The sequence below is a fragment of the Puma concolor genome, chromosome E4 (assembly GCF_028749965.1).
Source record: "Puma concolor isolate L17-30 chromosome E4, mPumCon1.1.hap2, whole genome shotgun sequence".
Lineage (NCBI taxonomy): Eukaryota > Metazoa > Chordata > Mammalia > Carnivora > Felidae > Puma > Puma concolor.
The window spans coordinates 57,411,812-57,700,169 of record NC_141683.1 but is presented as its reverse complement, the minus strand read 5'-3'; the positions used below and the strand labels follow the sequence as shown (position 1 = coordinate 57,700,169).

Sequence of the window (288,358 nt, the reverse complement as noted above, 5' to 3'; positions counted from 1 at the left end):
CTTCTTAGTTTTCTCTTCCTTGTTTTGCATTCATCCTGTGTTATCCAAACATAAAGCCTGCTTTTCCTAAATCTGTTATTAGTTTAGCAGTTTTACTGAAGACCTTTGCGGTTATGGGGGAAGTCACATCACATATAACATCACTGACTTCCTGACTTCAGCTCCAGTCCTCCTCATTTTACACAACAGCAAACATGCCTGGCAAACACACCGTTTCCAACCATTTAGTAAATGGTAGAGCCGAGACTCCAGGCAAGATCCTGTTGGCAGATGGTCTGATCAAGCCAGTGCAAGTGAGGAAAGAAACGTCTTCATCCATTGACCCATTCCTCTTCAGCTCTGCATCTTCTCTCCACTATAAAAGAAAAATAAGACAGGAATCTTCTAAGCTGATGTAAACTAATCCTGCAAATGCGTTTCTCTTAAAAATGCAAAAGACCAAATTAAAAATAATCAGATTACAATTAAAAATAATCAGATTACACTAACAGTTAGAAGTGTTTCTTTTCTTTTTTTTGGGGGGGGTTTATTTATTTATTTTGAGAGAGAGAAAGAGAATGAAAAAGCATGAGCAGGAGAGGGACAGACAGAGAGGAAGAGAGAATCCCAAGCAGGCTCCATGGTGTCAGTGCAGAGCCCAACTCAGGGCTTGATCCCATGAACTGTGAGATCATGATCTGAGCTGAAATCAAGAGTTGCTCAACCAACTGAGCCACCCGGGTGCCCCAGGAATGTTTCTAAAGCATCGATTTATGTTGATTATTTCAAAAGGATTCCCTCCTCTCTGGCTTCTGGTTGGGTTGGCCCAGCAGGAGCCCTGGTAGAAGATTGGAAAGAGGGAGGAGAATGAAGTCAGGACATCAATCCCTCGGCTCCCTCTCTCATGGATCATCCAAAGTGGGCTCTGTTGCTCAACCAAAGTTCACTGCTTTTCCTGAGGCAGCTTCTATACACAACTTTCTCCTCCCTCTTCTAGTATCTGTGTCCTTCCTTTACCCTTTGAGGCCCAGAGGCAGAAACAGTCCTGTCTTAACTACATTGCACACTGCAATTCTCCCACATCCCATCTATACTGTGTGTTGTGAGTTGAATCATGTCCTCCCCCAAAGAGGATTCAGTCTCCACCTTCAGTGCTTCCAACCATGACCTTATTTGAAAACATGACCTTTATAGATGATCAAGTTACCATAAAGTTGTTAGGGGGGGCCCTAATCCAACATGACTGTGTTTTTAGAAAAAAAAGGAGAGGAGCGTCTGGGTGGCTCAGTCATTTAAATGGCCGACTCTTGGCTTTGGTTCAAGTCATGATCTCATGGTTCCACTGGTGTGTGCAAGCCCAGAGCCGGGTTCTGCATCGACAGAGCAGAGCCTGCTTGGGATTCTCCCTCTCCCTCTCTTTGCCCCTCCCCTGTGCACGCTCTCTGTCTCTCTCTCTCTCTCTCTCTCAAAATAAAAATAAATAACTTAAAAAAAAAAAGAAAAAAGGGGGAATTTGGACACACACACCCACACATACGGAGATGCCATGTAAAAGTGAAGGTAGAGATTGGGGGCAAAGCATCTACAAGTCAAGGGATGTCAAAGATTGCCAGGAAACCACCAGAAGCTAAGAGAGAAGGCAGGAACAGATTCTCCTTCACAGGCCTCAAAAAGAAGCAACCCCACTGGCATCTTGATCTTAGACTTTTGGCCTCTGGAACTGCGAGGCAATACATTTCTTCTGTTTAAGCCCTGCTAATTTGTTGTGCAGTGGCCCTAGGAAATTAATACACCATGGAAATAGTCCCTCACTTAACATTCCTAGAGTTTTCTTAGCTTGAGTCCCATCAGCTGATGCCTATCGGGAACGTGAGTGGTCTAAATGCCTCTATAAAAGGAAATAAATTATTGAGATAATGTCCAGCTAACAGAAGAGTTTGACAAGGTGTAACCAGCTGAAATCTAGCTGGAGCTTCAGATTAGAAGCTGGCATTTGTGTGACACATTTGTAGAGCAAAGTTACTTTCCGTGTTCCTTTTCAGCTATGCAACGATTAAGTTCCATCTCCCAATGCTTATTAGCTCTTAAGGACTTTTAGAGAGAACTGAAAAGCTGTGACACGCTCAGAAGAAAAATAAAGCAAGCTAACGCGACAAAGAATTACAGGGTAGGGGCTCTCAGAGAAGGTGACATTTGAACAGATATCTAAATACAGTAAAGGAGGGAGCCCTGTCGAATCTAGCAGAGAGTAGAATCTAGGCAGAGGGAAGAGTTAATTCAAAGGCTTTGAGACTGGAGTGTGCGAGGCTTATTTCAAAAACAGAGCAACAGCCAGGATGGCTGGAAGTGACTGAGGCAGACGTAGGTAAAAGATGACATCAGAGAAGTAAACTTTTCTATCCCATTAGGACATTTTTACTTTCTCTACTGGACTGTTGTGGGCACTTAAAGTTTGGGATGAGTGTTTGCAAATTGACTAATAGGATGTTTCTCACATAAAGACGTATTGAAGGGACCAATGTGGGCGGAGAGTCACAAACTATTTCCACATTTTCTCCAGAATCCCCTTCCAAAGTGCCATAGCCCTAGAAAAAATTCATATCATTCAAAAAGACTAAGAAATATTTTATGTTTAAATTACAACCTGATTTCTAATTGAGTGACTTTTCTTGGCTCTGTTTGAGGTGATTTTTTTTTTTTTTTTAGCTCCAAATTACTTTCCAGCCTCTCTTGTTTATTCCGTTTTGATTTGTGTGGCCATGCATCCTCTCCCTAACCTTCCATTATTTCTCTGGATCCATGTTTTGGTTTGAGTAGTCCTAACCACTCTAACATAAAGAACTCTTATAGATTTTTAAGGAAGTTTTTCACTTATAAAAAGTAATAAAAGTATTAATTTCCTTTTCAGATTATTTAAATGGATCATAAAACAGCCTCATTTACTGCGTTTAACTTTCCTTGTGTCCTGAATAATCAAGAGAGGGTGTATGGTCTGGGGCACTAAAGCATTTATGCACACTGGTGGTCTGAAAGCTTTAATGTCTCTTCCTGGAGTGATTAATGTAAAGCAGGGCAAGACTGGCCCAACATTATTATTTCATTTTAAGTGCATCTGGAAATCCAGAGAGTAAGCCCTTGTTTCACTCTGTTGAAGAAAAAGAAATGCATGTTAATAACTTCTACCTATTCTTAGGGCGATTGTACGATCGCTCCTCAAGCGCAGGAGGCAAAGCTTATGATGTCATTTGGAACAGAGACAAGAGGAGGCACATTCACTTACCTCTATCCATGAGGCATGGATTCAGGAGCAGAGCAAATGGGGTTTCGTGAAGCCTGAAGATTCTGCAATTTAAGGACGTAGGCAGAAACAAGAATTTAGGAAGAGAAAAGAGATTCCCAAAAAGAACTTGAAAAAATTTAAAGGGGCGCCTGGGTGGCTCCGTCGTTAAGCCATGAACTCATGGTTCGCCAGTTCGAATCCTACATCAGGTGAGCTGGAGACCCGCTTCCGGTGAACCCTGCTTCTCTCTCTTTTGCTCTCTCTCTCTCTCTCTGTGCCCCTCCCTCACTTGCACCCTCTCTTTCTCTCTCTCAAAAAAATTTTTTTGACCCATACTGCGAACATTACAAAACCAAGAAAATAACGTAATATTTTTACTAATTGACCGCCTGACCTATTGCGATGTTGTCTTCCTACATTTTTTGACTGCGTACTTTTTGATTGCCTTTTCACATTAAAACATTTTTGTAATATTTTCTACAGAGAGACTACAAAGATAGCCGAGTCTCTCCTTTAGCATAGTCGATTGAAATTTGTTGTTTTACTCCTTTGGGGTTAGATGAATACAGTTGTGGCTTCAAACGCAGTCACGCTCACTGTACCAGTGCTCCCAGTGTGTGCTCTACAAACATAGGCACTCTGATAATTCTAACATTCTATTTCTCACAACTCCCATCACAATGGAAAAGGTAATGTGCGACGTGTTATAACTCTACATGCTGCATTATACCCCTGTCAGGGAAGAAGGTCTGTCTTGATCTATGAAAAGCACATCATTGGTGACACATCTGAAGGTTTACACCACTGACGACTGGAGGAATATTCTTCAGACTGGCTTCTGGCTTCTTAAGTCACAAGCTTCCTTCTCTCCCAACTGCCTATGTACTCCCAACACCGGGACCAAGGACCTGTTCCCATTTCAGTATGCCCTCTGGCCCCACACCTTTGTGTAGTGACAATGGTCAGAAAGCACAGGTGGCCACAGAAGTTGGCCTGGATGCCATTTCTACACCAGCCCGGCCAGTCATCACTGCGTACACACGGAAATGACCGCAAACCCCGTAATTATGGAATGTATGGAAATGCGTGGACAGGAGAGTGAGAATGTAAAGAGACGGCGGTCTTAACTGATTGTGGCTCAAATATCTTACTTCTGAAAATTTACAAAAACAGATGTGGCCTCTCAGGGCCTTGGATAGAGTCCATGTAGCTGAAGACCTAGAAGCTTAAGTGTCATTAACTTCACTGTAAATCTTCCTCTGGGGTGAAACCTAAGAATAGGGTTTTACTCTCTCCCTTTATCTTTACAAGAGCACTAGAAAGAGCTAACTCTACTCAAAATTAGTTCACTGAAAGTTAGTTCACAACCCTTCCAATTAGCTAATGCAATCAGACATCGTCCAAAACTCCATCCCGGCGGTTTCTTCAGAAAACTCAATAGGTGGCTTTTCCAATGTGATATTTAGGGAGCATTGAATGACTGCATTAAAATAATGCCAAGAAGGGTAAAATTAATTTGCTTTGTATCCAACTAAGGATAGAATTCTTTTCCAATGAGACTGGATAATATGCTCTCATGGTTTTAGTTTTGATTTTTCCCACTTTTCCCCAGGTTTCATCTTTTTTTCTTTGCATCCTTTTCCTTTAAGATTTTTTCTCTTATCGGGGCGCCTGGGTGGCGCAGTCGGTTAAGCGTCCGACTTCAGCCAGGTCACGATCTCGCGGTCCGGGAGTTTGAGCCCCGCGTCAGGCTCTGGGCTGATGGCTCAGAGCCTGGAGCCTGTTTCCGATTCTGTGTCTCCCTCTCTCTCTGCCCCTCCCCCGTTCGTGCTCTGTCTCTCTCTGTCCCAAAAATAAATAAACGTTGAAAAAAAAAATTAAAAAAAAAAGATTTTTTTCTCTTATCTTCATTTCTCCCTGTTCTCTTCTCAGGCATTAGGTGTTCTTAGCAATGGCTTTGGTGCAGAAACACACTCTGAATTAGCTCTTGGTTTTTCTGTCCCTGAGAGATAGAGAAAAGCGTGTGGTAGGGAAGAACAAGTCAGGCAGACTTGGGGCATGCTTCACTGCAGAGGTCAAGGTCTTCGCTGGTCCCAGCTGCTGTAACAAAGCATCACAGGCTGGGGGCCTGCAACAATAATAACCTGTTTCTCATGGTTCTGGAGGCTGGAAGTTCAAGATCGGCGTGACAACATGGCTGGGTTCCGGCGAGCGCTCTCTTCTGGGCTTGCAAATGGTTAGTTGCCTTCTTGCTGTATCCTCACCTGGGAGAGACAGAGGGGGAGAGAGAGAAAGAGAGAGACAGCCCATCCCTCGTGTTTGTCTTCTTATAAGGGCACTAATCCAATGGTGAGGGCTCCATCTACCTGACTTAATTAACTCCCAAATGCCCCATCTCCAAATAAAAGCACACTGGGGATTAAGGCTTCATCATTTGAATTCTGGGGGACTCAGCCATTCAGTCCACTGCAAATAGGTAGCAGCACAGGGAAAAATTGCTCCCAACACACACACACACACACACACACACACACACACACACACATCTCTAGGTAACATACACATCCAATCAGTTCCCAGATCTTTATACTGTCATAGCAGGCTCATAGTCTCTTTCTTCCATGGTTCCCTTTTGAATACTTTATGTGTTTTTCTTTCTCATTCAAATCTCTCTGTGATGTACTTTTTACTTGATTCCATTTATTTTTTTTAATATAATTTATTGTCGAATTGGCTTACATACAACACCCAGTGCCCATCACCCATTTTCCCTCTCCCCCACTCCCCCTCCCGTCCACCCTCAGTTTGTACTCTGTATTTAAGAGTTTCTTGTGGTCTGCCTCCCTCCCTCTCTGTTTGTAATTGTTTTTTTTCTCCTTCCCCCATGGTCTTCTGTTAAGTCTCTCAAGATCCACATGTGAGTGAAAACATATGATATCTGTCCTTCTCTGACTGACTTATTTCACTCAGCATAAAACCTTCCAGTTCCATCCACATTCTTGCAAATGGCCAGATTTCATTCCTTCTCATTGCCAGGTAGTATTCCATTGTATATATAAACCACATCTTCTTTATCCATTTGTCAGTTGATGGACAGTTATAAAACCTGATTTCATTTAGATAAAATGTTAGTATGTTGCTGCTAGGCATTGTATTTTGTTGGCTAATGGCATGTGGTTGGACACAGGAGAAGCACAAGGTTAGTCTAGTCACTTGGAAATACTGGAAGCCCTTGACATAGAGGAACCTATGGGATCCATTTGTATTTTCTTGCCATTTAATACATTAAACTCCATTTAGATTAGAAGGGAAATAGTCTCGGGGCGCCTGGGTGGCTCAGTCGGTTAAGCATCCGAGTTCGGCTCGGGTCATGGTCTCACAGTTTGTGAGTTCGAGCCCCGCATCGGGCTCTGTGCTGACCGCTCGGAGATTGGAGCCTACTTCAGATTCTGTGTCTCCCTCTCTCTCTGTCCCTCCCCCACTCGTTCTCTCTCTCTCTCTCTCTCAAAATCAATGAACATTTTTTTTTTTTTAAAGAAGGGAAATAGTCTACCTTGAGTTGTTTTTTTTTTTTTTTCTTTTCTTTTTTCTTAGCTTGGTGGGTGCCCCCAGGTGGGAGGAGAAAGGACAGGATGTATTTCCTGAAAGAACACAAAATGCCACCTGGCGCTTACCCTCCCTGCCTGTCTGGCTTCTTTCAGCTGGGAATGTAAGCTTCACGAGGCAGAGCCCATTCTCTTTATAAGGGACCTTCTTTGTTTCTCTCCTGTATCTTAAGATAATTTTGACAGATTATAGTTTCCCTTTGCACATTTTAAAGTTCAAAACTAAAATGCTCAATCATAAATTTATATAGTTTCAAAAGATATAGTTGCTGGCACATTCAAATTGAATTTTATTTTTATTTTTATTTATTTATTTATTTAAAAAAAATTTTTTTTTTCAACGTTTATTTATTTTTGGGACAGAGAGAGACAGAGCATGAACGGGGGAGGGGCAGAGAGAGAGGGAGACACAGAATCGGAAACAGGCTCCAGGCTCCGAGCCATCAGCCCAGAGCCTGACGCGGGGCTCGAACTCACGGACCGCGAGATCGTGACCTGGCTGAAGTGGGACGCTTAACCGACTGCGCCACCCAGGCGCCCCTCAAATTGAATTTTAAAGTAAAACCGTTACTCTTCTTTTTAAATATATCTACGGCAATATTATGTACGCCATCATCTATTTTTATTTATTTATTTTTTTAAAGTTTGTTTATTTATTTTGAGAGGGAGAGAGAGCCAGCAGGGGAGGGGCAGAGGGAGAGGGAGAGACAATCCCAAGCAGGCTCCCCACCACAAGCAGAGAGCCCGATGAGGGGCTCAAACCCACGAACCACAAGATCATGACCCAAGCTGAACTGACACCTGACCGACTGACTGACTGAGCCACTCAGGTGCCCCAACCATCATCTATTATTTTTAAATTTTTAAAATTTTTATTTCAATGTTTATTTACTTTTGGCAGAGAGAGACACAGAGCATGAGCAGGGGAGGGGCAGAGAGAGAGGGAGACACAGAATCCGAAGCAGGCTCCAGGCTCCGAGCTGTCAGCACAGAGCCCGATGCAGGGCTAGAACTCACAGACCTCGAGACCATGACCTGAGCCAAAGTCGGACCCTCAACCGACTGAGCCACCCAGGCGCCCCAACCATCATCTAATTTTAAAGGCATACAAATCTCTTTAATAATTAGATATTTTTCATCAGTCTCTTTTCTCCTTAAAATTGTATTTCCATGCTACCTCTTCCTCAGAATTTTATACCAATGTAACATAATTTTATATTTAAATATCTTTTATTGATTACCCTTTCCTATGCCTGTGCAACAAACATTAAAATTTTTTCCATTTTTTTATCATCTCCGTTGTCAAGAATTTCATGTCTAAATTTAAATTCCCTTTGCTATCTTAGCCCAGCAAAAGAAAAGATAAGATTTCTGTAACCCTACAGTTCTAAGAGCCCAAATTTTCTTCTGTATTATCACTACAGCTATTTTTCATATGCAAATGATCAGGTCGATCTCCATAAATTATAATTTTTTATAATTAGTGTATATAAAAATAAAATTGTGCTGGGAAAAAGAAATACTGCATTTCTTAGTGTGATAGGTGGTGACAGTTTACGGTGTTTTGGTCAAATGAAGTGACACAAATATTTAAAATTGTTGCTTTATTTGGGACCCCCGAGATTATTCTACCTGAGAACGATGCATGGCACCGACAGGGATGGGGGACAGCTGTACCTTTCTTTTGCCCAGTGGGTGACAGGCTACGGACAAAGGGAAGTGGGAAAGAGAAGGCCAACGAAGATCTCACTGAAGACACCTATGTAGGCAGAGTGCTTTTAGGGAAGAGTGATATAGAAATCAAATGTCTGGAATTGGTTTCCTTAAAACTGTGTCTGCAAAGAGTAAGTATAATTATTTGAACAGGCTGATGTATATGGTTCTTAACCTAGTCCATGGAACCTTCTCCCAGAGTCGAAAGAGGTGAGAGTCTTCTCCCAGAGTCGAAAGAGGGGAGTGCAGCAGGAGGTGACAGAACAATTATAGACACCTCTTTAAAACCTTTGGTGTGGGGATGAGCTCATTGGGAGAGTTCTTTTTAGATATGTTTTAATCTTCAGGAATTCTGATCCAATTATATGTATATATATAGCTTCTCATTTATGCTCATACAGGAGGTCCTACTAATTATGAAATGTCAAAGACTATCACTTACAAATGACAGAATATATTGGGGCGCCTGGGTGGCTCAGACGGTTGAGTGTCTTGCTTCGGCTCAGGTCATGATCTCATGGTCCGTGAGTTCAAGCCCTGCGTTGGGCTCTGTGCTGACAGCTCAGAGCCTGGAGCCTGCTACGGATTCTGTCTCCCTCTCTCTGCCCCTCCCCCACTCACGCTCTGTCTCTCAAAAAATGAATAAACGTTAAAAAAAAATTAAAAAAAAAAGAGAGAACATATAAGAACCTCCCAAACAAGAGGCGCTAAGTTAATTTATATTGATAAACATCACTCACTTAAGATTGCTCCTTGAAATCAGTTTATGATTTATTTCGAAAGCTTTTAATAGATGAAAAGTCTCAATAATACCATTTATCTCAATTTGCATATTTGAATCTATTTTTTCAATTCCTAAATTTATAATTGCTTACCTATGTTTCTTATTGATTTTATATTTAATAAACACAAATGTATATTATTTTATATTTATTATTATTATGGTAATTATTAAAATTTATTTATAATTGTTATTTATGGTTTTATTGGGATTTATGATTTTTTCCTCTAAAATGGCTTCTTGAATATGGAAATCAATGGATAATCTTTTACAAAAAAGGCTAGAGTAAAGATCTCACGTTTGTAGTCACATATAAGACATTTTACAGCAATGACAAGGGTGGAGAAAATATAAGGAACATGCAATTAGGACTGATCTAAATAAGACACTATAAAATCGAAAGGAAACAGTGCAAAAATACTGCAAAAAGTCAGTTTAAAACACTTCTTAATTGTACATAAAACTGGCAAGCTATAAGCTTATGTACTGATATAAAAAACACACAGAATAGCGTGCATAGTGCCTTTTATTATTAAATCAAGAGGGAGTCTACACCAAAGTAAATTATAAATGTATAACAAAGTTAAATGTATAATTTGTCACACATTTAAAAAATTTTTTTATCCAATCTATTTTCCATTTATATGTATTCCAATTTAGCAAACAAACCCTACTTTCAACACAAAGGAATCAGACTTTTGACCTCACACTTCAGAAAAGTGAAAACTAGCACTGTCCGACAGTATACCAACTGTTTATTTTCAGTTATTTGGCATGGCACTTTACATAATGTTGGCCCCGTTTTTAACTCCTTGGGGAGGCAAAAGTTCAGAAACATTGTGAAAAAAAAATGTCCTTGGAGCAGTTGGCCACCAAGAACTTCACCTCCAGGTGTCATACATGGTGTCCCATCTGGGTTTTCGTTGATGGTGGAAACATCTTTCATCCCCACGTCAAGGGGCAGACCCGCCGAAGCAAAGCAGGTGATGTCAGAGCCTGGTCCAAGGCCTGGAGGTGTTGTGTGGGGAAGAAACAAAGGATAGAAGAGAATAGGGGACTGGAGAAAGAAGGGTAGGAGGAGAAAATAAAAACAAGAGGTGGCAAGGCAAAGCAAAAAGCAAGCTGTGTGCTGGGGAGGGCAGGGCAGCCCCACTCCCCGGTCTCCGTGCTGGTGCTATCGTTACCTATGTCTGTTTAGGGAACTTTCCAAAATGCAGAGAAGCTCTGTGGGTCTGGCTCTCAAACTTATGCAACCAGTTGTTTGGGGAACAGCCTGGAAATTTCACAAGAAAGCTGAGTTCTCAAGAGATTGACAGTTTGACCAGGGGATCAAAGGTTTGGTGCAGTGGGGCTAATTTTCAGAAAGCCTTCCCAATTGGGAAGATTTTCCTTCTCGTTATGGCAGTTAAGACATGTGAAAATAGTAATTCGAGGCACTTATAAGCAGCTTTCTTCTTTGTTCCCAATGTTCCACGAATGTCAGTCCTCTCCAAACCCATGAAAACAAAGTAGGCGGCCAGGATGATTACCACCCACCCCCGCCCCCAGCCCGATCACTGATAAAAGGAGAGGGAAGTACAGAAATAGGCAGTGATTTGTTTGGCTTGCCAAGAAGAGAAAGTCACATGGTTAGATCAGAAGTGTTATTGCCTTCAGATCGACAAAGCACATAAGCAGCGTGGCTGTGTGTGGGTGGGGAGGAAGGAGAGGTTGCAGGATGAAGGATGAGATGAATAATAGATGGGTGGGGAATGAGATCCTAACAGTTGTTTGAGATTCTGAGCTCTCCAAATATATTTATCAAACCAGTAAGACCTAAAACAGCAACTAATATAGTCCGTTGCCGTTGAAAATGCATAGGGGGCACCTGGGTGGCTCAGTTGGTTGAGCGTCCGACTTCTCCTCGGGTCATGATCCCACGGTTTGTGAGTTCGAGCCCCACAGAGGGCTCCCCGCTGTCCAGGCAGAGCCCGCTTCGGATCCCCTGTCCCCTTCTCTCTGCCCCTCCCCCACTTGTGCTCTCTTAAAAATAAATAAGCAAATAAACGAAAGCGAAAATGCGTGGGATAACCAACCGCAGCTGCCTTAATCTTGTGTTTGTTTATTTATTTATTTTATTTATTTTTTTTTTCAACGTTTATTTAGTTTTGGGACAGAGAGAGACAGAGCATGAACGGGGGAGGGGCAGAGAGAGAGGGAGACACAGAATCGGAAACAGGCTCCAGGCTCTGAGCCATCAGCCCAGAGCCCGACGCGGGGCTCGAACTCACGGACCGCGAGATCGTGACCTGGCAGAAGTCGGACTCTTAACCGACTGCGCCACCCAGGCGCCCCTCTTGTGTTTGTTTAATTAACAGGAGGTGATGTAGATAAACCAAGTACTGGTCAGCAATCCCTAATTGCCAGGATTTATTCGGAATCTAGAGAATGGAATAAAAAACCCATTTCCCCCAACGTTTTATAAATCACTGTTTTGGCCGCTGAGACTAACTCACAATCGGGGACCTACAGAAACCCTGCAATTGCACCAAGGCTTCCTGGTTCATTGTTCCTATAGTTTGGACCAGGCTTTACAACCATACCCGAGGCGTATTAGGCCAGGAAGTCGAGGGGTTGGTGTGTGTTTTTATCTGGGCTTAAAAGGCACTAAATATCGTGTGGTTTCTTTTCTTTCCTTCAAATGTGCACGAATGCTTGAATGGGATATTGTGACTGAAAACCTTCACTCTCTGCACTGATCACCTGGGGGTCTGTTTTCAACCCTCTGAAGATTCCCGAAAGCAGACCTTCCCCTTAAAAGCAGGATCCTTAAAGCAGGATCGTTCACACCGTAAAGATCCATGAGCCCAAGATTTCCTGCTTGGAGTCCTTCTGGCCTCAGTCGCCTGGTTTAGCTTCGCCCATCGTTCAAGTCTCCATCTAACGGCCAGACCCCAGTTTTGTCTTGTGACCGGTGGATAAAGTCAAATTCACCCAAATCAATGACAGCGAAAATTTAAATTATTTACGAAGAATTCATTCTGCTGCTCCGTATCTCCCTTCCACCAGAATTTGAGAAGCTTAAACTTGATACACAAAGCACATCCTGAGGATGGCTGGCAAGTCTTTGTGGAAGGGCTTAGATACCGAAAGAACAGAATGGGACAGGTGGGGTCATAGGCATTTAGATTTCTCTCGAAGGAACACTAGCACTAATATCAGTTCCCACTGCAACTAAATTAAGATGGTTTTTCCAGAAGGAGTTAGCATTCAACCGTAGTACATTTACAGTGGAGGCTTCCAAAAGGGACGTGTGTTTCTCCTCGCTTTCTCCACTCATAATTTCAATTAGGAACACACTGACAAACCCCAGAACACAGTTTCTGGGAGAATCTTACTTCTATTATGCTAATTTCATGAACCCAGAGAAAAAGGCGGGGGGGGGGGAGCTTGTAATTTATCATGGCAAATGATACCAAGCTAAACCTCTGACAGGCTGTATCTATAAAAAGATATGCGACTGACCGTTAATTCTTTCTTTTCTGGAAGGGTCGGGGAGCTCTGGATGTGGAGGCCGAATGAACTGATGATTCAGGACTGCCTTGTAGATACAGTCCGTTCACGTAGGAGGAGATGCTGAATATCAGGGCGAATTTTGCGAGCATGTTAAGGCACGTATTTTAAAAGCATTTAAGGAGAAAATAGTGGCCACAGTTCATCGGAGCTCAAACACGAGAAGGTGACAAAACGCAGTGGTACTGCAAAACCAAGTAAAATAGACTGAATGAGCAAATTTTGCCACTTCCTTGATGCACTTCGTCAAGCTACCTTCTCACAGCTACCGTGGTGACGAAAACAAATTTAGGTCTTGTTAGCCCTGCTTATTTCAAACTCGGCAAAATTCCCATTGCACTTTGAATAAAATACAGATCCTCTCAAATCTGATTTCTTACCATGTCTTTCTCCAATCATTATTCCACAAGTTGCGGTACCGTGGAACTTTCCTACCTCAGGGCCTTTGCACATCGTAAGCCAGCTGCCTAGAGTTCTCTTTTCCCCCAATTTGACCAGACTATCTCTTTCTAGCAATCGGGGCTCCATTCTAGCCATCACATCAAACGTAGCCCACAGATACATCGACTACCACATTTATCTTGTTTCATTTTCTCTGTAAGACTCTAGCTGGAGTTACCTTGGTTTAGATGTCAAATGCCTTTCTTCCCTACAAAATGGAAATTCAAAGATCGGGAACCTGTGTGTTCTGTTCGCTGTTATATTTCCAACATTTTGACCTAAAGACAAAATGCCATCTTCTAAATCAAGATTGAGATGACTTAGAAGGGGGTAGTTTTGTGATCAGGACAGCATGAAGTCAAGGGTATGTGTTGTAGCCAGATGGAATTAGGGATGGCCAGGGAACAAAGTGTAAAGTCATGGGCGGTGTGACACTATAGAAAGAATATGAACTTGGAATCAGACCTGAGCTCAAATTCCAGCCTGCCACTTACTAGTTGTTCGACCTTGGGCAAGGTACTTACAACTTTAGTAAGGCTCGTTTTCCTTATTTAAAGGAACAGAGAATAGCCAGCATTTACAAATGACTATTTTGCAGTGTTTTTGAAAATTACAGGACATTATGCATGTCAAGCGGCTAGGCCTGTGCCTATAAGTTGTCAGTAAGTGGTAAATTATTGTGACAGACATTATCTGTTACCCTCCCAATAGCTTTATTTTCTTTTTCCTTGATAACACAGCCCTAATTTTTTTTTTGACAGTGGTATTTATTCTACTTTTATTTCAAAGCCATGTAACTGTCTCATGTAACTATCAATATTGATTGTACATATAACTGTCAGTAACTGCACCTTTTAAAATTTTCCTGAGACAACTTGGGCATTTTTGGACTCAAAGCCAGTATTCTTACCCTTCTTATTTTTCTGATCAATTTTTCCAACATTTAAATTTTTTCTGGACATAGTCCTGACTTCATTCAGGGTGGCAACACCTAGGCCCAGGTGATGAATCATGTTTGATCTAAGACGCTCGTAAGTAACGAGCTCCTCGTTTTCCCCGACTCCTTTGCAATTACAGGTGGTCATATGACCCAATTCTGGATAATCCATCTAGAACTAAGGGGCAGTTGACTCTGCGTGTGTGTGTGTGTGTGTGTGTGTGTGTGTGTGTGTGTAGGCTGGTAGATCGTTTAAAGGTGATGGCAGGACAATATATGTTACTTGTACCCCAAGTTAGCTGGTTCAATGTCACTTGGATATTTACAAAGTAAAATCAGGGATGGATTATCAATTTCTTTAAAGTCACACGTTAAACATCAGAGAGGTTAGGAATCTGGATTTTAAATTTCATTAATTAAATCTGGTCGTGCTCAGGATAGCAGTATTTTATTGTATTTTATTGTAGAAAACACTGGCTGTATTTTATTGTAGAAAACAATAGCTTGTGTATTTATCAAAAGCCAGGTTTAAAAAAAAATCTGCTTTTCATTTTCAATGTTAACCTCATTTTATTTCCTTTGATAAAAACAAAATATATTCTGTTTATGTTGCTGGACATTCGAGTAAAGAACAAACATCATTCACAAAAAGCTGCATTTTAAAAAACCCTATTTTAGATCGAAAAAATTTAAAGTGTTTATAAGAAAAATGGCTTAAGATAAAACTGACAGAAATTAAAAAATGTTCTATTATACTATGTGCTATATAAAATATACCATGTTTGGGGAGCTTGGGTGGCTCAGTCGGTTAAGCATCCGACTTCGGCTCGGGTCACGATCTCACAGTTCATGGGTTCGAGCCCCGCGTCGGGCTCTGTGCTGACAGCTCAGAGCCTGGAGCCTGCTTCGGATTCTGTGTCTCCCTCTCTCTCTCTCTGCTCCTCCCCCGCTCATGCTCCGTCTCTCTCTCTCTCTCTCCTTCAAAAATAAAAACATTAAAAAAAATTTAAAATACACCATGCTATATTGTAGGAGGCTAGAATGTTTAAATAACACTAAAATAGTTTTAGGTACCTAGTTAACTGTTAATTTGCTTACTAGGAAGTAACATTTATGTAGTGTCACTCTGTGCAGGTATCTTTAAGTATATTAATTCACTTAGTCTTCGCATTAACTCTGTGGATTTGGTGCCACGGTCACGCCCAGACGTTGACTACTTGGCTCCAGCAGAGCAAATCTGAACCAGAGTCTGGCTCTGGATTGTACCTTCTTGCCCACTACACTCTGCTGCCTCCCGAGTAATATTAATCATTAGATTTCATATGAGAATACTTGTATTACTTCTTTGGGCCGCACTTCTTAACTCGTTTCCTTTTCAGTGCCTTAGCTGAGCATTTAAAGATGATGTCCCGGGGCGCCTGGGTGGCGCAGTCGGTTAAGCGTCCGACTTCAGCCAGGTCACGATCTCGCGGTCCGTGAGTTCGAGCCCCGCGTCAGGCTCTGGGCTGATGGCTCAGAGCCTGGAGCCTGTTTCCGATTCTGTGTCTCCCTCTCTCTCTGCCCCTCCCCTGTTCATGCTCTGTCTCTCTCTGTCCCAAAAATAAATAAACATTGAAAAAAAAAAATAAAATAAAGATGATGTCCCAGGGGCGCCTAGGTGGCGCAGTCGGTTAAGCGTCCGACTTCAGCCAGGTCACGATCTCGCGGTCCGTGAGTTCGAGCCCCGCGTCAGGCTCTGGGCGGATGGCTCAGAGCCTGGAGCCTGTTTCCGATTCTGTGTCTCCCTCTCTCTCTGCCCCTCCCCCGTTCATGCTCTGTCTCTCTCTGTCCCAAAAAAAATAAATAAACGTTAAAAAAAAAATAAAGATGACGTCCCATTTATTATTCCACACACTTGGGGAGAAATGGATTTACCACCCTCTCCTACCCTATTCTCCCAGGAAGCTAACAAATTAGGAGGCGGATCACAGTACCAAGGTGCACTCCACCAGTTAGAACACAACTCCCTCGGGAGAGAATCCAAATTCTCACCCACTGTGAGAAGAAACGATCGGTTTCAGAAGCGCTGCCCTAGCCATATTCAGCTTGGAAAACCCTAGCTCCAATTCTGCCATTTCTAACCATTTCACGGCCTGGATTTCAGGGCTGTGGGTGTATCTGACTCCACCTTCTGGGGGAGCCACACAGGTGCTGTCGTTCTCTTTTTCTGCCTGCCGTGGAGACTCGGGAAATGCGGACGACGATGAGGACTACTGGCCTGGGTGTTATGGGTGGAACCGAAGTTTCAGGAAGGGAGTGGGACAGTTTGTCCTGGCGGTTGTCTGGGTGTGACGAGGCCGACTATGGGTGGAGAAAAGAGCTAAGAGAAAAGCAAGAGCTAGAAGTAGGTAATGGAAGAGAGCAGAGGCTATGAGAAGAGTGAGAAAGCAGGGGGTCGGGGTGTGGGGGGTGAAATGAACACTTGAAGAGTGTTGGGGAAGAGTCTGTTCTCCCAGACTCTCGCCCCTAGAGGCTGTTTAAAGAAGTTTAAAGGAAGCTGCCCAGAACCGCCTCTCTGCTTGGATGCTCCTTAGGCATCAAGGAAATATCACTCATTTGCTCTTTGTAGGGTCCCGCCTCTGCGTCTGCTGCTCTCACCCCGCCTTCCCTCCGCTTCCCGGCAACGGCTGCTGGGTGCTCGCCCTGAAACAGCCATCCTGGAGCAGATCGTGCTGGAAAGCTGCTTTTCCACTTATGGGGAAACCACAAGGACGGTTCTAAAATGGCAGTCCCAGCTTGCGCCCCACAGTTATGCTCTGTTTCTCTCCCTCTCGCCTTCAAGTATTCTTTTTAGTTCTGAGTATGGAACTTAGCTACTAGCTAAGAAGAAGAAGAACTCTAGCTACTAGCTAGAGCTAGCACTGGGGCAAAGTTCGAAAGGAGTTTCTATGGAATTCTGCCGCCCCGGGATGCAGACTGGCAGCTGCCACCTTATCTTTCATTTGGTCCTTAGCATCCCACCCATGAGCTCCTGCCCACCTCTCTTAAGTCTGGTCCCACAAAAATCTCTAATCACCTCTCAGTTCGTGATTCAAATGCAGAGCGTTCAGGCCTTTTGTTGGCTGAATTCTTTTGGATCACATTTTTTTCATCCCCAAATCTTGGTCCCAAGTCTTCCTTCTCATTTCCCGCCCCCCACTGGTTCCTCCTTCTCGGTCTCCTCCTTACATTGCGACATCCCTGGGCTTGTGGTTCTGTCATCCTCGCCTTTTTCCCTATTATGCGTCAAATTGCGTCCCCCTCCGAAAAGATATGCTAAAATCTTGACTCCTCCCAGTATCTCAGAATGTGACCTTATTTGGAAAGAGGGTCACTGTGCAGATACAATTAGCTACGTTAACAGAAGGTTGTACTAAGGTAGGGTTGGTTCTGAGTCCAAAATGACAGGTGTCCACATAAGTAAAAGGACATGTAGACACAGCGTATTCACTGCGAAGGCAGCCACGTGAAGACAGAGGCAAGGATCGGAGCGATGCTCCCACAAGCCAAGGAACACCTGGACCACCAGAGAGTGTGAGAGGCAAGAGAAGTCCCCTCCGTGAGAAGCTTCAGAGGCGTCATGGCCCTGCCACCACCCTGGTTCCAGACGCAGGCTCCAGAACTGTGACACAATACGTTTCGTTGTCTTTAGCCCAGTCTGTGGGTACGTTGTTCCTGCAGTCCCGTGAAAGTAACAGCCCTCCCCTCCCCTCCCTCTCGTCCCCACCCCCGTTCTCTTCTCTTCTTCTCTCTTTTCTTCCCTTTCCCTGGATAACCATCACAGCTGCTCCCATGACTTCCATTACCGCATACATCCTGACAAATCCTGAACTCCCAATCCAAATTTGTTATTTCCCATTTACCTTCTTCATCCATGTGTCCTGCAGGCTTTTGGAACCCTACACATTTAAACCGGGGCTCGAATGTGCTGTCCTTTCTACATTTTTGTGGCAGGTTGTATTTTCATGGGAGGACCGCCACGACAGATCTCACTGTGATCTTGTTTGTCAGTCCTCCCATCCAGAGCTGTTCCCTCCCTGAACCAGGGTGGACGTCTGTGACCACTTTGATCGGTGAAGTGACTGGTGGGAGAAGAGACCTTATGTAACTTCCACAGCCAAGTCATAATGACTCCATTCACTCCAACCTGGTTCTCTTGGAATACTTGCTATTGGAACCCAGCCACCATACTGTGAGAAAGCCTAGACCATGGAGATGCTCTGGTCAATAACTCCAAGCAAAGTTCCAGTTGACAGTCAAGGTGAGCCTCCAGGCATGACTGAGGAAGCCTTTGATATGACTCTAGCCACAGACACCATCTGACTGCAACACATGAGAGACCTTGAGCAAGAACCCTATAGCTAAGCCCAGGGAGCTTCTACACTGATAGGAGCCGATAATAAAATGATTGTGTTATTTTAAGCCACTAGGCTCTGGGGTAAATCATTATGCAACAATAGAGAACTTGAGCAGCTCTCTAGTTTGGTTGAGGAAACAACATTTCCTAAGTCACATATGCTTGTATTCTCAGTCATCTGTGATTCTTCCTTCTTGTTCCACCAACTTAATCAATATTCTAGTACCTTGTACATTTTTGTTGAGTATCCTTCTATTTAGCATCCCTGTTTCCTTGTCTTGTGGATACCATTGCCTTAATGTGTATGAAAGAGGGTGAGGACTGAATCTGACTGATATTCTCAGCCCCAGCCTCTTCCTGATTGAACCCATCCTCAGGCTGATGGTAGAATGGTCTTTTTAAAATGCACATCTGACCATGTCACTTCCTTGCCTTCTGCATTAAAAGTAATGTCCTCTTGGCGCGCCTGGGTGGCTCAGTAGGTTAAGTGTCTGACTCTTGGTTTCCACTCAGGTCATGATTCCGTGGGTTTGAGCCCCCATAGGGCTCTGCACTGATGGTGTGGAGCCTTCTTAGGATTCTCTATCTCCCTCTCTCTCTGCCTCTCTTAAAATAATAAATAAACTTTAAAAAAAAGTAATGTCTTCATAGGCAAAGATACTCCTTATGTAAGGTCTTCCTTAGATGGTTCTGAAAACTTCCTTCTACTCTCATCGCTTGGCTTAGTACCCCATGTCACCTGCATCCGAGCCACTTTAGAGAATTCATTTTGTCCCAAAGACGCATCTTCTCTGCTTCTCTACCTTTGCCCATGATCTCTTTTCTTCCTGGAGTGGCTTTATTAGTTTTTGCTGTCCAACAAACTCTCATTTATCCTTCAAGACCTAGATTACATATCACTGCTTAGAAGAACTTTCTTGGAACATCCCCTTGTCTCTCAGTAGAGTTACTCTTCCTCTCCTCCTGCAATACATCTCTTCATTGGAATGTTTTTTTTTCTCGGTGTCTCTCTCATTAAACTGAGAAGCCCCTAGCACTAGGACGATGTGCTAGATTCAGCATGGGATACTGGTGATTCTAAGGATGACAGGTATAACGCGATTATGCTATTCACTTAATCATCCATCTATTCAATCATTTGTTTATTCCTTTATCAAATATTGCTTACCCATGGCTCTCTATTCTTTTTTAAGTTTTTTTTTTTGTAATGTTTATTTATTTTTGAGAGACAGAGAGAAACAGCACGAGCGCGAGAGGGGCAGAAAGCGAGGGAGACACAGAATCCGAAGCAGGCTCCGGGGTCTGAGTTGTCAGCACAGAGCCTGACGCAGGGCTCGAACCCATGAACTGTGAGATGGTGACCCGAGCCGAAATGGGCGCTTAACCAACTGAGCCACCCAGGCGTCCCCCAGTGGCTCTCTATTCTTGAGGAAAGAGTGAACATGTGACCTTTTTAACTTGGCTTAGTCTGAAAATCAAAGCCATTGCCTTTTGCCCGGGGAGCTCATAGGATACTTTGGGAACAACTTCAATAACAAAATAAAACACATGTTTACGAAGCCAAACACTGTAATAGTCACTTCACATATATCATTACACTTAATCCTCACAAGAATATTGCAGTGTAGACTTTATTGTTGAGTAAACTGATACTCAGACATTAAATAACTTGCCCAAGGTTACAGTCAGTAAATGACATTGCCAGGCTTGGATCTAAGTCTGTTTAGTTCTAAAAGCTCATTTACTTTCCATAGTAGGTCACATTTTTCTTCTTCATTTAGCTTCAGTGGTCACCCCCTTAGTAATTACTGCGTTGTTACCATTTCCCCGACCACCCAGGTGTCCATCCGGTGAAGTAGCCAGCGGGGGTGGGGCCGTACAAGCCCTGACGGCCTTCCCACCCAGCTCCTCAAATCCCCATTCCCCCCAGGTGTCCGGTGAGCTGTACTTGACTTCCCTTCCCTCCTCGGTTGTCTGGAGCAATCCAGAAGGCGAGCGTTCACGGAGGGCACAGACAGAAGTTCCATTAGTCCAGCAGAGACGGACTCGGGCAATCCTAATTGGAGACAGTCTTGCATTCAAATAGGGCACGTGGGAGGAGAGTCCCAGCTGAGTGAGTAAGGGCTGTGGGTGCGGTGGTGGCATCTGTGTGTGGGTCTTTGTGTCTGCGTGGGAGTGAGGCTGCAAGCACACGTGTTGTCTGCTGCCCGAGGCATCTGTGGCTGCCGTGGTTCTGGCTACCACTGGGCGTTTTCGTCGTCTGCCTGGCCACGTGCTCCTGGGCGCACATGTGGCCTCCGCGGGGTGCGCCGCTTGTGTCTGCGGAGGGGTGTCTGGGCACGTATGTGGGAGTGCTAAAGGAAGAGCTAACTTCTCAGCAGAGCTTCCAGATTTCCATCCAGGGCCCGAGCGTCCAAATGAAAACGATGGCAGAAGCATAAGTGACATTTGCTACTGATACCTGAACCAGGAGGCCAGAGAGGGGCATCGACGATGCATTATGGCCCCTTTCTTCTTCTCTTTCCAGCCTTCAAAGAAGCTGCTCCCCGTCCGTTCCCCATCCTCACCTCATCCCTTCTCTGTCCTGGTGAATTATTGGCCGCTCCGCCCGGGCGTCATCAAACTGAATGATCGTTCCGGGTGTCTCCTCAAACAGGAGGGGAAGGCTGTGAGGTCTGGAGGAGGCTGGCGGGAGAAACGTCTAGACGGGAGGGCACAGGAAGCCAGTGCCTGGGCTGTCACGTCGAATCAGCACATTGCTTGCCAGGCACTGTGTTATAATACAGTCACACCCCTTCCTCAATGTCCCCGAGTGGCAGGCCGACACCCTAGAGGAGATCTAAGGTAAAATAGTAATTGGAATTATGATAGAACGTGAAACAAATCAATCAATGCAAGTTCTGTTTGTGCCGTATCAAAGTACAATTTGCAGAAGTTTTGGCTTTGATGAACAATTTACGAAAAAATGAAGAGAAAAAAAATCTATGAAAGCCATCTAACGCAAAGCTCCTACTAATACTCGAATCAGACTTTACCCACCTCCAAATATTTTATTTATAATCTCTGCTTCGGCTGGTGACTCTTATACTTAGAAATGAAAAATTCTTATTTTTACACTTCTTGATTTGTGGACAGCTAGAGGAAGTACATTTGAGAGAGCGAGAGAGAGTGAGAGCAAGAGAAGACAGAAGAAAACAAAAGGCAGAAGAGAGGGAGGGAGTTAACAGGCCTGGCAGATATTGAGAGATTTTTATTTTTCTGTTGAATAACAGCAGTACAATCAAGACAGCAATGAGATGCTTCCTCCTAAATTGGAAATAGGGGAAATAAGTTTTGCCATCTGTGGGAGTAAGTCTGGAGACTGTCTGTAAATATGTTCCTGAAGTGTTTGGGAACACACAAAACTCCAGTTAAGGTCACCTGGGTGTAATTTCAAGCAGGCAGTTCTAGAATGTGATTTTAATTTAGTAATTGGAACCCAATTGTGTTGTACTTTCTACGGAGAAAGAGTTGAGTGCAGAGAAGACAGTTCTGCCTGGACCAATGGGAAAGGGCGCTACAACTGGGCGGTCTGGACACAGGGACCTGGGAGACCCAGAGGCTCGGTCAGCGTAGGTGCTGTGGGGCAAAGCTTCTTCACCCTCAGCCCCATCTCTAGCACGCAGGTGAAGCTTTGCTTAAGGTCATACGTATTTCCAATTGCTTCTATTCTCTGCTTCGCTAACTTGCGTTTTTATTATGGACTGTTCTGCTCATGAGAAGGTGGTATGATGGGTGGGGAAGGATCATGATTCCAAACCCTGGAAGGAGGGTTCATTCCAAAATAAGTGGAGGAAGAGGCAGTCAATTGGGTTGATCAACATCAATCTACCAGGAGTTCGATTAGTTTGAGACAGGCTTCCCAGGACTGAGGACAATGGAAAGACACCGACAAGGTAAGGGCCAGATCCAGAACTGTGTCCCCTGTGCGGACTGTTAGCGGCCAGGAAGCTGGCTTTCTTCTGGAAAGCACTTTGCTACTGACTACGTTGACTACTTAATACTGCTGGGTCATCCTTTAGCAACAGTACCTATAGAATGGGATAAAGCTTGTCGGTAAATGCAAACTTCCAATCTTCTTCCCTGACGCTGAGAAGTACTCTAGCGTGGCCTACTTCGGGCTTTTTCTTTTCCCCACCGGGCAGCCGCGGTCCTGATTTGCTTGAATCTTTTTTGTTTTTGTTTTTTAAGAGTTTGTGATGAAGGATTGAGAGGAAAATGTTGGGGGTAGAAAGGTAAGAAGACCAGTGCGTCAAGGAGACTCACGGTGGTCTGTGCGAGAAGTGGACTGAAGAGAGAAAGAAGTGGTCTTAAAGGACTGTGTGTCAACTTCCTGGAGTTGGAGGAGACAAAAGTCAAATTCTTGTTATTCTGAAATTATTTTTGGGGAGTGAAATGGAATGACTTCTTTTCTTTCTTTTTTTCTTTTCTTTTTTTGTGAGCTTTACACCCACTGTGGGGCTCAAATGCATAACCCCAAGACCAAGAGTCATATGTTCTACTGACTGAGCCAGCCAGATGCCCTAGAACACATTCCTTTTTTTTAAAACAAAATTTTTTAATGTTTATTTTTGAGAGAGAGACACAGAGAGAGAGAGAGAGAGCAGGGGAGGGGCAGAGTGAGAGGGAGACACAGAATCTGAATCAGGCTCCAGGCTCTGAGCTGTCAGTACAAAGCCTGACATGGGGCTCGAACCCACAGACCATGAGATCGTGACCTGAAATGAAGTAGGACACTTAACCGACTTAAGCCACCCAGGTAGAACACATTCCTTTAAGTTCAACACCTGTATGGATCAAAACAAGTAAGCTGTAGTTTTAGGAAGATTCCACATAAATTCTGGGCTGCTTATTTTTCGAGAAGTTTGCTCATTGATATTTTGATTTTCAAGCCCAGGGAAGCCACCCTCTGCTATTGCTTAAGATGCCACGTGTTAAACCACTGATGCTCTGATGCTCCAGGCTTTATATCCAGCTACCTATTGGCCATTTTCATTGGGATCTCCTGTCAGCAGCATTTCGAAGCCTTCTCCTGGCGTGATTCTTCTCTCAGTGAATGGTACGATTTTGTGCCCAGATTTCTAAACCAAACCTCAGGAGTCTATCTTAGCCTTTCCCTCTCTGATATCAACCTCCAGTTTGTCTATTTTAATTCCTAAATATTTCTAAAATTTGCCCACTCTTCTCCATTCCGCTGCCATGACTTTGGATCTGACCAACATTATCTCTCGCCTGAACAGCTGAAATAGGTTCCCAACTGGTTTTCCGGTCTCCAGCCCTTCTCTGACCCAGAACTCCAGATGGAAATCGTGCCATTATTTAGTTGTGTTCCTGTTTGGACTCTGCCTTTCCTATAGGGTTCTCTTTAAATATCAATCCCGAGTTTCCTTCTTTCCTTTGTGTATATGTGTTTTATATTGACCATATTCTTGAGTTTTTCCAATTACTGCATCTTAAAGTCTATCCTATTTAATTTTTACCACCTTTTTAAAAAAGGCAGCAAATCAACACCATTCACTCTTTTTTTTTTTTTTTTTAACCCCCGCAGAGACCTCCTTCAGGGAATTTTTGTCTAGCTGTCTGGACTGGTTAGACCTATCACCTGGGGCTTTTTAAAATTTATTTGTTTGCTTTTTTGTTTATTTTTAATTTAAGTTTTTATTTATTTATTTTGAGAGAGACAGTATGCACATGAGTGGGGGAGAGGCAGGGAAAGAGAGAGGGAGTGAGAGAATCCTAAGCAGGCTCTGTGCTGTCAGTACAGAGCCTGATGTAGGGCTCAATCTCAAGTACCATGAGATCATGACCTGAGTGGAAATCAAGAGGGGGACGCTCAACCAACCGAGCCACCCAGGTGCCCCTGAGGCTTTTTTTTTTTTTTTGTCTTCCCACAAAATGTGGGTAAATGTGAGTAAGTTTTGTAGTCTTTTCCTATCTTAAAATAGGTTTATTCTGTTCATATATTGATTGATAGTTTGGTTATAAAATTCTAGGCTGGGGGCACCTGGGTGGCTCACTTGGTTAAGTAACTGACTCTCGATTTTGGCTCAGGTCATGATTTCACGGTTCTTGAGGTCAAGCCCCACATTGGGCTCTGCTCTGACAGTATGGAGTCTGCTGAGGATTCTCTCTCTCCCTCTCTCTCTGCCCCTACCCCACTCACTTACACGCGGGTGCGTGCTCTCTCTCTCAAAAATAATAAACAAACACTTAAAAAACATTCTAGGCTGAATTACTCACTATAGCCAAGGCTTGGAGACAATCTAAAGTGTTTGTCAATGGATGAATGGATAAAGAAAACGTGCACATACACACAATGGAAAATTATTCATCCATGAAAAAAAAAAAAGGAAATTCTGCCTTTTGCGACAACATGGGTGGGCCTGAGGGATTTTGCTAAATGAATAAGTCAGACGAGGAAAGACAACTACTTCATGTCCTTCCTTACATTTGGAAGTTAAAAAAAGCTGAACTCATAGAAACAGAATAGTGGCTTCCAGGAACCAAAAGTGGGAGAAATAGAGAAATGTTGATCAAAAGGTACAAACTTCCAGCTCTAATATTAATAAGTTCTGGGGGTCTAAAGTACAGCATGGGGACTTTGATTAACAGTACTGTATTATATGCTTGAAAGTTAAGAGAGTAGATCTTAAATGTTATCACCACACGCACACAAAAGGAGGCTATGTGAAGGGATGGAGGTGTTAATTAACCTTTACTCTGGTAATCATTTTGCAATATATCTGTATCAAGTCATGGAAAACATAAATAAAATAAATAAAATTCTAGGCTGAACGAAAAGTTCTAGGCCTTGAACTTGAAGATATTGTTCTCTCTCATATGGTTTTACTGACAAGAAGTCTGCTCTTCTCCCTGGAGACTTCCCCCTCCTACCCACCCCCCCCCCCCACCGCCCCACAGCTTTATTGAGATATAATTAACATACAACATTGTATAAGTTGAAGGTATACACAGTGTTGATTTGACACACATATATGTTGCAAAATGATTGCCTGGAGGCATTTTGCCTCCAGGCAAAATGATTTGCCTGGAGGCAAAATGATTGCCTGGAGGTCTGCTTTTTTTTCATTTTTTACTATTTTCAAGGATTTTCCTAAATGTGCTTCTTTTCTCATCCACATTACTTGGCATTGGGTGGAACCATCCATTTTGAATTTCCCTTCCAGTTTGAAAAATAAGTTTTATTTCTCTGATTATTTCTTCTTTCCCTCTATTTATTCTCTCATATCAAAACTCTTATTACTTGATGTTCGATCTTCGGGATTCGTCTCTTAGGTCTCTTATCTTTTCCCATGTTTTCCATTTCTTTTCCTTTTTACTCCAGGAGTAAAGTAAGATCCAGGCAACAAACCAGCCTGTGTCTTTCTATTCTTCTAGTGAAGTTTTATTCTGGAAATTTGATTTCTAACTCAACTTGATACACTCTTACATCATATGTCAATGAAACTAGAGGCCCTGTTACAACCCTGGATTCTTCCAAAATGCTCCCACTGTGCCTTTTCTACTTGGCTCTCTCGGGCCCTCTTGGCTTTCTCTCCAACTCACAGTCCTGTTTTTCACCTTTGCTTTTGGCACGGGGTGTTCCAGAACAGTATTTTGTAAGCTGCTATGAGACATCTCTTTAGACCTCAAAGGGGCTTTAGACCTCATGTGGACTTCCATAAGCACTGCTACTCTCAGGCTCAGCTTATTGTCAGCTGACCACAGCCTGGAAGAATCCCCTGTATTATCACTGCTACCGTTGTGTGTGTGTGTGTATGTGTGTGTGTTAAAAGGACTCCTCTTATACACTGAAGAACCCTCTTGTAATCAAATCACCTCTCCTCACTTTTCTTTTCGCCATAGATAACAAAATGTCTCAAATCGGGCTCGGTCGAAACGATGGGGTACTTCTATTACGTAAGGTGCGAATGGTAAGAAAAAGTAACAGAAAATTTCATGGCCACTTTCTTTCTGACCCCAGTTAACAATGGATGGTTAACAGAAGAGGCAGTTGTTCATGATGCCAAAACCCTGCCGGAGCAGGATACTGTCTCTGAGCACAAGGTTGGGTGGCTTGTTTTTTAATTCCAGGCTGGGTTAAAGCAATTAGAATGAAACTGATGATATTGGCTGCACTGAGAGAAAAGGGCTGCCTTTTGTGTTGTAGACATACCTTGTGGAAGTGAAAACAGATTCAGGGAAGTCTAGCTAGAGGTTAGACTGTCCTAGTTTTGCGTGGTCCCGCCTCTCTACCTCTCCATATCCTCCTATGCTGTAGGCTGCCCAAATTAACCTCCCTTCTCTTTGCCATTTCAAAGCATTAGCATTAGAGCATGGTGGTTAAGAGCCTGAGCTCCAAAGCCAAGCAACTGTGGATTTGAATCCTCGCTCCATCGCTTCGTGACCTTGATTCCACTTAGCGTCCTGCTCTGTCACTGTGACATTCGAAAGGTGGCTGTGCCCATCATGGTCCATTCTCCACCCTCCCCACCTGTTCTCTTCCCTAGTAGTCTGCCCTCTGTGGATTTATCCACAGGATCCCTCGATCCGGGGCTTCCGGCTGGTTTTCACTACATGGAAGCCTGAGGGGATATCTATGCCCCGTTTCCCTGGATTTTCCTCAGGCCAGCTGCTTCCCTCTACAAAGGGGTGTCCTGTCAGGTGGTCCTCCCCACTTAGCTCTCTTTCTGGCTTCTGGTAATCACTGCCTCCTGCCCCAGGTTTGGGGGTGGCAAGGGCCCCAACACGACTTGCATCAGGGTGCTATGTTATCCCTTACGAATGCCTTCTACCCTGCCTATACTTTGGCAGACAGTGTTTTTATTAAAACCTCCTCCAATGAACCTATTTTTGAGGGCTCCATCTGTTTGCTGCTGAAGCCACAAACATATCTGAGACTCAGTTTATTTGTATGTAAAATCAGTATAGGAATCTTTTTTGCTTCATGGATTTGCTGTGAGGATTGAATGAGGCACTAGACCTTAAGTCAGGCGTCACGCCTGTCATACACAGAAAGCTTTTGATAAGTTTTAGCGATTACTATTAGTTGTAGCGATATCATTCATCTGAAAATAAGATAGGGGCACTTGGGTGGCTTGTTGGTTGGGCATCTGACTCTTGATTTCGGCTCAGGTCATGATCCCAGGGTGGTGGGATAGAGCCCTGTGCTGAGCACGGAGCCTGTTTGGGACTCTTTCTCCCTCTCTCTCCGCCCTCCCCTGTTCTCTCTCAATCTCTCTCTTTCTGTCTCTCAAGTTTAGATAAATAAATAAACACTTCCAAGTTCTGTCTTTCTAATACTTATGGATATTGGTTTTTTCCTACATTATCCTGTTGTAAGAAATGTGTATTTCCCACTTTCTTTTCTCTTCTCTCTCATGTTTTGTCCCTTTAACCAACTAATTAGTTTCTTAAGAGATAACTAGTAGGTAATGCGAAAGGGTCATTTATTAAATAAACAGGCCGAAAGAGATTATGGTTATCAACAGAGGCACAAGTTCCTATTGCTAAGCGACAGCTATGGACAAACAAGTAAAAATAAAAATGAGTTCCTACTGAGGGCAGGTACCCTGAAACCTGCTTGCAGGTTTCAGCTCATAGCTTAGTGAGTGAGTTAATCTATTCTCCATACATGGAGTTAAGAACAGAAAATCTCTCTACAAATAGAAGAAATCCAACCCTGCTTAGAATGGTGAAGCTCTGGCAAAAGTTAGCAGGACGAACTGGTTGACCTTCGCTTTCCTAATCTTCAGTTCTGTGATTGATCTTGACAGAAAGAGAGAGCAACAGAGAAGCTTCCCAGGAGCAGGCTTAGTCACTAGTACCTAATACCATCAAGTTTTAGTCTTTGTTCATCCAAATGCAGAGCATTGCTTTGTACAAGGAAGAGTTGAAAAACATCTCGGGAACAGATGTAAGAAAGCACTCTTTTCTTTTTAGCAAAAATGTGGTTACTGTAGGCCACCATTGTCAGAACAGAGGACACCATGCTGACTAACAGAAACCAGATGCTCTGGTAAAGGAAGCCATGGATAAATATGAATTATTTTCAGCTGAATGACCTTCAATTATCTCCCTGAATGTGGAGCCCTGGTTTTCTGCCATAATCTTCCTTTGGGTACCTGGAGAAGAGAACAACAAAAGAGCTCCTTTATAGAGTGATTTACGGAGGACATGTACAAGGGTCATCTACGGCGTATGAGGAAGGCAAGGAGAAAGAACCAGAAAGCGAGAGTAAGAGCGTGTGCGAGAGCCTGAGAATTAACTCAAGGTCAAAACTGAAAGCACAAGAAATATAGTTTTGTGGGTAGAGTCCTGGCTAGGAACCAGGAGTCCCGGGTTCCAGTCCTCATTTTGGTACTGACTCATTGAAACATATGGGACCCATTCAAAATATATTTACAGTGAATGAAATCTCTTAGCCTCATTATGCTAAGATTCTTCCACCACTGCAAAATAGGGTTAGTCTCTGTAGATATCCTAATCTGGGGATGCTATGAGATGGGATAGTAAGATGATCCACTTTCCTCTATAAACATAGTGTTCTTTCCTTTATCTCCTGTACCGTCCTAGGCCCGTTGTTAAACATCTCGAAGATGCCAAGACTGAATAGTCATTCTCCTTCCCACTAACTGCAACTTGTTCTGCACCGGCTTCCCTTTACCAAACCGTTTTTTCATCTCATTATTATTTTTTATAACTATTACACCTCTTTAAAGAAGGGGAGGGGTGGTGTGGTGGCAGGGATTTTTTCATAGTAAGAAAAGTGTTCATTTAAAATAAAACCTTTGAGGGAAGATTCACTTGTAAGACTCCATCTCTTTCATTGGATTTCGCCAAATTATTCTCGACGGTTGCGACACCCACAAGAACATCGCTACCTACATAGCTTATGGAGCTCCAAGTTCTCACTGACAAAGTTAAATTCATCCTATTTTTTTTTTCTTGGCTCTCCTCAGTTCTGTCTCTCTGTCTCTTTCCTGCCACTTAAAGACAATTTCTCTCTCTCTCTTTTTAAATCTATTTCTGTTAACAGATCCACTGTTTTTCCAGAAGTCTGGTTTAGTAGAGCCTCCTCCTTTCCCTAATTAAGTTTACTGATTCTGGTTCAACAACCATCAAGAAATCAGAAATTTATTTTTGGGTCCTTGACTGAGGCCCAAGACTAAGAGGAGCTCTGGGATGAATAACGAAGACCAGATCCCATCCAATTTCACCTTCTCAACAACAATCTCTCCATCAGTGTTCTCCTCTGACTCCTAGATAGTAATTCTCCCTGCCCCCCTTCATGGATACTTCCTGAAAGCTACGAACATGCCATTATTTCTTCCATCTTAAAAACTACCCCCCTCGGGGCACCTGGGTGGCTCAGTCGGTTGAGCGTCCGACTTCCGCTCAGGTCATCATCTTGCAGTTCTTGAGTTCGAGCCCCGCGTTGGGCTCTGTGCTGACGGCTCAGAGCCTGAGGCCTGCTTGGGATTCTGTGTCTCCCCCTCTCTCTGCCCTTTCCCCGCTCATGCTCTGTCTCTCTCAATCTCTCAAAAATGAATAAAACGTTAAAAAAATTAAAAAAAAAAAAACTACCCCCTCATACAGTAAGACAAAAACAAAACCACCCCAAACAGAAATAACTGTATGGGTTTCCTAGAGTCACCACAACACAATGCCACAGACTGGGTGGTTGAAACAACAGAAAAATACTTCTCACAGTTCTGGAGTCTAGACGTCCAAGATCAAGGAGTCGACAGGTCTGGTTTCTCCTGAGGTCTGTCTCCTTGGCTTGCAGATGGCTTCCTGCTCCCTGCGGTCCTCATATGTGCCCATATCCCTGCAGTCTCTGTGTGTCTTTCTCTCTTCTTCTTATAAGGGCACTACTCATGTTGGATTAGGGACCATACTAACAGCCTCATTTTAACTTAATTCCCTCTTCAAGGGCCTTATTTCCAAGTATAGTCATTTTCTGAGATCCTGGGGATTAGGGCTCCAGTATATACATTTTGGGGAAACAAAAAATTCAGGCTATAACACAAACCACCACCAACAGAATAACGAAGACCAGATCCCCTCCAATTTCACTTTCTCAACAACAATCTCTCCATCAATGCTCTCCTCTGACTCCTAGATAATAATTCTCCCTGCCCCCGTTCGTGGATACTTCCCAAAAGCTACGAACATGCTATTATTTCTTCCATCTTGAAAACTACCCCCTCTGGGCACCTTCAGACCACCAGCAAAACACCTTCTTTTTACCCCACTTCTCTCTCTTACTATCACCTCATTTTCTGTTCCGCTGTCCGAAAGAACTTCTTGAGAAAGTTGTATATGCTTGCTGTCTCCAGCTTTCTCTTCCCGCTCCCTCTTAACTCCCTCCACTCAGCTTTTTGCTTTCACCAAAGCTACTCTAGGCAGAGCCCCTAACAACCTTGATGAAAATCCAGTGGTCTTTCTCAGTGTTCATTTTCCCTGCTAGAGCACCAGCCTCTGACACAGTTGAGTGACACTCGTCCTTGATATCCTCTACTCACTTGGCTCCCAGAACACGGCACTATCTTGGTTTTCCTCCTGCCCTCTTGGTTATGCTGTCTTGGTCTCTTTTCCCGATTCCTCCTCTTCTTCCAGAACTATTAGTGTTGTAACCTCCCGGATTCTCCTCCCTATTGACATTCGTTCCCTTGGTGAACTTACTCAGTTTCATAATTTTAAACACCACCAAGACCCTAGACTCCCACATTTATATCTCCAGCCTTCACTACTGAATTTTGAATGCTCATGTATCATTTCCATATGTACATAATATGTACGAAATCGAATTCCTAATCACCCTCCCCAAAACTGCCCCATCTGTTATCTTTTCACCTCAGTTTTTTGGCAGCTCTTTTTAGTGGCTCAGATGAACAATATTGAAAAATTCTTGACTCATCTCTCCTTCCATATTTTACTCACCATGAAATCCTGTTGGCTCTACTATCAAAACGTATTTAGAATCAAATCACTTCTCACTACCTCTGTTATCACTAGTCTGTGCCAAGACATGATCTTCCCTTACGTGGATTACTGTCATTGCCCCCTGAATGGTCTCCCTGAGTCTACAGTTGACTCCCTAAAGTCTATTCTCGGTAAAGCATCCAGAGTGATGCCTTGAAAATGCAAGTCTGATCTTGTCAAATCCTAGAGCTAGAATCCTGCAATGGCTTCACACGTCATTCATTGGAAAAGCCAGTCTTTGTGACGGCCCAAAGACCCTTCACGATCTGCCCTGTCTCCCATATTTGATCTCATCTTTCAGGATTTCCCCCTCACTTGCTGTTCCAGTCACATTGGTCTCACCTTTTCTGGCACACAACAAGAACATTCCTGCCTCAAGGCCTCTGAGCTAGCAGTTTCATCTGGATCATTCTTCTCCCAGATACCCACATGGATAACTCACTCTTCTCCCTCAAGCTTTGCTCAAATTATAGCTTTTCAATCAGGCCTGCCCTGACCACCTTTTTAAGATTGTAAGTTTCCTCAAACCCATCTCCCACCCTTGTGATCCCTCTGGCTCTATTCTATTTTTTAATCTATTTGATCTATTAATCTATTCATTAGAACCTATCACCTTGTGATGTACTATATAATTTGCTCAATTATTATGTTTCATGTCTTCATCTACTATAATGTCAGCTCCAGAAGGGTAGCAGTTTCCTTTTAAATCTGTTCATAGAGATATTTCCTTTTCTGGTATGTTTTAGCTTTGACTTCAAATTAGATATCATGCTTTAAGCTATTTGATAATGTATGTAAATTAGTGAAGGTTTCAAATGACTATTTGTTCATGTGTGCATTCATTGGTTCATGTATTTTTTTGATGCAGAAATACACATTCTGTTTATAGCCCTTATCTTTGCATTCATACTTATTTTTTTCATACAGTTGTGAAAGTTCAAATGGAAATGCTTAAAGGATAGAATGTGTTTTGACTCTTCTGGCAATCAGTAGTACTAAAAACCAAACATCTTGGATGATCCAGGATGGTCCTATTTTCGAACATCCTCTCCTCGTGTAAGAACAAATTTTGACTTCAGATATTATGGTTGGTGTGGCACACATTTCCCATGCTTTGGTCCTTTCTTGTTCTTAGGTGCTTGGGATTCTGTGTGAGAAGACGAAGGGTTTTATATCACAAGAAAACAAAAATAGTAATTAGCTCTACTGGCATACATTCTTTTTGGTAGTATTATCTTTCCATTTGGAGAAAAGTAACTGAGAATTGACTAACTGACCAGCATTTATTGAGCAGCTGCTCTGTGCCGTTACAAGAGCTTATATTAGAAAGACCTTGAGGGAAGGGATAGAGATGCGTTCATCTTTGCGATAACTTTCTCCAGTCCAACATGGCCAAGTTTAATCTACTCATTAAGAAATGTATGAACCCTTTGCTACGTACCGGTCAGAGTGCTAGACGCTGAGTATTGATGACGGATATGTTTGGTATCTGATTTCAGGAGCTTGCAATAAAGAAGGAGAAACAGACCAAGAAGAAAAATTGATACAATATAGTGTGACAGGTCCTGTGTCGGGCATTTCTTCAGGATGAAATAGAAGCACCTAGAATGGTTAGCTCAAGTATCATTGTTTTTTGGAAGCTTTTCCTAGGTCTTAAGAAGGGTTGGTAGGAACTCAATTTGTGTTTAACAAAGCCATTTCTATAAAAAGTTAACCACAATACAAGGCCAAATATAGTAAAATGGCCAGTGAGTGGGAGAGGTAGTGAGTGCTGAAGGAATTTGCAGGGATGGGTGGTTTATACGGACTGGGACTGAATGCCCAGACCCAGTCCAACTGATGATCCCCCAAATTTCATTAAGATGAAATCTTTGGTCCGATGTCCTATAAGTACGGACTCACAGGTCAGTTTACGCTGATGAACATTCTGGTACCCACTTTGGAGTTAAAACAAGGATAGCTGAGTGGATTAATTTTGGGGTGTGTCACATTCTGATCCCCTGAACAGAGATTATATTGACATCCTGTGCAGCTATGCTCTGAACTTTCCCTTGCTACTCTTTGTGGGACCTTGGGAAATAAATCCTAAATGAGTGTGACAAGTAAGTCTGTAAAATGATCTGCCTATGCTTATTAAAAGGTAGTGAAGTCTCTCTAACCAAAGATGAGTTCTTTACATCTGGGCAGGAGAGAGTTGGATTCTATTCTGCGTCATCTATCATAAGCTTCTAGCTGCAGTCCAACAGTTGAATATTTATTACAAGCAATGATGGAAGAGGCAAGAGGAGGCCAGTTTGATTTTCCAGATCTAAAGCTGTGTTTCGAGCCGCCACTTGAAAAAATGCTTTGACTTAAACACTGAGCCAACTTGATTTGGAACTGTCACCACCAAGAGAGAAAATGTCTGGAATCCTCGCGGTGTCATTTCTGGGTAAGCCTGTCTTTTATGACTTGTTGTGCATTACTAAGGAGAGACAAGTGAATCCCGTGTAGGACTGGGGACTACATGAAACCATTAGTGCTGTCGTAGCAGGCAGAAACAAGACCACCAGGCAGCACAGAAGACCACCCAACACAAAACATGAGCTCCCATTAGCCACATCATCCAGATTATACGCTCTTGACATTTGCATTTCAGAATGTTGAGCCACCAAGCGTGCTCTCGGATAATTATTGCTTTGTGATGATATTTAGCAACTCTCACAATGTGGACCACCAATTCTGGTTTGGGTTTCTTCTTTTTATTAGCACCATCTGAGAATGTCTGTGGTAGAGACATTGGTGAATTTTGTCTGTCCTGTGGCCAAAGGAATGAAAGGAAAAGCAACTTAGTTTGTTAATATGGAATAGTTCAGCGACAAAAAGCCCATGACACATGTCTGAAAAAGACTTCATTGAGGGCTTTTTAACTTTTTTTTCCCCTTCAAATAAAGCCTAGCAGAATGTTTACTATTGCTTCTTAAAGTATGCTCTGTGTGCAAAGATCCTTGTACTAATTTCAGAGCTTTGGTGGGATCTTTTACCCAACCAAGTTTTCTGGTCACTATTTTTACTTCAGACAGACCCAGCTGTTTCTTAGTTTAAAAAAAAAAAAAAAAAACACAAACTGAAACAAAATAAAACACTTTTTTCCCCCCTAGAGGAAGTCAATATGGTTGTCCAAGATATGTTATTTCTTTTACTTTTTTGTAAAGGAAAAGTCGGTCCAATTTCTCTTCTTTTCTCCCTCTCTGCTTAGACTATTCCGTGCCTTTGTTTAATTTTATTCCATCCCTTATACTAAGTGTCTCGGTCAGATTTTTTTTTTAATGTTTATTTATTTTTGAGAAAGAAAGAGAGTGTGAACAGGGGAAGAGCAGAGAGAGAGGGAGACACAGAATCCAAAGCAGGCTCCAGGCTCTGAGCTGTCAGCACAGAGCCCGATGCAGGGCTCGAACCCACGGACCATGAGATCATGACCTGAGCCAAGTCGGATGCTTAACTGACTGAGCTACCCAGGTGCCCCTAAGTGTCTTGATCAGATTTTAAAGTCTGAATTTGCCAATACGATTCTTGTCTGATTCACTGATTTCCTGATGACACTTCTGTTATTTAGCTTTTTTTAATTGTCTTGTATTCTTCTCTTGCATTCTCATTTACTAAGTTAACATTCTGTGCAAGGTTATTTACAGATTTCCCTAGATATTTACAATCCCTTACCCAACTACATCTCTCTCTCATCTTTATGATTTTAAGCCTTTTAAATTAAACTTTTTTTCAAGACAGTTTCCATTTTCTTTGAGCAGTTTGGATTCAAGGAGAGTGAATTACCTACTCCTTAAATTAATTACTCATCATCTTCACTTTCTTGTTGGAACTTACTACCCTGAAGGTCTTGCTGTGAAATTGATTTGACATGCTCTTGTCATTTTTCATAAAATCGCCCTTTGGTGGAAGTAACGATGAAGTACCTAGGTACTATTATAGAGAGAGGTTAAATTTGATATCTAATGCATAAATCTCTTGATTCAAACCCTTTGACAAAAGTCAGTCAAAATGGATTTCCACTGAAGTCAACCTCTAGAGCAATGGAATGGGCTCTTTACCAGTTCAGTCTATCGCTTGAATAAGGGGGAAAAAAAAGGCAAGACTGTAAAAGGGCTAGACCTTGAAGAAAATATTCACGAAGGTCATGGATTTGACAGTTTAGATCCCTGTTTCACCTCTGCGTATGCATAATTTGTTTTTGAGTTCACTGTATATGCCATGATTTCCAGTAACTAATCCCAAATTGAATTCCATCCTGGAATGTTGAGGTTTCCAAATGCTAAATTATTTACCAGTTATGGAATGATCCAGATTTCTCAGCGATTTGCCCAAGTTTCTTCTGACCATCATTTCTTTGGTATTCTTACAAGAAACCCTGAGTTTCTCAAATCGGTGGATAAAATCTTTGGGTTTACTTGTGTGTTTATCTTCCTTCTCACCCAGGAGACTTCTCTACTTTCCCATGCCCTGCATCATTCTTTAATCTCCAGGGGCTGATCTGTCCATTTCCTGTGGGGTAGATGCTTAGCTCAAATGTATGTAATTATGAAGTTTCCCCGCCGGGTTCTAGGAAGGTAGGAGGAGGAGGTCGTTCTTGGTGCCTGGTGTAGAGAGTTTGCGTCTCAGGAGTGGAATCACAGGCAACAATTAACCAAGCATTTGTCAAAAATACTGGCACGTGCACAGGTCTCTTGGCTCCCCAAAGATTTGCCTTCTGCTTTGCTAACCTCAGGATGCTGGCCAGCCACATGGAAAGACAGCCAAGCACATCCAGCTCGTGGAGCCAGAGGCTGCTCCACTTGACGATCTGGAAATCATTCCTTCACTCGGGAGGTTCTGGGGCCTCTTTATTTCCTCAGAAATGAGGCCCACCCAAATGATTTCAAGAGCACACTGCAGCACAGTCTCCACAGGCAGACAAGCTGTGAAAGTTGGAAATCTGTAGCTCCTCTCCTCCCCCCTTCGGTGCGGGACATTCTTTTCCCAACCACGTAGGTTTACAGCCTCCCAAGACCTTTCTCATGAGAGGCAATAGAACCCCGTGTCAGGTTTAGTTAAGATGAGTGATTAGGAAAGTCTGTAGCTACTGAGAACGAGGTTCCCAGTTGAGTATCAGCAGTGACCACAGGAGGTGAGGGTTTGCCTCTCTTCCATCTGTTGTCAGGAATAACAGAAAGAAGCAGAGGGCTCTGGTTTCCCTCTCGAGTCCCCAGCTTCATTTCTCAGGACGGCCAGTGGTGCACTGGGTAGAGGATGAGGTTCCCCGTCCGTTTCCCTTTCCTCGGTGGGCTGGCCACGTTGAGAAGGAAACTAGAAGGGAGATCACCTGAATGTCAAGGTCCTATCCAGGTCGGTATGTAAGCAGATCTCTTTCACCTGCAGTACTGCTCCAAGACGTCTCCAAGCCAAAGACACCACTGTGACGACAAACCCATCCTCCATGCTTGTTTCCCCTTCTCCTGATCTCAGGTCAAAAAGGGCCTTTCTTTGCCAAACAGATACAATAAACCTAGGAGAACAGGACCAATAAAAAAATGGGAATTTAGTGGAAATAAACTTAGGCTCTACTGTTCTTTTCTCCTCCTTCCATTACTTCCTTTCCATCCTCTAAATTAGAAGCAAGCGTCAATAACAGTCTTTCCGGTTTCTGTATCTAGTGACATCACTCTCCACCTTTGAAACCTCCAATGGCTTGCCGCCATCTGTGGAACGTAGTCAATGGCCTTCAGCATGATGCCGCACACCTGAGCTCAAGCCTTGCTGAATTATCCCAGCTCCCCAGATCGTCAGGCCCTTTCGAGTCCAATCTCTGTGAGCAGGCCACTCTTTTGACCTGGGGTGCCTTCTTCCACCAGCCTGCTTCCGAACTGCTTCTTCAGAACGCAGCTCGGATATCGCCCCCATTCGCGAGCCCTCTCCAGCCCTCCCTTCCCCACCGGCAGAGCCCTGCCTGCCATCTTTGCACGGTACTTCTTGCTAACAGGCCGTATTTTGTCATTGTTGTTATTGTCGCTCACGCCCCTCCCTTGCGCGTCTTCTTCCCCGGGAGACTGTGATTTCCTTTGGAGCAGTTTTGTGCTGTTATCACCTCCACCCCAGGAGTTCTAAATGCCTGCCTTATTGGGCTCATTACAGTGTTGCTGAATGGATGGATGGAAATTTAAAAGGTAAACAAGCCATATGTGTGTGTGTGTGTGTGTGTGTGTGTGTGTGTCCCATTTCCTAAATTCACACACCTTGAAGACGCTTTCTCTTCCCTTTTTTACATCCTATAGGAGTAGCACAGTCCTTCATCTCTTTCCCTTCTTCTTGTCTTTATTTCTTGATTTCATCTCTTTGGAGAAGGTGTTTAACACAGCCTCCCTCCCTCTCTCCACCATTATGACCATTGTTGCCTTCTTCTAGCAGAGCCCCAAAGACCTCAGCTCTTGCCAAGCAGCCCTCTCTCCTGGCTGCAGCCCTCACTGGGGTCCACTGTCCCTCCCCTGCCCTTTGGGCCTGGGGTAGAAATCATTTCCCACTATGGCCAGTCCATGGGTTATTCTTCCAGGCCTCCGTCTCTGTAAATCCTTCATTAATCCTTCATTAATCCTCTGTAAATCCTTCATAATGCTTTTTGCCCTTTGAGTGTGCTGTTTCCCACCTGCATCCTCACTGTACTGTGCTCAAATTATTGACTTACTGGTTAGTAATCCTTAATTTTATTATTTTTTGAAAAAATGGTTTTTTTGTTTTCATTTTTCTTTTTTTTTTTTATGTTTATTTATTTTTGAGACAATGTGAGAGACAGAGTGCAAGCAGCGGAGGGGCAGATGGAGGGAGACACAGAATCCAAAGCAGGCTCCAGGCTCCGAGCTGTCAGCCCAGAGCCCGACACGGGGCTCGAACTCACGAACCGTGAGATCATGACCTGAGCTGAAGTCAGACACTTAACTGACTGAGCCACTCAGGCACCCCACCCCCCAAATGTTAACGTCTATTTTTTTTTTTCAACGTTTATTTATTTTTGCGACAGAGAGAGACAGAGCATGAACGGGGGAGGGGCAGAGAGAGAGGGAGACACAGAATCGGAAACAGGCTCCAGGCTCTGAGCCATCAGCCCAGAGCCTGACGCGGGGCTCGAACTCGCGGACAGCAAGATCGTGACCTGGCTGAAGTCGGACGCTTAACCGACTGCGCCACCCAGGCGCCCCGTTAACGTCTATTTTTGAGAGAGAGAGAGACAGAGACAGAGTGCGAGTGGGGGAGGGGCAGAGAGTGGGGGAGGGGCAGAGAGAGAGAGGGAGACACAGAATCCGAAACAGGCTCCAGGCTCTGAGCTGTCAGTGCAGGGCCCAATGTGGGGCTCGAACCCATAGACCACGAGATCATGACCTGAGCCGAAGTCGGACGCTTAACTAACTGAGCCACCCAGGCGCCCCACTAATCCTTTAATTTATAAACTAAGAATACGAATTTCTTCCACTTATTTACATCACACCAATCACCATGGGTGTCAGGAGCCAATGCCTTAACAACGCTTAGTGATTCGTGAGAAATAGCCTGCATCGAAGTTGAAATTTGTATCTTCAATCTCTGTTTCCTGTTCCCCATCTGTTTCCTATTCCATCAGCAAACATTTATTGAGCCCTACTTGCTCTTTATTCTTATCTTTGATTTGAGATCTTATCTTTCCCCTTTTCATGGGAAAATTCTTAGACCATAAATCAGAGACCATCGATTACGGGCCATGTAATTGTCAGGCAAGAGCTAAGCCCTGGTTTCCTTATGGATGAAACGGGAGGGCCGACGCCCCTCTTACAGAGCACACAGAGCTGTTGAGTGAATCAAATAGGGCAATTTCATGAGTAACTTATGACAATCGTATTTACTACTTGTATGGTTTCTGCTGTTTTCATGTTTACACTGTCAGTATCTTCCCTCCATAGTGTGTCTTTCTTTTTTTTAATGTTTATTTTGGGGGGGGCGAGGGGGCAGAAAGAGAAAGGGACAGGGGATCTGAAGTGAGCTCTGCACAGACAGCCGAGAACCCAGTGTGGGGCCTGAACTCATGAACCATGCAATCATGACCTGAGTCGAAGCTGGATGCTCAACTGAGCCACCCAGGTGCCCCCATAGTGCCTGTCTGTTAACAACATGTTTCTTTCCTGCTTCTTAAGTTTCCTTCTCTTTCCATGATATTCTTTCCATGCTCCTCTTCTGCACGTGCCACACATTTCACTGGCCTCTTCAAAATGCTTCCTTGCAAACAACTTAAAGAATGGTTTTGTTTTTTTTCCCTTTGAGAAAAACATGAAAATTCAGCAGGAATTTAAAACGCGCGCCTGGAATCAAACAGATGTGTAATTTACCTTTCAGAGGATTGAGATTTTTGACAATAAAATCCATAACGACCAGCAGAAAGCTTCTGGGGTTCAACTGGCCGGGGCCTGAATATTCTCTTCTTCTCGTGCTACTGTTATAATGAATGGTCTAATAACATGGCTCAAGTGTTGTCCCTTTCCTGTTTCCACTTATTCTCAGTTCTTCTTAATTTTATTTGTTTAATGATTTATTTGTTCAATTTTGAGCACCAGACATTTGCTTGGTGCTGTGTTTTTGTGAAAGGCGTGCTCCTCCCTCCCAGGGAGCAAGCAGTCACATGGGGATAAAAAGGAACATTACCAGAGGCGCATCTGGTAATTACAAGACATGTTAGGGAGAACACATGACTGGCTTTTGGTCTGATTTGTTCCCTGATGTATTCACAGCATTGAAAGCTGTGCCTTGGATATAGTAGGTGCTCAATAAATATTTGTTGAATTTATGAATGAATTTTAACATAAAAAATGTTGAATGTGAGTTAGTCGGTTAAAGGGAATGGAGTGAGGGGTTGGAACAAAGGGAAAAGCATATGCAATGGCCCAGTGGAAACAGAAAGCATATTAACTATGAGGAACGGAGGTTTCTGTTCGGTGAGGGCTTAGAGTGGGGGATGGGTATGATGAGAGTTGACCCAATAAATCAAGGGACCCCTTAGTACTGAACGCCAGCTACTCCGTACCTCCCACAGATCAGGGACTTTACATACATTATCTTAAAACCTTAAAATGATGCTATGAGAAAGAGTATTATTCAGACTTCTTTGTTCGTTTCAACCCGATTTCACCTAAACACAAACGGTGATGTTATTCGAGAACCGTAGCGTACCTGGTCCACATACTCCCCTGATGACAGACAAGGTGACCAGACTCCTGCACTTGAATTCAGCTGCCTCTGCAAAGAAGAATGCAGGTTTAGGACTGTTCTTTCAGCTGCTCTCGGATTCTCATTCTTCAGGAACACATTTGAGAGGACCCTCGATAATAAATGATCTGGAGCTTTCAATTGTGGTGCAAGGTTTCACTGAGCATTTGGATGCCAAATTTCAGTAAAATGTAGAATGAGTAAACTAGAGGAAGTTGAACTGGAGCATAATTCTCCTCAGAACAAAGAATCCTGGGAAAACACTATGTTCCCTGGCTAACCCATCAAAAGGTGTGAGTTTTGGAGTGGGCTATACCCAAACAGCAGGAATTATGGCTATTTTAAATTCTAAAAGCTTTCAAATTAGTGGTTGGAAATTTACACTAGGGGTTAGCATTATGAGGTTCCAAGAATCCTAGGCTTTTTGTGTTGGAAAGGATCTTACAAATGTTGTAGTCGAACACCCTTGTTTTGTAGATGCGGAAACTGAGGTCAGAGAAGTTCCACATCTCACAGCCATGCCTGGAGGTCTGTGTTATCTCCACAGCTGCATATTATCTCCTGCTAATTTTTAGGTGCTACTTTTCTGTTATGAAAGACTCTCTTTTTATTCTATTTTTTAAAAATCTATTGGAGAGAGAGAGAGTGAGCAGAGGAGAAGGACAGAGAGAGAGAGAGAATACCAAGCAGGCTCTGTGCCCAGTGCAGAGCCCAATGTGGGGCTTGATCTCATGACCCTGGGATCATGACCTGAGCTGAAATCAAGAGCCAACGCTCTTGGACAACTGAGCCACACAGGTGCCCCTGAAATGCTCTCTTTAATTAACTAATAGTGTGTGCAGAATTATATTACCCTTGTTTAATGGTCTACTTGCCAGGCAGCCGTCCATTTAAGAAACTATGAATTCTTTCCTCCTTTAAGGATGTGGAAAAACTCCGTGGAAGGAAGAAGTGAACTCAGCACAGTATTCGTTCATCGTGGCTTTATTGCCATTTGTTATTTTTACTATTTTTACTTAATAATTCATACAATTCTTTTCATCTAAGGAGCTCAAAATACTTTGCATATGTATATGTGTGTGTGTATGTGTGTGTATACACATATATATATATACCACACACGCATATATATATATATATATATATATACACACCTTAATTGTTCCACAGCATGTAGCAAGTATTATTAACAAAATATTAGTTTGAGAAACCAAAGGTCAGAGTGATTGAGTTACTGGCTTACCTTCAGGTCAAAGAGGAATCACAACCAGAATCCAGTTCTGAAGAATCCCAATTAACCTCAAAGGTCATTGTTACCCAGAGCTTTTGCTGGGAGGGGCCTGTGTGCAATGAAAAGGCAGATTATAAGGGCCTCAAAGAGTACCCAGAGAATACCTGAAAAGCTTTGCCATCATCCCTCCCTAATTAAAGATTGAGTTTTTGTTTTTTTGTTTTTTTGTTTTTTTGTTTTTTTGTTTTTTTCACGAGAACTTCACGGACCCACTGATGTGGTGGTTGATGCAGGGCTTTTTTTCTGTCATCACTGATGGTGAAGCTATAGTAGGAAAAGCAAACACATAAAAACACCTGATTTGATGGAAGCCAATGTGGAAGCATCTGGTACAGTAACTAGTGGGGAGGGGGTGCTCATTAAATGTTTATTGATAGAAAGAAGGAAAGGGAAGGAGGGAGAGTGGAAAGGCGGAAGGATTTTTAAAACAGCTTTCGAAACAGAAAAGAATGGACCCCGATTTCAAGTAGCTTAGTATCCCCGAGAATGTAGATGCGATATTTACACCTCTTCAAAATACTCTGCCTGGGGGCGCCTGGGTGGCTCAGTCGGTTAAGCGTCCGACTTCAGCTCAGGTCACGATCTCTGGGTCCGTGAGTTCGAGCCCCGCGTCGGGCTCTGGGCTGATGGCTCAGAGCCTGGAGCCTGCTTCCGATTCTGTGTCTCCCTCTCTCTCTGCCCCTCCCCCGTTCATGCTCTGTCTCTCTCTGTCTCAAAAATAAATAAAACGTTAAAAACAAAAAACAAAATACTCTATCTGTTGGCAGAAATTGTGACTAAAACTTGGAGTGAAGTTTTGAGTCGAATTTCCAGGGATATTTGAAAAAAAAAAAAGCTATTTTGTTGAGATCTCTTGTCATAGGTTTGCATAATTGAAATAGCTTGGCCTTTTGACCCAAACTGTTGCATAAGAAATATTTTGTATGTAGTTACACAGATCCAAGTGCTAGCACTATATTAATTGAGTATATGGAGCTATGGAAAAGAGACTCTTCCTGAAAGAGAAATCTCAGTTGGCAAATCCCTTTTGTTATAAAAATTATTGAGCTTAATTATAACATGCTCTAAAAAACCTTTGCTAAAAGTACTCCGTAACCGTAAGACTCATAACACGTAATCTTAGAGGAACGGGTTTTGTTAAGATATTTTGTTAATTTTTAAAGTTTTTGTGTTTTTAAAACACGTGCTGGAGACAATGAGAGATGATAGAAATACCTTTCTGTGTTGGGTGGGGAAGGAAGGGTTAGTGATGTGCCAGGATATTCTGAATCACTTTCTAGAACACACCTCTAATCCAAAATTCTAGCACCGGTTTGTTCCCAAAGAGGTCCAGTTTCTTCACGAAATAAAAATGCAAACTCCTGTGGCCAAGTCTATCCGAGGCCCTCCCCTGATTGCCCTTTCTACCTTTGGAAACATCTCCCCACCAAAGAAAGCCGGGTTTACTGCCTGTTTCCCAAGCACCTCTTCTGTCATGCCTTGTCTTGTCTTGTCATTCTTGTCTACCTTGAGTCCTCTCTGCCCCGCCCCACTTGCCTGCCACCCACACCGTACCAATCTCCACCATTAAGACAAGAAAAAAAAATCCCAGTTGTAATTCGAATTCTACTTCTTTTATAAAGGAAATAAATTCGAAATGCTACTTCCTTTATAAAGAGCGCCCCATCCATCTTACCAGGCGATTCACTTCTTTTTCCGAAATCTCTGACTTTATAGTCAGTGCCACACCAGAGGGGAAAATGCTCCATCCTGTAGTGTCCTTCTTGAAGCATACTTTTCTTCTCTCGTCTACCGGGATGTAAAGGCAAAGACCTGGATTTGTCTGTTCCTGAATTATCTACAGTCTTAACACAATGCCTGCTATATTTTAAGCGCTCAGTGACTATTATAGTCTGAAAAAGCCTCTCACGGGACATCACAGGAACTGATTACTTTCTTTCTTGAATAATGATGAGTAAAATTAAATAGCAGGAGCACCTGGGTGGCTCAGTCAGTTGAGCATCTGACTCTTGATCCCAGCGCAGGTCTTGATCTCAGGGTCATGAGTTCAAGCCCCTCATTGGGTTCCGTGCTGGATGTGAAGCCTACTTAAACAAAAAAAAATGTATTAGAAGCTGACATTCACTGAGGATTTACCATGTGCCAGAGAGTGTTATATAAGTAGTTCCCATCTGTTCCTTGCCTGGACCATCCTATGACTGGGATATTCTTATTGTTTTCATTTTATTGATGAGGGAGCTGAGGCAAAGAGGTTAGGGGATTTGCTCAAGTTACACAGCATGGCCTGGGAAGGCACCAGGATTAAAATCCAAGCAATCTGACTCTGGCGGTCTTGCATCTTTCTTTCTTTCTTTCTTTTTAAATTTTATTTGAGAGAGAGAGAGAGAGAGAATACCAAGCAGGCTCTGTGCTGTCAATGCAGAGCCTGACATGGGCTTGATCCCAGGACCCTGGGATCATGACCTGAGTTGAAATCAAGAGCCCGACGCTCAACCGACTGAGCCACCCGGGCGCCCCTCACTCTTAATTTCTTTGCCAACGTCTCACCACGTTCAGCCTTGCTCGAGTCTCCCGAATAAATCTCGTGCGGGTACCTTCTTTCCCAGCTCATGAAACTCCACAGGTCCTCTCTTGAAAAGACCACATGTGGTGCGGTTACCAGCAGTGAGTGAGACTTGGGCCATCCTCAGAGAGCCACAGTGTCTGCTTGATAAAAGCCGTCATTTTCCTGACCTGCTCCGAGCTTGGCCCCCTAGAAGAATATGCAGGCAGACATGTGGCAGCTAGGCGCTCCCAGACTCCAGTGCAGGGTTGTGTTAGTGTTGGCAGTGGGGGACGGTGTGCTTCCTCCCCATTTCATGAACTGTCACATCAGCCTCTTTGATCCTCCCAGGGTCTCGAATGTGCCAGAATCGTTACTCCGCATTCTTGCTCTGTTTCAGATGACTGCCGGGGAAAACGCTAAGGTCAGTAATGACCAAGGCAGGGAAATGTCGCTCCCTGCCCGGTATACCGTTTATATACTGCGTCCTCAGAAAGGCTCCGGAGTGGAGGCGTTGCTTATTTTTACTGCCCCGAAGCCATGAAAGGGGAAAAAAAGGGAACGAGCAGAAATTGATACATCTGGAACAAGAGCCAGGCATGATTTACTCACATTTTTACCTGACCTGAAATTGCTTATTTAGAAAAAAGAAACATTATAAAGCCTCAGGAAAATGTCATGAATCAGAGCCAGCACGATTTCACATTGGGGCTCCATAAACTTTTTTCGGTGGAGAAACTGTCCAGGAAAATCAAATGAGCCAAAGGTAGGCCTGCCACCCGACCATCTCCATAGCAACCGTTTCATAGAGAGCTGCCTCCGGTGGTGCAGCCGACGGGGACTCAAACACTTGGGGTTGGGTCAGATGGAGACCTGCTGGGTCACCTGAGGTTGTCCTCACTAGGGCACAGGGTGAGCGCGGGTTTGGGAAAGTAACAGACAAGAGACTTTCACCAAAACACTGCACTGCTTCGTTGCCTCAAAAAATTGTTTTGAGCTAACCACCCACTACATCCCTAAAATGTACAACTCCAGGAAGTTGGCAGGGGAAAAAAAAAAAAAAAAAAAAAAAAACAACAACAACCCAGTTGATTAAAGCCTTCCAGCCTGTTCTAATGGTTCCCTTACCCCGTGTGCTCTTGGCACTTTGTAAGCAATGTGAGCACAGTTATGAAGCAATTAAATAATAAATGTTATTCTTATAGCTACCAGCTGGAAGAGACTTTAGAGACCATCAATTTTTTTTTTTTTTAATTAACTAAACTCCAGACTTTATTTGAATTTCATCCGTTTTCCTCTTTCTGTTCTGGGATTCAATCCAGAATAGCACATTGCATTTCGTTGTCCTGTCTCCCCAGTCTCCTCTGATTTGTGACAGTTTCTCAGTCTTTTTTTTTTTTTTTAATTGAAGTGTAGCTGACACACAATGTTACATCAGTTTCAGTGAGTCTTTCATTTTTTGTTTGTTTGTTTAATGATCTTGACGGTCCTTGGGAGCACCGGCAAGGGATCCCGTAGAACGTCCTCCCCTCTGAGTTTGTCTGATGTCTTTCCCGTGAATAGACTGAGGGTTATGTGTCTTGGGGAAGACGACAGGGGCAAAGTGCCCTTCTTATCATATTGTATGATGAGTACGTGGTAACCACATGACATTACTGTGATACGAACCTCCAATCCGGGGTCAATGTCGGATCTGCCAGGTTTCTCCTGTGTCAAGTTACTTTTCCCTTTTCCCTATTCAATTCTGTTCTTTGGAAGTGAATCACTGAGCCTCGATCCTTCTCCGGGTGTGTCTGGGTGGGGAGGGGAGTCAGTCTTCATGTCTTGGAGGGGGAGCATCTAGCTACATTATTTGAGATTTTTCTGTAACCAAGATTTGACTCTTCTTCCCCATATTTTTTATTCAATCATTTATCTTACCAATAGGTACTCATCAATAAATATACTCATGTATATTTATTTTATACTTGGGGTTAGAATCCAATACTATTATTTATTTTGCTGATCAAATTGCTCCCACTTTAACCTTTGGGAGCTCCTTTAGGTTGGTGTCTGTGTCCTTTCGACCTGTCCCCATCTGTTTGTTTGTCGAGCGCTTCCTTTTTGGGACTGTGAGATGCTCCAAGCTCATCTTCTGTCTTACCTGCCCCAGCTCTCTAGCGTCCGTCATTTCTCCAAGGAGCCTTGGTTTCTCTTACTCAAAAATGGTATTTAGAAATCAAGGAGATGGTCAGCTTTTAACTCCTTTATTGGTAAGACAAGGAAGATGGGATGCATAAGAGGGACTAACTTACCCGGAATCTGTCACTGAGCTAGTGGCATGCAGGGATTAGAATCTGGGTCCGACCCCTGGTTCGATGGTCTTTACTCCAGTCTTTGTCATACTTCAGTGCCTTCTGAGCGAACTTGTGTCCTCTTTGAAGGTAGGAAGGGCATTTTCTATTCTTGATGAGACCTCTAGGGTGCCTCCTATAGAGTCAAGTACAGAGCAGTCAAAAAATGCACCAATCAACCTTCTGCAGCGTCCCCATTCAGCCTCACTCCTGTCTGCCGAGGTCAGAACCTCAATAGCACTTGCCCTAGACCACTGCCATTGCCACCAATACAGTGGTTTCCTTTTTTTCTAATCCATTCTACTCACTGTTGCAAGATCAAGGACAGAAGGGCAGCATTTTCGTCATCTCTTACCCCACGCCAGTGTATGGAATAAAATTAAGCTTCACAACATTCTAACCCATTCTCTTGTGCATTTCGCAAGACAAATCTTGAACAGTCCCCTAAGAACCTCTTTGCAAATATTATTGCACGACATACTGCCCGGAGAAGAGGGTCCCTCCAATACAGCCTTTCTCAGGCTTTCAGCTTTACTATTGACAGTTCTGTCTCTTCCTTTCCCCAACTTTACAGTTTCCTTCCCTGTCCCAGAATAAACCCCTCCTTCTCTCATGGCTTTTAACCAGTGCTCCCGGGTCTGATTTTTCTGGAATAATGCTCCATTGATTATCATCTTTGAGATTTAGGTTTCTAGTCTCTCCTTTTCTACTGGCTCGTTCCATTGAACGTGTTTATAGGCTAAATTCATTCCCATCCTAAAATAATTTTACAAACCTTCCCTTGCCCTTTCTTCTTTACACCATGCTATTTTTTCCCTGCCATTCACTCTCATATTAATCAAGAGAGAAGTCTCCACTCACAGCTTTGACATTTCTACCTACTCTTGGCTGATTGACTTCTCCTACCTGGATCCAGATTCCCCACTCTAACCACATACGGTATTCCTGCACCATCAAGAATGGTCTCTTTACAGTGTTTGATTATTCCTTCAGTCATGGTCACAGGAGGAAACAGCACATTGGGGACTTTAATTTTAAGGAAGTCAATTTTAGTGAAGCGCAGTAACCCTATGGGGAGACTAAGGGAGCCAGCAGTGGGTGGTGAGGCAGCCAGGGACTAGGCAGAGCAGGAAGGCAAGGCCTAGAGCCATAAGCGAGAGGAGCGTTATCCGAAACAGACAAATGCTGTAGCAATCTGCTAGGCACTGGGGCCTCAGTAGAGGAAAATCAGCCTCTGCCGAAGCCATTGGTCAGAAGGGAGGGAGAAGAGAAGAAATTCCTTACTTTCCTCTTCTCTCACCTTTTGATGTCCTGTATGTGTCTCCCGTCAGTTAACCCACACCTCGCCCAAACAGAGGGCAAGAAAGCCCAAGTAATGCAGTTTGTAGAGGTCAGTTTTCTAGGGGGTAGAGAGCAGGGCAGAGAAAAGTGGATAAGGGATTTGGGGGTGGAGGAAGCAAAAGGAATAACCAGCACAGTTACATTGGGGAAGAGTTTTCTGCTCGCTTCTTCAAAGTTTTTCCACTGAGATCTATAATGCTGTCTCCTGGTTTCTTCCAATGATGCGTTTATTTGAGAGAATAATGTGCACCTGCTATGTCGAGAGCACCGTGCTAGATACTGGAGATCCGGTGGTGAAAAGGCCGGTGTTGTCCCTTCCTTCAGGAATCTTATGTTCTCACCATTCCTTTTCAATCTACTCCACCAGCTCGCTCTTCCCCTTCTCCCTGTCGTGTAATGTTGGCGTTCCTCAAAATCTTCTCCTGGGGTCTCCTCTCTCTCTGGAGTGAGATTCACCCCAGGCTTTTGGTTCTCTTGTGTATGCATGCAAGGAGTTACCAATCTATATTCCAAATTCAGCCCCTTTGGCTTATTAACAAAGAATTCTAGGCCTTTTCTGTACTGGCTGCAACCTTTGTACTCATGTCCTAGCTTTCTCTTACACTCTCTATGCTCCTCCCACCCACGAAGGGATCCCAGTGTTTTTGTTCTGATTTGACTTCATCTATTTTGTTTGCTGACGTATCTCAAGTGCCCATGGTAGCATCTGATACATAATAGGCACCCCCAAAACAGTCATTGAATAGCGACTGAACTGCTTCCACGAAATCAGATTACTCTCAACTCCCCAAACATACGACCTTGCTTATTTCTATACCTTGGTTCACATAAGCTTTCTTGCCTCATCTCTACCTTTCGTAAGTCAATCTTTCTTCAAGACCCAATTCACATACCATTTCTTCTCTGATCCCCCCTAGATACCACCTGATGAGAATTAACCCTTTCATCTTCTCTACTTCCATTTCCTCTTGTCTATGTTTCGGTTTCGGCACTACTGTTATGCCATACATTTTAGTTAGATGTATATATTTCTTTTCTTCCCTACTTTATTGAGGTATACTTGCCACATAAAAATTGTCTATATTGGAGGTGTCCAAGGTGATGTTTTGATATGTATATACATTGTAAAATGATTACACGATCAAGGTAATTAACATAGCCATCACCTTACAGAGTTGTGATTTTTTTTATTTATTTATTTATTTATTTTTAATTTTTTTTTTCAACATTTATTTATTTTTGGGACAGAGAGAGACAGAGCATGAACAGGGGAGGGGCAGAGAGAGAGGGAGACACAGAATCGGAAACAGGCTCCAGGCTCTGAGCCATCAGCCCAGAGCCTGACGCGGGCTCGAACTCACGGACCGCGAGATCGTGAGCTGGCTGAAGTCAGACGCTTAACCGACTGCGCCACCCAGGCGCCCCGTGATTTTTTTTAATAGCAAGAGCACTTAAGATCACCTCTTAGCAAATTTCAAGCACACAATACTATATTAACTACAGTCCCCACACTGTACATTAGACCTTCAGAATGTATTTATCTTGCATAACTGAAACTTTGAACGCTTTGATCAATAGATGTGTGTATTTCTTATCTCCTCCCCCAACATCACTAAAATTACCTAGGATACTTATTCCTTCTCCATCTTTCCACAAAGCCTGTCGAAAGCGTTTTGTTAAATTTAAGAAGGTAAGAATTAAGCTTTTGCCCAAATATATAAATGAGCCTCTCTCAGTCATTGAAAAGATTTAATATCTGTCTCTATGCATTGTTAATGTGTGTAAAAATTCCTACGCATTGTTAATGTGTGTAAAAATTCCAGGGGCCTCCTTTGCAGGAAAAGGAGGGCAGAAGGCATCTTTCTTTTGCAAAGAGTCATCAGAAGGTACAGCTGAGGAGCAAATGTCAGGCAGCACCAACGGGAGGTGCAGCTGATCAGACCTCAACTAGAATGGCCTTCTGAATCTTCAACACTGTGATGCCATAAAAGCCTATCTGTGATCTGAAATTTACATGACCCAGCCCCAGCAAACTCCGTTCTGTTGATGGAAGCCACACTGATCCAGCTCCATATTATTATGAAAACTGACTTTTGCAGGGAAAAAAAAAATGATCCGAGAGTAGTTATATACAGAGATCCTCATTAAAGTTCTGATTCATTTAAAAGTAGTACAAGTGATCAGCTCAGTCTATCTGGAGATAATTGAGGTTGGTTTGTAATGATTCAACTGGCCCTGTTTTTGACTCTATCACACCCCAAATGTTGGAGATCTACCGTCAGATCAGGCTGGGCTTGGGGAACCCCTTCTGTCTTCTTTCTTTACTTCTCTGCTAACATGGTAAGGATCATGCTTCCATTTCTCTCTCTGATTTTTGCTCTTGGCTCCTGATCTACGGTGGGTGACCGTAAAGGCTAGGACACAAGTGTAGCTATAAGGAACATCCGCAGGCAAATTAACTCCTCTGACTTCTACAGCGTGAAAATCCCCTACCTCCGTCAGCTTGCAATAAGCTAGAAATGAGAACCGTAACCTCCCACGAACAACTGTAAACTTCCAGTTGACAAAATTGGTCGATAAAGAAGCGAAGATAGTGTGATTTAACACTGGCCAGCTGTTTGCCAAGCCCGCTCACTTTTCTTCCTGGGCGGGCAGTTGGAGTACGTTTTCCAGCCTCTACTAAATCTGGGTCTTACGACTGGCTTTTAACCGGTGGATTCTGAGCGGAAGTAATGTATACTATTTCAGTGTCTGGCAATCAAAATTTCCCATGCTTCCACCTCCATGATTTTTTTCCTTGCACAGCTTGACGGAGATGAACATGGAAACTTGGGAACCACATGTGAAAGACAACAGAGCCATAAAACAAAAGGATTCTGGGTCTTTGAATCCCCCTTTTTTGAGACTTTCCACAGTAAGTTTCTATCTCTGCTGGGGTTAGAGAAACGATGTTATCTTAACTAAAAAGAACTAAAGTCAAGGAAGGTGTTAAGATAAAGGAGGGTGGAATGAATGGTGTAGAGACTATACTACAGGGTGATATATATTGAATCTTATTCTGCATTAGTTGACATGGTTGGAGTAGCTGCTCATGCTAAATTCCTCCAGAAAGCAAAACAGCTTACTGGTAATAAAGTATAAATCAATTCTTTATTAATTTGCTTTAGGCTTGATCACTCTTGGCCAGCAACGTAGGAAGGACAATTCAATGGCATAAACACACAGCCATGAGCCTAAAGCCTAGGCAATGTAATCTAAATACACATCCAGGAAAGAAATGTTCCTCTAAAGAAAACAATTTCCAGAAATACTTTGCGGTCTCCATTAATTTCAATCTTTTTCAATGTGAAAATCAGTTTAACTCCTTAAAATCATTTTGATTCAAACATGTCCATTCCAGGAAAAGTATTTTCTCTTCATTTGCTTAAGTAAATCTTTTTTTTTTTGGGAAAAGTTATCCCAGGTCAAAGCGTTACATTGCCTCAAACTTTAAGTCAAGCCCCTTTCCAAGAGGCAGAAAAATTCTTAAAATTTTCAGATAATAGATTTTTCCAGACTCTATGCAGGAAGGATGTCCAAAATTTATGGTGGATCTGAGTCACATATTGTACACAGCATTCTTTTAGTTGAATTCTTTTTTTCAAAAATGATGCGATTTCATTTTGGACATGATACTCATTTGAGTTATCATTCTTCCCTTCACAAAGACATCTAGAACTCACTATTGCAAAAAACTGGCAGAGAGATATTCTAGTTGCATTATAATATGTGACATAAAAGTGGGAACTTTACCGAGTAGTTTCAGATGAAATCTACTGAAATCAATTCCCTCCATGAGATAAAATGTAAAAATAAATATGGATTATTGGCCAAAATTTTTGATCTCGCCTTCTGGGAGAGTGGGTCCATTTGCTGAGTTATGCTGAGTAGCCTGGCATGCACAATACTGGTTTATAATCTTTCCACTGTCAGAATCAGCTCCAGACCACTAGACAAAGCTACTCGCCAAGGCTTTCATGTGAACAATTCCCAAGTGTGCTGTATATAGCATGGCCAAGAAAATGTGGTGACCACTCTCCGGAGGACTGGCCTAATTCCTTCATGAAAGGCCTTCCTTATGATCAAATCATCAAATAGTGATTAGTTTTGAGTAGCTCAAATGTATTTACTAACTTCCTCCTTTATACCTAATTGAAAATACAGACCAATTGGGCAACAAATCGACATTTGTGCCAACGCATGTTGTAATAAAAGGAAGGAAACTGACATGTGCTCACGGAGTACTAGGTGCCATTCTCAATGTTCACCCCTTATGTTAATTAATTTGAACAATAAAGAGAAAATTCTAGGGTCACATGTGTAATGATTTAGGGTTTAGCTTAGCTTTAGAAAGGATGCTAAAGCAAGTACTTTAATCTTATTCCTTACTAGGGCCGCCAGGATTTCTATAAAAATGTGTAGAAAATTTGGTGCCATGAAAGAACTGTTTTTGCAACAGATATTAATTGGTTCTTCAGGATCATCTGGAATTTGCTGACCAAATACTGCTTCTATATTATTCTTATTATTCTTATTCTTATTCTTTTATTCTTATTTATTCTTATTCTTATTCTTATTCTTATTCATGGTAGTGGTAGTATCACTTACTTTTACTCAGTGCTTTCTGTAACCAGGCACTGGACTAAGTGCATTGCTTTCTTGTTTCATTTATCTCTTTCAACAGCCTTTCGGGGTAGATCTGATTTTTGTCCCCATACACTAAGTTACTTGTCCAATATTATATAACTTCTAAGTGGGAGGTCTTAAAATCCAATCTAGGCAGCCTTGGGGTATCAACATAGCGTGAGATTCGGTGACTATTTGATCTTCTAGAAAGTATCTTCATACTGGTAAAATCAGAGCTTTGGAAATTCTTTTCACAGTAGGAAATTAAGTAGCTTAGCGATGTCTGGTTGACTTTTATGAAAAATAAATATGGTCAGATGCAAGTAGTCCAGGGAAGTTTGATTCTTTTGCTTTGTTTTATAAAAAACACAAAATGGAATTTCTTTTCTTTTCTTTTCTTTTCTTAGATATATAGATTTAAAATATTCAATAATTTACAGTTCTAGTAAATTGATGGACAGTATAATCTGTAAATGTATCTAATACAAAAATATAGAAAGGCTCGATAAAATATAGCATATTTCAAATGTTCTTTTGAAGTCATAGCTGAGAATGGACAATCTATAGGTGTCAGAATCAGAGGGAAGACTGAAGACCGTTGGGGGGTCGGGGGGAGAAACAGTAGAATGTGTGTGTATAGAGTGTGTCTCTAATTATACTAGGGACATACTTTTAAGTTTATTTATTTATTTGAGAGAAAGCACGCAAGCACGGGAGGGGCAGAGAGAGAGAATCCCAAGCAGGCTCTGCACTATCAACATGGAGCCCGACATGGGGCTTAATCTCAGGAACCATGAGATCGTGACATGAGCTGAAATCAGGAGTCAGACACTTAACCGACTGAGCCACCCCAGGCGCCCCAGGACAAAATTTCTATTGGCCTTACAGAGATGGATGCTGATGCCTTGGAACCACATAAAATGGGAGTTAAAACAAAGACCATCTGAACAGATCTAGAATCTAAAAAGGCTTGCATCTTTAATTAAGGGATAGAATGAAAAAAAGTTATCCTAGATGTACAGACATGGTAAGGAAGCTTACCAGAGAATAGAGTCTCTCCTGATAATTTGTAAATACGTTACTTTCTCTGGCAGGTGGTTGAGATTTGAACTGGTATGACCTACTTGATCTAGAAAACCCTAGTCCTAGAAAATAATAGTAAAATTGGTCTATGGGTGGTGACATTCCCTGGTCACTTGGCAGATGCAAACATAAAAGTTCTCTGGAATTTCATCCACGGGTACAAAGGGTTCTCATAGAAAAGAAAACCTATCCCATGTAAGGATGCATTCCTACTAAAAACTACAAAACAGTTGGGGCGCCTGGGTGGCTCGGTCAGTTGAGCGTCCGACTTTGGCTCAGGTCATGATCTCGTGGTCTGTGGGTTCGAGCCCTGCGTCGGGCTTTGTGCTGACAGCTCGGAGCCTGGAACCTGCTTCGGATTCTGTGTCTCCCTCTCTCTCTGCCCCTCACCTGCTCATGCTCTGTCTCTCTCTCTGTCAAAAATAAATAAACATTAAAAAAAAAAATTTAAGAAAAAACTACAAAACAAAGAAACAGTCTGACATGAGCAAAAGTTAGCAACTATGACAAACAGCAAGCTTGGAATCCCTGAAAATTTGAGGTAAGTGGATAATAATATGACTTATAAAATGACTATGCTAAAAGCATGCAAAAATGAGTAAAACTCAAATAAATGAATAAAACATGAAAGAAGCTGACATTTGGAAAAAGTCACGAAAAAATTTTTAAAAGTTATTGAAGTTCAAAACTTGGCGGGCAGTTTAAACAGTAGACAAGGAGTATCTGAAGAGAAATTAGGAACATGAGAAATAATTTTTCCAAAATGTAGCACAGATCGATGATAAATGACACACACACAAAAAAATATATATGTAAAAGAAATGGATAGACATAAAGATAGAATGAGAAGGCCTAGCATTTATTTGATTGCAGTGCTGGAGGACCAAGAGAATGGTGGAAAGTAAACATAAAGACAGAGTATTTCAAAATTTTCTAGAATAAATGAACGTAAATAATCCTCACATCTGAGTTTCACAGCTTTCAACAGAGAAATAAAAATAAATCATACCTGCACATGTTGTAATGAATGTGCAGAGCATCAAAGACAAAGACCAAATCTTTGAGGCAAGCAGAGAGCAAAGGCAGATCACCTACGAAGCAACAGTGACAGAGGTGAGAAAAGTCTATTCCATGGCAACTCTAGAGGTTGAAAGAAAATGCAGCAAGATTTTTAAAGTGCCTAACTAAAAGTCTACAAAGTAGCTAAATTATTCACAACTAAAAGCAAAATAAAACGTTTTCAGTAAGAAACAGAGGATTTATCATTCAGAGACTATCACTAAAAAAATGTCTAAGACATTGCAGTCATGGCACAGAACTGACAAAGGGGGAGTGGAGTAACTCAGAGATGTGTCCGAGCACTTACGGAGACTTGACATGGATCAGAGGTGGCTGTCCAAAGCAGTGGGGGAAAAGTTAAACTATTCTGTCAATGGAAGTTATAAAATTGGTCGCCTCTGTATAAAATTAAAACTAAAATAGTATCTCTCTCTCTATATATACCTTATATACTTGTATATAAAGTACATATACCTTCTATCATACACAAAAATAGATTCCAAAACGTGATTTTTTTTTTAATTTTTAAAATTTAACTTAATTTGGGGGTGCCTGGGTGGCTCAGTTTGTTGAGCCTCCGACTCTTGATTTTGGATCAGGTCATGATCCCACTGGATTCAAGCCCTGTGTCAGGCTCTGCTCTGAGCAGGGAGCCGCTTAAGATTCTCTCTCTCTCTCTCTCTCTCTCTCTCTCTCTTTCTCTCTCTCTCCCTCTGCCCCTTTGCCCTGCTTGCACATGCTCTCTCTCTCTCTCTCTCAAAATAAATAAATATGTATATTAAAAAAATTATTTTATTTTATTTTATTTTGAGACAGTGAGAGCATGAGCAGGGAAGAGGGGCAGAGGGAGAGAGAGAGAATCTCAAGCAGATTCCATGCTCAGCATAGAGCCCAATGTGGGGTTCGATCCCCACCACCCTGGGATCATGACCTGAGCTGAAATCAAGAGTCGGATGTGCAGGGGCACCTGGGTGGCTCAGTTGGTTAAGGATCTGACCTCGGCCTAGGTTATGATCTCGCTGTTCTCAAATTTGAAACCCGCGTTGGGCTCCGTGCTGACAGCTCAGAGCCTGGAGCCTGTTTCAGATTCTGTGTCTCCCTCTGTCTCTCTGCTTCTCCACCACTTGCGCTCTGTCTCTGTTTCTTTCAAAAATAAACATTTAAAAATACTAAAAAAAAAAAGTTGGACGTTCAACCAAGCCACCCAGACACCCCAAAACATGAAATCTTTAAAACTTTTCAGATGAAACTATGGCTTTGATGAGAAAAAAACCCTTACAAAACAAGATTTTAAGAGGGAAAAATCATAAAGGAAAAGATGGATAGACTTAACTACATTAAAATGAAAAGATCAAATGTGATACAGTTGGAGAGAAGTTATTGGCAACGTATATAATGAATTCCGTACTCAGGATAGGCTAGGTGATGATATAACAATAGCTCCAAAATTCCAGTGGCTTAAAACAATAAAGGTTTATCTCTCGGTCATCTTGCCTGTACACTATCAGTCAGCAAGGAATGCTACTCACTGTAGTTACACAGACACCCAGGCCGCAGGAGCACCCACATCTTGACCGTTGCCAAGAACCATGCCAGAGAGAGAGAGAGAAATTTCTGGAAGTTTATACTGGCAGTTAAATGCTCTAACCTAGAAGTGACCCATACGACTTCTATTTGGAATTCATTTAGCAGAACTAGTTGGATGGTTCCACCCAATTCCAAGGAGGCCAGGAAATTCAATTTTCCGTGTGCCCAGAAAGGAGCAGAACTATTTATCAGTAAGTAGCACTACTGATTATAACAATGATGAAGGATTTGTATGCAGTATATATAAACAGTGAATGTAGATATAAAAGGGAGGATGACTCCTTTTTTTTTTTTTTTATTTTTTAGAAAGAGAGAGAGTGTGTGAATCGGGGACAGGGGCAGAGGAAGAGAGAGGGAAAATCTTAAGCATGCTCCACACTGAGCGTGGAGCCTGACACGGGGCTCGATCCCATGATCCTGGGATCGTGATTTGAGCCAAAATCAAGAGTCGGACACTCAACCGACTGAGCCACCCAGGTGCCCCAGGAAAGATAAAAAAAGAAAAATGAGTGACGAGTATGAACGAACAGTTCACCGGAGAAAGAAACTCAGATGGCCGTGAAACAGATGAAAAAATGCCCAACATGAGTGGGAATGAGAAAAATTCCAAACTACAAAGAAGCAGATAATGTTTAACGCCCACTAGAATGACAAAATGTAATATCTGATAACACCAAGCGATGGCAAATATGTGGAGAACTTGAAACGCCTGCACACAGCTGCGGGACTCTACCAGAGTTCAATGACTCGGTGGAATAATTGCAACATTTAAGTTAAACATGTCAATACTCAGGAAGCCTACTTCTTGAAGTCCATCCTTGAGAAGCTCACACATGTAAGTGCAAGGAGACGTGCTCAGGGATGGATGTCTCAGCTCAATTTGTAAATCAACATAGTGAAAACAACCTAACAGTCCTACATTAGGGAAATCTGAGCGATGAAACTCACATGTGCCACCGAATCTAAAAACTCGAGTCCCAATAAGATAGAGTTTTACACTTATGTAGAAGAATTCATTCAGACAAAATTATAAACATGGGAACACACTGGGATATCTATGTGAAACACACGGGGACGGGGACGTATCTATTTATGTGTATGAACATCTGTTACATACACGTATCTTACACATACAGGAATGATAAGTGTCATGTGTGAAACAATTGTTACTTTGGAAGAAGAAGAAGAGGGAAAGATGAAGGGATTTCGACATCATTTGGAATGGTTTACATTTTTAAAAATAAAAGAATTATCTGAGGCAAATACCGCAAAATATTAACACGTTTTGTATTACCAATAGTGTATAGGTGAATACAGTGTTTTCTGAACCTTCAATGTATTTCTTAAGTGTCTCATAACTAGAAACTAAAAAAAAGAAAAAATAAATACATGCATTTCCAATCAAGGTGGAGATTTAAAGTCACACTGTAAGCTTCTCCTCTACCCCAAAGATTTAGCGACGATAGATTTGTGTATGTATATATTTAAAAGGCACAGCTCTTCTTAAAACAATATAACAATGTCAAAATATATTTATATATTATGTATTTCACATATTTCTATATTATACTTATTTATATATTATATATTTAATTTATATATTATGTATTTATACAACATATATATGTATGCAATATATTATATATTAATATTATCTGTATATTATATAAATTACATATACATAAATATATTTAACAAATGTTAAATAGATTTGCTGAGAGGTAATAAGAAGCCAAACCACAATTAGGGGAGGAAAGCAAGGACTGGGACACCTGGGTGGTTCAGTTGGCTAAGCGTCAGGTCACAATCTCATGGTTTGTGAGTTCAAGTCCCACATCGGGCTCTGTGCTGACAGCTCAGAGCCTGGAGCCTGCTTCGGATTCTGTGTCTCCCTCTCTCTCTGCCCCTCCCCTGCTCATGCTCTCTCTTAAAAATAAACACACGGTACCAAAAAAAAAAAATTAATAAAAATAAAAGAAAGAAGGCAAGGGCCTGCCAGACTCTGGGACTAGAAGCAGCTTCCCCCAAATGTGACTCCTGTGAACAAGTGTCCCACACACGTCAAAGGATAAGGGCTAGGCTCACCGTGAGAAACAAGAGACTGACTTCCAGCTAAGATCAGCTTACAAACTAAAATTCTAAAGCATGTGAAAAAAACCCTAATATTCAACAGCCAGCATATTCAGTATTCATGTGATGACTTCATGCTCAACTAAATGGATAGAGCAATCTACAGATGACTTTGAAATAACGTATTTAAGATTCTCAGATACAAAAAAAAGAAGTCATAATCTTGTAAGACAGAAGAATTTATCATGAAATAAAGACCAACAGATAGGACTCAAGGGTAGATGGATAGAAAAAAGAAGAAAAGTGAATTTTTGGAATTGAGACTATAATAGAACAAATACCAGAACCATGAGTGAGTCTCTGACATGAAGGCATAAAAGAAAACTAGTAAAAGGGAAGACAGTACTCAGGAGATCCTCTGAATGTGGCACAAGGATGTCAGGAGACAAAATTTGAAAGAGAAGGTAGGATAAATAAAGGATAGATTTAGATGCTTCCTTAAGAAAACTTCCGAAAGTAGATAGTAGAGAAAATCTGGAGAAACTGTATTTAAAGTGATACTTGTTGAGAACTCTTTAGCTTCGATAAAACAGAGGAGTCCCCAGACTCGAAGTGAACACCAAATGCTGCCTAAGAGAAACAGAAATAAATTCACCCCTAGGCACACTGTCGTCAAACTTCAGACCATCAAAAAATAAAAGAATTCTAATAGAGCGGAGGGACAATTTATCTACAGAGATAGGAAAGAAAATCTAACAAGTTTCTCATTTGCAACACTCCCCACCCCAGCCCCAGGCAACCACTAATCTGCAGTCTCTGGTCTGAGCATTTCTCCTAAGTGTATCCAAACTCTATGTGGTCTTTGCTGATTGGCTTCCTTCACTTAGCACAATGTTTTTAAGGTTCATCAACATTGTACCATGTGTCAACACTTCCTTTGCTTTTATTGCTGAATAATATTCCATCGTATGGATATGCCACATTTTGTTTATCCATTCATTCATTGGGTGATGGACACTTATGGTATTTCCACTCTTTAGCCATCACAAGTCACACTGCTATAGACAATCATGTTCGAGCTTCTGTATGTACATACATTTTCATTTTTCTTTTTTTTTTTTTTTTTTTAATTTTTTTTTCAACGTTTATTTATTTTTGGGACAGAGAGAGACAGAGCATGAACGGGGGAGGGGCAGAGAGAGAGGGAGACACAGAATCGGAAACAGGCTCCAGGCTCTGAGCCATCAGCCCAGAGCCTGACGCGGGGCTCGAATTCACGGACCGCGAGATCGTGACCTGGCTGAAGTCGGACGCTTAACCGACTGTGCCACCCAGGCGCCCCTACATTTTCATTTTTCTAGGGTATATACCTAGGGATGAAATTGCTGGGTCAAATGGTAATTAATATTTTGAGGAACTGAACACAATTCTCCCAAGTGGCTGCACCGTTTTACACCCCTTCCATTCCCCTTAGCACACCCTTGCCCAAACCATACTCAGAGGAAGCTTGAGCCCAAGTATCAAGGTCTCAAGTCCCAGCGATTCAGACCTTAAACTGAAACTTCAGTCCCAGGGTGCTTAGACCTTCAGGCCTGCTGTCAATGGGAGTGTGGAGAACAGAGAACCAATCTGTAAGGACAGCATGGAACAGGGCATTGTGGAGTGGAATCCTGGACCTACCTATTCCCTAGCTCAGGCAAGACATTTGATTCCTCCCTTGTCCAATGGTAAGAGAGTCATTTACCATTTAGGATTCCACTTATGATTACACGACCTACTTTCAAGGGCTCAATATTATATTTAGCACTTATTCAGTACTCAATAGCTATTTTGGCTCCCTCTGGAGAGGAAGGAGGGAAATTGGAGAGATAGGAAAATGGGGACAAGGAAGAAAGCAATGAAGGGGAAGAGGGAAATAGACAGCAAAGGGAAGCTGGGTGCTCAGGTGGATGATGCCAGGGAGCTGAGCTGAGAGCGAACAAAGAAGATTTGACATCAACACTCTCTTTTAAAAAGTGCATTGTTGGGGCGCCTGGGTGGCTCAGTCGGTTAAGCGTCGGACTTCGGCTCAGGTCACGATCTCACGGTCCGTGAGTTCGAGCCCCGCGTCGGGCTCTGGGCTGATGGCTCAGAGCCTGGAGCCTGCTTCCGATTCTGTGTCTCCCTCTCTCTCTGCCCCTCCCCCGTTCATGCTCTGTCTCTCTCTGTCTCAAAAATAAATAAAAAACATTAAAAAAAAAATTTTTTTTTAAAGCGCATTGTCTCCCTCCTGCTTCCGACCCTGCTTCAAATCCGAAGCGTACAACATTGAGTGAGAAAAAGTCAGGGGATGTAAAGAGTAAAAGATATGAGTCAGTGAGCAGGGGAAAATATGAAGAAAGAGGAAGAAAGAAAAGACATAAGTAGGAAAGTGTAGAGGAAAATGAGGGACAATAAATAAAAGAACAGAAACAGCATTAAATATCTTGGTAGTAATTCAGGCTAGCAGGCAAAGGACCACCAACCATCTCGATTAATTTCAAAAGCAAGCAGATCTTAGTCCTGTTAGTTTTGACCTTTAAGTTTTGTTGGTTTCTTTCTTTCTTTCTTTTTTTTTTTTTTTTTAGTTTTATGAGTAGGCTGAATCATGACAAATGCCTAATTTAAAATTGATTTAACTGCCAATCGCCTCTCCTGTGAGAATCAGCTGCCAACTCAGCTCTAAAATAAAAATACTTGGACTAATCCATTCAGCAAATGAAAAATATATCTCCTTCTTTCTGGTACATTGGAGGCAAAATCAGTGAGTTCTGTTAAAGAGAAAAGAGCGTACAAAGGGAGAAGCCTCTGGTAAGAGATGGCGGGGTTGGGGTGTCCACCGTCAGAGGCACAGAGGGGACTCGAGGTAGCGATTCTTGATTGAAAACAGGGTTCAAGCATTCAGCCAAGTAGGCTTTTTAGGGGTCACATGTTTTTGACACTATTCCACATCAAACATTTTATTTTCAGGACACAGTGACCGGAAAGGTTTCTCATTCCAATCAGTGTAAGAACAACATGGCGTACCCCTGCCCTACTCCCACGCTAGCAACCTCCTGGGAACAACTTACAAGATAAGACATCTTTGCAACAAAGCGCGATCAGCTCTCTCCTTTAGGTCACTTCATTCTTCCCGCTTCAGTCAGGCTCTTCAGAGGAGAGCAAATGCCTTATTAGGAGAGACCTTGACCCCATGTGTAGCAAATACAAAAAGGCAAAGTTATTTTAACAAACTCTGTGAGTCAGTGTTTTCTTCAGCCCACTCTCTTTGTGCCTAATTGTTGGCAGGCCAGTAAAGCTTAGAGCCCGTGGCATAGGAAGAAAGAGGTTTAGGAAGCCTGTGAGTTTATGCTATCTGGGAGGGACTTCTGGACAGGGAAACATGGATTCCTGGCTCCAAAGGATTTGAATCCCCTGGCTGCTTTGGGAAAGTGTCCTGTTTGTGTTGGGGATGTCCCAGGGCAGGCTTTCTTCACAGAAACTGAGAGCTGTTGCCTTAGGCTTCAGTGCCTTTCCCAGGCTTGTTAAGTGCCATTCACTCAAGCCTTCATTCAGTAGGTATGTCTGAAACACTTCTGATGTGGAGCTGGGGAAAATGTGGGTTAAGGGCAGGCAGCATCCCAGGAGTTGTCCTGGGAGATGAAAAGGTCACTGACTCCGACCTTAAATGGGCAGAATTGTGCTACTGGGGTTGGTAACAGAGATATTAAGTAGACTCAGGAAGTTTGGGGTCTGTGTCCCCTATCTTCCCTTTTGTCATATGACCTTGGGCACCTTTGTAACTTCTCTGAGTTTCAGGTGTGGATAATGGTACTGACCTCACAAGGCTATTATGAGCCTTCAAAAAGATGTTTTACCTAGCATATGATTGCCTCCTTGCTCATTATAACTGTTATGAATGTTTTAAGAGTCTAATGCTAAGGCACAGCCCTTCCTTCCTTCAGATCCATAAATTAAAATAAAGAAACACAGCCATTATCGTAGGAGATCATTCCATATATACCAAATATCTCCAGAGACCCTTGGGGTGATGGAGTAGAGCCCAAGTCACCTTGGCTAAAAGGTCTCAGTCTTTGAGGGCCTAAAAGTGACTTATGTTCATCAAAAACCCCTTTGCCCCCGCTGGATTGCCGAGAGCTTTGTGAATACAGACTGATCCCAAGAGACACTGACGTCCATTATCTGTGAGAGGAGCCCTCTGTCTCCACCCAGCCCGTCCTGCCAAATCCAAGACCTTTCCAGGCTCGCTGAGGGCTGAGCTTTGCCATACCTCAGAGTTGAAAGGAGCTTCGGAGGTCATCGATCTCAGCCTTGCTCTGTCCCATGAGCCAAACCATGCAGCTGAGTAAGACGCTTAGGTCAGCTCATGATAGTTCCTCCCCAAGTCTCGTGTTTGTTTGTTGGTTCAGAGTTTCAGGGCCCCAGGCTTTCACGGAATGGGCCAGGCGACTTTTGAAGGGCCAACTGTGAATGATCATTCAGTCAGGGGAAAGCCCCGTGGCTGCATCTGGGGGCTCTCTGCTGTTGGAAGTGGCTGAGCATCTCTGAGTCGGCTCCGGGTTGCCATGAGAGAGTCAAGCATCGACCACCCGGGCGGTACCCACTGCGTTTACCACCCGGGTGGTATTAAGACGTGTGCCTTTGCTTTGCGTGCAGTCTTTGGAGGTGCAGTGCTATGCAGAAGTCCGGGCGGAGTGGTAGCGGGCACAGCAACCAAAAGTCCAATGTGGGGTGACCTGAGGTCGAGGAGCGAGGCCTCCAGACCCTCTCCAAAGTCGGGACGCAGAAGGGTGAAGGGCCTTTCCACATACTAACAAGGATAGTAATCATAACCAGCTACCCCCAGAAGTAAAGGGTTAAGCGGTGTTGTTCATTGTCACATGATGCTGGGAAAGAGTTGAGCAGCAACCTCAGGGGTGGGGAGGGGGGAGGAGGCACATCTTGCCTGCACATGTGGCCTCCACCACCAACACTTCAAAGTGCCTCCTCAGACCGACATAACATTCTGACGCCGACTGTAAATGCCCTTGACACGCAGAGTGGAAAATATCAAACACTCCACCAGTCCCCCAAATGCAGTGTCTCTGCACTGGGAAAGGCCTTAATGAGCCGGCAGTGAAGGGGGGAGGTTGGGAGGGAGGACTCCAAGCCAGGGAGAGGGGAAGGGGGTGTAACGGGTGGTTCTGATTTAAGGCTTGTACTGATGCACGCTGGCGGGTGCACTTGGGCTCAGACCACTGCGTATCTAAATGCCCTAGGACCTTGCAGAACAGCCCCGAACATCAATTCCAGGCCTTGCTGAGTCAAGACCCTACTAAGACTGTTTCCCCTTGCACATTCCAGAGCATCTGACTCTTAAGGGAAGAATTTCCCGGCCCACAGAGCTGTGATTTTTCTGCAAAGGAATGTCCACACATTTCCCCTCCACTCTCCTTGGCGATATTTTGTGCTGCCGTCCTCTCCCTGGTACGTTTTCCTTATGAGAAAAGTCAGCAGCTAAAAGGTCTCTTTCAAGGGCACCTGCATTTCTGTGAACAGAGGGTCTTTCCCTGGGGATCTGTGATTATCCGCTCCCAGGAAGCCCTCTGCAAAACAAGTCAGTCAGCCGAAGAGTCCAGACAATGTGGAGGAAAAGGCTGGAGACCTCCTTAATATCTCATCTTCTCTTAGATGTATCGTGGGACGCTTGTGCTGGAATGGTTCATCCATTCATCCTTTAATTCACTCGCGATTTTTGAAACATCGGAGTACATAAAATATGTAAAACGTGTTTCCTACCCTTTGAAGGTATCACCGCGTCAGAGGGGAAAAAGTAATCACAAATGAGTGCGCAGGGTGCTACCACGGAGACCTGTTACACAGTATCCGAGAACACAGGGCAGAAAGTGACGATGTCAGCTTTAGGCATTTGGAAGCCTTCCCTGAGGGGACAGGATATAAGCTGGGCTTTGACAAATAGGTGGGATTTCACCAGGCCAAAGAGATAGCCAGTGCAAAAACACGGGAGGGAGCGACTCTTGGTGAACTTGGGGAAGGACAAGTTCAATGTGGTTGGATGCAGGGTGGCAGCCGTGGTGGATTGGCCGGGAAGCTTCAATGTTAAGGGCTCTTGGGCCAGGCTGGTGCCTTCCTTACAAGCCTGATGGATTCTCTGCAGAGCCCTGATGCTATCACAGCCGCATTGTCAAAGGGCTGATCCAGGGGCGGGGGAAGAGATGAGCTGGAAATGAGGAAGACAGCAGTCTCGCCTGTGTGCGACACGCTCTGTCCGTCTTAAGAGCGTCGTTTGCTCATCAGGGGCACCTGGGTGGCTCAGTTGGTTGAGCGTTCAGAGGACGCTCCCAGGTCGGCCAAACTCTATTCTTCCCAGGTCTGCTGAGCTCTCTTGGCTCTGCTGCTCCCAACTCCTTGGAGGCTTAGCATTGAAAAGGCCAGTGCTCTCAAGACATTCTTCTCCTGGCTTTTGCCCCTGCGTTAGTCTTTCCAGATCATGCGTTCCAGGAGCGAGAACTTCGGGAAGTCATCAAAACCACTGGTCCATTATAGCGCTACACCCCAGAGGAAATATGGAGGATGAAGTCCTGTCCCCTGGAGAGAGCAAACACATTCTTATATAAACACGGAGCAAATGTGAAACTTTAGCCAGAAAAATAGACTCACTTAAAATATATTCTGTGACTAAGCTTGTATCAAACAGGCCCAAAGGGACTTGTCAGGAGTTTTCTTGCAAATTACATTTACATGGTTTTAGATGGTGTTTGGGTGGTTAAAATTCTTCTAGTATAATAACATGGGAACGTAAGATAAGTGAATAATAAAAAAGGTAACCGAATCTCCTGTGTTAAGTCCTAAAGTTTTTACAGGTATAGTCTTCGGGGAACGAGGAGGATTTACCGCATGAACAGGAAGCGTTCTGGAAAGATAGAGGCAGTGGTCAGTGGTTTCTTGCAAAGCTTTAATTATCACCACTGGAGACAAGAGCCCAGAATGAACTGATTTGCCTCATGAACACATCAGATTTTATATATTTAAAAAACAACTGGTGGGAACCGCTGTAAAAATAGTTATGTCTTGTTTCTACCCTCACAGAAAGACTGGATGGCCAAAGTCATTGCTTTGTTTGGAATATTGGCTCCGATGAACAGTTTTTAGTTAAGACTCTGTAATTTATTACTGGGAACTCGTATAGCCTGGCCTGGCCTGGATGCCCTGGCCGAACCGACACGCTCTTTTGCTCTATCCGTCTGTCTCACCAGCGGCATCTCTCATGGACTGGTTTTCCAGGGGCTTGCGGAACACCGGGCAGTGCACAGTGACCTTTTCCTGTGTCGTGTCACTTTATTTCATCTGACAGTAACGCCACGAGATAAATCCTACTATTAGCCTTGTTTTGCATGTGAGGAAACTGAAGGCTCCGGGAGATCAAGTTAACCTGGAGCTCCCAAGGAGCGGAAATGAGATTTCCATCCAGATCTGACTTGCTATGCTCCGTAGCACACCGCTATCGCTCAGGGAGGCTAAAAGCTGTTACCGGAGTCTGGCGGCAGGGACGGCGAATCGGTGCAGGGTTAACACAATCAGGTGGCCCCGGATGAATGAGGGACAGGCTCACAGGGGTTCCAAAATAGTAACTGCCTTCTCTTTGGGGTGGGCTTCGCTTCTGAGCCTCCGGGGTGCCAGAGGAAGGGGGGCACGGCTCTCCCTGGACCCAGAGTTGAGTCTCCACAAACGGGGCATGCCGTAGGGCCAAACACAAAAACCAACTCAGCAAGGCCAAGGCCTGAAAGCAATTACGCTGGGCCTAAAACTCAATGGGCTGCAAGTAAAACAGAATTTAATGGTGTGTATTTAATTTCTAAAGCCCCCCCTGCTTTTACGACAAGAGCTAGCTTATGTATATACGTTTATATAAATCCTGCATTTGCGCAAGGGAGTTGTATTACCAAGATGTTATCCCTCCAAGAGGCCACTTCTCTGTGAGTTAGTCACACAGGCAAGCTGTGCTCAAGCACGTGGCACCTTTCTTATTTCACATGGTCCCCACGGACCCACGGAGTTCCTTAAGGCCTAGCTTGCTCCCCGCCAACGAGACTAGGGAAGATCCCCTGCCCATTTCGCTCTCCCACCTGCCACTTCTGACCCGAGCAGGAGGAAAATAAATCAGACGCTGGATTTTGGTGCACATCCAGCCCTGAGAGGATCCCAAGCAAATGTCGTGCTTCTTCCAGTACCTTCGCTAGACGGTACCTCTGGTACTGGTTTCAAAGCCAGCGGGAAATAATGCCCAGTCTGCAAGGAAAGAAAGCTGGCAGGAGATCTTGTTCCTCACACTGTTCCAACAGAGACGCTGAGTCCCGCAGGTCCCTTGAAGTGGCGTGACGCTGGTGTTTTAGATTGGAACAGAAGATTGGGACATAAGACGAGATTCTCTGGATGCCTTCGAGGTACCTCCCCGGTCCCTGCACGTGCGTCCCCTGCGCCTATGTCCTCTGCCAGTGAGTGGTCCCGCCACACACCCAGGCGCCCACGTTAGGATCTCGGATTCTCCTTGCTGCCTCCTCTCCGCGGAAGCCCTGGTGTTCTCCTCCTCATTGTCTCAGTTCTCGGGCTTCTTCTTTTCACAGCCGTTGTCGACTAGCCAAATCCTCTTTACTAATCTTGTCCCCTCCCATCCATCCTCCACACTGCTGCCACGGCGACGCTTGTAAGCAAGGAATACGAATAATTATCAGCGGGGCACCCGGCTGGCTCAGTCGGTAGAGTGTGCCACTCTTGATCTCAGCGTTGTGAAGTTCAAGCCCCATGTTGGGCGTAGAGGTTGCTTAAAAGTAAAATCTTTGGGCACCTGGGTGGCTCCACCGGTTAAGCGGCTGACTTCAGCTCAGGTCATGGTCTCGTGGTCCGTGAGTTCTAGCCCCGCGTCGGGCTCTGTGCTGACAGCTCAGAGCCTGGAACCTGCTTCGGATTCTGGGTCTCCCTCCCTCTCTGCCCCCCTCCACCCCACTCACACTCTGTCTCTTTCTCTCAAAAATAAGTCAAACATTTTTTAAAAAGTAAAATCTTAAAGAACACCACAAAAATCAAATTTAGAGAAAAGAATTATCATCGTAACATCTTACTTATTTTTAGTTTTTTTAAAAAAAAATTTTTTTTTCAACGTTTATTTATTTTTGGGACAGAGAGAGACAGAGCATGAACGGGGGAGGGGCAGAGAGAGAGGGAGACACAGAATCGGAAACAGGCTCCAGGCTCTGAACCATCAGCCCAGAGCCCGACGCGGGGCTCGAACCCACGGACCGTGAGATCGTGACCTGGCTGAAGTCGGACGCTTAACCGACTGCGCCACCCAGGCGCCCTAGTTTTTTTTTTTTTTAATGCTTATTTATTTTTGAGAGAGAGAGAGAGAGAGAGAGCGTGATCAGGGGAGGGGCAGAGAGAGAGGGAGACACAGAATCCGGAAAAAGGCTCCAGGCTCCGAGCTGTCAGCACAGGGCCCAGTGGGGGTGGGGCTCGAACCCACGAACTGTGAGATCATGACCTGAGCCGAAGTCGGACTCTTAACCGACTGAGCCACCGGGGCGCCCTGTCATCACATTTTAATGTGTGCTCACTAGCGCCAGGCACTGTGCTGACAGCTCTGCCTCCATCCTTTTCTTTGCTCTCATAACATTGTGTCCCTGCTCCGAGGTCTTTGATCATTTCCATTACCAACCGGATAAACTTGTAACTCTTTCATGCGGTGTCATGATCCGACCCCCTCCCCACGTGACTCACCTGCTGCCACCGTGACCCCTCTCGCTTGAGCCTACTGGGGCCCCCTAACTGCCTCCCCCACGCTCTTGTATCTTCTTGCTTCCAGCCATGCTGCCCCTTCTTCCACATTACCCCCCCACACTGTTAACTTCTTGTACCTCACGAACTGGATCACTTTCTTAGACGAGATCGTTTCTCTGTGCCCCTTCGCTTCCTCATACCCAAACCTATGTGCACCTCGGGGAACAGCAAGGTAAGTATCCTACGAGCTAACACATGGCAACGGAACTTTCTCGTTACTACCTCTCAGTGCCTTCGGCAGACTGTGGACTCCATGTTCAAACAACGGACGTCAAAACAAATGCTTTAGATCAACCATTCCAAAACCCAGAGCACAACTTTTGTCACCGGTCATCAGTATTGAACTGACCCAGCCTAAGAAGTCTGTATAAAAGAAAACACAGTCCCTCTGCTGACACTGTTCAGCCAGATTCTCTTGAGAGCCAGGATCTTTCAATGGTTTGTCCCTCGTTTCTTCCCAGTTTCTAGAACAGAGCCTGGCATATTTTAGACACTGGAATAGTTGTTGGAAAATTTTATTGGTACAAAGAGACAGTTTTATGGCTGCAATCAAACATTTGGATGTGTACACTTTTTCCCGAGGTACAGTTTTCCTCTTCCATGATAATGAGAGCATGAACATTTCTGAAAAGCCATCTGACGATACGTACCAAGAACTCTAAAAGAATTCATCCTCTTTTGGCCGTGGCTGTAAGCCAACTGTCCACTACCCAGTATTTTTCTGCATCTTTACTAACCGAAATCTTTTATTACTGAGATGGAAACGTGTCCAGCTAACCCTCGACATCTCCAAGCCTTCTTCGAAATGAAGTGTGGCCATGTGACCAATTTCTTATCACTAACGAGATGTAAGTGAAATTTTCCACGTGGGGTTTCTGGGGAGCCTTGGAATTGGGGCAGAACACTGGCTACATCGCTTTTGGTGTCCTCTCCTTCCCAGAGCCTAAAACTCAGATGGGATGGCTGCCTGGACTCGTTCAACCAGAAAGGATTTATTACAGGGTATTGGAAGCCTACGGAATTTCTAAGAGAGCCAAAGAAGCGAACTTGGGGGTACTAGCCAAGGACAGTCCATCCAGGAGAAATGATATTTGGGGGGCATGCCTCTCTGCCATTGCCTTACTGCTCAGCACTTGACCCCTGTGACAGCACAATGGATCTCCCCCCGAGAACCCACGGCCCCCCCCCCACCATGCTCCCCAGAAGATGCCTTCTTTCTCCACCTGCCACCCTGGTTCATTTCCGTCTCCAAGTCTTGCATTGGTTTTCTCCTTGCTGGAACTCAAATCACCTTGGAAACCAGACCTCTAAGGGGGTCTGGAAAATATCGCTCTATTTCCCATTTTACCCAGCCTCTGAAGTACAGGAAGACACATGAAAAGGGGGCTGGAGTGGGTGTTGAGAGAACCCGTATGAAGTAGGTGTCATTCTGTCGGCTCAGTTTCACCTGTGGCTGTTTGTGTCAGGGCTGTCATTGTACACAATTAGCAGGGACATGGTGCCGTGGGATGTGTACTGGGCTGTGTTTCATGTGTGCGATGCTGAGGAAGAAAAATCTATAGAGTGTAGGAAACAGAGGTTACAGATCAATCATTAGCATTTAGGGGATCTCAAAAATAACCGCAAACACCTGCAAACTATAGTCGATTCACTAGCTCTGGGTAATCCCCGCAGCCTCCTGACTGGCTTCAGGCTGTCACCCCGTCCCTTTCAGCCTCCATCTACATGATGGCTAAAGTAACCCTGTTAAAGCCTAAGGCACATCAGTAACAACAACAACAACAGCCACAAAACTAATGGGGAGTTTCGATCCTTCTTTCTCAATCCCCATGCAAGTTGCTTAAACAATCTGTGGACACGTGGGTGGCTCAATCCATTAAGCGTCCAACTTCTGCTTAGGTCGTGATCTTGCGGTTCATGAGTTTGAGCCCCATATCGGGCTCTGTGCTGTCAGCACAGAGCCTTCTCCAGATCTTCTGTCTCCTTCTCTCTCTGTCCCTCCCCTGCTCTCTCTCCCTCTCTCAAAAATAAATAAAACATGAAAAAAATAAACCTTCCATTAAACAAAAAATCCCTTAAGGCACGTCAAGGGTCTCTTCCGCTCAAAACTTCCCGATGACACCCCCCATGAGACGAGGAGAAAAGCCACAATCCCTCTGTCAGTCACTCTGCCCCTTTGTTCCCCCAGTGGCCCAGGCCCACGCTACCTCAGGTCTTGCTCCACTGCTGTCTTCGCCTGGCATGCTGTGTGCTCAGGTAGCCATGTGGCCTCTCCCCAGGTGTCATCTTCCTGGCGAGGCCTTCACCAGCTACCCTACTCGGAATCACAGATCGCAATTACCCTTCCGTCAACTTCCCGTCACTCTTCCTCTTTCTTTTCTCCTTGATGCTTCTTTCCGATGTGCCGTATTTTCAACAAAATTTATCTTGTTTATAGACTGTCCTTTCCCACCGCCTAAAGCGTCAGCTTTTTTCTTCATGTCTGTCTTCACAGAAACCAGAGCAGTGCCTGGCACATGATAGGAGCTTCAGAAACATTGGTTAACCGACTACATGAATGAATGAACTGATTAAGTGAAGGAATTATCAGATGGATGAAAAAACAAAGGAACTTTCCCATGGAGGGATGGAATGCAACAGGACTTCCAAGGAGACAGAAAAGGGAACTTTCCAAAGCCCCTTTCCTTCCAGGTTCCCTTGGGCTCAGGACAGTTGAAGCGCTGTCTGTCAGCCACCCTTCTGTGGAGAAGTCCCGGGGTGGACAGTTGTGGCGGGGAAGGAACCCTGGCCTGGGAGCCTGGCAGCAGGCTCCAGCCCTGCCCCCGCCTCCAGCTCTGGGACTTTGGAGAAACCCTTCCCAGTCATTTGTCCCCTTGATTTTTTTTTAAAAGTTTATTTATTTTGAAAGAAATAGAGAGACAGAGACAGCGTGGGTGGGGGAGGAGCATAGAGAGGGAGAGAGAGAATCCGAAGCAGGCTCCCACTGTCAGCCCCAAAAGCACCACTGACGAGGGGCTCTAACCCACAAACCACGCGATCATGACCTGAGCCGAAATCAAGAGTCAGAAGCTCGGTTGGTTACACTCGATTTTACCAGCGTCTCCACTTAGGCTGCTGGGCCCTGACTTTCTTCCGTGAGGGGCTGGCGATGAAGGGACAATTCATTGACAAGGCATTTAAACTCTGTGGGTGTAACTCCAAGGGCACAGGAGCTATATTTTCAGCCTCTGAATTTCCTCCAGAAGGGCTTGTAGCAACAGACGTTTCCCCCCGCTCCGCTCTGTGGAGCAGGTCCACTGGGCTCTGGCCTGTGTCGGCTCATGTTAACACTCAGAGCTCGTGAGGGTGTCTGCACCCGCCTCTGTGGGACCCCGTGTCCCATCTGCCACAGCAATCTTGTGCTTCAGTCTTCAGTTCTACTCTAAATATACAAGCTCTCTCTGAACATTTCACGGGAATGTCTTGAAGGAATCCAGGGACATTTTTCTTCAACCTGCCTGAAATTTGTTTTGGCAGAAGTTCTGAAGGCTGCTGTCTTGAGAGATCGGGCTTTTGTTAAGTTATAGGTGTAATTTCAGGGAGGTTAAATAACTCGGGCCAAACTTGGAGTGTCCTCCCATCAACTCTGCCCTTGAATCTCTACCCTTCCTGCAAGGTCCTACTCCAGTGCCATCTTGTCCGTGAAGCCTTCCCACATCCTCACCCTAAAAGGGGGCTCTCTTCCTCCCAAGGCTGTATGGTGGCAGAACAGGCCAGGGGGATCCAGACAGATAAGGATTTGAACGCCGGACTTTGTTCATGGGTCACCCTGACCCAGTTCTCTAAACTCCTTGAGCCTTAGATTCCTCAACTATAAGTGGTGGGAGTGAAAATAATGGCAGCTAACATTTACTGCGTGCTTGCTGCTGGGTACCATGTTTCATACTTTGCATTACCTGTTTTATTCAATCTTCTTAAGACCCCTGTGGGACAAGGCATTTTACTACCTGCTGTCTTTATATATAAGGAAATGGAAGGTCAAGTAGAATGATACTTTATACCTCACTGGGTAAGGAAGATGAAATTTACGGGTGCCTGGGTAGCTCAGTAGGCTAAAAGGGTCCAACACGTGATTTTGGCTCAGGTCATGATCTCATGGTTCATGAGATGGAGCCCTGTGTGGGGCTATGCACTGATATCACGGGTCCTGATTGAGATTCTCTCTCCCTCCCTCTCTCCCAACCCTTCCCCTGCTCATGCATTCTCTGTCTCTCTGTCTCTCTCAATAAATAAAGAAATACTTTAAAAATAAATACTTAAAAAAATACTTAAAATAAAATAAATAAAATTTAATAATTATTTATTTATTATAATAAATAAATAAAATAATATAAATAAAATAAATACTTATTTTATATAAAAATACGAACCTTGAATTATTTTAGACTGTATTTGTATACAGGTTCAGTGAATTCTTGAGGACATTGTTACTCTCGTTTTATAGTTGCCACAATCCATATATTTATTTTTTTAAGTATTTATTTTATTTTATTTATTATAATAAATAAATAAATAAATAAATAATTTAATAAATAAAATATAAAATTATACACTGAACCTGTATACAAATACAGTCTAAAATAATTCCTGGCACATAATAGCTATTACTATTATCATTTATCATTAATATTCAAATCTATGTTTCTCTGTAGTTTGAAGTTTCCTGAGGAGTCAAACAGGCCTTTTTTCATCTTTGTACGTGTTTGTGGCCTCATCCTATACCTTGTATGTTACAACATTGCTTCTTAAAGCGCATCCAACAAGCCACCTGCTCTAGAAGGCCCTGAAATCTTGTCAAAGGGAAGGTGCCGGAGCATTTCCCCAAACTGAATGGATCCTGATCTCTGGCAGTGGCCCACGATTTGTGTCTCAACAAGCTGCTCAGGTGAGTTCCGTGGACACTGAGGTTCGAGGGTTCGAGGACCACTCTGGTAGGGGCACCAAATGTCTACAAGTGTAATAAACAGATGGGTGGATGATGAAACCAGTTTACGGAAGTGTGCATTTTTAAAAAGTAATGGAAAGGAAAAAAATACCAGTAGTGCTAATAATTTTACGTTCAGAAGACGCTGGTCTTCCTCTTTGGCATAGGGTTTTGAATCTCAGTGGCTCATTTGGCTTGTCTTTGCCCCGAGTGCTGCTTCAGTCCATTTCTTTGTAGGTGGGCTTAGTCATCTATTTAGGCAGGAAACTCACTGGGCTTTGGGCATTTCCTGAGAATGAGCTGTCTCCAGCGGACTCGTCAACAACATACACTCCTACACACCCTGGGTGCCTGCCCGTTAGTATCGTCCCAAAGCTCTACTGAGATGAGCTAGGTTCATGGAATCCATAAGACATGCAAATAGCTACAAACTTCAAAAAATACTCTAATAGTTTTTCATTGGGATATAAATCTTTTTTGGCCTCAACATTTTACCAAAGAAAAAAGATGTTGAGTCACATGAATCACATACAGAGATATTTTGGATTTCTTTTCATACCGACTATCTCCCTTTTTTTTAAGAGCATTTCTGGGGGCGCCTGGGTGGCTCGGTCGGTTAAGCATCCAACTCCGTCTCAGGTCATGAACTCATGGTTCCTGGGTTCGAGCCCCATGTCGGGCTCGGTGCTGACATCTCAGAGTCTGGAGCCTGCTTTGGATTCTCCCTGTCTCTCTGCTCCTGCCCTGCTCATACTCTGTCTCTCTCTTTCTAAAAAATAAATGTAAAACATTAAAAAGAAAAAAAACATTTCTGAAGGCACTGCTAAACAAAAGATGGTTTTTCTTAAAGACTTGTCACACCAACGTTTCAGTAGAAATGCTACCCCTTTAAAACAAAGGGGAGGAAAGACATAATCGTGATGTGGTCAGCCGAGCAATAAATTAAATTCACCTGGTAGAGTTGGTCTTCAAGTCTGAGGAATGTAAAAGAACACGTTTCTAGTGAATGAAGAAAAAAAAAATCCGCAGAAAGAGAGAGACCAGTTCTGAAACATGAAAAGAGACGTTGCAGTTCCAAACCCTGACTCCAGCGTAATGCGCATGTCCGGGTTAAGAGTCATACTCCCTGGGTAATTTCCATACCAAATGTGCAGCTTTTTACAAGCCAAAACAAAAGCTGTCAAGCCCAACAAAGCCTAAGCTAGTTTAATCCTTCCCCGCCCCCCGCAACAGAAAAGGAAGATTATAACAACCTAGAATCGAATCCGGTTTTCATTAAAAGTTACTAAATTTTAAATTTTGGGGGGAGTTGGGTTGTGTCACTAGACACTAAAATGGCTTCTTCTAGGACGTAATAAATTGCAATTTGCCAAAAAGCTCAAAGCCCACAGTTCTATAGGGTTTCTGTGGTCTCAGCTCTAGCACATTTCTTATCCCTCTAGGCGTCAATTTCTTCATCGGTAAAACTAGAAACCGAACCCTGCCTCTTTCCAAGGGGTGAGGGTGGGTGAGGATTCTATGTGATTAGTGTCCGTAAAGTGCCTGGTTTACTAAAATGCCAGTTATTATAATGGCACACGCTTCAGCTTGGGGACTAAGATTTCTACCTCTATTGGAATGGAGAAGTGACGCTTGCGACTTTGATTATAATGAGATGTTACATTGTGTCGCCCTGGCAGGGGAGCTGAAGCCAAAGGAGAAACTGAAGAACGTGAAAGTAAAGCCAGTTAGCTGAACAGCAGGGAGTGTTTGATGTACATGAGCTGGATGAATCTTAAGGGAGAGGGTACTTTTAGACATGCCTCATGTCATCAAGACGTTTCTACACCAATAATAAATCATTGTCATGTACTTAGGCAATAGCACCAAGCGCAACACCAGACTTCTCTGGGCGCTGGTTTTTAGGAATAAAGGCCATCTGTTAGCTGCTTTCCCTCGGAGGAATACCCAACACTGGGTCTGAGTTTTTATGTTTGTGCAGATGACATTGTGGTAGTGAGAGAGTGTGAGTACTAATTTCTGCTTTCTGTTTGGCAGAAAGACCCCCGAGAAGATAAAACTGCTTTCATAAAGACACGCGATTGAAAAAGAGCCCTCCACCTCTCCACGCTGAACTTCAAACTCTGTTCAGGAGGGCACACACGCTTCGCCTTGGCTTCGAGGACACGGTAGCCCTACTTCCCTTTGGTTGCATTTGCAAGAGTAATAATTCATAAATTTCAACCAATTCCATGGTTTTTCCTATTGCTGACTGTCTGGATATGGTTCGGGGTGTTTTACTTTTCGACTTCGATGTAAATGTGTTGCAGGTGTGAAGTCTCCTGCTGGGCGGGATTAGAAAGCAGGGTGGCCATGAAGGTTCTGGGGAACCACGCCTATGGTTTTCCATTACAAGCAGGAGAACCAAGCGGGGACCAAATCTGAGATCTGAGAGAGAAGAGCCTGTGCTCCAGGAAGCTGCCCCAGCATCCGAGAAGGATGCATCGGGGGTAGTTGGGGAAGCTTGGGGATCAGAGAGATGTCTGCCCTGAAAGGAGCCCAGTCCATGGGGAAAGTTTTATGTAAGGAGAATGAGTGGGGGTGGGGGTGGGGTTGACATAATGACTAGTCAGGATGAGAGAGCTGAGCTGGAAGAGTCTTCTGGAAGCTGAGAGGTCATCGACACCATGCTCATTCTTAAAAAAATTTTTTTTAAACTTTGTTTTAGAGAGAGAAAGAGCACAAGCAGGGGAGAGAGGCAGACAGAGAGAGAGAGAGATAGAGATAGAGAGAGAGAGAGAGAGAGAGAGAATCCCAAACAATCTCCATGCTCATTGTGGAACCTGACAAGGGGCTTCATCCCATGACCCTGGGATCATGACCTGAGCTGACATCACGAGTCTGATGCTCAACTGACTGAGCCACCCAGCAAACCCCCACCCCCATGCCATTATTTTAAAACAAACAAAAAGAGAGCTCATAAAGAAATGGTGGCCCTATAACACATGGACAGAAAGTAAATGCAATAAAAGAAAAATAAGCTTTGGGGCTCCAGTTTTAGTCATCAAGTTTCCTTTTCTCAGAAATGATGGATATGTTTCTAGAAAAACATACATTAGGGAAATGATCAGAAATGCTTCTAACAGAAGATGTTCCTCACTGTGTTGCTCCTATTAGTAAAATAACAGAAGCACATTAAACAGTGAACAATGGGAGAATTTTAAGTAGTTTAGCACATATTGATATAATGAGATTTTAGACATCTATTAAATAACAAGTTTCTAAAGAATGTTATATGGCATACAAATATCGTCATGTTGTACAATATTGTATGTAAGTGAAAAAGTAAGACATAAAACTGTGTATACAATTGGCTTTCATTGTGTGAAAGAAACACAGGGTATAAAAAGAAAAAAAAATGGTTGGAAGTAAATACACCATAAAAGAAACGATGATACCCTATCTCGGGGTGATACGCTTATGAAAGATTTTTATTCTTTGTTTACATTTTTTAAAAAAATACTTGAAAAGACAACAAACACATATCCTTTCAGGAACCTGAGAAGCAGGACTTGAAGAAAGACGATGTGACAGACCCACATAGAAAGATAGCCTTTGGGTGCGGAAACCAATTTTCCTGCTCAAAACTACTTACACACACTACACCTGGACAACAATTCCAATTTAGCCTCCTGCAGCACGGCCACCGTGGCCACCTCGATTCAACCTTACAGGAATCCCTCAAGCCCGCACCCCTCAGCTTGCCTCAGGAATGCGCATGTCTGAGCCATTTCCCTCTGGCCATGTGGGGAACATCATTCGCGTATACCCAGAGTTGTAAGCAGTCCAAATCCTGACATTTTCTGTGGGTAAAAAGGAAGGGAAGGAGCTACGTGATGGCATGCATAGAATCACATATCCTCTCTTGTGCCATTACATTTTACCCGCTTTCTGAAGGCCCAAGCCCTTCAACACATTGCTCCTTTCTTCCTCTCAAGAATTCGCCCCAAATCTGATATGCGTAGAAGATATCTCTCTGGCTCCCTTCCTTCAGCGGTCTCCCCTTCAGCATTCGAATATGTGGCAGGACAAGAAAATTGGTTTGCTTTACCACTTTTCTTTTCATTCTCTGCATTAAACTGTCTCTGGTTATTGTTTATCTGGCTCTGAGATGTTCTTCTGCCCGAAAATGAACTTTTGCCCAAACTGCAGATAGGAATGTGAATTGGTACAATTTGGGGGATCACAAACAAACACGTATACACTCTTTTTTAGAAAAGGGTTGTTTATTTATTATGAGAGCAAGAGAATGGGGGAGGGGCAGAGAGAAAGAGAGAATCCCGAGCAAGCTCCACACTTGTGGAGCCTGACACAGGGCTCATTCTCACGACCATGAGATCACAACCTGAGCCAGTAGCAAGAGTTGGTCGTTCAACCAACTGAGCCACCCAGGCGCCCCCATATATATTCTTAATCGTAAACACATATTCGCATGGGCACATATAGATTTACCTACCATATGTCGAGACTCTTGAGCTCATACTCTTTAACTTCAAAACTTCTGGGAATTTATTTGAACTAATCAGTAATGATTCATGAATAATAGTTTTTATCAGATTATTATTTATCATTGAGGAAAAGCCAGAAAGAGCCTACACGTTTAAAAATTAGAGATTAGTTAAATGAATAATAGAGTCACAAAATGGTAGACTATGCAATTGTTAACAATAAGACTATTTAGCACCCTGAAAATACTTATGATGTATTTGTAAGTACAGAAGCCAGAGTAGAGAATATTGTGACCTCAGTTTTGTAGAAAGAAAAGACAAGATAAAAAAGAGCAACAAAAAGCCTATACAACAACCTGCAACTGTAGTGTCTCTGCTGACATTTCTGTGCCCTTTTACACTTTCCTAATTTTCCAAATGTTACACACAGAACATAGTATTACTTTTATAATCAGACAAAAAGAAGCTATTCAATATTTCTTCCCATTTAAATACTATTGTTCTCACATGAAACTTGGTTTAAGTAACCACGTTGAACATCATCCTTAATGATGTTGAACAATGTTGAACGACGTCCTTGGCGTTTTTTGGGTCAAACTCCAAAGCTCGGAGAAAAGGTAAGGAAACCAACATTTGTTGAGAATATACTATCTGCCAGACATTTTCCCAAGACCTGTTGTTGACTTTAGCCATTCTGACAGGGTTGAAGTGATACCTCATTGTAGTTTTGATTTGCATTTCTGTGGTGATCAGTGATATTGAACATCTTCCCATGTGTCTGTTGGCCATCTGTATGTCATTGGAAAAATGTCTATTCATGTCATCTGCCCATTTTTAATTAGATTATTTGTTTCTTGGGTGTTGAGTTTTATAAGTTCTTTATATATTTCGGATGCTAAACTTTATAGGATTTCATCTTTTTGAAGAGAGTTGATAGTTTAGTTTTGACTTGTAAAATCCTTTGCTCCTCTTAAAGCTGGGTTTTACAAGGAAAGGAAGACTTGATTGTTTAAAAAAAAGTTTTTTTAATGTTTATTTATTTTTGAGGGAGAGAGAGTGTGAGCAGGTGAGGGGCAGAGAGAGGGAGACACAGAATCTGAAGCACAGAGTCTGACGAGGGGCACGAACTCACGAACCGCGAGATCATGACCTGAGTCAAAGTCAGGCGCTTAATCAACTGAACCACCCAGGCGCCCCAGAAGACCTGGTTTTTATAAATTACTTCCTCCGTCAATTCAAAAACCTGGATTCTTCCCAGCAGTTGAGTTAAAAGGAAGTTTTCATATAGAATTCTTTCTTCTAGTGACCATAGAAGTGGAGTTTAATATTTAGGGACCGTGTACCTCATTTTTTGGGGAGTTTCATTTATTAGGAATGCATCATTAGTCAGCTTATTGGGGAATGTTTCCAAGACAGTGTGGCCGAATAATATCTTACCCCCAGCTGGACGGGAGTAAAACAGTCTTTACAATTATATGGTGGAAAAGTAATGCAAGCTTTATTTAGGCACAACACTTGGGCCTTGACAACTCGCAGAATTAAGGGACCCAGGGAAGGTCTGGAACTTCTGTACGTGAACATGGAGGCCATCATTAGAATTGACACCTGGGTTTGGTATCCAAACGCCGCAAGGAAAGAACGATTACAGACCACAATAGGACAAGATGGATTCTCTCTGCATACCGCTCTTCACCCAACACTTTTATCATTGCCAAGAAAAGAATTATAAATCACTCCTGATCATTCTTCATATGTTCCCCAGATTGTAGTTCATTTTCCTGAGCCTCAACTTACTGCACTTTGCTGGACTGTAAGCCCAGAGTGTGATATTGAAACCAGGCCCGTCTCTTCAGAGTTCAACGCTGTGTAGTCCAACTCCGTGGCTGTGCCAGGGAGCCAGGTCTGTGCATGGGCCCTTTCACCAAAACTCATCCTCAAAACTCCCTGGATCCTGAAGCGAGATGATATCCTGTGTGACCCCTGCGTGGCTCATGATCAGTTTAGGGGAACCCTCAAGACATCCACTCACCCCTGCCTCGTTCTGCCTACTTCAGAATCCACACACGCTGTGGCTATGTGACGGGGGTATCATAAAGCTGGGTGGGACCAGGAAAATCTGTTGTCCTGACAACCTAAGGATGCTTTTACCTCTTAGCGCAAGTGCGAAAGGGTAATGCAGGTGGCGGAGTAGACGTGGACCATTAGCTTCTTTCTTCCGAGGGGAAGCGATCACTAGTCGTGGTCTTTTGTCCACAGTGAACTTGAATGATAGGCGGTAGGAGCCCTTCGAAGAATAAAAGCATTTTTACGCCTGGAGAAGAGAAGAGTGGGAAAAACAGGCAATATTTTAAAAGTCTCTTAAGTTTGAAGTGGAGACACAAGGGAGACAGGATCAAAGAGGTCCTTCTATGACCCTGGTGATGCCTATTATTGGTGATAATTCAAATGCTTGATCGCCTCACTCTATTAAAAGAAGGCTGCGGTTCGGATGTGTCTCCAGAAATTACAGGTATAAAACAAAGTTGGAGAGTTGCAAACGGACCTGACTTTGTAAAAGGCAGCAACAGCACTTGAAATTTAAAGAGCAGTCATGGCAATTATTTCACAAAAATAATTTGTCAGGGGAAGCAGAAAGAAATCTAACTGAAAAAGAATAAGGTGCCACATAGTTTTTTTACAAAAAACATTTAAGAATGCCTTTCGGGATATCATAATAAGCATCAGGAATATAATACAGGGACTGGGCATGATAGGCGGAAGCAGGAAAGTAAGTAAATAATTATTCAATGGGCCAGATTCTACGGTGGTGGGGGGGTGGTGAGTAGGGAAGAGCCAACTGATAGTGTTCACAGAGAGACCTCCATGTTCTTGAAACTTCTTGCCGCCCCCAAAAAACCATATCCATCTGGGGGTAGATTTCAACCAGGACCCAGTCTTTGTATGACCCTTACTTCAGGCAGGAAGTTCTGAAATGCACCTCCTATCAAACCTTGCACGCTTCACTTCCCGAACTTTCTCCTGTTTATCTTCGTTCCCGGCTGCCAGGGCCAGATAAAGTTTCGCACCGCTGAGCGCAGGTGCCAATCTTGATATAGCATGTATAGATCAAGTATGGGTCATTAAGTCAGAAGTTGCTAATTGTCACTGATGCATTAGCAAACCAACAAAAGCATTTACCAAGCACCCTCTGCATGTAAGGCTTAATACCATAAATATACAAATGAATTTAAGACACTATCAAGGAATCAAGGAAACGATGAGCTCTACGTAGAGCCGACACTGAACATTAGCTCTTGGTAGGTGTTGTTAACTTTTCATGGAGATAAACATAAATGTCAGGAACAGGAAGAACCACCAAGTTCAGTAAAGGGGCACTAAATCACCAGGGACTAGAGCGGTCACTACACCTTCAGGAAATATGGAGATGTGAGGGAGGAAGGGACCTAACACACACACATCGATTGGTAACATATTATGGGTCTCAGGCTCCTTGCATTTATTCTCTCATTTTTAATCCTGTCACCAATTGTCCGAGGTAGACTCTGTCCTTAAGTGTACGGATGAAGCACGAAAGCCTGAAGCTGCTTAAAAATTTGCAAAGGTCACAAAACTAGTGCACGGAAGAGACGGATTTTGAACCCACAGCCAGTTGAGTTCATAATCTTATACTCTTCGCTTCACTGGGAAGGATATCTGGATTTGATAGGCTGAGAAGAGGCCAGAGAACAAGTTCCACCCAGTTTGGCCTGTATTTTCGAAATATGTGCCGGCATAGATAGTTGAAGTTAGTTCTGAGGTTGATAGCTCTCTTAGTAAAGTGGTGCAGAGAGATATACGGCAGCGAAACACATAGAGGTGAATGCCACCATTGGGTTTTCGTTAACATTTGGTTTTACATTCCCCCAGAAGCAGACCCAGAGACAAAGATTCAAATGCAAAGAGTGTATAAGGGCAAGCAGGAGATACTGATGGAAAAGTGCGGGAATAAGGCAAGGAAGAGAATGCACATAATGGGCGGGCATATTAAACCAGAACACCACCATGGATGACTGGAACTTAATCTTGTGGGGTATCATAGTTTTAAAAAATTGTTTTAATGTTTATTTACTTTTGACAGAGAGAGAGAGAGAGAGCATGAGCAGGGGAGGGGCAGAGAAAGAGAGAGACATAGAATCCGAAGCAGGCTCCAGTCTCTGAGCTGTCAGCACAGAGCCCGACGCGGGGTTCGAACTCACGGACCTCGAGATCATGACCTGAGCCGAAGTTGGACGCTCAACTGACTGAGCCACCCAGGTGCCCCTCGTGGGGTATCATCTGAAAAACATCACATAACACAAATCTCAGAAGCATCTACCCAAGGAGTCAGAGGGCTGGAGGATTTAGACACCTGGTTCGACCAGTCACCGGCTAAGAGCTGTGGCAGAGGGGTGGTAGAGTGGAGGTAGTTAATTCCATGGTACTTCTTGTCTACTATGGGCACAAACAGAGCCCCATCTGAGGCTTGGGGGGGAGCCCCAAGGGAAAGTCACGCAAACACAAGAAACTGGCTGTCTTGAGGGACATAGGTAAGGCCCGAGGGATATGGACAGAGCACGGAGAGCACATGCTATAAATATCAGCATCTTTGATGTAGGGCTTGTGATATTCTTTATTAGCCCACCCCTTTTGATGTGTATGATTACGTAGACCATTGTCTCTCAAACTTCAAAGTGCATGAAAATCACTTGAGCGGTTTGTCCACCGAGCAGGTTCCGGGACCTCCCCCATTGAAATTAAGATCCATGGTTCAGAGATGGAGTCCAGAAATTTGTGTCATTAGTAAGTATCCTTGGTGATTCTGACAAACATGGTCTGTGGATCACACAGTGAGAAACAGTGCTGGAATCTCCATGCACTACATGGAAAACAGATAAGCAAGGGGGAGGCCATGTGATACAGTGAAAAGAGGTTGGTATTCGGATCAAGATATCCTTGGATATAAATGCTGGTTCCATTACTTAGTGACCTTAGAAGAATAATCTCATCTATTTGTTTCTTTTTACCTCTAGGATGAAGAGAAAAACACCCACCTAGACTGTTTCCTGTGAGAGTTAAATGAGCTAACCTCATTATGAGCTAGCCTCAATATGTGGCTTATGTTAAGGACTCAGCGTTCTCTTTCTTTTGCGTGTTTGTTTCTCAGAAGATTGAAATCTGTTGACGAAGTGATGCCAGTGGCATTTAATAATTAATGCTGTTTGATGAATCATACTTGATGAGGAGAAAACATGATGATAAAGTAATGCAGACTTTGGCTTTAAATTTTCCCCAAACTTTCTCATCGCACCTAAGTTGGGTTACTTGTTGCGTTGGAATGACATCACATAATGAGTACCATGGGGCTAGAAACAGAAGTGTCCACATGCCAAGAAACAGATCAGGTTGTTCTTCCTCCAGACTCTCATCCTTAGACACTGACCTTCCATACTTAGAAACTATTTGGTTGATTGGCTCTTTGTGTTCCTAGAGAAGATATTTTCAATATATGAGGAAAAAAAAGGGAAGGTGCCAAGGGAAAGATTAGGGACAAAATAGACTATGATTTTGAAGAGATCATACGTATTTATTGTCACGATGTCATCATGCCCAAACTGAGTGGCAATGAGGATGCATTTGGGACTGTAATGGTAAGACCACAGCATAACTCACAAGAGATGAGGATCGGAGCACAAGGCAACATGCTTCGTACTTAATAGGTCCTTGAGTGTTCACTGAATTCAACGACATCATTCATGACAGAGTCACCTTCGTGCTTCTCCGGGTTCTCTAGGGAGTTCACTCCCTGGGCCTCATCTTTCTCTTAGTCACCTAGTTTGGCTTAAACGGTAACCAAATCTGTCTGGCTTCGAGTAAATGGCTTCTTCCTGGTCCTTAGAAATATAAAGGACAGTGTACCAATGCATGAAGATTTGTTAGCTGCTCCGCAGGTCAATTGACTTAATCTCATAAACAAGACATGCCCAGGATAAGAGTGAAGATTTTGAAAGAAAAACTTTCTTATAGATGTGAGTCCTGATATGGACCACAGAGGTCTTTTACCGTAGAGTGCGCCACTGTTCACGAACATGGCGCAAGAACACGTGTTTCTTCAAGCTCAGAAACGTGAGATACGCAGTCCACCATCTTAACATGACCAGAGGAACTGACGCTGCTGGGCATGCGGCCTACAGCACAAGCCACCCTAGTACACTGCACTCCCAAAGCAGTCACTTGCCCCCTGCTTACACAGGAAAGCTAGAGTGGTCTGTTGGTAGAACGATGGGATGGAGGGCCGAAGCCTGGTTTTAGTCCGTCTGACTAAGGGACCAAGGTCAAGCCACATCTCTACACTGTCATTTTCTCTAATGTCAGAGGAAGGAGTTGGATTAAATGATGGTTAATCTCTCCTCCTCTCCGGAGGTGATTTTGCGAATGAAAAAAATCAGGGTAACTAGTAATAAGTACACCTGACTCTCATTATTTGCGTTAGGTATGTCCTCCAAGTAGCTGGGAACATTGAATTAGCAAATGGCGATCCACGGACCCCCGGGAAATATAGGGTTAGGTTCCGCCGAGCCCCTGCTCATCATTTTTATCAACTGATCAATAGGTAACCTGGTTTTATGTGTTTTCTATTTAAAGACACGTATATATCGTTGATTTATTAACATTGAGGTCACAGCCAACAGCACCGTTCAAGCACGGTAACTGGTGCTTGAACAAAACTTTTCTAATGTGCGTATCTTGTCCGTAAGGTGCCTCACAGGGTTCTTGTGCTTAGGAGCAGCACACAGCATCTCAGCACTTCATTCGGGGACCAATTTCAAATAGATGAAATCACCAACAAAAAAGTACAAAGTGCTAAAAAAACATGGCATTGAAAAGCCCGTGGAAAGGACACTTATTTCCAGTATAAGAGCTGAAACGGGACAGCACAGCACCGCCTTGTCTGACCTCAGCTGGGACTATGGGCATAAGGCTAGTCAAATTTTTTGCTGCTCTGCACATGTCTGGAAATGACTACGAAAAGCACCACAGATACATATTTGGAAGTTACAAAGAAATTTTAGTGAGTGTCCAAATTTGTAAACACAGAATCCATGAATAATGAGAATCAACTGTACGTGAAAAAATAAAAGCAAATTATTTTGTTATTTCATAGTCTCTTGCTTCTAAAAACAGCAGACTTTCTTCAAACCCTTAACTTAAAGCAGTGTCACAATCCCCTGCGTGTTGGGTAAAATTACAAGTCTATCTCCCAGATGGGGCAATGTGGGCGCGAAGCAGCTCTCCAAATGTCCCGAGCAATTCTACCGAGCCAGGATAATTCAGGAGTGTGAAACTAATCCTGCGTTGGGCGCACTGGGGCTGTCCTGTTCCTGCTCAGTGACGGACAGAAGTGATGCTCCCCCTTTCAGTACCTGCTAGCTAAGTCCTGGACTGAGGCTCTGTAGTGCGTGCCTAAAAATTGTTCTGGGACACACCTTCTGGAATTCTAGCAAGCGACTCTAACTACCGCCCTGTCACTTTGGCCTGTAAGAGTTTTACCTGAGGATTAACCGGTCGTTCTTTCACCATAATTTTTTTCTTCCGGAAATGGCATCACTGACATTTTACCCCTCCCCAGTACACAGCCTTAGCTCCCTAGCCTCATACCGAGGACTTTCTGGCCTCACCCAAGAATGATACCATTCGTTTTCCGGAGGGCAAGTATAACTTTCTATGCATTGTTTTATTTTTTATTTTTTTTTTCAACGTTTATTTATTTTTGGGACAGAGAGAGACAGAGCATGAACGGAGGAGGGGCAGAGAGAGAGGGAGACACAGAATCGGAAACAGGCTCCAGGCTCTGAGCCATCAGCCCAGAGCCCGACGCGGGGCTCGAACTCATGGACCGCGAGATCGTGACCTGGCTGAAGTTGGACGCTTAACCGACTGCGCCACCCAGGCGCCCCCTATGCTTCGTTTTAAATGTCTTATTTATTTTTGAGAGAGCACAAGCACAAGCGGAGAGAGAAAGGGGCAGAGGATCTGAAGCGGACTCTGTGCCAACAGCAGCAAGCCCCATGCGGGGCTTGAACTCACGAACCGCAAGCTCAGGACCTGAGTCCGGACAATCAACTGACTGAGCCACCTGGCTGCCCCCTTCTATTCATTTTTTAAAATTCTGCTCTCTGCCTCACAGTGTGTGTAGCAGTGCCTGGTGCATAGAGCTTGCTGTGAACACACAGGTGAAATGGAATTCTACTCCACGGTGAAAATTTCCCCAACGTTTCCAACCACTTGTAATTGGAGGGAAACAACCCTGTGGAGTCTCTTTGGACCTGCTAAGCACTTGCTATTACCCCATCTCCCTTAATCTTCAACGGCCCTGCAAAAGTATTCTTTGTCCCACGTTATAAAAGGAGAAACAGGTCCAAATGAATTTATGTAACTTGTCTAAAGTTACAAAGCTAGTAAATGCAGATTTACTATGACCGCAGTTGAAAGCCTGTTTTTCCCTGCGAGCGATGGCTTTGTTTATTTGTATCACTAATGTGTTATATCTCCCCAGCTGAAGCTTCACAGATAATTTCAGTTGAAAAAGAAATTCTGCTGCTGATTGCCGAGGACTTGAGCGGTGGACAAAAAGAACTGTGGGAGATCATAGGGATCGGGCAGTATTCGGGTTAAAAAGAACGGCCACTTACCAGCTCCTCTATGAGATTGACATAAAAGTTTCTCTGCCAAGAAGCAAGAATGTAGTCATGCACTGGGAGAACAACTTGCTGATGTTTATCTTTTAAGAAAACGGAGGTTAACGAAAAGAATGTATCACAGGTTGAAGACAAACTACCGTCTCAGAAAAGCTGAAACATAATTCACAAAATGGCCTTTATTTCACATTCATCAGCTTTGAACTAACTACACACCTTCTCTATTATCTCACAAGAAGATAAATAATTGGCCGCCTCTTCTCTCCATTAGAAGCTGCTGGACACTGTTGGTCTGTCTGGAATTGAGCAGATAATACCACCCCCATTGTATAGATGATGTTCAAAAAACTAAGTTTTTCTCCAAAAGATTCTTGTGCACCAATTATGGGCCGAACATTGCAACTAGCAGGTAACCCTGGATTTGGTGACTTCTTAAGATCCCTCTCAATCAATAGTCTATTCTTTTCTGTGACTAGTCTAAAGACGATCAGATTCTCCCAAAATTTATGAACCCATCTAAGGTCGTTGGAAGAATCTATAAACCCATGAAGGGGAGACTTTTTTCTTTCGTTTGACCTCTGCTAAAACTGTATTTCCAGCATTGTTGGGGCTAAGATTCTTCCCTTTAAGATCTACTTGTTTTTTTTTTTTTTTTTTAAATTTTTTTTTTTTTCAACGTTTATTTATTTTTGGGACAGAGAGAGACAGAGCATGAACGGGGGAGGGGCAGAGAGAGAGGGAGACACAGAATCGGAAACAGGCTCCAGGCTCTGAGCCATCAGCCCAGAGCCCGACGCGGGGCTCGAACTCACGGACCGCGAGATCGTGACCTGGCTGAAGTCGGACGCTTAACCGACTGCGCCACCCAGGCGCCCCCTTTAAGATCTACTTGTAACAGCATATTGATTGAGCATTATGAAACCCTTATAAGGGGTTTAGGAGCTCATTTTACCCGTTCCTAGTCCTCTTTGTAACACCCATACTTAGATTTAACACCTCCAGTGATGAGGATTGCTCCTCTGCCTGTCCCATTTTAAGAAACTCTTCCTGGTATTTATTTAAAAACCGTCTTCCAGTGACCTTTACCTATAAGTCATAACCCTTTGTTATTGAACCTGGACGTATAGGTCCAGATAGTTTTGAAAAATGACTTTATGGAATAATCATAAGCCCAGGGCAATACTAGTTTATAAGCGTTTCTCTGGTTTCCAATCTGGTTTAGGACGTGTCCCAGACTTTTCATTGTATGATGAGATTTTACTAGAACAGTTGCCTTAGAATAATTTGTGATTAGTTGGGTGGGCTTCCTCCCTCTTTGTTCTTCCAGCTCTACCACGGTCTCATCTAGCCGTGGGTAAGGATGTACTCGCCGTGCACAGGGCTCTTATTCTCATCTGTGGCTAAATCTGAAAGATGACCAGTGATAAATTGTCTCTTCTCCTGATCCTTAGCACCTCCCTTTCAGAAACAGCTTGCTGATGAAATGAAGCCTGCTCAGACACGGGCCCTTGGGTGCTGCTGTCTCCTTCCAGTCTCAGATAGTTCTGGGAACAGTCAGCACTCTACTGGTGCACAACTCAGTTATACCGTGACGGGTGGCTGCAAAATACATGAAACCACCAGGTCACAGTCAGCAGGGGGACTGTGCATGAGAAACATGGTAATTTATAGTTTAGGTACATGTGGAATAAATGAAGGGAATAGAGGCAGAACAGCCCTGTCTGCGAAGCAGGACGAGAGTGGTTTGAACAGTTTAGGTACTGTTGTTTTATCATTTATTGTACAGTGTAAAATCTACAACTGTTTATTTTATTGCGTGACAATGTTCTTTTATTTTGCAATAAAGACTTTTAGCAGCAATACATTTTTTAAAAAAGGAAGCCTGTGTGTAGTTGAAGGATAAGAAGTGAATTTTGATGGCTCAAGAAAGTTAACGATGAACTTGTGCAAAATGTGTCTTACTTAACATTTACCCTCTGCCATGGGGCCTCAGGGGTGTAGCTGACTGCATGGAAACCAGAAGGCCAAGTCTGCTGGAGAGGCATCAGTTACTTCAAAAGGTAGTATATAGTTTCTAAAGACTGTGCTCTCTTTACAACCACAGAAAGTCCCCTTCATATCATTCCAAGAGATACAACTTTTCATTTAGATCCAATGGCTATTCTATGTCACTTTCACTCTATTTTTTTTTTTTTTTTTTTTTGAGAGAGAGAGAACACAAGCAAGGGAGCGGCAGAGGGAGAGGGAGAGAGAATCTCAATCAGGCTCCATGCCCAGTGAGGATCCCAACACAGGGCTTGATCTCACAACCCCGAGCTCATGACCTAAACTGAAATCAAGAGGTGGACACTTAACCGACTGAGCCACCCAGGCACCCCGACTCGTGTTTTATTCCGAGATTTTTTGTTCCTGAATTCATACTCAAGCAACAGCTGTTAGCGTGTGGCATCGTGAACAACAGAAGAAATTCACAGTAAAATGTGGAGTATTGTGCCAGTGTCATCAGATTCTACAAATAAAAAAATTAGCTCATCCCAATTATGCTTCTTTTTCCCTCGGTTCAATGTAATCAAAGCCAACCTTGTAGAAATTCATTCTTTTGACAGTGTAACATTTGACATTATTGTGAATGTCAGAGAGTTAGCTAAAATGTTTGACATTGAAGATAAAATTACGTTTTGACAATGAGTACACAGCACAAATTTTGGTGAACCACAATGTTCTTAATAAATTAAGAAGCTTGTGAAGCAGAGAATTGGATATGATGCACAACATACCTCATAATTACATCCAAATAAGCTGTGATATTCTACCAAATGATATAGAAACTGTAGTGGTCAGGGGTGCCTGGGTCACTCAGTTGGTTAAGTGCCCGACTCTTGGTTTTGGCTCAGGTCTTGATCTCACGGTTCATGAGTTCAAGCCCTGCATCATGCTTGGAGTCTGCATGGGATTCTCTCTCTTCCTCTCTCTCTCTGCCCCTCCTATGCTCTCTTTCTCTCTCTCTGAAAATAAATAAATAAACTTTAAAAAAGTCTGTTAAAAAAAAAAGAAACTGTAGTGGTGAAACTGTAAAACTGTGTTTTTAAGTATACAGAGTAACTAAATTCCACAATTTTTTGACAACGCTGATTTTAAATTTTAAGGAGGTACTGTGGCATGGCAATATGTGTTTTCTTTCTTTGCTATTTGAAATCAACTTTTAAAAATGAACTTTTGAAGAACTACTTTGTAAAGTTACCCAAGTGTCCTGCAGTAAAAAAAAATACATATATATATATATACATATATATGTAAGATTATTATATATGTATTATATATATATAAGATTTCTATAAACTGGAATTGAACTTTTCAAAATAAGTTGGAAATATTTAAGTCAAGTATTTGATGAATGGAACAGAAAAGTTCCATATACAAAGCATTTGAAGCTTTGTATATATCGTATTTACTGAACCGCTTTGAATATTTATGTTGAATATATTGAAAACAAACTTGCGAAGAGAAAGGCATTGACATGTATCCCTACAAAAACAAACAAGAAACTGATTGAATTAAATGGTGAGCGTTCAAGTAGTTTACATAATAATTTTTTAGATCTGCAGGCACTAAAAACATTAATGGTAGTCAGCAAGGAAGGATTTGCTTCGTGCCAGCTACTGAGCAAAGCACGTCATACGCTTTGTCCTTAATATTCCCAAGTATGAAGGAACAGTAATAGTAAAAAGGAACAGTAATAACAATGTTATTATCCTGGGTTGTTTTTTTTTTTTTTTTTTGATGTGATTTTTGTTTGCTTTTTGTCTTTGTTTTTAGATGAAGAGTCTGAGCTGAAAAGAAAAGAGCCACGTGAATTTATCCCAGATTGTGGAGCCGCCGGCAAAGCCAAGGAGCTGATGCATTTCTCTGTGACTCCAGATCTGTGTCACAGCCATAACACCGCAGCGTAGCTTCGCCAGCCAGTAATGGCTCGGTCCTTTGAAACCTATGCTTCACCTCGACACTGTTACCAAACCTTAGTTTGCATTGTGTGTACTATAAAAAAAAGTACTCAAAGGTTTCCCAGGATTTATTTTCCAAATCCAAAAGTATATGGCCACATTAAACTTTTTATTGATTTGTGTTTAATTAAATGTGCTATCCCCTCCTGGTTAGAATCGCAATTCGCTTTTGGGAAGACAATAAAAGTTTCGTTTTTTTTTTTTTTTTTTTTTTAACTCTTTCAATTTACAAATGAGGAATCTGGAACCCACAATGCTTCATGACATCCTCGAAGATACAATGCAAGCTGAAGGCAGAGCTGGGTCCAGAAGCCTTGAAGTTTAGCTCTCTCCCCTGGTACATTTCGCGACCTCAGGCGGACCTTTCCGCCTCCCCAGGAAAGTTTAGCATGAGTCTGAGTCGTCGCTCATAGCCACAGAGAACCCAACACTGGTTTTGCAGGTGTGGAAAGATCTTATGGTCTCTGGGTGTTCAGGGACCAGAAAATTGTAGGGAAGTCAAGAATGGCCGCTCTAGCAAGAAAGAAACACTTTTGAGAGAGCGCGGACTGGAGGAAAAAAGGCCCACTGACGCTGCTTATACTTTTATTAAAGTCCATTGTTTCTGAGAGAACATTGTCATTTGCAGGAAGCAAAGAGTGTAGGTCTGAAAGTCTTCCCTGACTCACTTCCAGAGAAATGAAGAACAGGACCCGTGTGGCTCCCAGCCACCCATGCTAACAAGAGGTCTCCTCAAAGGCCCTTTCCCTGGGTGTTCAGTTGATATCATCAGCCTCAAGTGTCTCCAACTGGAACTGGCTGCTCCCAGAAATCTGTCAGCTGAGTATTTGGAAGAAACTGAGAAATCCTTGAAAAACATGAAGGGATCAAAAGTACTTATTAAAGTATTTTCAAAAGAGCTCTGGGTTTAATAAGAAGCAAATGAGATCAGATAGAGAGGAATCTGGAGACTGGTTCTGGTGTGGAAAACTCCTTGTGGCAAAGACCAGAAGAAAGGAACATACCAACGGGAACAGAGCTTATTTGGAAGCAGGGTGTTAGTGTGCAAGTAAATTGCTCTGCCCTTGAACCTGGAGGAGTGTGCAGAAGTAAGCAATTACTTAAACAGACACATCTTTCCTGAGAGATCTGATCCAAGGAAAATAGTGAATTACAACAAAAATTGTAAGGAAAAGAGAGGAAACACCCAGTCTTCTCTCTTAACTGAGAGCCTTTTCATGTCTCCAGAAGACTTGCAACCTAGAGTCCGGACTTTATTTATGCATTAGTCAGTTGTTGGCACTCTAACGAGTTTCATTAAAAGAAAGTTCTAGAAAAAAATATGGATTTTCTTCTCTCACCAGCCAGCCAGCCAGCCAACCAGCCAACGAACCAACCAGACAAAACTACCTTCTATACACTTTTAGAGTAAAATGTAATTGAAACGCATGTTATTATGTAGAACAATTGTCCATGGAAAAGAACATCCATTCACTTAATAAACTCCAAATCATTGACTAGGCCAGAAACAGCCAATGCCCAGGGCTACACAAACACTGACGCATCAGAACTAGAGTAGATTTCTTCCATAGAAAATTAGAACCCTGTGAGTCTCAGCTCTCTGCACTCTTAGTGAAATTTGGAAAAAAGGCCAATTTGTAGGGCGATATTTATCTCTAAGGGATTGACCAAACTGATGCCGGCAATCTTCTCTTTTAAATTTCAGGTGTATAATTAATGAATATGGTCAACTACAACACTAAAAATTAAAAATACAGAGAAACACCTAAAACCTGATGTCCCCAGGATATGATGAGAGAGATACTTCATTCACAGCATGTAAGATCTTAAAGCGACATAATCACCTGGGCAAAAATGGCAGTATTTGCAAAAACTTGAATTTAAAAAGTTCATTCTCTTTGACGTAGTCATTCCAGTTTAGAAATGTAATCTAAGGAAACTATATACACACACAGTCTTAGCTACAGAATTCTTCACTGTAGCTTTGTTTTATTTTTATTTATTTTTTTAATGTTTATCTTTATTTTTGAGGCAGAGAAAGACAGAAGAAAGGAACATAAGCGGGGGAGGGGCAGAGAGAGAGCGAGACACAGAATCAGAAGCAGGCTCCAGGCTCTGAGTTGTCAGCACAGAGCCCGACATGGGGCTCAAACTTGTCAACTGCAAGATCATGACCTGAGTCGGACGCTCAACCAACTGAGCCACCCAGGCGCCCCTGTAGCTTTGTTTTAAAAAGAAAAATAGGGGCTCCTGGGTGGCTCAGTCGGTTAGGCATCTGACTTCGGCTCAGGTCATGATCTTGAGGTTTGTGAGTTCGAGCCCCACGTCAGTCAGGCTCTGTGCTGACAGCTCAGAGTCTGCAGCCTGTTTCGGATTCTGTGTCTCCCTCTCTCTCTGCCCCTGCCCGGCTCATGCTCTGTCTCTCTGTCTCAAAAATAAAGAAACATTTAAAAAATTAAAAGAAAAAAAAACAAGAAATATAAAATTCAATAAAAGGGGATTGAGTAAGGAAACTATGGTGTATTCATTTGACAGCCATTGTTTGCAGCCATTAAATAACAGAATTTATGTATGTCATGAAATATATAAAAATAAATATATTTATATTTATATCACTAAAAGGTAAGCTAGAAGATAATATCACTGTATCCAAAATTGGTAAACAATATTAAGTATATACATGCGTATACTGAAATTCGAATGAAACGTATTTAAGTATTTATGGCAGTTATTTCTGGGTGGTAGAATTACAAGGGCTTTTTAATTGTTTTCCTCTATACTTCTGTTTTCTAGATATTTGTATTTATAGCTGATATGTCTGATGCAGTATCCAACCTTCCCTTAAGAGCAAACAGCTGCTCTTTGGACACAGGTGACCTTCTGATTGGTCCAGGGGCAATTCTCTGACCCAACCATATCTCATCCTTGGGTTGGTTGGAGAACCTTGAGATGGCTTCATCTTTGAAAGGTGATGAGAGAAGGAAAAAAGAAGAGAGAGAGAGAGAAGAGAGAGAGAGACAGAGAGAGAGAGAGAGAGGGAGAGAGAAATTAGGAGAGATAGTTGGTCCCTAAAGCTGCCTCCATTCTCATTTTTAATTGTTTCCTAATGCCAATCAAAGAAAATATGCACCTTATAATCAACCTCCCTTTCTAAAGATGGCTGATGTGTTTCTTGCAAACAGCTACAAAAACACAACAATACCAGAAAAACGAATCTATCATAATTAAGAGAAAAGTTAAATTGCATTTTGAAATAAATCTGTAGCAGGATAATACGTTTTTATGCTTTGTCAATTATAAAAAGATAACTAGACACACTTTTATATTCTTGGTGTTCTGTCGAGCAAAGTGTCATTTTCTCAGAGAGTTAAAGTTACTTGCTATGTGTGCTTCTCTGTTTTTATAATTCTGAGCAAATGACAATGTTGCTTTCCTTGAAACCTGGATAAGATTTTCCTCGTACATGTAAGTCTTCATCTTAGAGAAGTTCACTCCATATTCCACCTTCAATGCAGTTTTCCTTATTTATTAGTCCTTATTGGTCAGCATACCTTTCTGAGAATACACTTTTAGGAATGTTACTGGTCCTCAGTCCACTGTGTTTTGGAAACTCTGAGAATCCACCTGTCCTGCAAGCAGGGAATAATATATTAGAAGAGATTATTGAGTGCATGGATGGGTGGATGGATGGATGGATGGACAGATGGAAGAGACTGCAATATTAATCAAATGTGTTTTTAATGTCTAGGATATGCTTAGCACTGGGCCAGTCTCTGAGAAGCCATGTCAGTAAGAATCATGAATTCCATCTTTGAGAAGCTTAAAAGAATGTTATGTTGAACTGCAAGTCATTGTTAAGATCCTCCCTAAGAGCAATCTATCTTTATGAGTGGTTCATGCCCCGAAGGCAGGTTGGATCACTCTAAGATATGTGAAGCTCTGGAAAAATTTATCTATATAAATATAGATAACACCTGGAGTCCTCCAAATTAGTGTGTCAGCCCCATTCTGGAGGCCCGATCTCATGTGCTCCCACCAAAGAAATTCCACACCAGCCAGTGGGAGTGATCCACTTGCCATTTCAGCCTCTTGAGGCCCTGGGATGGCCCCATGGGTGACAAGTCTCAGAGCTTCTCACAGCCCCTGGTTGAACCTACAAACGGGATAGCAGGTTGACTGAGATCCATGTGGGTTTCTATCTGGGCAGGGAAAGTCTTGCCTGGAGCATTGTAGGCTCCACCTGTTCATAGGCAGTAGAAGGGGACTGGAAAATGTTGAGGGAGACGCTTCAAAGCACAGACCTCCATGAGACATGGGGCTTGAGGCAGGAATCCTTGTTTGCCAAGACTAATGGTGGTTCTAAAAGTAGGCATTTCTTTTTTTCCAAATGCCCTTCCCCTGGACTCACTGTTATTCATTTTGTCACAAATGCCCACGGTGTCCAAGGCACTAAACATAATAAGTAATCATCTTGGTAATGGAAAATTACACCTCCTTACCTAGAGTCTGACAAGCCATCATTGAATTTCCAAACAGCTTACCATCAATGACAGAAGTCTAAATACATACATACTTATAATTACCTTCCAAGGCTCCAAGCGCATTAAGGGAGAGAAATATGAACTCTTGCCCCTATATTCATACTTTAATATTTTCTTCTGTTGCCTGATCATCTGGTTTGTGTGGGTCATGAAGCTGATGAGCTGGATGGCTTTCTCCTTCTAAATGAAGAGCCGTCAACCAAATTAGAAGCACTGAAGTAAAAGCCAAGTAGTAAAGGCCACAGGCAGGAGTTAGAGCTGTTTGGACATGGAGGACAGAAGTGGGACGTGGGGAAAAGTGTGGACTCTTGTGCACCCGTGTCCCAGACACAAAGAGAAACCACCAACAAATGCCGAAAGGGTCCTTTTCCTGAAATACCCGGGGACATGGGGTAACTCAAGCAGTGTAGCTATAGGGCACAGGAGATGAAATGGAGTATGTATTCCATTGAAGGGCCATTCTCCTCCTTTGCCGGGGAGCAAAGCAGAACTTTTATACAGGGAGGATCCATGAGCGGAAGTTCCATCTTGTGACTTAGCCACTTTGCAGGCACCGGCAGATGGTACCCTCTGCACAGGTATCAGTGTCCTCGGAGTAAACACTGGCAGAGATGACAGTTCCAAGGAATTTGCAAGACATTTTGAGGACATCAGCTATTCCTAAGTGGGCTCCAGAGCAGAAAAACACAGCAGGTGCAGCATGGTTACTGTGGCTGACAGACATCAGCTTTTAATTATGCACAAGTTAATATAGTGTTTAATACCGATCAAAAGTCTTCCTCCACTTCCCAGGAAAACGTTTCTTAGAAAAGTGAAAAGAACTTGTTGTGCCTCTTTGAACAGATCGCTCGATCCTTTGGAGACTCATTTTCCTTATCACAGAGATAGTATGAGGACTAAATACACCCTGAAAGGCTGCTATGTCTTTTGTGTTACTAGTTACGTGTTCATTCTTTTCTGAGGGTCAACAGTTATCACTGTGTTCTTTGGGTACATGTGAGGGTACAGTATCCTAGTTTTTAAAAAATGTGGGCTTCTTTTCTGGATCCTTCTTCTGGTTGCCAGTTACAGTGGTGAGTAATTATGTGCAAATGCACGCTCTCCACTGAAAGTTGTAAAAGGCAGAAAACTCATTTCTTCAGCGCCCTTGAAAAGCTACAAGACACTAATGCATGTCTGTGTGCCAGCAGTTTAGAAATGAAAATCTCCACATTCCTTGTGCCTGGTCTCATTAATTCTCCCCACCCCATTGGTGTTAAGGTTTTATAAATAAGCAAGACAGGATTGATTTGTTCCATTTCAGCAAACTGTAAAAGAAAACAGTCAAGAAATCACTCCCATCATCATCCCCCACTCCCTCCCCAGTGTGTTACTCTCTAAAACTGGGCAAAAGCCTTTCCCAATTAGGTGAAAGATGATTTCATTTCAGTAATCTTTAGAGAAGTTATTTCTGGTTTGTGCAAACATGCCAAAATAATGCAGCAGGCCTCATAAAGAGTCCACCTTGATTTCTCTCTGGCTGTGGGAAAACTCAAGATGCAGGAAGACCTGATTACCATATTATGAGGATTTATGGTGTTTAGCTGCACCTATGTGGATGTAGCCTAGAGGAATAGAAGAAACATGGAGGGAAGAATCAGAACACCTCGGGGTGTTGCGGGGGGCGGGGGGGGGAGGCGCTTAAAGGTGTCTGGTTCTGGGTTTACAAACGTTTTTAGTAACATCCTGGAAATTCCAGGCAAAGGTTGCCTTTTGGCTACGGATAGGGAGAGGGGCAAGAATCTTCAGCCAGAGCAGATCTACTTTTGCAGATTTCACAGTTGAGGCTTCCATAGATGATCAGTTTCACCCACCAATATAATCTAAAAACCTGTTGTTACATTGGTGGTTTGAATTCTCCCTCCGACTTCTCAGCCGATTCGTTCTGTCACCTCAACAGTTCCAGTGACGGGGGCCCCAAAGCACTGATCTTTGGACAGATGTTCCCTAAATTCCCTTTTAGCTCTATTAATCCATACCAATGTATGAATATAAACAGGAAATGCAATGGTGTGGACATAAGTTGAAGCCTTTTGTCTAACATGACTCATCAACTCTACGTAGCTACTCTTCTTCCTATAGCTACTGAGGGCAAAAACAATTTCAAATTTATTTTGTTTTAACATATTTTTTAAAACATGTGAAACTACACCCCCACCCCCATCCTGCCTTTTGACACAGGGTGTTGCTTTTTCTCTTCAAGAGGGAAAACATTCACATCAGGATTGATTTAAATTTTTCACCCTTTTAAATCATAAACAGTCCTGGTACAAGAAACAGTAGCTGTTATTGATTAAAAGTTCATTTGCCTTGCCTGGGCTGATGATTGATACTTGGAGGGGTGGAGGGGTGTTGGATTTTTGGCTGGGAGATTGGAAGTGGGGCAATTTTGTCACATTACCTGTTCTTTATACGAGTGTTAGTGTTGGAGGAAATTTAGGTCTGGGGAAAGAGCTTTTTTTTCTCCCAAAAAGTTGGTCCAACTTTTTGTTTTATTTTGTTTCTTGCTATGCTGTGTTCATCAGCTTTAAGTAGCGGTAGTGCATACGAGCTTGCGAGAGCCTCTCTAAATGGGCTTTTAATGGTCTGTTGAATAAAGCAGCTACCAGTTCAGGAAATGCATGCATTTTATAGGTGCAGATTTTCAAAGCTTCTATTTGTGAGTGCCAGTTGAGAGGTGCCTTTGTATATGTTCTTCACAGACCCAGTACAGCAATAAAGACCACTTCTGGAAGCATTAAAAAACAAGGAATAAATTTTCTTGTCCCACTTATACTTCTAATGTCAAGAATAATAATTTTTGTGGTTAAAGAAAAAAAAAGTATCTTTCCTTTAGGAAAGTTATTTGAGCCCATCAGAAAATCATAATTTCATAGGAGCGTGGCAATTGAATTCATTGAATGCATTTGCCTGTGATATTTGTAATCAAGGCATAGGGTTTTCAAGAAAGTAAGAAGTGATTAGCAGTTATAACAGAATTCTTAGTGTTTAGTTTTCTAATTTGTATGTGTTATTAACATTATCTCTCTTTTAGTTTTTAACTGAAGCCAACATACACCATATCCTTGAACTTGTCAGTTAGTAGAACATCTGGAAGTAATAGTGATCTTTGCACAACACCATTTAATATTGACGTATTAAATTTAAAATAACAGAATATATAATATGACACCAGGTTTTATTAGATAGCAATAAAGGCAACAAGTAGCTGTAACCAAACATTTTTTTTTTAATGTGGTGGGAAACCTTAGAATTGAAAGATACTCCATTAAATTTATTTTTCTGAAAAATTGGAAAGACTGTTATTTTTCATATTTAATGGCACAGCACCTTGGCTGAAACTGAAAAAATGGTATTTTGTGGAAGCATAGTTTGAGAACCAGTATCATAAATAGAGATGCATGGAAATTCTGAGGTTTCTAGAGATCTTATATATCACAAGTTGGACTTTTTCAAAGTTGATTTAAAATCCTCAGGACCGTCTAAGTCTGAAACCAAGGGAAAAAAGCAAATTAAGAAAATGCTTATAAATTTGACTACTGCAAAATGTAGTCCTTTTAGTCTGCTACGTAAAACTAAAATTAAGAATATTTAAAAGGCAAAAAAGAGAAACTGGAAAACATATTTGCAGCATATATTATAATGTATTACAAAACTGAAAATCATGCGAGTTTGTACAATTCCGCAAGTGACCAACTAATACTCGGGAAGGTAGAAAACAGTGGTCAGAAAATACTAAACAATTTACAAAATAAGAAATACATAAAACAATATGCATAGCAAAAATGACCCAACGTTATTATTATCTTTTGACGCTTATTTATTTATATTTGAGAGAGAGAGAGGAAAAGCAGGAGAGGGGCAGAGAGAGAGGGGATGCAAAATCCAAAGCAGGATCCAGGTTCTGTGCTGTCTGCACAGAGCCCAATGCAGGGCTTGAACCCAGGAACTGGGTGATCACAACCTTAGCCGAAGTCAGACGCTTAACTCACTGAGCCACCGAGGCGCCTCCAAATTACTCAGTTACTGCTAATCAGAGGAATCCATATTAAAACAATGAAATAACATTTATTTCTATCAATCAGTGGATTTAGAAAAATGGATGCAGTCAGACCCTGCTATGTATGTTAGTATAATTTTTCGAAAAATAATGCAGTAACATCAAAAGCTTTAAATTTTTTTTATACTTTTAATATAATCAACATTTCCACTTCCAAACATGGGTTACCATCTCCCAGTTTTTCCTTTACATTAAGGCTTTTGTAGGACAGTCTGTGTATCATTATTTAAAATTGGAAAGATGGAAATAATCTCATTGCTTAATTCTAAAGGACAGGTTAAGTAAATCACGGGATAACATACTATCATACTATCATAACTAACATATCATACTATCAGGCCTTTAATTATTGTGTTATAAATGTTTCCTTATTGATATTAGTAGGTATTCATCATTTTAATGGGAAAAAAGCAAGTATCAAAGATACAGTATGCCATGATTTTATTTCTGTTAGATTATATGTGCGCAGGAAATGGCTGGAAGTTCATATATCACAGTGTCTATTTGTCATTCTATCTGGGTGGGTGGAATTATGTGTGTTTATTCTGTTTGTGTTTTAGTCTATGCAATTTTTTTTCTATAATGATGATGTGTGTCAGATTGAGGGAGAAAAAAAATGTATTTTCCATCCTGCAGAAGCTATCTAAGGAGACCAAATGACATATCTAGCTTAAGACATGTTATTACCTCCAACAATCGTCTTTCTTTCTCTAAAAATAATCTCTCTTATGGATTCTTCCTCTTTAGAACACTTTTCACCCATTTTATTCATGGGTCATCTCAGCTGGTGACGACTTTCATATTTCTCCAAGGGAACGTATAGTTTGTTTCTATGCAATAAACTCTTCCAATCACCAGTAATGAAATCAAATCACTCTAAATTAGGGTCTTTGGGAGGGAAAGGCCAAGTCAATGAATAGCTTTGTATGATTTGAATGAATCCCTGAAGAAATAAATCAGACTCTTGGCTTTTATCTTAGTCCCAGCCTTTGGAACAAGAATGTTAACTCAGCCAGCTTAATGCTTAGGAAAACAAAACAAAACAAAACAAAAAAAAAAAAAAAAAAAAAGAAAATGTTTAGGAAAACCAAAAAAGAAAACAAAACAAAACTTAAAAGTCTCAGTGTCCATAAAAGGATAAAGATACTCATTTGATCCCATTTTTTGAGCATCTACCCAAAAGAGCTTAGTATGGACTAAATATGTTTAAAATGAACATCAGGAACAAACTTAGAAGGGAAAAAAGGAGAAATAATGTCTGGATTTTAGAATTGAGAGACCCGAAGGGGTGAAATGCCAGGGGTTCACAGCTCAGCCCTACATCTTACAAACTGTGAGAATATAAAGAATCCACTTAATCCTTCTGCAGGGAGGTAATACCAAAGTAAGGATGTTATGATTGTTAAGTGAAATGAAATACATCGTGCAGTAAACAATTAGTAAATATCAGTTTCCTTCATTCCCAGGAGAAGAGAAGAGGGCAGAGGAGGAGAAAGCAGGAAATCTCCCTCACCTCCAACCCTCATCTCCAGAATTTCAGGCACAGCCCTAGCAGTCTGGTGGGGGAAATAGATATGTGTGTATATATATATGTGTGTGTGTGTGTGTGTGTGTGTGTGTGTGTGTGTGTGTGTGTATGTTTGGAGGGAGGAATGGTGGGAACGAGGGGATATTTGAAGACAATTTAAACATCCATCTGAGAATCGGAACAGCAGCAACAACAACAAAATCGATAGTCGTAAAAAACAGTAACAACTGAGATAAGACAGTGTCCCAGGCAGCGGTGGGCCCGGAACACATAGATCACTATTTTTGAGACTCATCAGGTTCTGTCCCTGCCCTGCCTCCTCCTGGATCATGCCGAGGCATCTCAGGTATGCTGCTTAGTGCTTACCCTGGTTTTGCTATTTGCCATTTGTCAGTTGCTACTTGCCAAATGAGAAAACAATTGTTTTCCTCTCTTTACCCAGAACAATGCTATACAAACACAGAACGTGATCTTTAAAAATGCTTTGAGCTTTAGAGAAGGTAACACTTACACCCAAAATATTATTGGTGTTGCTGTTGTCGTGTGCAGCGTGGTTGAAGGTGTTCAACCTTGGAACTTGGTATTCATCTTGGAACTCTGAAGCTGGAGAAAATTCCACCTCGCTTCCAGCCTAAGCGGGAAATAGTCTGGAGGAGAGGTGAAATTTTAGGAGCTCTTGAACCATGGTGAATGTGGAGAAAATTTGATTAAAAAAATAGTTTACGAAGGGCACGGTGGGGGCTGGTGATCGGGAAAATCGGAATGGACATGTGGTATGTACCTCGCACTGAGTGTGGTTTGAGAGAGTTGGTGTGAATTAGGAATATCATGAATGTGAAATACATCCACCACAAGGTCTGCTATTGTGGGTTTGAGTTTGGAATCCTGAAGTGTTTCTTTAGGATCAAAGCTTTGGCAGAGGGAGGTGGGCATGGGGACAGGTTCCAGTCTGGCCAGAAGCAAAAGCTCTACATTTTCCTCAGGAGACATGTAGTCTGAGAAAATATATTTGGTTGCTCTGAGTGTACGTGTTCACATTTATTTTGGAGTCCTTTTTGAAATTTCTGAAGTGAAAATGCCTGTACTCTGAAACAGGGCAATCATGACAGCTGTTAATTCTCTGACTCTCTGTCTCTGTCTCACACACACACACACACACACACACACACACACACACACACACACTAACCAGTATTTACTCTTTGATGTTTTATTAGTGCCACTACTTTTGGGGGCACACAGTGAATTGGAAAGAGTCCTCCTGAGGTCCATTTGAAGCTCTCTGCCCAAACTCTCTGGAGGAAAGGAAGAGCCATGCCCCAGTGAATCTCAGCACATTTTTTTCTACCATAAGTCAGGTTAGTTTTATTTGAGGTCAAAACGGCAATTGAAGTAGGAAATATGCTCCTGGTATTTGGAGAAGGAGAAGGGTATCTGGGCAGACCCAGGCCGCTCTGGCCCGGGTGTCTTACTGTGTCCCAGGGCAGAGGTAGCACTGCCACTCCACTGCGTCACATGAAGAACACCCAATTGGGAAGGACAGCCCTGAGCGTTTGGGCCAGATGTTCACAGCATCTTGCACCTTCCCAGGAAACTGATTTTGGGATAAAGGCGAAGCAGATGACTGGCAAAGGCTCCCGTGATGGAAATTGAAAATGTCAGGGAACAAAAGACATAGGAAATAAGAGTTCCCTTTGGATGCAGCTCTCTTAGCAACATCCTGTTCCCAGCCATGAGCCCACCACTCGGCCGGAGGGAATGAAATCCAAAAGGGAATTTGGCCCCATTTCCTCTGACCTCTTGAGGTGGCAGTGGAGAAGGATGGCTCCCCATTCCCCATCTCCCAGTCTCCCTTTTCTCCCTCCAAATGGATGACTTTAGGGGGAGCAAAGTCTCTCCTCGCCCACCAAGTGGCATAGAAGCCAATTCTTAGAGTAAGGTATTAGATGTTATTTATATCTGTAGCTCTACTCCCTAGCAATAAGTACTCAATAAATGTTTGTTCATTGTGTGTGTGTGTGTGTGTGTGGTGACGGTGGGGGGTGGGGGCGCGGTGATGGTTAAGATTTCTGGAGCACCTCCCCTGGGTCAGGGTGCCAGGCCCAGGGACATAGTTTTATGTGAGCTATCTCACTCACCTCTTCTACCGGTTCGACGAAGTAGGTCATCAGAACTTCTCAGAAAATGGAGGCACGTGGAAATTAATGTCATATTTGAGCTGTGAGGGGTTGGTGTTTGAATCACGAACTGTCCACTCCAAAGAATGATCTCCTTCCATACCGTGGTGATGATTATATCCTCTCAGGCAATGCGTAGGCAGCACCATACTTGCAAGGTGTGAAGTTGGACAACATCCGCTATTGTATCACTGTAGAAAAAGGTTCTCCAAACTCCAATTGTTCCCACATGTTGGCTGATAGACCAAATCTCTTCTAAGTTCTTTTCTGAAGGAATCCCTTGGACTCAAGATCAGGGCAGAGTCATGTTAAAGATTACTGAAATGGAGTCTTTGAATGTACTTCTAGCATTTCCCCTCACTGGATGTGATACTACGTGAATCGGGTTGCCCTTCAGAGCTTCAGTTTGTTCAGCAAACAGGAATATGTCCCATCACCCGTACTCTCACCACGGAGAATGGTCTTAACTCAAGGATTAAATTAGATAGGCTTCGTGAGAGAATTTGAAATCCGCCAGATTGTTAAGGTCAGAGACACTGTCTTTTATCTTTGTAAACCCCAAAACACCTGGGAAAGTGCTCGACAGGTTTGTGAAATGGTTTGTGAACTGGTATAGCTTTACATTCAAATACAAGACTTCCATGTTTCTGGTTCAATTTAGATAGTTGTCACGGCAATCAGCGGTCTCTTCCTTTCCAGTGGCCTAGGGGAGGTGGCGGTAACTTAGAGGGCACTGGTTGTCTGGTGAACCTAAGGAGAGGGTTTGAGATAGTTAGAGTCGAGCCATCTGAAGGTGCATGGCTTCAGCAAAAAACCTAGAACCTAAGACTAACGTGGGTAGCAGGCTGCCCACCTTCAAGGACACATATGTACTTGAACAACAAACATATCAATGATGACCAATGTTGACCGATCACAACCAGATCCTCCGAATGTTACAGAAAGAAGAGTTCTTGAATGATACCAGAGAAGTGGGAGATTTCCTCTGCAGTTATCAACATGGCAAAGACCTGGATTTTGATTTTCTACCATCCTAACTGGAACATATTAAATTAGATTTAAAGAAACAAATGTGTGTGACACTTAATTGCCATGGCATTAGGAATTAAAGTTCATACTTGTTAGAAAGGCCATAACATAACTTTTGACCTAAGAGTTGGTTATGTAGCCCATATAAAATGTGTGTAAGTGACTTACCACCACATGAAGACGCTTCCTAATTAATAAATGTGGCTGTACGAAGCCTTTTGGGAAGCTCTGGTAGAAAACACTCCCATAGATCATTCAGAAGCTTCTTAATTTTTTTTTTATGTTTATTTATTTTTGAGAGAGAGGGAGAGCATGTGTGTGGGAGGGGCAGAGAGAGAGAGAGGAGACAAGAGTCCGAAGCAGGCTCCAGGCTCTGAGCTGTCAGCACAGAGCCCTATGTGGGGATCGAACCCGCGACCGCAAGATCATGACATGAGCCGAAGTCGGACACTCAACCGACTGAGCCACCCAGGCACCCCCAGAAGCTCCTTTAAATCCTGTTTATATTCATGTTATTTTTTAGGCTTTATGCATGTAAATTGACCTGAGCCACACAACAACCCCACAAGGTAGATGATAATATTACCATTTTACAGATCATGGAAGATGAGCGACAAAGACAATAATCCAATAATCAACCTTCTATATTTAACAGTGGTCCAGAAAAGCTGTGTGTGTTCCCACGGACTAACAGTTATTGATTCTGAATGCACAGCTCATGTGACAGGTGTCTTGGCAAACAGGAAATGGATGACAGAGCCTTCTAATAACTGTGTAATTTTAAGAGGCAGATCAAGAAGACATGAGTATTGGATGGGGAGCAGATGGCTTTCATATTTCTTTACTATGTAGTACACAGTGAAGAGAATGCAGAGTCCACTTGGGTGATGGAAAACCAAAGTTTCCTGGCATGTCTAACACTTACGACTCTCCCCTTCTGCTTAGGGAAAACACAAAACACATCACAAGCACTAATTGAACAAGCACTCTTGAGGTCTGATCATCAAATTATCTTCAAGAGGTTGGAGAGAGAGAGAGAGAGAGTGAGAGAGAGAGAGCATAAAAAAAGAAAGAAAAAAAGTATTAGAACAAAGACCAACAGCAATATTTTGTTCTTTGTTCCCATAGTCTCATCATAGCTGAATCAAGTTGCATGCATATATTAACTCTGAAAGATGTGAAGGATAACCTTCTTGATTCTGACAGCTGGTGTTGCACAGCAACTGGGGTCATGGATTCCACAGCCTTACTGGATATATTGTCAAAATGTTTTGGTTAAGGAGAATAAAAAATCAACAGCTCTCCCTTCAAGCCTTGTCTACCCTAAAATACTCTGCAACAAAATTAAGTAATACATCCATCAAATCATGTGATTTTTCAGTCAGCTTCTCCTGTCCATTCTGCACACTTTTCTTCCTCCCTTGATTGTTGCCACAGCATCAGAACCACCCACCCCTCCAGCTTCATTTAGAGCAGCCTCCACTGGGCCTAGGTATTTTGATTACAACCACAGATTGACTGACCTCCCATCTTCCCATTTTCCTTCCAGGGACGCTTGTGGTTTAAGCTAAATACCATGCCGCTCTAACCACTTAAAACAGAGCCACTGATTAAGACACAGCTATAACAATTGGATGCAAAGCTCCTGTTCTGAGAGTGACCAACATCCTGTGCCCTGACAAACAGCCAGTCCAAACACACTGGAGGCTAAATGGAGCTTTGGTGGAAGAGTGGTTAATTGTGTGTTGGTTCCCATGGACAGAGTCCATGTTTCCATGTGTCATTTCCAGACTATCCAAGAGGAATTATAGGAGAGGCCAGATGAAAGGCTTGGTATGAGTGATAAATAGGGGTGAGAAAAGTGGAGACTAGTTGGGTTAGATGAACTCCTGAGAAGGTTATTCGTGGACATTAAAGCTGGGCATTGTGCCCTACATGGCTTGGATGTAAGCTGTCCTTGCTTGGATGCCTGAAGTCCTATCTTCATAGGTTCAATGTTAGGTTCCAATTCCTCATCACAAAGCTTTATTTGATCTATTTTGGTTTCTATTTGACTACAGATGTTTATTGAGCACCTTCTATGTGCCGGGTACTAAATGCCAGAAATAAGAAACGAACAAGACAGATAAGGTCTCTGCCTGGTTTGCATCCCATTGGTGGAAACAGAAAATGGACAAGTAAACAAGGTTACTTGGGATCATAGTAAGTGCTATGGGGAAAAATAAAGGAATTAAACAGGGAGAGATGCAAAAGAGTAACTGGGATACTAGAAATCCCCTTTAAATTAGGTGTTCAAGAAATGCCTTCCATAGTGGAAAGTGGAGGAAATCGTGAGAAGAGACGGAGCCAGTGACAGGAAGATCTGGGGGCGGGAGATCACAGAAAGCATTCGGAGGGAGGGGGGAGAACTACACGAGACAGTCATAAGGTAGGAACTTAGGGTTTGTGTGTCCTAAAGGAAGCCATGTGACTGAAGCATCCTGAAGAGAGAAGAGAGAAGACCAGAGGAGGTTGGGGAGGCCAAGAGAAGCTACATCATGAAGGACTATAGGCCATGGGAAAGAGTTAAGATTTTACTCCAAACACATTTTGCTTTCTTCACTTCAACTCAGTGGTCCATTCTCCTAAGTTTGCATTGACGGTTTGATCGCTACATTAGGGATATCCAATCCTAATCTTTGGCCAATACCAAATTGAATTATAAGTATATAGCATTGAACTGTAAGTATATAGATTGGAAACCATTCACTAATGGCTCTTTCCATTAAGCTTTTTATGGCAAGGATCTGTTCTCTCATTTGGCATGTCCCACTCAATAGCTTCTCATTGTTTACCATTCTGCTTTGGCAGAAAATAGACATTAATTCGAGAGAATGGCTTTTGGAGATAGATTTTACTTTTGTCAGTTATCGATGATGGAAAAACTATAAAGGATGTCTTTCTGAAAAGGGGCAGGTGATACCTCTCTTAGCCTGTTGTTAGACCTAAACGAACAGTTTTATGTGAGAGAAAAAAATTGAGATTCCAACTCAAACTTTCTAAGTTTTTTTTTTTTTAATTTTTTTTTCAACGTTTATTTTTATTTTTGGGACAGAGAGAGACAGAGCATGAAAGGGGGAGGGTCAGAGAGAGAGGGAGACACAGAATCGGAAACAGGCTCCAGGCTCTGAGCCATCAGCCCAGAGCCTGACGCGGGGCTCGAACTCACGGACCGCGAGATCGTGACCTGGCTGAAGTCGGACGCTTAACCGACTGCGCCACCCAGGCGCCCCTCAAACTTTCTAAGTTTTAAGTCTAAGTTTACTAAGAAACTGTGTGTTAAGTAAGGCTATGCACCTGCAGTGAAATACTGAGTAAAATCAAAGACTCAAGCCTGGAACTAGTTTTCCCAAAAATGTACACTGAACAGTTTCCGCCACATGATTTTACAGGAGTATCCATAATCTGCCATTTCCCAGGCATCTGGGCTCATGAATATTCAGACAGGTAGAGTGCTGAATACTTTATTGAATGATGACATCTGGCACTCCTGGATTAAGTGATGCTTCTAGTCCTAGGAGAAATAACGTAGGTTACTACTAAGCATACTCGTTTTTATATAGAGTTCACTTATTAATGAAAAAATACATTCTCTATCAGTTCAATGAATTTTTTCTAGGCAATAACCTTGTACAGGATGTGCTAAGGTCTAGAGAAATACGAAGTTCCATATTTACAACCTTGTACCTGATATTCACTAGTTGTTTTTTTTTTTTTTTTTTTTTTTTTTTTAGGAAGTTTTGTTTTTAAGCCCCAGGTACTATTCAAGACACTGAGTCTACTTGTGTCTCTGAGAAATTTTATGACCTTGTTTGATAAGCTGCAATAAACCTACTTTAATAAAAATCTGAAACTCTAGGATCTAAGTGTTAAATTGGCCCCAAGGAAATTTCTGGAAATGTATGGGGCCATGGTGAACTGTAGACCCCAGCTCAAGACTGTTTGACCAAGGACCCTTGGGGATTATTAATGTGTGTGAAAATCTTTTATACATTTTGTCTTTCCATTTCTAAGGCACAACAACTACAGGCATAGATTGTAGGCAAAGTATATTTACATTTCTTAAATCCGTGTTTCCAATTCCAAACTATGCATTCAGATCCTGTTGGTGGTGGCGAAAGGAATCCCTAGACTTGGACATTCCTTGCTTTAAAGTGTAGGGTATTGTATATTTCCCCAATATTTGTGCCTTACTGCTCCTTTGAGAACACAGATTCTCTGCACCGATGCTTCATTTCTTCACTAGCAACCCCCACATCAGATCTTAATGGTCATGGTGCCCACTATACATAAGTCTTTTCTCTAAAAATATCAAATCGTCCAGAACTGATAGCTTTCATGGAAAGTCCATTACTTTGTTACTTCTGGCAGGCACATGTGTTTTCCTTTGGCTGGCCAGGCTAGTGGTGTTTCCAGCAGCGTGGATAACTGGCGACCCCGTGTAGTTCCTTCTCTTAAGCCTGTCAAAGTCTTGTCTGACACAGGTAAACTGGACATGACTGTATAAACATACCAGGGCATTTGGTGACACCTCTAAACTGTGACACCTTGCCAGAAAGTCTCCCTAGCATGTCAGTGAGTGGTTAAAGCTTTCTGGGTCCAGTACAGTGCTTCACCACAAGATAAGATTTCTGCAAGCAGAACTTTGTCTTCAAGGTTTACATTTTGCTTAAAACTTAAGCTCCAAAAACTTCAGGTCAAATTCCATTGCCATTGATTTTCCCCTTGCCATTCAGGGTTGGACAGTCCCCAAGGGTTCCTTCTGGAACCTTGAGCCCATTACTTTCCAGTTGCGTTTCTGCCCTTTTCACTTCTCAGCCGTAAGTGTGTTTATCCTGACTCATATACTACCTTTCCCTTCCAGAACACGTTTAAATAAAATTGTAAATAGGGATCCAAGTTGCTTTTTCATTTCACATTCCACGGAATTAGTGAGAGGGAGAGTGGCTTTGGCACTCTCCATACTCTTGTGTAGAACACCCTCCATACTCTTGTATAGAACTGCCCTCGGGGAAGGACTCATTGGCTTTCCACGTTCTGCTGAAGCTGATGGTCAAAGCATGGGAAAGTTAGACATTTGCCCTGTAAAATAATCCTCCAGTACTTGTTGTGCTGTCCTCTCATTTCTATCATGCTAAGCATTCTATTTAAAAGACATCTTTGTGGGGAGCCTGCGCGGCTCAGTTGGTTACGTGTCCAACTCTTGATCGCAGCTCAAGTCGTGATCTCATGGTTGGTGAGTTCCGGCCCCACATTGGACTCTGCGCTTACAGCATGGAGCCTGCTTGGAATTCTCTCTCCCTCTCTCTGCCCCTACCCACTCGTGCTCTCACTCTCACTCTCAAAATAAATAAATAAACGTTAAAAAATTAAAAAATATATATACTCCGTTGTTTTCCTCCAGAGGAAAACTCTCATAAAGTAACGACCACAGTTTTCACTCAGCACCTTGCCTCTCCTCTTGGTGGACTCTCAATTAGTGTGTGTTGAATTGAATTGAAAACCAGTTACATGAACTGGTTAGGTTTAACCTGGTCTTAGAACACAGCCTGATTAGTTGATAGCTCTTCTCCTTAAATTTTCTATTTTCGGGTACTCTTTGTATTTTTCAAGTCTGAAACTTTTAAACACAAGGGCCTAAAGAATTTCATCCATAGCCACAGTGGCTGAAGTGTTTTAATTCCAAGGTAAAAATATGTACTGCCTCATCTGTAGCCTGCATATAGATTTATGTTTGGATCTTCAAGATAAATTTGCCTTCTAAAAGATCACCTAGGATAATGGAAGAGAAGCTTCCATCTATCTTTACTAAAAATAAAACCTCCGGTCTTAATGGAACACAAGATGTCTCCCTTGCACGAGATATAATGCAGCTGGGGTAGAATTCTCTGATGGGTTTTTAGCGAAAAATGCCCTAGTCTCCTTCTCATTCCCTGAAGCACTGGGTAGCTGCCAACTCATTCAGAATCTGTAGGCATCTGGTAAAGCTCTGGTTTGATTGCCTCGGTCAGGTTGGATAGAAGTAGACCCAGACATTGCTCTTCTAGACATGGCTTCTCTGTTATTGCCTTGAAGTTTATCCACTCTGTAAGCTCAATCACCTTGAAAATTACCCTTAGTTTTCCATCACTCACATTACCTTAGTCAGTTTCTTAGCTACTTGGATTTTGTGTGGAATATTTATCCAATTAAATCACACCGATGGGCCCTGGGATCCATGAACTATAAATACATTTATAGTTAATCATCCGACTAAATTCTTTCCCGAGATGAAAAAAATATATATATCAAAAAGGCCATCTTCTAGGAGTTTCCAGATTGTAAAAATGCAGATCTCGTCTGCGTTGTGATATGCCTCTAACAGGGATCTGTCTAGCCTCAAGTGGGAGAAAGAGCTTTAGAGAAAAGTGGTAGCCCTTGGTTATCAAAAGGTTAAGTGTGACTTTGGTGCCTTTGGGGGGGGGGTATTCTTTTTTTTTTTTTTTGTCAGGATTAAGCATAAGCAGAGGTAATTTTGGAGTTAATCAGATTTCAAAGCATGTAGAATTTTTAAGTCTGCATATGTATATACCATAACAATGCTTTATTAATAGATTCTTGATCATACCACTTATTAGTGGAAGTGTCTTCATGGATAAGTGGACAAAGATTGATTTGAATCGATTTGTTTATTCACAAAAAGAGAAAGGCTTCATGTTTTCATATCTTTTATCTGTGAACAACTTTCAGACCCTTAAAATGGTCTATGAACATGTCCAACTCAATACCTTTCAACTTGGAAAACTCAAAAAATATGTGAGAACTTATAAATGATGACAGAGCCCAAGTGAGGGTTTTAAAATAAGTAAATGATGCATAAAATTACAGAATTGTACAAATGTTTTATAAGAAGACATACCATTGCCCAAATACCATCCACCTATACACACTCCTCACAGAATCTCCTGCGGGCTCTCAGAAAGTAGTAAGACAAGCTTTGTGTTGGAGAAACACACAAGAGACACAGGAGGTGATGATGGTCCCAGACACCAGGTGGAAGTCTAAAAGGTAGATGAGCTTCAGAACTTTCTTTTAACAGAGGTTCTCAGAATAACAGAAACTTAGATGGCTTTCCTACATCCCCAGGGCTCCCTTTCTCTTTCACAGCTGTGGATTCTCTTTCACAGCTGCCTGATACTGGTCATGTTGAGCAGGAGCCCCAGCTTTAGAATAACAGAATAGTAGTAGACAGGTGTCACTTAGCCATATGTTATCTCCTGTCTTATTCTTTTATCGTGTGGTGTATTATTATTCCTGTGTTATTGTGGTCAGCAGCTAGAATATGTGGTTTGTGGGCAAGGATGAGAAAACACCACTTTTAGGGCTAAAAGTGAAATATATTATCTCATGTAACCAAATGCTGAAGCCAGGGGTTTGAATTCTATCAGCCTCCCTCCCCTCCACCTTTTACTCTCTCCTTTTCTGTCTTTGCTTCTTTTCCTGCATGCCAGTCCTGTGCTAGCTCTAAACATGGCTTCTGCAGCTCCCAGGCTCGCATCTCAGCTTTGACATCAGAGCAGAATTGAATCAAATGGTAATTTCTGTATTTGTAGTAAAAACACAACGCCATGTTCAATTCCCCCTAAGAGTGGTTGCATCTTAAAAAACATCAGTCCATAGATTAAATGTCAACACAGAGTTCCTGTATTTTAAAACATAAAAGAGATTTTTTTCAGTTAACTTGTCCAAATAAAATATGAATGTCAGTAATAATATAGGAATCAGGCAAATGAAAACCTCATATACTTCAGGTGAGAATGTAAAGTGTCACAACCACTTTGGAGACCTGGATTTGCAGTTTCTTAAAAAGTTAAACATATATTTACCATAAAATCTCATTTTTTCACCCCTAGGCATTTGTCCAAGAAACATGAAAGCATGTGTTCATAGAAATATAGGTATACCAATAATCCGAGAAATCTTATATGTAACAGTGTAAAACTGGAAAAAGCCCAAATGTTCCTCAACAGGCGGATGGATAAACAAATTGTGGTATAGCCATACAATGGGATACTACTAAGGAATAAAAAGGAATGAACTGTTGATTCATACTACAACATAGATGAATCACAAAATAATTATACTCAGTGAAGGAAATCAGGCAGAAGAAAAGTACATATTGTATGATTCTACTTATTTTTTTTTTTTCAACGTTTATTTATTTTTGGGACAGAGAGAGAAGAGCATGAACGGGGGAGGGGCAGAGAGAGAGGGAGACACAGAATCGGAAACAGGCTCCAGGCTCCGAGCCATCAGCCCAGAGCCCGACGCGGGGCTCGAACTCACGGACCGCGAGATCGTGACCTGGCTGAAGTCGGACGCTTAACCGACTGCGCCACCCAGGCGCCCCTGATTCTACTTATTTAAAGGGAGAGAAAGCAAACTCATCTATAGTGACAGAAAACAGATCAATGTTTGCCTGGAGGGAGTAGGAGTGTGGAGTAAAGAAGAGCAGAAGGGAGAGATTATAATGGAGCTTAAGAAAATATTTGGTAGTGGGGCACCTGAGTACCTCAGTCGGTTGAGCATCCGACTTCGGCTCGGGTCAAGGTCTCGTGGTTGGTGAGTTCAAGCCCCACGTCGGGCTCTGTGCTGGCAGCTCAGAGCCTGAAGCCTGCTTGGGATTCTGTGTGTGTGTGTGTGTCTCTCTCTGTCCCTCCCCCGCTTGCTCTCTCCCTGTCTCTTTCAAAAATAAGTAAACATTGTAAAAAAAAAAAGGAAATACTTGGTAGTGATGGGCATGTTCGTTATCTTCATTGCAGTGATGGTTTTATGTTGCTTATATTTGAAAATATTTCAGATCATACATTTTAAGTATATACATTTATTGCAGGTCAATTAAACTAAAATAAAGCTGTTAAAAATTTTGTAGAAGTCAACTAAAGTAACACTTCAGGAAAAAAAGTATAGTAATAAAGGCTTACAGTAGAAATGAAGGAAGGCCTCAACTCAACAATCAAGGCTTCCACAATAAGAAACTAGAAATGAATATAACAAATAAAGCGCAAAACAAGCAGAAGAAAGAATATAATTAGGAAAAACATTAATGAAATTGAAAAGATAAACACAATAAAGTTAATAAAAAACCAAAAGCTTGTTGCTTGAAAAGACCAATAAAATTCGTAAACTTCTAGCTAGATTGATCAAGGAAAAAAAAATGGTCAAATGTCTATTAAGGTAATTGAACCAGACATTGTAAACCTTCTCCCCAAACCTTCATGCCCAGATGTCTTTACAATTGAATTCTATCAAGTAGCTATGGAATAAATAATATAACTTCTAGAAAAAAATCTCCAAAAAAAGAAAGGAAGAGGAAGGAACACTTCCTAACTCACTTTTATGGGTCAACATTACCCTGATACCAAAACCAAAAGACATTTCAAAAAAAAAAAAAAAGGGGGGGAAACTACAGATCTATATCCCTTGTGAACATTGATGTGAAAATCTTTGACAAAATTTTAACAAGTGGAATTCAGTAATAAAATTAATATGTCATGATCAAAGTAGTTTCTTCTCAGGAATTCAAGGTTTGCTCAACATTCAAAAATTAATAAAGGTAATTCACCATATCAACAAACTAAAAAGAAAAAAAGCATATAATTATATCTCTCGATGAAGAAAACTCTTCTCAACATTCAATACCTTTCTTTATTGATTAAAAAAATCTCAACAAAGTGGGAATGGAAGAGCATGTCCTTAAAATAATAAGGGGTCTCTAAGGAGAACCTTCAGCTAACATCATGCTTAATGGTAAAAGTATGGTAAATGCTTTTTCCCTAAGACCAATAACAAAACAAAAGTGTCTACTGTCATCACTTGCCCTCAACATTGTACTGTAGATTCTAAAACTACAGGGCTTCTTAACATCGGCACTACTGGCATTTTGGGCCTAATAACCCTTTGTTGGCTCAATATCTTGTACATTGTAGGATGTTTAGCAGCACTCCTTGCCTCGTACCCAATAGACATCACTAGCATGTTCTCCAGTTTTGTCAACCAGAATGTCTCCAGACATTGCCATATGTCCTCTGAGGTGGGAACAAAATTCATCCCACTTGGAGAATCATAATTCTAGACAAGTGTATATGGAACAGGAAGGAAGGAAGGAAGGAAGGAGGAAAAAAGAAAGAAAACAGATTGGAAAGAAAGAAGTAAAACTGTATTTATTAGAAGCCAACACATGATTGTTTATGAAGAAAATACTCAGAAATTGCCAAAAAAGAGGTAAAAGATACTAGTGAATGAGCTTGGTAAAGCTGTGAAATAGAAAGTCAATATAAAAAATCAATTTTATTTCTGTATATTAGAAATATATAATTAAAAAGTGATACTTAAAATCATTATTACAATAACATTAAAAGCCTTAAATACTTAAGGATAAATTTAAGAAAATATGTGCAAGATTTGTATATTGGGAGCTACAGCACTAAAAGTTAAAAAGTTAAAAACTAAAGTTAAGGGGTGCCTGGGTGGCTTGGTCAGTTAGGCATCCGACTTCGGCTCAGGTCATGATCTCACGGTCCATGAGTTCGAGCCCTGCGTCGGGCTCTGTGCTGACAGCTCAGAGCCTGGAGCCTGTTTCAGATTCTGTGTCTCCCTCTCTCTCTACCCCTCCCCTGTTCATGCTCTGTCTCTGTCTCAAAAATAAATAAATGTTAAAAAAAAAATAAAAAAAAACCCTAAAGTTAAAAAGACCTAAATAAATAGGAGATCTACCATTTTCATTGATCAGAAGACTTGTTAATAAATGTCAATTCTTCCCAAATTGATCTAAAAAAATCAACTGCAAACCCAGTCAAAATAGCTTTCTTTTTTTCTTTGGCATAAATTTAAAAGCTAATTCTAACATGTATACAGAAATTCAGAGGACCTAAAATAACTCCCCAATAAATATTTTATTTTATTTTTTATTTTTTTTAACGTTTATTTATTTTTGGGACAGAGAGAGACAGAGCATGAATGGGGGAGGGCCAAAGAGAGAGGGAAACACAGAATCTGAAACAGGCTCCAGGCTCTGAGCTGTCAGCACAGAGCCCCATGCGGGGCTCGAACTCACAGACAGCGAGATCATGATCTGAGCCTAAGTCGGAAGCCCAACCGACCGAGCCACCCAGGCACTGCCCCAATAAATATTTTAAATAGAAAAATCAAGTTGGAGGACTTATACTCCCTGTTTTTAATCCTATAAAGCTATATTAATCAAAATATAATGGTGTTGGCAAAAGGATAGACATATAGATCAATAGGACAGAATTGAGAACCCAGAAAATAGATACACACACATATTTGTTCAATGTTTTATGATAACGGTGCCAAGGTATTTCAATGGGTAAAGTATATTTTTAATAAAAAAAATAGTGCTAGAACAATTAGATATTAACCTTTAAAAAGATGAAACTTGACCATTACTTTTGCCATACAGAAAGATTAACTCAAAATTGATTGTAGACTTCACGGTACTAAAACTAAGATCCTTTTGGAGGAACATAGAAGCAAATATTTGTGACCTTCAGCTAAATGAAGATATCCTAGATTGGACAAAAAAAAATCTGCAAATGATACAAAACAATTGATACAGTGGAGTCCAACAAAACTAACTTTGCTCATTAAAAATAGTATTACAGAAATGAAATGGAAAGCCACAGACTAGGGGGAAATATTGCCAAAACACGTAACTGACAAAGAATCTATGCAAAATAAAAAAGAACATGTACATCTCAGTACTGAAAAGACGGACAACATAAAAATATAAGTAAAACATTTTAAAGCCCACGCACCAGAGTAGATATGTAGATGACAAATAAGCACAGAAAAATGTGCTCAAGATCATCAGGGTAACATAAATAAAACCATAATAAGATATCAACACATACGCATTAGTATGGCAAAAATTTAAAAAACTGACCATACCAAATGTTGGCAAGGATATGTACACAAGCAATTGGTGCTCATATACATTGCCAGATATCCCACGCATTCCACTCTATGTTTTTGCTCAAGAGAAATAAAAACAAAAGTCCACTACAAAACTTGTACTCAAATGTTTACTGCAGTTTATTTATAAGAACCCCAAACTGGAAACAACTCAGATTTCTATCAACTAGAAATATTTTTAATCAGACCTAATTTTGAAAAACAAACAAACACATTCAGACCTGATTGGAAAGCCTGTAATCACATGTTTTTCTCAACTTTTAGAGTCATAGCCAGATGTCTTCATTGTCAATTAAAAAGTTCTGATTTTTACTAAAACTTAGAAGACACTCTTCTAGGATCCATTAGTACCTCTCTTATAAAGGGAAGAAGAATGAGGCTCCATGAGTTTCATTCTTAGTAACCGCCGTGCACACAGCATAATGCTAAAAGCAACTTTAACAAGGGCCTCCAGAGCTCTTATGAGCTGCCAACTGGGTAGATTACAACCAAGATCAAGAGGAGAATAAGGAACAGGAAAGGAGGCTTAAAAAAAAAAAATGTAAGGCCTTCTATGTCAGACCAGACTTCCCAAGGTCCTGGCACCAAGTGCCATTTATGAGGCCATTCAGGGCACTGGAAACGAGAATGTCCTTAGAGGGGACAACCAAAGTCAAAATCCTGTAAGCCATACCCCTTGTGTGGAGACAGTCACTGGAAGATCTGAATGCTCTCGGGGACCTCAATCTGCGAGGGCTCAGATAACCAGTGTCCCTGACAGGAACGAATGGGGCCCCGGCTCTTCATGTTAGCTCCCCTGAACCAACCAAACCCAGAGCCTTTGGTAATTCTGGAAATAGAAGGAACACTGGTTGATTTCCTTCTTGACACTGGAGCCACATTTTCTGTCCTCCTTTGCACTCCCGGCCAACCAACCAAATGCAGCTCAACAATTAGAGGCATCTCCAGAAGACTTGTGACTAAATTTTTCTCTTAGCCACCAGGGTGCATATGGGGAGACATTTTTTTTCCACATTCTTTTTTTTTTGATAATGCCAGAGAGCCCCACTCCCTTGCTACGAAAAGACATTATGACTGAATTAGGGACTATAGAACCACTAGCTCCAGGACGGATAAACAATTGCCTAAATATATAGTAATCTGGACACTGAAGATCAATCTTTCCTTGAAGGAAAATTACGTATGCCACATGGAGTTGTTCCTATGCAAACTGGATGGCCAAAGGAAGATTCGAGGATTGAGAACCAAAAACTAGTTCAAAAGCTTACTTATTCTAAGCAACAATAGCACAAGATCCAAATAAATATGGAAGAGGGAGGAAAAGCTACAGTTAAATTTAAAAAATAAATGACCAGATAGGTCAGAGACTTTTTGAATGGCTACAATGCATCTTTCCTTCCCATGGTGTGACCACCTCCCTAGGAGGCATTGCATTTGGAATATTAATGCTCGCTGGTCTAATATTCTTTTTGTATGTCACTTGTAGAAGTTGTTGCATATGCCAGAAAAATAAGAAAATTTTGCTAGCCCAGACATTCCAAATACCCTCCCATTATTTCGGACCTCTGTATCGACCTCTGACCCTGCCCTGGCTGGCATACCCCTGTCAAAGCCCCCTTGCAGCAGGAAGCAGTTAAGATCAGTCTTCCTCCCAATTCCTAATGGCAGTTAGGAGTCACGTGTTCAAAGCGGGGGGGGGGGGGGGGAATGTAACAGGAAAAGATGGGATTCAGTAGGCAGAGAGGGAAAGGTTAGGACTTGAGGTCCTAGGTGGGAAAACACACACACACACACACATTTTGGAACAACGCTGGGAGATTCTGACAACAGTGAACCCCTTCAGGGGTAAGATTCCTCTTAAGAAACAAATGTCTGTGCCTTGGTCCCAAATAACCTATAAGTGAAAATGGAATCAACTTAGAAAAGAAGAGGAGGGGTTGTGAGAAGTAAGGGAGATGATATATTTTCAGAAATACCATAAAAGCTGTACTGTCTAGTTAACAATAGGTTTACAGCCTATTGGAAATATTTACAATCCCCCACCCCCACCCCATGGAGTCCCAAACCCTTAGACACTTCATTCCCTGGTACTTCTTCCCCTCTCCATTTTGCAGGCTTATTTTTTCACGGGCTCTGCAATGAGCATGTGCCAAAGAACTGAAGTCTCTGTGTCACCTCAGGGAATGTACTTTTGTTCCAATCAGACTACTTTTTGACCTTATGTGGGCCTAGGCGACTTCCAGGTAAGGCTGTAACCTCTGTAATACTCAGCCAATGAGGAATTAGGGGACGGACTTCACGCTAGGAGACAAACTGCCTGCTGTAACTGCCATCAGAAACCTGCTCTTGCAAAGACGTTGATTAAAGCCTTACTTCACTGTGGGGGTGGGGAGAAGCCTCCAAATAAATGCAAACTCCGTTTAGTTTATTTTCATTTTTTTTAATCGAAGTGTAGTTGACATATAATATTAGATTAGTTTCAGGTGTACAACATCATGATTCAACAGTTATATACAGCATGAAATGCTCACCACAATAGTATATTATAGTATTACTGACTGTATTCCTTATGCTGGACTTTTCATCCCCGTGACTTACTGATTTTATAACTGAAAGCTTGTCCTTCTTTTTAAATTTTTTTTTTAATGTTTATTTATTTTTGAGACAGAGAGACACAGCATGAGCAGGGAAGGGGCAGAGAGAGAGGGAGACACAGAATGTGAAGCAGGCTCCAGGCTCTGAGCTGTCAGCACAGAGCCCGACGTGGAGCTCGAACCCACGAACTGTGAGATCATGACCTGAGCCGAAGTCGGACGCTTAACCGACTGAGCCACCCAGGCGCCCTGGAAGCTTGTCCTTCTTAATCGTCTTCACCATTTCGCCCACTCCACCTCCCTTCCCCCTTGACAACCTTACCAGTTTTTTTCTGTATATTAATGAATCTGTTTCTCTATTTTATAACCTTTCTTCCCCGTTTTTCTTTCTACATGTCTTGAAAGGAGGGAACCTTTCCAAGGGGACACTCACTCCCTGGGCTCTGCAGAGAAACCCCAGCTTATATGACAAGGTTTGAGTCACCACTACCCCATGTCCTGGCTGGTGCACCACAGTTCAGCAGCATTTTCTGGAATCATTTTGATGAGAAGCCAATTAGAAAAAAAAAAAAAAAACCATGAGAACCATTTGGGAAGCAAACTTTTCCTTTGATGTGTGTTAGTATGAAAACCCAGTATCTGGCATGGGCAATGTTCAATCTTTGAACACACACACACACACACACACACACACACACACTTCTCTTAGTACAAAGTTGTCACTTGAGCAAAAATCTTTTATTTTTAGCTCATCCAATGATGAGAAGCTATTTGGCACAGACTTAATAAAACCTTCGTATAAAAGTGCCAGAACTTCCATATAGAGTGTAACTTGAGGAGTTATCTTGATCCTCAGAGAGCCATCCAGCTTTCCAGAAGGAGGCCAGTAAAAAGTGGGGAGGGGTAAGGCTAAATTGAGAATGCTGAAGGGGAAGTCGGTGCTTGTAAATATGCCTTCAAATTTTACTTCAGAGTTCCGTCTTTACATATGTCCAAGATTGGGCTCAAGACTGGGCTGCTGGTGTCACAGTGAAATCTTGAGATCTCTGGAACTCCTTTTTTCAGAAGTAGGTATATTTGGGCTACAAGGAGAGGCTACATGAGAACCATTTGGGAAAAAGTGATAGAGCATATTAACTTAATACACTGTATTCATTAAATCTAATAAAAGCATTGATAATTCAAATCCTTCAATAATCCCAAGTGTTCATTTTATTGGTAAATCCCTACCGTTTTCCATGTAGTCTTTCAGAAGAAAGTGTTGTAAGTTTTTCTTCTTTAAGTTAAAAAGTGTCCAGGGGTGCCTGGGTGGCTCGGTGGGTTAAGCGTCAGACTTCAGCTCAGGTCATGATCTCCCTGTTGGGGGTTTGAGCCCCATATCGGGCTCTGTGCTGACAGCTTGGATCCTGGGGCCTCCTTCGGATTCTGTGTCTCCCTCCCTCTCTGCCCCTCCCCCCTCATCCTGTCTCTCTGTCTCTCAAAAGTAAATAAACATTAAAAACAATGGTTTTAAAAAGCGTCCAACAGAAGGGAGAAAGGAAAAAAACAGATTTCTGGGAAAAACTGACACACACTTGGAAAACTTACTTCTGAACAATTAAGAATTGGATCCATTCCTATGAAAGTGGAACAAAAATATCAACCAATCCACGTGGGCTACTCGGCCTAAAATGTGCTCTAAACAGCAACATGTATTCCCTGTGTTTCCCTTCGTGCCCTACCTGCAGTCTGGAGAGAGACCCATACACTCTACGTTGGAAATCTCCTTTGCATTCCACACAACCTTCGTTCAAATTCCCTTTGAAGAAGAAAAGTCACAACTGAAGAGCGATCCCGGCCCTAACCTCTCCTCAAAAGGTAAGTGGTCTCCTAGTAGCCTGCAGACCAGCAGGGCCTGATCCAGTCGATACCTCGGTTATTCGGCGACCCTCGGAGAGGAGAAGATAGTCTGGAAATCAGACCTTGTGTGTCGTTGTAAGACAGAGCCTGAGGCTGAGTATGTCACACAGTACCAAGGACAGAAGGCACAGTATAAATGAGCTTGAAGGGGCAACTGGACTTTCAATTGCCTGGTGAGAAATGACTAATTAAATTTTTTTTTTTTTTGAACGTTTATTTATTTTTTTTGGGACAGAGAGAGACAGAGCATGAACGGGGGAGGGGCAGAGAGAGAAATGACTAATTAAAATGAAAAAAAAAAAAGAGGAAAGGGTTCTCAGATTACATATACAGTAGGCCCTGGAACAAGGTTTGAGCTGGGCAGGCCCACTTATATGCAGACTTATTTTCAATAAATACAGTACAGTACAGGACTGTAAATATATTTTTTTCTTGCTTATCTTCTTCATAAGTCTTTTCAGTAGCTTATTTTATTGTAAGGATACAGTATATAATACGTGCACCATACAAAATATGGGTTAATCGACTGTTTATTAGGCTATTAGTACAGTCAAGTTTGGGGGGAGTCAAAAGTTGTATGTGGATTTTTGACTGCATGGGGGGTCAGCAGCCCTAACTGCCTCATTGTTCCGGGGTCAGCTGGGAAGTATTCTCACCTACCAGGGAGATTTAATTGCTACTAAGGCCTAATAGGTAATGATGGATAGCCAGGGTGTATCCTTCCTCAGAAGCAGGAATAAACTGAAATGTAGTCTTGTTGAAGCCAAGTTGAGAGATGGCTTACTGTTCCTGCTTCAACAGGCATGTCTCAAATCTCATCATTAGGGGGCAGGAGGCTATGAATATTTTGATTTCTAGCAAAAGTCTCATATGTGAATTTTCCCTCACCTCCTTATCGCCACAAAACTCTGGCTAGCTAGACTTTGGAGCACACACAAAATATACCTTTTAAAATGTGTGTTTTGGGGCGTCTGGGTGGCTCAGTCACATGATGGCCCGACTCTTGATGTCAGCTCAGGTCAGGATCCCACGGTTCGTGAGTTCAAGCCCCACGTCAGGCTCCATGCTGTCGCTGTTGGCACTGAACTTGGGATTCTCTCTCTCTCCCTCTCTCTTTGCCCCCCCCCCCCCCCGCTTGCGCTCTCTCTTACTCTCAAAATAAATAAACTTTTAAAAAAAATGTGTGTGTTTTGTTCCAATTTAAATGTGCTTAAATAACACTAACTGATCTTGGTAGAAAAGCTTTGAATTAGAGAAATATCTGAATTAAATTTATTTTAGAAGTGGAGTTTTTATAACTTTTCTATACTTAACATATTTGAAGTTAGGCTAACAATATGTTGCTAAAGTGGCACTCAAGGGACCAATTTAGTGAATGCAGAAAATGATTTTAATTATGCATGCCAAATATTTATATTTAGATTGCAGCTGTAAATTGTTTGGAAGTCTTTTTCACTTAAATAGCTTAAAAATTGTATTTGCAATCTTTATAAAAGCCAAAGATTTATTTAACAAGCTCTTCCTTCTCACCCCATGAAACTTAAACTATGTAAGTTCCTGCCCAATGAGTCATCAATTATAAATGAAGGTATTCTAAAATTTCCTTAAATAACAACTCTAAGGATTATGCTCCGTGTGCTTTAATTAAGTCTTGTACCTTGACTGTGCAAAGCTGGAGCCTATATTAAATATCCTCTGTCACGGTCATTTCCTATAAAAATTTAAAGCCTGCCTATCTTCATCATTCCTAGTCCCCTTTCCCACTGCTACTTTTCTCTTTAACATTTATCACTATCTAACATACCATACCGTTTATTTTTCTTGTTTGTTTATTGTTTGTCTCCCGCCCTTGACTATAAGCTCCATGAGGACAGGATTCCTTGCTTGTTCACTGCTATATCCCTAACACCTAGTGAGAGGTTCCAGGAACATAATATTTACTCAACAAATCATTAAACAAATGAATAAGTGAGATGTGTCTGAGTTTTGACATCTTTTCATACAGAACTACAGACACTTATTTATTAGGCACATATCAGGTTTACTACTCGCTGTGTTCCACTGAACGACAGGAGAGAATTCTGCCATAAACAAGCCAAGTCTTTTCCCTCACCAAGGATGTTGCCTGTGTGAGTAAACAAAAATCCAAGACCATTACAGAAGAGGGGAAAGTGGCTGACCATACCCGAAGGTGGAGATTGTTGAGGAATATTTCCATGTTAACCTTAATATGCGTTAAATCTTAAAGGAAGAGTATGACAGCATTCCACGTAGAGGCAATTACAAGTTAAAACATCTTTCTCGGGAGACATCGCTAGAAATAGTCGGGGGTTATGTAGCTTTTCAAATTTTATTCAATCAACTGCCCCACTACAAGCCTAAAATTTGGTCATCCCACCCTTCATCTTATCCCTTTATTTAGTTACCTTGATCATTTCTTTCCCAAACCAGTCCCCCATAATGCAATTAATTACCTTCTCCAGTTAACTGTGAGCATGCATGCGTGATGCATGCACGCACACACATTCATGCACAGAATCCAAGGGTTTTTGTGTTAAATTCTTTGACATTTTTAACACACAAAAATAGCAGATAGATTTCTCTCTGCAAATCTGAAAGTTTGATTTTTTTTTTTTTAAAAAAGCTTTTTTATTACTTTGGAGAAGATGATAAGCTTCCCCCTCGCTCTTTGGTTTCCAATGTGATAAAACTTCACTAAACTGAAAAGGTACCACACTGCTTTAAATTATAAGAAGAAACCTTGGGGTACCTGGGTGGCTCAGTTGGTTAGGCGTCTGACTTCGGCTCAGGTCATGATCTCACAGTTTGTGAGTGTGAGCCCCATGTCAGGCTCTGTGCTGACAGCTCAGAGCCTGGAGCCTGCTTCCAATTCTGTCTCCCTCTCTCTCTGACCCTCCCCCACTTACACTCTGTCTCTGTCTGTCTCTCTCTCAAGAATAAATAAACATTAAAAAATTTTTTTTTAAATAATAAGAAGAAACCAGAAAGACAACAGACAGATGACTTTCCTCTAATCTGAATTGTCTTGGAAAAACAAAGGTGATACAAGGAACCTCACAATCAACCTATGCCTGCTGATGGACCCTGTTCGGCTAGCCATGATAATAGGTCCCAGCCTCTGGCCAGGAACTTTGCCTAGCCTATGAAAATCAAAGTCATGGATCTTGTGTGCCTTTCGTGAGTATTAAGCACTGTGATCATGTTTCATAAAAAATGTTTTGAAGGGAATTTTCTAGGTAACCAGAAAGCAACCATTTATTTGCTAAAAATAAGAACATGGCATAATTTCTAATTCCAGACCAGATTTCACTGGCCCAGATCCTCTCCATAGAGATTTGGAATGATACCAATTCTGGTTTTCTTGATTGTCGTGACTTTGGGGAGCTTCTCTGCCATGGGCCACTCGAAAAAGATGAAAGAGGAAAATATTTGAGGTTCACACTTTATAAGAATGAAAACTTTTAATGTTTGCTTAAATTGTGGAACTGATTAAATGATACTATTATCCCTGTCCTACACCAAACAAAAGAACACCCTGTGAGGGCTAAAAATTTGAGCCAATAATCTAGGACTTTTACAAGTGTATATAAGAATAGGAAAAAAAAAAAAAGGCAGCAGCTATTCACCTTTATTAAAATAATGGAAGAGGGGCACTTGGGTGGCTCAGTTGGTTAGGGGTCCAACTCTTGATCTCAGCTCAGGTCTTGATCTCGGGGTTGTGAGTTCAAGACCCACCCTGGGCTGTGCATTGGGTATGGAGCCTACATTCAAAAAAAATAATGGAAGAATTAATTCTGGCTGAAAATAATAGACTCAAAAATGGACTATCTCAGGCAGATTTCTGTGTTCTGTGAGATTCCCTAAAGTCACAGGAACTGGTGAGTGGTCAATCAATGCCAGTTCCACACCCTCTGAGCTTTCTCAATAAAAGGGAGGAGTAATGTTCCAAGTTATTTTGTGTGCCCTTGGGTCTGAATAAGTTTGGAACTAAGAATAATCTTTATGGATATAATATATCTCAAATGTATGAGTGGCAATCTGTGTTTGTTTGTTTTTTAAATTTTTTAAAAATGTTTTATTTATTTTTGAGACAGAGAGAGACAGAGCATGAGTGGCGGAGGGGCAGAGCGAGAGGGAGACACAGAATCCGAAGCAGCTCCTGGCTCTGAGATGTCAGCACAGAGCCCGACGCGGGGCTCAGGCTCGTCAACCGTGAGATCATGACCTGAGCCGAAGTTGGACGCCCAGCCGACTGAGCCACCCAGGCGCCCATGTTTGTTTTGTTTTTTAAACTCTGTGTATGCATAACATACACACAAAACCCAAAGGAGTTTTCATTATCTCCTTGTTCATTTCCCCTTAACACTAGGCTGAAATTGATGGCTTACATGAAGCAGTGGGTATCATGGAAGTTGGTGGGACAGATGTCTGTTTCTTCAAACCCTACAGCTTGCCTAACACATAGTGAGAAGCTGTTTAGTATGTGATGAGATGCTCTGAGACGATCATATGGGACTGAGGTGCTTCCAAATATGCTAGCAGTTATACAAGTGTGAGAGTTGCAGGGTAGACCATATAAATAATCATTCCACTCTTGCCTGGAGCCACTTGAAGAGTAGTCATTCTATCAGATATCTTGCTTTTGTATCTAGCATCCATTCAACCACCTTTGTTCACAGAATTTCACATGGAATGAGTCTATCAGTAGGGCTTGAGAAAAAGAGCAAGGGAGAGAAAAAGAAATTCTCTTTGTTGCTGGATATAAATCTGGAGCCAACTAGACTTGGAGCTATGTGCAAACTTGTCATCTCATGGAGCCTAATAGTGAAGCCACTCCTCAAAAGGTAAAACTGAAAAATGCAGAGCAATGTAGGTCAACTGGCATCTGTCGAGTCCTTGGGGACAGCTGTATCTAAAGCTTGGTTCTACCCCTACTTTTCGCTTAGGAGAACCAAAAACTTCCCACTATTCCCTCCCCCAACCTTTTTTTTTTCTTTTTTTCTTTCTTTCTTTTCTTTTCTTTTTGGCTTATGCCAAATATAGTTAGGTTTTCCATCATTGCACAAGAAGGAGCTGATACAGATGGAGAATAACTAAATTGTCAAGATCTATTCCAAAATTAAAGTTCCCAATGTTCTGAGGATAATTACATTATAAACTGGGTGTGGTGTGTTTCACAGGCAAAATTGAAATCTGAAATAAAAGTAATCTAAAACATCAATTAAACTGGAGGATACATTTTTTGCATAATTTCTTATTGCCTTTTCCCAATGTACCCCATTTTTCTGAAAGCTTTTTATCTCCTAAAATGCATTTGTTAAGCTTGTTTGCAAATTTATTTATTTAAATTCAAGTTAGTTTACATACAGTGTGGTATTGGTTTCAGGAGTAGAGCCTAGTGATTCATCACTCACATATAACACCCCGTGCTCATCCCAACACGTGCTCTCCTTAACACCCATCACCCATTTATCCCACCCCCCCCACCCACCTCCCATCCAGCAACTCTCAGTTTGTTCTCTGTATTTGAGTCTTATACGGTTTAACTCCCTCCCTGTGTTTATCTTATTGTTACTTCCCTTCCCCTATGTTCATCTGTTTTTCTTATATTCCACATAGGAGTGAAATCATATGATATTTGTCTTTCTCTGACTGACTAATTTCGTTTAGCATAATACACTCTAGTTCCATCCACTCTGTTGCACATGGCAAGATTTCATTCTTTTTGGTTGTTGTGCCAAATGACATGTTACATAAAGGGTTAGTGTCCCAAATCTATAGAGAACTTATCAAACTCAACACCCCCCAAAACAAATAATACAGTGAAGAAATGGGCAGGATACATCAATAGATATTTTCCCAAAGAGGATATATTTTTAAAACCCTACAGGTGTTCCACTATTGGCACTATTTTGTAAGATAGATGGATGGATAAATAGGTAGATAGATAGAGATTACGGAGGTGTGAGGTGGTGCTACTGTTTCTGTGATGTTTGTAGCCCTTGGAGAGATGATTTCATATGGTATAAATCTCCTTTTCTTTATAAAACATGGAGTATTGTCTTGAAGCCACTGGACTTGAGGGTATTGTGAATGCTTTCATTCTCATGATGTCTAAATCACATGTTTCTCCTTTCTAGATTATAGTGGCATACTGTAATAGTACAACCTCTTAATAAGAGGTGCTAAGTATCACTTTGGCTGATAGATTGCTTTAGCATTTATGGGTACACTGAAATTTAGAACTACACAGAGAAAATCTGTAGTGGGTGGTGACCTTTCAGGGGTAGTGTTGAAATCTGGTTCATGATTAAAGCAGGGTGTGGTTAAGAAGGTCAGGGATGGAAAAATTCTCTTTTGGCAACTTGGTAGAGATGTGGGGTTAAACTGTTGAGACAACCACAAAAATCTGTTGCCAGAAGAGAAAAATAAAAACTCTAACGGCAGCTTTAAGCTACGCCAGGCACTGTGTTAAGTGCTTTCTGTGTGATCTCATTCAATTCTAAAAGCGATGTAGATTTCATATTACTCTGCACATGTTACAGATGAGGAAGTGAAAGCAGAGAGGTTAAATAATTTGTCCAAAGTTTCACAGATAACCAGTGGTGAAGGCTAGGTTTGAATGCAGGTCTATCCAACTCCTAGCCTCATGCTCCTACCAACTAAAGGATAGCCATTCCCACAGGCACTTTGCTGATCTTGAGCAGATCTATAAACCCTTCTCTGCTCCCTCGTGTACACAGGATTTTGTTTTACTCCGATAATTCTCATATCAAAATTTCCTGTTGGAAAGCAACATGCATGAAATATTGACTCACAACCATGGAAAGGTGTTTCATTTTCCCTAGAAATTTCCTTCTCTGTTCCTCAGTCTGGATTACCACAAAAATTTTTTTTGCACCTGCCTTTGAATTAAAGTAAAATAAACACCATTTAGTTTTTTAAAGCATAAAATCTCAGTGTTCTTTCCTAACTCTGTCAAGGAGTTGAATATTTTCAGAGCCTCTAAAATTTAAAGAATACAGAAATAGGATCTGTCCTGGCTTAGCATGCATCTTTAGATGTGTTTTGGAAATCACTGTCTGTTTCTCAAAGTCTGCTGATAAGATCACTATTTAAGAGGAGTAACTTTCTAGAAGAAATTCACCCTCATAGCTACTGTGGGATGGGTTAAATGATGCTTGACCCTGTCTGAGGAATGGCAAATGCACATGTTTGTAAGAGTCTCATACAGGATACTTGGGGATCTAATTTTATCTCTAACAGACACACATTCTTAATCTAGGCAAATACTGGTTAATATTGAGGTGTCCAGAAAGAAGTCAGCAGCCTGGGCAAATGGAATGAATTTAATTAAGATTTCATATTGATTTGTGTCGATTGATTTCTTTTTCCGTTATTGTTTAAATTTTTAAAGCACCTCCAAACACTGGGGTTTTTTTTCTTAGATTAAGACTTGAGGATATGGAAGTTTACCACTTCTCAGAATTAAAAAGAAAGTTAACAACCATAGTCATTTTGAGCGAGATAGGCTTACTGTTGCTGACCATTCAGTTATCATGCACGAGTCACTTATCTTTCCATTCACACATGTCCATTTATTTATATTAAAATTTTTTTTAACATTTATTCATTTTTGAGAGACAGAGAGAGACAGAGTGTGAGTGGGGGAGGAACAGAGAGAGAGGGAGACATAGAATCTGAAGCAGCTCCAGGCTCTGAGCTGTCAGCACAGAGCCCGACGTGGGGCTCCAACTCACGGACTGCGAGATCATGACCTGAGCTGAAATCTGGCGCTCAGCCAACTGAGCCACCCAGGTGTCCCCATAAATGCCCGTTTAGAGCCTAGCAGTAGTTTCCTAAAACTAGTATATGCTTTGAACCTAAGACTTTTGGAAACAAACTTCTCTCAAACATCTAAATACCTGGAACAAAAGTAAGAGGCAGCTTTTAAAGACTTGAAAATAAAGGTAGTTGCAAGGTATTTGAGGAAGGGTAGCTCTGATGTTGGACAAAGTAGAATCAGTTCTAGTAATTCCCAACCAGGTGAATAGCATACAACCCACTTCTAAGAACATGTGACTGGAGAACATTCCCTAACTGGCCAAAGCTGCCATGCTGGTAGGCAAGAGTACTTCATTTATCATCCAACTATGGTCATATTATGTAAAGCTGTACCAGCCCAGAGGGCTATCACCATGCCCTGCACGAAGGCCATGGGAAGTCTGGCATGGTTGCCATGATAATCCTCCTGGCAGAACAATAGAAATCCTATCACTATTGTTAAATAGTGCTGGAGTCTGGGTTGCCTTTACTCCCAGGAGCCGTTTTCACGTTTCTTAGAGAGGCTCCTTTAAAACTTTTAAAAAGAGGTTTAAGGGGTTAGATTTAAGAAGAGAAAGAGTTGATAAGGGATTAATTGCATTAGTTTGAGACCATACTCTGACATACTTGATACAAAATCCAGTCTTCAGGAGAAAGATATAGCTGGGAACATAGGGCACAGAGGAGTCAGACCTATCCTGAAAGTGTTTAAACCAAGGGCGAAAGCTTTTAGTCTCATCACTCCATTCCTCTTAAAAAATGAAAAGAGAGAGAGAAAGGGATAGGAAAATGTGATGTACTAAACCCATGTGCCAGGAAATGACCAGCTTTACGATAATAGATTATTCTATTCTAGGCAGCCTTCTCAGAAACTGAGAACAACAGTATCTGACCCGTGGCAGGCACACAAAACGACTGCCCGGCTCTCTGCAGTGAATCATCCACCATTCACTCAACAAGTAGATGCTTCAGTATTGTTTATTGGTGGATCATTAATTACATTTCCAACAGGATTTTCAAATGAAAAGTCTGGACAGAAGTCATTGATTGAGGCTTCCTTTAGGGAAAGGAACGATGGAAAAAAAAAATCCAAACAAATAAAGCAGAGAAATTGGAGTTCCCGTTAGATGACCTTAAACATATGGATCCAGAGTTTAGTCAACGCATTTGGGAAAGAAAAAGCAAAAGGAGAATCTGCTGTAGAATTTTGTTTTTTGCAGTCTAGACCTTTTCAGGCACCACAAAAGAGCTTCCTCTTATCCATGCTTGGTGCAAATCAGCATCATATTAATGGACTGAGTTGCCCCCCTTTGGTGTGGATAGCTCTGCAGGACTTGGAAAAGGAGTATAAACAGGAGGGGCTGTGACATGCCAGGGGCTGAGCAGAATCCTTTGTAAATATATATTTACATGCAGAATTTCTGTTGAAGACACAGGGCTATTTGGGATAAAGGAGGAGGAGTTGGGCCTCTACCTCAAACTCAAAACAAGATCTCTTTCAAACTCCAAAAATATTTGGCTCAACATGCTCTTTCTTAAACACTCTGGATTTTGAGATTGGGTCTGCCAGGCCATCAACAACAGTGATTAAGTATCTACTGGGTACAGTTTACTAATGAGTTCAGGGTTCTAGGAGGAGTTAGAAAGAAAGCAAATATCTTGTCCTTGTCCCTTGAGAGCTTATGGCCCAATAAAAAAAGGACTACCACATAATTGCTTACAAGAAATGCTACACTACAGCAGGTTTTCAGCCAAATTGCTAAAAAACATTTCCAAAGCTATTTGGTCAGCATGCATGTTGGCAGAATCTTTCCTTTCAAGGATCCCTCCCTGCCTGCTCTGTGTCTTCCACCGACTCTTACATGGCACAGTCGGGCGCCATGTGCTCCAGGACGCCACCCATAGGATGTACCCATGCACTGGTAGAGCAGGGCCAAAAGCTGATGTGTCCCTTACTGGATATTCATGATATCTTCCTGGCTGGGAGATGTCATTACTGCACCACCATTATAAGGACTTTCTGGCTGGAGGAAGTCAAATGAAGTTGCTATTAACTTCTAACTGAGCCTGGAACCCAATACAGCATTGCTGATAATTGTGCTTTCTAATTATTTGCACATGACCACAGCCATGTCAGTGTGCAGATGGAATAGAAGATTTTCGGCACCAATTTTTTTTTCCTCTCTTGTTTTTAACACCCAATTTGTTTGCTGGTTACTTTAGTCAAGTTAACTTGGACTAAGGAGAATAGAGAAGGCCGTGACTATGCAGAAAAAGAAAACTTGTGACTCACGGCACATGTCCCAGAATCTTACATTTGGGTGGGACATCATAATTATTTGAACCAGACTCTTCTATCTTCAGTTGGGGTCCACTCCAGACCATTGAAGCTTCTCTCCTTACTATAGATATGCATATATCTTTACACATTTTTGTGTCTGTATATATCTGTGTGTGTGTGTGTGTGTGTGTGTGTGTGTGTGTGTGTGTGTGTGTGTGGTACATGTATATACAATTGGGGTGGACAGTTACATTAAATAGTGTGTGCACTCTGCATGTATATACAGTTGTGGTAGATTGTTGGTAGCTCCTAATGAAGCCTGCCTCCCCCTCTTGTATTCATGCTTGTGGATAGGCCCCACCCACATTGATTCTGGCCTCGTTGAGGCAAAATCAAGCAGGATGCAGACAGAGGCTTGATAACCACTGGCACATCGGGACTTATTATCTTGGGATGTTTGCTGTTGGAGCCCTGAGCCACAGTGTAAAGCAGTCTAGTCCGCCAGGGAGACCCCCGGAGAGAGAAAGATGCCTAGTCAGCTCTCTTTGTAGCAGTGATCATGTTGAGGGCTGCCCCCCCGCCCCCGTGTGAGTAAAGAAGTACTCTTAAACAGCTCAGCCCCTGTCTAGCCAAGCCCGGTAAACCCACAGAATCCGAATCAGAAGAACAATAAAATACTGTTGTTTGAAGCTACTAAGTTTGGGTAAGTGGTTCCTTAAACAGTAACAGTTAACTGAAACAAACATGTGTGTCTGTATATGACTTCTAAAGAAATCCTCCAACTTTGCTCTTACATTTTGCTCTTATTTTTTTAATTATAGAATATTTAATAAGTAAGACAAAGTAAAGAAACTTGGCTTGCACATTTTAACGGAATTAACACATAATTGTAAAGCAAACGCTGATGTAAAGACTACAGGGCAAGAAACAGAACACTGCTAGCACCTAGACCCACCTGTATGCTCTTCCCTCCTCTGAACTGCTTCCCACAGGAACCACGGTCTTGATATTTGTGACATCGATTGCCAAGCTTTTCTTTATAGTTGTGCCACCAATGCATACATTCTTAAACATTCCCATTCATTTTGCCTGTGTTGAACTTTCTGTGAATGGAGTCACTCTGCATGCATTCTTTTATGACTTACTTCATTTGCTGGACTTACATTTGTGATTTTCAGCCGTGTTGGTACACGCAGCTATAGTTAATTCATTGCTACTGCTGCATACCAGTCCACTGTGTGAACATAACAGAGTGTATTTATCCATTCCGCTCAAGTGAGCATGTGAGTTGTTTCTATGGGCAACTGCTGTTATGGACATGCTGCCGTGAACATCTTGATATTTGCATCCTGGTGTGTGAGTTTCTCTATGGCGGCAATTCTCAAAGGGTGATCCGGGGACCCCCGGGGTCCTCAGGATGCTTACAGGGGGTCCTTGAGTATGAAACGATTTTCATGATAATACTGAGACTTTATTTTTCCTTTCCACTCTCAGTCTCTCATGACTGTAGAGTGGAATTTTCCAGAGGCTATATCACGTGCAATATAGTGCCAAACCAAAAGCAGAAGCAGATATGAGAATCCGGCTGTTTTCTAGTAACCCAGACACTACATTCTAAAATGTAAAACAATGTCACTCTTCTCCCTAAGATTTTCTTGGAAATAATTATTTTGACAAAAATAAATGTTTTTAGGTTAGCATTTATTTTTAATGTTATTTTAACGATGTTATTATTTATTTATTCTCAAATGTTTATTTTGAGAGAGAGCAGAGGAGGGGCAGAGAGGGAAGGAGAGAGAGAATCCCAACCAGGCTCCATGCTGTCAGTGCAAAGCCCAACGCGGGGCCCAAACCCGTGAGACCGTGACCTGAGCCGAAACCAAGAGTTGAACGTCTAACCGACTGAGCCACCCAGGTGCCCCACAATGTTGTTATTTGTAAATGAATTAATACATAATTTGCATTTTTCTAAGTTTTAATTTAAAATACAGTATATACCTATAGATAAAACTGACATAAACAAAGCTCTTAATAGTTTTTAAGAGTATAAAAGAGTCCTGAGACCAAAACATTGGACACAACTGCTCTGGGTCATATGGTATAAATATCTTAAAATGTAATAGAAAATGCCAAACTGCTTTCTAAAGATGTGTGTTTTTTCTCCCTCACCAGCAGCATATGAGGGTCTCCACCGCTTCATGTACTTATCAACAATTGGGTTTTACCAGATTTCTGTTTTCAAATCTGGGAGAGCATCAATGTATCTCATTATAGTTTGGTTGTACGTTTTTTGATTATTAGTAAGATGGCGTCCCTTTTCATAGGTATATTGGCCATTCAGACTTCCTTCTTATAGACTGCATGTTCAAGTCTTTTTTTTTTTTTTAAGATTTTATTTTTAAGTAATTTCTCCACACAGCATGGGGCTTGAACTCACAACTCTGAGATCAAGAGTCACACATACCCTCTACCAACTGAGCCAGCCAGGCGCTCCTGCATGGTCAAGTCTTTTGTCCACTTTCTCTATTCAAGTTGTCTTTTTCTTACTGATACATTAAAACTTCGTATACTCTCCACTTTCTTTGCCAATTATACATGCTGCAAGTGTGTGGGAAAAGCACATTATCTATCGTCTTCTTGGTCTTTTATGGTTTTTTGATGAACAGAAACATTTAACTTAACAGAGTCAAATTTACCAATATTTTACTTTATGGTTATCTTAAGAAATTCCTCTCCATCCTGGAGTTATTTTTGTTTATGTTCTTAAAAGCCTTAGAGTTTTTACTTTTAGATTTGGCTTTACCCCAAATTTATTTTTATGTGCGGCCTAATGTAAGAATCCACCTTCATTTATTTCCCACAGGGAAATCTAATTGTCCTACTATCATTTATTGAGAATTTCTTTCCCCCACTAATCTCTCATGCCACCTTTGTCATATATAAGGTGCCAATCTCCGACTGTATCTGTTTCTGAGTCTCTTTGTTCTGTTTCACTGATCTATTTATTTACCCCTGTGCAAAATCACACTGTCCTTTTTTTTAATGTTTATTTATTTTCAGAGAGAGAGAAAGGGAGAGAGCAGGGGAGGGGCAGAGAGAGAGGAAGAGAGAGAGAGAGAATCCCAAGCAGGGTCTGTGCTCTCAGAGCCCAGTGTGGGGTTTGATCCCACAAACCATGAGATCATGATCTGAACCAAACTCAAGAGTCAGATGCTTAACTCACTGAGCCGCCCATGTGCCCCAAAACCACACTGCCTTAATTACTGCTGTTATGATAAATCAGGATGTATGGATAAATCAGCAGGTTCCTCCCACATTCTTATTATTCAGAAATGTCTTCTTGATCCCCCCTTGTATTTTAATCATATACTACGTCCTTCAACCAGCAATCATGCAAAGTATGGGGAGCAGGGCATTGGGTATAACAGTAGACAAACATCTGTTGGTAACAGATAAGTACAAAAGTGAGCAAGGAGGGCCCATAAAGATTCTGCCCATTTTTAGTCTAATAAATATGTCAATGACTTCTCTTAAGAATAAACGTTACCTATTAATAATGAAAATGAATTGGGGTTGGAAATTCCTTTTTGTTAATCTTACTTGAATCACTGAGCTGAATATGAAATGCTAATAAAGTTTGAGCAAAGGAAGAGACAAAGGTGACCTTCATTTTTGTAAATTTGGTTAGATCCTTTATCGATAGATAGAACCTACAGAGCTACGACAGTAGGACTGTTGGGTAATAGTGCTTGCATGAATGAAGGAACTTGTCATTTTCTTGAGTCAGATCCTGCAACTTAAAAAGAACCTCTGAATATACTCTTAAAAAATTTACTCATTAAGATAAAATGGTCAGGCCACTTCCCATTAAAAAAGTGACTTCCCTGGGGCACCTGGGTGGCTCAGTTGGTTAAGCATCCATCTTCAGCTCAGGTCACGATATCACAGTTCGTGAGTTCAAGCCCCACGTTGGGCTCTGTGCTGACAGCTCAGAGCCTGGAGCCTGCTTCAGATTCTCTCCCTCTCTCTCTGCCCCTCCCCCACTTTCTCTCTGTTTCTCTCCCTCTCAAAAATAAATTAAAAAATTAATTTAAAAATAAAAATTAAACAGCAATTAAAAATTAAAATTAAAAACTTAATTAAAAATTAAAACAAAATGACTTCCCTCACTTTACTTGTCCACCACACCAAGTTGTCATCTTCTTTTACAAATATTCACCTAAGAATCTATTTCCTCACTAACTTCATTCTTTATCTTGTGAAATTTGGCTTCCACCCCCTCTATTTCTCCAGCCACTGCTGTCTCAAAGGCTAAAGGTCTCGAAGCTGTCACATTGAAAGCTTTATCCTTGATGATAGAATCCTTTATCACGAATGATAACTGCTGAGTTCAAGCCCCGCGTTGGGCTCTGTGCTGTCAGCTCGGAGCCTGGAGCCTGCTTCAGATTCTGTGTCTCCCTTGCTCTCTCTGCCCCTCCCCTGCTCACTCTCTGTCTCTCTGTCTCAGTCTCTCTGTCTCTCTCACCAAAATAAATAAACATTTAAAAAATTAAAAAAAAAAGAATGGTAACTACTGCGGTTCCTGGGTGGCTTAGCCAGTTGAACATCTGACTCCCGATCTCAGTTCAGTTCATGATCCCAGGGTCCTGGGATTGAGCACGGCATCAGGCTTCACCCTGAACATGGAGTCTGCTTAAGATTCTCCCTCTCTCTCTTTCTCTCTCCCTCTTCTCTTCTCCCCCACCTGCACGTGCTCTCTCTTTCTAAAAAAAGAAAAAAAAGAATAATAACTACTTATAACTCTATTATCAACCCCCCTTTTTTATGAATATTTTGTCTTTGCTGAGGAACGATAGCTAATAATCACTGAGCATAGCTTAAATGACAACATCTACGTGGGACCTTCCCTGATCACACTCTCTGGGAATGATCTCACTTTCCCTAGAATGCCTATGCATTTGCCTGAGACATACTGTACTAAGCTGTAATACATACTACACTGGTATCCAGAAAAACTCCGTAAGTTAGTCTGTGAAAATTGCCAGCACCAACTAAGATCGGAAAAGTCTACATTATGTCTCCTCACGCAGAGTGATAACGTATGTTAAAGGTTCTGCTAAGTCCCATAGTAAAGAAAGGTAAGTTTAATCCAGTATTTCTTGGATGTTTTTGGCATGAAAGCCTTTTTACTTGTAATACTGGTAGCATCTCAGAAGACACGAACGATGTGTCAGACATGGTTTAAGAAATGATACTCAACTGTTTGACTCTTATGCTGTTTCGAATTTTAGTTGCTCACATACACACCTTTTCTTCCTCTCTAGAATAGAAATGCCAGCAAAACTGGGACTTTGTCCTGTATACTTTGGTGTTCTCATGAAACCATGCTTCCTTCCCTAGGGCTATGAGAAAAAAGTCCAGATATAGACAAAGCTATCAACTTGTAGTCCTGAACAGTATGGAAAGATTATTATTCTGAATCTGAGGGATTTCATTTGTAAACCATTAAGAATTTCTAGCTTAAGGTCATAGTGAAAAGTTGAAGTATCAAATTTGAGTTGAAACCGAAAATAACTACGAGAGCCCAAACATGGTATTAAGTTATGTCAAGATGGCTCAAGGAAAGAAAACATGGCATCATCAAGTTACATTCCTTGGGTGTATAGCATGTGGCTATGCAGTAATGTGTCCAGATGAGTGTGCTGTACAAAATGCCCTGTTGATCATGTGTATGAGATTCCCTTGGGAGAGTTTGTTAAAATGCAGGTCCTTGGGCCCTGGACTATTTGGGATGAGGATCCCTGGGTATCCGCAAATTTATTTTAATAAAATTCCTAAATCATTTTATGCACATTGAAGTTTGAGAACAACTGCTCTAAGTGCATAAAATTTGGCATGTTCAAAGGAAACACTTCTCACTTTACATTTCAAGAGAGCAGTTGCCTTAGGAAACAACATATTTATTCCAATGACGTTGCCGTTTCTCAGGCCAAACATTTTTTGTGACTACGCCTTTTGTGTTGCCATAACGGCCTCTAAAACATTCCTTGGTATCTACTCAGTGCTATAAATCTGTACTTTTAAAGAGTGTATTTGAATGTTAGCAACAGTTACAACCATTTAGAAGCATGTGAATGAGGTAAATGACCAAGCAGGGTAATATGGTTGGGGTCCTAAACACGATGTGATTATGAGCAAATTAAACTAGTTTTCTTGGATGGCTCTCCTAAGATACGAAGATGAGCAGGTATCAAAAAACCTATGCATATTTTCACAATCACTATATTTATTTGCAATGAAATCGTTAAAATATTGCGTTTGGCTTGTGGAAACAAATGTTCTATTTCCAAACAATCCTGAAAACACATTTACGCGTTACCGTTGTACCAGAAACATGTACACATGGACGGTAACTCAACATGATGCCTCATATTTCACCACGTGGATGGCTTTTTAGCACAGATGTTTTCAGATCGACTTTTAAGAGGATGAAATCAAGACAGCTAAAAGCCAGACAGGAAGGGAACCACGAAGGTTGCATTCTCAAATTCTGAATAATGCTTTTACTGCCTATTGCTTGATTAGGTGTAAACCCATTATTTTATTTTATTATTTTAATTTAATTTAATTTAATTTAATTTAATTTAATTTAATTTTTTTCAATATATGAAGTTTATTGTCAAATTGGTTTCCATACAACACCCAGTGCTCATCCCAAAAGGTGCCCTCCTCAATACCCATCACCCACCCTCCCCTCCCTCCCACCCCCCCATCAACCCTCAGTTTGTTCTCAGTTTTTAAGAGTCTCTTATGCTTTGGCTCTCTTCCACTCTAACCTCTTTTTTTTTTTTCCTTTCCCTCCCCCACGGGTTTCTGTTAAGTTTCTCAGGATCCACATAAGAGTAAAACCATATGGTATCTGTCTTTGCCTGTATGGCTTATTTCACTTAGCATCACACTCTCCAGTTCCATCCATGTTGCTACAAAGGGCCATGTTTCATTCTTTCTCATTGCCACGTAGTACTCCATTGTGTATATAAACCACAATTTTTTTATCCATTCATCAGTTGATGGACATTTAGGCTCTTTCCATAATTTGGCTATTATTGAGAGTGCTGCTATAAGCATTGGGGTACAAGGGCCCCTAGGCATCAGTACTCCTGTATCCCTTGGGTAAATTCCTAGCAGTGCTATTGCTGGGTCATAGGGTAGGTCTAGTTTTAATTTTCTGAGGAACCTCCACACTGTTTTCCAGAGCGGCTGCACCAATTTGCATTCCCACCAACAGTGCAGGAGGGTTCCCGTTTCTCCACATCCTCTCCAGCATCTATAGTCTCCTGATTTGTTCATTTTGGCCACTCTGACTGGCGTGAGGTGATATCTGAGTGTGGCTTTGATTTGTATTTCCCTGATGAGGAGCGACTTTGAGCATCTTTTCATGTGCCTGTTGGCCATCCGGATGTCTTCTTTAGAGAAGTGTCTATTCATGTTTTCTGCCCATTTCTTCACTGGGTTATTTGTTTTTCGGGTGTGGAGTTTGGTGAGCTCTTTATAGATTTTGGATACTAGCCCTTTGTCCGATATGTCATTTGCAAATATCTTTTCCCATTCCGTTGGTTGCCTTTTAGTTTTGTTGATTGTTTCCTTTGCTGTGCAGAAGCTTTTTATCTTCATAAGGTCCCAGTAGTTCATTTTTGCTTTTAATTCCCTTGCCTTTGGGGATGTGTCAAGTAAGAAATTGCTACGGCTGAGGTCAGAGAGGTCTTTTCCTGCTTTCTCCTCTAGGTAAACCCATTATTTTAAACATCTACTTTTTTGTCCTGATTTCTGTTTTGACCCCAAATTTCTGTTCTGCCTTAGGTGCTTCGTATCTGAGTCCTGTTGCCTCCAATAGGGTTAGATGTTTGAGCAACTCACCACAGAATCACATTTTCCTGGCCCCAAGGAGAAAATAGCAATGGCCAGTCATCAGCAAATTAGGATACTTTGTTAGATTTATAGATTAAATGTCATTGCACCTTTCAAGGCATTTTGCATTCTTTTTTTTTTTTTAATTTTTTAAATCTTTATTCACTTTTGAGAGACAGAGAGAGACAGAGCATGAGCTGGGGAGGGGCACAGAGAGAGGGGAGACACAGAATCAGAAGCAGCCTCCAGGCTCTGAGCTGTCAGCACAGAGCATGACGTGGGGCTTGAACCCACGAACCGTGAGAACCCGACCGGAGCCTAAATCGGAAGCTCAACCGTTCAACCGACTGAGCCACTCAGGTGCCCCAAGGCATTTTGCATTCTAACCAAGTTTATAAAACAATCACAACAATTAAGATAACAATTAAAATTAAAAACACAATTACAAAAACAATTAAAAAAATTTCAAAACAGTTTACCCCAGCTTAATGTACTTTAAAAAAATCTTACTGAGAATCACTTAAGTTTCCTAAGCCCTAGTTTTGTCCTCTGTAAAACAGATACAATAGTGAGATTGATTTCAGAGAGTTCTCGGAAGAACTGAATAATACAAGCTTAGCATAGTGTGTAATACACTCAGTTCTCCAACGTGTTAGCTGTTACCACTATTGTCATGTAAACAACTGGCACAGTACTTAGCATATGTGGTTAATAAATGGGAGCTAATTAATATTGTTATTTAAAAAAACTTACTGACGAAATAGGAAGACACATTAATCACAAATTTGACTTAATGACCGTATGTCTCTTGAGTGGAAAACAATTCCAAGATTCCCTTGGGAGAGTTTGTTAAAATGCAGGTCCTTGGGCCCTGCTGCAGATCCATTGGACTATTTGGGATGAGGATCCCTGGGTATCCACAAATTTATTGTAATAAAATTCCTAAATCATTTTATGCACAGTGAAGTTTTATGCACATTGAAGCTTTTTTTTTGAGAGAGAGAGAGTGAGGGGGGCAAGTGAGTGAGGGACAGAGAGAGAGAGAGAGAGAGAGAGAGAGAATCCTATGAAGGGCAGAAAGAGAGAGAGAGAGAAGTGGGATTCATGTTGATCTGAAGTGGGGTTTGTGCTCACCGAAAGCAGGGCTAGAGTTCACCCAATGTGGGACTCAAACTCACCAACCATGCGATCATGACCTGAGCTGAAGTCAGATGCTTAACCACTGAGCCATCCAGGCACTCATATTCTAACTAAATTTTAACTAAATATTATTACTAAAAGCATGGATTCCTATGTTGAGCCTGACTTAAAAAAATTTTTTTTAATGTTTATTTGTTTTTGACAGAGGGAGAGAGACAGAACATGAGCAGAGGAGGGGCAGAGAGAGAGGAAGACACAGAACTTGAAGCAGGCTCCAGGCTCCATGCTGTCAGCACAAAGCCCAAGGCAGGGCTCAAACTCACGAACTGTTAGATCACGACCTGAGCCGAAGTCGGACACTCAACCGACTGAGCCACCCAGGAGCCCCAAGCCTGACTTTCTGATTGAGATTTGGCCATATATGAAAAATGTCAATAAATGTTGAAATTTGCTAAGACTTTAGTCAAAGTACTTTCCCACCAAGGAAAAGACACTCATGGAATTAAACTGAGGCCTTATTCGTTTAAATGTTTGCATAAGCTAAAGACTATTCAATTTATTCATAACTAGTAAGAATAACCTAAGGTGAGGAAAGATGACCTAGGCATCTGATATTCTAAGCCAGGCCTGCTTTTTAAATTCAAAAGTTGAAAGTCAGAAATAGCTTAGTAAACTTCCTATTTCTACTCCCCCCCACCCCCAATATTGTGTGCCCTGCCGCAGTGCTTGGCTTTTACCACAGCAAGGGCGGAGACAAAAACCCTGCCAAAATATCATGAGATAGGTGGCTCTCAGGGGTACTTCTCGTCAAGCAGAAAGTGCCAGAAATCTTGTAGAAAGTCTAATACAAATTTTCTTTTGCAGACTCTAGAGGTTTGCATCTGGATACACATCTGCATTTTCTGGCGGCTGGGCCAAACTGAAACATTCAGTTTATCCATTGCTAATAAACATGTCAGCAGTTTCTTTGCTCTCACATCTGTTGTGAAAAATGTTATCTTTCCTGAAGTGTATTTATTTTGTCTTTAATACAAGCTTTCATGGATTACAAAATAGAGATATGCCTTCACTTAACAAATTCAATAGCATATGCTGGAAAGTGCCCCCTAAGAGTGATGAGATAAATTAAAGATGTATATTCTTTCTTGGGTCCTGAAAAGGAAATGGATGTAAAGAATAGCGACAACTCTCGGGAAGGCCATGCCAATGGAAACAACATGCCTCTTAATCAGGTTCATCTCAAAATCTATTCAAGACGCTCTGCGCATCACAGGAATTCAACAAAAAGTTTTAAAAATCTATTATCAGTTGTTTCATTATGAAGGCTGTCTTCAGTCAGGCTGATGACTTCCTTTCCCAAGGAAACGCCTCCATGCTCTTGCTTCTCATTTTATATTGGCCAGAATGCCTGTGCTGCCCACTTTACTAAGACTGGGGCTGCTAGAAGAGCAAATGAGGATTTGTTTATTAAGATGCTTTGGAAAGAAAACTGTAAGCTATTATACAAATGGTCAGTGGTGGCCAATATTTCTTCCCCTGGCTCTTTTTTCATTTTATTTCATAGTCAAAGGTCCACTTTTCAAGGGTACATTTCACCCTCAGCAACTCTGTCTCCTTCACCAATATCTTCCCTCACCAATATTCCACCCTCTCAAAATAATTAAGCAAAGGTGATCTCTCACACAGGTGAGGAAGGGCATGTATGTAATTTAAAGAAGCAAGTAGGAAAATCCTGATATCAAGTACATAGTAAATGTGATTAGGGCTGTCAGAGATGTAATTCTGTCTTCCTCAGATTCTTCCTCTGAAATTATGGGTAATGTTCTCTGAAATCCAAAGCCTTTCCACCCAATTGGCCACTAGCCAATTTCTGCTAAAGTCAAGTGGGGGGACTTTAGCCCCCCACTTAGTCAAGTGGGGGGGACTTGCTAAAGTCAAGTGGGGGGCCACTAGCCAATTTCTGCTAAAGTCAAGTGGAAGTCCCCAACCCCACCATTCTGCCCCTTTAGCTTTCTAAGATAAGCCAGCAAATGATGTACTCATATACAAAGTTCTTTGCTAAGGGTTTGGGTCAATATCTGAAAGAAATGTGTCATTCAAGGACAGTGATTTGTTAAAGAAAACAGCAAACATGCAAACAGAATTTAAAAGGCCAAAAGGTTGTTTTCTAAAAGTCAAATCAAATCAGTTCACTTCTGTCAAGGTTAGTCAAGGAAGAAAATAGAAGTCACGAATAAGTAATATTAAGTATAGAAAAGGAGACATGAGCAGAGAAGCATCTCAGTTGAAAATGACAACAAGAAAAAAAAATCATTAAAAGCTAAATGATGATAGGGGCGCCTGGGTGGCTCAGTGGGTTAAGCGTCCGACTTCAGCTCAGGTCATAGCACTGTTTGCGAGGCTCTGTGCTGACAGCTCAGCCTGCTTCGGATTCTGTGTCTCCCTCTCTTTCTGCCCCTCCCCTGCTCACGCTCTGTCTCTCTCTCTCTCTCTCTCTCAAAAATAAACATTAAAAAAAGACATTAAGAGTTTTTTGTTTTTTTTTTTTTTAATTTTTTTTTTTTTCAACATTTATTTTATTTTTGGAACAGAGAGAGACAGAGCATGAATGGGGGAGGGGCAGAGAGAGAGGGAGACACAGAATCGGAAACAGGCTCCAGGCTCTGAGCCATCAGCCCAGAGCCTGACGCGGGGCTCGAACTCCCGGACCGCGAGATCGTGACCTGGCTGAAGTCAGATGCTTAACCGACTGCGCCACCCAGGCGCCCCAAGACATTAAGAGTTTTTAAAAAAAATCTAAATGATGATAAATTTGAGAAGTTCGATGAGATGCATGCATTATTAGAAAAATACAACTTAACAAAAGTAACTTAGAAAAAATAAAAATCCTAACTAATCTTTTACTACTAAAGAAATTGAATCCATGGTTAGGAATCTGCCTACAAATAAATCACCAGGCAAAAATATTTTACAAATAAGAGTATCAAATATTCAAGAAACAGGTAATTTCAGTCTTTACACAAAACTTTTTCAGAAAGGAAAAAAATATAAAGGAAAAAATGCCCAACTCATTTTTTGAAGCAAGTTGCAAGCAAGGCACTCTTGAAACACATGTTAAAAGGACTCATCCTATCAGCTCTCTTATTCTTAATATAAAAGCACTAATAATTAAGTAAGTATGATATTGGTGCTGGAATAAACACAGCACAGTGGAATCAAGTAGAGACCAAGATAAATTCATCCAAATATGGAAACCTAATATGTAACAGAATTGTTATTGCAGATTACTTTGAAAAAAGATGAGACTTTTCAGGAAATGGTACTAGTCTTCCAGTAAACGGTGACCAGTAAACAGAAGCTGGTATTTAGTTACTCATAAAAAAACTGCAATAAGATTCCAGTTTTTAAAACATACTTACACAAAATCCATATAGATAAATAGTGAAATTTTATGGGAAGAAAAGACTATATTTATTAACTCAAGTTAGGGAAGCAATTTTTAAAATACAAAAAAAATGCAAATCATTGAAAATAGACTTGGCTACATTAAAATTAGGAATCATTAAAAAATTAAGGTACTCAAAAACACCATTAGAAAACTAAAAAGGCAAGTCACAAAGTGGCAGGAGTTTATAATAAATTATAAACAAAATCATGGAATCTAGAATATGTATAGAACTTCTATAAATAAATGTTAAAAGCACAGATAATCCAATTTTTTAAACTTGTCAAAATACATGAAAAATATATCAGAGGAGGACACAGAAAATGGTCCATATGCTTATTTAAAAATGCTTTTAATTTCATAGATGCAAAAATCCACAACAAAATATTAACAAATGGAATACATTAACAAATCATTTACCATGATCAAGTGGAATTTATTCCAGGGATACAAAAGTGGTTCAATATTCACAAATCAATGTGATATATCACATTAACAAGAGAAAGGATAAAAATTATATTATCATTTCAATAAATGCAGAAAAAGCACTTGACAAAGTACCACATTCATTCATGATAAAAATTCTCAGGTTTATAGGAAAGATACTTCAACATAATAAAATGAAAAACCCACAGCAAACATCATACTCAACGGTGAAACACTAAGAGATTTTCCCCTAAGAACAGGAACAAGAAAAGGATGTCCACTGTCACCACTATTATTCAACATAGTACTGGAAGTCCTCAACACAGCAGACAACAGAAAGAAATAAAAGGCATCCAACTCAGTGAGGAAGAAGTAAAATTTTCATTATTTGCACAAGATAGGACACTATATAGAGGGAACTCTAAAGACCACCAAGCAAATACTAGATCTGATAAATGAATTCAGAAAAGTTTCAGAATACAAAATTAATATAGAGAAACCTGTTGCACTTCTATGTACCAATAATGAACTAGCAGAAAGAGGAATTAAGAAACATCCCCATTTATAATTGTACCAATAAGAATAAAATACCTAGGAATAAACTTAGCCAAGGAGGTAAAAGGCTTATATTCAGAAAACTATAAAACACTGATGAAAAAAATTGAAGATGACACAAACAAATGGAAAGATACGGGGTGTCTGGGTGGCTCAGTCGGTTTTGCGTCCCACTTCGGCTCAGGTCATGATCTCGCGGTTTGTGAATTCCAGGCCCGCGTCGGGCTCTGTGCTGATAGTTCAGAGCTGGGAGCCTGCTTCAGATTCTGTGTCTCCCTCTCTCTCTGCCTTTCCCTGGTTGTGCTCTGTCTCTCTCTATCTCTCAAAAATGAATAAATGTAAAAAAAAAAAAAAAGAAAAACAATTCAAATGGAAAGGTACTCCATGCTCATGGATTGGGAGAATCAATTAAATGCCCCTACTACCCAAAGCAATCTACAGATTTAATGAAATCTCTAACAAACTACCAACAGCATTTTTCACAGAACTAGAGCAAATAATCATAAAATTTGTATGGAACCACAAAAGACCCTGAATAGCCAAAGCAATCTTGAAAAATAAGAACAAAACTGGAGATATCACAATCCCATATTTCAAAATATACTACAAAGCTGTAGTAATCAAAACAGCTGTAGTAATCAAAATAGAATTGTACGGGCACAAAAATAGACACACAGATCAATGGAACAGAACAGAGATAGCAGAAATAAATCCACAATTATATGGTCAATTAATCTACAACAAAGGAGGCAAAAATATACAATGGGGAAAGAGCAGTTTCTTTAACAAATGGTGTTGGGAAAATTGGACAGTTACATGCAAAAGAATAGTGGACCACTTTCTTACACCATAAGCTCAAAATGGATTAAACACCTAAATCTGAGATTTGACACCATAAAATTCCTAGAAGAAAACATAGGCAGTAATTTCTTTGACATCAGCTGTAGAAACATTTTTCTAGATATGTCTTCTTTGGCAAGGGACACAAAAGCAAAATTAAACTCTTGGGACTACACCAAAATAAAAAGCTTTGCACAGTGAAGGAAGCAGTCAACAAAACAAAAAGATAACCTACTGAATGGGAGAAGTTATTTGCAAATGGTATCTCTGATAAGGGGTTCATACCCAAAATACATAAAGAAATACAACTCAACACACACACACACAAAACAAATACTCCATTTTAAAATGGGCAGAGAACATGAATGGACATTTTTCCAAAGAAGATACACAGATGGCCGATGACACATGAAAAGATGCTCAACATCACTCACTGTCAAGAGAAATGCAAATCAAAAAGACAATGAGACATCACTTCACATCTGTCAGAAAGGCTAACATCAAAAACACAAGAAACAGCAAGTGTTGGCAAGGATATGGAATAAAAGGAACCCTTGGGCATTGTTGGTGGGAATGCAAGCTGGGGCAGCCACTGTGGAAAACAGTATGGAGGTTCCTCAAAAAGTGAAAAATAGAACTACTTTGTGATTCAGTAATCACATTACTGGGTATTTACCCTAAAAATAAAACAAAAAACAAAAAACAAAAAACACTAATTCAAAGGGATACATGTACCTTTATGTTTATAGCAGCATTATTTACAATAGCCAAGATAGAGAAACAACCCAAGTGTTCATCGATTGACGAATGGATAAAGAAGTGATAACGAACTATAGAAATGATCCCTGAAAATATAGTCTTTTGTAGCAACATGGAAGGAACTGGAAAGTGTTATGCTAAGTGAAATAAGTCATACAGAGAAAGACAGATACCATATGTTTTCACTCTTATGTGGATCCTGAGAAACTTAACAGAAGACCATGGGGGAGGGGAAGAGGAAAAAAAAAGTTATAGAGAGGGAAGGAGGCAAACCATAAGAGATTCTTAAAAACTGAGAATAAACTGAGGGTTGATGGGGGGTGGGAGGGAGGGGAAAGTGGGTGATGAGCATTGAGGAGGGCAACTGTTGGGATGAGCACTGGGTGTTGTATGGAAACCAACTTGACAATAAATGTAATATTAAAAAAATAATAAAATAAAATAAAAACCTGGTTACTTAGAGAAAATAATATAAATACTTATATTTGACAAATTATTTTTACCCAGAGAATATGAAGAACATTTTTACTACTCAATAATAAGAGTACAAGAATCCCAAAAGGTGGGCAAATGATGTAAACTTATACTTTAAAAAAGGAAAAAAAAAAAGAAGAGTGATATACATATATGCAATGAAATATTATTCAGCCATAAAAAAAGAATGAACTTTTACCATTTGCAACAATATGGATAGAGCTAGAGAGTATAATGCTATCTGAAATAAGTCAGTCAGTGAAAGAAAAATACCATATGATTTCACTCACACGTGGAATTTAAGAAACAAAACAAATGGATAAAGGAAAAGAGAGAGAGAGACAAACCAAGAAATCGACTTTTAACTATAGAGAACAAACTGATGGTTACCAGAAGGGAGGTGGGGGGGGGATGAGTGAAATAGGTGATGGGGATTAAGGAGCACACTTGTCATGAAGAGCACTGGGTGATGTATGGAATTGTTGAATCACTATATTGTATACCTGAAACTAATATAATACAATATAATAATCATGCTGGAATTAAATTTTTTTTAAATAAATAATAAAAAATAACTAGAATTAAAAAAAAAACACACACACAATGACATATCACCTGACACCTATCAAAATCAAAACCACAAGAAATAACAAGTGTTGGCGAGGATGTGGAGGAAAAAGAACACTAGTGCACTGTTGGTGGGAATGCAAGTTGGTGCAGCCACTGTGGAAAAGAGTATGGAGGTTCCCCAAAAAGTGAAAAATTGAATTACCATATGATCCATTAATTCCAGTGCCTGTTATTTACCCAAAGAAAATGAAAATACTAATTCAAAAAGATATATGTGCCCCTATATTTACTGCAGTATTAGTGACAATAGCCAAAATATGGGAGCAACCCTAGTGTCCATTGACAGATGAATGGATAAAGAAGATGTGGTATAATAAAATCAAGAATGAAAGAGGAGAGATTACAACCAACACAGCAGAAATAAAAACAATAATGAGAATATGATGAGCAATTATACACCAATAAAATGGGCAATCTGGAAGAAACAGACAAATTCCTAGAAACATATAAACTACCAAAACTGAAACAGAAAGAAATAGAAAATTTGAACAGAACCATAACCAGTAAAGAAATCAAATCAGTTATCAAAAATCTCCCAAAAAACAAGAGTCCAGGGCCAGATGTCTTTCCAGGAGAATTCTACCAAACATTTAAGGAAGAGTTAACACCTATTCTCATGAAGACGTTCCAAAAAAATAGAAATGAAAGGAAAACTTCCAAACTCTTTCTATGAAGCCAGCATTACCTTGATTCCAAAACCAAAGACCCTACTAAAAAGGAAAACTTATAGACCAATTTCCCTGATGAACATGGCTGCAAAAATCTTCAACAAGATACTGGCCAACCGGATCCAACAATACATTAAAAAAATTATTGACCACAACCAAGTGCAATATATACCTGGGATGCAGAGCTGGTTCAATATTCTCAAAACAATCAATGTGATTCATCACATCAGTAGAAGAAAGCACAAGAACCACATGATCCTCTCAATAGATGCAGAGAAAGCATTTGACAAAATACAGCATCCTTTCTTGATAAAAACCCTCAAGAAAGTAGGCATAGAAGGATCATACCTTGAGATTATAAAAGCCATATTATGAAAGACCCAATGCTAATATCATCCTCAATGGAGAAAAACTGAGAACTTTTTCCCTAAGGTCAGGAACAAGACAGGGATGTCTACTCTCGCCACTGTTATTCAACATAGTATTGGAAGTCTTAGCCTCTGCAATCAATAACACAAAGAAATAAAAGACATCCAAATCGTCCAGGAGGAGGTCAAACTTTCACTTTTTGCAGATGACACAACACTCTATATGGAAAACCCAAAAGATTCCACCAAAAAATTGCTAGAACTGATCCATGAATTCAGCAAAGTCTCAGGATATAAAATCAATGCACAGAAATCAGGTGCATTCCTATATGCCAACAACGAAGCAACAAAAAGAGAAATCAAGGAATTGATCCCATTTACAATTGCAACAGAACCCATAAAATACCTAGGGATAAATCTAACCAAAGAAGTGAAAAATCTATACACTGAAAAATATAGAAAGCTTATGAAATAAATTGAAGAAGACACCAAAAAAGGAAAAATATTCCATGCTCCTGGATAGGAAGAATAAATATTGCTAAAATGTCAATACTACCCAAAGCAATCTACATATTTAATGCGATACCTATCAAAATAACACCAGCATTCTTCACAAAGCTAGAACAAATGATCCTAAAATTTGTATGGAACCAGAAAAGGCCCCAAATAGCCAAAGCAATCTTGAGAAAGAAAGCCAGAGCTGGAGGCATCACAATCCCGGACTTCAAGCTGTATTACAAAGCTGTAATCATCGAGACAGTATGGTACTGCCACAAAAACAGACTCTCGGATCAATGGAACAGAATAGAGAACCCAGAAATTGACCCACAAACATATGCCCAACTGATCTTTGACAAAGCAGGAAAGAATCACCAATGGAATAAAGACAGTCTCTTCAGCAAGTGGTGCTGGGAAAACTGGACAGCGACATGCAGAAAAATGAACCTGGACCACTTCCTTACACCATACACAAGAATAAACTCAAAACGGATGAAAGACCTAAATGTAAGACAGGAAGCCATTAAAATCCTCGAGGAGAAAGCAGGTAAAAACCTCTTTGACCTTGGCTGTGGCAACTTCTTACTCAACACGTCTCTAGAGGCAAGGGAAACAAAAGCAAAAACGAACTACTGGGACCTCATCAAAATAAAAAGCTTCTGCACAGTGAAGGAAACAATCAGCAAAACTAAAAAGCAACTGACAGAGTGGGAGAAGATATCAGATAAAGGGTTAGTATCCAAAATCTATAAAGAACTTATCAAACTCAACACCCAAAAAACAGATAATCCAGTGAAGTAATGGGCAAAAGACATGAATGGACACTTCTCCAAAGAAGACATCCAATGGCCAACCGACACATGAAAAGATGCTCAACATCACTCATCACCAGGGAAATAAAAACCAAAACCACAATGAGATACCAGCTCACACCTGCCAGAATGGCTAACATTAACAACTCAGGCAACAACAGATGTTGGCGAGGATGCGGAGAAAGAGGATCTCTTTTGCACTGCTGGTGGGAATGCAAACTGGTGCAGCCACCCTGGAAAACACTATGGAGGTTCCTCAAAAATGAAAACTAGAACTACCCTATGACCCAGCAATTGCACTACTAGGTATTTATCCAAGGGATACAGGTGTGCTGTTTTCAAGGGGCACATGCACTCCAATATGTAGAGCAGCACTATCAACAATAGCCAAAGTATGGAAAGCGCCCAAATGTCCATCGATGGATGAATGGATAAAGAAGATGTGGTATGTATATGTATATGTATATATATATATATATATATATATATATATATATATATACACACAATGGAGTATTACTCAGCAATCAAAAAGAATGAAATCTTGCCATTTGCAACTACGTGGATGGAACTAGAGCATATTATGCTAAGTGAAATTAGTCAGTTAGAGAAAGACAATATCATATGACTTCACTCATATGAGGACTTTGAGATACAAAACAGATGAACATAAGGGAAGGGGAGCAAAACTAATATAAAAACAGGGAGGGGGACAAAACATAAGAGATGCTTAAATATGGAGAACAAACAGAGGGTTACTGGAGGGGATGTAGGAGGAGGGATGAGCTAATAGGTAAGGGGCATTAAGGAGTCTACTCCTGAAATCATTATTGCCCTATATGCTAACTAACTTGGGTGTAAATTTTAAAAATAAATTAAATAAAATGGAAAAAATAAAGAAAAAAAAAGAAGATGTGGTATATATACACAATGAAATATTACTCAGCCACAAAAAAGAATGAAATCTTGCCATTTGTGGCAACATAGATGGATCTAGAGGGTTTAATGCTAAGTGAAATAAGCCAGTCAGAGAAAGGCAAATACCATATGATTTCATTTACATGTGGAATTTAAGAAAGAAATCAAATGAACAAACAAAAAAAGGAGACAAACAAAAGAAACAGACTCTTTAAATATAGAAAAATATAGAAAACTCTTTAAATGTAGAAAACAAACTGGTGGTTGCCAGAAAGGAGGCAGGTGGGTGAATGGGTGAAACAGGTGATGGGAATTAAGAGTACACTTATCGTGAGGAGCGCTGAGTAATTTATAGAATTGTTGAATCATATTGTACACCTGAAACTAATATAGCACTGTATGTTAATTATACTTGAAAAAAAGTTTAAACAAATGCTTGCAATTTCATTAGTGACTAGGGAAATGCATATTTCCTAAAACCATAAATGAGATAAAGTTTTACACACACGCACAAATCAGCAGAACAAACAAAAAGTTGGACTAAGCCAAGTATTGGTGAAAATTTAAAACAATAGGAATATTAAATTGATACAATAATTTTAGGAAATAACATTATTTAGTTACTTTGAAAATACTCATAGACTGTGACCTAGTAATTTTCCTCTTAATTTTATAACCTACAGAAATTTTTTAATAAATAAATGAGGAGATATGCATAAATGTGTTCATAAGAGCAGTGTATGTGATAGCAAGTAACTGAAATAATCCAAATGTCTTTCAATCAATAGTAGAAAGAATGAATAAATGGTGGTATAGTTACATAATGGAATTCCTTTAAGCAAAAATTAATTAAGTACCACGTATCGATAAGGATTAATTCAAAAAATAGTAAGCCAGAAAAGCAAGTCACAGAGGCTATATATTTATGAATCCATGTTTGTAACCTTCAATAAAAGCAAAACTAAACACCTTTTAGGGGCATGTGCATAAGTGATAAAATTAGAAAGAAAAACAATGGGATAATAAACATTTTGAAGGGATTAAATAAAAAGGCAGATGCAATCCGAAGGAACCCACAAAAGCTTCAATGATATTGACAATATTCTATTTCTTGAGGTTAATGGTAGGCACACATTAATATTAGTATAATTACTTAAATGCATGCAATGTGTATATTCAAGAGTTATAGGAATGAATTAGGTTAATTGACATATATAATTTTGTGTCTATTTATTGCAAATGTAATAAATACAGAAGGTAAGAGAAGAGAAAATAAATGTCAAGAATTTAAGATGTATTAATAGAAAGAAGACATCAAGCTCAGGGGAACCTAGCCGAGTACTATGCACAGGGACTAAATAAAAAAAACATGCCAATCTAGAGACCAAGGGCAGTAAAGGTGACAAGAACAAGTCCAAGATTTTTTAGGCTCCTTGGAGAGTAATTTTGATCTGAGGCCAGAAAATGTGCTGGATATGGAGCCAGAACAGAAATACCTAAAGAGAGAGAGCTAAAGAAGACAACTGGCCATAGACCAGGGGTAGAGTGAATGAGTAAGGTAACCAAGCCTTAATTCCAGGAGAAACGGGCATCATTTAAGGAAATTTGGAGCTCTTCCATTGGGAGAGCTGCATCAGAACTCTGTTGCTCTTTAAGAATCCACCACAAATATTCCTATTCATAAGGGATCATATTTTATGTGTATGCAGACCCGGAGTGCATGAAACATGTTCTCAAGATGGCCTTTATAGGGATGAAGTGAATGGAATAAGGCATGTTATGTGAGCTTCTTCCTCCGGAAGTAGGAAGATAATCCTTTGTAAGGGTTTCAAGGACAGCAGAGGTGGACTCCCCAAAGAGGGGAAAAAATGACTAAATCACAATGAGAGTGTCTACATTTAGTGTTTATTTTCAGTGAATAGATACAGGACCTTGGGAAGTCACACCCATCACTCTGTGCTCCAATTTCCTCATCTGTAAAGTAACTGGGCCTCTGCTTTCTTTGACATTTTCTAGTTATAACATTGCACAAATGCTAAGATTCATAAACTCAATGATCCAATTCTAACTACGGTTGCTCTGTTCAGACCATTTTCTAGAAGCTAAAAGAGAGAAGTGTCCACAGAGACTTTTACTTCCCCCAACTTTCCATTTCCCAATTTAGCTTGGCAGTATCTGCTCTCTACAGGAAAGCCATGGCTGGCAGCTTGCTGGGCAATCACCTATTTGCTTTGAAGTCCTGTCTACCTCTATACCATCATGGGACATTAAACACTTCATTCCTAAAATTTATTTGTGGAGTGGGAACACTGGTGGCTCAGCCTGGAGTGGCCCTTCATTTAGAAAGTGCCTTTCAAAGTTAAAGGCAATAGAGGCCTTTTTGGTTTCAGTATAGAATGCTTTAAAGTGAGGATATCACTTTTCCCCCCTCTTTTACCACATGGAATTTTTGTCTTTATGGCCTTCAAAAATCAATTTTTATCTTAAAAGCAAATATTTCTCCTGCTCTTAAAATGCTAACATTTGAAAACCAATATATACTGGCAAATAATGTGGGAAATAGACATGCAGAACACTTAATGATGATTGAATACATAAAATATTTTTCTTCTGTTGTTATGTGACAGCTGGATGAGTTTCAACTTCCTGCTCACTGCACAGGCTCTAAGCTTCCAATTCTGAGATTTTTCCTTTTCTTCCTCCTCTCTACCTCCCCATCCCCTTCTTGCCTCCTCCTTCCTCTTTGGGAAAACACAAATGGTTTTGATTACATAATAGCTGCAAACTTTATATCTCCCACTTCAATTGTTACACATCATAAACAGAAGAGTGAACTTCAGACTCCATTAAGACAAAGGTTGGTCTGGATTGTTGGGAGGCCTTTCATGTTGGTATGGTTAAAAAAAGGAAAGTTTCTGTAGGAAAAATAAATGCACTGGGCCTAGATACTGACCATGCTCTGACTACAAACCACTCAGCCTAAAGGGTGACAAGACCCCAATTCTAGTCAAGGAAAAAGTGAAGCCTGGAGCCCAGGACTAACACAGCCCCTGCAAGATTCAGTCAACCCCCACAGTTTTAATATGTGAGTGCCAATAAATGCCCAAATGTTAAGCAAGGATAGGCAGAGCCCATGTAAAAATACTATGTAGTGTGCACACCCTTTTGATTCTGAATCTCTCTTCTCTAATCTGGAGTTTTCTTTTGCATTTTCTTTTACAAATAAAGCTCTATTGCCATCATAATGCCCAGGTAAATAACTAGAAGCACGAGCAAGGCAGCACGTTTTATTCCAACTGCAAATATTCATTGAGCACATACCACGTATGAGGCACAGTTCTAGATTCCTGGGCGCCCTCAATGAACAAAACAGACCAATGTCTACTGAAAGGGAGAAAGTCACTTTTATAAAAAAGCAGTATCAAGAAGTATATTTTACATTCTTTTAGAAGGCGATAAGTATTGTGGAACAGTAGAACAAGAAGGAGGTACATGGGAATACTGGCTGAGGTGGAGGGTTGTGATTTTAAATAGGATGGTCAGTGAGGCTATGTTAAAAAAGGATGTGATCAGATGTGATATTCTGAATCTTGGGAGAAGGGGCACTAATGAAGTTTCCAATTTGGAAAAAAAATGATTCTGGGTAATGACCTGTTCTTCCTGTTTCTTTGGTAAATTATTTATGCTGTTTGGAGATGTGACTTTAAATGATTATACCTTACTTTGCAGTACATTTAATTCATTGTAATACAATAATTTTCATTGAGGCCCTGCTATGTAATAGGCACTGTTTTAAGCACTGGGTTTACATCATTAAGAAGGAAGGCAGGATCTCTGTGCTCTTGGAGTCTCCATTCTAGATAGGAGAGCCAACAAGGATACATAAAAGACCTAGATGATTTCAGATTGCAGTCAGGGTTATGCAGAAATAAATAGGTCAATAGCATATAGGTAGAGAGATAGGGTGGTCAGGACCAGAATCTCTGACTTTGATCTGGGATCTAAATGAGAAGATTATGGTGGACATGTGAAGGGATTTCTCAGCATAAACAACAAGCACAAAATCTCTGAGAAGAGGATGCTTTTGACTTCTTCTAGGAACAGTATGAAGGCCAGTGTGACTAGAGTAAGAAGGAGAGTGGCAAGAGATAATATCAGAAAAGTAGACACTGTCATGAGTGGAACTGTGTTTCTCAAGATGATTTTGAAGTCCTAATCCTCAGTTCCTGGGAATGTGACTTATTTGGAAATAGACTTTATGCAGATGATTTGTTAACATGAGGTCATTGTGGTGGGCCCTAATCCAATATGACCGTGTTCTTATAAAAAGGGTAAATTTGGACAAGGAAACTGACACACACACAGAGAACACCATGTGCAGGTGAAGGCAGAAGTTGGCATAATGCATTTACAAGTCAAAGAACGCCAAAGATTGCCAACGAACCACAGAAGTTAGGAGTCATGGAACATATTCTCCCTCATAGCTGCCAGAATGGACCAATCCTGCTGACATTTTAATTTTAGACTTCGAGTTTCCAGAACTGTCCAGTAATAAATTTCTTTTGTTTAAGCCATCCAGTTTGTGGTACTTTTCTACAACTGCCCTAGGAAACTAATACAGACAGGGACAGATGCCCTAGACATTTAGATTTTAGTCAAGGTGCAATGAGAAGACACTGAAAGGCTTTAAGCATGATCAAAAGAACATCTTAAAAAAGATTGTATTGATTCTGCCATTTGGTCATGGCAGTGCAACCAAGGAGAGCTTGATGATCTGCCCAAAAGAAGCACAATCAAACTTTACACAGCCATTAGAGAATGACCATCATATACAGGATAGTTTTCTCAATTTTTCAGCACTGACATTTAGTGTTATTGATCTTTATAAAGCCATTTTTTGGATAAAAGTTTTCAAATGATAATCTGCATATTTTCAAATGCTGAATGAAATCAATTATGTGGTATATAATTTAACCCCTCTTATGATTCAGAAATATACATTTCAGTTCACAAAATATTTATTGTTTTGAATGTGAATCGATGTGTGAGACATTAAGATATAAAAATAAACATGACTATGCTCTTGATGAATTTATAGTCTGATGGAGAAAACAGATACATGAGAGAATATCAATCTTTGACAGTGAGTAGCAAGGAAGGGTATATAGAGAGCTCTAAAGCAGCATGCTGAAGGATCCAATGATGTTTTTTGGAGGGGATGATGTTTGAGCCAAGCATGGAAAGTAAATAACAAGTGGTCAAATGACCAAAGGAAGGGGATATGCTCAGGAAAAAGGAAGAGTCCAGCAAATCCACATGGTTTCCAGCTAACCATCAGCAGGTGAGCAACCCTAGAAATAACAGTGGTGGTAGAAATGTGAGGACAGAGAGGAACCTGGTCATGGAGGCCCTTGTATGACAGCCAAGGGCCTTCTTATTGTGTAGGCAACAAGGATCCACTGGGGAGATGCAAATAAGGGATAAGATGATCACCTCAGCAGATGTATCATTCAGAGCTCATTAGTTACAAGCAAATTTGAAATTGATCCCAACTGCAAGGAAGTTTGTAGCAGAACTTTAGAGGCTTAGATGATTGAAGCAAAAGGCAAAGAAACAGGTCTTACTACAAGGTACAACACCAATCTCCTGTACATCCTTGGGCAGAAGGGTAATTCCAGAGCAACCACAAGATAGAGATGGCAGGGTGGTAATGGACACCTTCCTCAGGGATGAAATATTTACAGTTTTGTGCCTTGAGAAAAAAGTTGATTTATCAAATAAAACCCATATGTATAAAATGCCAAATAGTTTTGCAGAAATTGTATTATAATAAGAAGAAAAAAGATCATCTCCACACTGATTTCTACTCCAAAGAACTACTTTCAACTTTTTCAGCTATTTTTTTAATCTAAAACATATCTCTGTATTTCTAAGTTAAAAGGAAAAGACTTACACTGCTAATCAAATTTAACAAAAAGAGAGCATATTGTCTGCCACGTGGAGAATGAGTTGAGGGCAGTAGTGGAAATGGACGTAGAGAGATGAGCTGGGACACTATTACTTTAGTACAAAAATGGTTGTGCTTTGTTTCTATGATCTGAATAACTGAAATGTATGCATTAAATTGCCAAAGATGTATGTTATTTATTCTGAATATAACCATAAAAGGAGTATGATGGGATACAATGCTTACTTAACATAAATCAGAGGAATTATCTGTAGCCAAATGTAATGCAGAAAAAGTATGAATATATATATTTGGGGGTTGAAAGAAAACTCTTGCGGGGAAAAATATTGGGGATATATGGGTTTGCTTGTATCTCTATCCTGCTTACCAGCAGAAATATAAGCTCAGTCACATCTCCCATTTACTGACTGAGCCAGCTTCTGAGATTCATAGGAACAATTCTCTTGATTTCAGGCCAGATTTAAAATAATCCACTTTTTTCCTGAGATGGCTTCGATATTAAGCAGACGGATCCCACTATGTCTTTTGCACTTAGTCAGGTTCTTTGCTATCACAATTTTTTTCCCTTCTGTTCTGCCCTGAAGGGAGAGAGAGAAGTTGGTGTTTGGTCTCACAATATGGAGTGGCATGCCCTTCAATCTCCTCCTAGCAGTTTTCTAGGTGAGAGATTTGCCCTCTATATCACCTTTCCTCCTGGGTCTTATTTTGTAACTCTGTCAACCATCCTTATAAGCCTAAATCCCGTCTTATCAGCTCATGTACTTACAGAATGGAGCTCATGTTTCAAAACCTAAAAATAGTCTGAACATACATGGAAGAACTTCAAGTAAAGTTGTAGTGTTAAGAGTCTTGCATAGAAAGAGTCCTATGCCTGAATGCTGAACAATTTCACCCCATCAGCCAGTGTCAACAAGGGGTAACTAGGGCATTTGGAAACTTTCTGCGCTCCATGATGCCTGTGATTGACCACAGCAGTAGGTTTTCAAACTTTGGCGTGCACCAGAAGAACCTCAGGGGGCTTGTTAAATACATGACATTTGTGTTTCTGAGGTCTGAGTTCCATATGATGGGTCATCAAGTTCTTTATGGAAGATAATAACTTAAACATGGTGTTTAGCTTTTTTTTATATATACTGAGGTCATAAAATGGTAGGCAGAAACTTGGAAGAGAAGACTGAGAGAAGGAAGAGAGAAAAATTTCCATCAAGGGAACTAGACACCTGTGGCCCATCATGAGATAAGAACCAGAGGAGATGGGAACTCATGTACAAATTTGAATCCAAGGACACTCCCAATCAGGTTATGGATATTCTGTAATTCTGTAGAAATTATAAGAACTCAAGGAGTGGTGGCCTGACTTTTTGGTGGGGGGCTGCTGGGGGTTCCACAACTCTTCCCAGTACCTATTTAACAAGTTTCCCTTTTCTAAATAGTCTGTTGCAAGAGGTGAGGGTAATGAATGAGAATCACTTGTTCTTTTTGAGAGTCATTGTTGTAGTGAGTCTCTGTGTTTAAAAAGATGATGTCAAATCTAGGATATACACTGGAATGGAAAAGGGTTTAGAGTCCATATGGATTGTTCAACTCCCCTCAGCACCTGCTATATTGCTTTTAAATATCATCTGTCTCCAGATCTGCACTTCCTACTGAGGTGGAATCATGGGTATAGTATTTACCCTCCCCTATGGAACAACCAAAAAACCAGGTAAAGCATACAAAACAATGATTTTCAATACAGTGATTACTAGACAACAGAGGACAATGAATCCTGAGAAACAGAAAATGAAAAAGGTGAGGTTGCCAGACCATAGCACACAGACAGAGAATCCAGATAGAGTCCTGGAGACTCCTGAGTTGAGGAGAAAGAGCTGAGAGTCCAGGGAGACCAAAGCAGCTCTTGGTCACAAGACAGTGAAACAAACAACACAGAGCTACACAGAGAAAGAACTCCAAAGAAGGTCAAAGTGCCATCCTTGAGTACTCATTGGAATACTGATCAGTGTCTGCATGCAGGAAAACCATTTGAGCCAAGGAAGGAACTACCTGAAAAGTTTAGTGGCAATAGTACCTATCAATCACATAGGGCCAGGAAGAGAATCTGTTCTCATCACTCTAGAAAACTTCATAATTTGCAGTGAATTGGGAAGAGTACTTAGAAGAGATTTGCTTCAGTAGCGGGGATAATTAGTCCTACATGAAACACCCTGGTCCTATTTAACAAATCTTAAAAGTGGTACCCTCAAACATCAAACTATTTATAAGTAAATTAACTGCATCCCAAAAGAAAGTTAAGATTATTATGGAAATACAAAAATATCTAATACCCCAAAATATAAAATTCAAAATGTCTGGTCCCTAATCAAAAAATTACCAGGCATAACGAGAAGCAGGAAAATATGATCCATAATGAGAAGAGAAGGCAGTCTATTGAAATTGACACAGAACTGACACAGATATTTGAATTAACTGAAAAGGATATAAAAATGGTTATTGTAACTGCATTCCATATGTTCAAAAAGTTATGTAGAAACATAAAAGAAAATTTTTAAAAAGCAAATCAAGCTTCTAGTGATGAAAACAGAGTCTGAGATGAAAAATACACGAATACAATTAACAGCAGATAAGATCTTGCAGAAGGAAAGATAAGTAAACTTGAAAATATAGTAATAGAAACTGTCCAAGATAAAACACACAGGAAAAAAAAGGCATAGATAAAGTAGTATCAGCGAGCTGTGGGACAACTTCAGCCTAATATAGGCATATCTGAAACAAGGATGGGAGGGGACAGAAACAGTTCTGGAAGAAATCATGGCCATTTAAAAGAAAATGGTGAAAACTGTAAACCTGAAGGTCCAAGAAGCTCAATTAATTCCAAGCACAAGAAATGTGAAGAAAACTATACCCATGGAGTCCAGTCATAATCTTTACAGAAAGATTTTTAACTACAAATTCAATGTCTTCATAAGATTTAGAGCTAATCAGATTATCTTATTTCTTCCCAAAAGAGCTTTTTGGTAGTTTGTGTCTTTCAAGGAATTGGTCCATTTCATTTAAGTTGTTGATTTGGTGAATTCTATGAAACATTAAAGGAAGAAATAATACCAATTCTGCACAAACTCTTATAGAAAATTGAAGAGGAGAGAATATTTCCCAAATTATTATTTGGTTCCAGTATTTCTTGAATACCAAATCAGAAAAAGACATTATAAGCAAAGGAAATGATAGGTTAATATCATTTATGAACAAAGATTAAAAAAAATTCAAAATATTATTTTATCCAAGTAAATACAGTACTAAAGAAGGGTAATATCATTAACAAGTGGAGTTTGTTTCATGAATGCAAGGTTGGTTTTACACATAAAATCAAACAATGTAATTCATATTAAATTATAGAAAAATCAAACAATCATCTCAGCTGCCGGAAAAGCACTTGACAAAATCCAATTCATTCCTGATCAAAACTCTCAGCACACTAGTAACAGAAGAGAAATCTCTCAATTTAATGAAGAACATCTATGAAGCCCTATAGCTAACATCATCCTTAATGATGAAAGACTAAGTTCGAGAATAAGGCAAAAATTCCTGTTCAATCATGCCTATTCATCATTACACTGGAGGTTCTAGCCAAAAAAATAAGTAAAAGGCATCTAGACAAGAGAGGAAAAATAAAACTATATTCACAGATAACATATTCTCTATGTAGACAATCCGACGAAATCTATGAAAAGCTACTAGAATTAATAAGTGAGTTTGGCGATATTTTGGATACAAACCAATATAAAACTCACTATTATTTCTATGTACTATAGAAACAAAAAATCAGAAATTGAAATTTAAAAAAATGTGCAATTTATAATAGCATAATAAAATATGAAATCCTTAGGGATAAAACTGACAAAAGATTTATGAAACCTGCACACTAAGAATTATAAAACATTGCTGAGAGAAATAAAGGAAGGCTCAAATAAATGAAGAAATACATTGTGTTTGTGGGCAGAGATATTCGATATAGTCAAGATGTCAATTCTTCTCAAATTGGTCTATAGATTCAACAGATTCAGAATCCCAGATTTTTTTTAAAGGACAAGTTGGTTGTGAAATTCATATGGAATTACAAAGAACATAAAATAACCAATACATCTTTGGAAGAGAAGAATAAAGTCTTTACACCAAAGACTTACTTTACAGCTAGATGAATCATGACAGCATGGTATTGGCATAAAGATAGAAAAATAGATCAATGGAAAAGAATAGAATCCAGAAGTACATCCAAATATTTATAGACAAGTGATTTTCTATGAAGATGCCAAGACAATACTGTAGAGAGAGGATACTATTCAACAAGTGCTGCTAGAGCAACTGGATACCCAAATGCCAAGCATGCCTGTGACCCACACAGGCATATGTATAAACTTAAAAAGAATCATAGACCTAAATGTGAATTCAAAAACCATTGAAATCTCTGAAGAAAAAAATTTCTTAGGACACCAAAAGCATGAGCCATCAAAAGAACAACAACAAAAAAAAACTGATAAACTGTAGCCCATTAAAATTAAATATTTCTACTCTTTGAAAGACAGTGTTAAAAACATGCAAAGACATACCACCAACTAGGAGAAAATATTTGCAAATCATAAGTCTCATAAAAAACTTGTATCTAGAGCCTGTAAAGTACACTTAAAATTAAGTAATGAGAAAACAAACAACCCCGTAAAAAAGGAGCAAAAGATTTGGACAGGTAATTTACCAAAATATACATCCAACATTTAAGTACATGAAGAGATGCTCAACATCATTAGTCATGAAATTCAAATTAACATCGTATCACTACACACCTATTAGAATGGCTAAGACTAAAAAGAGTGAGCATAGCAAGGTTTGGTGAGGATGTGGAGGAACTGGGAACTACTGATGGATATACAAAAGATGGAATCATTTCAGATGAGTTTGGAAGCTTGTTAAAAAGTTAAACATATACCTATGATTATCCAGCCATTCTACTCGTAAGTAGAAATGAGAGCATATATCATACAGAGTCTTGTACACAAATATTTAGAGCAGCTTTGTTTGTAATAGTCAAAATTAGGAGACAACCCAAATGTCCACCAGGAGAATGGACAAACAATATATGTTGTAGCCATACAATGGAATAATACTCAGAAATAAAAAGGAATGAACATGATAAATGCAACAGTAAGGAGGAATCTCAAAACAACTATGCTGAATGAAAGAACCCAGACAATAAGAAGAATGTGTGCAGTATAATTCTATTTGTATAAAACTCCAGAAAAACTAAACTAACCTGTAGTCATAGAAAAAAAGCCCACTGAGTTGCCAGGGAAAGAGGGAGCAGGGGGAGGAGGGACTATAAAGAGGCATTCACTCCTGTGAATGATCGATATATTTGATTCAACTCTCTTGATTATGTTGATGATTTTGTGCATATATACTTATGTCAAAACCTATCAAATGATGCACTTTAAATATATGCAGCATGTTATACATCAATAATATCTCAATAAAGCTATTAAAAATATCATCTATCTCTTTCAATTCTGTTTACCTGTCTTTTTCACTGCCTCAAGTGGATCCTTAATTAAACCTTTGCTTTATGTTCACTAATTTCTCTCAGAGACTTACTTTTTGTTAGAAATTCTAAAAAAGAATGACCTTAGCCTATAAAGGCCTTAGGAATGTTACCAGTGTCACTTAGTTGTTGGTTCAGACTATTTCTATAGCCTAGCTTTTATGTTTTGTAAAGACTAAGCAAAGAGCTGTTAATCACTACAGAAATTATGGTGGAAGTATAACTTCTAGAACTTCTTTCTAGGAGCATAAGAGTCACCAAATTATACGAACTCTGTGCCTGGAAGACAAGAAGCTTTCTATGTATTACTTTCATTCACTCATTTATTTTTCCAAACAAGAGATAATTATTGAGTTCCTACTATATTCTAGACACTGTGATTACTATTTGAAGGCCTACTACATAATAGGCACTGAGTTGGAATTTAGTCCTTTATAAACATTATTTCATGCAGGTGTTTATTATTACCAATTTACAGATTAGCAATGTGAGGATCAGAGAGGTTAAATACTTGCTCGATTTTACTTAGGCAGAACACAAAAAAATATTGGAAAAGTGATTTTTGTTTACACAAATATAAAATTTAAAAATTTCTTCCTCTTAGTCATCTACAGGTCTTTTTCTGGCTATCTAGTTTGGGGAAAAAAGAGCATTTATCAATTACATATTCAAATATATACACACACACACACACACATGCACACATACACAGTTTTTGGAAAGCCTTTGCAATATTCTTTATACTTCTGTGACTTCATTCCCAGGCCTATTCTCATTCATTTTAGACTCTGTAGTTTCAAGGTTGTTCTAGCCTCAAACCTTCTCCTGTGAGGTGAGGAGCCCAAGGATATACAGGAGATTGGTTAGCAAATGTCAATAATGTACTTCAAAAGGATTGGGATACATAAATTGTAAGTTGTTATTCTTCCTGTAATAGAAGAATTGGTTGAAATGTTGAATTTCCTTTAATGAAATGTTTTAGTACCTTTCATTGGTAAAATGGGTTACTGCCAAAGAAATCTAAACAACTAGTGGTTTGGTGTATGGTAATGGTTTCTACAATAACACCTGAACAGCATGAAGTGTAGGTATTTTTCAAAGTAAAGTAGGACTGGAAGCAAAGGGGTCATGCACCTTGTAGTAAGGTGAGACATCAGTTATGCCCCATGGGCTGTTCAAAGGGGCACAGCAGATGTAAAGAAGGGGAAGCTGGAATAGAGCCACATAACACATGCCTTCATTTCATTCATGGAGCAGACGGAGCACAGAGCAGATGGCCCCTTACTTTGATGAATGATCAGAAAGGAAGCCCACGGATGCCATAGAGAAGAGGAACATACAAAAATGCTTTTAGGGACCATGTGTCAAGGAGAATGCCAGATGGGATGGTTAGCTCTCTCTTTTCACCCTCATATCCAAATCCATTAAGAAATCACAATTGGAAAGGATGATCAACAAAGAGACAAACAGTAACAAATGGTTAATGGCACAGGATTAATATTTTCTTCATCAAGCTTCCATTTCAGGCACACAGAACTACATTCTTTCTTTTCCGAGTCTTTGTCCCCATTTCTTTTCTCTGAAAAGCCCTGCTCCTTAAACTGAGCCTTTCTATTCTTAAGTACTGTGCTCAAATTCCACATCTCTTTAGTTTTCTCAGCCCATAATGATTGTTCCTTCCTTAATTTCCAAATTACTCAGTTTGTATCAGCCATTGTTACTTTAATTAATAATAAATTCAGTATATTACTTTTTATATATATAAAGTACCCTCTGGCTATAGGCAACTTGAGCTCTGAAATCATTTTAAAATTCATTGGACTTCTGCCTAGCACAGTGTCTAGAATATAGCAGATACTGTGACCATTTTCCTTGTGCCAATCAGGGTCATTTGTATGTATCTTGTCATATCTTATATTTAAAAATACTACACAGTCTCTGGGCATTGGCAGCAGCATGGTCCAGTGAATGTTCCTGGGGCTGGGCAAGCACCCAGCCATTTCTCAGTGAGACCCTCCCCCAGAGGGTCAAAATGGTTCAAAGCCACAGTCCCCCAGAAGTGAGGGGTTGGGAAACACAGTTGCATCTGAGGTAAAACTCAGGAGAGAAGTGCCACCTGGCCACCTGACAGCTTGGTCATGGACAGTGTAAAGGCAGGCAATGGACAGAAGAGGGAAACAAAGAAGGGGTGCATGATTGCTGGTCAGGGAGAATAGAGTTCCAGGATACTAGAGACTGGGCAGCTGGGTGATGCCATTTTCACCCCTCCTATGCATGCGCATTCACACCTACATGCGCCACAATGATCCACTCCAGTAAGCTAAGCAGTGGCATCTAGTGGAGAATGGAGCCATTACACTAAGCTCCACCCAACTGGGCCAAATTTGTTATTCAGGAACACCACAAGTCACTCCACCTGCATAGTTTACGGACTATAAAGTGCTCCATTGTTTCACTACTAGGGGAAACTGATGTAATTTCAATCGTATTTCAGTCTGTTCACTGGTCCATCTATTCATTTTTTTTCTTTTTTCTTTTCTTATTCTTGAATAAAGAAAGAGAAAAATATTATTTTTATTTTCCATTTTTATTAAAAACATTTTTTAAATTTTTTCTACTATAGTTTTTACTTTTTTTGTAAAATATTCAAATTCTATTTTACTCCCATCATTTCATTGTATTTCGTTGTATTCATTTTTTCAAATTTTCAAACATTTTCCTTTTTTTGTCTTTTTCTTTCCTTTTGTTTTTTTCTTTGCTTATCTTTCCCTTTTTTCTCTAATCAAGCTCCTTTCAACAACCAGACCAAAACATACCTAGGATCTAGCATCATTTATTTGATTTGTGTGTGTGTTGTTTTTAATTTTTTAATTTTAATTTTAATTTTACCTTATTAATTCCTTTTCTTCCTTCAAAATTACAAAACAAAAAAATTCACTTCAAAAGAAAGAACAGGAAGAAATGCCAGCCAAGGACTTAATCAACATAAATACACGCAAGATGTCTGAACCAGAATTTAGAATCATAGTAATAAGAATACTAGCTGGGGTTGAAAATATATTAGAATACCTTTCTGCATAGATAAAAGAAGTAAAAGCTAGTCAGGAAGAAATAAAAAGTGTGATAACTGAGCTGCAATCTCAAATGGATGTCATGGCAGAAAGGATGGATGAAGCAGAGCAGCAAATCAGCTATATAGAGGACAAACTTATGGAGAATAATGAAGCAGAAAAAAAGAGACAGACTAAGGCAAAAGAGCACGATTTAAGAATTAGAGAAATCACTGACTTAAAAAAGGAACATCAGAATCACAGGGGTCCCAGAAGATGAAGAGAGACAAAAAGGGCTAGAAGTTTTATGTCAGCAAATCATAGCGGAAAACTTTCATAACCTGGGGAAAGACACAGACATCAAAATCTAAGAAGCAAAGAAGACTCCCATTAGATTCAACAAAAACCGACCATCAACAAGGCATATCATAGTCACATTCACAAAATACTCAGACAAGGAGAGAATCATGAAAGCAGCAAGGGAAAAAAGTCCTTAACCTACAAAGGAGGAAAGATCAGGTTTGCAGCAGACCTATCCACCAAAACTTGGCAGGCCAGAAAGGAGTGGCATGTTGCATTCAATGTGTTTTAATGGAAAAATATGCAGCCAAGATTTTTTTTTAATAATTCTTTACCCAACAAGGCTGTCATTCAAAATAGAAGGAGAGATAAAAAGTTTCCCAGATAGGGGCGCCTGGGTGGCGTAGTCGGTTAAGCGTCCGACTTCAGCCAGGTCACGATCTCGCGGTCCGTGAGTTCGAGCCCCGCGTCGGGCTCTGGGCTGATAGCTCAGAGCCTGGAGCCTGTTTCCGATTCTGTGTCTCCCTCTCTCTCTGCCCCTCCCCCGTTCATGCTATGTCTCTCTGTCCCAAAAATAAATAAACGTTGAAAAAAAAAAAAAAGTTTCCCAGACAAACAAAAATTAAAGGAGTTCATGACAACTAAACCAGCCCTACAAGAAATTTTAAGGTGGACTCTCTGGGGGAGAAAAGATGGGGGAAAAAAAGAAAGGAAAAAGAAAAAAAAGACCAAAAGCAACAAAGACTAGAAAGAACCAGAGATCACCACCAGAAATTCCAACTCTAAAGGCAAAATAATGGCAATAAATTCATATCTTTCAGTACTCACTCTAAATGTCAATGGACTCAATACTCCAGTCAAAAGACATAGGGTGACAAAATGGATAAGAAAACAAGATCCATCTCTATGCTGTTTACAAGAGACCCACTTTAGACCTAGAGACACCTTCAGATTGAAAGTAAGGGGATGGAGAACCATCTATTATGCTAATGGTTGATAAAAGAAAGCCAGAGTACCCATACTTATATCAGACAATCTACATTTTAAAATAAATCCTGCAGCAAGAGATGAAGAAGGGCATTATATTAATTAATTATATTAATTACAACCTAATAATTGTAAACATTTATGCTCCAAATATGGCAGCAAACAAATATATGAATCAATTAATCATAAACATAAAGAAACTCATTGATAATAATACCATAATACTAGGGAACATCAACTCACCACTTAAAGCAAAAGACAGATCCTCTAAACAGAAAATCAACAAGGAAACAATGGCTTTGAATGATACACTGGACCATATGGAATTAACAGAAATATTCACAACATTTCATCCTAAAGCAGAGGAATACTCATTCTACTCCAGTGCATATGGAAACATTCTCTAGAATAGACCACATACTGGGACACAAATCATCCCTCAACAAGGACAAAAAGTTTGAGATCATACCGTGTACATATTCAGACCACAAAGTTATGAAACTCGAAATCAACCACAAGAAAAAATGTGGAAAGATAACAAATACTTGAAGACTAAACACCATCCTACTAAAGAATGAATGGGCTAACCAAGAAGTTAAAGAGGAAATTAAAAAGTACATGGAAGCCAATGAAAACAATAACACCACAGCCCAAAACCTCTGGGACGCAGCAATGGCGGTCATAAGAGGGAAGTATATAGCAATCCAGGCCTTCCTAAAGAAGGAAGAAAGGTCTCAAATATACAACCTAAACTTACACCTAAAAGAGCTGGAAAAAGAACAGCAAATAAAACCCAAAACCAGCAGACGGCTGGAAATAATAAAGATTAGAGCAGAAATTAATGCTATCGAAACCAAACCAAACCAAAACAAAAACAAAACAAAACAAAACAGAGCAAAACCAAAAAACCCAACAGTAGAACAGATCAATGAAACCAGAAGTTGATTCTTTGAAAGAATTAACAAAATTGATAAACACCAAGCCAGTTTGATCAAAAACAAAAAGACCCAAATAAATAAAATCAAGAATGAAAGAGGAGAGATCACAACCAACATAGAAGAAATAAAAACAATAATAAGAGAATATTATGAGCATTTATATGCCAATAGAATGGGCAATCTGGAAGAAATAGACAAATTCCTAGAAACATATAAACTACCAAAACAGAAACAGGAAGAAATAGAAAATTTGAACAGAACCATGACCAGTAACGAAAATTGATTAGTAATCAAAAATCTCCCAAAAAAAACAAGCCCAGGGCCAGACGGCTTTCCAGGGGAATTCTACCAAACATTTAAGGAAGAGTTAACACCTATTCTCATGAAGATGTTCCAAAAAAAACAAACAAAAAAAAAGAAATGGAAGGAAAACTTTCAAACTCTTTCTATAAAGCCAGCACTACCTTGATTCCAAAACCAAAGACCCTACTAAAAAGGAAAACTATAGACCAATTTCCCTGATGAACATGGCTGCAAAAATCCTCAACAAGATACTGGCCAACTGGATCCAACAATACATTAAAAAAATTATTGACCACGACCAAGTGCAATATATACCTGGGATGCAGAGCTGGTTCAATATTCTCAAAACAATCAATGTGATTCATCACATCAATAGAAGAAAGCACAAGAACCACATGATCCTCTCAATAGATGCAGAGAAAGCATTTGACAAAATACAGCATCCTTTCTTGATAAAAACCCTCAAGAAAGTAGGCATAGAAGGATCATACCTTGAGATTATAAAAGCCATATTATGAAAGACCCAATGCTAATATCATCCTCAATGGAGAAAAACTGAGAACTTTTTCCCTAAGGTCAGGAACAAGACAGGGATGTCTACTCTCGCCACTGTTATTCAACATAGTATTGGAAGTCTTAGCCTCTGCAATCAATAACACAAAGAAATAAAAGGCATCCAAATCGACCAGGAGGAGGTCAAACTTTCACTTTTTGCAGATGACACGACACTCTGTATGGAAAACCCAAAAGATTCCACCAAAAAATTGCTAGAACTGATCCATGAATTCAGCAAAGTGTCAGAATATAAAAACCAATGCACAGAAATCAGTTTCATTCCTATACGCCAACAATGAAGCAACAAAAAGAGAAATCAAGGAATTGATCCCATTTACAATTGCAACAGAACCCATAAAATACCTAGGGATAAATCTAACCAAAGAAGTGAAAAATCTATACACTGAAAAATATAGAAAGCTTATGAAATAAATTGAAGAAGACACCAAAAAAGGAAAAATATTCCATGCTCCTGGATAGGAAGAATAAATATTGCTAAAATGTCAATACTACCCAAAGCAATCTACATATTTAATGCGATACCTATCAAAATAACACCAGCATTCTTCACAAAGCTAGAACAAACGATCCTAAAATTTGTATGGAACCAGAAAAGGCCCAAATAGCCAAAGCAATCTTGAGAAAGAAAGCCAGAGCTGGAGGCATCACAATCCCGGACTTCAAGCTGTATTACAAAGCTGTAATCATCGAGACAGTATGGTACTGCCACAAAAACAGACTCTCGGATCAATGGAACAGAATAGAGAACCCAGAAATTGACCCACAAACATATGCCCAACTGATCTTTGACAAAGCAGGAAAGAATCACCAATGGAATAAAGACAGTCTCTTCAGCAAGTGGTGCTGGGAAAACTGGACAGCGACATGCAGAAAAATGAACCTGGACCACTTCCTTACACCATACACAAGAATAAACTCAAAACGGATGAAAGACCTAAATGTAAGACAGGAAGCCATTAAAATCCTCGAGGAGAAAGCAGGTAAAAACCTCTTTGACCTTGGCTGTGGCAACTTCTTACTCAACACGTCTCTAGAGGCAAGGGAAACAAAAGCAAAAACGAACTACTGGGACCTCATCAAAATAAAAAGCTTCTGCACAGTGAAGGAAACAATCAGCAAAACTAAAAAGCAACTGACAGAGTGGGAGAAGATATCAGATAAAGGGTTAGTATCCAAAATCTATAAAGAACTTATCAAACTCAACACCCAAAAAACAGATAATCCAGTGAAGTAATGGGCAAAAGACATGAATGGACACTTCTCCAAAGAAGACATCCAATGGCCAACCGACACATGAAAAGATGCTCAACATCACTCATCACCAGGGAAATAAAAACCAAAACCACAATGAGATACCAGCTCACACCTGCCAGAATGGCTAACATTAACAACTCAGGCAACAACAGATGTTGGCGAGGATGCGGAGAAAGAGGATCTCTTTTGCACTGCTGGTGGGAATGCAAACTGGTGCAGCCACCCTGGAAAACACTATGGAGGTTCCTCAAAAATGAAAACTAGAACTACCCTATGACCCAGCAATTGCACTACTAGGTATTTATCCAAGGGATACAGGTGTGCTGTTTTCAAGGGGCACATGCACTCCAATATGTAGAGCAGCACTATCAACAATAGCCAAAGTATGGAAAGCGCCCAAATGTCCATCGATGGATGAATGGATAAAGAAGATGTGGTATGTATGTATATATATATATATATATACACAATGGAGTATTACTCAGCAATCAAAAAGAATGAAATCTTGCCATTTGCAACTACGTGGATGGAACTAGAGCATATTATGCTAAGTGAAATTAGTCAGTTAGAGAAAGACAATATCATATGACTTCACTCATATGAGGACTTTGAGATACAAAACAGATGAACATAAGGGAAGGGGAGCAAAACTAATATAAAAACAGGGAGGGGGACAAAACATAAGAGATGCTTAAATATGGAGAACAAACAGAGGGTTACTGGAGGGGATGTAGGAGGAGGGATGGGCTAATAGGTAAGGGGCATTAAGGAGTCTACTCCTGAAATCATTATTGCCCTATATGCTAACTAACTTGGGTGTAAATTTTAAAAATAAATAAATTATTGATATTTAAAAAATAAAAATTAAAAGTACTGCACGGCAGTGAAACCATCAATAAAATGAAAAGACAACCTACTAAATGGGAGAAAATATTTGCAAATCCTATATCTAGTAAGGGTCTAATATCCAAAATATTTACACTCAATAGCAAAAGAAAAAATTACAAAATGAGCAGAAGATCTAAATAGACATTTTTCCAAAGAAGACATACAAGTGGTCAACAGGTACATGAAAAGATGCTCAACATCATCATTCATTAGAGAAATGCATAATGCATATCCAAACTACAATGAGATATCACATCACACCCATTAGAATGGCTGTTATGGAAAACACAGTGTTGGTGAGGATGTGGAGAAAAAGGAATCCTCATGTACTGTCGGTGGGAATGTAAATTGGTGTAGCCACTATGTAAAACAGTATAAACGTCCCTCAAAAATTTACAAATAGAAGTATCATATGACCCAGCAATTCCACTTTGCAGTATTTATCTGAAAAAAACAAAAGCACTAATTTTAATAGATATACAGTCCTCAATGCTCATTGCAACATTGCTTACAATAGTTAAGACATGGAAACACCTAAGTGTCCATTAATGGATGAACGGATGAAGAAGATTTTATTCAGTCATAGAAAAGAAATCTTGATATTTGTAACAACATGGAGGGAACTCAACAGCATTACACTACATAAAATAGAGAAAGACAAATACCATATGATCTCCTTTATATGTGGAACATAAAAAACAAACAAACAAATAAACAACAACAAGCTAACAGATATAGAGAACATATTCTGGTTGCCAGATGTAAGGTGTGAAGAATGGGAGAAATGAATGAAGGTGGTCAAAAGGTTAAAAAAATGGGTACAGGTTTATGATATTGGCAATGTCTATAAAATAGAATTCAATGAGACTACTCATGAAGATGATTGTTCTGATTCTGAAAGATGATCAAGAAAAAGTGCATTATTACATTATGATTCAATTAAAATGTTTTTAACGTTTACTTATTTTTAAGACAGAGAGACAGGGCACGAATGGGGGAGGGGCAGAGAGAGAGGGAAACACAGAATCCGAAGAAGGCTTCAGGCTCTGAGCTGTCAGCACAGAGCCTGACAGGGGTCTCAAACTCACAAACTGTGAGACCATGTCCTGAGAAGAAGTCGGATGCTCAACTGACTGAGCCAACCAGGTGGCCCATGATTCAATTTTTTATTTTTTTTTATTTTTTTTTTTAAACATTTTTTTTTTTTCCTCAACGTTTATTTATTTTTGGGACAGAGAGAGACAGAGCATGAACGGGGGAGGGGCAGAGAGAGAGGAAGACACAGAATCGGAAACAGGCTCCAGGCTCTGAGCCATCAGCCCAGAGCCCGACGCGGGGCTCGAACTCCCGGACCGCGAGATCGTGACCTGGCTGAAGTCGGACGCCCAACCGACTGTGCCACCCAGGCACCCCTGTGCCACCCAGGCGCCCCATCAATTTTTTAAAATACATATATGTGTGTGTGCATAAAACAAATATGAAAGTCTACACCCCAAAATATGGTCATTTGTTATCTCTGAATGATAGAATTACAGGGATTTATTTCATGCTTTTCAGTAAGCTGTAGGCATTTTATAGAGAAAATATATTACTTTTGTAATCACAGGAACACTTGTGAAACTGGCAAATAAAAAATTTAATCCATAGAAACCCCTAAATCTTTATAAAAACATCATGGTATTAAACTATTAGACAACAGAAAGCTACTTCATGTTGCAAAGCAAATTTTTAACTCCTGAGAGTACACTGAACTTTGAGAAGCAATGCCCTTGGAGAAAAGTGTCTGCACTATTTGGAGATTGTCACTACATACACAGTAGGTATTCGATGTCCAATCACCACGGCCCCATACAAACACGAGAATATATTTATACAACCTGATGGGAATAAATAGCTCCAAGAAAGCAAGTGGCAGTTTGGGGCCCTCCTATTATTCTTGATAATGTCCTTTTATTCATTAGGACTTTGTTGGTTGCTAGTGACAGAAACCAACTCTAACTGGCTTGTGCAAAAACCAGAATTCCTTCATTCACAAAGGTCTGGAGCATATCTGAGCAATTCATAGACCTGAAAGAAGACATACAAGAATCAGAGCCTTGGGGTCTTTAGCAAGAGACTCAAAGCCACAAAATTCCTTCTGGCTCTGTATGACAATTGCCTCCACTTGGCTTCATTCAGTCAGGACATCCTCTCCACATATCTGCCAGCAGCCCTAGGTTCCTATCTTCCTGTCTTGGATACCTCAGAAAATATATTATTCCTAGGAAAAAAAATTGTGATTGAACTTTCTTGGATCATGTGCCCACCCTTGATCCAATCACTGAGATAATTGGATGTACACCTGAGCAACCCAACTTTCAACCATGTGGTCAGGGACAAGGTTTGTAATGCAGAGGAGGAACAGAAAGTTTATTTTAAAAAACTCCACAAAAATAACTTCACAGTCTAGTAAGAATGTGGCCTGTATTGTGGAATGATGGGTAAAAGAGTCCACATTTTGAAGGAATTATAAAATTGTTGAAATGAAGGAAGAATTTTTACTTCTATAGGCCTTTATCAAAACACAAGGAATAATGCATCACTCACTAGGATGCCACTTTCATTTTGAAGGCTATCAAATTTTCCATGATTCTGTGAGCCAAGTGAGTTTCAATCTTTTTTGAATCCCTGGAATTCATGCCTCTTAAGAAAGAAGATGGAGTAATTCTGTTAGTGATGCCTGACAACTGTTGGTTATTAGGATGGCTCCAGAAAGAAAGATATTAATTACCCTGAAGATGCTGGAAGTCCTATGGAACTGACCCATGGGTCACACAAAGAGCATTAAGGAAGCAAGTATCACAAATGCATCATTCCCTTGGAGTTGTCACACAGATTTCATGTGTACTGGCGGAAGTGTAAAAGGTATATAGAAAGCAGTCTTATTTTTCTTTGTTCTCATTCCCTGAGGGATTTTTTTTGCCACCATCATATTAAAAGATGAGAAAAATTCTAGAGAAAGTGTAAATTGCTTCAAAAATATTAAGATACTTCTACTGTTTGTAAAATTTCTTTTTGCAAAGATAAAAACCATGCCAGATTTATTAAAGACCATTGTTGAGATTAAAATATTTGTGGTGCATCATTGAAATTTTTATCTGAAAAATAAACATTTGACCATGTTATTAGCATCTAAGAATATACAAAAGTCATTGAAAAAACAATTAAGAAATTCTGTCTTGCATTCCATTGGAGATTCATTCTGCTTTGGAGATGTACCAGAGCTAAAGCGTAGAGCCCCTCCAATGTCGGTTACCTTGCTTCTTGGCTTTAGATAGAAACCTGTAGCTCAAACAAAAGAATTCTATCTTTAATTATTCTACAAGCAGAAGGTTGTCAGCTGAAATAGAGTCCTAGCTTTTATATACATGCTCAAAGCAAAAACGGGAGGTGGGGAGAAATGGTCTGTTATGGGCTCACTCTTATCTGAATGGATCTCCTAGGAATGGATTACTTTGAGTTCAGCTTTCCCTCTCTGGGGTCTCCTAGAGGCTTTTCTCCCTGACCCCCTTCATTCTCTCAGTACCCAGAGTTTCTCAATATTCAGAATTTTCAACTCTTTTAGTTTCTGAGAAAGTTTAGTGTCTACCTACTACCTGCATCTTTTCCCTTAGGGTCTGTGCATCATGAGGCAGAAGTAGGGTTAAATAACTACCCCATTTGTCAAATAATGATCCACCCTTGAGACTCTCCATTGCTTTAAATCATAGTCTACAATGGGCCACAAGTAAAAGGCTAATTTTTCTTTACTAGTCAAGATGAATGTCTCATTTAAGAAAAGTATCCATGCTAACAGTCTCAAAAATCAGATGTCATGATTCAATACTAGCAATAGAAGGAATAAAAAGGGTTATAATCCTTAGGCTTTGATTTTTAAAAAATCTCCAAATTCCATGGAGTATCCTTCAAATTATAAAAAATACCTTTTAAGGAAGTCAAACTCAAATGAGCTATTTCTGTACTCCTCATTCCTTTACTGGAAAAAAAAAATGTATCTTTCCCATAATGTGAACAAAACTCCCTCTGGAGTTTCCCCCCTCACTTTATTGAAGTATACATGAATCATAATTGCACAACTTAATGAATTTTCTCAGAATAAACATGCCTATGTAATGGGAAACCAGATCAAAAACAAGAAACCATCACAACCCCAAGAACCCCCCTTGTGCTTCTTTCCAGTTACTATATCCCCCCACCATCATATGTCTTTTTAGCCTACTTTTGAAACTTATATCACTGTTCAATATATATTCTTCGTGCCTTGCTTCTTTCAGTCAACATAATGTTACATGAGATTCATTCATGTTGATGCATATAACTGTAGTTTGATTACTGTCATTGCTATTTAGTACTTCATTATATATATAGAACACAATTTACTCATCCATTCTGTATTGATGGACACTTGGTTTATTTATAATTTGGGCTTGAATAGTTCTACTAAAACGTTTTGTACAGGTTTTTTGGTCATCAAATAAATGCACTTCTAGTGGCATAAACCTAAGGGTGGAATTGCCAGGTCGTGGGATATACACATGTCCATTTTAAATACATGGTATCAGTTTCCTAACTTTGCTTTACCAATTTACAAGTCCCACCAGCATTGTATGAGAATTTCATTTTCTTTGTCAATACATTCTGGTGGCTGTATAATGGGCTCATATTGAGGTTTTGATTTGCATTTCCCTGTAGGACTATTAATTTTGAGTACCTTTTGATATGTTTATTGACCATTTGAGTCTCTTTTCAACATGGCTGTTCAAACCTTTTGCCCATATTTAATTAGGTATTCTGTCTTTTTAATTTATAGGTATTTATTATATATCCTGGGTGAGTCTTTTGACAGATACATGTTCTCTATTCTGTGATTTGTCTTTTCATTTTCTTTTTTTCTTATTTAAAAAAAAATTTAATGTTTTTATTTTTGAGACAGAGAGAGACAGAGCATGAGCAGGGGAGGGGCAGAGAGGTGGAGACACAGAATCTGAAGCAGGCTCCAGGCTCGGAGCTGTTAGCACAAAGCCCGATGCAGGGCTCAAACTCACGGAGTGTGAGATCATGACCTGAGCTGAAGTCGGATGCTTAACCGACTGAGCCACCCAGGTGCCCCTGTCTTTTCACTTTCTTGATGGTAACTCTTGATGAACAGAATCTTTCATTTTAGCCATCATCATTGGTTTTTGATCCTGTTCTAAGCTTTAGTTTCTACTTAGGATGATAAAATTTGTAACGAATGAATGCTCCAGATGTATAGTATATATTCAAAACTGCATCTGAGTCTTTAAATGCAAGATCTTCCTGGACTTCCCAAAAGTGACAAAAATCTTCATGCTATGAGTCTCTCCCTGACCTGAAAGCAGGTCATGCTCTTACAAAGGACAAAGCCAGTTGAGGGTCAAAGAGTCATCTCAAGTTACTAGAGTCACAATGTAACCTCAGATCCAGCCAATGGAAATCTTCACTAAGAATTCAAAATACACATAGGAAGTCTCCAATTTTCCCACAGAAAAGTTTCTTGGGCAGAAAAGGGAGAGGAGGTTTATATCCAACCATACATACTTAGAGGAAAAAACATCCGAAGTTCTAAATCAAGGAGAAACTCTATCTTCTCTCAAGATCAATAATATTCCCAGAAATGCCCCTATTCTACATTCTTGGATTTTAGTTGTTTTTCCCTACTTGGATTCTGAGCCAGCCTTAAATTCTACAATAATCCCCATTTTCTACCTAATTTAAATAGTTTTCTCTTCCTTTATCTAAGCATGTGTAGCTCATATAAATTTGGACAAATGCTAGAGATAAAAAACACAAAAACAAGTGCAGTTCATTAGTGGAAGAATGAGATAAAATCATGGGTAAGATTTTTCTCTGTTTCATGAACATTCTGTAATGCCCCCTGGCAAACCCTAGGATATCTTGCCACTTGGTCTGGAAGATTGGTCTATGACAACGAGCCACAGTGCTTTCCCTCAATAACGCTAAGTCCCTTTCAATGTCCTGAAAAACTGTAAAGAAAGATGGAAGTTAGTGAACAAACCTGTTACAATTTTCCTAAGAAGCAGAGTCTGAGGTAGTGTATAGGAAGTTCATCAGGGAATGCTTTTGGGATCAGCACTTGTGACAGAAGGACAGGAAACAACAGCAGATGGAGATGTTAGACTGCAGTGCTATCACAACAAAGGACTCATCTGAACTCAGCAGCAGCTCTGAAATTGGAAAGTTCCTTCAGTGCTGTCCAACTTGACACTAGAGAAGGACCTTTATACTCATTGGACAAAGGGCTGCCCTGGAAAAGGAGTGTGATTGTGGATGAAGGAATTCCAAGAAAGAACAGACAGATAAAGGTTTTCAGTTAGCAGCATTCTCAGCAGCTAGGAGAAGTCCTTCCCACCTAAAAGGGCACATTGGGAGGTGGAGGATCGGCCACATACCAAAGCATCCATTACAAATATTTTTCACATATATACAAAAAGTTTTCCAAGAAAATTCTTAATATCCCAAATTATGAGGACACATTTCTTTATCACAAAATGGCAAAAAAAAAAAAAAATTGTCAAGTTGACAACTAGGCATGTTGCCAATTTTCTTAGAACTTGTCTCTTTCTTCTTTTTTTTTTAAATTTTTTTTTCAACGTTTCTTTATTTTTGGGACAGGGAGAGACAGAGCATGAACGGGGGAGGGTCAGAGAGAGAGGGAGACAGAGAATCGGAAACAGGCTCCAGGCTCTGAGCCATCAGCCCAGAGCCTGACGCGGGGCTCGAACTCACGGACCGCAAGATCGTGACCTGGCTGAAGTCGGCCGCTTAACCGACTGCGCCACCCAGGCGCCCCACTTCTTTGGGTATCTTAATCTTCACAATTTCTCCCAGTTTTCTCTGCAAGCCCCCAAGGGAAGCTTTTACATGTGTGAGGAACAATTAGGCTCATACATCTTGACAGTCTCCTTGTCAAGGCATTCTCTACTTGCCTGTCTGGACAGTCCCCTGCCTTATTGGGCAAAGTATTCATCATCTAAACTGATGAACATTTGAGTCTCAGAGTGCTGGACCCACACTGTAAGATGAGAGACAAAGAGAATTCTTCTATGCTATTCTGGATTACAATTTGTTACTGTGCCCCATAGTAGTTGTGCTTGTGCCCAGAGTCCTTTCAAATCTTTCTGAAAAACAAATCCTATAGCTTTGGTCTATCTCTCTACAAGAAAACTAAACTCCAGTTCATGAAGCCAGATAAGGAAGATATGCCATTCTCCCTGTCACTCTTGCCCACTTTAATTTTGGCTCTTACATCTCTTCTCTCTGCCTCCTTATACATACTAATTCATGCAAACATCCTTGCAGAGATCACAGATCCATCATCACCACAAGCCTTTGTTATGGCAGCCCTAACAAATACATAGTTTTTAAGTAAAAAAAAAAAAAAAACTTTTTAGCATAAAAAACAAAAACCAGTATTTATTTACATTCCATTTACTTTCAAAAGGATGAGGAAGCTGGGGGAAATATAAAGGAAGTAGCCTTGTTCTACTTAATCCATTTGTGTTTTTCATGAAACAACAATGATCTGACTCACAATTACAGTGTAAGGAGAACCAAAAAGTTTACTCAGCTCAATTTTCTATCTCCAGCCAAGACTGAAATTATACCACTACAGGCAAATGAAAAGCAACTCCACTTATAGGTAAACACCAGCTAATATATATGATATAATAGAACCAGCTTTAGTTAAATCTGTTATAACATCCAAAGAACCTGCAATAAAAGACACAGCCATCATAATATAGGACATTAAGAATCTTTGTACAACAATAAAAACCAGATTTTACACAAGAGAAGTCACAACTATTAAGCTATGAAGTCAACAGCATCACAGTAGCAGTACCCAGTATCTTTCTTACTCAAGTATATACACTATTTTTAAGACTTGGCTATAACAAAGACATCAGAAACTAAAATGTACGCACAATTATTTTATTAACACCATGGGTGACAATAAATAAAAAAATAAAAATACCCATAAATTCTGTAACAATTACAAACACACACATTAACAATACCACCATATATTTGTCTAAACTTTTAACGAATTTGTACACTTTAAAAATAGCACTGAGTTTTTAAAAAATACTGATAATGGCTGCCTTCTGTGTGTGTGTGTGTGTGTGTGTGTGTGTGTGTGTGCGCGTGCTTGCGTGTATTTCTTTTGTTTTTCAGTCTTTTGATGGAAGGCCAAGGCCTTTATTTTGAATTAGTACCCACTGACTGCAATTTAAACTTTTCTCTCTTGCATTAACCACACCACAAACCACACAAAGTATTATGCATAACTTTTACTACTGATCTCTTTCAAGTAAAGAGAAAACTTAAAGATACATATAAAGTAACTTGCATGATATATATCTTTGGATTATTTTTAATCCTTTGTATATTTAATGTGTGCCTCTTAAAAGCAGCATGCAGTTGTGTGTGCTTTTAATACAAATCTGATTATTTTAGTCTTTTATATAGACTATTTAGTCCATTTATATTTAATGCAATTACCGGTACACTTGAGTTTAAACCTACCATTTTATTGTTTTCTTTTTATTGTTATTAGTTATACATGCTTCCATTATTTTTAGTGGTTACTCTGGTACTAGGCTGTGTCAAGACTGATACAAATGAATACTTTTGTTATTTCCCACAAACGCAAGTATTTCTTTCTTTCTTTCCTTCTTCCTTTTTTCTTTCTTTCTTTCTTTCTTTCTTTCTTTCTTTCTTTCTTTCTAATCTTTATTTATTTTTGAGGGAGGGAGAAAGAGAGAGAGAGAGAATGCAGGGGAGGGGCAGAGAGGGAGAGAGAGAATCCCAAGCAGGCTCTGCACTATCAGCATGGCTCAACTGGAGCAGCACTCCATCCTACGAACAATGAGATCATGACCTGAGCCAAACCAAGAGTTGGATGTTTAACTGACTGAACCACTCAGGTGCCCCCAAATGCAAGTACTTTAGAACTTTAACTACTTTGCCTCTGTCCATTCTTTGTGCTTTTAATGTCATGTGTTTTGATTTATATGTATCCCTTAACCTCAGGAGACATCATCATCATCATTATTCTTAAAATTTATTTAAATCTTTCCATTTCTTTTTATACCATTTTAACTTTATTTCTTCCTGCATTTCCATGCTTCCATCTAGGATCATTTTTCTTCTGCCTGAAGAATTCCCATTAGAATTACCTTTAGTGAACTTCTGCCAATAATGAAGACTCAGTATTTCATTGCTTACAAATGTCTTTATTTTCCCTTAATTTTGAAAGATAATTTTACCAGGTACAAAACTTGAGGTAGGAAATTCTCTCTCTCAGCTATTTGAATATGGTTTCCACTATCTACTGCCTTCCATCATCTCTCCTGAGAAGTTGCTATTGTTTCTTTTTGAAATTGAAATCTTTTATCTGATTGCTTTTAAAAATTCTCTTCTTTTTGGCTTTTAGTTGTTTTATTATGATTTTCCCTGGCGTGCTTCTCTGCATATTTTCCTACCTGGCATGCACAGTACTTCTCTAATCTATGGCTTGATGTTTTTCAACAGTTTGGGGAAATTACCAGCCACTATTTCTTCAAATATTGCTCATACTCCACATGCTCTTTCTTCTTATCTAGGACTGCAATTACACATTTGTTAGACTTTCTTACTATGTGCTATATGACTCTTCTAATCTGTATTTTCCTTTGTCTTTCTATATTTTCTCCAGGCTTTTTTTGCTCACTTATCTTCCAATTTATTAATTCTATTTTAAAATGCTATCTATAATCTGCTTTGAAACTCTACCAATTTTTAAACTCCGTTATTGTGGTTTTTAAGATTTCAATTCAGTTACATTTACAGACTCCAGTTCTCTGCTGAAACTTTTCACCGTGTCCTCCGTTTTCTTGAAAATACTAATCATAGCAATTTAAAAGTCCAGTTCTGATAACTCGAATAAATGGTTTTCCTATAGGTCTTTTTCATTTTTTTTCTCTGAGTATTGTTTTTTCTCTGCACTTTTACTCATTTGGTCTTGCCTATTGGAATATCTGATTATATTTTATGTAATACTAGATTGTGTATAATATTTTAAAGATAGTGTGAAGCTTTTAATGATGTTATTTCCCTGCCTAGAGCATTTACTTTGCTTCTAGTGGAATACTAGCCTAAGCAGATCACTTCACTCTAATCTGGGATTAGACTGACTTTAGGGTGTTAGTCTCTATAGGGGCTGATGCTGTTCATTTTTACTCCAGGTTTGTAGCCCTTTAAGGGTCCCAACTGAAAGCTTGGTTATTTACCAGATCCTTAACACCTTCACAGACTCCAATATCTAATTTTTGTCCCTTCAGTCCCATAAACCTGCAAAAGCTTCCCTCAGTTTCTTAATTTTTTGGCTGCTTCTGAATTGGGAAATATCTTTTTTTTTTTTAATTTTTTTTTCAACATTTTATTTATTTTTTGGGACAGAGAGAGACAGAGCATGAACGGGGGAGGGGCAGAGAGAGAGGGAGACACAGAATCGGAAACAGGCTCCAGGCTCTGAGCCATCAGCCCAGAGCCCGACGCGGGGCTCGAACTCACGGACCGCGAGATCGTGACCTGGCTGAAGTCGGATGCTCAACCGACTGCGCCACCCAGGCGCCCCTGAAATGGGAAATATCTTAATGGGAAAACCGCACCAAATATTAGGCTCATGTCTATTATTTGAAGATCTCAAACCCTCAGTTTCTAGTCCCAGTGTCATCAAACATTTTTAAGTTCATCCCACTGTTCAAATTATTGTTGAAATGTTGATCAGATACAAACTATTCTGGCATGACTGGAAGTGAAAGTTAACTACTCCTCTAAAGATTATCACCCTAACATGTTATATCTGGATTGAACTGAACACTTTTTTGACAGTGTTTAACTCATGAACACTAAACAATGACAACCTTCAAATTAATACTTAGGAATAACACTTGGGAAATGGTCTTTTTAATATATTACTTATTTTTTTAACATTTATTCATTTTTTGAGAGAGCATGAGTAGGGGAGGGGCAGAGAAAGAGGGAGACACAGAAGCAGAAGCAAGCTTCAGGCTCTGAACTGATAGCACAGAGCCTGATGTGGGGCTCTAACTCACAAACCACGAGATCATGACCTGAGCCAAAGTCAAAGTCGGATGCTTAACTGACTGAGCCACTCAGGCGCCCCTGGAAATGATCTTCTTAAAGGAACATTAAATATATGTGATTTGTTATTCAGACTGCTAATGGACTTTTAAATTTAAGCTCTTCACATAGCCTACTCTTTCAAATAATGCAATGATAAACATCTTTGGATGTACACTTTTGTGTCATGATTTCTTGATTATTTCCTGAGTAGACTTCTGAAGGCATAATTTCTTGGTCAGAGTTGTAGACATTTTAAAGCACTGCCACATTTTTGCCCTATCGTCTCCAGAAAAATCTAGCTATTTACATGCTAATAATTACTCTTAATTTTATGTGTGTATCTTTAACTTTGTGGGTTTTTTTAATTTAAGAAGTATCAGGAAAATATTTGTATCCTGGAAAATACTTTTCCCCACCCATCATCCAGTCATAAAATTTATAAAAGGAATTTTTATTTTATTCTTCACACACGGCAAAAAATCTCTTTGAGCTTGGTTCAAAATATATTAAATTTCATCCATAAAGATCTTTTATTCCTAGCAACATGTTTGAGTTTATATCAAAGAGGGAGTTCCCATGAAATTCATGTTGTAATGCTTCAATAATTGCTGAAGTAGAGCTCTGGTGAGAAAAGTCTAACAAACAGAAGAGTAACTCAAAATTGTGCCCAAGGTGTGACATTTCCAACATATGTGGGTGGCATAACAGTGTTTCTGCATCTTCTGTTGCCACCCGTTCGTAAAACACCATTTGGACATGTTTAATAGAAGCCAGCATATGGTTCAGCTGAGGGAGGGAAAAGGCTCAAAAAGGTCGAGTTCTGTATGTCGGAGTGACAGGACCAAATGCTGTGTGGCTATCTCTTTAAGAAGCTACAGGAATACGGGGTGGCCTAGGGCGCCTCAACCAGGGAGGCTCACTTCAAATTACCAGCCACGTCTATTATGAAGTGTTGAAAAGAGAAAGAAAAACAAATAATAACGTTACAAAATAAAGTTTATTTTATCAAAATTAAAACTGCTTCCTTCTCTCCACTGGAGAGTAACCTTGAGATGGAACAGTCTGAGGATTACATTGCTGTAATCCCTTAGCAGTTAGTTCCACAGCGGGAGGCGCCTGCTACAGACAAAATTATAGGGTTAGGAATGTGCACAGTTCTGTGACCTGATTGGCTGACTATTCCTCAGGGCTTTTGAATCAAATATTTATACATCTAAATGAGAGCAAAGAAAGGAAAATGGTTCATAAAGAGAGTCCCAGGGCATGTATTATTGAAATAACAGATGGAAATATTATATTTTTGAAACATTCTTTCTATAAAGAAGTCTTATGAAGCGTGTTTTGGTAGGATACGCTGAGCCAAAAGCGGAGGAGGGAGACAGAGCGAGGGGAAAAAAAAAAGTTTTATTTTCAAATATTTGGTGTCAGCAGTATACAAAGTTCGTGCTTCCCCAAAAAAGGCATGTCTCAAAAGGCACGCAGCACAATGTGTCTGCAGTTTCTATTTTACACAATGGTACCAGGGGAGGAATAAATACCTCAGAAAACACTTGATTGTCACCGCCTAGTTTGTGTGTCCAGTCGCCTGAGTGTTGGCCCCTGACGTCTTTGCAGATGGCGTATGGCCTCTTGTCACTGAATTTTTCATGTTTCCTAAAATGATTGAAAGCTAAGCTAAGATCCAAGGCATCCTCTCAGAAAAGCTATTGGCCACCTCATACTTGCTGAAATTTTGGTAACAAATAGGTTAAGATTGCAGATTTTCTGCCACGTGGGCAACGTTGTTGGACCATTTAGTCAGGGTTTACGGAATAAAAATGCAGGCAGGCCGTACAAGGCAAAAAGCAAGCAAGCAGGCAGGCAGGCAGAAGGCCAAATGAAAAATTCATCACACTTGCTTTATTTTCCTCTACAAGGGAGCCTGTACCCATGACAGGATCAATAGTTCAGATTTATTCTGTTGTCTTTCCAGGAAAAATACCCCACTACTAAGCAATCAATGTGACGTGTTCATGGTCAGTCCAATTTCTCCGCCATTTAGCTCTGACGACATGGTTCAGTTATTTTGCAGGTCTCAGCTATTAATTGGATCTGCTATATGATGATGTGATTTATTACATGGCAACTGGCAGTTACTCTGGCCAAGGAAAGGAAAAGAATCACAGGAACACAATTATTTTAACCTTGAATCTAGACATGATCTGTAACTACACACACACACACACACACACACACACACACACACACACATTAGCCTGGGAGAGGAAGTAATAGTTACGATGCAATAAATAAGGGACGTTCACTCTCACTGAAGTCCAAGCTATTGATATTTGCTGATCAGGTGCTCTAGGTATTAGTAAGAGTTTGAGGATTTAGTTTTTGTATACAGGTTCTGAGCACCAAACAACCATTGGTTGGCAAAGGTTAAAAAACCAATAACCTATGACTTCTGCAAAATCAGAGCGAACAATCAGATGGTCACCTCTGTCGAAAGAAAGAAGCGAGGAAGAGAAAAAGGGACAGCAACTCGCTCCCACCCACCGGTGGGGCCACCTCAGAGGAAAGCAGAAAATGTTTTAGTAATGGCTCCTTGGGTGACAGCATCTGCTCAGGGAGTTGGCTCAGAAGGCCTCAGAAGCTCAGGGCCATAGCCAGCAGCAGTAAGGACTCTTGGCAGAGCTGCTTCCTGTACCTCTTTTGATCACAGGGCTCAAGCTTGGAGAGGTTTTCACCAGTCTTGTGGTTTCCTGGTCGTGCGTCAGTACATTCTGGCTGAAACACTTCACTTCCTTCAGGCCAGCCCCTCCACCAATGGCTCCCGGCTCCATAGCGCATTCTCTCCAGCTTTGAACTAGACTCCAAGGACACTGCTGGCTGCAGCAAGAATCCTAAACGAGAGGCTTGCAGCTGGGATACCAGCACTGCTCTTCTTGTGATGAGGAAGTAGCAAGGGGGAAAAAATAGATCCAATGGAATCACACCAAAAGTCCACTGAAGCAGTGAGGCACAGAATATCATGTGTGGTTCCCATGCAATCTCTTTTCAAAGGAAGTCTGCAATAGAATTACTTGGGCAACTGGTTAAAATACAGAGATTTCCGATCTAATCTCAGGCCTTCTAAACCAGAATCTCTGGGTGGGGACGGGTAATCTGTTTTTTAAGAAGCTCCTTGTAATTCTGAAGTTTCGTCACTATCTAGTGTAATATGCCGAATTTCATAAATTAGGAAACTTCAGGCCCAGAAAAACGGGGTCACTTTGCTAAGGTAAAACAGGTAACTTGATTCTCACATACTGCTCTTTCCACTGTACCACACTGTTCCCCACTCTTTGTTTTTGTGGTTCTGTTTTGGGCTTGGGGGTCAGGCTCCTAACCATGGACTGTTTCCATGTGCTTTGTGGCCCTGAGTATTTCTCCAAAGAGGACTCATTCTGCTTCCGCAGGGCCCCTTTCAAATCGCACTACCCTCAATTCAGGTAGTACTGGAAAAATATGTAAGTTCTAAACAACTATCAAAAGAGGTAGTGCTTTTGTTCAAAAATTGAAAAATTTCATTCAGAAGTTTCAGGGATATATACAGAACAAAGTTTCTGCTGCCTGATTTGGGGGAGTGGTGCAGAGTAGGAAGAGTTGAAAGGAAGACCAAAGAATTTCCTAATGAAAATGGTTTATTTCCTTCTGGAACTGAATGGTATCAGAAACATTAAATTTTGCAATGGATCAGAAGCATCATAAGCTGAAAATAGTACCAGGAACAACATAGGTTTTTATCATTCACATGTTACCCACTAGAGCTTAGATTGTGCTGAGAGTCAGGGACTATCTCAGAAAAGTCATAGTTCCATGTGATTAAATACTTAATTGTAAATGCATGGATGATGTTTTATAGAGTGCAAGAATAAAATTGTGTTGCATAATACAACTTTTGGAATCAGTATATCTGAATCAAAATCCCAGATCTACCACTGACTACCTGTGTGGACTTGAGGAAGTTATTTACTTTTTTTTGAGGCTTAATTTTGTTATCTATAAGATGAAGCCTAACAGGGCTCTTAAGAATATTAAAGCATGGGATGGGGAAGGAATCAGTGATGGGGTGCTGAAGTTATTCAAGAAAATAAAAGGCAAAGCAAAAAAAATGTAATATGAACGAAGATTATCCAAGGAGAAATACATCTAGACTAATAAGACCAAAAGAGTAACAAACTAAAAATATTTGTAGGATAGTTAATCTAAAGTCTCCGGCTGAGTGTTTTTACCAAATCTCAAGTTCTGTGGCCAGAGGAAAAACTCTACCCAACGCCAGGAGTATGTAAAGATTGTTGAGCATGGCTTGAATGTATGCAATGGATAAACTCCATGAAATTAAGGATTTTAGCTGTTTTGTTCACTTCTGTGCCCAGTGTTTAGTTGTAGAATGAATTAATGGATTGGTAGGATCTAATCTAATAAGGGCCAAAAGCCTGGACACCTCAACAAGGGAAGAGGCTGATGAATCTGCAGTGAATATTTATCACAGGGTTTGATCCCACAACCCTGGGATCATGATCTGAGCCAAAATCATGAGTCGACACTCAATTGACTGGGCCACCCAGGCATCCCAGAGAAGTTCTAATATTAGTAACAAATTTCTCAATAAATAAGGTATTACTATTATCTCAAATTAGATGACATGTTAAGGTAGCTAGAAGTTTGCCTTAAACACTTCTAAAATATTGCTACAATATAATGGAGACTTGGAGGATAAGTGTTGGAAATAGAGAGCAATTTAATAAATCCTTCTTGTATTGAGTTGAAGCCCAAAGCCATTACAGAAATTAAGAAAGAAAGAAAGAAAGAAAGAAAGAAAGAAAGAAAGAAAGAAAGAGAAAGAGAGAGAGAGGGAGGGAAGGAGGAAGGAAGGAAGGAAGGAAGGAAGGAAGGAAGGAAGGAAGGAAGGAAGGAAGGAAGGAAAAGATAAGTAGCAAAAAGAGCACAGGATCAAATACTTAAACCAAAATATAAGTAAGCAGAAACCTGTGGTTATTTTGTAGCTTACTTTCTCTTAAAATACCCTTTGCATAACAAGGTCAAGTTAGTGACTATAAAATGAATCAAACTGTCATAAAGAACAAGCAGAGCTCCTACTTCACAGCTCTCTGCTGTATGTCCAGCGCCTTGGTCAGTGGAAATGATGTGGCATGCTGGGTATGAGCTCAGGCCTGGGTCAGAGAGATGAGGATTTGTCCCTCCCTAGTTCTGTGACTTCAAGCAAGCCATTTAGACTGACTGGACCTTGGTTATTTTTGTTTTTCTGCAAAAGAGAGATAAGAATACACACCTCACAAGAGTTTCATAAAGTTTGATCCAGAATCTGGTATGTTCTAAAGGCTCAACAAATGGTAACCGCCATTTTCATGATCATCGTCGTTAATGTTTTTGAGATATTGAAATAACTCAGACGTATCATTTAGAAATGTGCTACATGAGGGGCGCCTGGGTGGCTCAGTCGGTTGAGCGTCTGACTTCGGCTCAGGTCATGATCTCATGGATTGTGAGTTCGGGCCCCGCATCGGGCTCTGTGCTGACAGCTCAGAGCCTGGAGCCTGCTTCTGATTCTGTGTCTCCCTCTCTCTCTGCCCCCCTACCCCACACATGCTCTGTCTCTCTCTGCCTCTCAAAAATAAAGAAAACTAATTAAAAAAAAAAAAAAAGAAATGTGCTACATGATTTGGTGTGGAAAATGGATCCGGGAAATACAGTCATCGCTGGGCCCCTGGGAGAAAGACCTAAAAGTTCTATTCCCCAGCAGCAGTTGGGATGGCTATATTTAGCTTTTATATATAACCTCACAGTCACAAACTACATGCAAGTTTTACTATACACCAATTAACTTTCTGGTTACACACAATAGATTTTACCTTTTGCTGATGGAGCAACAAAGCAAAGAAAAAGGAAATACTTGGCCTGGGCTCCTAAGATGAGCCATAATTATCATAACTCCCCAAATCCCAGCCCTGGGTTCAGCCAAACAAACTAGGGTTTCCATGAGGTTTAACAGTGAGTCAACCCTGGAGATATTTGGGACAATTTTAAAACAATCCAAGTCGACTTCATATTTTTTACATTGTACAGAAGAGTGAACTGAAACAGAGGAACAGGGAATACAAGACAGTGTAGTAAAGGAAGCAAGGAGTCTTTTAGGTTCTGCTGTAAAAACAAAGTAGATTTGATTCATGAGCTATAGGAAGATTATTCTGCCAACAGAGAACCAAAAGAGTGAGGTCAGTTTCAGAGAAAAATGATTAACATGGTCTGTGTGGTTACTAAGGTGGTTGCATGGAGACCCGAATTTTTTTTAAATAAAATAAGAAATATTGAGTCAAATTCTGAGAGGCTGGAGAATAGAGTAGAAAGAACACAGATGTAGCAATAAGGAGACCTGGCTCTGTTCATCTGGAATTTCACTGCTTTATGGAATCACAGAGTTGCTCTAGAGGAGGTATCTAACCTAACCCTACAGAATGCTTAAAAGGACACAATGAAAGTTTTTTCTAAAGAAGTATTTTATTTTATTTTATTTTAATTTTTTTTTTCAATGTTTATTTATTTTTGGGACAGAGAGAGACAGAGCATGAACGGGGGAGGGGCAGAGAGAGAGGGAGACAGAGAATCGGAAACAGGCTCCAGGCTCTGAGCCATCAGCCCAGAGCCTGACGTGGGGCTCGAACTCCCGGACCACGAGATCGTGACCTGGCTGAAGTCGGACGCTTAACTGACTGCGCCACCCAGGCGCCCCTAAAGAAGTGTTTTAAAAACCGCCCACATTCTCTATCTCCCCACCCCCGCCAACCAAAAAAAAAAAAAAAAAAGAAAACCTGGAAAAATGTAACCCTAAATCCCATTCTCTTTTACCCACAAATAAACGTTTATTAACAGTGGTATTAGATACTACAAAATATTCAAAGGCCTATAAAACATGGATTCTACAGTTGGAAAATTCAGTTAGAGGGTAAAACATAAAAGGATATAATTATATACAGATAAATGAAGACATAATTTGATAAATTACTAAAAGATTTCTGTAGAAGACTGCTATAGAAATCCATTCAAGTTGATGAGAGGCTGCTGAAAGCTGGAATAATCAAGGGAAGCAAAATAAAAGGAAGTTGGATTTGAGTTCAGACATGAAGGATTTAAACTGTTAAAGTGGAAGTGTGGTTTTATATTATACTGTAGAGTTAGAAATTTACCTTATGGACATGGGGGAGAATTATCTAAAATTTTTTTACATAGTAATGAATCTTTCGGAAGGGTCATCTAGCAAAAGTGGTTAGGAGGGAGATAGTAATAAAGGAGACTCATTAGAAAACATTTGTGATAGTTCAAATGTAATAAAAAAAAGTAATATAGTGATGGTTGTGGGAAATAAAATGAGACAAAGTATGTGAGAGATGTTTTGAGAGATTTCTTGAAAAAAATCTACAAAATCTGACAATTGATTAGGTGGAGAAAGTAAAGATCAGTATAAAAAACTAGGCAAGAGTGACTGTGGTTTTAAGCCTAAATTTAGAAAAACATGGTACCATTTATAGACTGAAGATATCAAAGGGGAATGTTTTGGCAAATCTTGAGAATAAAATATTCAGTAACAGTGCTCAGGGAGTGGTAATAACTGCAGAAATCAATACTGGCAGTTATGTTCAGAGATGTCATAAGAAATCAGGGGAATCTAGAGGAAATGGGAGACTAGGAACCAAATAATTTAACGCCATATTTGACAAATCCCAATTGTCTGTAAATATACCTACCTTGTGGACAGGGCATCATCTACTGTGACATAAGCAGCATATCAACTTCACATGGCCTTAGAAAAATGAATAGTATAATTCGCTTAGATGTTACCAAAACCCAGGTACCCTAATGTCATTCAGGGTGTATGTGGAATATGTCAACAGAATAACTTTTGTTACAGTACATTCTAAGAATGATGATTTATTGCCCTAATAACTGACAAATACCTTAATAATTATGGTAGGCAGAATAATGGTCCCCCAAAGATGTCCATGTCCTAATCCCTGGAACCTACAATATGTGACCTTACATTGCACAAGAACCTTTGCAGAGGTGATAATGTGAAGAATCTTGACAGGGGGAGATTACTCTGGATTATACCAGGTGGTCTTTTTTTTGTAGTCCTTTTTTAGTAGAAGAGGCATGCAGGAGAGTCGGAGTTAGAAACAGATTTGAAGATGTTGTGTTTCTAAATTTGATGATGGAGAAAGTGGCCATAAGCCAAAGAATGCAGGTAACCTCTAAAAGCTGGAAAGGGCAAAGAAACAGATTCTCCCCTAGAGCCTCTAAAAGGAATGCAGCCCTGTCAACATTCTGATATTAGCCTAGTGAGGGACTAGTGATATTAGTCCTAGTGAGGGACTTGTGAGGGACCTCTGATATTAGTCCTAGTGAGGGACTCTTGCTGAACTTGTGACCTACAGGTGTAAGATAATGAATTTGCATGTTTAAAGTCACTAACTTAGTGGCAACTTGTTACGGAAGCAATAGGAAATTCATACAATAATATTACACATATATTGAGTGATACATGCTCACTGTAGAAAATTTAAAAGATTTTTTTAATGTTTGATATAAACATCAAACTTCCCCAGCCATGACAGAACAACTAGTACCTGCCTTGCCTTCCTGTCATAAACTGCTAGGAAACTGGACAAAATATAAGAAATATAAAAAGCAATACTTTTTCAGACACAGGGCTGTACTCACTACAAGAAATAAGGAAAATAAAATGAGCTCTGCAATCCCTTAGCTTTCTTCCTGAAAACACTTTTGAGACCACATTTGAATTCCAATTTTTTAGAATGGAGAGAGACCTTTCTCAACACCCACAGCATGGAGTAGAGACTCAAGAAAGATTGCACCTTAGTTTCAGGACTAGACTAACTCAAGACTTCCACTAAAGAAGCTTAAAAAAAAAAAAAAGGCTGGGTGCGCCTGGGTGGCTCAGTCAGTTAAGCCTCTGACTCATGATTTTGGCTCAGGTCATGATCTCACCATTCATGAGATCAAGCCTCACGTCAGGCTCTGCACTGAGAGTGCAGTGCCTGCTTGGGATTCTCTCTTTCCCCCTCTCTGTCTGCCCCTCCCCTGCTCATGCTCTCTCTCTTCCTCTCTTTCCCTCTCTCTGATTAAATAAATAAACGTTTTATGTTTAAAGCTTGAAAGAATTAAGCTGAATCACAATCTAAATCTAACTAGCACTCAAAATAAAATGCAACATCCTTTAAAAAAAAGAAAACAAAATGCACAGATTCATCAAAATAATAGTCACCATGTCCAGCAACCAATCAAAAAAGGACTGGAGAAGCAAAGAGGTTTGGAAATATAACCCGTAAGTCAAAGAAAAATGAATCAATAGAAACAGATGTAGAAATAATGGAGATTGTAGAATTAGCAGACAAGAATATTAAAACAGCTCTTATAAATATAACGGTGAATTTAAATTAAAACATAAGGACAAAAAAAGTAGAACCTGTAAAAGAATCAGATTGAACTGTAGAGATGAAGTTCCTCTCTAGAGTTTCACTCGATGGGAATAACCTCAGATTAGACATTCGATAAGAAAAGATCAGTGAGGAGTGCCCGGGGGGCTCAGGTGGCTGAGTGTGCAATCAGTTCAGGTTGTGATCTTTCAGTCGTGAGATGGATTCCCACATCAGGCTCCACACTCAGGACAGAGCTGCTTAAGATTTTTTCTCTCTCTCTCCTTCTGTCCCTCTCCCCCACTCATGCTTTCTCTCTCTCTAAAAAAAATTTAAAAATTAAGATCAGTGAACTTGAAAACCTATCAAGAGAGACTGTTTAGATTCTAGAACACCAGGAAAAAAGGGCTTAAGAAAAAGAGAAGACTTAGTGACTTGTGGGACAACATCATCTCCTTAACATACACATATAAATGGATTCCCATGGAAAAACTATTTGAAGACATAAAAGCAGAAATTTTCCCAAACTTGATAAAAGGTATAACCCATATGTCCAAGAAGCCTACATAGTCAATAAGCAAAAGAAAAACCATAGGAAAGTATATCATTATTAAGCAGTCAGAGAAAAAGCCCCATTACATACAGGGGAATAAATATAAGAATGACTAATGACTTTTCACTAGAAATAAAAAAGCAAGGAGACAATGGAACAGTAACTTTGAAGTGACTAATATAAAATATGTTCATCTAGAATTTGATAGTTGAGAAAAAACAAATTTCAAGCATGGGGGTAAATGAAAACCTTTAAATATAAACAAAAGCTGAGAGAAGTTGTCACTAGCAAACATCTACTAAAAGAAATATTGAAGGATGCACTTCAGGCTAAAGGAAACCAGATGGAAACTTGGATATATATAAAAAAAAACCTTTTTTAAAGCTGGAAATGGCATACATAGATAAATATACAAGATCTTCATTTACTTGCCATTTACTTTGTTTTTTAAAAATCAACTGTTGAGAATAATAACAACGTACTTGAAGACTTATAATATATGTAGCAATACAATCTATGACAATATTAGCATAAAGTGTAGGGCACAGCAAATGGAAGTATATGTACCATGGTAAGGATGTTGTTTTACACATGAAGTAGTATAATGTTATTTAAAGGCAAACCTTAAGAAGTTAAAGACATATGGGCACAGTTTCCATTCAGATCATGGTCTAATGGTTTCAGGAGTTGAAGCCCTGTGTCAGGCTCTGCACTGTCAGTGCAGAGCCTGCTTGGGATTTTCTCTCTCTCTCCCTCTCTCTGCTTCTCCCCCACTGACACTGTCTCTGTCTCTCTCGAAAATGAATAACACAAAAACAAAAAAAGAAGTTAAAGATGTACACTGTAAACCTTTGAGTAATCACTTAAGAGAAAAAAAGAGATATAGCTTGCTGTCTCAGTTAAAAGGCAGAAATTACACTGGATAAAAAAGCAAGACTGAACTATATACTGCCTAAAATAAATGCATTTTAAATATAAAGACAGAAATAGGCTAAGAATAAAAGAATGGGGAAAGATACACCAGGCAAACACTACCATAAGAAAGGTGATGTGGCTATTCGAATATCAAAGTATATTTCAGAACAAGAAATATTAGCAGAAATTTAAAGACCATTTCATAATGATAAAGGGGTAAGTTCATCAAAAAGATGTATTCCTAAATGTGGATACAGTCAATAACAGAGCTTCATAAACAAAAACTCATAAACATCAAAGGAGAAATAGAAAAATCCAAAATTATAATAGGATGCAAAAGCACAGCTCTCCCAGCAATAAAACAAGTTGACAGAAAATCAGTCTGTAAGGTTTAAACGCTATCAAACAACTTGAAACCAATCTGACATATACCAACAATGGCAGGATAGACTTTTTTTCAAGTATAAACGGAACATTTTCCAAGATAGACCACATACTAGGCTATAAGACAAGTCTAGAAAAATTAAAAGGACTGAAGTCATACAGTATATAGCTTCTGATCTCAAGAAAATTAAAAAAGAAATTAATAACAAGATATATGAAAATTCACTATATTTGAAAATTAAACAACATACTTCTCAATAACCAATGAATTAAAGAAGAAAATTAGAAAGCAAGTAAGATAAAATTTCAACTCTATGAAAATGGAAACACAAGCATATCAAAGTTTGTGGGATTCAGCTAAATCAGTGCTTGGAGATAAATTTACAGCTATAATGCCTATCTTGGAAAAAAAGAATGTCTGCCATTGGTAATCTAAGCTTTCATTTTAAGAAGGTAGAAAAAAGATAATACTATTAAGCATAACAGAAATATAAAGAAGGAAATTATAAAGAGCAAAAATCAGTAAAATTGAGAAGATAAATTCAATAGATAAAAATAAATAATAAGCCTAAGGGTTACTTCTTTAAAACATCAATGAAAATTATAAACACTTAGCTAGTTTCATCAAGAAGACAAAGATTTTCACTAATCATAATAGGAAAAAAAAAGATGAACTTGACTTAATCAACATTTTTAAAAAAATCAACTTCTGCTCTTCTAATGACATCACATGGAAATTAAAATGAAAACCACAAATGGGGGAGGGTGTCTGTAATACATATATCTGGTAATACTACACCAGGTAATATGTAATAGATATATTTGGCTTGTAGCCGAGTTTACATATATAGAAATATTTATCTGTCACTCTTGCAATTATATAAGAAAACAACCCAATTTTCAAAAATGGGTAAAAAAAATTTGAACATACCTTTTGGAAAAGAAAATATAAAAATGGTCAGTTAGGGGAAAAGGTTTTCTACATCATCACTGATCAAGGGAACACAAAGTATTGCTACACATGCATTTAGAATGGCGACAAAATTTAAACTATCAATATCCGCTCTTTTTTATGAATGAAAAGCAATGGATACTCTCATATACTGATGGTGGAGTGTGAAATGGCATACACCCTTTTGGAAAACTGTTCAGCAATTTGTCTGACAGTACACTTACCATTTGGCCCAGTGATTTCATTTTTAGATATTTATCAGCAAAAATTGAAAACATATGTCCACAAAAAGTCTTATATATAACTGCTCAAAACAGCTTTATTTATAATGACCCCAAACTAGAAACAACCTAAAGGTCCAGTAAGAGGTAACTGGATAAGCAGATTATGAGTACTACTCCACCAGAAAAATAAAAGGGGAATGAACTACTGACACGAGCAACAACATGAAGTTTCAGTGACATTATGCTGAGTGAAGAAAGCCAGAGACAAGAGTACATCCTCTTCTACATGTACGTACGTTTTCAAATGTACATTGTACGTACATTTTATTGTACTGCCGTATATTCCATTATATGAAACCCAGAATAGGCGAAGTCATTTATAGTGACAGAAATCAGGTCAGTAGGTGTGTGAGATTTGTTGACAACAAATAGCCACAAGGAACCTTTTTGGGCTGATTTTGTGCATCTTAGCCCGGATGATGGTTACATGGGTTTATATAATTGCCGATGCTTATTAATTTTTCACTTAAATTATGTGCATCTTATTCTATGTAGTTTATATTTCAACAGCATTCATTTTAAAAGAAAAATATATAAAAATCATCTATAAACCTACCACTCGATTTTGTTACAAATACTTCTAATTTGCCCCCAAATTTTACTCATAGTTAAGATTCTATGCATTGCATGATACCATTTTCTCTACTTCTATCTACCACTTATAGTCAATTCACCATGTCACCAATTATTATTTGTAGCATTAAATAACTTATTGATCCCCGCTATGTTAGTTTAATAAAACAGTATCTTATGGTTTAGATTTTCATGTTTTCACTTTATAAATAACATTCCAGTGCTCATCTCTGCACATTAATATTGTCCACATTTGCATCATTCTTTTGGGAAAGATTTCTAGAAAAGAAATACTGGGTTAGGTTAAAAGACAAAGGAAGGAGATATTTTAGTATGTGGCTCCTATTATTCTGGAATCTGACTTGTAAGAATTATACTTAGAAACTTAGCCATATTAAGAAGCCTAGCCTGAGATTCTTTTGTTTGGAAGATACATTTTAGTTAATTAGCCGCTTAGGAACTAGGGCAAGACCTCAAGGAAGAGTTAACAAAAGAGAGTCGCAAAATGCCCACAGAAGGTTTGTTCTGTTGCTGGTAAACCCTTTGCTTTGTTTTGCTGAGTCCCATTAGGATTCATCTATGAACATCCGTGGCAGGAGCTAGAGGGGACATGAATCGTTCCACTGACTCCTCATGGTTCGCTCTCCTTAGTCCTTCAGCTTTCTTTCAGATGTCTCCTTATCAGAGAGGTCTTCCCTAGCCTCTCTATGTAATTTAATGACCTCCCTGGCATCTACACACACACACACACACACACACACACACACACTCACACACACACACACACACACACACACACACACACACACACACACACACACATTTTCTTCTCAGCCTGATGCATTTTTTCTTCACGGCACTTACCATCATCTGACACCTACCACACACAGAGTAGGGAAAGCAGGGATTTTTGTTTTGTTCATCATCATTATTATTATTATATTATTATATTATATTATTATATCATCATTATTATTACCTCGAATGTACCTGTTCACAGGAGGCAAGCGACTGCCTCACCATAGGTCCTCAACTATTTGTTGAATGCAAGCTTGAATGAATTGAGGAACTGTAAGTTGCTGACAGAAAATCCTAGAGGAAAATAAAAATAATACAAGATTGTTCTTGTGTTTGAGGAGAAACCAAACCAAAACAAAGCAAACAACTATTGGGGAAGAATTAAAATGTGTACTGGAGATGTTTGTTAGCCAAGCGTTATATTTAAATTGTTTTGTAAGTTTACGATGAAAACCCAAGACCTGCCTCCCACTCTTGACAAAATTTCTAGTTAAATTTACAATGAGTGGATTTAGGGGGCAAATGTGAAATAGGCTGAGTTCTACAGCAAGTCTGACAAGGGAAATGCAGAGTCAAACAGCAAAGCACTTATAAAATAAATTTTTTAAAGGCACTTGTGGATTCTTCAGTTCTTAATCATAGATAAAGTTGTAAAGAATGATTCACCACCTGGGGCACCTGGGTGGCTCAGTCGGTTAAGCTTCTGACTTTGGCTCAAGTCATGATCTCATGGTTCATGGGTTGGAGCCCTGTGTGAAGCTCCACGAGACACAGATTCTGTGCCTCCCTCTTTCTCTGCCCTTCCCCTACTTGTGCCCGCTCTCTCTCAAAAATAAATAAACATTAAAAAAAGGATTCATCACTCATGATTATGAGTACATGATTTTTCATTTATACACATTATAGGTATAATTACTATACTTTTCAGAGTCACACAAGAGATATAAGAAGAAAATGAATTTTATCATGGCAGACACTAGAACAATATAAATAACCAAAGCCACTGAAGGTAATTGAATGATAAGTTAAGGTATTAAAATTTATAAACCATTCAAGTACTAAGTCCATAAACTCTTGAAAGGCATATTGGAAATAGCAGGCTAAGCTCATGATTAATGAAGACAATTTGACATGATCATATTTTCTATTTGAAAGTTTTATACTAAAATCAATGTAGTTCCTTCTTTATCCTGACTAGGTAAGACTGAGAACACCATAAAATGAGTATCTTCACAGGAAGGCATTTTCCCATCAGCATAATAACACATTTTACAGATTCCTAGATTACGGTAGTAGTAAAAATTCTAGTTGATTGCTTATTAGTTCAAGGTTTCTGTCCAATGAAATTGATAGTTACTATATCTTCTTTTTTAAATTCTTTTAACAGTTTATTTATTTTTGAGAGAGACAGGGAGAGTGAGCAGGGGAGGGGCAGAGAGAGAGGGAGAGAGAGAATCCCAAGCAGGCTCTGCAAGAGATCATGACCTGAGCAGAAACCAAGAGTCAGATGCTTTTTTTTTTTTTTAACATTTATTCATTTTTGACAGTGAGAGAGACAGTGCATAAGCAGGGGAGGGGCAGAGAGAGGGAGATACAGAATCCGCAGCAGGCTCCAGGCTCTGAGCTGTCAGCACAGGGCCCGACATGGGGCTCAAACTCACAAACTGCGAGCTCGTGACCTGAGCTGAAGTCGGACGCTTAACCGACTGAGCCACCCAGGCGCCCCTAGATGCTTTTTTAAAAAAATGTTTATTTATTTTTGAGAAAGAGAGAGACAGACTGTGAGCAGGGGAGGAGCAGAGAGAGAGGGAGACACAGAATCTGAAGCAGGCTCCAAGGCTCCAAGCTGTCAGCAGAGAGCCAGGTGGGGTTTGAACCGATGAACCGTGAGATCATGACCTGAGCTGAAGTTGGATGCTTAACCGACTGAGCCTAGGGTCAGATGCTTAACTGACTGAGCCACCCAGGTGCCCCAGTATCTTCTTGATTCTACGATGCCTTTGACAGTCATATACACTATTAATTTAACAACAACTGTGGACACAAGAATAAGTAAACAAATGTAGTAAATATTCACATTGAATATGAGATGCATTCCAACTATGAGAAAGGTCAATTTAGGGCAAAGTGCATCTTATCATTGTGGAAATACTGTGCTATGAAAATAGAAGATTTGAATTCAGCACGTTCATTGCTTCCTGGTTTTGAAACCTGTATTTTGAAAACTGAATCTTTTTGGCTCAATCGTCTGACTCTAGAAGACCATTCTCTTCTTCCTTGTGAGGCAGAGGAAAGGAGGACTGAGGAGGGGAAGAGTAGACCAGATGATCTTTGAAGGAACCCTACAGCTCTAAGGTTGTGGTTCTATGTTTCTTGACAATACAATTACTAGAAGGAAGGAGATTCTAATGTGACTAATTCATGCAAACACTTGTGTTGATTTTCATTCTGATCCAAATCTTGATCACACTTCTTACAGAATTTCTACCTTTGTAGCCCCTGATTTTAAGAGGGCCCCTGAAGTTGTTGATTTTAGAGGTCGGTAAGTCATTCTTTCTACATAAAATCTTCGACGACAAGCTCCAATAGCCAAAGTAGACACAGCTTCCAATGAGCAGGACGGCAGCCCCACTTCTAATAAGTTAATCCAATGGTTTTTGTCATGAGCAAAACAAGAAATCATGTTTTTAATCATACTAAAAGGTCTCTGCATCTTGTTAACATCTGGAGTTCAATCACTTCTGTGCTAAAAACTGGGGAATGCTTCAGCAGGGCATAAATCTTGCCCCTCATTGTACATGCGATCCAGATGCTGGAGGAGAATTAACGTTCGTTTGTAACACATCTGGTGTCGGCAGCTTTGAGTAAACTCTAATAGAAAGAGTGCGGAACTAACGTGGCATTACACCTTCCCTCGGGCCAGGGGTTCTAGACTGAAGGTAAAAGCCTGCAGGTGTCCCTTGGGGCTTAGCAATAAACTGCACTAATCAGCTCTGGCATTGTGTTAAGTGCAGGGTGTTTTGAATTTTCCACAGAAATTTCACAGCCCAGTAATTCTACATTCCAACTGTCTGCTTTTGACAACTCTTTAGATGTGCCACCATCTTGAAACTCCAAATAAAGGGAAGGCCCAGAATCACTGTCAGGGTTAGGCTATCCCAAAAGATGGGAAAGGGCAGATCGCGACCAGAGCAGTTGTGAACCAGTAACAGGATGCGGCTAACTGTAGGTATCAGAGGTGGCTTCAGTTCTGTCAAGAAAGGCAGTCCCCGGTAGAGTTGAAAGAGCATTGAACTTGAATTGGGACATCTGAGCTTAAGTCCCACCTCAGTATGTGTGCAGAAGTCCAAAATTACCTGGGTCACGGTTTCTCACAAGGATATCTGAGAGCCAAATAAGATGATGGCTTTTTGTAACAAATGGCTCAAGTACTAAATTCTTAGGATAGCATTTTAATTCACTTTGTAGTATAGCTTTCCTTTCCAAACTCCTTTATCCTCCATATACACTTGGTATTTAAATGACCACAAGTATCTTGCTTTTCAAAAGCCTATTGCATTCTTTTGTGCTTTGGAGACTTTATCCAGGCTACCCCTATGGGTTTTCTTTGCCTCAGTTCTTTTGCCGACCTGTGATTTCCCACTAAGCCCTATGTCTTCTTCTCCACACTCACACGTGTCTCTATGATAGCACTTTGTGCGGAACATCATATATTGTCCACTGTTTTTTTTTTTTTTTTTTTGTGCCTATCTCCTTGGCTACACTTTGATCCTGCTTCATGAGAATCTGGGAAAGAAAAGGTGATATCTATTGGAAGTACTTAAATAACTCTGCAGGATACATTTCATTTGTTGCAGATGGCCTCTGATTACATCACACTTCCAGGAGAAAAGTATTTATGATAGTCAAATGATAGGGCATAGAAATGCTACTGGGTAATTGGAGGGTTTATGTTAGGATTTAAAAGAACATCTAGTTAACCATGGAAGTGTTTGTATGATAGCATTGTGCTCTGTTGGGGGCCAGGCTCTGAGGTCAGGGAAGTAGGATGCTTGCCCCACAGGAGCATCTAGAGAAAGATCAGATTCACATTCCCCCATTCACACTCTGCCCGGCTCTTGTGCTCATTGAGGGAAATTGTGGGTGAAGCCTTCCACCCTATTCTAAGTGTTCTTTAAGTTGGTGCAGCATGTATGGTTGAATTTTATGAGTTAAATGTGCATATGACGTGATTTCACAAATCATATGTTTTGAATTTGATATTTGTAACTATAAGTAGAATGCCAGAAGAAGCTACTTTCCAATTTAGACTTGAAAACTGCCATACCACCAAGTGAATCATATAGCCTAAAAGAGATAAGACATGAACATTGATACACATTTATAATCTCATTACAAGAAAAAAATGTGAACTAAAACAGTAAGATTGACAAGAGTACTGATGCCTTAAAGAGACAGATCTCTAGCAGTGATAAGATCCTGAGAACTGCCCTTGCTTTTGAATAGCATGTATATTTCCCCCAGTACTTTTTTTTTTTAATTTTTTTTCAACGTTTATTTATTTTTGGGACAGAGAGAGACAGAGCATGAACAGGGGAGGGGCAGAGAGAGAGGGAGACACAGAATCGGAAACAGGCTCCAGGCTCTGAGCCATCAGCCCAGAGCCCGACGCGGGGCTCGAACTCACGGACCGTGAGATCGTGACCTGGCTGAAGTCGGACACTTAACCGACTGCGCCACCCAGGCGCCCCCCCCCCCCCAGTACTTTTGTATGTGAGTCATTCATGCATTTGTGTTCTCTGCCCACCTGTAAAGTAATGCTCTAGATCAAGCCTAGGGAAGAAGGAAAACCAAAAAATGATTACATCCATCTAAAAATAGCCAGACAGGAATCATCAGCTGTTCAAAAGAAAAGTTTTCTAAGTATACTTATAAATGCTTATTGTAGAAATACTTAGATTGAACAAGACATCTTCAATTCAGGTTGGATTGATAAGTAACTAATAGAAGACAAAACCATCGATGTGCTGAAGACACACACACACACAGACACGCTGACCGAATTCACAACCGATACGACTTTAAGAAACACTAAAGAACATATTTTAAGCTGAAGGAAAATAAGAACAGTTACAAGTGCAAGAAGCAACCAACAGTTGTGGAAAGGGTAAATATGTACATAAATATAAAAGAATATTAACTGTTTAAAATAACAATAATGATAATTTCTTGTGAGGCTTACGACATGTAGAAGCACAGGACAATAGCAAAACAGTATAGGCAACAATGGAGATATACTGTTTTAAATTTCTTGCATTGTTGAAAAAGCAGTAAGTAGATTTTTTAAGTGAACTCTTTCATCCCCATCATGTGTTTAAACCATCCCCCCACCACCTCCCTTCTGGTAACCATCAATTTGTTCTCTATAGTTAGGAGTCTATTTCTTGGTTTCTCTCTCTCCCTCTCTTTTTTCCTTTGGTCATTTGTTACATTTTTAAATTCTACATATGAGTGAAATCACATGGTATTTGTCTTTCTCTGACTGACTTACGTTACTTAGCATTATACTCTCTAGCCCCATCCATATTGTTGCAAATGACAAGATTTCATCCCTTTTAATGGCTGAATAATACTCCAATGCGTGTGTGTGTGTGTGTGTGTGTGTGTGTGTGTGTGTGTGTGTGTGTGTGTGAGAGAGAGAGAGAGAGAGAGAGAGAGAGAGAGAGAGTTCTTCTTTATCCATTCATCTATTGATGAACACTTGGGCTGCTTCCATAATTTGGCTACTGTAAATAATGCTGCTATAAACATAGAAGTGCATGTATCCCTTTGAATTAGTGTTTTTGTATTTTGGGAGTAAATATTCAGTAGTGCAATAACTTTGTGAGGAACCTCCATACTATTTTCCAGAGTGGCTGCATCACTTTGCATTCCTACCAACAGTGCACAAAGGTTTCTTTTTCTCCAAATCCTCGCCAACACCTGTTATTTCTTGTGTTTTTTATTTTAGCCATTCTGACAGGTGTGAGGTAATATCTCATTGTAGTTTTGATTTTCATTTCCTCGATGATGAGTGATGTTGAGCATCTTTTGATGTGTCTGGTGGCCATCTGGAGGTCTTCTTTGGAGAAATGTCTGTTCATTTCTTCTAACCATTTTTTTAATTGGGTTATTTGTTTCTTGGGTGTTGAGTTGTATCAGTTCCTTATATATTTTGGATATTAACCCCTTATTGGATGTGTGATTTGCAAATATCTTCTTCCATTCTGCAGGTTGACTTTTAGTTTTGTTGATTCTTTTGCTGTGCAGAAGCTTTTTATTTTGATGTAGTTCCAATAGTTTATATTTTTCTTTTCTTTCCCTTGCCTGAGGAGGCATATCTAGAAAAAATACTAGTATGGCTGATGTCAGAGACATTACTGTCTGTGTTCTCTTCTAGGATTTTCACAGCTTCAGGTCTCACATTTAGGTCTTAAATCCATTTCTAACTTATTTCATGTATGGTGTAAGAAAGTGGTCCAGTTTTATTCTCTTACATGTAGCTGACCAGTTTTCCCAAGACCATTTGTTGAAGAGACCGTCATTTTCCCATTGCATATTCTTTCCTCCTTTGTTGAAAATTAATTGACTATGTAACTGTGGGTTTGTTTCTATGTTTTCTATTCTGTTCCATTGATCTATGTGTCTATTTTGTGCCAGTACCATTCTGTGTTAATTACTATCGCTTTATAATATAACTTGGAGTCTGGAATTGTGATGCCTCCACTTTTGCTATTCAAAGACTTTGCTTTTTCAAGATTGCTTTGGCGATTTGGGATCTTTTATGGTTCTATACACATTTTAGGATTGTTTGGTCTACCTCTGTGAAAAAGTGCTATTGCTATTTTGATACAAATTGCATTAAATGTGAGGATTGCTTTGGGGAGTACAGACGTTTTAACAATATTGGTTCTTCAACCCATGAGCATGGAATGTCTTTCCATTTCTTCGTGTCATCTTAAATTTCTTTCATCAGTGTTTTATACTTTTTCAGAGTACAGATCTTTCACCTCCTTGGTTAAATTTATTCCTAGGTATTTTATTACTTTTGGTGCAGTTGTAAAAGGGATTGTTTTCTTAATTTCTCTTTTTGTGGCTTATTAGTGTGTAGAAAGGCAACAGATTTGTGTACAATGATTTTATATCTTGCAACTTTACTGAATTCATTTATCAGTTCTAGTAGTTTTCTGGTGGAGTCTTCAGGGTTTTCTATATATAGTACCATGTCATCTGCAAATAATAAAAGTTTTATTTCTTCCTTACCAATTTGGACGCCTTTTATTTCTTTTTGTTGTCTGATTACTGTGGCTAGGACTTCCAGTACTATGTTGAATAAAAGTGGTCAGAGTGGATATCCTTGTCTTGTTCCTAATCTTAGGGGAAAAGCTTTTAGTTTTTCACTGTTTAAGATGATGTTAGCTGTGGGTTTTCATATATGGCCTTTATTACGTTGAGGCATGCTCCCTCTAGACCTACTTTGTTGAAGGTTTTTATCATGAATGGATATCATACTTTGTCAAATGTTTCTTCTCCATCTGTTGAAATGATCATGTTTCTTAAAATCCTTTCTCTTACTGACATGATGTATCACGTTGATTGATATGCAAATACTGGACCACCCTTGCATCTTGGGAAAAAATCCCACTTGCTCCTGGTGAATGATTTTTTAAATGTATTGTTGAATTCACTTTGTTTTTTGTTAAAGATATCTGCATCTATGTTCATCAAAGATATTGGCCTGCAATTCTTTTTTTGTGGTGTCTACCTGACTTTGATACCAGGGTAATACTGGCCTCATAGAATGAATATGGAGGTTTTCCTTCCTTTCCTATTTTTTTTGGAATAGTTTGAGAAGAATAGCTATTAACTCTCCTTTAAATGTTGGGTAGGATTTGCCTGTGAAGCCATCTGGTCCAGGACTTTATTTGTTGGGAGTTTTTCATTTGCTGATTCAATTTCATTGCTGGTAATCGTTCTGTTCAAATATTGTTTCTTCCCAAAGCAGTAAACGATGTATTAAGATAGACCATACTAAGTTGTGCCTTGTAGTTTTCAGGGTAACCACCAAAACAAGGACATTAAAAACTGTAACAAAAGTCTAACAGAGGGATAAAAAGGAGTATTTTTTTAATTGATTTTTATAAAGGAAGGCAGGAAAGGAATAATTTTAAAAAAAATAGAAAAAAGGGGAAAATAGAAAACAAATAGCAAGATGGTAGACCAAAACCTAGGATTTCCAGACTGGACTTTTAAAAAAATACAATTACAGCTGCTTATAAGAAACACGCCAGAAACATAAAAATACTCAATGCTTCAAAAAACAGAAAAAAGACCATCCAAGCAAGCGTTAACCAAAAAGGAGTTGGTATGACTACACTGATATCAAAGTAGACTTTAAGGTGAGAAGAATTAAGAGAGATAAAGAGGTATATTTCATAACATTAAAAGGGTCAATTCATCATAAGAACACAGAAACCTGCCTAATCCCCAGCAAGTTTGATTTAAATAAACAAAGAAAAGGGAGATGGAGGGAGAAGGAGAAGGTAGGAATGGGGAGGGGGGGAGGGGGGAGTTAGAGCTGGCAGGGGAAGGGACCAGGGGGAGAGGAGAAAGGGGGGAGTGAGAAGGAGGGAGAGGGAGAGAGAGAGAACAAGTGCCCAATATCAAGATAATATGGGGGAAGTCATCACAAGCATTAGGATGAGAAGTATTAGAAATGACATTGCACCAATAATTTAACAACTTAAATGGACAAATGTCTTAAAAAACATAGCTTAGTAAAGCTTATGATCAGGCAGACGAGAACCTTCTTGGTCATGCTATGCTCAGTCCATCAGAGCTGCATGAGCTGAATGCAGCTTACATTTTTCCTGCCTACAGGCCCACTGGGACCCGCACAGACCCTGCTGTGCCCAGGCTGCCTTGATGTACATTCTGATTCACCTGGGACTGAGAGATTTCCCAAGACACAGGACCTTTAGTACTAAAACCAGGAAAGTCCCAAACAAACCAAGATGATTTCATCAGCCAGTGTCCTCCCTCTGGTGGAAGGGCTTAGCTCAGGAGCTGTCCATGTCTCTCCTGGCATCCTCAAGGGCTGAGCACATCAGTATCTCATAGGACACCTATGACCAGCTCTTAGCACACCCATATCCTGTGGTGCAGCTTTGGGGAAGCTGACATATGATAACACCTTTAGAGAATTTCCCACCTAATTCACATCATGAAATGGCTTAATCATTGTTAATTGTCAGTAGTGATGGTATTCTCTGTATGAACTCAAAATATCAACATCTTACCCCTCACCCATGCATACATGTGTCTTCTATAGGGAACTTTATGTTCATATTCCCAGTTATCTACAGCTACTCTTGCCAAGCTTGCATCCTCTACCTGTTCTAAAAAGTCTTCCTCCAGACAATAATTACTGTTCTTAAATGTGAACACAAACAGCTGTAATCCTATGCACCATCTAATCACTCTTGCATTAAATCAGTTAAGGGAAGATAATGGTGGAAGTCTCATATTCCCCTTTTTCTGCAGGTTGCATTTTTTTAATGAAGGAAAAAAACCCAACAACTCCTACACAGACCTTTCATTTCAGTTTACCCTGTGATCTTTTTCTGCCCTTGTTCATTTGATGTTTTCCCTTAGACAAGAAATTCAATAGTTAACTGCAGGGTGATTGCATGAGAAATAATTTGGCAAACATTCATTAAATAAGAGCTTAAAGCATTTGGCCCTCAATTCAATGATAGGTTTCTTTGCATTAAACAAGGGTAGCACAGGAAAGGAGGGCTGGAGACTGGGTTTAATCCTCTGGGCACTAGGTCATTTAAACTTCAAGAGTCAAAAACCAAAAGATATGAACAGTCACCCTCACTGGGGGAATTGTATCTGTTTCTGGACATAAGGCCAGGATTCATTTGAACATAAGCAACACTCACTTGCCTCTTTTGCTTCCCCTACCTATTAAATCCCTTGAGTGATCAGCAAAGCTTGATTTGCTTCGGAGCAGCTGAGGCAAGGTCACACCCTAGTCATCTCTCAATCTCCCAATGCGTAATTCAATATAGGCTCTCAAACTTGGAATTGACTTGAAGTGTTTCAAATAAATCGGGACTCCCTCACTGCTTCTTAGCTGGGGCTCCAGAGATTTAAGCTGTCACCAGCCAAAGGAAGAACCTAGGTGTCACTGAAGACTGTTTCCTTAAGATAAAGGGCCATTTAATTCTGGAAATCACCAAAAGACGACACAGAAATTAAGCAGAAACATTGTCTTGAGCCTGAAAGGAAAAAACCTCTACGCTATTATACCTCATTTTCTGGGTGAACGTTTTTCAGTAAAACAGTGGGAAGAGGCACCAGGGACAGCTGGGTTGGAGGAGACTTCCATACGAATATGAGTTTCTCAAAAATGACACAGATTCTCTTTAATCCAAAAAGGGGGAGACAAAATAAAAATGACCTGTTTACAAAAACATAAATAACTAAAGGTATATAGGGTATCCTCCTACCTTGAGAAAATTAGCTTGTATGGCAATATTTTAAACTGTGGTTTTTTGTTTTTTTTTTTTTTAATGAAAGGCCAAAAAGACATAAAAATTCCTCTCTGAATACACATCCCTGGTTAAACAGTAAAATGTTGGGGCGCCTGGGTGGCGCAGTCGGTTAAGCGTCCGACTTCAGCCAGGTCACGATCTCGCGGTCCGTGGGTTCGAGCCCCGCGTCAGGCTCTGGGCTGATGGCTCAGAGCCTGGAGCCTGTTTCCGATTCTGTGTCTCCCTCTCTCTCTGCCCCTCCCCCGTTCATGCTCTGTCTCTCTCTGCCCCAAAAATAAATAAACGTTGAAAAAAAAAATAAAAAAACAAAAAACAAAAAACAGTAAAATGTTGTTTAAGGAGCCTTTAGATAAATTTATAGATAATGGATTGAATGTAAGTAAAGTCTGGAAAAAGTGGATTATGTGCCACTTTAAATTTCCTTTGGTCTGATGCAAGTACAGTAAAGTTGTGTTCTCTTCACTGGTTAATTTTTGCTTGGTGTACTTTTGTCTCTCAGTTTCAGACTTATGTCATTTGGTTTTATTTTGTAAATTGCCTATCATTAAAAGACTTTTTTCTAATGTTTATTTATGTCCTGAGAGAGAGAGAGAGAGAGAGAGAGAGTGCGTGAGTGGGGAGAGGCAGAAAGAGAGGAGAGAGAGAGAATCCCAAGCAGTCTCCACATCCAGTGCAGATCCCACCGTGGGGCTCAGTCTCAGGAACTGTGAGATCATGACCTGAACCCAAATCAAGAGTTGGATGCTCAATCAATTGAGCCACCCAGGCACCCCTAGAAGGCTCTTCTTTTTGAACTCGTTTCCTTTTTGTATTTATATATTATAGATAAGCTCAGCTTTTTGATGCTAATTTATTTTGTTTCATTAATTACAAAATGTTTCTCTTCCTCCTTTCCTAACTTCCATGGGCTACATCACATTTCTCTTAATTTTTATTATATACTTTATTATTTTACCCATTGCCCTTTTTTATTTTTCCTTAAATACACAGTTTGCTTTAAAAAGGGGAGGAAGAATTAGAATTTGTATTTGTTCCCAAATGAGATCAGTACTCCTAAAAATCCAAAATCCTCCCACCAGAGTAAGAAGTCAGTGTTATCTAGATTTCGATCTATGTTTAAAAAAAGAACAATAATTATGGGCACCTGGGTGGCTCAGCTGGTTAAGCGTCTGACTCCGGATTTTGGCTCAGGTCATGATCTCACAGTTTGTGGACTGAGCCCTGCGACAGACTCTGTGCTGGGCATGAAGCCTGCTTGGGATTCTCTCCCTCCGCTCCCTGTGACCCTCCTCCTGCTTGTGGGCTCTCTCCCTCTCAAAATAAATAAAGTTTAAAAAAAAGCAATCATTATTGTTAACAAAATATCGGAATGACCAATGCATTTTACTGATGCTGACAGGTGCTTCTTGCATTCTGCTCTTAATGAGAAGACAGAATAGAACAGGAGCTAAGCGAGAACTCAGGCTCTACCATCAGCCTGACTAGATGCAAATCTACACCCCTGGTTTTCTATTTGTGTGACCTTGAGCAAACTGTTTCATTTCTCATCTGTAATATAGGGATAATAATGGCACCTACTTCATCAAGTTTTTTGTGAGGATTGAATTCTATTAGATATTTAAAACACTACAAATAATGCCTGGAACATGGCGATATTCATTAGCGTGGAGTATGTTTTTCTTGCTGGAATATATTTTTCATATTTCTTTCAGCAAAGGTATGATGAAAAAAAATTCTGAGCCTTTACCTGTTTGAAATAACTCTGTTTTGTCTCCATTCTTAAATATTTTTTTGGAATGAGTAATACAAATGACACAAAATTCAACAGGCACAGAAGGATCTGTTGTGAAAAGGAAATATGCATTCTACCTGTTTCTCCACCCAGTCAAGATCCTTAGTTGTCCTTACAGAAATAACCTATGTAACTACAGATCTGTGTATGTATACATGCACACGTGTGAGTCTGTGTATATGCATATGTACACATACATAGTATTGTCATACTTTTTAACACTAAATTACAATGTGCTACCCCTTCTCTTCAAACTTAAAAATGTCATTTCAGAGATAATGGTGTATCTAAACCTTACTCCTTTTTTTTTTTTAATTTTTTTTTTTTTTTTCAACGTTTATTTATTTTTGGGACAGAGAGAGACAGAGCATGAACGGGGGAGGGGCAGAGAGAGAGGGAGACACAGAATCGGAAACCGGCTCCAGGCTCTGAGCCATCAGCCCAGAGCCCGACGCGGGGCTCGAACTCACGGACCGCGAGATCGTGACCTGGCTGAAGTCGGACGCTTAACCGACTGCGCCACCCAGGCGCCCCTAAACCTTACTCCTTTTAAGGGATCATATTATTCCATTGTATTTGTGTGCCTAACATTGACTTAGCCCCATATTAAACACTTAGATGGTTGGGGCGCCTGGGTGGCGCAGTCGGTTAAGCGTCCGACTTCAGCCAGGTCACGATCTCGCGGTCCGTGAGTTCAAGCCCCGCGTCAGGCTCTGGGCTGATGGCTCAGAGCCTGGAGCCGGTTTCCGATTCTGTGTCTCCCTCTCTCTCTGCCCCTCCCCCGTTCATGCTCTGTCTCTCTCTGTCCCAAAAATAAATAAACGTTGAGGAAAAAAAAATGTTTAAAAAAAAAAATAAAAATAAACACTTAGATGGTTTAAAAACTCTTGCTATTATAAACAATACTGAAACAAATATCCTCAGAAATACACACATTTAAGTGTGCTTGTAGGGTAACTTTCTACAAGCAGAGACATGAAGACAAAGCCCTCTATGCATTTATAATTTTGATATTTCTCTCTCTCTCTCAAAATAAATAAATAAAACTTAAAAAAGAAACTATAAATAAAATGGGAATGATAGTTATGTTTTATAATGCAAGGAAGTATGTTTCTCAAACATTATCTGACTTACTGGGGTAGGTCTACCAAATCTTTAAAAAATTGAAAATTCCAATGACATATAAACTGTTCCAAGGAATATTTTCTATTGAAGTCACAGATAAGACATAAATGCTCATTACCACTACTTTCATTTCACATTGTCTTGGAGATATCAGCCAACATAATTCTTTTTTATTATTATGATGATGATGAAAATTATTGTCAAATTGGTTTCCACACAACACCCAGTGCTCATCCCAACCGGTGCCCTCAATACCCATCACCCACCCACCCCTTCCTCTCACCCCCCATAAACCCTCAGTTTGTTCCCAGTTTTTAGGAGTCTCTTATGTTTTGTCAGCCAACATAATTCAATAAGAAAAATAAACTAGGGTGTAAAAAGGAAAGAAAGTAAAATTATCATCATTTGCAGATGATATGATTATATACCTGGAAAAAACAAAGGGATTAATTTTAAAAAGTATAACATCAATAAGAGAGCTCTGCAAGGTGACTGGGTAAAAAAAGCTATGTACAATGTCAGCCCATATACATATGAATGATTTCCAGTTAGATTATCTACAGGAGAAAAGATTCCACTTACAAAAGCAATAACAACAACAAAACCTAGGAATATACTTAACCAGAAATAAATAAGATCAATATTAAGGAAGTTTAAAACTTCTCTTGAAAATCACAAGACACACTCAGACACACACACACACACACACACACACACACACACACACACACATACACGCACATATACACACTTACACATGAAGAAAAGCATAGAATGTGCTTGGAAAGAAATACCCAAAAATATTTAAAGAGTCAAAGCCACCCATGTTAATTCATAAATTTGATACATCTGTTTAGGTGTGGGACTAGACTACATGACTCTAAAGATCACCTAGAAAAATAAACAAATAAAAATAGCCAGAAATTTTCTGAAAAATTAAAGCAAGAGAACTATAACTACCAGATTTTGATACAAATTATAAATCTAATAAAAATTTAAAATTTGCTATTTGCACATGAATAGACAGACAAGCCTATAAAAAAGAAAATCCAGAAATAGATGCAAACATACACAGCTATATATATGTAAAGATCCAAGAAACATTTCAAAATGGCATTGAAAATATGAATTATATAAAAATTTGTGATGGGAAAGCTAGATAGCCACCTGAAAAACATAAATTTGGAATCATAACTCTTACCAGAATAAATTTAAAATTTAAAATTTAAAACCAGAATAAAACTTGAATGTATGATTTTAACCTTAAAAGTAGCAGAAGAAACCATGAAAAAACTTTATTCCCTTAAGTGAGAAAAGCTTTTGTAAGTACAAACAAAATCCAGAAGCCATACGAAATTGATAAATTTGGCTATATAAAGATTTATTTATAAAACATTTTGTATGGCAAGAATCACAATAATCAAGTCAAGATCAAACAAAAAATTGAGAGAAATCGTTTGCATAAGAAACAAAAAACTAAATTCTCTAATATATAAAGAATCTCTACTAATCAATCAGGAAAAAAGCCAAAAACACCAACATTCCATTAGCCTAATGAGCACAGAGTGTGAACAGACAGATCACAGAAAAGAAAAATACAGACAACTCTTAAATACATGACAAAATGCTCAAGGGTTGCTACTTTAAAGCACTTTATAATAGCATTTTTTTAAATCTAAAAGATTGGCAAAATTCAGAAAGTATGATACCTCTGTTTTGACTAGAGTTCAGGGAAACAAACACTCATCAAAATGCATCTCTCATCTATGTGCATCGAAATCAATAATACCTGTTTGCAGGGTTATTTTGACCATACTTACCAAGATTACAAATACACAAACCCTTTATCTGGCAATTCTACTTTTAAGGCTCCATCTTACAGATTTACTCACACATGTAATAAAGATTACTCACTGCAACTTTGTATGGAAAAGCAAAATATGATAACCACCAAAATACTCATCAGTTGAGTATTCCTTATGGGGCACCCCGGTGGCCCAGTCGGTTAAGCGTTCAACTTCAGATCAGGTCATGATCTCACAGTTTGTGGGTTTGAGCCCCGCGCTGGAGCTCTGTGCTGACAGCTCAGAGCCGGAGCTGGAGCCTGCTTCGGATTCTTTGTCTCCCTCTCTCTCTGCCCCTCCCCTGCTTGCGCTCTGTCTCTCTCTCTCTCTCTCTCAAAAATAAAATAAAAACATTAAAAAAAAGAGTATTCCTTATATGAATTGTAGTATATACATATAATCATATATGATAAATAGTAAATAAAGAAAAAGAAAAGGGGTGCCTGGGTGGTTCAGTCAGTCAAGCTGCCGACTCTTGATTGGCTCAGGTCACGATCTCAGAGTTTGTGATATTGAGACCCGAGTGGGGCTCTGCGCTGATGGCTCATGGGAGTCTGCTTGGGATTCTCTCCTTCTCTCTTTGCCCTTCCCCTGCTCACGCATACTCTCTCTCTCTCTCTCTCTCTCAAAATAAAATGAACATTAAAAAAAAAAGAAGGAAAGGAGTTTTATGTACAGATACGGATAATCTCCAAGGTATGTTTTTAAAGCGCAAAAAAAGGATACAGAATTTTGAGTGCGATATACAAACATTTAAGTAAAAGTTAACTGACAGATTGAGAGGAGCATAAAATATGCATCTTAATTCTGGCCGCTACAGTCCACATTTCAGTAGGACCAGACTACTTAGCACTCTCCACATACACCTTTTTGGCTGGAGCCACCAGACTCTTGGTTACATGTTTCCCTGTGTAGAATATCCTTCATCCTTATTTTTGCTTCTCAGAATTCAACCCATCCTTAGATTCTCCTGTAAATTAATCTTTCGCCTCTTTTCTTTCAACATTACCATGTGAACCTGGGTTTTTTCCCTAATAAATGGCAGTAAAATCTATTAAATCTACATAACGCTGGAAGAAGAGAAGGGAGGGAAAAGGAACAGCTACTAAATACATGTCTGCCAGACACTTTAATGCCCTACATCATTTAATTTTATAACAACCATAAAACTGAGGTTTTATTCCAGTTACAAATGCTGAAACTAGCTCGAGGAGATTAAAGAATGTTCCCAATGTCGCACATTAATAATTGGACATGCAGAGGTTTGAACTCAGGTATCTAGGATCCCAAAGGTTTCTCTTTTCCACAATAGAGCCTTATACTTATGGGACTTTTGCCACTTTTCTTGAGGACCCAAACTTTTGAGATCATCTAATTCAACACTCTTGATTTACAAATGAGGAAAAGAAAGCTGGAGAGGTTAAGTGCTTTGCAAACTAGTTTGTTAGTGTCATCGGGGTTGGATAGAAGGTCTATAAAAACACATGTATGTAATTAGGAGTAGGGATGTAAGGTCAACCTGATACTTTACACTTTTATAGCGGAATTTAGAATTAACAGGATAATTGATGGACTTTAAAATTAAAATGTTGTCACATATCATGGGCTGTGAAGGTTCAGGAATGAAAGAATAAACATCTGAGAATGAGTATCCATCTGTGAAAATTAAAGTCTGCCTATGACATTTATAAAAATGCTTTAGTGTAATTAACTCTTTGCCGAGCATCTTTCCTGTGCAAAATGAGTTCTTGACATTCTGATGCAAAGTCCATGTGCCCGACGATAAAATCCTGAGGTCTCCAGTACTTACTCGCCTCCTCCCTCCAATATCTGGCTCCCATCCCACAGCCTCTACCACTCTGGCTCAGGAAGTAGGCAATTTCCTGCCCTAGCCGAGCCGGATATTAAGACCTCTTTGTTCCTTATCTCTGAGAAATAACACCTCTCTGTAATATTCCAAATGGCTGGCTGACTCATGGTCATACCTACCTAAAAGACTCTCGACTATTCTTTAACATTAGCATTGACCGAGGGAGAGCTATTTGCCCACATTCTAACTGCAAATGTTGTGGGGTGATATGGAGCACACTGGATTATTGCAGTGTGTAGACTGTCTGATTTTAGGATAAAGGAGATGTTTAAAAGAACAGTAAGGTTAGAGGATCTTCCTTTCTCCCCCTCCGCTGCCCCCAAATCATTCACAAACAAAACTACAATTTTATGGCAATTTGCATTTATGGAATAATCCTCTCTCATATGAGACATCTTGAGTAAATCCATTCATATCGATATGGACAAAACTGAAACTTCTAGGCTGCGTAACATGGGCAATTTAAGTATTCTCCTTGGAAGCAGTACATACAGAGATAACAACTGCTGACAACTTCTTGGTACATCCCAATGTAGAAAGACATGGCGTATCGATCTATACACATAGGCTGTGTTCTCTACTTGCCTGATGGTTAGTAATACCATCTGCACATCCACAGCCTGTCCAGTTTCCAGGCTTCTTCCATTTGGTGGAATGTTCTTAATACAATATTCCTATTCAACACTTCAAAGCCCTTTCAAAACATTTCACTTTTCATGTAATGCATGCCCTACATTCCAGCTTCTTCTTTTTGGAGCTCTGATACCAGGACAAGCTAAAAAAATAGTTCATCGTGATAACCAACCACAGAAAATACAATTCAGAAGTAAAAAGGTGTGGAGGACAATCTACTCTCTCTGTCTTCATTAGCAGGGTTAAAGAAATCAAAAAATGTTTGGAAGCTAAGAAATCTTAAAGATCACTTAGGCTCACTTTATAATTTTATAATTGTGGAAACTAGGCAGGATTTTAAGTAGTGGTATGAAAAAGGTTCCAGGTAAAGGGAACCACATCTGCCTGGGCTACCAGGAGACTCTGACTAGATGGGCCAATCAGGAGGGAACAGGACGTAAGATTAAATAAGAAGGGCTGAACAAATTTACAAGGGATCTTGAAATTTCCATTTCCAAATATCCAATTTGGGGATCATTTTTCTACTTTCTTGGAAATTTAGCCATTGAATCATGTAGCTTAGCTTTGGAAAGGAACACAGGATCTCAGCTTTTATTTCTTTTCTTCATTATATTTTATTTAGTTGCATTTCTTGCTTAATTTAAAAATCTTTGCCATCCACTAGATTGTAATCTTTATAGTATCTGGCACAGTAGGCGGGCATATAGTAAGTACTCCCAAATTATTTGTTGAATAAATGAGGTCATCTGAATTGACCTTCTACCTAGAGATGACATCTTTTTTATAGTTTTCTGAACGGTTGACTCCCTAACTGTGGTCTCTATGAATATCCTGGGTGATGAAGCCTGGCCATCACCAAGGTATCCCATGCCCTTGTCGAGATGCCATTATTGAGAAGAACCAATTTCTTTTGAAAGGAAGGGGACAGACTTTCGATTAGCAGGATATTGTAGGTCAAAGGACATGCAGATATTGAACACTTAAGTTTCTGGCAGGCACTAGACCTTAAGTAAGATACAAGGAAATGAAATACATGAAGGCCTTTTAGCACTTCGAAAAAGCCTTATGGAATTAGACATTCCTATTCCCATTTTCCATATAAAATAACTGAGGCTGACCTTTGAGTACTTAACTCCAGACAACATAGCAGTGAAACTGATCTGAAACCACGTCTGGCTTGGAAGTTCAGACTCTTCGTAACTTGCTACACTGCCTCTACTGTATAAAACAAAATTGTCACCTTCAAATTAGTCACAATACAGCCGGAGAGACAGATTTGTAAACACCCACCGTAATGTCTCTCGCAAGTGGGTAAAATGCACGAAACACCTAAAATGGAAGCTATTAGTTTGGCCTGGATTTTTGGAAATGTCAAGAAGGGTTTCACTAAAGAGATGGCTTCTGACCTGAGCTGTGAAGGTGACTGTCAGGAGGAATCAACCTGACTCATCGGGACGTCTCCCAGAAGAAGGAGTCAAAGAACACAGCGCAGACGGAAGATTTTCTCATGGGACATACAATGTTCCAGCCAGGCTGAGGACATACCCAAGTCAATGTGTAATATCTTGGGTGAAGTTTTTATAAGGTTTTGTTTACTTGCTACATAAGTACCCCCCTTAAATCCATCCACTCGTGAGCAAACTCGTGAGCGCTTGTGTACATGCCCAGACACACACGCACACACATACACACACACACACACACACACACACACACCACCACCATCACCACCATCACCACATACATTCCATAGTCCTGCCTGGACAGACTGTCTCAGTGCCTTTCCTACTAAACTCATTGCTTCTGAGCGTTAATAAACAATGCACTCATTTTATGTGATAAGAGCACAAACAAAGGAATTTTAAATGGTAGACATGGTTAACTGACTTCAATGTTACAGACATTTGTCTAGCACCAAAATCTAAGATAGGGAGTAAATACAGACGAGGCAGCAGTAGATGAAATTTCCTGAACCTAAGTTCATAATAGAAATTGATGAATGCCTGCTGCAATTTGCTTTTAATGCAGATGAAACCAGTCTCTCATGGAAACAGATACCTTCCTGTATGTTTAGTGTATGTAAAAAAAAAAAAAAAGACTGGCTTTAAGGCAGCCACACAGACCAACTCACTCTCTTGCTTAGAGGAGACTAAACCGGGAACTTAAAACTCCAGTTTATTCATCCACAGAACGCTACCCAATACCAATGGGCTAGAGCAAATCAAACTTGCTAGTATTAGGCAACAACAGGTATTCTGAGTAAGCAGTTAATTTGTGGTTATTGCTTAGTTGTTAATAGGTAAGGTGAGAGTGATAACCTTTCAATGAAAGCACTCCTACTCCAGAGCAACGTCCCTGGTCCCTCAATAAACTTGGGAGTCTTTGGCAGCAAAACATTAAATTGTAAGCTTCCTCCACCCAACACAAATCCATACAGCAGCCAATGCAGCACGAAGTGATAGTATATCCAAGATGGGCTGGACGGACACCCATTTCATAGCTCAGCAATGACACTGAGGCAGAAAGCGGCATATGTCAGGGACTTTGGCACATCCTACTACCAGGTTAAGAAAAATATTGAAAAATGATGGTGGGAAGTGATATGAAAAGTGTGTGGAAAGAAGTCTAATTTGAGAGTGGACCTGATTTCCTTAGTCTTGAACTTGATATGCCTCAAATTCCCAACACACCATCGTTTGTACAACTGGATAGTCTTACTGAGGTCATAGAAGATGATGTGGAAGCGATATTAAATCCTTACAATGAATCCTATGAGAGCAAGTGCTACTGCTGAAGAGAATTCAGAGTTTTCCGATGCAAAGAGCTTTAAATGGGCTCAAAGGAGCCAAATATACTTCTGGAAAAAAGGTCCTAGAAATAGGAAGCAGAGCAGTGAACTGTTACAGAAAATGCCGAAAGCCCTGACCTATAACGAAGTGAATTAGGAAGAAAAGAGAAAAGACACATCTTTAGAAAAACTCAGTTCTATCTGGATTCACAGAAAGAAGTAAGAATATTAACCCAGGAAGAGAAGTTGAGGAGGAGACTAAGCCTCGAAACAGGTTGTCATGTGACTTTTCTTAGGCAAAATCACCTTGCAACTTTAAAACTAGAAGGAGTATCAGAGATTATCGACCTCCACCCAATTACTATACAGTTGGGGAAACGGAGGGCCCAGAAGTAGTGACTGACTCAAGGCTGAGCAGCTAGTAATTCATCAACCAGGACTCGAGGTCTTCTTTCACACATCTGTCCCCTGGTTGGGGTCAGAAGGCTCTGAACATAGCAACTAGCCACCGTATAATAAAACGATTCTGTAAGTTCTCTACACTCAGTTTTCTCAACTGCTATGATTCATGGAATTATTAGAATAAAATGAAGATGTGGAATGTAGCAGTCATTGTAAAAGGCAAATAGCACTCTTCAAAAATGAAGAATTCCAACCAGATGCTATCCCCTGGGAGGTTAGGGATGGGAATTAGCTTTGTATTTTTCCCAGGTTCTAACACATATTACATGAATAACAGTGAAATGAACTGAAATACTTCCATTTTAATAAAGTCAAAATAACTTAAGACTGTGTACAACAGGGAAGCCATCTAGTAGGTCTACTTCTAAGAAGCTGTATTCTATTTTCAAAAGAATAAATATACCCTTTGGAAAAAAGCAGTACTGCTCTGCAACATAGTCTTAGATCTAGCAAGAATTTAGACATATAGAGGTTGTTGGAAAAAATAATTTTGATTACCTTTGCAAATTTCAGAACACAACAAATAATTCCTAATTACTATGAAACTTATTTTCCTTATTCCTTAGTTCCCTATTTCAGTAGGGAAAAACCCTCCTGCAACTAACCTTTCCTCTATTAACAAACAAAATAAATTTAATTTAAAAATTTATACAGGACCACTCAGTTAATAATTCCATGCAATGACATTACTTTAAAATATTATCAGCATTTATAAACCAACTTACTTAAACTTTTCAGTTTAAACTTACAATTCAGTTTAAGCTTAGCATTTGAATTTTCTAAAAATAGAATTGCCCCATTGATAAAACTTGACATTCCATTTACTGCTGAGTTTTAAGTGGAAGAACATGTATCAGATATTTGAATTCATAAAATGTTGGTCTTTAAAAATTCACTGTTTCTTAAACAATGTCCCTGTATTTTCTTAAACATCGTTTTTTAAGTTTTTATTTAGGGGCACCTGGGTGGCTCAGTTGGTTAAGCGTCTGACTTCGGCTTAGGTCATGATCTCACAGGTTGTGAGTTCAAGCCCTGCATCGAGCTTTCTGCTGCCAGCACAGAGCCTGCTTCAGATCCTCTGTCTTCCTCTCTCTCTCTCTGCCCCTACCCCACTTGCTCGCACGCTCTCTCTCTCTCTCTCAAATAAAAAAATCCAGTTAGTTAATACATAGTGTGATGTTAGTTTCAGATGTGTAATATGGAATACTACAGTACTTTGAAACTTCCACACAATAATACCCAGTGCTCATCACAGCAAGTGCACTCCTTAATCCCCATCGCCTATTTTACCCAGCCCCCCATTTCCTCCCCTCTGGTAGCCATCGGTTTGTTCTCTATAGTTAAGAGTCTGTTTCTTGATTTGCCTCTGCCTCTCTCTCTCTCTTTCTCTCTCCTTTCCTTTGCTCATTTGTTTTGTTTCTTAAATTCCACATGAGTGAAATCATATGGCACTAGTCTTTCTCTGGCTTATTTCACTTAGCATAATATTCTCTAGCTCCATCCATGTTGTTGTAAATGTCAAGATTTCATTATTTTTTATGGCTGAATAACATTCCATTGTATATATATACCACATCTTCCTTATCCATTCATCAGTAGGTGGACACTTGGGCTGTTTCCATAATTTGGCTACCATAGATAATGCTGCTATAAACATTGGGGTGCATGTATCCCTTTGACTTAGTATCTTTGTATTATTTGGGTAATTATCTAGTAGTGCAATTGCTCGATTGTAGGGTAGTTCTATTTTTAGTTTTTTGAGGAACCTCCATACTGTTTTCCAGAGTGGCTGCACCGGTTTGCGTTCCCACCAACAGTGCAGGAGGGTTTCCCTTTTCTCCACATCTCACCGACACCTGTTGTTTCTTGTGTTGTTGATTTTAGCCATTGTGACGTGTGAAGTGATATCTCATTGTAGGTTTGATCTGTAGTTCCCTGATAATCTGTGATACTGAACATCTTTTCATAGGTCTGTTGGTCACCTGTATGTATTCTTTGGAAAATGTTCTTAAATATCGTTGCTGTTAAGTAGGGTATCAAATTCCCTATGTTAATATTTACTTATTCTTTTGCATCTTCTCCGGAGGACATTCATCATTCAGCACATAAAAATGATCTCATTTCAGGGGCACCTGGGTGGCTCAGTTGGCTAAGTGTCCGACTTTGGCTCAGGTCATGATCTCACAGTTCATGGGTTCAAGCCCCACATCCAGGACCTGTGCTGACAATTTGGAACCTGGAGCCCGATTCAGATTCTGTGTCTGTCTGTCTCTCTTTCTCTCTCAAAAATAAATAAATAAACATTAAAAAAATGATCTCATTTCAGATACGGCTTAATTTCAATGGGTACATTTTTTGAAATTCAATTAACTTTCTGCCATTACTGTCAGAAAAAATGACCTGAATCTCCTCATGTGATTTTACCTCTCAGCTCTGGAGTACAGCAATATTAGTTATCTTCATCATCAGAAAGCTCAGGACTAAATTCTACCAAGTGAACTGGCATTGTTGCTGAGGAAATAAAATACCTAAGAAAAATGAAGTTGGTTCTTAAATTTGGTTTCTCTCACTGAAGCAATTCCAGATAGTGTTTTTTAATGTACACAGCTTTCACTGCCATCAAGACTCTCGGGGTCTTGGGGCCCCTGGGTGGCTCAGTCAGTTAAGTGTTTGACTTTAGCTCAGGTCATGATCTCATGGTTCGTGGGTTCGAGCCCCACATCAGGCTCTGTGCTGACAGCTCAGAGGCTGGAGCTTGCTTCAGATTCTGTGTCTCCCTCTCTCTCTGCCCCTTCCCTGCTGGCACTCTGTCTCTCTCTCTCAAAAAAAAATTGATATTAAAAAAAAATTAAGACTCTCGGGTTCTTAAATTCCTGTCAACATTTTTCAATTTGCAGAGATAGCAAAGTGCCCTCAGAGCACTTTGACCCAGAGACATAGTCGCCATCATCACATCTTGTGACACCAGTCTGGTGTCACCATGAAGTCTGGTTTGTCAAAATGCAGTCTTAGATGGACTTTGCTAACCCATGACAGATAGCAATATTTTAATGTCCATTAACAGCTTCCTGAAGTTTAGAAAAAACATCTTATTTCACTCACAGGAGAAGCTCCACAAGACAAAACAAACAAACAAACAAACAAACAAACAAACAAACAAACAAATGACTACAGGATAAAAGAAGACATCCATAGAATTTGGCCTGAGCGAACTATAACTACAGGGACTTGCTTAGCCAATAGTCTCTAGATCAGGGTGAGACAAGGAAACCAGAAGAATGGGAGCATCAATGTGTGAGCTGCATATTGTCCAGGGAGGTATGAGATGTTTATCCAAAGTCCGGACAAGGTAGATCAAGTAAATTAATTGGCTCCAGAAGTAATTCAATGAGGATCCATAGAATGCTGTAAGCAGGATCAAGTATTACTTCTGGAGGCTATATGGAGTGCAGACCATAGGCTTTGGACTCAGACACATCTGGGTTCAAATTCTGCCTACACCACTTCCTAGCTGACTGACCTTGCAAAAGTTACTTGACCTCTCTGAATCTCAATTTCTTCATCTGGAAAGTGGGGATAACACTGACCACTACCCTAGCAGGCTGCTACTGGCTTAGGGAGGCACATAAGTGTGAATGCTTAACAGTCTCTGGCTCACAGCAAGAAATTGAAAAAAGAAATTGAGGAGATCAGAGATGTAACCAACAAATTTTACAAAAGATTATGTAGACTTGGGGCACCTGGGTGGCTCAGTCGGTTAAGCGTCCGGCTTTGGTCAGGTCATGATCTCACAGTTCATGGGTTCAATCCCCGCATCAGGCTCAGAGCCTGCTTCAGAACCTCTGTCCCCCCACCCTCTCAAAAATAAGTAAACATTAAAAAAAAAAAAAGATTATGTGGACTAAATAGAAAGGAGCAACGTCCTATCATTGCAAGTGAGAGGGCATGGCAAGTTCAGAAGCTCCATTTAAATCTTCTCGTGTTCTAAGTAAAATGCTGATTACTAGTACCATATAAGCCAAATTCAGGACTAGAATAAAAGGTAGATTTCACTAATAATAGGAGATGATTTATTATAGGTAAAGGATACCTAGATATATTTTCATGATATAATTGAGAAGTTTACCACCTAAAGAGGACAAAGAGAGCTAAAAGCACAATAGTTATCAGAATATTACTTGCTAATAATTACTAATAGTTTGAAGATGTCCCCTAAGAATTCCTTCCTTTGTCCAGATAAGTGAGAAATGACACAATAGCATTCCTCTGAAATTGTTGCCCATTTTGTACTAAAACCATTTATTCAAGAGCTAAAAAACTCGATTACAATTTTGAGGTATACATAAAACAAGTTCATATTTTTATCCTCAAAGAGGCTAAAAACAATCCTGTGCTTCAAAAACATAGCTTGATATTTGGGGAACATAGCTATTTCCATTTATCAGGGCAGGCTGCTATAATCTTGCATGTCCAGAGAGGGGTAATACAACCGAAGTGTGAAACATACATAGTTGGGATAAAATGTGTTCTATGTTAACATCTTTAGTATCTAAAAACAAGTAAAGAACAACAAAAGAAGATTTTTTAAAAATCTACAGAAAAAGTTTGATATAATCTTTGTGGCTGGTGAAGAAACTCAGAAAACAGAAAACAAATGGACCTATCAATCCCTCCCACCTCCCTTACCCATCTCGGTCTTCCCCTTTAGCAGGCACGGCATAAAATAATTTTCAGAGAAACATGAGATTTTTCTTTATCAAAGAGGGGCAGAGGTTATAAAAAGGTTGAGAAACACCTTTAGAAACCCACCAGCTGGAGAACTATTTAAACATCACTAGGGACAACATACTCTCCCTGTGAGGCATGCTACAGGAAGGAGATGAATTGAAGCCTTTAATCTCCTCTGTGGTAAATGAAGCCCCCAAAATCAGATTATAAACATTGGGATACGAGCTCACGTGGTTCCACCAAAGATTTTATTGCAGTGGCTGTGTCCGACCTTTGCTGTTATGTGTTCTCTTAGGAATATATTTAAGTCAGAGGAACAAGATCCTGGAATGAGGATTCACTTCTTTACACACTGCTAATCCTATACTCCTTTGAAAAGGAAAATGGAAAAATAAATATTACTTTTACAAATGTCAATTCTGAATGGATTTAACATATTGCTTTTGAAAATGACCTTTCGTTTGAGTGAGACTTACACTGATAAACACAATTTTTCTGTAAGAGCAAAGTCCTTCTTGCTCACACTAAGAGTCTGATTGCCCTCTGCCATGAAGCATTTGACTTCAGTACCTTCCATCCGTTGAGTTCTCTGCTCACCATGTTCTTAACCCTATTTCTTTAATGTGGCTCCTCGTTAAGGTTAGATTTCTGAGTTGAAATAATATTTTACACAAAAGAAAAAAAATCACCTCTTTTTGGGTAGTGATGAGCAGTTTAAGATGATTTGCACAGCTCTGAACAACCATAGTTACAGCAAGTTCTGGTATCAGACCCACTGCTGAATTTCTGAATGTTTCAGGGAAGTTTGTTATTAATGACAGTTCGCGGTTAGAGTACATATTTATAGTGTTAAAATTATCAGCTGATACTTGAGCTTATATTAACAGAACAACAGCAGTGTTCACATTATGAAGTGAATGAGCACACTAGGGATGACTGAATTGTGCCAATGCTAGGTTGTGGGTGACGTCAAGTGGGTTATGACACCTTGGGTCTTGCTCAGGGCCCGGGAGATAATGTAGTTAGAATAAGGCCAAGGGGACAGGAAATAAAGAGCTCAGATTGCAGACATCCATGGAGATGGTCTGTAGAGTTGTGTAAGAGAAATGCCTAAGCTGCCCGATAAACGTGTTCCATCTCCCCGCATGAAGGATGCTTAAAGACAGTGTTTACCGGCTGAACACACAGAGCAGGGCTGCCATGCAGATAAAGAGCTGGACAAGACAGCTGAGCTCATCAGGGAAGGACTGAAATAAGGTTATAAAATCAGTGTTGAAAAACAAAGCTTTTGGATCATCTGTAGCAGCTGGGTCGATCCTCCCCCTCATACCCAGATGGGCAACTCCAAACTCTTTTGCTGTGTGCAGATGTTTTATCCCAGTGGACAGCCTTTGGACTAGACAACAACCGCATAAAGTAGGCTTCACTCCTGGGATGCTTCAGTGGGCAGTGGGTCCCCGCCATCAAACTCAGAAGACCTCTTTGAAAACCAACTGTCTAACTGTGGGCAATTTGAAGAAGCCATTGCATTTATAAGACTGACCTCTGGATATTTTTGTGACTTCATTGCCTTGCAAGCCCAAACAGGTTCATTATGAGCCAATTTTCTAGTGGATGAACAAAGGGAATAGACATCAAGTATTAGATGCCATTGGTGATTGGATACAGAGGAAGGAAGAAATTATGACATGGAGCTATACCACTAGCACTTCTCTTAAATGGAGGATTAATTTCAAAGGACTCACTATGGCTAGTTTGGTGAAGGAAACAAAATCACAGTAGAATCTCCTAAGGCATTAGAATCTCCTAAGACTCAATTATTTGCTTCAGAATAGTGAATTCAGGGAATCAATCTCGGGCTTAATGATAATTTCTACATTTTCTTTGGAACCTAATGAATCATTTCTGGCATTTGAGTCTCCACATAATACAAAAGGGACCTAACAATTTGGAGATGAGAGAAACAAACATTCTGTATATTGGTTTGCTCTCAATTAAAACGGGCTGGATAAATTTGACCGTCTTTTCAAGATTTTGGTGTCAACATCTATATCACTGATATGACTAAAACTAATATTCCATTTTCTCAATCCCTTATGATGCCTTGATTTCAAAAATGTAAGTTCTATTTAACATCTGAGTATCCATTATACCCAAGAGACAATAATCGCATATAAACATAAGTTAGCCTCAAAAGGGAGTGGAACTAATCACTGGGGTACAGTTTCTTAACAGCAGATACATATTTGTACAAGGATGGAGGCAAAATTTGGTGCTAATTCTGTGCATTTTTTCCTGGTAGCTTTCATCCGACTAAAAATTGGTCGAGATCATTGTTTTACAGTTTGAGTTATAGATTCTATTTCTATGCAGCACCAGTTGCCTATCGCTTCTGAGATAAGGGAGCTTAGAGTTTATTATATTCCAGAGAGACAATACTTGATAGGATTTGAAGTCACCTCTGGTGATTTTAGTTTGAAAAACTGTTTCTATTGGAGGAACTGGCTGCAAATCTGCCAGTAGATGAAGCTGACTTATCGCTTGGAAATTCAGGAGAGGGCAAGGGGAAAGTCTTAGAAAAAATTAAGGGTAAAAGAAAATCTTAAAATATTAAACACCAGTTAAAAAAGTGAAAACATGAGTAGCAGAGTATAGTTCTTAACATAAACAATTGAAGCGAATTCAAATTCTAAACACACTTAGGCCTAAAAATAGTTTTTAACTACTTTTTGCCAATGCCAAACCTCTTAAGACACTAATTGGCCTATTTTAGGCTGAAGATAGACAGACAGATCATGGATTTCAGATCATCTAAAATTCAAAGTCATAGCCTTATTTTACTAGTAGCTTTTGAATAGAACAGGCAATTTTAGTAGAAGAAATATTTTTGTTTTATTTTGTCTTGTTTTTGAGAGAAAGAGAGAGATACAGAGAGACAGAGAGAGCCCCAGTAGTATAAGTTTAAAAACGTGAATGATCTGAAATAGTAGGAGCCAATATAAAATAACAATCATCAGAGGGGTGCCAGGGTGGCTCAGTTGGTAAAGCGTCCAACTCTTGATTTTGGCTCAGGTCATGATCTCACAGTTGGTGGGACCGAGCCCTACATCGGGCTCTGCCTCAACAGCACAAAACCTGCTTGAGATTCTCTCTCTCCCTCTCTCTCTGCCCCTCTCCTACTCACACACACACACACACACACACACACACACACACACACACGCACGCACACACACACACGCTCTCTTTCTCTCTCTCAAAAAAAAATATTTCAGTAAAAAAAAAAAATGTCATCAGAGCAATAAAGGGAATTTAATGAAGTGAAGTTTGCCTACCTATTTCCAAGCAAGCCAAAAGCCAGAATTCACTGTTTGAAATACCAAATATATCATTGGGAGCCACCAACATTGGAAAGGAAGGACCATCTTGTTGAATAACATAAGCCTAGACCCCTTTACAGTAGACACTTGGTAAGTATTTGTTACATGAATTGCATATGAAGATTCCAGAAACTCCGCAGTCTTAGACCAACTAGCACTGGCCTCCCTGCCAGCACAAAACCTATAGCGCTTTTAAGAGTTATGTCTCGGTTCTGAGATGAATCCACAGGACAGAGAGCTCTTAGCAATATTAAAAAGGGACTAATTTGGGGCGCCTGGGTGGCGCAGTCGGTTAAGCGGCCGACTTCAGCCAGGTCACGATCTCGCGGTCTGTGAGTTCGAGCCCCGCGTCAGGCTCTGGGCTGATGGCTCGGAGCCTGGAGCCTGTTTCCGATTCTGTGTCTCCCTCTCTCTCTGCCCCTCCCCCGTTCATGCTCTGTCTCTCTCTGTTCCAAAAAAAAAAAAAAAAAAAGGGGACTAATTTTTCAGAGCTGAGTACGAAGGACGTGATGACATGGAGAACAGAGGGAACAGAGAGGGAGGACTTTATAAATAAAGTATATACATATGTCACGTTTGTTGGAACACCTAGACCAGCTTATAGCTACAACCAGTATCTGACTGGTAAAGGGAGTAGCAGTGCATTCATTCTTATAAAGACCTGTAGCCAATCCTATCATACATCAGCAAGGCAAGCCTTCCATGATTTAATAAATGCCTAAACATGGATTTTTCTTACATGTATATGCATGCTCGGTAAGGTGCGGCATGCATAAATCAGAATCCAATGCAAAATTCTACTCACAAATGACAGATTTTCAACAGTCTGACCTTAACCTTCAGTTAATAAAAGCACTTTTGTGTTCGAAATACACCTATTCATGATACGCAACTCATTTTATCTTGTTTCCATACGGATGGGACTGGCAATGGGGGAAACAATGACAAATCTGTCTCGACTGGAAGTGTTCTATCAACCCTCCCTTCTCTCCACTCCATCTCCTGCTCCCTGGCCCCCAGCCGTGGGGCCAAGAGAAGGAGCAGCATTAGGAGGCTAATGGGGGTAACTGCTATTGGCCGCATCTTTGCACTTAGGCCCATGTCCGTCCAGCAGTGGAAACAAAGGTCTGAACCCTGCTAGCCAGCGCCATGCTGCTTCTGTCCCTGGCACTCCTTACCGAGGCGACAGAAGGGCAAAACCGTCCATTTCCATTCCGGTCCTCGATCCCCTCCCCCTGCCGAGCCTGGGATAGGCATTAAGTAAGGCTGCCTTTGCGGAGAGCATTCCCCCCCCCCCCCCGGAACACGCTCTCACAAGCCCCCTTTGTTCCCTGCCCTCCGCCGCACTATATGCTGCAGCAGCAGCCGTCCAGATGTTCTCTATCACAGCCTGAGCCGTGCCAGCAAACTTTGGCACGCATGAAAGTGCGCTGAGTACTGGCCCTCCAGAAATACCTTATCCCCCCTCTGATTTCTGCAAATATTTTTAAATGTTAATGGGTTCCACTCACCCACAACCTAGGGGGAGGTTACAGAACAGGGCTCTGTGTGTCCAGCAAATTAGCAGCCCGAGGATACTGCGTGGCGCCTGGGTTCTGTCCGCCCTTGGGCGTTGGCTAGGGTTCTCCAACCTTGAACTGCGGAGGCCAGCTTGCCAGCGCATAGCTTTCTAGTGACAGAGGTTACATGGGCAGTTGGCAGGAAAGCTACTCCAAGCTACAAAAAAGAAAGGACCCTATCTTACTCTGAAACTTCTGAAAGCAAGAGAGATCCTTTGAGCATCACTGAAATAAGATTTTGAAATGAGTATTTTTCCTCTTACTCATTCTCCAGTTCAATACATGGGCACAAAACAATCTGATGTGTGCTCTCACTCTGGGTGTCAGGCACTGTCTGAAGTACCTTAATGATAGAAAATGCTACATTTTCTCAGTGCAAATTTTAATAAAATGGAAATTTGGATCTTTTATATATAGGTGGGAAAGTGATATGTATTTGGAAAGAGAAGAATAGACAATATGTTTGTCACAGGAGAGACTTACTCATCTTACTTGCATTGTGACAGCTGTTTTAGGGACCAGCTGGAGGCCTCTAGAAAGCCCTCTATACTCCAAAGATAATTGAAAGCCAAGCTTGAAGAGTCTTTGTTTTTAATCCTGTCCTGATAATCTCGCTGGTCCCTCTGGAGACAAACTGCCTACATGTTATCCACGTCTAGGCGTTGTCTCTCCATGGCTACAGCTCTCTTGCTTATAAAGTCACACTGGGCGAGGTGGGGAGCCCACAGGTCCTGTCCCTGCCCACGCTGCGGAGTGGAGGGGCCGGCGCTCAGGTCTTCTGTCTCCCGGATGCGAGCTTCAGAGAATCATACAGGGATCCAAAGACTTCAGAATGTGCCAGGTACGCCATCAGTGTTCCTACTTCAAGTAAAGTTTTGTTCTACCACTTTCCAGTGAGGAGGAGTAGAGAATGAGGAGAACTTCAGTTTGATCTGACTGCGGAGCAAATGCAGGGTGACACTCCAGAAAACCCTTGAGAATCCTGAGAAGTAAAATCATTTACCCACACATCAGCCGGGGCCCTGAGAAAGGACACCACACCTCACGGCCCACATTCAAGTGATTTTCTATTCTGCTGTCTTCGTTAGCATCTTTTAACTCTTCCCACCCAAGAGGAAGGACTACCCAAGAGGGTAGGACTGTCCTGTGCAACCAAGCAAATGGTTTGAATGTTCATTGCAGGAATTTTCCAAAAGACCCGCCAATTCTTCAATGGGAAGTACTGACCAACAGGCATGCCCTTGGAGTCTTTGAATCCCTTGCCTCAAAATCTTCCCCTTGATCTTTCTACTAATCCCGGACTCTTACCCAATTCCCCACATGGAAAGATCAGATTTAGGCAAAACTTCCAATCCTCAGTACATTCTGACATTACCTTTTCTCCAACCCCTTCTAGACACTGCCAAAGCTCTGTGAAGGGAGGCTTACTCTTGACCACACTGAGCAATAAACTCAGCTCTCTCTTACCAACAGACTACCACTGAGTGATATTTAGGCAGCCAGCTCTGGACACTTTTCTGTTTAACTGTAACCTGAGATGGGACTAACATTTTGAGACTTTGAATTTTATGCTTAAAACTGGGGGGAGGTGGGAGGAATTTTTCAACTATCTATCTTCTTCCTCTCAGAATTATTCTTTTCCATTATTTAAAAGGTTCTGAGAGGGGCGCCTGGGTGGCTCAGTCCGTTAAGCGTCTGACTTTGGCTCAGGTCGTGGTCTCGCGGTTTGTGAGTTCAAGCCCCACATCGGGCTCTGTGCTGACAGCTCGTAGCTTGAACCCTGCTTCAGATTCTGTGCTTCCCTCTCTCTCTGCCCCTTCCCCGCTCATGCTGTTTTTCTCTCTCTCTCTCAAAAATAAATAAATAAAATATTTAAAAGGTTCTGAGAAAATTAAAAAACTGAAGTTAAGAAGAATTTCCATTATGCATTAATTCTAAAATGAAAGTTAAATAATCTTAAGAAGCAAAAAGCTTACTTAATGAGCTCAAAATATAGGCAGGGGCCATGTCTTCAATCTCCAAATTTAAGTCACAACAAATTAATTAATTTGGTGCAAACTGAAACACCTCTAAATGTTTACCTCAGTGTCAACTCACTTGGATTTTTCTGATGTGGGAAAACCTAGCATACAGAATTTTATTGTCAGCAGTCCCTGCAAGTGCGGCTTGCTCTGGGTCTATAATGATAAGACTCCAATAAAGGGGCTGTCTGGATAACAGGCAAAAGAGTGTAACCAGGATAAGAGCACCCATTGAAATTTACTGAACTTATTCTCAACCCACAACCAAAGCACAGTTATAAATGCCTGATATAAGATAGGTGTCTCACCAAAGAATATGATTACAACTACAAAGACACTAAAATCTCCGGACAAGAAGTGCGCTGAGCCAAAAGAAAGAACTAGAGGGTAATCACTCCCAATGTACAAATGCCTTTGTTTGAATAAGATAAAATTTAAAAAAAAGGAAGTACAAACCCAGTGGAGATTTTAGGTACAACAGTGTTTTGTTTTGTTTTAATTTTTTTAACGTTTATTTATTTTGAGAGAGAGACAGAGTGAGAGTGGGGGAGGGGCAGAGAGAGAAGGAGACACAGAATCTGAAGCAGATTCCAGGCTCTGAGCTGTCAGCACAGAGACTGATGTGGGGCTCCAACACATGTACTGTGAGATCATGACCTGAGCTGAGGTCGGACGCTTAATGGACTGAGCCACCCAGGTGCCCTGGTACAACAGTGTTTCTAAAGCTAAGTCAGTAAACTTTAGCGAGGAGCCTGCAAAAACTTTGGCTTTTCTTTAAAAGAGGTCTGCAAGTTTGAGCTTTGAGGACCATTGCTATACATTCTAAATCTTAACTGAAGCCAATATAAAGAAGACAAGACTCCTGGTTCAAGAAAGCAGCTAAATATAATTGTTGATGTGTTCCACCTCCCCCCAATCAGAGAAAGCATAAAAGTCAAAATAAATCCACAGTAAGCCTGCAGTGCCAGAAAGGATATCATCAGTGTCCATGAACAGTGAGAATTTTCTGGCAGATGAAATCAGACTGACTGCAAATTCCAAAACACACACACACACACACACACACACACACACACACACACACACACACCTAATCCCATAAAAATGAAGGAGAGAATCTCCTGAAAATCTGAGTTTACCTAGTTGAATCCTAGATTAAACCCGTGAGTCAGAGGGCTAGGAGGAATGGGCCCAGAGTGGGCAGGTAATTACAGGCAGCAGAACAGCTGAGCCTGCCTCCACACACAGAGCCACTTGCTTTGGTGTTGCCCCAAGGGAAAGCACCGATACTGGTCTCCCCTAAAAATGGGAGTCCTGATCCAGGATGGACAGAATGGGCTGTGGGAGAAGTACGTGCCCTCAGCTATCATAAACGCTAGGAGATCTCACAGAAGAAAGCGAGTACCTCGTAACCTCCTGCACCCCAGCCTGCCTACGTCAATACCTCTCCTTTGCACAACCAACAGAGCCGGGGCTCATGTACTCATTAGCAAGGGACAAGGATCATTCCCCAGGCCGATGGAATTTGTTCTAACAAGCAACCGTGATCAGCCTAGCCTGAGGGGTTTTAACTTGTGCCACATGGACTTCTCTGTCTGATCCTGCCTATGGAGCCCTTCTCAGAATGTTTTGAAATGTTTAATATTAAAAAAAAAAAAACTTATAGGATTATAAAGGAAGCCAATTACATTGGAATGAAAGTATCAAAATATTTTTTAAATTATGATATAAAAATATACTCGTTTCTTTATTAAAACATAAAATGAAAAGATCTAGCAAACGCTGCCAAAGTTTTGAAGCAGCGATGATAATAATCCACAACTTACAAACTAATGTGATATAGAAAGTCTGTGATTTCCATCAGGAACAAAGTCACAGATACTGCTAATATTCCTGCAGTTGTTGCCTATATTCATAATTGAAGGAATTGCTAAATTTCATTTTGAAGCCAGTAAAATAATATCATTTTTCCAATCTAAATGCATGAACATCCTGAATTCTACCCAGGGACTCCTTATTGGTCTGTGGTCCCCAAGCTAAAAATCTCTGATGGTAGACCTTCATCTACAAATATGAACAGGCAACCAAATATCAAGTGCATGAGAAGGTCAACCAAATGTTTTAAAAAGCACAACATTCCATAAAAGCATTAATTCCCGAGGAAGAAAAACATAGAGTATTGGAAAGAATCATTAAAAGCCTACAATTAAAAAACTATGGATGGTTTCAAAAGGAAAAGATGCCAAATTAAAAAAAGAAAAAAAAAACACCTCAAAACAGGATGCAATGAGAAAGAAGCTGAGTTTGTAGAAATTATCAAGATTATTGAAATATGGGCTGAATTGCAGAATGAATGAGACTTTGGATGAGCATAGTGAATTGGAGGGTAAACTGAAAGATTCTATTGGAATTCAGTGAAAAGAACAAAGAGATTAAAAGGATGACAGAAAAGATGAGATATGTACGTCTAAAAGCTCTAGTCTAAAACTCCCATCTAGTAGGAGTTCAAGAAAGAGAAAACAAAAAATAGAAAGAAAAAAATCAAATAAATAGCAAAAACAAGAACAGCACAACAAAATTTCTGCCAGATGAACAGTCTCTTCATACTGAAAGAGCCCATAAACAGTAGTGCAAGAATACCATGAAGACACATTCCACTAAAATATACAAGCTCCAACAAGAAGTAGTACATTGTAATAAACTATGAAAAAGAATATAACCAAGTGGAAAAAAAAATTAAAACAGCACCAGACTTCTTATCTGCAATACTAGATGCCAGAAGACAACACAATACTTTAAATTAACAAGGGACAATTAGAATTCACATACAAAACTAAACCATCATTTAAAAACTAGGGCATATAAATTAAATTAAAACCAGGGCAAATAATAACATGCGAAGTCCGAGTTGAACACCTACAACCTTTCTGAAAAAATACAAAATAATTTTTTATAACAAACTAAAAACTGAATTCAAGAAAGAAGATAATGTAAGAAAAAAATTGTAAGCAAAAATAAAACCTGCAGATAAGTTCCAACAGCAACTGATAATTGATTAAAGTTAACTCAGTTGCTAAGAAATTATTCCTAAGGAATCAGGAATCAGAAACACAATGATAGGAGAGAATGCAAATACACCCAATCAATCAAAAGGATTCCAAAAAATCTTAAAATGTAAGTTGATAGCATGGTGTTAAAAAAAAAACTGGGTGGCTCAGTTGGTTGAGCTTCCAACTTCGGCCCAGGTCATGATCTCAGAGCTCATGGGTTAGAGCCCTACGTCGGGCTCTGTGCTGACAGCTCAGAGCCTGGAGCCTGCTACGGATTCTGTGTCTCCTTGTCTCTCTGCCCCTCCCCTGCTCATGCTCTGTCTCTCTCTGTCTCATAAAAATAAATAAATGTTAAAAAAATTTTTTAAATATGCTAATGGATGTATGTGCTCTGGAAGATGGAAGATTTTCATAGGTTCTGATTAATTCTAGATGTTAATAGTAAAGTTGAGATCACTGTTATTATAAATATATAAAAATATTTCTAAATTAGCATAATATGAACACCACATATTATTTCCCCCCTTTGCTTTGGGCCTAAAGGGTTTCAGAGGCAAAATTGGGATGCAGCTCTAGAAAGTATAAGACTTTGAAACCTGGTTTTTGTGTACTATTCTCATTCTTGATTCCATTTTTCCTATCTTTATGTTCCTTTAATTTAGATTTCCTTACTTCTTTAAAAAATTTATTTGCACATGTGTATATATGTACGTATTCACATTTATATGTGTGTATATACATGTTTAAGGTGACATATATGTATCTGGCCTAGATAGAAAAAATATACATTTATAATTTGATAGATGATTTAATTAACTAAAGGCAAGGGTATAGTTTAGCCACATTACTATTTAATCACCGTCTTATTAATGTAATCCAGAGATCATCCAGCCCAGAACTGTCCTAACCTTAAAATGGTTTTCAAACTGCCTACTCTTTTGAATACCAATGATAGCTTCACTGTACCTCTTAGCCACATGTTGAAAGAACCTTAGGTCAATTAAATTACATAAAAGAAGAACCTTAAACATTCAAAGCTCAGCTAAGTACAGTAATGAGTATGCTTCTTTAACACAAAACCAAACCAAACCAATACTTGAGGCATAAGAGTGCATTGATTCTTGTATGGAACCAGAAAAGAACCAAAATAGCTCAAGTAAGGTTGAAAAAGAAAACCAAAGCTGGAGGCATCACAATCCTGGACTTTAAGATGTATTACAAAGCTGTAATCATCAAGATAGTATGATACTGGTACAAAAACAGACACACAGATCAATGGAACAGAACAGAGAACCCAGAGATGGACCCACAAACATATGGCCAACTAATCTTTGACAAAGCAGGAAAGAACATCCAATGGAAAAAAGATAGTCTCTTCAACAAATGGTGTTGAGAAAACTGGACAGTGACATGCAGAATGAACCTGGACCACTTTCTTACACCATACACAAAAAATAAATTCAAAATGGATGAAAGACTTAAATGTAAGACAGGAAGCCATCAAAATCCTAGAGGAGAGAACAGGCAACAACCTCTTTGACCTCAGTCGCAGAAACTTCTTACTTGACATGTCTCTGGAGGCAAGGGAAACAAAAGCAAAAATGAACTATTGAGACTTCATCAAGATAAAAAGCTTCTGCACGGTGAAGGAAACAATCAGCAAAACTAAAAGGCAACCGGTGGCATGGGAGAAGATATTTGCAAACGACATATCAGATAAAAGCCTGGTATCTAAGATCTATAAAGAACTTATTAAACTCAACACTCAAAAAACAAATAATCCAGTGAAGAAATGGGCAAAAGACATGAATAGACACTTTTTCAAAGAAGACATCCAAATGGCTAGTTAACAGATACATGAAAAGATGCTCAACATCACTCATCATCAGGGAATTACAAATTAAAACAACAATGAATACCACCTCACACCTGTCAGAATGGCTAAAATTAACAACTCAGGCAACAACAGATGTTGGTGAGGATGTGGAGAAAGAAGAACTCTTTTGCACTGCTGGTGGGAATGCAAACTGGTACAGCCACTCTGGAGAACAAGATCAAGGTTCCTCAAAGAATTAAAAATAGAACTACCCTATGACCCACCAATTGCACTACTAGGTATTTATCTAAAGGATACAAGAGTGCTGCTTCAAAGGGGTACATGCACCCTCAATGCTTATAGCAACACTATTGACAATAGTCAAAGTCTGGAAAGAGCCCAAATGTCCTTTGACAGACGAATGGATAAAGAAGATGTGGTATATATATATATATATATATATATACATACATACATACATACATACATACATACATACAATGGAATATTACTCGGTGACAAAAAAAAGAACGAAATCTTGCCATTTGCAACAACATGGATGGAACTAGAGGGTATTACGCTAAGCGAAATAAGTCAGAGAAAGACAAATATATGATTTCACTCATATGTGGAATTTAAGAAATACAACAGATGAACATGGGGAAGGGAAGAAAAAATAAGATAAAAACAGAGAGGGAGACAATCCATAAGAGACTCTTAAATACAGAGAACAAACTGAGTGAGGGCTGCTGGCAGGGTGTTGGGTGGGGGGGATGGGCTAAATGGGTGATGGGTATTAAGGAGGGCACTGGTTGGGATGAGCGCTGAGTGTTATATGTAAGTGATGAATCACTAAATTCTATTCCTGCAATCATTATTACACTGTATGTTAACCAACTTGGATTTAAATAAATTTTTTAAAAAAGTGCATTGATTAAAAGCCCAAACCTTTGAGGCAGACTGCCTGGGTTAATCCCAATTACTAGGTGTGGCAAGTTGGTAAGTTATTGAAACTCTTTGTTCTTCAGTTTCCTCATCTGTAAAATGTAGGGAAGTGGGGTGAGTAATAAGAAGGTTGTAAGGATTCAGCAAGATAATGTGTGAGAATCTCTTAGAGTAGAGATTACTGGGGTTAACATTAGCTATAATTATTTTAATATTTTCCTGGAAAACATTTTTCCCAGGACCATATTAACATTCTGTAATACAAATGATGATTGCTTTGAAAAATCCAGCTCAAAGCTCACTCAGAGCAAAACAGATTCTTTATGAACCACAAGTAACATAAATAAAAAGTGACTTCTTCAACTTTTTCTCTTTCCATTCATTTTGTCAGACCACATATCTACTAGCCACTAACGTTTATAACAGGAATTTTCTTAAAATGCTCCATCTGAAAAATGACGAAGTCCTGCTGAAACCTTCCCAGGTGATTTATGCTCATAGTAACCATACTAGTCTATCTTACCCAGTTAAACCAATTTTCCCATTAATTTAGGCTTTTATAACTGATGACTTCCATACTGCATGCTATAGCAAATATTCAGTGGTTTGCTGCAGCAGGCTCGCATCGATTAGTAAAAGGTGATTTACACATCTCTTACCTCCACATTTTATATTTGCACTATTAGGAATCATCAAATCAAAGTGGTTATTGGCTTTTTTTTTTTTCTCCTGGAGAGCATTTGGATAAAGGTCACCAGTTCATCACCGCCTCTTGTCCAAAAGAACCAGCTTTGTAAAGTCCCAGAGTTAAGAGTACACTCAGGATCTTTTACAAGGCAGCTTTTATAATGCAAAGAGCAGGTAGGTATAAGACATCCTGATTTACATATATCAAAGAGATATAGCGTAAAAACAAAAAAAGAAAAAACCAAAGTGTTTCTATCTGGAATATCATATTCATGAATATAACTTTCTATTCTGGTTTAAAAATCTTTTCAGACACAACAGTAACTATTGTGGTAATGATGTAGTTTGATTCCACATACTAAATTAACTTGGAAATATTGATACATGATGTAAGTGCTCTTCGAAATTCAGTCTGTTTTATTCAAAGAAGTTTAAATTCAGAATATTTTATTTTGTTCTGGAAATTTTATAAAGGGATTTTGCCAAAAGCATTAAATATTTGATTCTACTTGTTAAGATTTGCAGGAACTGCTTTAAATTTATTATAAAAAATAACAGCAACAGCAACACATTTTCCCCTTTCATTAAGGTAGTGAAAAAACGAACTTTAAGAGCTTTTCCATAAAAATGCTCTAAAATATTCCATTAAAATTAAAAGGCAACTGCCATTTCACACGTGGTCAGATTTAACTATTCAAAGTTATTTTAGGTATATCAGCCCCCAAAGACCAAAGTACCTGAGAGTCCAGCTGTGTTCAAAGATCTCCAGAACGCAGCCTCCAAAGCTGGATAGGCCTGATACAAAGGGTTGTTAGACCTGAAAAGGAAAGGATAATTCTGGATTCCATATAGTATTTTATCTCCTAAAAGCCCATACTTGATTAGAAGTTTCTTTTTTTTTTTTTAAGTTTATCTATTTATTTTCAGAGAGAGGGAAAGCATGAGTGGTGGAGGAGCAGAGAGAGAGGAGAGAGAGAGAGAGAGAGAGAGAGAGAGAGAGAGAGAATCCCATGCAGGCTCCACACTGTCAGCACAGAGCCTGACACGGGGCTCAAACCCACGAACTGTGAGATCATGACCTGAAATAAAGTCGGCCCCAACTGACTGAGCCACCCAGGCGCCCCTTGATTAGAAGTTTCTTAAGGAAATAATCATCCTGCAATGGTCAAGGGGAAATCTAGAATAGAGCAAGCTTAGAACAAAAGCCCAATCCAACATTGAGAGCGTGTGACCACACCACCCCCACCCCCGCCTGTGTCAAAATTGATGAATTGGGAATCTTAATAGCAAGCAGTCTTCCAGGGTTGTGAGAAATAATGGCATTTCAGTTGAAATCTTAAGCTCCTGTGATTATAAAAAGTATCTTTAAAATGCTACAATAATATGAATATTTGTCGTTAAATATTATACTCCTCCTGGTATGGTTCTCCTTGCCCAGTTGTGTTTTATAGCAATATTTATGCATTTGAAATATGGTTCAAACATTGGTTTGCCACAGAGATATGTAGTTTCCTGCGTAACTTATTTATGTATTTCTTAGGGTGGTCCATTACACATATGTTTAATTAGCCTGAGAAGCAGATTGTTAAATACTTGTTTAAATGTCCCAAATATCAAGAAATAAGAGTACCCTATATTTTTCAGGAATTTATTATTGACTTTTGCACTTAAACCTTAACAACCTTTCACCAGTATCCTTGCTAGGGTCTCCCAGAACCCCAACAAACTTTGACATAACTTACTTTTACCTTAATACCAGATGCTTATGTCTTTGGAATTTCATTTTTTGGTATAAATGAAAGTTGTCCCAAAAAGTGAACTAATGACTACAAGATAAAAAAAATATGGACACAAATGATACAGAAAGTACATTTAAAGGCCAAGAGACTTGTCAGTGTTAACATCTTACTCCCGGAACCGGTGTTAGAAATAGGATTTGGGGGTGAGAGTGTTTTTGTTTAGTTTGTTTAATGTTAAATGAAAAATACAGGTCTTGAGGCCATCCATACTTGGAGTAAAATTCTGACTCGTCCATTTACTCATTTATTTGACCGAGAACATCACTCCTCTTCAAGTGACTTAGATTTCATCAGATTTCCTTCCAATTCTATCAAAAAATGAGAAAACAAGAATAACGAACACTCTTTTAATGATCTTATTTACACAGATATGGTATGAACACTGAGAAAAGCTAGACCAGCAGCAACTTTCAGTTTTGGCCTTGCCTTTTCTCAAAACATCCCTGTTAAGGACCTCTGGGCACTTTGCTCAGAATCATTTCTTATTGTCAAGTATGGCTATACTATTATTTAAAGTGAAGGATTTCCTCAACTTCTCACACACCCACAGTACTTGCTCTGTAGGCCACTGGCTTGCCTTCCACCTGAATCACGGAAGGGGCAATTTCCAGTCTACTCGCCTGTGCGTTTACTGTGAGCTTAACTCTGTTTGTTGGAAAGCCGCCATTACATTTACGAGAGCCTAAGGGATATTGGGTGGCTGTCATCTTTCTCTGGCTCCCTCTCACCACACCAAATGCCCTGGCAAGGTTGCTGCACCTGGACACTGCGTTCCCTGCAGAGCACCTTGTTACCCAAATTATCGAATATTTGGACCGAGTTCAGAGAAGAGTTACTAAAAGGATTAAGTGACTGAGGGGACCAATTTATAAGGAACTCAGAAATGTTTGGTTAAGTGGTAATTACCTTAAGAAGGTGGGGTGGCTCTGACATTAAGTTTGAATTTCAAGCCATACTTGGCCACAAGGCCTCTTTTTAGGCCTCCACATTCAGAAATACTCTGAAGAAGGGGCAGAATCTCCCTCTTGCTCGGCCCTCTGACCACTGCACAGGCTGCTTGGGTGGTATTCACACTCCAGTGCAGTGACTTATACATACAGGCCTAGCAGGCAACATTACAAAGCAGAGAGCTCATTTACAAAGGCCAAAGGATGGGGCGCCTGGGTGCCTCAGTCGGTTGAGTGTCTGACTTCTGCTCAGGTCATGATTTCATGGTTCATGGGTTCGAGCCCCAAGTCGGGCTCTGTGCTGACCACATGGCACCTGCTTGGGATTCCCTGTCTCTCTCTCTCCCTCTCTCTCTGCTCCTCCCTGACTCACATTTTCTAAGTAATAAATAAATAAATTAAAAAAAAAAAGGCGGCCAAAGGATGCTTAAAGGAAAGTCTTCTCAGGAATCATAAAGAACAGGCCTAAGCTGTGAAGGGCTGGTCCCTCCATCCCATTTAAGCACTGACTTATCCACACCCCATTGCCAATCTCTGCTTGATGGGTGGTACCATTTAATAAGAGCCGCTGAGCCCAAGTGTGCAAGTCTGTATAAAATACACTGCTTGGAATTCCTTTAAGAATGACAGTTCCCACTTGGCCAAAGAGGAAAACCTAACACCTGTAACAGTTAAGGAGGCTGAAAGAGATAATTCCTCATAGCAGCATTCCCCAAAATGTTTTCCAGGTGATCTTACTGTGTGTTACACACATTTAAAAAGAAAAGAGCTAAAAACTGGAATAAATGAGGTCAAACTGTGTGTGTGTGATGTGTGTGTGTGTTTAAACAGTAATATCTCTCAGAGCCATTTGTATGCTGAAGTCTATTGTGTCCCACTAAGAGGGGTGGTGTATATACTATTTCCCAAATTCAGATTGGGCTTGGAATGCTTTACTTCTTAAGTATGGATTCTTTGTGTTCACAGCCATCTCCACAATGCCTTCTATAATACTGCCTTCAGTAAACAAATAATGAAATGTATGGACCAGCCTAGGCTAGAACATGGGTTCTAAATCTAATCCACTCTCTTTCTGCCACATTGATATTCTACTTACTCTTCATTTACAAGAATCTTTTCATCTTCTATCAACGAAATGAAATTTGTTAACTAGAAGCAATGACTTGAAGCTACTAAAGGTCAAGCTTAAGGGCCTTCCACTTGCTTGAGGCTTCCAAGTGTGTTACTTATTATTTTTTTTTTTTAAGGAAGCCCCACAACACTGTATAGTCTCCATGTCCTGCAAACCCTGCTGCTACCATTGAGGATGAAAATGGCCCAATGGGTTTTCACCAAATGTACAAGTTGTGATTGAGACCGTCTAACTAAAATTACTAATGGCATGACAGACTAAAATGCACTTTGGACTACTCTGGGGTCACCTCTGAGAGAGAGGTATTTGTCTTCCTGTGACGCGAAAATGTATGTCTAAATGAGAACTAAACCTAGATTCATTCTTTCTGTAATCTTCATAATTACATTAACTTCAACCATTCACTTCTTAGCATTCCTGTTAAGACATTTGTCACATCTACTATTTTTTTAACTTGTTTTATTTTTTATTTTTTTTAATTTACATCCAAATTAGTTAGCATACAGTGCAACAATGATTTCAAGAGTAGATGCCTTAGTGCCCCTTATCTAATTAGCCCATCCACCCTCCCACAACCCCTCCCATAACCCTGTTTGTTCTCCATAGTTATGAGTCTCTTCTGTTTCGTCCCCCTCCCTGTTTTTATATTATTTTTGTTTCCCTCCCCTTATGTTCATCTGTTTTGTCTCTTAAAGTCCTCATATGAGTGAAGTCATATGATTTTTGTCTTTCTCTGACTAATTTCACTTAGCATAATACCCTCCAGTTCCATCCACGTAGTTGCAAATGGCAAGACTGCATTCTTTTTGGTGACTAATACTCCATTGTATATTATATATACCACATCTTCTTTATCCATTCATCCATCGATGGACATTTGGGCTCTTTCCATACTTTGGCTATTGTTGATAGTGCTGCTATAAACATTGGGGTGCATGTGCCCCTTCGAAACAGCATACCTGTATCCCTTGGATAAATACCTAGTAGTGCAATTGCTGGGTCGTAGGGTAGTTCTATTTTTAGTTTTTTGAGGAACTTCCATACTGTTTTCCAGAGTGGCTGCACCAGCTTGCATTCCCAACATCTACTATTTTTTTAAATAAGTACCTTACCTTAGTCTTCCTTCCACTCTCCCCACCTCTTGATATTTTAAGACAATGAATAACCACTCTGAAATCATCACGTTGTAAATATTACCACAGCTCAAATTCCTTCTGACGACCATCTGAAGATTTGCATCAATTTTTCCCATGAGTGGGGACTGACATATTTAAGCTTGAATCTACAGTACTGTAATTTGGTATTCTACTTCAATTCTTTAAAAACTTCATTTATATTGATTTTGTCTTTTGGAATTTCCTGTAGGCTGCCTCAGATAAAATAATTTCCAGCCTGATCTTCATCTTGTCTGATCTCTGGTTTGACACTACACCTTCAAAATCACATCTTATTACTTAATCCAAAGCAAATACTTTATTAAGAATATTCAATCAGTAACATTAACAGACCGGCCTTGGTAATTCATTTTCACCATGATTGATAAACCAATGTTTAAGCTTTGACTATTGATACTCAAAGCTTTGCAAATTTCTTACCGACTGTTCATAATTTAACAAGATATGCCAACAACCACACACACAAATCACTATCCAACCACTCTGTCTTAAACCAAATCCAGGCTTTACTCTCTCATTTTTTAAGTAAACTTATAGCACAAATTATAAAACTAAGACTGAGTATAAAAGCCAAACATTTTACCTTCCTGTGTTTCCTTCCCACATCTTCCTGAGTTGGTGACTATGAAAATATGCTAAGCCCAAAATAGCAGTTGTATTCTGCCAGGTTGGCCTCAGTCATTTCCAAGCCAAAGGGGAATTGACAGACACCCCCTTTACAAGTCTGGTGTTTGTAAATATCCAATGAAATGACTTCATTCAGTCAATTATTTCTGGAGAAAGCTGGCAGAATAACGTAGTAATTAAACTGAGGACTGATGGAAACTGTTAAACAGGAGAGTTATTTTGCACAGCAATTCACGTTAATGCTTTTAATGGATTTTCATTTTTAAAAAATGCTTGAAATACTAGGGCAATTAAAAGGAATTGCCTCTTCACTGAGAAACATGTTTAAAATTCCAGTGAAGATAGCATATGGAAAAGGAGAAACTCAGTTTTCCAGTATTATTTTAGAGTCGGTATGATTTAAGTATGATGAATTGTGAAATCAAAACACAACTGTATTCAGATGTAAGTAGAAAAGGTGTCCTAAAGCCAGAACATCATACACTCAAGCCTCAATTGCCTTTGTGCTAGGTATTCACTTCAGAGTGAATATTCTCTCTGCAGTATATGTTTGCCCTGTCCAGTTTCCCTTTGGTTCCTCCAACTGGCCACCAGCATACCTTGATTCATCCAACCAGTCATTCATTTAGGCAACAATATTGAGCCACCACTTGAGGCACTGTTCTAGTTACTTGTTATGTAGCAAAACTACGTTCCCATATACCTCTCCTAACTGCCCAATGATTGTGTACTTGGAGACAGACAAAAATTTTAATACAAAGTAATAAATTGGAATCCAAAAGCTGATGGAAAGAGCTCTGAATACTTCCCAAAGGAAAATTCAAGCTGTTAAATTAGTTACAGCACTTCATTTTAAAAATTTTTAATTTTAATTCCAGTACAGTTAACTTATAGCATTGTATTAGTTTCAGGTGTACAATATACTGACTCAACAATTCTATATATTACTCAGTGCTCACTATAAGTGTACTCCTTAATCCCCATCACCTATTTCCCCCAATCCCCCCTCCCCTCTGATAACCATTAATTTGTTCTGTATAGCTAAGTGTCTATTTCTTGGTTTGTCTTTCTTATTTTATTCCTTTGCTCATTTGTTTTGTTTCTTAAATTCCACATAAGTGAAATCATATGGTATTTCTTTCTCTAACTTATTTCGCTTAGCATTATACTCTCTAGCTCCATCCACGTTGTTGAAATGGCAAGATTTCATTCTTTTTTATGGCTGAATGATATTCCAGTGTGTGTGTGTGTGTGTGTGTGTGTGTGTGTGTGTGTGTGTGTGTGTGTATATACTGGAATCTTCTTATCCATTCATACATTGATGGATATTTGGGCTACTTCCATAATTTGGCTATTGTAAATAATGCTGGCATAAACACAGGGGTGCATGGATCCCTCTGAATTAATGTTTTTGTATCTTTTTGGTAAATACCAAGTAGTATGATTACTGGGTTGTAGGGTAGTTCAATTTTTAACTTTGGGGAGAATTTCCATACTGTTTTCCACAGTGGCTACACCGGCTCACATCCCCACCAACAGTGCATGAGGGTTCCTTCTTCTCCACATCCTTGCGAACTTCTTATGTTTTTGATTTTAGCCATTCTGACAGGTGTGCGATGATCTCACTGTAGTTTCGATTTGCATTTCTCTGATGAGTGATGTTGAGCATCTTCTCAAGTGTCTGTTGGCCATCTGGATGTTTTCTTTGGAGAAATATCTGTTCATATCTTCTGCCTATTTTTTAATTGGATTTTTTGTGTTGTGGGGGTATTGAGTTTATTAGTTCTGTATATATTTCAAATAATAACCCTTTATCAAATATGTCATTTGCAAATATCTTTCCCATTCAGTAGGTTGCTTTTCGGTTTTGTTCATTGTTCCCTTCGCTGTGCAAAAGGTTTTTACGTTGATGTAGTCCCAAAAGTTTTTGTTTTTATTTCTGTTGCCTCAGGAGACATGTTACTACAGCCAATGTCAAAGGGTAGCACTTCGTTTTTAAAAGACTCTAGCACACAAATAACCACCATCTTTACTAGTACCTGACGCCTTAGATGCAAAGTCTAAAAAAAAGGGAAACTTGTAGGTCATCTGTAACAATCTAAAGAATAGACTAAAAGCAGGATGGGCTAAATGGGTAAGGGACATTAAGGAATCTACTCCTGAAATCATTGTTGCACTGTATGCTAACTAATTTGGATGTAAATTTAAAAAATAATAATAATAAAAGAAAAAAAAAGAACAGACTAAAAGAAGTTGGCAAAAATCAAGACCAACTTAGAGAAACCAAGCCAGAAAACTACAAGGTAGAGTAAACTGGAAGAGTCAGTAACTAAAAAGTTTTTGTTACACTTCAGAAATATTACTCATTTCTCTTTTGTCAGATCTCGTGATATTTAATTTACTAAAGATTCTTCTGTATAAGGAATCATACTCCTTTGAAACTACAAATAACATGGGGGTGTGGGGTTAAGGAGTACCAGTCATTCACATTCTACTTATATGAGCTACATAAGAATTTAATGAAATATTCGGCACAGCTATTTTTTTAAAATTTTTTAATGTTTACTTATTTTTAAGAGAGAGAGAGAGACAGACAGAACACGAGCAGTGGAGGGTCAGAAAGAGAGGGAGACACAGAATCCAAAGCAGCCTCAGGCTCCGACCTGCCAGCAAAGAGCCCGGCGTGGGACTCAAACTCACAAATTGCAAGATCATGACCTGAGCCAAAGTCAGACGCTTAACTGATTGAGCCGCCCAGGTGCCCCTTGGCACAGTTGTTTGTAAACTGAGGAATGCTATAAAATCAGAATGGCAGGAGAGTTAAGATCATAGATTCTGGAGCCACGGTGCCTGAATTTGAAACCTAGCTCTACTACGAAGCTATGCAAGTTTAAGCAACTAACTTAATCTCGATGTCTCAGTTTTCTCATCTACAACATGGGAATAACATTTGAAACTATTCCATATGGTTGTTGAAAGATAAAGAACTTAAAACAGTGCTGGGACTCACCCTTTTAACCAAAACAGAGTAACAGGGACTGATTTTATGCTCCCACCTAAAGCTACCAAAAACAAACAAATAGAATATATGAAATAATGATTTTCAAGACACAGTAAGTATATCAGGCAATGAAGGACAGTGATCCCTGAGACATGGGAAACAAATGAAGCAAGTCTGAATGATTGCCCCAATTTATTGCCTTGAGTTCTCAGATCACCGTATAGAAGGAAGGTGAGGGGAGGATCCAGGCAAAGCTTGCAAGACTCCCTAAGTTGAGAAGATGGAATTCAGAGTATGAGGAGAAGAATGGGGCTAGTGTTTGCAAGACAAAGTACCAGAAAGGAGAGAGCTGCAAACAAACAAACAAACAAAACCCCGAAATCATGGGAACCAGCAGAGCATCCCCTCAAGTATTCAGCATGTACCAGGTGAGGAAATTATGCGAGGTGAGGACAAGAACTGTCCAAAAGCATCAGAGAGCACTCAGTACTCACACAGGAACAGGAATAGTGGCCATTGCCACCAGTCGTACTGGACAATCACACAATTCACAAAACATTTGGTAGAGTAGTCAGAAGACTTTTACCTCAGGAGCAGGAAATAACTAATCTTGACTAAACATTTCTCTGGTCACATTTAATATATTTTAAAAACAATTCTCAAAAAGATAAAACTATTTCCAAGTAGCGACTGCATCTCAAAACAAAGTTCAAAAATATTTATAGGAAGGGGCACCTGGGTAGCTCAGTCAGTTAAACATCTGACTCTTGATTTTGGCTCAGGTCATAATCTCACACTCCTGGGATAGAGCCCGATGTCTGGCTCCTCACTGAGGGTGAAGCCTGCTTGAGATTCTCTCTCCCTCCCTCTCTCTCTGCCCCTCCCCACTCATTCTCTCTCTCTCTCTCAAAAAATAAATAAACATTAAAAAAATACATTTATAGGAAAACAAAAATAGCAAGCAAAATTCACAACAAGGTAAAATTCACAATGTCTTGAACCAAATCAAAGATTACCAGGTATGCATAGAAGCAGGAAAACATGCATCAAATGGGGAAAAATTAATCAACTGAAACTGACCCAGAACTAACACAGATGTTAGAATCATCAATGACATTAATTATAATTAGTAATGACATCATGATTATATTCCACATGTTCAAAAAGTTATGGACAGACATTAAAGATATATAAAAAAAAAAAAAAAGGCCCAAGGTGGACATCTACAGATGAAAGCTACAAAGTCTGTGATGAAAAGACACATCAGACGAGGTTAGTGGAAATTAGACATTAGAGGAGAAAATATTAGTGAATTTGAAGACACAGCAATAGAAATTATACAAAATGAAACAAAAATTTAAAAATGAAAGGAGCATCAGAGAAGTATAGGAAAACATCAAGTGGCTAACAAATTGGGTAATGGAAGCCCCCAAAGAAGAGATTGGGGAGGATGGAAAATATATTTGAAGAAATAATGGCCAGAAAATTTACAAATTTCATGAAAACTATAAATCTACACATCCAAGAATCTCAAATAACCTCCAGCACAAGAAACATGAAAAAAAGTACACCATGGAACATCATGCTCAAATTGCTCAAAAACAGTGATAAAGTACAAATCTTAAAGGCAGACAGAATGAAAAGATAAATTATATACAAAGAAACAAAGATAATGATAATAGATTTCGCATCATAAAGAATACGGCCTAGAAGACATGGAGCAGCATCTGTAAAATATTAGGAGAAAAAAAAGGCAAACTAGAATTTTATACTCAGTAAAGTATCTTACAAAGACAAAAGCAAAATAAAGACTTTTTCATTCAGAAGGGAAATTATACCTGATGGAAATAGGTATAATCTGCACAAAGGACTAGAGACTGTAAGAAATTGTTACTATATTAATAAAAACACAGACTTTCTTATTTATATCTTTGAAAAGGTAACTGTTGGGGCCCAAGGGTGGCTCAGTCGATTGAGTGTCAAACTTTTGGTTTCAGCTCAGGTCGTGATCTCACGGTTATGAGATCATGCTCCAAGTTGGGCTCTGCACTGAGCTTGGAGCCTGCTTAAGATTCTCTCTCTCTCCCTCTGCACCTCCCCTGCTTACATGCTTGCACATGCACGCATGCTCTCTCTCTCAAAAAAAAAAAAAAAGATAAAGATAATTGTTTGAACAAAGATAGCAATAAATTGTGAGGTTTATACCAGGTAAAATTAAGATATATAAAAACAATAACATAAAGGCCAGGAAGGAAGTAAAGATATACAGTAAAACCTTGGATTGTGAGTAACTTGTTCTGTGAGTATTCTGCAAGATGAGCAAACATTTCTAATAAATTTTAACTTGATAAATGAGTGAAATCTTGCAACAGGAGTAGTAAGTGATGCCAAATGTCACATGATCACAACTGAGCCAATGGTTCTTGAAATTCACTTTGATATACAAGTGCTTTGGATTACAAGCATATTTCTGGAACGAATTATGCTAGCAAGCCAAGGTTTTACTGTACAATTTTCTTATACTATATGTTAAGTGTTATATTACCTGAATGTCAACTGTGATGAATTAAAAATGTACACTATGATGTCAAATGACCACTAAAATAACAAAACAGAGTTACAACTAATAAGTTACCATACGAAATAGACAGAATCTTATAAAAAAAAAATCAATACAAAGACGATAGGGAAAGGGAACAATGTCCTAGACAAAGACAGAGCAAAGACTTGAATGTTTTGGTTTAAGGTTCAGCTTAGAGGCGTAAGACCTAAACATAATAATCACATTAAATGTGTCAACACACCAATTAAAAGGCAGAGATTGTTAGATTAGATAGAAAAGCAAGACCCACTAGATGCCACCTAAAATGAAGGTACAAGTAGGTTAATAGTATAAAAAAAATAAGAAAAGGAAAAAGAGATAAACCAAGCTAATATTAATCAAAGAATGCTAGAGTGGTAAATTAATACCAGACTAAGATTTTAGACTAACATTATCAGACAAAAGAAGGGCAGATTTTATAATAATAAGTGGGTCAAATAATCAACAAGACATACAATCCTAAATGTTTATGCACCTAATAGCAAAGCTTCAAGGCACATAAAACAAAACTCACAGAAATGCAAAAAGGACAAATCCACAATTCTAGTAGATTTCAATTACCATCTCTCAATAAATAACTGAATAAATAGAAAACCAATAACGATATAGGAGACATAAAAATTATAATCAACCAAAATTGACTTGATTGGTGCTGACAACGCTCCATCCAACAAGAGTAAAATACATGTTCATTTCATATGCACACAAAACATTTCCCAAGAGAGACTACATTCTGGGCCATAAACAAGTCTCATTAAGTATAAAAGGATTCAAACTACACAAACTACTTCTCTGACCACAATAGAATTAAAAAAAAGAAAAAAAAAACTTCTACACAGCAAACAGTCACCAAAACTTAAAGGCAATTGATGGAATAGGAGAAGATATTTGCAAATGACGTATCAGATAAAGGGTTAGTATCCAAAACCTATAAAGAACTTATCAAACTCAACACCCCCCCTGCAAAATAATCCAGTGAAGAAATGGGCAAAAGACATGAACAGACACTTTTCCAAAAAAGACACCCAGATGGCTAACATACACACAAAAAGATGCTCAATATCATTCATCATCAAATCAAACCCACAATGAGATACCACCTTACACCTGTCATAATGGCTAAAATTAACAACTCAGACAACAATAGATGGTGGCAAGGATGCAGAGAAAAGGGAACACTTTTGCAATGCTAGTGGGAATGCAAACTGGTACAGCCACTGTGGAGAACAGTACGGAGTTTCCTCAAAAAATTAAAAATAGAGCTACCCTACAACCTAGCAATTTTACTACTAGGTATTTATCCAAAGGACACAAATATGCTGATTCGAAGGGGTAAATGCACCCCAATGTTTATAGCAGCAATATCGACAATAGCCAAAATATGGAAAAAGCCCAAATGTCCATCGACTGATAAACAGATAAAGAAGATGTGGTATATATATACAATGGAATATTACTCAGTGATCAAAAAGAATGAAATCTTGCTATTTACAACAATGTGGATGGAACTAAAATGTATTGTGCTAAATGAAATAAGTCAGAGAAAGATAAATATATGATTTCGCTCATATGTGGAATTTAAGAAACAATAGATGAACATAGGGGAAGGGAAGAAAAAATAAGATAAAAACAGAGACAGAGATAATCCATTAGAGACTCTTAAATACAGAGAACAAACTGAGGGTTGCTGGAGGGGTGTTGGGGGAGTGGATGGATTAAATGGGTGATGGGCATTAAGGAAGGTACTTGTTGGGATGAGCACTGGGTGTTATATGTAAGTGATGAATCACTAATCTACTCCTGAAACCATTATTACACTATACGTTAACTAACTTGGATTTAAATTAAAAAAAAAAAAAAAAAAAAAAAAAAACACAACAGAATAAATAAGAGAGGTCTCTAAAAATCTCCAAATAGTTGAAACTAAACAAAAGAATTCCAAATAATAATAAAATAAATGAGTAACTAAAAGATGAAATCAAAAGAAAAACTAAAAAACATTTTGAATTGAATGAAAAGAAAAACATATCAAAATTCATGAGAATCTGCTAAAGCAATGTGTAGGAGAAAATTTATAGTACTGAACATTTATTTAGAAAAGAAGAAAGGGGGGCGCCTGGGTGGCGCAGTCGGTTAAGTGTCCGACTTCAGCCAGGTCACGATCTCGCGGTCCGTGAGTTCGAGCCCCGCGTCGGGCTCCGGGCTGATGGCTCGGAGCCTGGAGCCTGTTTCCGATTCTGTGTCTCCCTCTCTCTCTGCCCCTCCCCCGTTCATGCTCTGTCTCTCTCTGTCCCAAAAATAAATAAACGTTGAAAAAAAAAATTAAAAAAAAAAAAAAAAGAAAAGAAGAAAGGTTTTAAATCAATGACCTCAATTTCTATTTCAGGAAAAGAGGAGCAAACGAAACCCAAAGTAAGCATAAAAAATAAAATAATAAAGATTAGAGAAGAAATCAAAAAAGTAGAAAACTAATAAAGAGAAATTCAAAACCAAAAGCTGGTTGTTTAAGAAAAATAGAACTGTGGGGCACCTGATGGGCTCAGTCACTTAAGCATCGACTTCAGCTCAGGTCATGATCTCGTGGTTCATGAGTTCGAGCCCCTCACTGGGCTCTGTGCTGACAGCTCAGAGCCTGGAGTCTGCTTTGATTCTGTGTCTCCCTCTCTCTCTGCCCCTCCCATGCTTATTCGCTCTCTCTCTCAAAAATAAACATTTTAAAAAATTAAAAAAATAGAATTGATAAGCCTCTAAGGAAAGTGATCAAAAAAAAAAAAAAAAGAGAGAGAGACAAGATACAAATTACCAATATTAGGAATTACAGAAGTGATCACTACCTAGTCATTAAAAGGATAATAGGTATTGGGGGTCCCCACACCACACTTAGTTTTGATAATTAGCACTAGAAAAAGTCAAAGCACTCAGAAAAACTGTTATACTCACAATTACAGTTTATTACAGTGAACAAATACAGATTAACATCAGTAAAGGCAAAATGCATCTAGTGAAGAGTCCAGAAGAAATCAGGTATAAATTTCCAGTGTCTTCTCCCTGTGTAGTTGTAAGGACCGCACTTAACTCTCCCAGCAACTACCTATGACAACACATACAAAGTACTGCCAACTAGGGAACCTCATCTAAAACTTGTTGTCTAGGGTTCTTATTGGATCAGTCATGCAGGCATGGAACACCCACATGACTGACCTTAGCTACCCAGTCTCCAGTTGCTCCAGAGATCAAACTGATAAAGCATGGGCTAGGAATTCGGGTAAACAAAAACAGGCCATTCACCATAAATCATATTGTTAGCAAAAGCCACATGATGAGCATAAAGGCCCTAGGTATTTAAAGACAATTTTATCACACAGGATATTCCAAGGGTTTAGAGGTTTTCTCCAAGGATCCAGTCAATGGCCAGTCCTCTGTTTGGAATGTGCAGGGTTTGAGCATCACAAACCCTCTAAATGAACTCTTTACTGCACAATAAGAAAATATTATGAACAATTTTATGCCAATACAGTCAATAACATAGAAGAAACAAATATCTTGAAATAAAAACTATGAAAAGTCACTCAAGAATAAATAATCTGAACAGCCCCTACATCAATCAAAGAAATTCAGTTTGTGCTTACCTCACACGTGGAAATTTCAGATGGCTTCACTGGTAAATTCTACAAAGTAGAATTTATATCAAAGTAATGTAAGTCTTCCAGAAAATCAAAAAGAAAAAGTATTTCTCATTTGGTGAGACCAGCATTAACCTGATCCCTAAACAAGGCAGATACCACACAAAACAATTATACACTAGTATCCTTCATGAACATATGCAAAACTTCTAAACAAAATTTTAGCCAATCAAGTCCAAAAATATACAAACAGCATAATATATTATGTCCAAGTAAAGTTTATCCCAGGATGCAACAGGCCTATGTAACACAGGCCAATCAATGCAACTCACCATACTAACAATCTAAAAACGAAAAATCCTATTATCACTTCAACAGACCCAGAAAAAGCATGCAAGAAAAACCATTACTGAATTCTGATAAAAGGCTTCAGCAAACTAGGACTAGAAAGGAATTTCATCAGCATGATAAAAGGCATCTAGCAAAAAACCTAAAGGTAACACAATATTTAGTGAAAAACTTTATGCTTTTCCCCTAAGATCAGAAACAAAACAGGGTATCCGATCTCATTTCTTCTATCCAACATTATACTGATGGGTCTTGGGCAGTGCAATATGACAAGAAAACAAATAAATGGCATGCAGATTGGAAAGAAAGAAATAAAATTGTGATTTGCAGACATGATCATCCATGTAGAAAATCCAAAGAAATCTACCTTAAAAAATGCTGCTGGTAACTAATAAGTGTGTTTCTCATGATTGATCAACAAACATAAATCAACTTTATTTCTATATAGTAGACACACGCACACAAAATTGAATATCGATTTAAAAGTGCTATTTACAAAGGAGCATGCTATTAACTACTTGGGGATAAATTTGACAGAAGATGTGCAAGATCCATTTACTGAGATCTGCAGAATACTGTTGAAATACTATTTTAAGGCTTTATTAAAAAATAAAAGGGCATATTGATTCTTCTCAACCTAATTTTAGTTTTTTATTTACTAACCAATGAGTCCATGGGTGCAACTAAGCAATAAGTAATAAATGGGGTTAATGTTATTCACCATCACAGAAATTCATACTAGAAAGGAATCTCAGAATACAGGAAATGTGGGGATGTTTAATCTCAATACTTAACTTGGAAAGGTTTAGTCTTTCAGCATTTATCTGAAGGCTCAGTAGGCATCAAACATTCTGTAACACACTTGGTGAATAGAAGATGCATCCTCTGATCTTATGGAGCTGTTACCTAACAGAGGGAAATAGAAAATAAACAAGTAAACAAACAAATGCAAATTACTTAAGAGTCGTAATTAGTGCTATTAAAGTAATAAAGACCACGGGAATAGGAAAGTCACTGAAAGTCTAAGTGGACATTCAAGTCAAAACCTGAAGCAGGAAGAATCAGCCAGACAAGGGAAAGATTATTATGGCCAAATAGAACAGCCTTTGGGAAGGCCCTGGGTAGGACAGTAGGGGTTTGGGGAGAGCTTGGCATACTCCAAACCTCTAAAGAAAGTCAATTTGGCGGGAGTATAGGGACTGTGGAGTAAAGGGAAAGATAAGCCTAATGGTCACTTAGGAGAGGTAGACAGGTGTCAGATTCTGCAGGCCTATGTAAGAACTGGTATTTTATTCAAAGTGCAACAAGAAGCCATTTTATAGTTTTAACCAGGCACACACATTAGATTTTCATTTTTTAAAATATCATCTCTAGTTGCTCTGCTAGAGAATCAATTGGAGGGAATATAGTGGTATAGGTTATCACAGATGGCTTCCTCTGGCCATAAACAGATAAAACCGGTGAGTAACATATAACATGTTTTTATTTAAAAATATATATATATGTGTGTGTATATATACATGTACATATACGTATACATATATATACATACACATACACGTGTATGTGTATATATATACACATATATATATATACATATACATATGCGTATATGTATATGTATCCTAGAACTTAAAAGAAAGAAAAAAAGATGTAGAAAGCAAACCCCAGGGGGACTCTACCCGAGTATAAGTGCTGGGTGTTGGGATTCCTATACACATTTGAAGGCGAGATCACTGAAATAAGGGTTCAGAGCCTGGAAAGGATGATCCATGTGAAAACAAAGGATTAAAAAAACTCAGCCTACTGCTCTACAAAAGCAGTAGGAAGCCTGCTGTTAACTATATATGTAGTTACCATACAGAAGAAATATATACATGTATATTTTAAGGGCACCTACAAAAAACTGATACCTGACCCCTGGATCATACACAGGGGAAAAGATCCAAATTTATATCACAAGTTGAAAAAATTACTTTAAATTTGACTTAAAGCAACTGAAAGTTCTAGCACCCAGCAAAATCAATCTGCAAAACTCTCAATCCAAGATACAGAGGACTTTCATAAAACAAAAAACTTCTTTGAGGCTAAGCTCCCAATTCACATAGCATTTGAAGAAAACAGTCACCATGAGGGAAGGCCAAGAGAAACAACAAACAAGAGTTAGAACCTTGTAAACTGGAAACTGTAATTTTACAGAGATGTTATTTTTTACTATAATCTCGCTCTCATTTTGGTTCTTATTCATGGCTGACACAAACCTCTTGAAGTGCCATAATTTCCACCTCTAGTAACGTTATTGAGAATTCTGGAAATTCACCCTCAGCTAAAAAAAAAAAAAAAAAAAAGTTTATATATAAAAGCTAACAGGGGCCTACAAGGTGCTTTGTTTTTATTAGATGAAACTACATGGCTGATGCTTGTAAATGGGAAACTGAATTAATAACCATTGCTACTGATCCCCACCTGCTAGAAAATCTGTACCTTTCAAGTATGTAGTCTATGTTCCAAAACTTGATGATCTTTCTCGCCAATCCTTTTGAATGGTACTTTAATTTTTAAATGTGAAGAAAAATGAGTTCACATTTAAAATGAAGGGTTTGTGCACTCTTAAATTTCAGAAATCATTTTTAAGTTTAAAAGTTCAAAGGTTACGAGAGGAATTCCAAATATCCTTCACTTTCTAACTATACCTATCTAAACCTGAAATACCGACTCCAACTCTTTTCTTGGTACGGTATTTTATTTTGTCTATTTCATTTGAATTTGCTTAAAAATATTGGCACACTAAAACCAAAATCACACCCGGGATTTTGCAATATAAGCCAAAATAATGCTTTTTTTTTTTAAACGCATTTTTAGTGATGAGAAACATGAAAAATGTAATAGCTGATCCCTTTTAAATCGTCCCATTTCTATGTATTCTGACAACGCTTGCATCTTGGCGTTTGAAACCTTGCTTAAAATGAGAAAACAGAAGCCCAGAGAAGTGCTCAGGATAGAACCAGAACACTGAAATCAGGACTCCAAGCGAGAAAAGCCTAGTATTTCTCCATACCCCAGCGCCGATACTGTTTTACCATGGTCTCCTCTGAACTTAAAACTGATAAGGAACCATTTTTAAGGGGAAAGACTTAAGCATTCCTTAGATAGGCTACAGGTCTTCGAGAACCATTCACAACACATGGAAACAACCCACAATCAACAGTTAATTGGGAGACAGCTATGCAGAGAAACCCTGCTGAATATGTCTGCTCCCTCCCCATTGTTATATCCCGGCCCTCTGAAATGTTTCTTCACAATTAGAAGCCTAAATCCGAACATTCTCTGGGGTCAGTTCGCAGGACAATTCCGGCGCAGTTTTGAAAATACCCCCCAGGAGCCCCGACTCGTACCCGGCCAGACCTAGCGAGTAAGGGGTACCGCCCCCGTGACTTCCCCGAGGACCCCGGAGGCAGGTGCGTCCGCCCTTTTCCGCCGCCGACTTGTAGCCACTTCCTAACTGCCTGTTTATCTCCACCCTCATCCGCGTCGCCAGTCCCTCCCTTATCTCTTGAAGCGATTAACACAACGAGAGCAGGAGACAGGGAGAGAGAGCAGACTCGGCTCGGAAGACAGGAATGTCGGAGCGGCCGAGCTTTCCCTAGGTCGGCTGTCCGGCACCGCCGGAGGCAGCTCCAAGGGAACAGGACCCCGCAGCAAGCGACGGGGGCCTTGTAGCCAGAGCTCGACGCGCTGATTGGTCGGTCGGCCGCGTCCGGGAAGAACCCGGATGTGACTGGGTAGTTGTGTTGGCAGTCGGGGCTCTGAGGTGTGGGCGTTCTGGGGGCGCTGGCAGCCGAGGCGGATGGCGCGGGGTTGGGCCGGCTTCTCTGAGGAGGAGCTGAGGCGACTGAAGCAAACTAAAGGTAACGGGACGTGCCTGCAGAGGTTTCATCCTTGGGTCTCTAGAGGGGAAGGGGCGGGGCTGCAGCTTTTGAGGGGGTAGGGGGCGGGAAAGAGGGTAATGTGTTGATGCTTGGGGAAGGAGCTCTAACGGGAGGAGGGGATTGAGGGGTTCCAGAGGTGGGAGCCACAGCGGGAGGGGCGGGTCCAGGGGACTGGGATCTTTCAGGTAAGAAAGTTGAGGAATCCACTTCAGGAATTTGACTTCCCGTGAAAGGGACGGGACTTGGGAGAGGAAGTGAGCCTACAGCCTCGGCGTCTCTTGTGGGAAGATTGCTTCCTTAAGTCCACGGCTGGAGGGTTGGGGTTGGGGTAAGAGAAGGGGGAGGAGCACACACCAGATTCGAATTGTGATGAATGTATGTATGTAAGTTGACAATGGTTGGGAACAAGGGAGTACAGGGATCTGAATAAACGCAAAACGACGATGCTTTTCTTAATACATCTGGAGTCTTGCATTCACTTCTGGTTGCCAGATGACTTTTGAAATTGTAACTCTTGAGAGTCAGAAAACCAAGACTTTTTGAAAGGTTAGATGTGAAATTATACCTATTGACTGTTGTAAGCTACAATGTGCCTCCCCCGCTGGCTTTGTAGGGTAGTTATTGGACGGACTTGTACTATTTTGTTTTCTTTTAATGAAGGAATTAAGTTTACTGTTATTTGGTGAGAAACCCTTGGTGATATGAACTATGAATGTAATGTCATGAAATTCTATACGGTGATCCTGGTATTGCACACTCCTTCTGTGAGTTTACATCCCTCTTAGTACCATAATTTATATACTTTGGAAGAAAATTCAGTAAGCCCTGGCATGCTTTTTGTTAGAGTTTGTGATCAAATTGGATGTTGTTCAGGTAAGTCTGCATCTTTAGCATAGATGTAAAAATAAGGCTAACAAGTGGAAAAGGAAGTAAAGTAGGAATACAGGACCAATGTAGATTATACAGATGGAGGAGGTTTTGACTGTTCCAGAGGCCTTTAAAAACTATATCATAAAAGTTACACTGCGGTGTGTAATTAACAAACTTAATCTCAAACTTTTTTGCTCTATGTTTTGAACATCCATTCCCATATTCGTATGTACAGAGTACAAGTATTCCTGTTTCAGGTCTGACCCAAAGTTAGAGGTATCAGCTTCTGTATTTTACATACTAAAGCTACATACATGCTACATACATAGTACATACTATGTAAGTACATCTACATACTAAGATGAACAAGGCATCATCCTTGTATTCAGAGAACTGATAGTCTACTGAGGAGACAAGCTATAATATAAGGTGATAATAGATAGTTTACAAGAGCTTGTTAACAGAGCTAGCAGGAACTTGACTCTGCTGGGGGTTGGGCAGAACTTGGGAACATTTCACAGGCATTATGTGTTAGTAGAGGTGAGTTTGCCAAGGGAAAGAAGACTTAATATAGACTAAATTGTAACAATAGATTCATTTTGTGGAAGTACATTTCTAAATATCTTTACAATTTGGGAGAGAGAGGGGCTGGAAAGACCTTAGCTTCAAGGCCTATAATTTCGTAGTGAGATGTTAAAGCATAGACACCAACCCCTAGTCTATGACCACCATGAGTAAGAGAACACATGTTAGCATCTTTGTACTCTCATAACCACACACAGTGATTGGCATATAGATCTCCTAGCTCTGCCTCTAAATCTTTTTTGCCTTGGATTTCTCATGTGTGAAAGTAGAGGAGTTGGATTTTTCATTTTTAAGACTCCTTCCAGCTGTTCTCCAACCTTAAAAATAGAATTAATCCATGAAGGTAGAGTTGGTTGCCAGCAAAAATAAGGATGACCGTACTCTAGAGAAACCCCATGTGCACATTGGGAAAAATCAAGAATGTTCTTTGCATTCTTATTTATAATACTGAAAAGCTGGGAACAAACCAAGGGTTCATTAATAAAAGTGGATAAATAGGGGTGCCTGGGTGGCCCAGTTGGTTAAGTGTCCAACTTTGGCTCAGGTCATGATCTCACGGTTTGTGAGTTCAAGCCCCTGTGGGGTTCTGTGCTGACAGCTCGGAGCCTGGAGACTACTTGTGATTCTGTGTCTCCCACTCTCTCTGCTCCTCCCCTGTTCATGCTCTCTCTTTCTCTCAAAAATAAATACATGTTAAAAAAAAATTTTTTTAAGTGGATAAATTGTGATACAGCCATTCAGTGGGCCAGTATAGAGCTAGTGGGAATATATGAACTATACCCACATACATTAACATGTATAAATTTCATAAATATAATGCATGAAAAGAACAAGTTACAAAAATTCATACAACCTGATATCATTTGTAGAAGGTCAAAATCATACAAAGCAGGTATATTCTTCTGGGAATATAGGAAATCAAAATACCCAGTACTAGAAAGGGGGAATATGATCAGGAAGGGGCAAATACGTAGGAAATTTTAAAAGTATTTGGTAATAATGAAATCAAGTTGAGACAAGTTATGCTACAGTTAACAAATAGCCCTAAGATATCAATTATTTAAAATAATAAAGATTTATTTTTCTTTATAACTTCATGTCTAACATAGACTGGCAGGTGACACTTCCGCATAGTCCCTCGTCATTGTGTTTTCATGTTGTCATATGGGAGTGCACCATGGCATGAGGAGAAAAAAGTTGAGACTCGAGCATTGGCAATTAAATGCTTCCATCAGTCAATGATAGATGTCATTCATACTTACATTTCATTTAATAAAAGCAAGTAATATGATTTGGAGGGCAATAAATACAATTATCTTGAGTGTTCCAAAAGAGAGGATAACATGCCTATCTTTAAATAGCAGTTGTGTCTACTCTAGCCATGTTTTATTTTTTTAAATGTGACTGTTTTTTTTAATAATCCATACAGGTTGGATGTGTGTCTGTAGCAAATACATGTATTTGATGTGTGATTTATAATAAAAAATAAATTTATTTCATAATAAAAAATTGGAAATAGAAAAACAGTGCAACTACAATGCTGTCAATGTCTAAAGAAAATATTCAAGAGTTCTTTATTTATTCTTGATACTAGTTCTTTTCCAGGTATATTATGAATATGTTCTCCAATAAATATCTTCTCCCAGCTTGTAACTTGTCTTTTAACTTTAATCTTATGATGAACAAAGTATTTAATTTTAATATGGTCAAATTTGTACACATGTTGTGTCTTCACTTAGTACCCTACCATGAGGTAGTAGTACCCTTCCATAAGATGTTAGTCCTTATATTCAATTAAGCATTTTTAAGAATCATTTTTGTTATAAGCTATATAGATTCAAAACACTGTATAAAGCAATGTGTTTCTAATAAGAGTTTTAAAATGTTGATTTGACATTTGAATCATTAATCCATTTGGAGAATGTTTTCTTTGTTTTTATATGGTGTGAAGTACGGATCTGATTTTCCCTTTTCCATATAGCTGGGTTTTTTTTTCAAGTCGATTTATTGAATGATTCCACCTTTTGCTGTTGATAGGCCATGCTATCTTAGTCATATACCAGTGCTTCATACACGTATGAACCTGTTTCTGGGTTCTTTTGTTCTATTCCATTGGTCAGTTTGTCTATTATGCACCAATACCACACTATTTTAAAGCTTTATAATATTCCTATGGTCTCTATTCTGTTCCATTGGTCTATTTGTCTACACTAATGCCCACGGTCTTGATTACTGTAGTTTTATAGCCAAGTAATGCCAGTTCTCCAGTTTTGTTCTTTAATATTGTGTTAGCTATTCTGAGTCTTTGGCCTCTCCATATAAACTTTAAGATCATTGTGTCAGTATTAGCAAAATAAGACAAGATTGAATCTTCTTTTCACGAATATAGAATATCTCCCCATTTATTTCTTTGATTTCATTATCAGAGTTTGTGGTTTTCTTCACAGATCTTGTGCTTTCTTAGATTCATTCCTAAGTATTACTTTTTTTTTTTTTTTTTTTAGTGCTAATGCAAATAGTATCATGTTTTTAATTTTAAACTCCACTTGTTCATTACTGGTACATAGGAAAATAGTTGACTTTTGTATATTAATCTTGAATTCTGCAACCTTGCTATAATGGCTTATTAGTTCCAGGAGTTTTTCTATTTATTGTTTCAGGCCTGATTTGTTTACTGTTTTGTTTATTATTTTGTAGCATTTTTAATCTCCTGTGCAGTTTCTGTGAAAAGCAAAAGAATAATTCAACTAGTGAGTGTAACCAGGAAATAAGCTCAATGGCATTTTCTTATGGTGTACATAAAGATCAGTAGTCAAGAATAAGTTCCTGTCTCAAGATAGAGGAGGTTACTTTGTGTTCCTGGCTAAAGTCAACAGTAATAACATTTTACTTGCAATGGCACATCTATGTTTTAAAATATTTTACCTGTCTCATTTAATCCTTACAGTAACTTCATGAGTTAAGTAGAGCAGGTAAATTTTCAACCCATTTGACAGTTGGAAAAACTGAGTTATGGAATAATTAATTGACTTGTCTACGATTATTGAGCTGAACAAAAGCTGTGCCAGAACTGTGACTCCAGAGCTTTTAATTCTCCTTTGGGAGATTTAAATAATAGGCTTGTGTTGCTTCATGGATCAATATGCAGAATTTTAAAAGCCCTATTTGAGTTAATTAATAAGAACTTACCACAATTTCACTTCCCAGGCATTTTATAAACAATACCATTTACAGTTCTTATTAAATATAATATGAATGTGAGTCAAATTCTCCAGTACTCTGCCTTACAAAGTTAACACTGGTTGGACAAACCAAGAAGTATAATAGGGGTATTATTTATTTTATAGTGCTTTTGTAAAAAAAAAAAATTCTCCCTGTTTTCTCTTCCTCTATTGGTTTGTTCAGGCTGCTGTTAAAATTAGCTTGCATACATTGACTCATGGCTAGCTAACTTTGGGGAAGACAACCTTGCACTGCTCTGGAAGATGAAAGCTAACATTTGAGGGTTAACTAGCATTCTTAGAAATAAGAGACTTCATTCAGTTATACTTTATGTATAATACCTACCTATGTATCAAACTGGTTAAGATCTGTTATTTAAGAAGAGTGCAGCCCATTTGTAACTGCAACCACCATTTTATTTCAGGAGAGCAAATAGAATCATAAGTCAAATTTAAGACCTATTAGAGAATTCATTTGTCTACTTTGCTTGGTCAGATTAGTTAATTGCTTAGTCAGTTATCAATTCAAGTTGAAAAAGAAACCTTGCTTTTTATTCCGAGGCTTAACTCAACAGACAAATGGACTTCTTTTAAGCTCAATTTTGAGTTGGGATAGTTTTTGTTAAATATTAAGAGTATGATTATAGAAGAACTGTCAAAAATACTAAGGAAGATGGCTGTTTTTCCCTGGGTTTTTATGGTAGAGAAGGGGGAGAAACCCTGTGGAATTATTATTAATGTTAATGCTTTATTTTCTTAGAGAAATTCTAATTATTTGTTGCTCACACAAAGGAATTCTCCTCTTTTTCACATAGATCCATTTGAACCACAGCGGCGTCTCCCGGTGAAGAAAAGTCGACAACAACTTCAGCGAGAAAAAGCCCTTCAAGAGCAAAGCCAAAAACTTGGACTTCAAGATGGATCAAGCTCAGTACCTCCAGAGCAGCTGCTTTCTGCACCCAAACCAAGATTTAATACTCAAAAACCACACTCTTCTTCCCCTGTTCCTCCTAATCCTCTTACGCTCACTTCTCCTGTTGGTGATGGAAAACCACAGGGGATTGAAGGTCAACCAAGGGAACCGGGACTTGAGAATTCCCATGATAGTCACAAAAACACTGAGGTCCTACCTCCAAAGCCAGATTGCAAAATGGAAAAAAAGAGAGTGGAATTGTTAGTAAGTCTATATGTCCCTGAGATTTTTTTCCATTTTACCTTTTTTTTTTCTCCTCCACTGGGCTTTGAAGAAATACAGTTTTAACGTTTTCTCTTTCATATTCTAACCTAGAAACATCATGAATAAACTATTGAAGAATAGCTACCACCTAAATATGTTGTAAGCCAGTCAGTGTTGGGCATTTTATATGTTTTATGCCATGTAGTCTTCATAGCAGCCTTATAATACACGTTCATTATTTTCACTTGACAGATGAGATTTCTTGGACTCAGAAAAGATGCTTTATTCCCAAAGCAAATACATAGCTTAATAAATGGCAGAGTTGAGGTTCACATACAAATCTTTCTGGATCCAAAGTGTCTGCCCTTGACCCTCACTAGAAGCAGTTCTTACATGCATAGTGCTCCCCCTCATCCCAGATCGAACCCCTTCTTCAGCTTCACTCCATCTCCACTGGCCTGGAAAAGATTGTTTATGAAAAGATAGGAAGGGGTGGTCAAAGAAGAGTGTGTAGGAAATTGAGAGGACTGATAAAACAATTCAGCTACATCATTAGATTTCTTTTTATTCTTTATTTAATGTGTTTATATTAGAAACCACCTCCAGAATTTAGTTTAGAAACAGTTTTGTGGAAATTGCTGTTCTATGTATGACTTATGAATTCTCAGAATTTTTATCCTATACCTTTTGTTTTGATATCCACTGGTATTTGTTTCCTCCTGATTTATCAGGTTGCCATTTGTTTCTGTTTTCCATTTTCTGAGTCTTTCTATTTCGATGTAACTTACGATTTCTCTGATCCAGGTTCTGTACTATGAGTTTAAAGTGTTTCCTGGCCCACCAGGGGTTTACAACCGAGAAATCATTTTTACAGGAGATCTAAAGCCATGTAAATTATGAGAGCAACATTGAACAAGTGCATTTAAAAAAAAATTTTTTTAATGTTTATTTTTTGAGAGAGAGAGATAGTGTGAGCAGGGGAGAGGCAGAGTCAGAGGGAGACACAGAATCCGAAGCAGGCTCAGGCTCTGAGCTGTCAGCACAGAGCCCGACTTGGGGCTCGAAACCACAAGCTGTGAGATCATGACCTGAGCCTAAGTCAGACGCTTAACTGACTGAGCCACCCAGGCGCCCCAAACAAGTGCATGTATTTAAATGTCTTTTTTTTTTTTAATTTTTTTTTTTTTTTTCAACGTTTATTTATTTTTGGGACAGAGAGAGACAGAGCATGAACGGGGGAGGGGCAGAGAGAGAGGGAGACACAGAATCGGAAACAGGCTCCAGGCTCTGAGCCATCAGCCCAGAGCCTGATGCGGGGCTCGAACTCACGGACCGCGAGATCGTGACCTGGCTGAAGTCGGACGCTTAACCGACTGCGCCACCCAGGCGCCCCTTAAATGTCTTTAAGTGTAGTTTACCAGCAAAGGCCTGAGATAAGTAGGGGAGGGTGGGTTTAAATTGAGTTGGATAATTTAGATTGAACGTTGTTGGGAAAATAATTTTTTTTTTAGATGCTTGGGAAAATTTTCATAGACATGTAATCTCAGGAACTGTCATTGAAAAGGAGAAATTGGAGGTTGCAAGAAGGGGAAAGGAAAGCTGTATCCTAGAGAATGCTCAGAGATGACATCTCCCTTCTCTGGAAGAGGCAAGAGCTAAGCCAGAGAGTAGTAGAGAATTAGGGAAATGAAGAAGGATGTGGAAGCTGAGAATTCCTACCTAGCGAGTTCCCCCATGCAGTAGAATATCACTCAGGCCTCTGGAGGAGAGATGCCCTTACCAAAACAATGGTTAGAGAAAACCCACATGTCAGGATTGCAGCCCATTTGGGGGAGGGTGCTGGCTGGGCTGGACTACTGCAGTAGTCAAAATGAGAGAGGACCAGTGCCTGTACCAAGATGGAGACTCTAGGAAGGGAAAGAAAATGATAAATTTGGAAGTGATTAGTAGGTCTGGGAATAGAGATTTTTGACACAGTGGCCATAAGAAATGACAATAATAGGAATAAATAGCTTTGTCGTTACTTTGAGTTGACATCAAGTTCTTAAATTTCTGGGAAATTTTAATATACTTCTTTCAGAATTGGACAGATTGGAGTCCAGTATTCAAGTCTTAGCTCATAGTGTTTCACTCTGTTTAAAAATGTCTCAGAATGGAAAGAAGTGAGCAAATTGAAAAAAAAAAAAAAATGAAATAAACATTGGTTATTGTCTTAAGGGTGTTAAATGGTAGAGACTTTCATTATAGAAAACTCTAAAAGATATGACATTAGCTACATGCCAATTAATTTTCTCCGTTTTGCATATAATACATAATTAACTTACACAACTTTCTTTGTACTCCTAATAAATGACACAGTACTCTGGCTTCCAGTTTGTGGCTTCCTAGATTATATACATATAATGGATTTCAAAGGGCCAATTTATGTAAGACTTCTTGACTTCAAATGATAATCTTTGTTCCTATTAGAACAAAATAATGGGCTGCAGATGGGTTCCTTTTAAGAGGGCTTTTGAAGGAAAATATACATAATGTGGTTGATTAAATTTTATACATAGAGGCCTGAGACTGGTAAGGTGTGGCATGGGGTTTCAGAAACTCATTTTTATACTCTGCTCCCTAGGCAAGAAAAATCTCGTTGGGAAGTCCTCCAAGAAGAACAACGGCTTATGGAAGAGAAAAATAAACGTAAGAAAGCTCTTTTGGCTAAAGCTATTGCAGAAAGGTGAGGCATCTGAACTAGGAGAGGTTGTTTGTAACCTGCAGTCAGTTCTGTCATGTTTTATGTTTATTTTCCCTTGTCTGTTCTGATAAGTTGGTATTTTCTCTACAACATTCTTTTAAAAAATTTTTTTAAAGTGGGTTCTACACCCAGTGTGGTACTTGAGCTCACAACCCGGAGGCCGGGAGTCACATGCTCTACCGACTGAGCCAGCCAGGTGCCCCTCTACAGCATTACTTTTAAGGCTCACTAAAATAATTCTCCTTTATAAATGATACAGAAATTCCAGTGTTAATTCATTAAGGAGGACTTTGTAAGCATAGATTATACCAAATTTATTTGGTATAAATAAATTACATTCTAAGGGAGCAGTGAATAGCCATCAGTGTAAGTGCATTAGCAACAAATGCAGGTTTTAATTTTGACGTGGGGAGGCCTTAATCCTGTGACATGTAGAAGAATAAGACTATTCCACATAAATGACTTCCACTCCAGAAGTTTTAATTGTGTTTTCTGTGGACATTTTTCTTAAAGAATTTACCCTGCCCCCAATGATACACGGTATAATTTAACCTTTCATCGATGACTCGGGGTCACCATTGTGAGTACTCTGCCATACTGTGTGCGATTCGATTTTTCTGTCCCTCCTGGCGTCAGTTTGTCAGCAGTTCCTTTTCCTTCACTGCATCATGATGGCCTCCAGCAGCAATGTTCCCGTTTGAGCCACTTTCCACCCCTCACCCACTCTTTCTGCCCTTTTAGTTTGTGCTTTCCAGTGTGCTATCGCCTTAGGAACCCACCCAAACTTAGTCAGTGAAGCAATGATTGAGAATAGTGAGAATTAAATGCAAGCAAGTTTTCTTGGCATTTTCTTCTTAGATCTCCAGAAAAGCCTGGCAAAACTATTATGTATTGAAACTGCCGTGTGTATCAGGGGGAGGGGAAGGGACAAGGATAGAGAGAAAGGCAGGTAGGTAGAAGAGTAATGGAGAATTTTATCTGTCAAAAGGATATATGTATTTGAAAATGATTTCTCCCCCCCTCCAGCTGGTCCCACTTGATTTGCATGAAACAGGAAATGTGCAACTTACTGAACTTAGGTTTCAAGAAAAAACCATGATTATTCAAAGTGAACAGTGATTTTTGAAAATCACTTCAGTAGTCTTCAGTTTAGAAGTGGTTGGAGAGGCTGTTCACTAGGGATTTTACAAAAGGATTTATAGGCTCAGCACTTGTTCTTGATGTGCTTTTGGTTTAAGACGAAATAGTGATACAGGCTGAAATGTGAGAAAACACAACATGGTTAGATTAGTGATAAATGCACCAGTGAAGTCCTTGAAGTAAAAAAATCATACTGTTAATTCTGTGGGCAGAAAACAAGGGGAAATGCATAATGGAGTAAAAATCAGGAGAATATAAGTTGCAAGATAGTGGTTTTCTGTGGGAGTTTTATTCTCCTGTGAGAATGGGTGTGAAATTCTGAAGTGAGTGAAATCAGATTAAAGGCTTTTGTATCTGTGTATTCTGTTCTTCAGTGTGTACTGTGTTTGGGGTGCTGAGAGGACTGAGCTTAGATGTGCTTTTAAGCTGTAGTCTTGCCTAAAACACAGGAATCAAAGCAATAAAAGTTTGGGGGAATGAGTCCTAAGAAGGTTCAGACCGAATAGACATGAAGAAATGGTGTTTAACGTAAGGGTCCATTCTTTCTGTCCACTAAGTGTTGGACAAATGAAAGTGGCCTGAGCAAGAACTTAAGGCTAGAAATTTGGAAAGTTATTTTAGATGTTCTGTGTAAAGAGAATATAGATAACGTTCTTTTAGTGCTTATTCTCATCCTCGTGGAATGAATATAGACCTATAAGTGAACTATTGGTATTTTGAAAAATTTTACTCTTTCCTTTGTGTATGAAAATGTATGATAATGTTATATGTTAATCCATTTGGAGAATGTTTTGTTTTTATATGGTGTGAAGTATGGATCTGATATATACCTGATTTTACCTTTTCCATATAGAACAGAGTTTGTGGTTTTCTTCACAGATCTTGTACTTTCTTTTCTTAGATTCATTCCTAAGTATTACTTTTTTTTTTTTTTTTTTAGTGCTAATGCAAATAGTATCATGTTTTTAATTTTAAACTCCACTTGTTCATTACTGGTACATAGGAAAACAGAAAGCTTAGAATAAGGGAAAATAACACAAATGCAGTCTTAGAGATATACCAAAATTTTACCAGTGTTTATTATATTTCGATTTGTGTTTTTTTCTGATTTTTAAAAATTATACATTATAATCCTATCGTATATATAGTATCATATATATAGTTGGTTGCTTTTTTCACTTCTCTTGCGTATGGATACGTGATTTTAAAATGTTTTTATTTTTCTATTCATTTTTCTAGATCTAAAAGAACTCAAGCAGAGACCCTGAAACTAAAGCGGATCCAAAAGGAGTTACAGGCTTTAGATGACATGGTGTCAGCTGACATTGGGATCCTCAGGAACCGGATTGATCAAGCCAGCCTTGAGTATTCATACGCTCGGTGAGTTGAGAGAACTCTGAATCAGGAGTGAGATTTCAGAAGTATTTACTGCTGGCTGGGCCAAGGGCTTTCATGTGTGTCATCACTTAAGCCTCCTAACGGTCCCATCAGGCCATCAGGTGCTCTGTTTATTCCTGTTTTGTACTAAATCCAGTGCCTCTTCCTTCACTCTGGCCTACTCTTGTTCTTATTCCTGTTAGCTCATTTCTTGCATTATTTATTTACGTTTTAGTCTTTTTTGCTAAACCATCAATCATCTGTATAATGCTTGGGACTCTAAGAGTCTTAATGACTTGCCCCCAAATTCTGCTATTTTAACACCAAGTCTGTACTCTTTCTGTTAAGAAATTTTGATGATCTGAGATGGTGCTTAGAGATGAGCCTAGTTCTCATGTCAATTTTCACCAAAGAAAGAAGATCCAGCTTTTTTTTTTAAAAAGGCTACAAGTATTTTAAAGAAAATACCACTCTGTCTTGAAAGCTTGAAGTTTTTCCTTTTTTTTTTTCTTTTCGATTGTATTCTGCCTATAATAGTTTGCTATCATGTGTTTCCTTGGTTTCAATCATTGGCATTTTAGAGAAAAAAAAATCATCAGGGAGTATTTTTAAAATGCATGAACACATGTAAAGAATTACATGAACCTTGCAAGCAGATAAAAGGGCAAAAAATTAAGTCCAATTTCAGGGTTTTCAGTCCTTCCCGCGTTGCTTTAATCATCCCGGTTTGTCTTTTCTCACAAGGGAATGCTGTGTTAATGACTCAGTTTTGCATCTTTCTCTGTAACACTAGAAATCCATCCGAATGCCTCATTAGTCCAGGGTAAACCACAGCAGCAGAATGTTTATAGAACAGTTTAATAAAGCGGAAATGCTTGATTGTGTTTTCAATTCACCGTTTATTAAGAAAGAGGTTTGTGGTGTCCTTGTGATTTTTGTAATTGTTGTTTGACCACATGCTATTAGACTTAATGGGCTGCCTTTATTAATTAACTGCTTAAATTAATGCCATCAGTAGCTGATAACTGGAGGTTCCTATTTCTATTAATAAGGACATTAAGGAGGTAACCAAGATTTTATTAAGATTAAACTCAGCCTAGTTTTTAGCATATGTTATTCTCTGTAACTTAAGTTTACCAGAGGAACATTCCTAGGCCTTTGTAGACCTTAATATGAATAATTCAGATTATTCTAGATACCTCAACCGAAAATCATTTGATTATGTTTTAATTCTGTCCTGGAGGAGACTGGAGAAGGATACATTTGTATATTGAACATTATATAAGAAATGTCATAGTTTTATTCTTCAGAGAACCACAAAGAAAGTGGGTTTACTGGTTAAAAAAGAAAACATCCAATCATATAAAATGTGCTTAATGAAACTTTAGTTTCTGTAGGAAAAAAATTTGACATAAATTTTTATATTTCTTAAACTAAAGATGGCAATTTCTCATGGTACTGATATTGGCATAGTTGTATGTGAATATCCATATTTGATGTGTGAGGCTATTTTTAAAATCCTAAACTCTTGAGGTAAGTCACAGAGAAGCCATAGACAGTTGTGACTGGGACCGGCATCATACCTTGTTCGTGCATAAGATTAAGATGTTTTCTAAATTTACATCTGCGGTTATTGAGAGATTAGAGATTGGTGATAACAGTATTGTGATTTAGATTTCTACTGGTAGCCAGTCCCCACAACAGTCCATCTCTGTGGGAGATTTCCTTGACTTCTTTTTTTTTTTAATAAAAATGATATTGTAGTTTTATAGTACCTGGTACAGTGCTGTGTCCACAAAAGGTTCTTGGATACAGAATAGGCCAGAATTTGCTTTAAAATCAGCTTCCATAGAACAGCACTAGGGTAGACCCCTCCAAGGAGACCAGAGCTTCTGGGAGCCAAACTGAGAGTTATTGCCACTAGTCATATCTGTGACTTCAAGGATGCTGTATGCTGCATAGACCAGCTTGTAAAACAAGAGTGGATGTGTGTAGAGCATCTCTTTGACCCCTAGTGTACCAGGAAGAACTAGGAGCACTGTTTGCCATCTGTGTTTAATAGACACTCCTGTTAACATAGACACATACACGCTCATACACATATGCACGCATATACATAAATGTGTGCAGTCATTTTATGTCTAATTTACAAAAGTAAAAATAATGATTGTGGAAAACAACTTTATTAAAAAGTTTAATAAGAATATAAGCATAGCAGTCCTCTTTTTTTCAAGTAATGTTTGGCCCCCAACATTAAAAGTTGAAAGAACAGTTACATCCTTTCACAACATAAGATGCTACAGGTACTTGTAAAATACTGTGTGATCAAGTTTGTTCTGTTGAAATTATTAACTCTATGAGGGTAACCTTGCCTTTTTGTCCTTAGATACATATTTTTCATTCATTGGTTCTGAGTTTGAGAAAATTCACGTAGGATGTGTTTTCTGAAGTCTCATACTCTTGAGATTTCACGCACATTATCAGTTTCACTATCTAGAACCTAGGTTGTCTGTTTCTGCCTTGTATTGTTTCCTAGGGTTGACATAACAAGTTACTACAAACTGTGTGGCTTAAAACAACAGAAATGCATTCTCTTACATTTCTGGAAGCTGGAGGTTTGAAATCCAGGGTGTTGGCAGCGTCAGTCTTCCTTCAGAGACTTGAGGGAAGAATCCATTCCTTGCCTCTTCCAGCTTCTGGTGGCTGTAGGCACTCCTTGGCTTGTGGCTGCACCACTACCTTCTGTGCCTCCGTAGTCACATTGCTTCCTCCTCTTCTCTCAAAACTTCCTCTGCCTCTTTTTGTTTTAATATTCATTTTTGAGAGAGAGAGAGAGAGAGAGAGAGGGACAGAGTGTGAGTGGGGGAGGGGTAGAGGGGGGAGGACACCGAATCTGAAGCAGGCTCCAGGCTCTGAGCTGTCAGCACAGAGCCCGATGCAGGATTCGAACCCACAGACTGTGAGATCATGACTGCAGCTGAAGTTGGATGCTTAACCGACTGAACCACCCAGGTGCCCCCCTCTGCCTCTTTCTTAAAAGGACACATGTGACTATATTTAGGGTCCCACTGGATAATTCAGAATAAACTCTTTTCAAAATCTTTAACTTAATCACACCTTTTGCCCTGTAAGATAATATTCACAGGTTCTGGGGATTAGGAGGTGAATATCTCTGGGTGGTCATTTTTTAGCCTACCACAACATTCGTCTTTTGCTTTGTTTAATAGCTGCAAAATATCTTCATCTGTCAACTTTATTTTGCCACTGTGGCTAGAAAAACTAATTCTGAACTGTGTTCAATGAAAGCTGAGAACAGATTACAAATATCGTGTTTCTAGTCCTTTTTTATACCTTTTTATTTATTTATTTTTTTTTATACCTTTTTAAAAGGTGACATAGGGGCCACCAAGGTGGCTCAGCTAAGCATCTGACTTAGGCTCAGGTCATGATCTCACAGTTCTTGCATGGTTCGAGCCCTACGTCTGGCTTTGTGCTGACAGCTTGGAGCCTGGAACCTGCTTCGGATTCTGCCTGTGTCTCTGTCCTCTCTCAAAAACAAACATTAAAAAAAAAGTTAAAGATGATGTAATACTTTGGATAACACAGTAAGGCAGCTAAACAGTGATTTATTTTACTGTAAACAGTGATGATTTATTTCACTGTGGCATCATCTCTTAGGTTATTCCATCATTCTCTGTTTTCTTATTAATCTTTTTTCTGTAGAAATGAGAATAATTGATGAGTAATGAAGAAATAATGCCAGGGTGATAAAATGGCAAAATGTTTCAAGATACAGGAAAAATGCTATCTCAACAATCCCGTAATGTATCTCAGATTTATAAGAGGGTACAATGGGCACATACAGTAATTGCAAAATGTAGTTTTAGTCTATCCTTTAAAATACTAGTAGTTTTTCTGTTTGTTCTCTGGAAGACTTCTAAGAAAGGATAAAAACCTTTATGTGTTGATACTTACAAAGAGGTAGAAGTCAGAAAAGGAACCGAAGACTAAAAGTAGATTGGTGGAACCTAAGGGAATGCCGAGGGTTAATCATTGAATTCTTAAAAAATTTCAGGATCCCCAAACCAAGAGACAGTTTCTAGAATTCTTTAAATAACATTCATTAAATCACTCAGTGTCCGTTTAAAATAACAAAGTAATTCTGTGAATACATTTCCAGTTCAATTTGTCTTCCTGTGTTATGTATAATGCTCTTATTATTCTGTCCCAAAACATGTCATCATATTCTGATTTGGTATTATCCACCTGACCCTCAGGCTCATGGAGCAGTTTGTGAAATTAATCAATATTTTAAACATAAATCACTCTGTACAAGAATATATATGCATGTTTCTGGCCAGAAGAACTTTAAATAAATAAACAAAATGCAAAATCTTCAGTGATTTATCCAGGGTGAAAGATCAATGGAAACCTAGGGACCTATTTGCGAATTTTAATTTCAATTCAGCATTCATGAGCCCGGTCAGTAAATCTTTACTAACTGACTTTGGCTGGCTGAGGGAGACCACAGGCCACAGAAAGGAGGTTTGAGTCGGGGTAGGGGACAAGGTATTCATATACCTGTAGAGAATGTTGTCAGAGCTCTTAAGCTTGATGGAAGAACATTCTTAAATAGGATATGTTATAAAGTATGGAAAGCAGGGATTCACATGTCCAGCAGAGCTCCTTTAGAATAATTCTTTTAACATAGAGGGTAATTGAAAAACAGCTAGTTTTGTCATTCTTATATTTACTAGATGATAGTAAAAAAAGTGAAATATGATAAATGACCATGATGTAAATAAGAGTTTTCAAGTATAAACACGAGGTCCTTGAACTTTGCCTAATTTTAGTTTTAGATACAGTACATGTTTCTAATGATACACGAACAATGCATTTCAATTCTGGTGCTCTGAAGACGTTCTGTTTCTTGAGTGCCTACCAGGCACTGGCCCTTGTTTCTACTGTTTAATCCTTAATACTCCTATGAAGTGTCCTATACTATACTCCTATTAGTATCACCATTGTACAAATAAGCCAAAATTCAGTTGAATATACTGTCAAGGGTCACCAGACTGGAATTTTCAGACATTGCGCACATATTCTCCAGCCTCTTCCTTCGGAACCTATCTGTGTTTTGTATTCCGGAAGCTGACCCTGGGGCATACCTGGTTAGAACAAAGATGGGCTGCCAACTCCAGAACATTTAATCCATAGACTAAATAGGGTTTCGTGGCATGGCTGGACACTAAGAGCTCTGTTTAAACTGATAACTAGCCAAGGTAAGCCAAGCCAAGTCCTCCTCCTGGAAGTGGAGCTCTGAGAAATTGGAGTGAATTTGATGTGGAGCCACAGCTGGTGGCCATATTGGGCTGTGTGATTGGAAAGCCAAAATGAGAGAATTAAAGAGAATAGCTTTTGATTCTGATGACATGCCTGGGAGATTGCCTCGTGTATCCTACAATAAAACCCACTTTTCACCTGAGCTAGCTTGACTGGGTGTCTGTCCTTTACATCCAAAAAAGGCCTTGACCAGAACAGGTACATACATAGTAAATGGCAAAGGCAGGTTTTGAACCCTGGGTTTTCTCAAATCAAAGCCTTTCAGTTTTTTCATCACGTTTCAAGACAGAATCTTGCGTCAGGAGCTATACCTGTTTTTGTGTTGCTGTAACTGTAGTACCAGAAGTTACTTCTCTCTTTGAGTTGATGTGGGCAATCATAACAGCAAGGCAGCAAGGCTTTCACAACTGTTAGTGGCTTTTATAATTCATTGATAAATGTGGGCCAATCTCTTTTCCTGATGAAACAAAACAAACAATTTGTGTGGAAAAGGCCAAAGACCGTGAACCAATGTATGATAATTTTTCTTTTTGTGTCAAGCTAATACAAAATAAGAGAGATCACAGAGAGAGAGTGAACAGGGGAGGGCCAGAGAGAGGGGGAGGGAGAGAGAACCCCAAGCAGGTTCCACACTGTCAGCGCAGAGCCCAACGTGGAGCTCAAACTCACAAACCCTGGGACTGTGACCTGAGCTGAAATCAAGAGTCGGCCACTAACTGACTGAGCCACCCACACGCCCCAGAATTACCTTACTTCTAAGACAGGCATTGCGTATCTGCAGAGTTTTTATGTAAATAGATAAAATACCCTAATCAAAGTCTAACAGTCTGTTGTTGCAAAGTGGAGACAGAACAACTTAACGCAGGGATTCTCAACTGGGGGCAGTTTTGCCCCTTGGGAGACATTTGGTAACATCTGGAGACATTCTTGGCTATTACAAGTAGTGGGTGCTACCAGCAGCTTGTGGGAGAAAGCCAGCGATGCTGCTCTGCATCCTACAATGTACAGGACAGCTCCCCCACAACAGAGAGTGATATGGTCCAAGGGGTCAGTGCCAGGACTGAGAAACCTTTCCTAAACCCGGCCTGAAGTTTTTCTGTTCTTACTCGATGCTTGCTTCTTGCCTCACTTAGTATCATTTACATTCGCCTTGGACCCACTGTCCATATCCTTCTCCACCAAAATATTTCTTCCTTTTCTAACCCATTAATCAAGAGGTACAGATTTTCTGCTTTTCACTTCTCTTACTGCTTTACCTCTCCTACATTTTAACCAGCTGTGTGCTGGAGACAGGCTGCACTGGTTCACCAGGGCCAACGTCATGTATCTCTTCCCAGTTCTGCGTTCAGCTGTGCCACATGGGCAGCCTGAAATTGGCCCTGGTGGTGGTAGTGTTTGTGCGACAGAAATCGACAAACACTGTCCCATCAGGGCTCTCACTGGAGCCCCACTGGAGCTAGTTTGCACTGAGTTAACCTTCAAGCACAGCTTCGGAAAGAGGACATGAGTGCAGAAGAACGTGCTTACGTTGGGAGGGTCCAAGTGTGGATGTTGTGGAAGTTTCAGCAGCGACAGCCTGGCTTGTCTAACATGTAGGACAAGTGTTCACAAAGTATCACTATCCATATCTTCATTACGTCTTTCCAATTCTGGAGCTTAATTATTGTTTCTAGAACCTCCTTTGAATATCTTCTTTAGTGGAAAACCAATGGACCAATCTGTGTACCTGTCCCCACAGGAAGCGCTTTGACAGGGCGGAAGCAGAGTACGTGACGGCAAAGCTGGAGCTACAGCGCAAGACTGAGATCAAAGAGCAACTCACTGAACACCTCTGTACCATCATACAGCAAAATGAGCTCCGCAAGGCCAAGAAGTTGGAGGAGTTGATGCAACAACTGGATGTACAAGCTGATGAGGAGACCCTGGAGCTTGAGGTGGAGGTGGAGAGATTGCTGCGCGAACAAGAAGCCGAAGCAGGGAGACAGATGGTTCATCTGGAGAGGCCACCTCAGCCTTCTGGGGAGAGTGTGACTTTAGGATTTGCCAAAGAGAACAGAAATCATCGAGACCCAGCCGCTTCTCAAAAGGTAGATGAACGGTGTGAAAATTCCAGTAGCAATCCCCTTCTGAATGCAGACCAAAGTCAAGAAGTTAAAATTACTGTAAAGGACATTTCAGCCGCCGTGACCACATGAAGTGCCAGAGTTTGTACCTTGCGGCTGGTAAACGTCTGTTGTGGATTATGCCGTGAACTCTGATAAAACGGTGTTAACTTTGAATCCGTGGTTAGTTTCAGTAGAACATGTTTGACATTCTGAACCCTCGCATTATGATTATTTGATATATAGGCACACATTCATCTTGATCCAGGGCCAGGTCCTCCTGGTGCACTCTTAATACCAGGTGGAAACAAACCACCTAAACAGACGGAAGAGGCGCTACACGATTGAGAATGTGTTGCACCAGGTAAATCTAGAAGAGTAAGATGGAAAGTGATACTCGACACCTAATCAGACTCCTGTGACTTTTCCTAGGAGAGGTGTTGACGATGAGATACCTGTTTTATGTAGTCCATAAAGACATAAAAATTAGCATGTGAAAGAGACAGAAGGGGAAAAAACTAACAGAAGTAGCATATTGAATTGTCTATTGGATCGTAGTCGAGCTGCAAAACCCAACTTGGAAGCTGCAATTTAACAAAAGGAACCAGACAGCTTCAGTAACATTTTCGTCTTCAGTTCGCCTGTTAAATGGCTTTAACTTACAACCTGAGTTTTGATTAGTTGCTACACACACACACACACACATACAAATATACCATTAGCATGCGTAATTTTACTGTTAATGTATTGTCTTTTCTTTAATCAGCACATTGATTAAATTTAGACAATGAAAACGTTTCTGTAGTGAGGCTAAAATAATACAGAAAATCTATTACTACTTTTGATTATCAAAAAAAAATTGATATATTTTCTTTCTAAAGTTGTCTGTAAACATGTGTTATATACGTTGGATATTAATTATCCTGTCATAAAGCATTTAAATTGTCCAAATGGTGATTTTAATAGTCCGTTAATTACTATCACTTCACTAATACTTGACCCCCACATTGTGCTATATGTGAATATATAAATACTGTTGTTTTGTCACAAAATCTGTGAATTTCACAGTAAATTATCTATCAGAAATTCCAAAAGTGCAAATACTAAAGTCTTGAAAAAAATCTATTATATAAGAGAATAAAGACAAATGTAATATTGTATTTATAATACTGTCAAAAAAGTTGGGGACATCCTATTTTTAAATGAATTTGAGGTTATTCATGTGGATGAGCTGTGTATTTTTATGTTCTGTAATTTGGGTTGAAATTATAGCCTTCCAGTGCTGACTTCTCTGAACAGAAGCATTTACATAGATAGTTGTGTTTTTATTTATGAAGGACATTCATAAAAACTAAAAACATCATTGTCCAATACTCTTATTTTTCTAAGGAATAAACAAGTCTGATACACCCATAACATGGTCTTCTGTTTACTCTTCAAAATGTTCAAGGCTGCCTGGGTGGCTCAGTCAGTTAAGCGTCTGGCTTTAGCTCAAGTCATGATCTCGCAGTCCATGAGTTCAAGACCCACATCTGGCTCTGTGCTGACAGCTCGGAGCCCGGAGCCTGCTTCAGATTCTGTGTCTCCCTGTCTCTCTGCCCCTACCCCACTCATGCTCTATCTCTCAAAAATGAATAAACGCTAAAAAAAAATTTTTTTAATGTTTCCAACAATTTAGTATGTATACTGAAGTGTTACATGGCGGTCCTGTATTCCGTATCTCCATGTGGTAGATACAGCCATCTACTTTTATATAAGCCTCTGTTAAGGACAGTTCATCATTAATGAGGTTCTGTAACATTCGCTTCATACAGGTAGCCGCAATCTAATTCTCTGTCGAAGTATTTATAAGGTATACAGAAAAAGGAGAACCATGAAATAAATGAATTCGAAGGGACCTCACAGGTCATCTGATTTAATTCTCTCGCTTTACGGAAGAGGAATTTGAGAGCCTGAGATTTTGCTTACGGCATGTTGGCCAACTGGCTTCTCTTAACTCAAGTGCTAGTAACGTTGCCATTCTAAAACTCTTGGTGTATCTCTTATATGCATCAGGCCATAAAGTTCACTGCATCCCTCCACTTGAAAATTTTGCTTAATAACCCATTCAGGGATTGTGTTCGTGCTTGCGAAATGCTTTCAAATATGTCTGTAAAAGGTCCGCCAATACCATTATTTTGAAAAAGTTGCCTTGCTCGGCTTTCCCAGGGTGGTATCCGAGTGCTCAGGTGATGATATAAGTGACAAAGTTATATTGCATCAGTTTTGTACGAGGCAGCTGTATCCCATGTGTGAGAGGAGTTTGAGCAAGAGAAGTGGGGGCTCACTGGTATGAGGACCATATGCACCGGCTTTAGTAGGATAGCCCTGATATCTTTTAAAATCATAAAACACATTCAAAAGACTTTTGATATATGGATTCACAAATCCACAAATAATTGTTACTTTCTGCGAAGGAAATTATTGGTTCAAAATTACAGCCCTGAGTTTATTGGAGCGCTTTGTCTAGCTGTCCCTCCCTGGTCAAACTCTTCTTCTCTTGCTCCTACTTCTCAAACAGTTCAAGCATAAGCTTACCGGGGCTCTTGATGTGATATGCAATTTAGGAGTTAACTACTTGTGGGTCTGTCGCTTGTTCTGTTTAAAAGATAGCCAACCAATGGTGGTACTTTTTACTCATCATCTTTAAAAATTATGCTCAAAAGGGTAAACTTGAATTCCCAAATTTAAGTGTTCGTACACCTTGATGCCCCACTGCTTTCTTTTAAATTTTTATAGGCTTCAGAGAAGCAGAATTTCTTAAAGCACAGTTCTCCTTGCATTTAAAATATAGCGAGAGTTTTTCTCGCTTTTCAAACCTCTGCATAATTCTACTGAATTACAGCAATTGCAGGTGGTAAATCTTTATAGTCACTGAGAGCACAGCTGGTTTCCAAGTCAGATGATAGAAATCTCTGATTGGAATTTCTAGAACGTATTTTATTGCTGGATTGGCATTTGAATTATAGAGTAAAAACTCAGCTATAAACCTTGCTCATTCTTTGTTTGGATTTAGCAACATAGTACTCTCAAAGAGCTTTAAGTATTCAGCAACTTCCTCTTCGAAGACACTGGCACAAAGCGGACTCAAGTTATTCTGACCCAGGCCATTCCCAGTGACCTTTATAAATGATGTTTTGGGTTTTGTATTTCTAAGAAGCCAAGTCAGCATTTTAAAAGACCCTGATAGATATAACTCAGTCTGCCAGACAAGACCTGGGGCCACTCTGGACCCAGGGTAATTATACCCTCTCTCAACATAGATCTACCCCAGGCCTGACTTGAACTGCTCTCTGGAGGAATGAAGCAGGACACTATTCTCCAGTCTGCCTTTACCTTCATGTCAGGCTACTTTTGCAAGCTCCTAATCCCAAACAGCTGTCTTGAAAATGCAACATTATCTCTTCATGCAGTTGATCAAACAACTGCATGTAGCTACATGTATGGACAGAGCTGTGTGAGAGGTGTGTGATCTGTGCCTTTTGTCCTTAAGCTCGTGTAGTCTACTTGAAGGACCCAGATTTACATTCAAAGGCTGATAACAAAACATCATGTCTTCTTGAAGGGGGACAAAATGAGTGGTTGGAACACAACAGGGATGCATGCTCCAGAAGTCCACAATTTTTAGAACATTCCTCATTTTAAATATTCCATCCAGTTGTTTTGCAATCTGAATGTATCTAGGACCTGCTGTATCTTTCAGCTTGCCTTTAGCAGTGAGGAGTGAGGCACAACTAAGACAACAAGAAGCCTGTGTTAAACAACATGTACAGATTCTGAGTTAAAAAAAATTGTCACCACCACAACAAGAGTATTAGAAAAAGAGGTTTTTGCATGTTATTGATTTCAAAGAGGGGGCTGCTAGGACTTACCAGTACAAAAAAATCCCAGGTGTTAGAAAAAGTAACTTTACATGCCTTTCTGACAAAGGGTTGATAGCGTCTTGGGACAGTAGCGTGAATGTAAACACTCATGACAGTAACTCAAGGGCTTGCTGAATCAAGGGGCAATAATCACTACCCAAGCCAGAATAAGGTGGCGATGGAACAGCCTCGTGTGGACTCAAGGGTAACTCAACATGGATGCGTGTTCCGAGATCACATATAAGAGGGGTCTTTCCAAGCCAAATGACTCTAGGAGCCTAAAATAGAGCCATAATTAAGCAATAAGACGTGACAGGGAGCACATTTCTCAGTGATTATAGCATGCCTCAAGGGATAAGTCACTAGGCCCAAGGTTCATACGATGAGTGAAATAATAACCCTGCAATGTATAGCATCCCACTGGGAGGGTCGAGGGAGAAGAAGGAAATGAATAATAAGAGTTAGAAGAGTCATCTCATAAGCTGTTATTTCAGTCGTTGGGTTAGACTTCCACGTGCATAGTACACGTGGCCGTTAGTTGTGTCCAGCATCCGTCTTGAAGTTCTGTGTGTGCACCAGAGCCTTCACTTACTTGAAGACCCCACAGAATTATCCACCTTCTCATTTTCTTAGCCAAACACAAACCAGGCAATTAAGTCACAAACTTGAAAGCCCACAGGCATATCCATGGAACTGCAGTCTGGTATAATTATAATGGCAGTTGCCTAGACCTGGCCTTAATAACTGACAAATGGCCGAAGCAGTCACACTGAGTAATTATCAATATCTTGGCTTATTTACCTCATGTGCATTTCCCTCAGAAACTACCAATAGACGCGGCCCCAGTGTCACACAGGTCCAGAAACATCTCTGGTCTTCTAGCCTGGGCTTTCCCTTCCCTTACTGCCGTGCTGCTGGTGGAAGACAGCGAGAATTCTGGAGCTAGTGGCCAACTGCACCCTATACTGTGGTAGAGGCCGGCCTCTACCCAGGAGAATCCAGATACCCACTAGCGGTAGTGGGGTGAAAATTTTCCAAACTGACAGATGCCCTGAAGAGCAAATCAAGGCAGTTGTCTTACTGCCAGATCCCTCTCCATGTTTCTATAATTCTTATTCATCACTTCAGAAGATGGTTAAAAAATCTTCTGACCCAACCTCTGAGAACGAGATTTTTTGTGGTTCTTCATGTCTCTCGTGGCACAGGCCCTGGACAGAATTCTGGCCAAACAGTGGTTTATCTTAGATAGCCCAGGTGACCAGTTCTCTCTCTCTCTCTCTCTCTCTCTCTCTCTCTCTCTCAAAATCTGCTCTTAAGAAAAGATCTGAAGATAGTGCTACAGACTGAATGTTTGCATCCCTCCAAAATTTGTATGTTGAAACAACCCCCATGTGATAGTTGGGACTTTGGGGTGGTAACTAGGTCATGGCGGTAGAGCCCTCACGAATGAGGTTGGTGCCCTTATCAAAGAGACCCCAGAATGTTCCCACGCTCCTTCCACTATGCGAGGACCCAGCAAGAGGGCAGTCGTCTATGAACCAGGAAACAGGTTCTCACCAGACATCCAATCTGCCAGCACCCTGATCGTGGACTATCCAGCCCCCAGATTGTGAGAAGTAAACCGTTCCTTGTAAGTCTCGCAATCCGCACTATTTTGTTACAGCAGCCCAAGCGCACTAAGACAACAGTTGTGTCTTGCGGGGGCTAAGTCAGTAGGTCACCTTTCCCAAGAGAGTGTCCCTTTTAAATATAATGAAATATTTTAAAGCAATGCATTTTAACTTGTGCAATGGAAGCCTTAGCCCCCAGCTGAAGGAATTTCAGGCATCAGAGAGCAGGTGTGAGAATGGAGGTGTATGCCGCTGCCTGGAGAGGGTTGGAGGAGATCCTGCCACCATACTCCACTACGTGCGCTGAGAAATGAGTCCCTGGAGCCTTTATTGCCCGTGGCGTAATAATCTCCATTCGAGGGAAATTACCCCAAGCCGTCCTCCCCTGACTTCCTATTGCTAGTGCAACATGCCCTTTAAGACGTGAAACCAAGTCTGCCATTCTGGGCACACAGATCAGTTACTTATGGCCGCATAGTAAACCATCCCATAATTGAGTGTCCTCAAACAGCAACCACTTTTTTGCGTAAGATTCTGTGGGTTAATAATTTGATCTAGGCTGAGCAACTCGCTAATATCGCTGGAGATCTCTCATGCGGCTGAAGTAATTTGGTGGCTTCCCTGGGGCTACAGGGTCTAAGAGAGCCCCGCTCACGTTCTGGCAGTTGGTGATGCCCGTCCCCTGGGCCTTTTCTCCAGTTAGTTTCTTATTTGCAAGAGGACTAGCTTGAATTTCTGTTCATGGAGGTGCCAGGGTTTCAAGATGGCAAGAGCAGGGGAGGCTTCTTGGAACCCAGATTCTGCAGTCACATACCTCCCTTTTGCTGCATTCCGCTGATCAAAGCGAGTCACAAGACAAGCCCAGATTCAGGTGGGGGGGGGGGGGGGGGAGGGAAGTGGACTCTTCCTCTTGATGAGAGGAGCAGGAGAGTCACGTCGCGAAGGCACAGTCATCTAGGAACAGGGGGAATCGTGGCGGCCGTCTTCACAGACCGTTGACCACAATTTGCCCCCACTTGTGATCGTCGTTCACATTTGTTCCACACGCAACTTGCACACACCACCTCCCTCAAAAGTCTCATCCCATAATGGTTTCAGGCATCAGTCCAGGATCTCCTCACCTGATCAAGTGTGAATGAGCCTCCTCAGGTAGAGAATCCTAAGATTCTTTCTCAGTGCTGCCAGCGCGGAGCCTGATGTGGGGCCTGAACCCATGACCAGTGAAATCATGACCAGAGCTGAAATCAAGAGTCGGATGCCTAACAACTTGAGCCCCCCGACCTTGCGCCGCCAGCATTGTTCCTCTTAATCTAAAGACCCGTGAGCTAAAATGGAAAGTTCTCCATTCTCACCGCACCTCCACATGCCAATGGGACAGCGTGGCTTCTGTGGACCTTCCCTTTTAAAAAGAAGAAGAGCGGAGACCAAAGGCGTTCTGAAATCCAGCCCGGGGCACATTGCCAGGTCTGTTCCTTCTGGGCCTGAGTTCTGATCTCAGGGGATGGCTCCCTAGTTCAGGGTTCTCCACAGTTCTGGGCTCTGCACTCGGAGATAGCTTTCCCTTTCCCTAAGAAATGACCCACATTTGCCACTGAACAGCTTTACCAGTCTGCTTCCCATCCGTATTAACTAGAGGGTCCAGAGACCTCTTTTCATTTTTGGAAAGTCTCAGTCTCTTTTAGTTCAAACTGATGGTGATTTTTGTCCATTTAACTCTCTTAAAACTGTGTTGGTTCTCTTTGACTCTTAGTGGGGTTCACTCATAACTCCAAAGCCACATTTATAATTATTTTTTATGAAAACCTCAATATATTGACTTTATATCTGTCTTTATATTGTCTTTGTATCTGACTGAATTTGTCCCCGACAACTTACTTATGTTGAAACCTTAACCTTCAGTGGGACTGTATTTGGAGATAAGGCTTACTTATAAGGAGGTAACTAAGGAGAATTGAGGTCACAAGGGTGGGACCCTGATCCCACAGGATTAGTGTCATAAGAGGCAACAGAGAGCTTGCGACATGCTCCAGATGAAGACACAGCAAGAAGGGAGCCATCTACAAGCCAGGAAGAGAACTCGGGGGCTCCGGGGGCTCAGTCGGTAGAGCATCTAACTCTTGATTTCAGCTCAGGTCATGATCTCATGGTTCATGGGATCAAGCCCCACATTGGACTGTGCACAGACAGTGTGGAGCCTGCTTGGAATTCTCTCTCTCCCCTCCCTCTCTGCCTCTCTCACGTTCACACGCACACACGTGCACACATGTGCTCCCTCTCTCTCAAAATGAATAAGCATTTAAAAATAAATAAATATATATCATCTAAATCAGGTATGGCTTACAAAAAACTATGCATCTCAAAGGGATAACTCTCATTTTACATAAATCATGCCTCAGAAAACAAGACTTTGTGGAAAAATAGTGACTTAAAACAATTATTTTATTTTCTCACCATTCTGCATCAGCAATTTGGACTAGAATCACATGGGCGGTTAGTTCTTTTGCCATTTTATCCACAGAATAGGAAACAAATAAAATGATTGTTGTTTCAGGAGAAGAATTTGGGGGGTAGTTTTTAATGCAGCAATAGATAATTGATATGGCACAGGAGATTGACTCAGGAGCTCTTGTATTTGTATGAGGCAATGAAATACAAGCTGGCCATAAAGGAGGCCATCCCCCTTAGGGTGATTAGCAGAAACTCTGTCCCATCTAGGGAGGTGTATGCCATATCTAAAAGATGCTTAAACCATCTGACCAGAGCATCCATTTGGGGAAATATTTAGTGCAGAGCGCAGAGAATTGTGGGTCCAGCTCAAATTGCTACGTGAAGGGAGGCTAAGCTACTTTCTCAGAATTGCCCCTACATGTCTCAGGATCTGGTCCTTGGTTGATATCTGTCTAGGTTGGCATTCTCTAAGTTCTATATGGTACCACTCGTCCATCATGCTCAATTCTTATAGATTACATCTTCAACATCCCTGAGACCAGATGGTGGGAGTCCTCCAGGGCTGACCTTCTTTTGGCTACTTCTACACGTCGCTAGGAGCCACAGAAAATACTAGGCTCACCTCTTTTACGACTCTGGGACCATGGAAAACTCTCTGAGGCAACCCACCCCCTTTTGCTCCAGATGTGCCAGAAAGCTTCTCTGGCAATGTGCTGGGTAGAGGGGATCTCTCTGAGGTTTGCCATCTTTTGGATTCTAACTTGGAAATAAGGCACAGGTCTCCTTGTTCTCAGAAGCTGAAAACCCCACATTCATGCCAGGGTTCGGCCTGCTGAGGGGGGCAAGAGTAGAGAGCAAGAACCGCTTTCGGGGAGTCACCAGCATCTAACCCTTTTGCTCTCCTTAGAAGAGCCTCTTGTCTTCCAGCCAGGGGAATTTTTATTTTACGTGGGCAGGAAAAAATTGGCTCAAATTGATCAAATATTCTTCCAAATCTTTTTTGTCTGAAGCCTGAAGCTCAGCCTTTTAAACTCAAAAGCCAAGAATTTGTCTCTTTTGTTCTCTGGTTCTGCTGTGACAACCCTCCCTTGAGGCAAGGAATGACTCATGGTCTAGCTGCCTGGATGGGGGAGGGTCAAGGGTAACAGGAAATCACAAGGAAAAACACATTTGTTAATACATCAAAATATGATCCTGCAACACTAGGATTTCTATTCTCTTTCTTATTCTCTGTTAAGTGGAGACAAACCCATCCTTCTCCTTTCTTACAAAGCCTTCTGCATTAGATAGGGTTCTTTGGGATGTAAGTAATAGAAGTCAACTCATTCTTGCCCACCCTCTCTCTGAAAATGAGATGCAGGTGTTGGGAGAGGGGGTGGGGAGGACTGGAGGCAGAGACAGAAATGTAATCACGACTTAGGAAGGCACCGAAGTCCTGAATCCCCACCAAAACCATGCCTTCTCTGATTTCTGCTCTTCTTAGCATGTTGGTTTCATTCACTCTACACTTTCTGGCCCCACTATAGGTAGGGTCTAAATTTCAGCTCCTTCTACTATGCAGAGACAGAAGTCTCTCGCTCTACTACCTAAATTCCAGTGGAAGGGCTACCCATCAGATCATTGTGGCCAATGGTCAAGTACCTGAGGGAAGGCTAGTAGGGAAGGGCAGAATCCCATTTCACAAAAAGGCTGTTGACTACCCACCACCAACGGAGGAGAGGAAAAGTCTTGAAAAAGTGGAGGCTGACCAACAATTCCTTGGATGTGCAGTCTACCGTTTCTTGCATGGAGATGATTTCATCCTTATTAGCCTCTCTGGGAAGCTTACCTGTACCTATCATGTAGCACTTACCGTAAGTCCTGTTTATTTTATAGCTATTATGGATATATAGCTATTTGATAATGGATCACCAGCAACTTGTGGGCAAGAACTGAATTTCCCCTCCCACAAGAGTGCCCTGCACATAACAGGCATTCAAAAGTATCCATTGAAGGGTCAAATGGATCAGTGAATGGGAATGAAGGAAAGTTCATTGAATCAATAAGCCCCTCAAGTCAATGGATACTATAAAGGGAGAATAACAGGGCATTTATATGGTAGGTATAATTTTGAAAAAATATCCAGATAACTTCTGTTATGTACTATAATTTTCTTTAGGCAGGGAAAGAGTTAAGCAGTTTTGCACCATGTTCATGGACTTCTGACATGATATAAAACACTACAATTTTGGCTTTTCCATTTTAGCTGACATAGTTTAAGTTGATGAATATTTTGATTTGTGCCAGTCTCAGGCAGTTTTAAATGCTATCCCTGCAGGAGTCAAGAAGTCCAGTCATAATCATAACAATATGCTTGTCAGTCAAAAGCACCGGAAGATTGTTTAGGTGCAAAGAAAGCATTTTCCCCTGAAAGGAAACAGGGCAATTGAAATCACCTACTTTTCAAGGCATTGAAGTCAAAACTGTTACCAGCTTCATGGTGTGAAAATCCAGGTCTCGGCACCCCCTTGGTCAGACTCCAGTATGTCCTGGGGCTCTCCAGCCAAAAAACAAGTTACAGTCCAAAGTTCAGCAGAAATTAGACTAAAGAGAAAGCACAGCGATCAAGCTTGATTTCCCCATCATCATTTGCAGGTCACGATCTCAGCAGGGAATGTATAATGAGTTCCCTTCCATCCCCTCAGTCAACGCACCTTGGAATAGATTTGCAGAGCCAACGAAATCAGAGAATTCATGCAATTACACAAGGTCTAGGCAGAAGAAAGTGATTTTTCCCCCCCTGAACAGACTGAGCAAATAATACTTGATAGAATTGACCTAAAGGTTATACCATAGGAGCTATTTGCATTATAGCAGGCAAAATTAAAACGTTCACATAAAATTGGGTTCATTAGGAAAAGGGAAAAAGCCAGAAACCCGTGTGGGAGAAAGAAAAGAAGAAACGAACAGCCTGGAGAAACGGATTTCAAAATTGGAGGCAGCCCAGAATTATTCAGATCTTTGGGTATGTTGATGTCAGGACCTTCTCTTTTCAGTGTTAGTGTGACCTTAGCAATTGCAGCTGCTCAACAAATTTGCTCAGCAACACTGCCCCCCCCCCCAGGAAAATTAAAAAACAAGTCTGGTACGCCCCCTTCTAATTTTGTTGCATTAATAGCAGCTTTTATATGGAAATGAACTGGTTAAATAAAAAGTTACTGTAATAGAAAGAACACCTTTCACCCCCAAAGAATTCCATATACCCCATGCTGATATCAAAAGACTCTCCCCATGGGAAAGAGCAATGTGGAAAGCAGAGGGAACAAAAATCTGGTGTTCAGAGTCCGCTGGGAGCTTCAGACAAATATGAAACAATGACTTCATGTAGTAGATAAATTTCTCACATTCTTCAACCAGTTTTATTGGCTACATACTCATGTATCCAGTTGTACGCACACCAAGCCAGCCCAAAGAAGAATCTGAGTGGCTATTAAAATAATACATCCAGAGTGGAAAGCTAATCATACACTAGCTTTTCTATCCAGTAATTTACCAATGTTTCTCTTAGTTGGTCATTCTTGAAGTCACCTAAAAGCATGCTTGTCCCTTTCACTGACACGGGAATGATACCTTTGCAAAGGTAGACAGCTTTCAGTGGTCATAGAGCAGGAGGGCACATACGGTCATCGCATCCGAGTCTAACCTTCCACATTGTCCACCGTCCTAAGACGCAGCACCGACCTGGCACACCACAGTGTGGCCCAGCCCTGCCTCCGGCTCTGTCTCCCAGTTCGCGCCTAGAAGAATCTTGCTTTTTCAGTGAACCGTTAGCACTCATTGTCCCTACCTGGGCTGTGCACACCCACCCATGTGCCTCTGCACCTTCAGGTGCCGTTTCCCTCCCTTCCTTCCATGTCTAAGCTCTGTCTTGTAGCCTTCAGACTGGGTGCCTCCGTGCGACCCTCCTGCATGGCTCCAGCCTTTGCCGGGTTTCTCTCCTCTGGGTTCCTGTCAATTGGTACTTCGCCTGGTCTACCTTACCCTGTCGTATCTCATGATTTCGTTAGTCTCTGAAGGCCATGTAGGATACTAGAAAGTATATAAGCTTTGGACTCAGATAGACTTGGTTGGAGATTGAAGCTCTTTCCCTAACAAACCGTAGTGATTTAACCTCTCTGAAGTTTCATTTTCTCACGGGTAAACTGGAAGCAATAGTATCCAGCTGACAGAGTTCTTGGTAACATCGAATAAAGTCGTCTGCACAAAACGCTTGGTCGCTTACTCTACAAAGTATATCACAGCTCTCTCTTGTTCCCTGTTTTATCTCTGACACCTAGGAAAGTTCCCAGCACAGAGTAGGTGCTCAATTAATGCTTATCAACTGAGTTAATGAACATGTGTAGTAAACATTGACCTTCTATTTTGTTTTCTCCACTAGTCTGTAATTCTTGGAGGACGGGGATTATGCGTGTCTTTTCATATACTCACTGCTGAGGAGCTTTGATGAGTGTTTTCTCCTAAGTGCTTGGCCTCTCTATTAACTAGATTAACTCTCAATGGCACATAAAGATCCATTTATCATGGTAATGAGCCCATTTGTCTATGAACTTCAGTGCTACTCCCCACTAATGGAAATAATAATAATAATAATAATAATAATAATAATAATCTTAGGAAAAAACAAGGGAGCTAGAAGAAGGCATTTGACAAATATGTACATTTATTAACCTCTTCCACCTGCCCAGGATGCTGAGATATACCAGGAGACTAAAAACTAAAAGTCAAGCTACCAACAATAAAGGTATTGAAGAAGGAAAGGAGGATGTAAGGGAAAGAGAGAGGAAAGGAAAAAAAGAAGAAAAACGGAAGAAGGGGGAAAAAAAAAGCCGTGAACACATTGTTGTTGCCTCAAGGCTGCATGTTTTATGTTTGTTCCCAGGCCTCTCGTGATCATTCTGGCTCAGGCTGGGAACAACCTCAGAAGAGTTCTAAAATCCCAAAAGGATAGTGGTATTTAAAGTCCAGAAATCTCATAACAGAGTCTCTTCTTCAGAGATCATGCCAAACCACCAAACACCAGCCTCTTCTATCGGAATGAGAAACTAGGTCTGAGATCCTAGAAGATCCCTTCTTGATTGTAACCCAAGGACTTCTCTGTAATTTTTATAATCAACTTGGGCTGTGATGTCATACACAGGAGAGACAGTTTGGAGTAGTTAGGACAGGCTTTCCCTTGGCATAATGGAAACCACATGCATCATTATGGATTTCTAATGCTCCATTGAGGTTGGTACACGTTGCTTTGAAGAAAAGGAAGCCATTTCCAACCACATTTCTCCTGATTTATGCACGAGCCTCAGAAGGTCCAGACAGGTTGGAAATGATTTGGTAACTGGAGAAGTGACGGGGTAAGAAAGTATACTTTGTAAAAGACTGCGAACTTGACTCTCACTTGAAATCCTTGCCTTAGGCGGTGTGTGCACTCGAGAGCTTACATCATGTTAGTAGTTCACATCAGATTGAGAGTGAAAGACTACATAGCTCTGTGAATTAGGGCTGGATCGCTTTGGTAAAAAACATTCTCTAAGTTGGCCAAACATAAATCAGTCCTACAAGGCACCTGTGGTTACAAGCAAGTCTAAAGCCCTTCACCACTATTCCCCCATTCTTATTTCTCTTCTATTCATATTTTTTTCCTAACCAGAAAAGTAGAAAGCAATGAAGATTTTACAAAAACGTGTTTGCAATCAGCCCCCAAAGAGAATAGAAGAGTCCAGAATGACATGCATCCAGAGCACAGGACACAGGGTCAGCCCAGAGCAGACAGAATCCGATTGTGGGTTCTAGAGAGATTTTCAACAGTCAGCAAGGAATGAAGTCCAAGGTTTCAGCATCATGTCTAAGAGCTGGCATCTGCTGTCACCTGGCGGATGGTGTGCCACTCTCCTGCCCAGGGGTGGCGTATTTCCGTGACCACACACATGTGCCTCCCCTTTCTCCTCCTCTCACTCTTTGACCTATAAACCTTCCACTTCTAGAGAGTCTCATCACCCATCTTTTCAGGTAGCTCTTGTTGATCTGTGGAAAATCTTTACACAGATTTTCTTATTAAACCTTGGGTTTTGCCCTCAGTACATTTCTTCATGATCGTGTTATTCTTTATTGCTACCTTATGAAAAGTTATCTTAGCAAATGCCTTTCTTTGAGTCCCATCAGAGAACATAATAACACAGAAAAAGACACAAGGGTAATTTTTCCCTTTTGCAAATCTTGTAAACTAGTCAAGTAGCCTTGAAACTTTTTGCTCACCAAATCCAGCAGTCTTGGAGAAAGATTGTGTATGCCACTGTTTCTAGTCTTTTATCTGTTGTTAAAAGTTGTTAATTGTTGGCTCTGGGGCACCTGGGTGTCTCAGTCTGACAGCTAGGCGTCTGACTTTGGCTCAGGTCATGATCTCGTAGGTTTGTGAGTTCGAGCCCCGCTTGGAGCTCTGCACTGACGGTGTAGAGCCTGCTTGGGAGTGATTCTCTGTCTCTCCTTCCCTCTCTGTCAACCCCTCCCCCACTTGTGCTGGCTCTCTCTCTCTCTCTCAAAATAAATAAGTAAAGCTAAAAAAATAAATAAATTGTTGGCTCTTACCATGTCCTCTGCCATTTGTAAACATTTTTATGAGTAAACCTTATTTTTATTGTAGGTCATTCATCACAGGTGATTCATTTTTTCACTTGACATATGCTCTTTTAATATTCCATGTCAGCTATTTCTCTAATTAGTTACTGAGTGCTGGGATCTGATGGAAAACAATTATTCTGTTTGTAAGCATCATGTGACCAAGGTACTGCTAACTGCTTCAAATTTCTTGGGTTCCCTTGGGTCTCACCACCAGTCAGAAAACAGATTATGGCTTCATCTTCAGGGACTTAATTTAGTTTGCATGGCATATTTTACAAAGTTTTGCCATCTACTTTAGTAAATAAGTGAGAAGTTTCAATTTGTCAGACTCTTGAATTGAAATATTCCACAAATGTCTGTTTGTTTAAAATGATCGCATTTTAAACCAAACTTACAAGAACAAGGCATTCAAGTGCTACGTCTAGCAACACGATGGCCTTTTGTTGTCATGTCCACTCTAGTACGTATGATTAGACACATTTTAAAATGAAGAACAGAGGTTCAGAAAAATTAAATAACCCAGCCAAGATCGTAGAGTTCTAGCTCAGGGACTTGGGATTTAAACTCATGTCTGTCTGATTCTAATGCCCCATTACCTCCTTTAGATTGTCATGTGAACCAAATAGCGTTTTATAGCTATACAGAACTTCAGAGTTCTACCAGTTAAGATTGACAAAGCAATTACTATTGCCTCTGTTTTATAGCCAAAGACGTAGAGGACCAAGAAGTTCAGTAAGTTATCAAAGACCCTATCCCCTGATTCCTAATACAGTGCTTGTTTCCAAGCACATCCTACTGTCTCCGGAGACTTCCTTCCTGTCTCCACCTTTGCCTCCTCCACCGTCCTCTGTGGTGTTTGTTCGCTCACAGAGGATGATGAGGACGGGGATCATCACATACCAGAGGAGAAAGATAATGCCCTATTACACACACAAAACCCGTGTGTTTTTTTCTATGAAAAATTATATAATTGCTCCCATTGTACGGTTCTACCTGTGGTCTCTTATTTGCCTGATTAACTGGAATATACTCTTCTGGGTAAAAGAACAAAAAGGAATAAATGTTAGGTCTCAAAATGATATTCTTCAAATAGCTTAGTGCGTAGCCTGAGACCATCTAGATTTTTCAAGAGATTTAATCCACTGCAGTGATCTCCTTTCATAAATTTCATTCTTTGAACATGCCTTTCTTGAATATCTACCATATGTCAGGGGCTCATACTAGAAACACCTCAATGAAACTCAATCGAAGTTTGATCCCTGGGTTGAATGAAAGAAGGTATAGTGACAGGTGGGGAGGGGATGTGTGAGAGGAGAGGCAGTAATGAACAGCG

General features: G+C 40.1%; 1 protein-coding gene and 2 long non-coding RNA genes across 6 annotated transcripts; 1 reads left to right on the top strand and 2 right to left on the bottom strand.

Annotated features, from left to right (window-relative positions):
* Nucleotides 1-98,668: 98,668 nt before the first annotated feature.
* LOC147572704 (uncharacterized) lies at nt 98,669-253,565 on the bottom strand. 3 transcript variants are annotated; one of them, XR_015246235.1, is made up of 7 exons: nt 253,323-253,563; nt 252,189-252,253; nt 249,586-250,833; nt 235,411-235,490; nt 195,554-195,666; nt 103,236-104,024; nt 98,669-101,744 (listed from the first exon to the last, which is right to left on the bottom strand). It is a non-coding gene; the product is annotated as an uncharacterized LOC147572704 (long non-coding RNA). The 3 variants fall into 3 exon arrangements; XR_015246233.1 differs by having other exon boundaries at nt 98,669-104,024; nt 253,323-253,565; XR_015246234.1 differs by lacking the exon at nt 252,189-252,253 and having other exon boundaries at nt 98,669-104,024; nt 253,323-253,565.
* A 107-nt stretch (nt 253,566-253,672) lies between these two features.
* GORAB (golgin, RAB6 interacting) lies at nt 253,673-273,830 on the top strand. 2 transcript variants are annotated; one of them, XM_025926317.2, is made up of 5 exons: nt 253,673-253,835; nt 259,348-259,705; nt 262,333-262,434; nt 264,832-264,972; nt 272,051-273,830. In XM_025926317.2, the coding sequence occupies exons 1-5, from the start codon at nt 253,775-253,777 to the stop codon at nt 272,505-272,507; spliced, it is 1,119 nt and encodes a 372-aa protein (XP_025782102.2). In that variant the 5' UTR covers nt 253,673-253,774; the 3' UTR covers nt 272,508-273,830. The 2 variants fall into 2 exon arrangements, with proteins under 2 accessions (XP_025782102.2, XP_086550382.1); XM_086694256.1 differs by lacking the exon at nt 253,673-253,835 and having other exon boundaries at nt 259,567-259,709.
* On the bottom strand, nt 267,137-270,811 carry LOC147572703 (uncharacterized). Its single transcript, XR_015246236.1, has 2 exons — nt 270,624-270,811; nt 267,137-267,766 (listed from the first exon to the last, which is right to left on the bottom strand). It is a non-coding gene; the product is annotated as an uncharacterized LOC147572703 (long non-coding RNA).
* Nucleotides 273,831-288,358: the final 14,528 nt, after the last annotated feature.

Excerpts from the sequence above, each read along its gene's own strand:
- GORAB (XM_025926317.2), top strand. The coding sequence starts at position 253,775 with ATGGCGCGGGGTTGGGCCGGCTTCTCTGAGGAGGAGCTGAGGCGACTG. Across the intron at positions 253,836-259,347 it reads GCGACTGAAGCAAACTAAAG|ATCCATTTGAACCACAGCGG; the intron begins GTAACGGGACGT and ends TTTTTCACATAG. Across the intron at positions 259,706-262,332 it reads GAAAAAAAGAGAGTGGAATT|GCAAGAAAAATCTCGTTGGG; the intron begins GTTAGTAAGTCT and ends TCTGCTCCCTAG.